The sequence below is a fragment of the Eumetopias jubatus genome, unplaced genomic scaffold (genome assembly GCF_037043125.1).
Source record: "Eumetopias jubatus isolate StellerSeaLion01/CBP00866 unplaced genomic scaffold, mEumJub1_p1.0 scaffold_7, whole genome shotgun sequence".
Lineage (NCBI taxonomy): Eukaryota > Metazoa > Chordata > Mammalia > Carnivora > Otariidae > Eumetopias > Eumetopias jubatus.
The window spans coordinates 54826218-55114575 of NW_028274813.1; positions in this window are offsets into that span (position 1 = coordinate 54826218).

Here is a 288358-nt window from a genome sequence, read left to right on the forward strand (position 1 = left end):
CTATCTATCATTCTCTCTCTCTCAAATAAATAAATAAAATCTTTAAAAAAAATAAGAGCAATGATTATGTTCTAATGCTGATTTTCCATTTCCCCTCATCCTTTCTTTCAACATTTGGACTTATTCAACAGGAAGATTTGTTCCTTCTTTCCCATTTATTTTACATATCCAAATATTTACTTATGTCCATATGGATTCACGTATATGCACATATTTTATTCTTTGGGTTATTATACAATACTATAGATATTTATTTGTTCAAACTATGCCAGTTCATACTGATATTCCAACTATAATTCAGTTACACAAAGTTCATTCTAGTCTTACACCCTTGCTTATTGTAACTGTTTTTTGACAGTGAGAAACCTGATTCCCATTACATATATACATATATATATATATATATGTATAGTTTTTACAGACAGTTCTATTTTGACTTTATATTTAGAGTATCCACTAAAAATATGGCTCTCCAAAATTGCTAACACAGCTCTTTTGCTAACCTTTTTCAGCAAGGTTACATTATATATTTGTAATATGGTTTGATTCATTTCTACAGTCTGTATTCCACACTTTTATCTCCCCAATACCCTGGTCGATTTTTTTTATTATGTATAATAAAAATCTCTCTTTTTTTTTTGTATACCTCTATGGTTTTTGACATGTGCAGAATCAAATATGTCCACCATAAGGCTATACAGAACAGATCCATCATCTGAAAAATAGAAAGTGGTAGTCCCTTTCTTGCCAACCACTCTGCTCTTCCCCACCTCCTTGCAATCAACCTGTCTTCTGTCCCTATAATTTTGCATTTCCCAGAATGCCACATAAATGAAATCATGCAATATATAGATTTTTGAATCTGACTTCTTTTACTTAACAAACTACATATACGAGTCACTGATGTTTTTGTAATAGCTGATTTTCTAAGTGGTTGAGCAACATTTCATTGTATGTATGTACCACAGTTTATTTAGCCATTCACCTGTTGAAGTACAACTTGTTTATTTCCAATTCTTGGTGATTGTGATAAAAGCTGTTATAAACTTCATTTATGTTATGTAACAAAAGTTTGTAGTGCACTTGTGAAAATACCTAGAAGAAGGAGTGTAGGTTGGATGGTAAGTGAATTTTTAACTTTTTTAAAAAGTTATCAAAGTTTTTTAAAGTAGCTCTGCCATTTTACATTACCAATAGCAATACTTGCATGTTCCAGTTGCTCTACATCCCAGCTTACACTTGTTATTGTCTGCTTATTTGATTACAACCTTTCTAGTGTGTGTGAACTAGCATCTCAGGATATTATTGCTATTATTATAATGACAAATAATATTAAGTATATTTCATGTGTTTATTTGCCATCCACTTATCTTCTTTGGTAAAAGGTCTGCTCAGATCTTTTGGCCTTTATAAAACATTTTAAAACTTTACTTTGAAATAATGACGGATACATGGGAAGTTGTAAAGATAGTACATAGAGTTCTCATGAAACTTTCACCCAGTGTTACCAAGGTTACAGCTATTATAAATATAGTTCAATATCAAAACCAAGGAATTAACACTGGCAAAATGTGAGTGTATAATTCTATGTCATTTTATAGTATACAGAAATTCATGTAATTTGCCATTGCAGTTAAGATAAAAAACCATCAAGGATCTCTTTCAGGTTACTCATTTATAGTTTCCCCAAAACACCCTGCTTCTCATTATTTGTAGCATCGGGGACCTACTCATCTATACCCCATTTCTATAATGTTGTCATTTCAAGACTTATATAAATGGAATTTAGGAAAAGGTCACAATATGTGACCTTTTGAGATTGGTGTTTTAATTTAACATAAGGCACCTACCGTACATCCAAGTTGTTGCATTCATCAATAATCCATTCCTTTTAGTGCTGAATTATATTCCATGATATGGATATATCACAGTTTGTTTAACCATTCAGTCATTGAAAGACATTCAGCTTATTTCTGGTTGTTGACTATTAGAAATAAAGCTACTGTGAACATTTGATCGTGAATTTTTTCATGAATATAATTTTTTTCATTTCTTTGAATATATGCCCAAAAATACATTTGCTGAGTTACGTAGTAGGTAATGCTTAGTTTTGTTAAAAGACTGTCATATTTTTTCCTGTGTAGCTATATCATTCTAGATCCCCACCAGCAATGTGTGAGTGATTCAGGTTATCTGCATCCTTGTCAGCATTTGGTGTTGTCAGTATTGTACATTTTTGTCATTCTGACAGGCATGTAGTGGTATTTCATTGTGGTTTTAATTTGTATCTCCCTAATGCCTAATGATGTTGAACCTATTCAAGTGCTATTCGGCATTTGTGTGTCTTCTTATGGAAAATGTATGTTTGTTTCCTAGGCAGTTTTCCAACTGGAATGTTTTTTGACTTTATTGCTTTGTTTTCTGTTTTGATTTGCTATTGAGGCCCTGAGAATTCTCTACATTTTCTAGATACAAGGCTTTTGTAGGATATGTATTTTGCAAACATTTTTTCCAATCTGCAGTGAGTCTTTTTTTTTTTTTTTTCCACTGGGTCTTTTAAGAGAAAAATTTTTAATTTTGAAGTCCAATTTATGAAGGTTTCTTTTTGTGGATTGTACTCTTGGTATCAAGTCTAAAAATTATTTGTTTGGCCTTAATTCCTGAGTATATTCTATTTTTTTTTTAAAGTTTAGATTTTTAAGTTTTTTTCTAAAAGTTCTCTAAAAGTAATTTATTTTAATTTTATGTAAGGTTTGAAATTTAGTTTCAAGTTCCTTTTTCTTCCTATGAAAGTCACATTGCTCCATATCATTTACTTAATAGGCTATTCTCCCTACACTGTATTGTTCTGTATCAATGTCAGTGATCAGTTGGGTATATTTGTACGGTCTTTTCTGAGATTCCATTCTATTCCCTTAATTTTTGTGTCTATCTTCCAACAGAACAATACTGTCTAGTTACCACAGCCATAAAGTAGATATTAACATCAATAGAGTGATTCTTCCTACAATATTATCCTTTTACAAAATTATTGTACTTATTCTGAGTCCATTTTTTTTCATACAAATTTTAGAATAAGTCCATCTATATATATATAAAATTTTTCTCTGGCATTTTTGTAAGAATTATGGTAAACTGTACATAGATTTGGAAAAAAAATTGACATCTCTACTATGTCAAATTTTCCAATCCATGAACATATACTATCTTCATGAAGATATACTATATTTATTTAGATATTTTAAAATTTTATTTCATTTGTGTTTTTTAAGTGCTCAGTTTAAAAGTCCTAAACAAGTTTGTTAGATTTATACAAAAGCATTTTATTTTCATAATTGATTGGAACTAGTGCTATTACTTCTAAAACTTTGACAAAGCAGGAAAGAACATCCAATGGAAAAAAGACAACAACAAAAGGTGTTGAGAAAACTGGACAGCAACATGCAGAAGAATGAAAGTGGACCACCTTCTTACATGACACAAAAAATAAATTCAAAATGGATTAAAGACTAAATGTGAGACCTAAAACCATCAAAATCCTAGAGGAGAACCCAGGCAACAAACTCTATGACCTCTGCCACAGCAACTTCTTACTAGACACGTCTCCAGAGGCAAGGGAAACAAAAGCAAAAATGAACTATGGAACTTCATCAAGATAAAAAGCTTCTGCACAAAAAAGGAAACAATCAACAAAACTAAAAAGCAACTTACAGAATGGGAGAAGATATTAACAAATGACATATCAGATAAAGGGCTAGTATCCAAAATCTATAAAGAACTTCTCAAACACAACACCCAAAAACCAAAAAATCCAGTCAAGAAATGGGCAGAAGACATGAGGAGACATTTCTCCACAAAAGACATATAAATGGCTAACAGACACATGAAAAGATATTCAACATCACTCATCATCAGAGAAATACAAATCAAACCACAATGAGATACCAGCACACACCAGTCAAAATGGCTAAAATCAACAACTCAGGAAACAACAGATATTAATGAGGATGCAGAGGAAGGGGAACCCTCTTACACTGTTGGTGGGAATGAAAACTGGTGCAGCCACTCTGGAAAACATTATGGAGGTTCCTCAAAAAGTTAAAGGTACAACTACTCTATGACCCAGTTATTGCACTACTAGGTATTTATCCAAAAGATACAAAAATAGTAATTCGAAGGAGCACATGCACCCCAATGTTTATAGCAACAATATCCATAATAGCCAAAATAAGGAAAGAGCCCAAAGGTCCATTGGCTGATGAATGGATAAAGAAGAGGTGGTACACACACACACACACACACACACACACACACACACACAGAGGAATATTACTCAGCCATGAGAAAGAATGAAATCTTGCCAGTTGCAATAACATAGATGGAACTAGAGTGTATTACACCAAGGGAAATAAATTAGTGAGAGAAAGACAAATACCATTTGATTTCACTTATATGTGGAATTTAAGAAACAAAACAGATGAACATAGGGGAAGGGAAGAAAAAATAAGACAAAAACAGAGAGGGAGGCAAATCATAAGAGACTCTTAACTATAGGGAACAAACTGAGGGTTGCTGGAGGGGAGGTGGATGGGGTAATTGGGTGATGGTCACTAAGGAGGGCACTTGACATAATGAGGATTGGGTGCTATTTGCAGCTGATGAATCACTAAATTTTACCCCTGAAACTAATATTACACTATATGTTAACTAACTTGAATTTAAATAGAGTCTAAAAAAAAAAATGTTTGTAGTTAGTGTACAGAAAAATGTGATTGATTTTTATGAGTTGATCTTATATCCTATGAACTTCCTGAACAAATTTATTAATTCTCAGAGACTTTGGGAGATTCTTTATAATATTCTAGGTAAACCATAATGTCACCTGCAAATTAAAACACACACACACACACACACACACACACACACACACACACACACAGTTTTGTGTCTTCCTTTTCAATCTATGGACATTTTGTTTCTTTTTCCTGACTTAATGTACTGACTAGAGCATCCAGTGCAAATTGATTTAAGAATGGCAACAGAGGATATTTGTTCTCAAACTCAGAAGGCAGACATTCAGTCCTTCACCATTAAGTACAATGTTAGTTGGCAATTGCTTTAAAAAAATAGGTGATATTATCAAGTTGAGGAAGTTTTCTTTTATTTCTATTTTATTTTTAATTTTATCCCTCTATTTCTAATTTGCTGATAGTTTTTAACATAAATTGATGGTGGGATTTTTCCACAATGATAGGATCATGTGATTTTATTTTTTCCCTTAGCCTGTTGATAAGGTTGATTACTTGATTGGTTTTCAAATATTGAACCAGCCTTGTATACCTGGAATAAATTTTATTTAATCATTATATATAACTTTTATACAATTGTGGATTCAGTTTGTTAATATTTTCCTGAAGACTTTTGTGGTTAATTTTATGGTAGAAAAATATCTTTTATTGTCATGTTTTAGTCTGATTTTAGTACCAGGGCAATGCTGGCCTCAAAAATGAGTTGTGAAACTTTTTATTCTCTTCTATATTCTGAAAGAGATTGTGCTAAACTGCTGTTAATTCTTAAATGTTTGGGAGTTAGTCAATATAGTGAAGTTACATGAGATTTGTTTTACCGAAAAATTTTAATTACAAATTATGTTTATTTAATGGGGTTGTCAAGTGGTTTAGTTACAGTAGCTTTTAGTTTCAGAGGACTGTCCATTACTTCTAAATTATTGAATTTATGAGTGAAAAGTTGTACGTACTGTAACCTTACTGTCCTTTTAAAAGCTGTGTGTCTGTAGTTCTGTAGGAATGACCTTGTGTCAGTCCTAATATTCATGATATGTTTATCTTTCTTTTTACTTTTTTAGTCTCTTTACCTTTTTAGTCTTTCAGCTTTCATTTCTGTTTTTATCTTTTTCAGTCATTGGGCCCTGTTTAAAATTTTCTCCACACACGGTTAACTCTTTTTTTTTTTTCCGCCTTTGCCTACTCTCCAGAGAAAATCTTGTTTTTGAAGTTCCCTTTTATTTTTATCTGATGCTTGTTGGCCTGGAGGTAGGAGTTGGGAGATGGAGCATTCTCTGATATTTTGGCAAAGACTCCATCTTAAGTAGGTACTCTAAGCCTGTTTCCTGAGAATGCAGCATTCACAAGGGATCCTGTCTATATAAGTTTATCATAGCAACTAAAGCAAACTATCATAAAATCATTGGCTTAAAACACCATAAACTTCAATTATTTCTTACCATTCTGAAGGTCAGAAACCTACCAACTCATTGGTGAGGTTGTATTCTTTCTACAGGAATGGGAAAAATCAGTTCTTTGACTTTCCCATTTTCTAGGGGAATTCCTTGGCTAATGGTTGTTTATTCCATCTTCAATATTCATCATTCTAACTTCTGGTTCTGTTATCACAGCTCCTTATTCAGACTTTTGTACTTGAACAATTCAATGAAATATGTATTGCAATCGTATGGTATGCTGGATTTCCTCGAGAAATTGTCTACAAAATTGTTATTTTAGAAATAAATGTCTGGTAATTCTGTATTAGTTTCCTACTGCTACTACAAAAAATATCACAAATTTAATGGCTTAAAACAACATAATTTATGATGTTAAAGTTCTAGGAATCATATTCTAGAATGGATTCTGTGGGCTAAAGTCAAGTGGTCAACAGTGCTCTGTTCCTTTTGAACACTACAGGGAGAATCTTTGCCTTTTGTAGGCACTAAATGTCTCCTGCATTCATTAGCTTGTAGATCCTTACTCTATCTTCATAGTACAATATTTTTTCCTTTAGACATGTCATTAGATCTCTTTATCTGACTCTGAACAATTATATCTTTGCAATTATATGTGGCCCACCCAGACAGTATAAAATAATCTCCCTATTGTAAGATTAACTTACATTGTTAAAGTCCCTTATACCATATAAGGTAACATATGATGGTTTCTGGGATTAGGATGTGGACAATTTTGAGGACATTATACAGCCTACTCTGCTGCTCTTCCTCCAGATGCAATGTTGGAACTAAGCTTCCTGTTCTTCCTCTTCCACAGCTTAAAGCTATTTTTTTTTTCCTGTTCCTGTCTCAGGGCTGCAGTGGGTTTCCAAAAGTGTCCTCAGGCTATATAATTCCATTTCTGTTGATTACATATATCATGGATTTTTTTTTTTTTTTTGCTTGGACTCTATTTCTCTGCTATAAGATTTTGACAATACCCTGCAAGAGAGAGCTGAGTTGAATGTAGAGTTAAACTCCTGTGCTTTTCCTTCTTGCAAAGATTATATGATATTATGTGGAATGTCTCAAAAGAGCCTTTGTATATAATTCTTTGGCTTTTATATTTATTTATTATATTGAGCTACTCTATCATAACTGGAAAGGTACATGAATGAATTTTTTAAAAGAACTGGACAGCTGCATGCAAAAGACTGAAACTAGACTCTTTCTTACACCATAGACAAAAGTAAACTCAAAATGGATTAAGACCTAAATGTAAGACCTAAAACTATAATACTTCTAAACAAAAACAGGCAGTAAACTCTTGAATATCAGTCTTATAATATTTTTATGGATATGTCTCCTGAGGCAAGGGAAATAAAAGCAAAAATAAACTATCAGGACTATATGAAAATAAAACTTTTCCACAGTAAAGGAAATCATCAACAAAATAAAAAGACTGCCTACTAAATGGGAAAAAAATTGCAAATCATACATCCGAAAAGGTGTTAATATCCAAAATATATAAATAACTTATATAGCTTAACACCAAAAAAATTAAAAAATCAATCCAAGTAAAAAATGGGCAGAAGACCTTGATAGACATTTTCCCATAGAAGACAGGCAGATGGAAAACAGACATATGAAAAGATGCTCAACATCACTCATCATCATCATCAGAGAATTGCAAATCAAAACCACAATGAAATATCACCTCACACCTGTCAGAATGGCTAGTATCAAAAAGACAAGAGACATCGTGTTGGTGAGGATGTGGAATAAAGGAACGAACCGTTGTGCACTGTTAGAGAGAATATAAATTGGTGCAGCCAGTGTGGAAAACAGTATGAAAGTTTCTCAAAAAATTAAAAGTAGAAATACTATCTGATCCAGTAATACCACTTCTTGGTATTTATTGGAAGAAAACAAATATACTAATTTGAAAAGATATTTGTACCTCCACGTTTACTGCAGCATTATTTGCAATAGTCAAGATATGGAAGCAACTTAAACATCCATTGATAGACAAATGGAGAAGGAAAATGTGGTCTATATATACAATGGAACATTACTTAGCCATAAAATAGTATGAAATCTTGCCATCTGTGACAACATGGATGGACCTAGAGGGCATAATGATAAGTGAAGTAAGTCATACAGAGAGAGACAATACCATATGATTTCACTTATATATGGACTCTAAAAAACCAAACCAACCAAACTGAAACAGACTCATAAATACAGAGAACAAATTGATATTGCCAGAAGGGAGGAGGCTAAAGGGATGGACTAAATAAGTGAAGGGGATTAAGAGGTCTAAATTTCAATTATATATTATATGTTATATATTTCCAATATACAAGAAATAAGTCATGGCGATATAAAGTAGGCAAAGGGAATATAGTCAATAAATAATATTGTAATAACTTTTTATGATACAGATGGTAACACACTTATTGTGACCATTTTGTAATGTATATAAATGTCAAATCACTGTTTTGTATGCCTGAAACTAATATAATATTGTATGTCAACTATAATTAAAAATAAAAAAAAGGGTATTTGGATAATAAATAATTAATGGATCATTCAATAAATGTGATTACTGTGGCTATTTCAGAAAAAAAGATGGATCCTTACCTCCTCTAAATTCTAGTTAAAGTTAATGATGAAATATAAAAAAGCAAACCAGAATTATTCAGTAATGAATAGTTTCCTGATCTTGTCTGGGAAATGTGTTTCTAAGCATATAAACAACAAAAGAGGGGCGCCTGGGTGGCTCAGTCAGTTAAGCATCTGCCTTTGGCTCAGGTCGTGATCCCAGGGACCTGGGATAGAGCCCCACATCGGGCTCCCTGCTCGGTGGGAAGCCTGCTTCTCCCTCTCCCTCTGCCACTCCCTCGTGCTCATGTTCTCTCACTCTCACTCTCAAATACACAAAATCTTTAAAAAACAACAAAAGAAGTGAAAAACACAAAGTTCACTAGACTTCAGCAAATAAGCATTTAAAACTGCTATACATCAAATTAAAACACACACACACACACACACACACACACACACACACACTACAAAATTTTGGCCAAAGGCATAGTATGAACTATTCAAGATATTCTAACATTCCAGAAAATTAATAAAAAGTATAATCTTTTTTATAATAATGTTGGTAGACTTGTCAAATATTAGGGAGTATTAATGGTGTAAGATATTCTAAATAATCCAATAGAGAAATATAACTAAAGAATTATCACACACTTAGAAATAAGAAAAAAAAATAAAAAACAAACTGACAATATTATTAGAGTTGAAAGAGGCATTATAATTAAATTCTGATGTGATCATGAAATGACTCGACTTTCCTGGAAATAAATTTGTAACTATTTATTATGTCAACAAAATTCAAAATTCTAAATATCTAAAATATCTAATGTATAAGCTAAGGAGTAATAATATGTGAATAACTGAAATGCCCAAGTACCAATAATTCTTACATAACCCATGTCTCATTCACTTGAGAAAATGTCATGGAGACAATCTTATAAATAATCCCCATGCCATACTATCATGGCCAAAGGATATTGTGATTCAAGAATTTATATAGAAAGCAGACTCCAAAACAAAAGTGAATTTTTAGTATCTCTGTTTATCCATCTGAGATGGACTGCACAAAAGGAAAGAAAATAAACCCTTAACAAAACCTATCAAAAGGCAGTAGAAATGCAGATTTTGTATTCTTCACATAATTGTTTCAAACGTTTAAAGTTTCCCAACATACCTGTATTTTTATAAAAAAATAACATCTATATTATCTTGAAAATGTTGTTATAAAACTTCAGGAAATAATTTTGACTATGTGGTCCAGTTTGGATGGTATTAACTATGATTTCACATTTTCAACTTTTCAATTATGACAAAAAATAAACACGTGAAATGAAATGAACATAAACTAGGACTGAAAACTTGTGTCACTTATTTATAGCATCTTATTTACAGTGTATGTACAGAGAGAGACAGGGTATAAGAAAGATTTTATACAGTAGTCTATAAAGAGTACATAAACTATGTAGAATATACACAGTACATATGTGTAGCATTTATATAAAGTTAAATATGATAAGAGTTTGCATTCAGAGCATAAAAAGTTGGAGGTAAGGAAGAGTGGACAACAAGAAAAATGAAAAATGAATGGGACATGCAAACTGAGTTATTCATTCAACTAAAATACATTAACATGAAATCCATCCATAGAGAATGACTTTAGCACATGATATACTTTATGACAAAATAACATTCTCAGATGCTTGTACCAAATGGGGAACATCAAGCTTGGAATAGTGACCTAACATAATTTAAGCCTTAACACTTGTTCCAGAATTGCCACTGGGTCCATCAACCACCTGTTCAATCATTTCAGCACTGGTTGTTTCATAATAGAGATGCAGCTGTTTCTTTTCATACTCCCTTAGGCATTAAAACCATGTGAAAACCAAGCAGCAGAAGTCCAGATTTATAATAGATCAGTCATAAAATCTGGACTTAAACTCTCAGTATGTCCACAATCATTTACTGAGCACCCACAAAGTCTATTGCAATATACTAAGTGCCATCAGAAAAATAAACAAGCAAAAAGGACAAATTGAATTCCTAGACTTCAAAATAGAAAGCATGCACTTGAAAATTTAAGATCATTTATATACAGTATATATCAGTAATGAAAAGTATTAATACCTGAATTTGAGCTTTGCATTATTTAAACAATAACAAAAAAATAATGAACAAACAATTTTTAAATAGCTTTCACTATTCTAGCATTTGAACTTTTCAAGAAAATAATTTTATAAAGTAACTAAGACTACTGGGTTTCCAAAAATTAAATCTCAGGCCAACAAAATTCATGTCTTTGACAGTTGGATAGAAAACCAGCATTTAGCGAAGTTTTGAGGAAGACATGGTTTTAGTGTTAATTGACAACTACATCCATAATCCATTTAAAAAAAACGCAAACTGCTAAAACAACTCATCGCTACATTTTTCATTCCTTATTTCTTTACACTTTTGTTCCTCTTTGTAAAATCCATGTAACTTTTAATAACTCTATCATTGATATGAAGCACCACGGCTGAAACTAATTGCAGCTTTGGGCTAGTGGCAGTTCGCTGCAACAGACCCAGCTTTAGAAACAAAACAAAAAACAACACAACACACTGCTTTGAAACTTAAAATGGATCAGGGTTTGGGAGGAGAATCATTCCTTTGAGGTCCTTACGTCCTTTGTCTAGGGGCTTTCCCAGTCTCGCTAACAAATCACCCCATCTGGAGAGGGTTGGTGCAGGGAACTCCAGTGGCTCTAACATGTGCTGATGCTGGGTGTACCTTCATTTTGAGAAAAATCACTCAGTGTTTTTTTCACCGGTTTTGTCATTTCCTAGAAAATGAAAAGGTGTGTGTGTGTGTGTGGACTGGCAGCACTGACATTACTTGGCAGCTGGTTAGAATGTAAAATACTAGGCCTCCCGCAGACCTACTCAATCAGAAACTCCATTTTAAGGTTGGCAGGTGAGCCATATGCCCAGTAATATTTGAAAACCACTGCGCTATATAATTCTGTTCTTTATTGGCTCAATATCTTTACCTACTGCAATTGAGAACAGTGACTACTTTCAATGGCAGTGTAAAATGGTCCTTATCATAAATTTCCCTTTGTCTTTCAAAAAACAAAGTAGGTAGTAGGTTTAAGTACTTAGGATATCAATATTTTGGTAGAGTTTTGAAAATCTACAAAATCCTGATATTAAAAAAGAAAGCCACTATTTTGAGAAATTGGTGGTATTAAACAAATTTAGTTGTCTAATTCAGCAATTTATAATAAATTTATAATAATTTGTAATAAGAATTTGTAACAATTTTTCTTTTTTTTTAAGATTTCATTTATTTATTTGACAGAGAGAGAGAAAGAGAGCATGCACAAGCAGGGGGAGCTGCAGAGGGAGAGGAAGCAGGCTCTCGGCTGAGCAGGAAGACCAACACAGGGCTCCATCCCAGGACCCCAGGATCATGACCTGAGTGGAATGGCAGATGTTTACTGACTGAACCACCCAGGCACCCCAATTTTTTCTCTATCTTAAGGACAGACTTTTTGAGGAAATAGATTTCATTTAAAAGAATCGATATTTTGGTACAGATTCTGAACATGTATAAACTTTTTTCTATTTACATAGTAATAAAGAAAATTTTTTGAAAAACACAACTAGCTTAAGAAATCAGAAAACAAGCTGATCCTTAACCTCATCCATTTATTTTGTCTCTTCTCAAGTACTTTGTGAAGGGACAAGTTCTTTCCTTCCACTCAGTTGTCATTATTCTTAATTTTATTGCCTCTATTTAGTTTTTTTTTAAGATTTTATTTATTTATTTGACAGAGAGAGAGAGAGAGAGAGAGCGAGAGGAGGAACACAAGCAGGGGGAGTGGGAGAGGGAGAAGGAGGCTTCCCGCCGAGCAGGGAGCCCGATGTGGGACTCGATCCCAGGACCCTGGGATCATGACCTGAGCAGAAGGCAGATGCTTAACGACTGAGCCACCCTGGTGCCTGCCTCTATTTAGTTTTGAAAGACATTATATTCATGAAAATAAGCATGGAAGAATATCTAAGAAAAGCTTTTTAAAGATATATGTAGTATTCTAATTATGCATTTTAAATAAATAATTTGCAATTTCTATCAAAATACAAACAACATTTTTCACAGAACTACAATAATCCTAAAAGTTGTATGGAATCCCAGAGACCCCAAATAGCCAAAGCAATCTTGAGAAAGAATAACAAAGCTGGAGGTATCACAATCCCAGAGTTCAAGTTATATTACAAAGCTGTGGGAATCAAAATAGCACTGGCACAAAAATAGACACATAGATCAATAGAATAGAATAGTAAGCCCAGAAATAAACCCACAAATATATGGTCAATTAATCTCCAACAAAGGAGGCAAGAATATGCATTGGGGAAAAGATAGTCTCTTCCACAAATGGTGCTGGGAAAACTGGACAGCTACGTGCAAAAGAATGAAACTGGATCACTTTTGTGCTCGCTTCGGCAGCACATATACTAAAATTGGAACGAAACTGGATCATTTTCTTATACCATTCACAAAAAATAAACGCAAAATGAGTTAAAAACCTAAATGTGAAAGCTGAAAGCGTGAAAATCCTAAAAGAAATAATAGGCAGTATTTTTCTTTGGCATTGGCTGTAGAAAGTTTTCTAGATGTCTCCTAAAGCAAGAGAAACAAGAGCAAAATTAAACTATTGGAACTACACTAAAATAAATGGCTTTTGCATAACCAATGAAATCATCAACATATAAAAAAGCAACCTACTGAATGGGAGAAGATATATGCAAACGATATATCCAATGAAGGGTTAACATCCAAAATAAATAAAGAGCTTATTTAGCTCAATACCCAAAAAACAAATAATCCAATTGAAAAATGGCCAAGGAAGACACAGATGTCCAACAGACACATGAAAAGATGCTCAAAATCACTTGTCCTCAGGAAAACGCAAGTTAAAACCACAATGAAATATTATTACCTCACACCTGTCAGAATGGCTAGTATCAATCAGACAAGTGTTAGGATAGAGATAAAAAGGAACCCTTATGCACTGTTGGTGGGAGTGTAAGTCGGTGCTATTTTCTACCGTGGAAAACAGCATGGAGATTCCTCAACAAATTAAAAATAGATTTACCATATGATCCAGTAATTCTACTATTGGGTATTTACCCAAGAAAACAAAAACACTAATTTGAAAAGATATATGCACTTCTACGTGTATTGCACCACTGCTCACAATAGCCAGATATGGAAGCAACTCAAGTGTCCATCCATAGATGAATGGATAAAGAATCTGTGGTACGTGTGTGTGTATATGTACGAATATATGAAGTGAAATATTACTCAGCCATGAAAAAGAATGAAATCTTGCCATTTGCAACAATATGGATAGATCTAGAGGGTATAATGCTAAGTGAAGTAAGTCAAATAGAGAAAGATAAATAACATGATTTCACTCATATGAGCAATTTAAGAAACAAATGAACAATAAAAAAAAGAGGCAAACAATAACAACAAAAGATTCTTAAATACAGAGAACAAACTAGTGGTTGCAAGGGGGAGATGAGTGGGGGGATGGGTGAAATAGGTGAAGGGGATTAAAAGTACACTTATCTTGATGAGTACTGAGTAATGTAAAGAATTGTCAAATCATTGTATTGTACACCTGAAACTAATGTAACACTGAGTTATATATATATATATATATATATACACACACACACATATATATAAACATATATATATACGCACATATATATAAACATATATATATAAAATATTATATATATAATATAATAACTTTAAGTTTGGAATTCCTTTTCAAGTCTCTTCCACGTATTAGTCACACAGCAAGTATCTCTTGCTAATATTTAGTTATTTATCTTATATAGGAAATAGGTCAGAAAACACCATGGATTTTTTTCCCTTTTGCCAGCCAGCACTTTTAAAGTACTCATTTGGGGATCCATGACCAAAAATATAGTTGAGAATATCAACGCTAAGTATTGCTCCTAAGGCATATATTATGTCCTACAATAATTAATAGTACCATGGTGATGAGAAATATTATCCCTACTATAACTAGGAAACCAGCATTGCAGATTTGCCTGGAATTAAAAAAAAAAATGATGTTAGCAGCAGTTTTGGTCATACCAAAAACTTTGCTTGTCCTTAGGTTTCCCAGACTCCAAAATATTTCCCAAGTTAGAATGTAAGCAAATTGAAAATGGCATGTAATCAAAATTGCTAAAGGAAAGAACCAGGACATGACAGGTTCTATGAAGCCCCTTTGCACTCTTTTGGACACATAATTTTTACTTAAGTACTTATCTGAAATCAGTTCATATAGAAATCATTCAAGTAGTTAAAATATAAAAAATATATTTACTATGGTAAAAGTCACTGTCATAAATTATTTCCTTACTTTTTCTTATAATTTTATCATTTATGTATACAAATATAAAACTATAATTAAATGTTTATTGTTTTTGCATTTTACATGTATGGGATTATATTGGGTTTGTGGGTCTCTCAAAATAGAATGTGTCACATCTTGCTGAACTGATTACAACATAGCCTTGATTTGGGCTCCATTCAATAGATGCTGATTTGGGATTTCACTGATATAAAGGACCAGGTAGAATACCTATGTAAACATATACTGTCTCAGGTATTCAGTAAGGTCCTTTTTAAGTGATGGGGTCTGAAGAGACAACATTTTTTTCCCTGATTATCGAAAGCATTAACATTGTTATATGCCCACATAGTTCCAATAAACTTTAGTTGGTGAACGACCTCCTGAATTTTGTAAGGTATTTTCAGCTATCTCTGCTGAGGGAGGTGAAATAGTGCAGTCAGTGTGTTTGATATGAACTCTTCTACCTTACCACGTGATAAGGCACCATTTATTTAGTGAAAGCTTAGAACATCTGAGGATAGAGGTGTTTACACTAAATCCTGACCTAGGTACTAGAGACAAATGGCAGGGGCTTAAATATTCTTGGGAAAGTACTGCAAATGTATACTGGAGACCTTGCCATATAAATGTAAATTAATCATAGTCATTAGGTGCTAGTAGGTTAGAAAGGAAGGAGTTGGGAATGTCCAAGATAGCATATCAAGTGTCATCAATGTGTGCAATGTATTCAGGAATAGCACTAATACCTCAAAAAACAGGGACTAATGGATCAAAATTGAAATTCATTGCTGATAATCCCCCATAAACCTCTACCTCCATCTGGCTTTTTGCTAGTGATATAAAGCTTTTATATCGAGATACCATGTTATTTTACTACATCTGTAAAATTTAAGTTCTAACTCAAAGCTGTGATTTTCCTTTCTCCCTCCCACCCCCCGGGATTCTATACTGTCTTTGTTGGACCTCCTGAGAGTGAGGTGGGAGATAAATAGTGAAGTTATTTGTGTGTCCCATTAGCACTTTCCTGCATGAGTTCTTCCTGATCAAAAGAATCCTTTCTATCATTTAATACTTTAAGAGAGAAGGCAAGAAAAACATCAGTACCATGACACATTCAGCAGTAGAAATGGTTAGAACTATAAATTGAGTTGTCCCAAAGGGTACGACCCACAAGGTCATGCTAGCTACCTTTGCCACTTCATCCGTTAATCTGGGCTTGCCCTTCCTCAAGACTGATTAGGTTGGTGATTTGGATACCTGCATCCAAGAGATTCATAAAAACTTGAGTCCCTTCCCTTTCTGAAGTTTCCCAGCTTACTCAGATGGGTGAGTTCATATCAATTTGGTTCCCCTTGCGGACAGTGAAACCTCAGCACCACCTCTCCTGCATGCATTCATGCTTGCTTCCTTTCTTTACCTTCTTAAGGCAGTTAAATTCATTAGGAAGGAGGAAGAGATTAGAGGACATAGGAAAAATTGACTCCATTCCATTAAACAAGATGCACTGACTTCTGGTTTCCAATAGTATGGCAACTGCTTGTAGCTCAACTAAATGAGCTTGTAGTATTTTTGTCTACCCAGAGCTCTATATCATTTGGCATGGTTGTCATACATAACACCATTTATTTGGCTTTGGGAACTCCTTTACTAAGAAGCCAAAGCCACACGCTTTCAGACTGGAGCTGCAGGATTTGTTCCATTTGGCTGACTTCTGCTAGACTCAGAGAATGGCAACAATTTTTAAGGAGTCTTTTTAATATGGGGCATCTGCTGCTCCATTCTCAAGACTGTATCTCTTAAGTTTTATCCACTTTCAACATAGGGGTAATAGAATTTATTTAGATTTCTTTGCACTTCTTTCATGCTCTCCAGTGGGTTTCCTTTATTAGTACCGTAAACCCAACCCGGAGCAGTGAGAGCCTAAATTCTAATCAATCCTTCTTATATGTTTTCCTGTGTGAGTTTATCTGTCTCAAGGAAAACTCTATCAGAGGGTGAAAGCTCCCTCACTCCAACTAGGATGAGAATTTGCATTGCTGCCTCCAAATCGATTTAAGATTGGAATGATGAATTCAACCATAAGACAACACACTTGTTGCCATTGTTCCTTAACAAGCATTACATGTCTATGGTTCCAGAAGGAAACACTATTTGTATCTTTCGAGGCTATATATACACCTCTCTTTTTTCCTAGGATACACTATGTCTTTCAAAGCTGTTTGCTATACAAATATCCTTGGAAAACTAGTGCAGAAATTAGCTGGTGCCTTTCCTCACAAAATATTCAGAAATGCAAGAGATCCATGGAGAATGGTCTCCTAACAATATATTCTGATTATTTGTTTTTGTTTTGTTTTCACATTTTTTTTAAAGATTTTATTTACTTATTTGACAGAGAGAGACACAGCGAGAGAGGGAACACAACCAGGGGGAGTGGGAGAGGGAGAAGTCTGGCTTCCTGCTGAGCAGGGACCCCGATGTGGGACTCGATCCCAGGACCCTGGGATCGTGACCTGAGCCGAAGGCAGACGCTTAACGACTGAGCCACCCAGGCACCCTGTTTTCACATTTCTTGAGAGATGTTTGTGTTTTTTTTTTGTTGTTTTGTCTTGTTTTGTTTTTTTAAAAAAATTATTCATTTGACAGAGAGAGACACAGTGAGAGAGGGAACACAAGCAGAGGGGAGTGGGAGAGGGAGAAACAGGCTTCCTGCTGAGCAGGGAGCCCGATGCAGGGCTCCATCCCAGGACCCTGGTATCATGACCTGCGCCAAAGGCAGACACTTAAGAACTAAGCCACCTAGGCCCCCCTTGAGAGATGTTTGTTAAAATCCCTCATTCTATTACTGGGCATTTGCATAGTTTATTATTTAGTTCTGACAATTTATAATGGCCCTACCTTAGTCACACAAGTACAGTTAACTTGAATAAAACAGTCTTTCTCATACCTGTGTTACTATATTATTTATAACCACCTTCATCCTAATAAGAAAAAAGAGGAGAAAGAATGAAAATGTGAAAAGATTATAGTATTGTAGTGTATGTTTCTATGGGTATTATGCTTTTTATATCCTCTCTCATTTAAATCACAGAATGATCAATATGCCAACTATTATTTTCTTCAACTTGGACAGGAAGAGCCTGACATTCAGAAAGAGAAAGTAATATACATATGTCATCCCACAGCACCATTTGATTTTTAATTTGGGCCTGTTAATCTCAAACTTTTCTGTGTAATTACCTCTTCAGGCAGAAATGCTTTGTTTGCTCTTTATTTATAATCTTGCTTTCAATGCTTGTTTTTCCTTTTCTAAATATCAAAGTTTCTTTAAGGTAGATTTTGACCACAGCAGTAAGTTGTTATAATCTTCTTATAGACAGTTTTGGAGTTGAAAGTTTTGTCATCCTAGTATAAGATCGTCTAAAAAAAGAAAGAAAAATTACTAAACTCTAAGCCTCAGTTTCCTCAGATATAACTTGGGAATATATCCTACTTCCCAAGAGTTTTGTAAATATTAATGAAGCAATACATAAGTGACATGTATAGTTCAATATGTGAGGCATAGTACATCTTCAGTCAAGAGCAGCTTACTATCACTTACAGATCTCTGTACCAAAAATAGAAGAAAGAAAGAAAAAGAAAGAAAGAGAGAAAAAGAAAGAAAAAAAGAAAAAGAAGAAAGAAAGAAAGAAAGAAAGAAAGAAAGAAAGAAAGAAAGAAAGAAAGAAAAGAAAGAACAGATTCCAATGTCTACATTTTAAAAAGTACCATCCACAGAGAACACCAGACCACAAAGTTAACTTCAAGAATTTATCTGAGGCTAATAATATGTGTTAAAACTGTACGATATTTATATACTAGGATTTCTAACAAGCCAGTGTAGGTCACATTAAGTATACTGGCAGAAAAATATTTTGCCTTCCCATGATGGAGGTGTGGGCGGGCAAGTGGTACCCTAAAATACATACTATGCAAACATTACATGTATATAAGAGGTTAATGCACCCTTTCCAAATCATGATATTCATTATTTTAAATAAGAATTTGTACTTTTTGGGATGCCTGGGTGACTCAGGCTGTTAAGCATCTGCCTTTGACTCAGGTCATAATTCTGGAGTCCTGGGATCAAGCCCCAAATTGGGTCCCCTGCTCAGCAGACAGTCTGCTTCTCCTTCTGTGCCTCACCCCACTCATGCTCTCTCTCAAATAAATAAAATCATAAAAAAAAGAATTTGTACTTTTGAAAACATTCTCAATTTGCTTATTTAAAAAATTGCTAAATATAGTTGCTCCATCCCAGGCCCTAGTACATAGAGAATAGCAAAATCAATTAACGTTGTCTTTATTTCCTTATTCATAATGTGTATTTTAAGTGCCGGATTGTAAAAATGCAATAAAATGTTTCCTGCCAGATGATTTTTATAAGTGCTTCCATTCTTTTCAATTGTTTTTTCAGGCATGCCAGTAACAATGTGGTTTAAACTTGGCATAGCACACAGAAATGAAGAGCAAGGCTTTTCTGGGCAAGATATTTGTCACACTTGATTCTAAAAAGATTATCATTCATAAAGGGTTCATCTGCTGTAATATCTGAAATAGTCCATGTAAGTGTCAGTTAAATACATTTGTTTCCAAAATGTAGCCAGTATAATAGCAAACATTATACTTTTGGACCATATAAGTGAATGTATCTGCCAAGCAATTTCAATCAACTGTAACTTTTTGCAGTTTTCTCCCCTAGTGCCAGTTGAAACTGCTTAAGCTCCACCATCTCCATTAAATTCTCATATCCATTAGGACATGAGAATGAGATGGAAGCCAGCATTTTATCATCATAATTCTCATTGGCATGGCATTTTTTTATATTTAAAACACAGTGAAGATCTCAAAAGTTTTTACATTATAACTTAGAGTAATGTTTTAAAAATTTTAATAGTCACCTAATCCTTGAAATGACAGAAAAGTTGAGCATAAATGAGAATTTTGAAATAATAATAAAACAAAAATAAAAGATGGTTATAATAGATCTTTACTTAGCTAAGAAAAATGAGCTATATTGAGTATCTGACAGCCCTACAAATAATATGGGAGAAAAAACAGGAATTTATAGATTGAAATTAATCACCAGAAGTATTTTCAGAAATTTTTTTCATATAATTTCCTTCTATGAATTCTCTGAGAAATAATGAAGGCATCTAATACATTATGCTTTTGATGTAATTTTAATTTTTAATTTCTTTTTTATTATTTATTTAGAATTTTAAATGTGTCAACAGACTACTCATGTTAAGGCATATGAATATTGGGATTTCTATTCTGGTTGTCAAAGTATTCTAATTAGATTCAAAGTAATCAACATAAAATTAGCTATACAGTTTAAGAAATTATAGTTATTATGTAATATGGAATATAAAAGCATTTGGTTTACTCTAACTAACTGGAGATTCTTAAAGATGAAACCTCTGTAGATTATGAAATATTTATAGGAAGTGGATAATTTTCTACATTTTGTATAGCATGTGGTATATAATATGATGTGTGTATGCTATAAAGGCTCATTGATTCTTACTGATTATTAATGGATATAATAACCACAAAAATTCAAAACTAAGGCAATAAGTACACATAATTTATAACTATATAAAATAAATTATATGAAATTGGGTTTAGGTGATTTGTAGCTGGTGGCCCCTGAGAAGCAACATTCATAATCACTTTTTACAGTGTAGGAAGTGACTTAGAATATGATTAACATGCCTGGTTAGAAAATATTTTTAATTTTTATAGAATTATGATCTTGGGAGAAATATTCAGAACCTCTTGACATTACGATGGTTTACTGAAAATGCCTTAAAAAGGCTAGGTAATAGGGGCGCTTGGGTGGCTCAGTTGGTTAAGCGACTGCCTTCAACTCAGGTCATGATCCTGGAGTCCCCGGATCGAGTCCCGCATCAGGCTCCCTGCTCAGCAGGGAGTCTGCTTCTCCCTCTGACCTGCCCCCGTCTCATGTGCTCTCTCTCCGTCTTTCATCCTCACTCCCTCAAATAAATAAATAAATAAAATAAAATAAAAAAAGGTTAGGTAATATAATGTAGCAATACAGACCTTTTGTAATCTGGATCTGCTACGGTGTATAATATCTAATCATAGGATATAGAGTCCAAATAAGCTCGTGTGTGTGTGTGTGTGTGTGTGTGTGTGTTCCAGATGGCAACAGGAAAGGGTAAGGTGGGAATCAAAGTTAAACCTGATTCCTCCTACAACATGTGATCCTTTGGGTTTTATTATCAGCCCACCTGAGGTCTTGATAGTTGCCATGACCCATCACGAGCTAATTTTGGAATTTTTAAAATGTCAGCTGAAGGGATAAATTACTATCAATAGTAAACTATTTCTACTGATAGTAAACTATCAATAGAAAATAGAAAGGAAAACTAGTTGTATGTGCTCATAGATGGGAATTTACTTCTGAAGTAGGCAGGATGACAGTGAATCATCTGATTAAACAATTGATATAGTTGGCTGGCTTATTTTTAAGCTTTTTAGTACATAGGTCACTCTCTAAATTTAAGGGTGACTGTTTTAAGGTGATCTGGAACAGTGGCTGGGGAGGTCACCATCTTAATTTGTGTACTTGTTCTGAGTAATTTTATTTAACTGTAATTTGATTAGCCTTGTACATTCTAGGCCTTTTCAAATTCCATTTTTTTTTTTTTTTTTTTTTTACTTTTTGGGGATAAAAGTAATCTCTTTCAAAATACACCAGGCCCTGAATTTATGGACCTTTTTTATTGCCTTTCATTTTTAAAAAATTATTGAGGTATAATTGACATATTATATTAGCTTTGGGTGTACAGTATACTGATTTGATATTTGTATATATTGCAAAATGATCACAGTAAAAGTCTAGTTAATATCCACCACCAGTTGAGGTTACATTTTTTCTTGTAATGAGAACTTGCAATATTTACTCTTAGCAACTTTCAAATATGCAATATTGTATTATTAATTATAGTCACCATGCTATCCATTATATTCCCCATGACTTATTTATTTTATAATTGGAAGCTAGCATCTTTTGATTCCATATAATGTAACATAATATAATAGGCCTTTTTAAATCTAGATCTAAATCTAGATCTAGGGGTATTAGGCCCAGTATTAGGATATGGCATCAAAATAAGCTTTTGAATATGAGTTTATATGAAAATTTTGGAAGACAATGAATATTGCCTTATATTTAAAATGATTCACATTCTTATATATGTGACCATATAGAGCTGTTTTCTATTTCTGTTTCTGTGTATTTGTATTCCTCAAGGTCATGTTGAGACCCTAAACCCCAAAGGTGCTAGCATTAGTAGGTGGAGTCTTTGGGAAGGGCTTAAGTTATGAGGGTGAGATCTCGAGTGTTTGAGACAGTGCCTTAAAAAAGAGATTCCACTAAGCTTCTTAGCCCCCTTCACCATGTGAGGGTACAATAAGAGGTCTGCAACTGGGAAGAGGGCCCTCACCCACCATGCTAGCACCCTGATCTTGGACTTCTGGACTCCAGAACTGTGAGCCATAAATTTCTGCTGTTTCATAAGCTACCCAGTTTGGGTATTTTGTTATATCAGCCCAAATAGACTAAGACACTTAGGAAGATCAGTCAGAAATGTCTTACTTGGTCCTCTACTCACAAACTATTCCATACTAAGCATTATTATATATCTTGTAGATAAGCAGAATTGTTACCATATTATGAATGAGGGAAATAAACAGTAGGGGGATGTAAAGAATTATTAACTAATAACCAAAGATTAACTACTAAAGGATAAAGGATAATTCAAAAGAATATGGGGAGAGCAGATATAGAAGGAAGCCACAACCTCTAGGGCTAAGGCAGGAAGAAATTTGGAAGAGCTTCCTCAGCTCCCACTAAGGCTGAGACTCAAACATTAGTGGAGAGGGTACTGGTGAGGCCCACTGGATGATAGAGAACTTCACTGAGTTCTGCCTGCTGGAACTCACTAAGAAGCTACTTGTTGGGTCACTGATGAGGTTCACAAGGAATTGCCCAAATACTCGGGTTACTGGTGGAATTTGCTGGGAAGCTGCCTGTGGGAATGACGCTGTCACTGGGAAGCTACGTGTGGGGGTGCTTTGAAACTCACTGAGGATTGAGGACCTTTGGAGGTTGTACAGGCCACTAGCCACTGTGTGTTGCCGAGCAAGAAACAAAAATTCAAAGAGGTGCAACTTTGCCCTTCCATGTACCTCTAGCACCTTCTACTGACAAATCCTAACACTGTACCATCTGGCAAAAAGAACAAAGCAGGGCAAAGAAGCCTGGATTTGCAGCTGAGAGGCAATACATTGATAATTGTTACACCTTTGTATTTGTAATTTCTCCTGAATGTTAGCAATACTGTAAGCCTCTTGAGGGCAAGGGCATTATCAAACTTCTTGCTCCACCCCTCATGGTATATATAACCAAAAAAAAAAAAAAAAAAAAAAAAAAGTGAAAAGAACATAAAAAGAAAAGAATGAGGGAAATAATGTTTGGAGATGATATGTTACATATCCAAATTGTTTAGCTTCTTCAATGTTGTTTCCACAGAGGACTGTAGTCTAGTACTTCCTCTCTTAAAGAAGCAAAGTGTTGAATAAGGGATAGTTAGTAAAAATCAGGATAGTGTGAATAGTTTAATTTCACTCAATTCTTTGAACCATAAACTTTAAATAATTCCTTCCTTCCTCCCTTCCTCCTTTTCCTTTCCCTTTCTTTCCCCTTTCCCTTCCCTTCCTCCCTCCCTCCCTTCTACCCATCTCTCCCTGCAATCCATCTCTCCCTCTCTCCCCCTTTCTTTCTTGTCACCTCTATGCCTTTTCAAGTTATCCCCCACCCCCCTCTTCCACCTGAGTAGTGGGTTCCCATAATGATATCTCAGTAGAAATCTTAACATTTTCAGTTGGTTTTGGTTGTTAAATTCTCTTGTTGTGGCTTTTGAAATTTCAGGTAATTTAATATAAAGCCTAGGATTCATATTCAATTCAAAGCTCTTCTCTCACTAATGTAGGCCAGGTGTGTGTCTCCAGTGGTCTGAGAGAAAGAGGAGGGGTTGGGGGCACTGACAGTCTTTCACACTCACCTCTCTTGCCCACCAATTTATTTCCTTGGTGAAAAGACTAAGAAAAAGGGGGAGGTTTAAGTAAAAGATATGCTTTTTATGAGTATTTATTTGAGTGTGTATCAATAGGCCATACTCTTTTTTGTTAGTTATAAAAGGAATCATACAAAAATAAAAGAGATTAAGTTGCTGCCCATTTCACTCTTTTATTGGTCATCATAACTGATCTAAGTTACTGTCTTTAGTGTTACTGTGGATAAGTACAAGCCATGGCAGGCCTTGCTGATTCAAGCTCAAACATATGCCTCAAACATCAGTACATCAGAGGACACTTAGAAGAGTCAACTTACTCAATTTGACATCTATAAAGGAGGCCTAGGGGCACATTCCTAATATGCCTGAAACTCTGAATCACACGTTAGCAGTCCCAGCAAATGTGTAAATGCCAAGTAGTTGTGTAACCTGACCTCCAAAACTCTAACACTGGAGGTTATGGGCCTGTTCTTATAGGCAAGGGTAACGTCCATTTTCTGCACTTCTTGGGAAATGTACATTTAGAATTTCCCTTTCCTAATCTTGTTGGCCATAGCACCTTCTCTTCAACCCATCTATTGCTTACCCCGATCCTGCATCATTTCAAAATCATGTGTTTAAGTCACTGAGGCCAATGGCCAAGCAGTTGTCTTACTCAGGAAGTAGATAATTATGCCTCCTTTCAGACCCACAGATAATACAAGCAATTCTCCAATGACTACTACATGCCATGATGGTAATGAGAACCAGCCAGTATCCCTTCCTTGAGGGTAACTCCTTTTCATAATCTGTTCTCCCTCAAAAGACCACTTGTGCTCCTGTATCTCAACTCGAGTTCTGCCAAATAGCGGAAGGCAAGTGACAGAGGATTGCAAGGACAGTTTTCTTAAAATTGTGCCTTTCATTAGGCTCTGGTCTCATGTCTTGCTGTTCTCTGAACTCAGAATGTAAGACTCTGAGAGTTTGTTTATCTCAGTTGTGGGCTAGTCAATTCTATGAAAACTAATCAATTTCTCTGACTTGCTAATTCAGTCTACCATGATCTAAAATGCAATGCATTCTGTCATTAGAATTCTAAGGGATTGTAAAGATCAACATTGTATCTGCTTCATGAGTCAGAGCTAGACTGGGAGGGAGAACAGCAGAAGAAAAAAAAAATACTGCACTTGCTCTTACTTTTGCACATTCTGAATTTCATTGAGTGATAATCTCTCTTGCCAAATTTTAAATTTTGCTTTATGTTTTCTATAGGGCAATCTTTCTTATGAAGAATTACATTATTTGGGGAAAAGCTGGGAAGGAATTTTCAGACCTCTCTCAAGCTTTCGTGTTTAAAGAGTCACTGTAATGCTTGTAAAAAGAGATTCCAGAGTGCTATTCAAAGGGATCTGATACAGTGAGAGTAGGTGGAGAATAAGGTGGAAACAGGAATCTACTTTTTATTTCTAATGAAGATTAACAGACTACAACTTAAACAAAAAGGTTTTGCTGTGTTTCTAAATAAATTTTAGCATATTTTATGGAACACTGAAAATTTCAGTTGCAGTAAATTTAATGATTTCTCCAGAACTATACTCATAAAATTCTGCAGTTTTGTCTTATATATGAACCAGAGCATTGTAGAAAAATAATTTCAAAGTGTTAAAGAGAGAAAAGTTATAAACTTTTGTATGAGTATAACTCCATGTAAATAAAAATGTTAATTAAAAAATGTTGCTTTCCCTAAAACTTACTGGCAAACTGTAGCACTAAAAATACCATATTTTGAGAATTAGAAATAATAAATTTCAAGACACGAAAAATGTTATTTAATATAAGTCAATTACTTGATGAAATGAAATCTGAAAATTTCACAAAGTTGAGGAGAATTTCTCAGCATAAATGATATCTATTATATATATATTTTTAAAAAAATTATTTGTTTGTTTATTTGACACAGAGAGAGAGAAGCAACAAAAGGAGGGGGAGAAGCAGACTCCCCGCTGAGCAGGGAGCCCAATGTGGGGCTCAATCCCATGACCCTGGGACCATGACCTGAGCTGAAGGCAGGCACTTAACCTCCTGAGCCGCCCAGGGGCACCAATATCTCTTATATCTTATCTTTCATTGTATATCGAGTCCTTCTAAATGCACAGTAATAGTGTGGGGGATGCCTTTTTCCTTCTAACCTCTGGTTAACAAGGACTTTTTCTTATTACCAGGTCAGTGGAAAAATCCCCTCTATACCAGATACCTATTGTCAGAGGGGAGGGAAGAGGTGGATGGGCAAAATGGGTGAAAGGTAATGGGAGATACAGGCCTCCAGTTATGGAATGAATAAGTCATGAGAATAAAAGGCACATCATAGAGAATATGGTCAATGATACCGTAATAGTGTTGTGTGGTGGCAACTGGTAGCTACACATGTGGTGAGCAGAGCACAACATATAGAGTAGTTCAATCACCATGTTGTATCCTTAAAACTAATCTAACATTGTGTGTCAACTTTACTCAAAAAGGAAATTAAAAAAGGTATTGCATTATTTTATTAGTGCCTTTAACATTGGGACTAGTAACAGAAGCAATTTTAAAATAGTTGTAGGGTTTCAATCAGAAAGCCTTCTAACATAACCATGGTAATATTCTTCTGGAAATTCTAATTGACTCCATATTAGATAAAAAAAATAGAAGTATAAATATTGGAAAAGAATAGAAATCATATGATTATTTTCAGATAATATGATTAAATATTTGGAAACAGAGACTCAACAAATCAACTATTATAATCAGCACAAAATTCAGGAGGGCAGCTGCATACAAATTAATGTACCAAAGTTTGTAACATTTATATATACAAATACAAACTAATTAGAAAATATATTAAAAATTTCATGGTAATATTAGGTGACATTAGACAGGCCCTGTTTTAAGTCCTTTACATAACTCATAGGTCTTATAATAAATATTCTTATTATCCTCAATTTGCAGGTGAGGAGACTAAGGCTCAGAGAGTTAAATGGGCCATCACCACGTAACTATTCAGGGGGCAATAAGATTCTGATCCCAAGCTGACTGACTCTAGAATCTATTTCCTAAACTTCCTACACTCTCCCCTGATCTCAACCACAGAGGCAACACAAAATATGCAATGCCAAAACCAAACATAAGAACTTTTCAGGATTCATCGAGAAAAAATAAAGTGGTCATAAGAGGATAACCGGAAACATGGAAGGCAGACACCATATTACTTTTGTCTATTTTCCTATCCTTATAATTAGCACAGTGCTGGGCACATTTATTAAGCACTTAGTAAATGTTAGTGAATATATAAACGGATAACATTTAATATTGTACCAATGTAGGAAAACGAGCATTCTCACTTGCTGTTGGTGAGGTGTACATTTGCATAACTTTTTGAAGGAAAATTTTACATTAATGTTTATAATTGAAATATGTGTACTCTTTGACCAGGAAATCCTCTGTTTACAATTTTATTCTACATAATATTCTATACTATGTAAGAATGCCTTTGCAACAAAGAACTGAAAACTTGATAAATCATGCCTTAAAAACAGAGGTTCGTGTTTTCCACATATAATTGGACATAGGCAATGTATGCTGTTGGTTAAGCAGTTTCACAATCTAACTAGTTCTGAGGCCCTATCATTCTTTTCTGACATCCCTAGCATCTTGTGTCTTTCTCCCTCTACTTGTTTCATTATGGTTTCAATGTGCCAAACTCTGCTCCAGGTACCAAGTCTGCTTTCCAGAGAGGAAGAAGGGAAAAGGAGAGCAGCAATACACTCTCTTCCCACACCTGTCACTTCTATTAGAGAAGTAAGCTCTCTTTCCAAGTAGCCCCCCCCCCCACAGGTCTATATGTTCTGTGTTTAGAAATGAGTTACTCTAAATGCAGGAATTTACCTGGCTTTCATTTCCCAGTTGATACTGTCTACTAGGCTCTCACAATCAAAGCTGGAATACATATGTAAAATAGCTAGCCCTGTGCTATCTACAGGATAAGAAAAAAGCTAGAAAAACATCTTGGTAACTATTAATAGGAGATCAATGATCATGTGGCCATATACAGAGAAGGACGGAGAAGGAAGAAGTAGGAGAAGCTCCTTAATCACACTCTTTAGATTTTGGGTGAAGTGTTGCAATAGCTGACTTTTTTTTTTTTTAAGATTGTATTTATTTATTTGAGAGAGAGAGTGAGTGAGTGAGCATGAGCAGGGGGAGGGGGAGGGGCAGAGGGAAAGGAAGAAGCAGACTCCCCACTGAGCAGGAAGCCCACTGAGCAGGAAGCCCACTGAGAAGGAGCCTGGGTTCTATCTCAAGACCCTGGGATTAGGACCTGAGACCAAGGCAGATGCTTAACCGACTGAGCCACCCTGGCACCCCGCAGTTGCTGATCTTACCTCTCTTTGTTATGATGATAGGAAAAAGGCTAAAATTAGGAGAATACAGTAAGATATTGAAAAGCATAAATGATATTCTCATACTCATTCTGCTTTTAAAGTGCACTATTTTCTGTTAAACTGAAGACATCCACATTTTAACTCTCAAGACTGCAAACATCAAAAATACCTCTGAAGAATCTGGGAGCCAGTATGGTCTGGCCCTTGGTATACTGCACAAAGACCCAGTGTTACAAGCTACTAAACATGGGGAACTAATACCACTAAATAAAACATTGATACATATATTTATTTTTCTTTCATCTTCCATCTTCTTCACCCCAAAATTACATTTTTTTTTGGTTAGCCAGGATTTTTAGGTTAACATGCTTGCCTGTCTGTATATTTGCATTTTCAAGATTTTATTACTTCAATGTTTATAAACTAAAAAGAACAAAGAAACCTACAATGTTCTATTGCTGCTTAAAAAAAGAATAAAGCTTTTCTTCCTATATTCTAACCCAAACTGAACTAGTCATAGAAAGATAGATTCCTAAATCCATATTTTAGCATCATAAATTGATGGTAATCTGAGGCATGGTCCATTAGATGTGATTTATGCTTCTCATTAAATATAGCTATAGCAATATATTTTTTTTTGCAAAGAACAGTTAACAGTAAACAAGTTTACTCTGATGAAATTTAGGTTCTCTATAAATAACACTTCTATGGAACTTCAGCACTTCTGCTTCTGTAATGCTAATTAGTAGACCAACTCATGGTATGTTTTGAAATATCTAACAACTTGTTTAATATTCTTTGTCACAAACTAAAACAATGCAAAGAAGTTATAAAAAGCTGTTTAAAATCTCTTTAAAATCCTGAAATCAAAAGAGTCTAGTCTCTCCATGGGGAGAAGCAGAGGCAGAAGCAGGCTTCCTGCTGAGCAGGGAGCCGACGTGGGACTCAAGCCCAGGACCCTGGGATCATGGCCTGAGCTGAAGGTAGATGCTTAACCAACTGAGCCACCCAAGCACCCGATACATTGGAAATTTGAAGAAAGACAAGAAGTTGCTAAGCAGTTATCTCAGAAAATAGATAATAAGGAAAAATAAGGAAACTAAATAAACTAGACCCCATTCTATGCCAATCATTTTGACAAAAAAAAAAAAGCCAAATAAGACATTTGACTGAAGTGCCAAACCTGTTTAAATGTGATAATAGAAATAGTAAGACAAGATAAAAATTGAGTGTTTTGGAAACCATGTAATTTATTATGTATATTAGAGTTTAATTTTGTAAACATAATAATTTATCGCTGATGGTGCTTAAATTTATTTATTTATCATCTGGAGCTTTGTAAAGAAGCCAATTATTCACAGAGACAGGCTCCATGTATTATTATATAACTTTTTCGTTATAATGTAACTTTGTAAAATGGAATCAGTCATTCAGATTGTCAACTTATTCTCCAACATAAAATCTATTTCCCTATGTAGTGCTAATAATAATACAACAGTTCTCCTAGGGAGACAAAGAGATTGTGCAAAGTCATATACTTCTGCCTCTAGTAAATGATGTTACAACAACTGTTATCTCCTACCTGAAATATCCTAAAGGAAAAGTTTTAATTTTAAAGTCTAAAGCAACATTCCATCTTTTTTATCTACACACAGGTATTGTTCATGCTCTGAAGAGCCTCCTTATTTTGGTTTACTGGAACAATGACTAAAATTTATGAATTTCCAAATAAAGTTCATGTCTTTCGGTGGTCAATCTACATGACTATTTGAAATGTTCATCACAATGAACAATAAGAGGGGTTTGTTCTAAGCAAGTAGAAATTTACTTTCATTCATTATAGTGTTACACTCATTCCAACTAAAGTGTTAGCCCTTTAGCGCTTTTTCTGTTTTATAGGCTTTTAATGAGGTGATCTTACAAGGACTTAAAAATCAAAAAGGAGAATTATACAAAAGATGGTGAGCTCCATGAGGCGCCTGGATAGCTCAGTTGGTTGAGCATCTGCCCTTGGCTCAGGTTGTGATGGCAGGGTCCTGGGATGGAGCCCTGCTTCATTGGGCTCCCTGCTCAGCAGGGAGTCTGCTTATCTCTCTTTCCCCCTGCCCTTCCACCCCACTCGTGTTCTCTTTCTTTCACTCATTCTCTCTCTCAAATAAATAAATAAAATCTAAAAAAAAAAAAATGATTGGGAGCTCCTGAAAGAAAAATAAAAAGACTGGACATCTGAGGTAACTAGAAACAAAAGCTCAGAATCTCTAGCCTGATTGGTGAGGGTCTTTCCCAGTCAAAGCCAGGGAGAGGTGACCTTTTTTCCAAATGTGCAGACACAAATGCAAAGCAACAAAGAACATGAAAATTTGGAAAACACGACACAGTCAAATGGACAAAATAAATCTCTATTTACCAAGCCTAAGGAATTAGAGATCTAGGAATTACTGACAAAGAATTAAAAATAAGTATCAACTCAGTGATTTCCAAGAGAACACTGATTAAAATAACCAAATAAAATCAGGAAAATGATTATGAACAAAATGAGAGTATCGATAAAGGGAAACAATTAAAAAGAACAAAGCAGAAATTCTGTTTTATTTTCTATGAAATGATAACCAAAGGAGAACAAGGGTGACTACATTTATCAGACAAAACAGACTTTAAGTTAAAAATTCTCACAAAAGACAAAGAGGGTATTATATAGCTATGAACGAGCCAGTTCATCAAGAATATAACAATCATAAATATATATGCACCAATATCCAAGCAACAAGTATGTAAAGCAAACATTCACATATCTGAAAGGAGAAATAGATAGCAATGCAGTAATAGTAAAAGACTATTACCCTATTTTCAACAGTATATAGCACATTCAGATAGAAAATCAATATAGAACAGTGAACTTGTACACCACCACAGCCCAAATGGACCTAATTGATATATACAGAATATTCTACCCACAGCAGCAGAATACACATTCTTCTCAAATACATATGGAACATTCTCTGATAGATCACATGTTATATTACAAAATAAGTCGAAATAAATTTAAGATGATTGAAATACCAAACATCTTTTCTGACTACAATGGAAAGAAACTAGACATCAGTAACAGAAGGGAAACTGGAAAAGTCACCAGTATGTGGAAAATAAACAGCACATTTTTTCAGCAACAATTATGTTAGTGTAGTTCTGCCAGAACCTTGATTTTAGCCCTGCAAGACCAATATCAGTTTTTTGACTTGTAGCACTGTGAGAGAATACATTTGTTTTAAGCCACCAAATCTGTGACTATTTGTTACAGCAGTAATAGTAAGCTAGTACAGAGTAACTACCCATTTATTGCCAAATTCCCATTTTAGAGAAAAATTTCTCTAGTGAACCTGGCATACTATCTCACTGCAGTCTGAGTCTTCACCATATAAAAACTGAGAAAGCTCCCATGATTTATTAGGTCCCATCATAGAAGGATATGATATTTTATTTAAGAGTTTTATTGGGGAAAAATATGTTCTTTTTAAGAGCCTTAATTTCCAAATTTCCTATGTATTAGAAAATAAAAACAACAGTAAGATTCCTTATTCTAAAAATCAATGTACCAGAGAATGAAGGACATAATTCTATTTTGGCCAATCCTCTAGCCAAAGTCCACCGAGCCATCCTATTACCAAAATAGGTCAGTGTGGTCTTTTTGCAGATGCTTATGCATATGGTACATATATAATGTACTGAGAACCTCAGAAGCAGCTTTTGGAACCATTCCATATAAAAATGGATAATTGTATATTCCATATTTAAGGCTCATAACCAAGAACTTCACTTATATCTTTACCCAATCACTATAGGACATTGCAGCTGGTGAAACCAAAAATGGAACTTTGTCTTGAAAATTTATCATTGCCCAATGTCTTGCATGAAAATACTTCATGGGGTTTACCAAAATGTAGAATTGCTGCCAAATAATGTATGGCATAACATGCTTTAGAACACATCCTCAAACAGTTTAGAAGAGTAAGTCCAATAGGAAACCAGTGCGTGGGAGACATTTCCATTGCTAGGCTCCCGCAATTTGGATAACTTCTCTCTGGCTCCTGTACTACCTGGTAGCCAACAGCATCCACCACCTGTCAGCTTTCATCAACAACTCTTTCAGAGTGCCTCTGATAAGTTATATGCCCTTGAACTGCTTTCTGTCACAACCTAAATGCGAACTTGCATCAATTTGCACTGGTGCGGCACCATGGTGACTTCTCTTTCAGTGAGTCATTGTTGTACCTTCAGCATCACTGTCTAGATCTCAGCATGGGGTAGGGAACTCTTCCTTGGCCATTCTCCAAGCTCTAGTGTAGTGAAAGCTCTTTATTTTTTTTTTTTTAAGATTATTTTATTTATTTATTTGACAGAGAGAGAGACACAGCAAGAGAGGGAACACAAGCAGGGGAAGTGGGAGAGGGAGAAGCAGGCTTCCCGCAGAGCAGGGAGCCTGATGCAGGGCTTGATCCAGGATCCTGGGATCATGACCTGAGCCAAAGGCAGACACTTAACGACTGAGCCACCCAGGCGCCCCAGTGAATGCTCTTTAAATCTGCTGTTTCTGTATTCTTTAGATGTTTCTTTACTTCTAACTAGTCAATTCATTATTACTCTAGTTCCCTGTTAATATTAACAATTCTATATACATATATGTTCTGTGCTCACTTCAGCAGCACATATACTATACATATATGTTCTATACATTCTATTTTACGTGTGTGTGTGTATAGATACGTAATTTTCTCTCTCTCTCTCTATATATATTACTAGGTAGTTTCTGTTTCAGTTGGATCAGAACTAAAAAATCATCCCAGTGGTTAGCACACCCTAGGGGCTCAACTAATATTAGTTGAACAAGTAAATGGATGAATGAGGAATGCTCACTAATTTTCAAACCACCAGTGGAGGGGATGGGGAAAACAACAGCAACAACAGTTAACAACACTACCATCACCAACAACAGCAAATCTTTTGGGCAATGGTTTATTGACAGCTTGGGCAATGTAGCATGTTGCACAAATTCATAGCTATTTCTGAATAAGACCAAGGAAATCAGAGACTGATAACATCATTGCTACATGATGCTTTTTTTCAGACAGATTTGGCAATAATCTCTGTTGATTTGTGAGTAGAACTTCTACCAGGTGAAAACCTGGCATGAAAAATTATACCTTTGGAAGGGTCATCTTTAATTCTAGATTAAAACCACTATTCCAGCACAATCACTGAAACTGATCTGGGGGAAAAGGCTTATTTAACTACACCTAATGAATTATGTTTGAATAAGTTTTTATTGATTTTTTTTTTTTCTGTGCTATTTGAAGTGCAAACTCAAATTCTGTTCAGAATTTCTGAAGTTATCCAGCTAGTTGGCTTTAACCACAAAAGTTATCTGGGCATAGAGAGGCCTCCTGATATTTCCAAATGAATGGAACCTGTTTGCATACTAGTTGGCCACAGGCTCATGAAAAGAGAGGAACTTCTAGCCTCCCACAGAGTTAAATGCTTTGCTCTTCAGTGTCATTTTGCAGCATAGTACATTTGGAAAGTTCTGTCTCTAACTGTATTGAACAGTGATTGATCAAGGTATATACCACCAGTTTGTTTATAAATATTTAAGGGTAAAATTTTCTAAATAAAGTGACAAGATACAAGAGAAATACAAGAGAAAAAGATGAGACAAATGTATTGTGTATTTAAAATAAAAGATGAAGTCTCTTCAGTATATTAAAGATTGATAGGTAATATCAATAGTTAAAATCATATGATTATCATAGAGCAAATCACAATAATGACTCAGCAATGACTGAGGTTGGTGAGGCCTAAACTATAAAATTGTTGATTGCAAAAAACAAAAAACATAAAATTGTTGATTGCTTTTATTTCATATCTTTCCAAGTTTTTTTTTTTTTTGAAAGAGAGAATGAGAGTGGAAGAAGGGGCAGAGGGAGAGAGAGACTCTTAAGCAGCCTCAACACTCAGCACAGATCCAGTTGAAGGGCTCCATGTGGTCCTTGATCTCAGGATCCTGAGATCATAACCTGAACCCAAATCAAGAGTTGGACACTAAACCGAGACACCCAGGTGCCCCTACCTTTTCAGTTTTATGTTAGCTTGCTGGTAACAGGTTTCCTTCACTATCAGAGAATAGAGCACTCCTATGAAAACTTCCACAAGCAAAAATGACATAAAGCAAAGAAGCAGTTACCACTAATTTATATGGAAAAATTTTTGAACATTCTCAAATCCCCAAAAATAACCTCTCTTAGGCTTTTCTGATACTTTAGGACACATCTTACTAATGGATACACAAAATAAATTGAGATAAAGCACAGATGCTCATAGACACAGTTCAAAGCTATGGCAGCTTGATGCCGAGATACTGAGTGTAGTTCCTAGAGAAGGAGCTTGGGAGAACCACACTCACTGCTCAGGGCACATACTGCCTCTATAATAGCTCACTACAAAACAAACACTGACCTCTATTTTTTAATTTCCTTTTTTTTCATAAAAGCAAACTCCTCTTTGGATTTCTTTGGTTAGCAAAAAAAAAAAAAAAAGTTGCTAATGTAAGCCTTCTGCAAATGTGAAGTGGCATAACATGAACTTCCAAAAGTAGGGAAGAGCTGTGTAGAGATTACTGTTTCCCATTGTCTTGGGACATTACTAATAGTTCAATATGAGATATGACATCTACTGGTTAAAGGTTTCTAAAAAGAGTCTAAAGAGAAAAACATGAAGGCATTGAGAATGTGGGGGGGGAAGTTCAAAGAACAGAGGAAAAGGAAAGAAGAGCTATAGAGGAAAAGAAAATAACTGCATTTCTACTTAAGAGTTGACATCAAGCTCACACCATGCAGGAAGCTTCCACAATTGAAAATCATCTAAAATCTACACATGATTTTCATTTTTAAGTTACTTATCTTAGACATGTGGAGAATCACCTGACATATTTTAAACATTGTAGTACACTGGTTTTTGCCGTGTATAGATTCCTCATTCCCCTTAAGATGGGATATTTGAAATAAATATTTTCTTTCAACAAGAAATGGACTTTTTTGTCCCGAGTCGATCAAAATTTGTATAAATTCAGAGGAGAGGACATTTCTCATTAAATGTACATTTTATATTCATATTTTAGGAAAGCACTCAATTTGTTACTGCCACAGATATCTTTTGAAGGGCTAAGAGACATAATTTTTATGTTTACTCTTACAACTACATTACAGCAAGGTAGGATATAAGAGGAGATTATTAGAAAAAAATGTTATTCAAGATGGTAGAAATATATATATATAGTATGATTTACAAAGTTCTGACCTAAGGAGAGTAGTTAAGATCTAGAAATTTTTTCTCCCATTGTTACTTTCAACTATCATCATTAAATCTCTATTTCCTGATCTACAAAAATATATCCGGATGATCTCACAGGTTATTAGTCACTCCCTCACATATATATATATATATATATATATATATATATATAATTATGTTTAAAACCCCAGTCTCACTGTTGATTTAGTCCTATGAAGTCCACCCACCTCAGGCATACCTAGGTTGGTTTCTTACAGTAACTGAAGTAGAAAGAGAGCATTGGCCACTCTTTCACCTCTTCTTCCTACCCCAGCGCATAGCATAGGAAGAGGGTTGGTATCACAGTCTGATTCTAAGATACAGTCTTCCTCTCTGTTTTGAAGATTCTTACCACTCTGGGATTGAGGATGAGATGAGTAATAGAAGAGGCAAGAAACTTCATTTACAATCTATTCATTTTGCTTTGGTAACAAGGTATATATGTTTTCATTCCTGCTTGTGTTGCTTATGTCTCCTACTAGTGGCTTCAGCCCACAATGTCCATGAATCTCTAGGAACAATGTTTAGCTTTACTCTGTTCCTTCTCTCTGTGGGGAGCTCTTTATAATGGAGCAGTTCTGTCTAAATATGGCTTCAGGAGTTGTCCATTATAAACCAACTCTGGGTTGTGTGCCACTTGGTGCAGCCGACCCTTGAGCATTCCCATGAGCCATCTCCCACCTCTATGCCCAAAAATGGAGCCAAAGGACCACTAAGTAGTTCTCACTGCCTTCTTCCCAGAGATGCTATAGATTCTTCTTGTTCTATCTCTGCTTTAGGCTTCTATCTCAAGCTACACTGCCTTAAGAGATACCAGTCTCCTACCTTGCAGAAACCTACAATTTCTATGTCTCTAAGGTGAGTCTGTACCTATAAATTCTTACTGTGCTTGGTGAGGAAAGAATCTCACTTCTTTCCCAAATAAGCAGGGTAAGTAAAACCACTTTATTTCTCATCAGTGGTAATCTAGCACTTTCTCTCTATACTTCCCCTCCATAGTGTTTTGATTACATACCCTCGTGGGGAGGGGGGTGGAGTAGGAGAGTGAGGAGAAAAGGAGTTCATTGTGAAAGACATGGTTTAGTCTGGTTTTGTAAGCCTCGGAGATAGTGTCTGGCTCTATTGATGAGTGGACTTCTAAAAAGTATGTGGCATTGAATATTCATTGTTTATGACTATGGACTTTAGTGCTATTTTGCAGGGCATCAGGAAAATTCTCCACTCAATATCTGTCACATACATATCCCTTCAACTTATAGTAGGTTAAATGTTTTTTAAATGTGTGACTTCTGTTGTCACTGGTCCCTACGCAGTCTTTCCTGCCTTGGTGAGTGGTAACTTCACTTTACATTTTTTCTGGCTAATTTAGAATTATCAACCCTTCCAATTTTCTTATACTTCACGTCAAAATTAATCAGAAAATATTCTCAGCTGTACCTTGACAATGTCCAAAAACTGAAGATCTCCGACCTGGAATACCTGTCCTACACTGGTTTAAGTTATCTTTTTTTTTTTTTTTTTTTTTTGGTTTAAGCTACCTTTAACTCTCTCCTGAATTATTGCAATAGCCTCCTAACCAGCCCGGTTGCTGAAGCTCTAGCTTTCCATCCTTCAGCTAATTCTCTGCAAAGCTAATAGAGTAATTCTTTTAAGTCATAAATCTCATATTTTACTTCATTAATGTATTTTCAAAATCCTCCAGGGATTTCCAACGTAATTCAGAGTGAATCTAAGGCCATTAGAGTCTGTCTCCCTGCCCTACTAAGCTCTTTGCTATTCCTTAAATGGTTGGCACATTCTAGCTTCAGGATGTTTGCACTAACTCATCTTTTGGCTTGGAATTATATCTCCACAGATATGTACAAGACTCATTTCCACAATAGTCTCCAATATCACTATCAATATCAAACCATTACTGATTCCCTTACTTAAAATTTTAATTCTACCTTACCATCTTCATTCCTAACCTTTATCACTATTTTATTTTTCTCTATTTTATCTCAAGCCTCCTTATTTACTTAGCACAAAGAATGTTACTTATTAATGACTGCTTAATAAACAATTACCAAATCTCAGTGGCATCTGACAATCAAATTTTCTCTTTCATGTGTCTGTGGTCAGCTGTACGTTGGCTTTCTTGCTTACTTTTTGTTGCCACTTATGTTCTGGTCTACTATGAGTTTTAACTCTGTGGTCCATGTTGGAGAAGCAACATGGAAGCTAACTGGAAGAAACTTTTCTTTGCAATGATGAGTGATCTAAGAGGTCACAGTTTCTATAAGGTGTACATACTGACTTCAGACACACATTTTCAGACTCTATTTGCATTATATCTACTAACATCCCATTGTCCAAATTAACCTCATGTGATTTAGACCAAATTCAAGGGTGGGGAGATGCAAATGGAGATGTACACACTCTGCCTATGGAGAAAAAAGAGTGTATTTTTTTAAATTATTGAATGTATCACATATATGCAGATAGAATTTAACCAACTGCCATAGGTGAAAATATTTAGATCCCCTAATTATAAAAATATTCCAACTTCTAATATATTAACCAAACTTTATACAATTAAATCGGACAAATACAAGGAATTTTAAGTTTCTACTAAAGCTTCTAATGATACTTCTTTTGACTTTGTCATTGGTACTTGCTGTCAAAGGATACATGGGATTTAGAAGAGTGAAAGAAAAGACAGAAGAACGTCTTCAGCAAGCAAGTTAGCTAAGCAAAGGTTCAGAGGAATAAAAACTTCAAATAGTATCTAAGTTTTCCTTTAGTCTCACTCCCCAAATAATTCAGTCCAAAACTGTTAGATAAGACTGGCAGGCACAGGCTTTGCAGGAGCCCCAGTAGGGGAAGAATGTCTATGTGGGAGAGAAAAACCATATGTTAAGATTACTTTTGAGAATAATCCATCCCGGTTTTTTAGTTCTATTTTCCTTACTATTTCTTCTTTCTCACCCATGTTACTTGACTTAATGTCAACGTTTCCTTATAAATTTGCTTGTTGCACCTTATTTCATATATTTTCTGATTCATCATTTTGCTTTTTGCTTTAGTATTACTTTCTCTGTGTCTACATGAAAGCCTATGTGAACCCTACCTTAGGAAGTCCCTTGATATCCAGACTATTTACAAAGATGGATTTTTTTTTTTTTGATTCTCAGTGTTCTGAATGTAAACAGCCAACCTCATGATGTGAGAACCTCAAAATGCAAGTATATGTTAAATTCTCCTACCAAAATATTTCATTAACTTAGCTAGTAACTCTCCTACAAGGCAACTCAACTGTAGGATGATTATGTAGGCTGCTGGTCAGAGTAAGAGGTGGCTGTTTTGAGGTCCAACAATGTTTGCTAGTCTAATCATTAAGTTGTAGTAAAATAATTTGGTACAAATTACATTATCCATTCATAAGGAATCCCTCATGAAAGGGTTGTAGCCATGCCAGACAGTACACAGCTTCTAAAGTTGGCAGAGTAAATGCCAGGTACATTTTCACTTAGAACCTTAACAAACAGATACTCTCTCCCACATTCTTCACTCCCTAGGATTGAAATATTCCCTGTATCTCCTGTTTCCCCCATGACTCTTCCCATACATATTTTGTATAAGAGAGAAATCATAACTATATTTCTTCAGAATGTATTAGTTTAAACCTATCCTTTGTCTTTTAGTTTATTTTTAGTATATGCCCTAAATATTCTTGCACTATTAAAAATGAAGACACATTAATGAATATATGAACACAAAAAATAGTTACCTTTGCCCATAGATCATACAAAGAGATTATAAGTACAATATTTAAAATTACTTGACACTGATAATAAAACTTGATTATATTCTAATTTTAGAGGGGTGTAATGAAAAGTACTGGAAAGGATGCAGGGATGTTAATTTCAATTTGATCTCTGTTTCCAAAGAAACAATGTTTTATGGTTCAGAGGCATTTTAAGCCTTCTTGTCCAATTTTATAAATTTTATAATAATAAAGATCAAAGAGTATAAGTTATTTACCCTAGAGTAATAAGCTCATTGTCTTGATTCCCAGACTTTCTACTACACTACTTATGTCATTAAATAGTCGTGTTTTTCATGTGGGTACTGATTCCTAGTTGTTAGCTTAAAAGATAAAATCTAATTTAATTTTGATTGTCTTTCTTAAATATTTGCTATACTTGATGTTTTCCTAGAGTGCATTCAGCACATCACTGCTTATAGATTTATATAAATAAATCCTTATTGATTTTTCTGTGTGATGGGGTATGCAATTTGTATCATTTTTCTTAGATTGCTTTATTTATTCCCTTCCCCTTTATCAATTTTCTGAGAGAAAAAAACATTTCCAATCTGGGTTGGAAAACCTCTCCAGTTACATGCCTAATCCCTATCACTTTTCTTTAGGTTCACTATAATATTCTTAGATTTGTCTTATGAAATATCATTCATAACATCTTGAATATAGTAGCTTCTGGAGTAGTTGTTTAATACATTCCTGTTTTAGAGGACTTTTACTTTAATAGGTAGAAGTGAAACAAGTAGCAATCAACTCTCCCACATATTCACCATCATTTTCATATTAATCATATAAGACCAGACATTTTTTTATTATTTTATTTTTTTGAGACCAGGAATTTTAAATTGTAATAAAGTTTTCTAGAACAGCAGAGTAAAACTGTCTCTTAAACTAAATGTTATTTCCTGACTAACTACTAATCAATGGGATTTCATAAATTTAAGTTTCATTCTGGTAACATATTCATAAAACCATATGTTACAAAATATTATCCTGTGATACATGAGAATATTTAGAAATAGGGAAAAGTGACCTGTGCTGTCAGCCAGGAAAAAAAAAAAAGACCCAGAGATTTCTCTTTCATTATCCCTTCAACCGCTAATAAGCTAAGGTTTATATAGATCACAGCATAATACAATTTCAAGAAAAAAAATAACATTAATCAGTACAAATTTTCAAGTTACTGGTAAGGAATACAAAAACTAGAGAGGTTAAATACCAATAATATTAACAAAAAATACTGTTGAAAACTGGTGTTTATTGAACACATAGCACAATTATATACTTAGCTTGTATTATTTTATAAACAGAACAATCCTTGAAGTAATTACTTTATTAAAAAAGAACTACACATTGACATAGTGGAAGAATTAGAAACTGGGTTTTCAGAATCTCAGCATAGTGTTACTTTTAACTCACTAGTTCACATCCTAATTATAAATATTTTTGAATCATTAAAATATTTTGCCAGTTTCTGTGGATTGTATGAGGCATTTATGCTTAATATAGTCTATGTTATATTAAAAGTAAAACAAAACCATGATCTACTATAGGTTTGATTTACAAATACAAAACCATAATGACTAAATCTTCCTTCTAATGAATTTAGTGGAAGAAAAGGATTCTCATGATACCATTCAAGTTTACCGAAAATCTATCCTACACTCAGCTCAGGCACAGACACAAACATTTCTGAAAAATATTATGAAGTTATGACCCAGTAAGAAAATGCTCTTAAAAACAAAAACAAAAACAAAAAAGTCTCTTCCAGATATTCATGACTGCCTCATACCAATGATATTTTACTTAACCATGGAATAATTTGGCAACTGGTAATTTTGGAAGTGTGAAATGCAGGTATTTTTGGTGGATGCCAGTCAATTATACTAATTTATTTATCTAAGAGATAAGCTACATTTAAAAACCCATAGTTAAATTTAATCTAGAGTTCTGTGATGTGCTAAAAATAAGAAAAAAGATAGGATATAAAATAACATTTCTAAAAATTCAAAGCAGAGCTTTTAGATTTCATTTACTTCCACTAAACTTATATGAAGCAAGACTTATTCTTGTAGTTTTATATCTACCAAATCAATTTTAGTAGTTTACAGTAAGTCTTTATTTTCTCAAAGATAAATCTAAAAGACAAAATTCACATGAAACGCGATATACTTTGGGTAATTACCATTGAAATGATTTATACATCCATGTACTGGTTTAACATTGTTTGATGAAATCTATGAACACTAGAGTATGATAAACACAGTGTATGTGTACTATGGAAAGAGGGATATTGGAAAGAATTGGGTGTCTGTGGGGGATCTTACAGAGGTGAAATAGAGTCTCTACCTTCAAGCAGCTTACATTAAAGAGGGTGTGTTAAAATAACTACGCAGATAACAATTATACAAGTTAAAGAGCAACATCTGGAATAAGAAACTATGGCATAATACAAAAAAAAACCCAAACCAAAACAAAAAAAAAAAAACCCACAAAACTGTAGAGATAAGAAAGACTCCCTCACATCCTTAGCAGCTCTAGAATTTTTTTGTAGGAAGAACTTAGTTGTGGACCTCTGTGTGCTCAAGGAAGATAAGGCAAGGGTGGGTTGGAGGCTTACCTTAGAGATATGCTTTCTATAGCAACAGTGACAGGTATCTCAAGGAATTGCAGATATCTGAGGAAATGACAGGGAAGAATATGGTGAGGGGACACAAAAGGTAATATTTTAGGAGAAATAATTTCACAGAGCCGTAGAGATATAAGAAGTGCTCTATTAACAAAAGAAATTAGTTTCTTCCATCTGGGAAAAATATGAAGCAGGCCTAATCCTAACCTTTTCAGGGTTTTGCATGAGATTACAAAAAGAGATTTACATATCATATATCCAGATATATAAATGTATAAATGTTATAAATACATAAATGGTATTACTATTAAGTATGCTCTATTCTTGTCCCTTGGTAAATTTACCTGATGTTTTATGTAACAGTGTGTTAGATAGATTTACTTATTGGATGCCTCTTTTTTCATGGAAGCAGGGAAGGAAGAGCCATTTACTAACTCTGGCCCATACTGAGTCTTACTTTGCCCTACAGGAATCTCACATCCATGTGTGAGGACATAGCCCACATGAGTGAACTCCATCCAAAACCTCACTATTTGAGATTAGGGGTACCCAGACCAGCAGTAATTATGACCTTTGGGGAGACAAATCTATGGAAGACAACTGAGAAGATGCTAGACATTGAGCTGAAATGAAATGAAAATATTAGGAATATTCTCTTGCCTGTACCCCCAAAAAATGACTGGATAAGAGCTAGAAATTATAGATGAAGAAGCTTAGATATTCTGGTAAAGATACAACCAACCTGATTCAGAGACAAGCGTACAAATGTTAGCACATTCAGTATAATTCTGGAAAAATCAAGTGTTTGTGACTTTAATATAGAAGAAAGTTTATACCGCCTATGAGGTGTCACTGATTATCAGTCACTTTTTCTCATATTTTTTAGCAATCAACCATCACACTTATTTTGAATTAAATATAATTGATGAATATTAAATAAGTAATTATTTTCTAAAACAATGTATCTGAAGTGTTGCAATAAAATCATCCTTATTGCCTATAAATTTAGTTAGTAAATTATTTTTGTTTTATTAAAAAATTCTTAAAGTAAGGTTAAGTATCTTATTAAATATTTTCCATTTTCATGGGAATATAGTTAACTTCTAAGTCCTAGAAATACATACTAACTTAAAAAATTTTCTTAGAAAAGCCACTTGTTAGAGATGCATCTATAAGATACATTGTCATAAGTTATAACTCAAACACAAATTCTTTGTTCATTTTTATACATTTGTATATTTAATAGCACAGCATGAAGAATTAGGTAGATTTGAATTCCTATCTACAACTGGACACATTCTAGTTGTGTGATCTTGGGCAAGTAACAGTCTATATATCAGAGATTGTTAACTAGTCTTCACAGTCCATTCTCTTCTTCTCTATACTACGTATGTATCAAAGGACATGATTGGACTATATTTAATACGCCCCACACCTCAGGATAAACAGAGCCACCTGTGGGAAAGAGCACAGCTGGGACACTGGCTGCCTAACTTGCTTACACCAAGCCCCACACCCCCTGCACTCTGGCAAGACTGCCCTTCTTGGCCAAGTCTGCCTCTGTCCCAGGCATGGTGAGCCCCTCCCCCAGAAGACCAGCACAAACCCCTGCCCACACCATGTCTCCTGACCAGAGAGTTCTGCAGGGCCTTAGTTCTGGTGGAGTTGGTGTCAGTTCTCATTTCACAAGCAGACTGGAGCACACCTAGTTAAAACTCACCACATTCAGGCCAGTGACCAAACACTGCCCACAGCAGGCAAGGAGAGCCTCTGCAGATGTCTGGCCTGAGTGACAGAGAAGCCACAACACAACAGCAGAGCACACGCAGCACACACTAGAGATGCTCCCTGAATTGCCAGGCCCTGGGCACTCCATGACTTCTTCATAATGTCATTACTTTCAGGAGCAGAAGACATAACTGGATTTTCTAACAGAGAGAAGGCAGAGACTTAGACAAAATGCCAAAACAGAGGAATTTACCACAAATGAAAGAACAAAATAAAACCACGGACAGAGATCTAAGTGAAACAGATTTAAGTAACATACCTGATGGAGAATTTAAAGCAACGATCATATGGATATACACTGGGCTTGAGAAAAGAACATATCAGTAAGACCCTTACTACATAGATAAAAGAGTTAGAATTGATCAGAGATGAAGAATGCAATAAACAAGATTGGAAGCAGGCTTGATGCAATGAACAGCAGACTGGAGGATGCAGGGAAATGAATTCATGACCCAGATGACAAAATAATGGAAAATAATGAAGCTGGAACAAAAGAGAGAAAGAAGAATATGCAGCATGAGAATACACTAAGGGAACTCAGTGACCCCAACAAACATAGTAATATTAGTATTATAAGAGTTTCAGAAGAAGAGAGAGAGAAGGGGACAGAAAATTTATCTTAAGAAACAATAGCTAAAAACTTGTAATTAATTAATTATTGTAATTATATTTATAAAATATAGTGATAAAGAGAAACACAAAAGTCAGTAATTTACAAGGAAAGACTCGTAAGGCTAGCAGGAGACTTTAACAGAAAATTGGCAAGCCAGAACGGAGTTGCATGATATATTCAGTATGCTAAATGGGGAAAATTTGAAGTAAAAGATACAATATCCAGCAAGGCTATCACTCAGAATACAAGGAGAAATAAAGTTACCCAGACAAACAAACACTAAAGGAACTCATGACCATTAAACCATCCCTACAAGAAATAGTAAAAGGGATCTGAATACAAAGGAGAGACCAAAAAGTGGCAAAGACAACAAAGGATCAGAGAAACTATCTAGAAACAATGACAAAACAAGTAGTTAAATGGCAATAAATACATATCTATCAATAATTACTTTGAATGTAAATAGATTAAACTCTCCAATCAAAAAAGGTGTCAAAATGGATTAAAGAAATGAGAGCCATCTATATGCTGCCTATAAGAGACTCATTGTAGACCTAAGGACACCTGGTGATTGAAAGTGAGGGGAATGGGGAACCATTTATCACACAAATGGATGTCAAATGAAAGCCAGAGTAGCAGAGGCGCCTGGGTGGCTCAGTTGGTTAAGCATCTACCTTCCACTCAGGTCATGATCCCAGGATCCTGGAATCGGATGGAGCCCCAAGTTGGATTCCCTGCTCAGTGGGGAGCCAGCTTCTCCCTCTTCCTCTGCCTCTGCCTCTCTCCCTGACTTGTGCTCTCTCTCTCTCTCTCTTTCTCTCAAATAAATAAATAAAAATCTTTAAAAAAGGCCAGAGTAGCAATACTTGTATTGGACAAACTAGACTTTAAGACAAAGAGTGTAACATGAGACAAAAAAAGGGTATTATATAATCATAAAGGGGACAATCCAACAAGAAGATATAATAATTGTAAATATTTGTGTTAAGGTTTTTGTCTGTACCTAGGAATAAATCTAAACAAAGAAGTGAAATGCTCTGAAAACTATAAAACACTGGTGAAAGAAATTGAAGATCACACAAAGATATGGAAAGATATTCCATGGTCATGGATTGGAAAAACAATTACTATTAAATGTCCATACAAGCCAAAGCAATCTACACATTTAATGCAATCCCCATCAAAATACCACCAGCATTTTTCTTTTTTTTTTTAAGATTTTATTTATTTATTTGACAGAGAGAGACACAGCAAGAGAGGGAACACAAGCAGGAGGAGTGGGAGAAGGAGAAGCAGGCTTCCTGCAGAGCAGGGAGCCCAACATGGGGCTTGATCCCAGGACGCTGGGATCATGACCTGAGCCGAAGGCAGATGCTTAATGACTGAGCAACCCAGGCGCCACTACCACAAGCATTTTTCACAGAGCTAGAACAAACAAACCTAAAATTTGTACAGAACCATAAAATACCTCAAATAGCCAAAGCATCTTGAAAAAGAAAAGCAAAGCTAGAGGCCTCACAATTCTGGACTTTTAAGTTTTATTATCAAGTCATAGTGATCAAAACAGTATGGTATTGACACAGAAACAGTCATATACATCAATGAAACAGAATAGAAAACCCAGAAAGGAATCCACAACTATATGCTCAATTAATCTTTGACAAAGCAGGAAAGAATGTCTAATAGGAAAAAGGCAATCTCTTCAAAAAATGGTGTAGGAAAATTGGATAGCCACATGCAGAAGAATGAAGCTGGACCACTTTCTTACACCATACACAGAAATAAATTCAAATTGGATGAAAGACCTAAATGTGAGATGAGAAATCATCAAAATCCTAGAAGAGAACACAGGCAGTAACCTCTTTGACATCAGCCATAGCAACTTCTTTCTAGATATGCCTCCTGAGGCAAGGGAATTGAAAGAAAAAATGAACCATTGGGACTTCATCAAAATAAAAATCTTCTACACAATGAAGGAAACAAACAACAGTACTAAAACGTAACCTACAGAATGGGAGAAGATATTTGCAACTGAGATATCTGATAAAGGGCTAGTACCCAAAATCTATAAAGAACTTATCAAACCCAACACCCCAAAAATAAATAATCCAGTTAAGAAATGGGCAGAAGACATGAATAGACATTTTTCCAAAGAAGACATCCAGATGGTTAAGAGACACATGAGAAGATACTAAACATCACTCATCCAATCAAAACTCCAGTAACATACCACCTCACACCTGTCAGAATGGCTAAAATGAACAGCATAGGAAACAACAGGCATTGGTGAGGATGTTGAGAAAAGGGAACCCTCTTAAACTGTTGGTGGGAATGCAAACTGGTGCAGCCACTCTGGAAAACAGTATGGAGGCTACTGAAAAAGTGCCCAGTAGAACTACCCTATGATCTAGCAATTGCACTACTAGGAATTCACCAAAAGAATACAAAAGCACTGATTTGAATGGGCACATGCACCCTAGTGTTTATAGCAGCATTATCATCAATAGCTAAATTATGGAAAGAGCCCAAATGCCCACCGACTGATGAATGAATAAAGGAGAGGTGGTGTGTGTATGTGTGTGTGTGTGTGTGTGTGTGTGTGTTTGTGTGTGTATAATGGAATATTACTCAACCACTAAAAGAATGAAATCTTACCATTTGTGCCGACATGGATGGAGCTAGAAAGTATTATGTTAAGTGAAAAAAGTCAGAGAAAGACAAATACCATATGATTTTATTCATACGTGGAATTTAGGAAACAAAATAGATGAACATATGAAAAAGAGAGAAAGAGAGAGAGGCAAACCAGGAAAACAGACTCTTAACTATAGAGAACAAACTCAGAGTTACTGGAGAGGAGGTGGGTGGGGGGATGGGCTAAATGAGAGATGGGTATTAAGGAGGGCTCTTTTGATGAGCACTGGGTCTTATATGTAAGTGATGAATCACTGAATTTTACATAAGCACATCTGTATTAAAAAAATAAAATATTTGAGAGTCTCACATATCCTCCTTTCAACAAGTTTTTTCATCATTCTTGTTTCCTCACTAAGATTTATTTTTTTTAATCTGTGCTCAATATATTTTTTTAAAAGCAATTACTTTTTGGCATGTTGAAAATTATACTTTGACAATGGGATTATATTAAATAAAAACAGAATTCTGAAGAATACTGAGGTTCAAGAAAAATTTCACATTGCAATATGTAAACATATCAAATCAGCACTTTGTATACCTTAAACTTACACATTGTTGTATGTCAATTATACACATAGTATGCCGCTTATATCTCAATAAAAGTAAAAATGAAAAAAATAAAATTTAGAAATATGTTATACATCCTATCTACAGATATTAAAATTCCCTCACACTGTGTAAAATGAATATCTACTACTGAAAATATTTAATCACTCAAGACAGCAGTTCTGATATTATTTAGTTGATTTTATATAATAATTTCACCATAGAGTGTTTTCTGTTGTTATTTTGTTTCATTTTCCTCTCTCTATAACTAGTCAGTTGGAATGGGGGTAAAACAAGTGAATGATAAAGAATTAGGCACTATGACAGAAGCACCTCAATTATAAATGGTATCTATATAATTCAGTTAGTAAAGATAATGCTGACATGATTTAATGAAAACAAATTGTGCTAATTAGTAGCATTCTTATAACTCTCAATGATTTTATGTTAAGTATCCATTAGAGTATATAGTTTGAAGATCACCTATATTTTATTCCATGATATTTAAGATTCACTTTGAGAAGAAATTCCAGGCTGATATCACAACTTTATCCCCTGACTGTGGGGTTCCAGTTTACTGCTGATGTGGCAAAAGAGTTACTAAAATAACAACTTTTGAGGGGCACCTGGATGGCTCAGTTGGTTAAGCAACTGCCTTCAACTCAGGTTATGATCCCAGGGTCCTGGGATCCTGAGGCTCCCTGTCCAGCGGGGAGTCTGCTTCTCCCTCTGCCCCTTACCCCTCACCTCCCAGCTCATGCTCTCTCTCACTCACAATCTACCCCCCACTCTCACTCTTTCTCAAATGAATAAATAAAATCTTTAAAAAAATAAAATAACTTTTGATACCTGCAATTGAGTATCAACTAAAAGCAAGGTCTGGATCATCAATATTTGCTATTTTAGAATATTTCCATCAAAATAAGGAGTTTAAAGATTTGGTTTGTTGTTTCTAACTGCACTGGAGAAAGGGGGAAAGAATAATATACTATCAAATTTATCAAATTTCTTTGCCAGAAAGCAAAAAATCTGAAGTACTACTACAAAATAAGTGTCTATGTGTAAAGTAGGCTGCTTTATGAACACAAACTATCAACAATATTTTTTTCAGTCAACATTGCCAGTGGCAGAACTGAATTACCTTTTTATTATCCATATAAAAAGATATTATGAAATCTTTGTCCCATAAAAAGATGATCAAAAATTGTGAAGTGAAATATCCTAGGAAGGTAGATATCAAGCAGTTAATTAATGAACATATTGTTTTATTATTCTGAATTCTGTGCTTTTTTGGTATTTTCAACTTTAATATATTTGTTGTGATTTCTTTTATCATTTTAACTAAATATTCATTTTCATAACTACTATATTATTGGTTATTTTATATTCCTTTTCTTAATGTGGACCCAAAAATTATATCACCTTTAGGCCTCCATTATATCTGTATTTATTCCTTTCTATGCTTGTACATGAGAGACTGAGAACTAAAGAAACAGAGTATGGTAAAGTGTAAAATCATGCCCTAGACTGAGTTTGAAACTCATTCCTCTCATTTATTAGCTGTGATACCTACAAGTGATGTAACCTTCTTGTACTTGAATTCCCTCATCTGCACACTGAGGCTAACAGCAAAAACTTATAATATCAAGCTGTAGCAAAGATTATATGGAGTGTTTAGAACAGAAATGCCTAGCATACATGAATATTTTCTGGAATTTCAGGATTAATGGGAATTTTCTGCAGCATATTTATTGCTATGAAAGAGAATATATTTTATAGATCCATGCCTTATATTAAAAAATCTAATAGAAAGAAATAATAAAAAAATGATAAAGTAACAATAATACAGTATTTTTATTCTGGAATTCTGAGAAATCTGAAAGGAGCTATTATGAACTATTTTCCACATTTGCTTGCGTGTTCTTACAGCCAATAGAAATCCTCACAAAACAGGATTATGGAAAAATGCAAGCAATTAACTTCAAATGATGACACAGTGGACTGACATCAATACCATGTTCTCTTCTATTAAATACAATTATTGCTATGCATTTTTCATTTTAATTGTGTGCCATGCCTGAGATTACCTTTGGTGTTCATGTCTCTATTCTAATATAGCACATTTGCTATTTCAAGTACTGATATTATATGAAATGAAAATTATATATTGGAACTGTGACAATAGCACTGGGATATAGGCAATACATTAAGATAGAAAATAATCTTATTCTGAATAATTACAAACTACACATTGCTTTTGGAGTAGGAAAATGTTGACTTTAGGGCTGGGAAAAATGTTAAAACTACACAAATGAATAATTCAACTGAACTTTACTCTTAAAGATTGATTGATTGATTGGCGAGAGAGAGAGGGAGAGAATGGGCAGAAGGGCAGAGGTAGAAGGAAAGAGAGCATTATGCAGACTCTGTGCTGAGCACAGCCTGATGTGGGGTTCAATCTCACTACCCTGAGATCACGACTTGAGCAGAAACCAAGAATCAAAAGGTTAACCAACTGTACCAACCAGGCACCCCATCCTTCTAATTTTGGAATATATGTTCTTCTTAAAAGATTACTTCAAATAAATTGAAAGCTATAATAAAACGAGATTACTATCCCAATGACGTTATTTTAGCAAATTAGAGCAACTTGAAAATGTCAATTAATATAAAAATACTAGATTTATAATTCAGAAAAGTGATATTTCCAAAACTACATTTTAATCCTAGATGCTTGTACAAACAATATGAATTGTTATACAGTTTTAATTAACTAATTAATTTATTTATTATACTGGGGGGAGAGAGAGAGAGAGAGAGAGCCAGAGAGCAGCAGAGGGAGAGGGAGAAGCAGGCTTCCCGCTGAGCAGGAAGACCCACATGGGATCATGACCTGAGCTCTAGGCAGACACTTAACTGACTGAGCCACCCAGGTGCCCCCGAATTGTAATATTATAAGAGTAATGCTAATAATAAATAGACAAAAATTAGCTGAGATATAAAATCTAAGGTCAATTGATATTTTGATTGAATATATGTCTTTCTTTTTTGTAGAAACCTTTTTCTGGAGAATAGAAGCCCTAAATGTGCAAGACAACTAAATCTGAAAAGACACAGTGTACCCTCAGGATGGGAATTCTATTAATCCTTTGTATTGGCCCTCTTGCCATCACCTCACTCCCTCTTTTTAACTAGAAACTAATTACTTGAGAAACATGCCAATATTGATAAAACATAATTTCACAGTATAAAATTAATGCTTACATTTTACTCTGAACTACATTTATTCACAATAATTTTCAAATTTTACTACCTATCAAAATTCTTTCTATAAAATTAAATATATATAAAATGTAAAAAATGCAAAATATAAAATTCCTTATATATGTATGATATATGTGTGTATATATAAATGACTCCCCCGCATATATATATTTCTGCACCATACTATATTTGGATAGCATTTTTTTAATTCCTAGAATATCAATGATATGTTTACAATGAATGTAACTTGAACTATCATTCCTTTTTTCCCCAATGGGAAAATAAGAAGCAATGAAAACTAAATCTTTTTCTTTTTTCTCCTTCCCACATGATAAAAATGGAAATATATTGCTGCCTTTAATAAACTTGGATAAGATTAAATGCTCTTTAAAAAGCATTGATAGTTTCTTACATTCTGTGTTTTGTGCACAATTAAAATCACCATCAAGTTTACAAAACTCACTGTCATTTCATTAATTACACTTTCAGCTTTGCATTAAAACGGTGGATTTGGTGGCAGGTGTGAGACTTTAAGACAATTTTGTAGAAATTTCTTTCATTTTTTAATTATCATAAATTCTCAAATAATGATCTAATGAACTTAAATAAATCGCTGTGAATTGTGTAAGACTGTTGAATCACAGACCTGTACCTCTGAAACAATAAACTATATGTTAAAAAAATAAAAGAAGATAGCAGGAAGGGAAAAATGAAGGGGGGGAAATCGGAGGGGGAGATGAACCGTGAGAGACTATGGACTCTGAGAAACAAACTGGGGGTTCTAGAGGGGAGGGGGTGGGGGGATGGGTTAACCTGGTGATGGGTATTAAAGAGGGCACGTACTGAATGGAGCACTGGGTGTTATATGCAAACAATAAATCATGGAACACTACATCAAAAACTAATGATGTAATGTATGGTGATTAACATAATAAAAAAGCATACTTAGCAAAATATCCAGCAATTTCACTACTAATTATATAGTCACGAGAAATAAAAAAATTTGCTTTGTAATTAAAAGCCTCATAATAATAACTATGTTATATTGTGGTTTAAAAAAAAAGAGAATCACTCAAAAATTCTAGCCTGTGGTTTTCCTTTTCATGCTTTAATTTTCAATGTTAGAGATATGATTTATATGCCCAAACTGACAATGTATTTACTTTGTCTTCTTTCTAAAATTATTTATCACATATTACCTCAATAATTTGGTATAATTATGCATATTCTAAGTGTTCTGTGATCCAGAAAGAATTTTAAATATGCTTACAGAAATTATTAATACTGTTGGGACAGCAGCTATTTTATATGTAAATATTACTAGATTTTTTGTTTAGAACTTCTTTTAACCATCAAATCATAAGTATATGAATTTTATTTCATTGTTTTTTTTTCTTCCCTTAGCTTTTTCTTTCTTTTATCAAAGTCATTTTTAGTGCCTACTTTGTGACCAACACTCTAACAAGCATTATCTGCCCTTCACCTATTCATAGTCAGGATGGACAAATATATAAAATAATCAGTATTCATGCATACCTCCATAAAGCATAATTATAACAGAATCTAATTATAAGTCTATAAAATATGTACCTCTCTTTTTAGATATAAAGACATAAAGGGCACAAATAATACTGCATTATTCTAACTGAACTGAAGTTAGACTTATGCATGGGAGAATGGCAAATAGAACTAGGTATCCACACAAAAAATACAAATCTTCACATCGAAATTATAAAGATCAAATTGTCAAATGAATATGAAAATACTATATTCCTATTCATTATCATATGATTAGGAGGAATGATTATAGCTAATTAACCTTGAATTTACCCACTTAACCATCCTGTTTTCATTTTGCCCATTTGACATCTGTTTGTAGTTATTTACAAACTTCTCACTTTCCAAGGCTGAATGTGCCACCCTGGCCCCTTTTGACCAATCTCATGGTATGACTGCACAATAACAGAATGGCTAAATAAAAGGAGAAACATTCAGTATACATCATAGAAAATTTATGTTTTTGATAATATCTAATAAAGTAGATTGTTAATCTTTTTCTGAGCACTGAAGTTAAATTGGAGGAAAGAATGTTTTATTGAAAGGAGATAGCAGTTTTTGTCATCAGGGAGTCATGTTTGTATTGAGGCTTTTTCCTAGCTACTTTCCACTTTTGCTATTTTGGATATGTTTTTAAATGGCAGGATTCAGATTTTTCTTTATAGAATTAAGAAAGCAACTCACCCAATTGTTGAGAGTACTATATGAGATAGATACATGTATAATATCTAACACTGATGCAAAAAATGAATGATTTTAAAAGTATATAGTGCTGAATATAGTGCAGGACACATTCTAGGCATCCAACACCTTTTTATTTCACTTTATCTCCCAACATATATTAGGAAAAAAACATTCAACATTATCAATGTAAAAATGTTAGAAAAAAATGAATGAAATAAGGAGTTCATTGTTTTTGTGGGCAGAATGCTACTACACCTAACTGATTTCCTTTTTTTTTTAAGAGAGTGGGTGGGGGGTGTCAGGGGCAGAAGGAGGGAGAGGGAGAATCTTAAACAGACTCCACACCCAGTGAGGAGCCCAGTGCAGTCTGGATCTCAGGATCTTGAGATCATGACCTGAGCCAAAATCAAGAGTCAGAGGTTTAACAGATTGAGCCACCCAGGCGCCCCATGATTTACTTTTTGTTCAGATAGTCTGGTGTTCTTTCAGGCATGTTTTGGTCTAAAATATTTGCATCCTATAAGAGAGAGAGAGAGAGACGCATACCAAGAAACAGTTTCTTAACTATAGAGAACAAGCTGGTGGTTACCAGAAGGGAGGGAGGTGGAGGGATGGGTTAAATAGCGGTTAGGGATTAAGGAGTGTACTTGCTGTGAGGAGCACCTGGTATTGTATGGAAATGTTGAATCACTATAATGTACCCCTGAAACTAATGTAACACTGTATGTTAACTAACTGGAATTAAAATTAAAACTTAAAAAAAAGAGCAGTATATCTCTAATGTGTGCCTGTGATTTTGTTACTTATTTGCATTTATAGTATTTAAGTCAAATTAGAAGTTCAAACATATTGAAATTATCTAAAAATCTTAATTTTTTTTCTGGCATTAGTTCTAAAGGTTAATGTGGCTAAATGATCTGTGGAAATGACAGATTTGCCACAAAAATATTACTAAACTAAATACCAACATCTTAAATACCTTATGGCAAGTCTTAAAGAAAGGTAACATAATCTGTTTTTTAAAAAAGCATAATTAAATGTAATGTTAATACAGGCATTCAAGGAACTTTTAATCTTTTCTTAAGGAATAGAGTAGTCTAGGTAGAGGACAAAAATTTATTTGATTTTCAAAAATAATTATGTATGTGTGCTCTCTTACAAATGCATCAATTATCGCTGTCAAGGGTAAAAGGAAGATTGGACAATCATTTTGGTATTTCTCACACGTTATTTAGCGGGAAATCGGAGTTTACAAAATAAGATGATTAAGAATATGTAATTGCTGCTTTCAGAAACAATCATGATAATAATGGTTAACATTTGTCACTTACAACATACCCAACTCTAGGCTAAATATTTTACATGACTTACCTTAGTTAACTCTTCCAACACCCTGGGAGGCAAATCTCTAGTATTATGTTGATATTATATAGTAGGAAACTGAAGAATAATTATCCCAACTGCCATGACTACTAGAGTTAAAATTCAAAAAAAGACAGATTAGAAGAGTTTAATTAGGAAATTTGTGTGCCTTGCTTTGTATTCACAACAGTTACATTCTGACCTTATATAGAGAAAGACAACAGAATAACCAGTTTTGTAGACAAATAAATATGTGAATGTGGTTCAATTTACATGGTGTTTACTTATCCTACAATACCCCAAACTAGTTTCTTGACCTGTCATGATTTTGTAAAACCAACTTGGAAATAAGCATATTCTTTTCCTGTTAATTTTATATATTAACCGATTTGCAATGCAGAGTCAGTCATTTAAAAGTATTTACTGTATATTTTAAATGAAATACTGACAGAAAATCCCTTCCTCTATGAGAACATTATGCTGTTTGAAGTGGACTAGATGAAGTGGTGCTAATTAAACATCTGGCATTCACCCTCACTTCGCTGTTTTTGCTTATCCAAACAACATTTTGCAAAGGGAATTGAGTACTTTAAAAGATTGATGAGTGGAAGTACCATCCAAAACCATGAGCATTTCATTACAATGAAATTTTAATATAAATTTTAAGTTACCATCATTATTAATCAGACTAATTTGCAAGGTTTTGCCTTTTTTTGTACAAAAACAAATAGATTTCAAATAGAGCAGTAACATTATTAAGCTGAAACTATTACCTTTGTAAGAAGAGGCAAAAGTTGTTTGTAAAATAATAGCCTATGTTCTTCCTTTTAGGACTGTATAACATTAGAAATAGAGCACATGAGACTCTTTATCCATGTATGGGTATGTTTAGCATATGGATAACATAGAGATCCTATAAACCTTAATCAGTAAGTAGTATGGCCAAATATGCATGTTAAAGATTTAACACACAAAAATTTATTTTCAGAGTGTGACAAATTTATTTAGATAAAATCATAACCTCTTGGATCATGACATGGTACTGAAAATTAAGTTTCCTTGAGCTTTATTGTCTGGTGTGTCATTTTATTTTCTTTATTTTTTTAAGATTTTATTTATTTATTTGATAGAGAGAGAGGGAGAGAGAGCACAAGTATGGGGAGTGGCAGATGGAGAAGGAGAAGCAGACTCCCTGCCGAGCAGGGAGCCTGATGCAGGGATCCATGCAGGGAGGGCTGGATCCCAGAACCCTGAGATCATGACCTGAGTCAAAGGCAGACAATTAACTAACTGAGCCACCCAGGTGCCCCTGGTGTGTGATTTTAAATCAGCTAATTAGTGAGATCTCTTAACTATTGTTTCTGAACCAAATGAATATAAAGGAGTCCAGAATGGTAGATTAGACATAGGGATGCCCAAAATATATCTTCTTATAAATGAGCATAAGGTATCCCTCTGGACTTTGGCCTACAGGGCACAGGATTTGGAAAGTCAAGCCTGGGCTGTATTTCAGCCCTTAGTGGCCTCTGAACAAGATGTCTTGGTGAAGGGCAAAATGGCACAAAATATGTGACTGCCCTGCTTTGTCCTAAGACCAACATGAAACTTCTAGTACTCCCAAACCCTTGATAAATGAACTTCTACTACTACGACTGTCACAAAGAGAGCAGTTAGGAAAATGCAAGCTTTCCCAGCAGTATGGAGAAGTTAGTACCAATGGCAGCAAGAATGGAAATAATAACAAATGCTGTTTTAGGAAGGCAGATCTTGGGGAATGAAATGGAAGAAGAGTCTGAACCCCAGAGGTCAATGTATTTCAGGTGCACTACAGCTACAAGTATTTCTCTAACCTAAGGAGAAGCAGGTTAGGGATGTGGAGAAAAATTAAGGTAGGTAATTATCTTTCAATATTGTTCCTTAAAAGGGAGTGCAATTAATTATCTCTCTGTGGAAAAGAAATGCACATAAGTATCTCTCTACCAGGAATGAGAACATGCAAATATAGAGAGTTTTCCCTTAAAAAAGTCATAGTTTCAAGTAAACAATATGTCTTTTAATTAAATAGAAGAAATGTATTATCATCACTATTATAGACAATTAGTTTAAAATAAGCTATCTGGGGGTGCCGGGGTGGCTCAGTCAGTTAAGCATGTGACTTCAACTCAGGTCATGATTTTTGGATCCTGGGATTGAACACCCCCTACAGCAGGGAGTCTGCTTTTCCCTCTCCGTCTGCCCCTCCCCATGCTCATGCTCGCATTCTCTCTCTCTCCCTAACAAATAAATAAAATCGGGTGCCTGCATGGCTCAGTTGGTTAAGCGACTGCCTTCAGCTCGGGTCATGATCCTGGAGTCCCAGGATCGAGTCCCACATCGGGCTCCCCGCTCAGCAGGGAGTCCGCTTCTCCCTCTGACCCTCTTCCCTCTCGTGCTCTCTGTCTCTCATTCTCTCTTTCTCAAATAAATAAATAAATCTTTAAATAAAAAAATAAAAATAAATAAATAAAATCATTAAAAAATAAAAATAAATAAAATAATGTATCTGAAAAAGATAAAATGTTAGGATATAGTAAAACACTCTATAGGTTAATCTTTATTGACAAACTACTTTTATAGAAAGGATAGTGACCTTTCATTGATATATTTGTTAGTTAATAAATCATTTTTAAGAATTCATTGCAAACTGCAAACCCATCATTCTGGCATGCATTCAATAAATTTTTCTTGCGCATAAATATTGTGTTGTGTTTTGTGCTAGTCCTAGGTAATTCACAGATATGATTTATAGCCTATGTCTTCAAAGAACTTATATTCAAATACAGGAAGACAGACAAGTTGATAATTACCAGAGGATGTCTTAAGTGTTTTGATGGAAATAAATCATTCTAAGAGAGAATATAAGTGGAGCATTCAAGAGAGACTACCTATCAGAAGTTTGAGTTGACTTGACTGGTTTCTCTGCTCTGGGTTTTACCAGACCCATACCAAGGTGTTGACCTTCTGGGCTCTTATCAAGAGGCTCTGGCAAGAATTTGCTTCTAAGCTCATTCTGGTTGGCAGAATCCAGTTTCTCATGATTCTGAGACTGAGTTACCATTTCTTTGTTGTCTGTCACTTTGTTCCTCTATACTGCCTACATTCCTTCTTGCATTATCCATGTCACCCCCATCAGCAATGGAAGGTTCAGTTCCTCTCAAGCTTTTAATCTCTCTAATTTCCCCCTTCTACCTCCTTTCATCTGCATCTCTCTTCTGTCTTCTCTTTTTCCTTTAAAAATTCATGTGATTAGTTTGGGGCCACCATGATAATCTAGGATAATCTCCCTATTTTAAGGTCAGCTGAATGATAACCTAGTCTCTTCACAGCAGTGTGTAGATTAGTGTTTGATTGAATAGCCAGAGAATGATCTCGGGGGGATATATTTACTATTCTAACTGGCAGAGAAGGTCATCTTTTGCATGTGAAATCAACTTCATCTTAAAGGGAAATAATTCTGTGCACAGAAGTAACAGAACCAACCCCACATTTTAGAAAGATCATGAGGACAGCAGTGTACAGTTTGAAAAATTAGGGGACAAGGACTGGAGGGCTTCCAAGAGACGAGTTCGAATGCTTATTAAGTAATTAAGTTTAAAGGTAAGTGAGCAGGATCATAAGACAATAAGAGTAAGAAGATATCAGAGGGCATAAACTTTAATGGCACTAAGAAAGTAAAATATGCTGTACTTTGTTCCATATTGTATGAGAATAGATTCAAGAATAACTGTCATTTTTGGTTTAAGTAACTAGATCAATAAGATTAACATTTACTAAATGTGACTAATACCCAGAGGAAGAACAGACTTCAGTAAAAATGAAATATTGTATTCAGGTTTAGAGAAAAGGGATTCATTCTTGTTTAGAAATACTGATTTTCATATGCCTACAGGGTTGGACAACTTCTAATCTGTTACCAGACACATAAGATTTGAACATAAAAAGTGGACTGAAACGACTACAAAGATTTGTGAGGAATCAATGATTGGTACTTCAGAAAATGTACATCCACTGAACCTAGAAATCACAATTATAGGGGTGCCTGCCTGTCTCTGTTGGTAGAGCATGTGACTCTTGATCTTGGGGTTGTGAGTTTGAGCCCCATCTTGGGTGAAGAGATTACTGAAAAATAAAATCTTTTTAAAAAATCAAAATTATAATTTTCTGAAGCATTAGCAGTAGAGAGAAAATGAATCAAAGAGAGAATGGACATGGTAGAGCACGAGAAATGAACAAACCTATAGCTTGGGAATATTATGTAAACATTAGAAAATATGGGGTGCCTGGGTGACGCAATTGGTTAAGCATCCAACTCTTGGTTTTGACTCAGGTTGTGATCTCAGGGTCTTGGGACTGAGTCCCACATTGGGCACTCAGCATGGAGTCTGCTTAACATTCTCTCTCCCTCTCCCTCCACCCCTTACCTCTGCACTTGCACTTTCTTTCTAAAGAAAATAAATAAATCTTAAAAAAGAAAATACTAGCATTTTGTAAAAGTAAAACATGTAACATATAAAATCATCGAGAGAGATAATTTAATTGAAAACAGAACTGCTCAGCAGAGGGGTATATAATCCTCTATTTGTGTTGATAGGAAGGGGATTATATCAAAGATATTCCCCAAATACTGTAGAATAGGAAAGGAGTCACTTTTCATTATTTTCATGTCCATTTAAAACAAAAACATAAGCACTTGCATTATTTTGAAAATGTTATATAACAAGGAGGGATATATGTACATCACTATGATTAAATTATCTATTGAAGTACTCATGTATTAAAAGAATATTTGCTGACATGGAACAAATTCATGATTTATACCAATAAAAAATGTATGAACAAGATTAGTGTACAGCATGAACTTTGTGAGATGTAGTACGCACAACAAATACAAAAATGTTTTTGAAATGATTTTCCCAGTTTTTATTTTTTAAATATATTCCTTTTAAAAATAGGGGAAAAAAACATTAATCTTAAAAGTGAGGCAAAATATATGCAATATAAGGTAATACGTGAAAAAGAGAATTACACAGATGGTATAATTTACCCGAGAAAATGGGAGGAGATGAGATTTAGACAACAATTGCAGTTATGGCTGTCTATAGCAGTAACATCTCCTCTACTAAAATGGGAAGGAAGGCTATAAGGATGATTGATGATGCTGATAAATTTGGAGATGGAAGCCCTGGGAGCCATTATGTTCTCTATTAGGTAGGACTGAAGGTATTTAGCTGAGTGTGATGGGGAACATGACCAGGGCAAGGGCTTTGAGGAATGTGTAGTGATGTTTAGAAATAGCCACTATATGGGCTGGTAGAGGATGGTGATTAGGGGAAAAGTACTAATTGTCTGTTGAGAGTTTTATAAAGTTTCAAGAACAATGATAGAACTATAGTAATTAAGACCACTTGAAAATGATGTAAGCATAGACAAAACAGTGGCATATAAAGTCCAGAAACAGACCCATAAACATAAATATCTTACAAGAAAGAAGTGCCATGGTACAATGGGTACAGTTAGGCTTTTTGATAAATAATATTGGGACAGGTAGTTGTCTATAGCTTAAAAAATGAAACTGGATCAATTCTAGGGATGTCAAAAACTTAAATTTGAGAGAAAAGCTATAGAGAATTTAGCTATTATTATGCAAGAATATTTTCCTAACTTCAGGGTAGAAAATGATTTATTAATTTAATTGAAGTATAATTAATAGAAAATAAGCTTTGTAGATTTTAAATGTTCAATATGTTCTGATCATGATATACACATGTGTAATTATTACAACAATAAAAATATAAGATACTGTCGTCACTGCAGAATGTTCGCCTGGGCCTACAAATTCCCAGTATCTACTCTGATTATCAACCACTTTCTGATCTCAATCATTATAGATTAGTTTAGTCTTGACTTAATATAAATGGAGTTATAAATTATGTAACCATGTGTGTCCAGTTTCTTTTGTGGCAGCTATTTATTCTTTTTTATTGCTGGTTAATATTCCATCATACAAACATACCATGATTTATCAATCCACTCCTTTTGAATTGTGAAGCACTACAATTCTTTTGTGAAAAAATATTTTTATTTCTCTTGGGTAAAACTTGGAATAAATTCTTCAGTTAAAGGAATTGAGATGTAATACTACATTAATTTACTACATTAAGCAGTTTTCCAAAATGAATGACAGGTTTATACTCCCACTAACAATATATGAAAGGCCCAGGTAATCTACATCCTTGTAAAAAGTTGGTATTGCCTATATTTCTTTAAGTTTTAGGCTTTTTGATTAGTTTATAACTGCTTCTCATTTTAATTTTAACTTACATTTACCTGGTAGCACTGTTGCATTGCACATCGCACCATACGTTACTATCCTCTTTTGAGATATATAAAATATGTGCCATTTCTTTTCTTATGGATTTACAGGGGTTCCTTAGGTATGTGACCCTAGATTTTTGAAAGATACATATATTGCAAGTATGAGACTTGTCTTTGCATTTTCTTATCTCTGTTGTCCATTTTACCATGGTTGGTGTAAAATCCCTGTTTGATCATTTCTAAATGTGGCCCATCTTTAAGCGTCCTGCTATTGACTCTTCTCTGAACTGTGGTATACATTTTCTTGCCTTATTTTGGGTGTCTTGTAATCTTTGATTATAAAATGGGCATTTAGTATAAAAATAACAGTAGGGAACAGTGTCAATAATATTTACCTCCACAAAAGAGTATGCGTTCTTTCCTCTTAGATCACTATAGTGGGAGCTGAATCCAAAGGATCTGTAGATAAACTAAATACAGATTTTGTTTCTGCTTTAGTTTTATATAGCTCACCACTGGATTCAGTTTTTTGAACATGGAATCTGTACCCAGTGAATAGTTCCTGGAATTGGAGCTCTACTCTAATTCCAGTGTTCTGCTTTATAGCTAAACTGGCAACTTCTGAACTGTGACTGATCTCTCCTTGACTTGAAGACTGATTACCAAGTGTTGAGGATGCTATGGGGTTTCTCTGCTCCTCAGTTGCCGCCTCCATTGTCAGTGCCTTGAAATACCTTGTTCAGCTCTGTTGTTTCTCCCCAACTTTAGCAAGCCAGCTGTTCTATACTTTATCAAGACCATGAATGTGTCATATGTTTTCCTTCACAACCTTCCCACCCTGCAGGTTTTGAAGGACTTGTCAGAGATCCTACTTGGCTCAGACTGCTTTAGTTTTTATTTTTTGCCCACCCCACTTGAGAAAAATTTGGTGGCTTGGCAGAGTTACTCTGTATGTGGGATATCTCCACATTTTTTGAGGTTTGGTTTATTTAGGGTTCTTTGTGTCTTCCATTTTTTTTTCTTAATGGGTTTCAAAATTCTGATGTTTAGTTTATCCTGTTTTTTGAATTACTTATTTTTCAAAATTTTATTTGTTGCATTGGTCATCTTTTTATTATTCTTTGAACTATAAATGTATACTACAAATTCTATATGAAATACATATTTCATATTATAAAATGGATAATAGGAATTTATAACTCAGGCAATTGTTACTTAGCTATCCATTAGCTGCACAAATAATGAATGCAATGTTAAGAGGCACTGTTACTCAAAAAAAAAAAAATGGAATTCAATGCATTTGCAGTTGCAGACTTAGTAAGAACATGTCAGTTTCCTTCAGGTATTCTGCCATCATATTCTAGTTTCTCCCTAACTTGAACCAATTGAAATCTATCTGAAGACCCATCCATAATGGGTCATCAAGTCATTTCTTTAGATAAAAGACCTGTAAAAAGCTTTAGCCCAAAGAATGGAAATTCACCATAAGAACTCTTCAGTACTAATTACTTACAAATTTTAAACAATTTTCAAATTTTGTGCTTTCTGACCTGTACTCTGAAAAGTATAAAACACTGATGCAAGATGGACACCTGGGTTGCTCAGTTGGTTAGGCATCTGATTTTGGCTCAGGTCATGGGATTGAGCCCCGCCTTGGGCTCCATGTTTAGTGAGGAGTCGACTTGTCCCTTTCCCTCTGCTCTTCCCCCAGCTCATGTCTCAATAAATAAATAAATACATAAATAAATAAATACACGGATGAAAAAAATTGAAGTCCACACAAAATATGGAAAAACATTCCATATTCATGGATTTCAAGAATATTAAAATGTCTGTAGTATCCAAAGCAATCTACACATTGAATGCAATTCCTATCAAATACCAATAGCATTTTACACAGAACTAGAACAAACAATCCTAAAATTTGTATGGAAGCTCTAAAGACCCCAAATAGCCCAAGCAACCTTGGAAATGAAAAACAAATCTGGAGACATCACAATTCCAGACTTCATGTTATATTACAAAGCTGTAGTGATCAAAACAGTATGGTACTGGCACAAAAATAGACACATAGATCAATAGAACAGAAGAGAAAATCCAGAAATAAACCCACAACTACATAGACAATTTCTTTGACAAGAAGGATAAATTATCCAATAGGTAAGGGACAGTCTTCAACAAATGGTGTTGGGAAAAGTGAACAGCAACATGAAGAATGAAATTGGACTTCTTTCTTATACCATACACAAAAATGAATTCAAAATTGAACAAAGACCTAAATCTGAGACCTGAAACCATCAGACTCCTAGAGGAGAACACAGGCAGTAACTTTTTTAACATTGGCTTTAACTACATCTTTCTAAATAGGTCTCCTGAGACAAGGGAAACCAAAACAAAAATAAACTACTGGGACTATGTCAAAATAAAAAGCTTCTGCACAGTGAAGGAAATAATCAACAAAACTAAAAGATAACCTACAGAATGCGAGAAGATATTTGCAAATGATATATCTGATAAAGGGTTAGAACCCAAAATATATAAACATCTTATACAACTCAATACCCAAAAAGCAAATAATACAACTTAAAAATGGGCAGAAGACATGAACAGACATTTCTCCAAAGACAACCAGATGGCCAACAGACATGAAAAGATGATCATCATCTCTTACCAGCAGGGAAATGTAAATCAAAACTACAATGAAATATCACCTCACACCTGTCAAAATAGCTAAAATCAACACAGGAAACAACAAGTGTTGGCGAGAATTTTGAGAAAGGGGAACCCCCATGTACTGTTGGTGGGAATGCAAACTGGTACAGCCACTGCGGAAGACAGTATGGAGGTTCCCCAAAAAGTTAAAAATACAATTAACCTATGATCCAGCAATAGCACTACTGATTATTTACCCAAAGAATATAAAAACAGTAATTCAAATGGATACATGCACCCTGGAGTTTATAGCAGCATTATTTACAATAGCCAGACTATGGAAGAAGCCCGTGTCCATTTATTGATGAATGGATAAAGAAGAGGCGATACACACACACACACACACACACACACACACACACACGAATATTACTCAGACATAAAAAAGAATAAAATCTAGTCATTTGCAAAGGCATGGATGGAGCTAAGGTGTATAAAGCTAAGTGAAATAAGTCAGAAAACAAATACCATATAATTTCACTCATATGTGTAATTTAAGAACAAAGGAATGAGCAAAGGGAAAAAAGAAAACAGAGAAAGAAATCAAGAAAGAGACAAAATTTTAACTAGAGAGAACTGATGGTTAACAGAGAGGGTGGGATGGGATAAATAGGTGATGGAGATTAAGGAGTGTACCTGTCATGATGAGCACAGGGTGAGGTATGGAAGTGTTGAATCTCTATTGTACACCTGAAACTAATACTGTATGTTAACTAACTGGAATTAAAATAAAAACTTTTTTTTATTTTTTAAAGATTTTATTTATTTGACAAAGAGAGAGAGAGAGAGAGCACAAGCCCGATGTGGGGCTCTATCCCAGGACTCTGGGATCATGACCTGAGTGGAAGGCAGAACTTAACTACTGAGCCACCCAGGTGCCACCCCCCTTTTAAATAAAAACTTTAAAAAAAAGTTTGTGCTTTCTTTTTTTTTCTTAAGATACAGGATTCTATTAAATACTATTGGTATTCTATCTCTCTGGACCATTTTCTTTGCCAAACTTTGTTTGATAAATACAGGAACTTACCCTAACTCCATTCTAGTTGCTGATTTTTTTCATATACAAAATGTGTTTGTTGATGCTAAGTTCCTTCTTGTTTTAATTCTCATAATCATTTATTACAAAATTCAAGATTACTGTACCCTTGACTTTGTTACCAGTTTCGGGGTGCTTAATGTTAACTGCTTTACTAAACACACCCAAGTTGTGTCGGGCTTTCTTTTTAGAATGTGAAGAATGGTTACACTTTCCATGTCATACTAAGTCTTCTCATAGTACAGAATCAAAATTTAAGTTCTTATTTCTTTCACCAATATTCTTAGAGATAAATATCCTTGCCTCTTACCTGTTGGTAATGAATCTGATTCTATTTAACCTTGATTGCCAGTGGTTTGCTAGATTTCTGTTCAATAATTTAAAATCTCCACCCTAAACAGTTGTTTATAGGAATTAAACAGTTGTTTAGAGGAAGAAATTGTATTTTTTTAGTAGTTTGTACTGTTAAATTCATCCTTGGCAATATAAATATAACACTGAAAATACAAGACAAGTTTGTCTACACTGTCTAGGTGACATATTAATGAGTAAGTTATCTATGTATGGAAAGATTAATCGCTTCCACTGGCATTCAAAAGGAACATATCTATCATCCAAAACAAAACAAATTCTATGTATTTCTACCTTCTGTGTAACATGACAGGAAGAAGGGAAAATAACATTCATTGAGGGATTACTCCCATGTGAAAGTCATTGGTAAATGCCTCTTGATATCCATCATCTCATTCTGTCCTTGCAAAAAATATTCTGTACATTTTATAGTCATTTACTACTTGCCAAGGTAAAATGTGGATAATGTTAAGAAAATTCTATTTAAATTATATAATAATATGGTTGGAAATAGGGTGGCTAATAATTTACAATGTTTCTTGGCCTGGTTTCAACAACTGGGAGGCACAGCTGTCAATGTGATGTTTATCAGAGGCAATGCAGCTCAAATCTTTCTAGAAGATCAAAAATAGTAGACATTAAAATCCAATATGCTACCCTCCATATGTGCACTACAAGTCTGAACTCTCCTTTTCTCACATATGAGATGGTTATTATAATGTTTCCTTACGAAAGAGATGTTTCCACTTTTGTCACATCAATTAGTTTTACTACCTTTTAAAGGTTGGTAAAAACCAGAGATGAACATCTAGAATTATTTCAGATCTGTCCTTCCTCAGTGCTTCTGGAAAGAATCAACATTTATTTTTTATTATGAAAAGGTTGCAAATTATTTGTTCCTGCATTCTTTGAAAAAAACAATGCTGGCTTATGGGGCCAATACAAGTAATGTAACTCTGAATATTGACAATATTTGCCAGATCATGGTACTGAATTTCAAGATATTCATTAAAAATTCAAAATTGAAAAACAAATATCAAGATTTAGAATAGTATTATTTAATGTATTCAATTAGTTTGACAGCATATAAATTCTGTCTGCAGATTAAGACATTAGAATTAATGCCAAAAGTATTGATAACTCTTTAAGATGAATAGGGGCTTCAGAAGATTAAACACACTTCTCACCTGAAAAATTTTATTATAAAAAGTTAAGAATTTTGCCTATGAATATAATATGTGAGCATTTGTATTTACATCTGAATTTATGCATCTCCCCCCCCCTTTTTTTTAACTTGTGGTCTACAGCTGTGTAAATATACAGAGGTTTAATCTAAATGGTAATACAATCTGCTCACATGAGGTCTGATTAGGCTATTCAGAGTAACTCAGACAAAATGCTTAAAAAGGAAATTTAAGTGTGCAAATGACACCTGACTAAATGATTAGTTCTCTGGAATATCCATCATGGAAAGGGCATGTACATCTTCAATAGTTACTGCTATTTTAAAATATCTTTTTGTTTGTTTGTTTTTTCTTCAAAGTTTTGTGAAGGGAAAAATATACACTATTCAAGACTAGAATCTTCAGACATTTTCATTTTTATTTTTGAGATAAATGTATTAAACTGAGCTATTTCATAGGTGATATCTGTCCTCTTTATATAATGGAGTGCTGTGTCCCCACAGAACCGAGTTTCAACTGTCACATGGCAGTTGTGGCAGACATGAATCTTCGGGTTATTAAGAGACATTAAAACTAGCCCAGACCAAAATCCTTGGGAGCAGTTCATAAAAATAAAATAAAGCAAACATTTACATTTTGTGTGAAGGAAGTTGTGGGGGATAAGCCTTTCCACCAGCTTTTTTTTTACCATGGACATATGGATATAGATGTTTTTGTCACAGTTAAATCACTGGTAACTCCTTCTGAAGACTTGTCTATTTCATTTTCTTTCTGAGGACTGAAGACAGGCCTTTTGGGGTGAGACCCTTTGACTAGCAAGCTGCTGTGTGGGATTTGGCGGTGAAGTACTTGTGCTTTTTGAAAAGGAATACTAGTATATCTCGTTTGGCTATGATTTAAAAACACATGACTTTATAAATATTGTGAAATTTAATTGTGGTGTTTTTTTGTTTTTTGTTTTTTTGCATCATAGTAAAAGGCACCACAATTCTGAAGGAACATGATTTTTACTAGATTATAAGGTTGTAAGATTCTTGTGGGAAAGAACAGGTCTTATTTATCTCTTCTAAAATGCATTCACCACCCCATATCAAATGGGATAAGCTACATGAGAACTGTTTTTAAACACTTTTTAAATATTCTTGATGTTTACTAATTTAAACCACTTACTTTTTCTAATTGAAAATAATTCAGATTTCTAAGAACTATTGGTTGCATTTCATTTTGTTTTTAGGCATTCCCTAGAAACTATCACTAGCATTATGCTTCCAAATGTTTACATAATTGAAGTCCTCTCATAAGTGGCCTTGTTTAAATCTCTCCAAATTGTGCTAGATTGCACACTTAATTTAGTTATTCAAGTGTGATCTTTTGGAAAACAATAACTCCATAACTGATGATAATTACTACACTAAAAACTCAAAATGCAAGCTATTTAGGTTTTAAAAAGCACATGTACCTTAAACTGATTAGATCAGAAGTTGCCAACCTTTCAGTGATGGTGTAACTTAGGATGACGATGTGCACTCTCTGCTGAGAATCATCTGCTGGTACCTCTTCTCATTTTTAAAGACATTTTCAATGAGAGTCTTTTTATACTTTACCAGTCCTCTTTTAAAACTAAAGATCCCCAGAGAGAACATTACAACTTAACCTATTACTGCAAAAGAGGAAGTCTGTTTTTTCTCCCCATACCCCTCCACGTTTTTTCTGAACAGAGGAGAAAAACCTAAATCATGGCCCCTTTAACATGTGGTGGGGCCAGTGCGTGTTAAAAGTTCACATATTTATCTATCCATAGATGTTCTTTACTCTTTCTTCCTTTTGCTCCTCCTCATCATTCCTGTCTACTGACCTTACGACTTGCTCATCAGTGGTTTCAGTTACTATCCTAGCTAGTGTTACCGTTTAAATTTGGCTTATGAAGAGTATATGGTCTCACTTAGACCATGACCCACCTTGTCTGGCCCAATTCAATGTTTAGCACTGGTGTATCTGTCACTGAAGCACTTTGTTTTTCTGTAGTTCTTATTCCTTACATGTAAAGGTCTCAGGAAAATAATTGGTCAGTTTGTTTTTGTTTTGATTTTTGGTAGAAAACAACTACCACCACATGTTTCAGATTTTCTTCCTCAAGCTCTCTCATGATGCCTCTGCTGGGAGAAACTATGCAGATGCTTGCTTTTCTAGAGAGTATAAGACAAGCATTTTTTTTTCTCTGTTCCATTGTATTGGATGACAAGCAAGACTAAAATATGAATTTGCAATGAGCATGCCAATGTGCAAAAAGTTTTGTTATGAGCAGGGCAAGATACAGATATCTTTATGTTAAATCCCACCGATAGCCTTAACATATTAATATTATCTCACAACATATGGACATTAATATTATCTCACAACATAGCGCTTGGGAGCAAAACTGTATTCTTATTTATCCTATTGTGAAATGTGTTCCTGGTCATATACTGAAAAATGATGAAAATAATCCTCAGTTATGTTGTGAATTTCAAGTACATTCAATTACAAGTGGGTATTTTTAGTGGATAAAGGAAAATAAGAGTTCTTGTACATAGGTCTGCATCACTTTCACTGAAAAATATGGGAAATAGAAGTCCTAATGAAAGCATAATTCTTAAAGCAAGGAATAAACAGGAAAATGAGAAAACAATGTTCCTAAGTGCTAGTCTTAGAGCTAAAATATTTGCTTAAAGGAAAATAATGTTTTGCAGTTAATATAGTAAAGCTTGCTGTATAAATGTAAACTTAAGAATGACTCCATGAACAAAGTCGAGGCGTGGAAGAAGAGTAGAAATGTTCAGGCTTTGAGATTAGTTGTTTCAATCTCACATCATTCTTTTTAATTCAGTATCAATTAAAATACTTCTCTACACTATGTCTATATTTAAAGAGAGTTAACAATGAAACGATTATGCCTCTTTTTTGTCTTTTTTAAGGTATTTTACTAAACTTATTTTAAAAGTTGGGAGAGGAAAGAAGGGTATTCTCTCACTCATGGTAGGTAATGGGAAGGGTATGAGCACCTAGAGAGAATTAAAGAAGAATACATTGAGTGAATATTTGAATAAAGCCCAGAAGGGGATTGGAATTAAAAAATCAATGAGTGAACCCTGAAATGTGTAGTAAGGAAACCAATAATAAAAACAATGAAGGAAAGTCCCATTTACTGCAATAACTAGTCTTATGGATAAATGAACATTTAAACATATTTGAGATATACACATGAGGGACATATTTGAAACAAACATATATGGAATTTTACCATGAAAAGCTTCCTAACATGCTGGCCATTACTTGGTTTCCAATACTGTGCAAGTGGCTGAAGATTGGTGAATTTTATAATCAGACATGGGCAGTCATTTGTTCAAGTACTGGCATGGCCCCAACTTTAAAAGGGAAATGTTGGGCGCCTGGGTGGCTCAGTTGGTTAAGCGACTGCCTTCGGCTCAGGTCATGATCCTGGAGTCCCGGGATCGAGTCCCACGTCAGGCTCCCTGCTCAGCGGGGAGTCTGCTTCTCTCTCTGACCCTCTTCCCTCTCATGTGCTCTGTCTCTCATTCTCTCTCTCTCAAATAAATAAATAAAATCTTTAAAAATAAATAAATAAATAAATAAATAAATAAAAGGGAAATGTTATTTTTCTTTCCTCTCACTATTATGTGTTTATTCTATAACATTATCAAAATTTTATTGAGTATGATGGGGATGAGGTCAGTGGAAGATTATGATTCATACATGTTTCTGGTTCCTCCAGGAAAATTCCATTACAAATGCTACAGCAACTACCCCCTTAACCAATGTCTTCCTGGGTCAGTAAGAATCCTAAAATTAAAAGGGTTTAAAAAGTAAACAGTTTATTTTTCCCATAATTACTCCTCAATTAAGAGCATAACCAGAGCAATGAGGCGATTGACTTTGGAGTCACGTACTTCCCTATACCTGAAAGGGATCTAAAAAGAGGAATGATATTACTCTGATTGGATGTAGGAATGAGATCAATCCTAGGACCAAAGAAAAGCAATTAAAATGTCACCTGTAATAAAAAGAAAGACTCCATGGCTAATGTTTGAGTTCTAAGAGTTTTCAAGTTGCCACATTTGTACAATCTGAAAAGAAGGCCCATTTTCCTTTCTCCCCTTGGTATTTCTCAAAATTTCAAATCACACAAGATTCATTTCAAGTACATTCAAGTACAAGTGGGTATTTTTAACGGATAAAGGAAAACATTCAACTACGAGCGGGTACTTTTAACAGATAAAGGAAAATAAGAGTTCCTGTATATAGGTCTACATCATTTTCACTTATGGATAAATGAACATTTAAACATATTTGAGATACACACATGAGGGACATTATTATTAGGTAATTTGGAAGATAAGGGTGATAGTAAAGAAATTATATGAGAAGGAGAGAATTGGTGGAAACCTAACATACCTATAAATATCGCACACAAATGTGTAACATATACATACATATATATAACTTCAGATGCTTAACATAAATATAAATACATATATAAAAAGTCTGACGTTGTAAGATGTAATTCTAGTTTGCTTCTTCACAGAGCAACCACATTGAAAACAAATAGAAAGCAGAAAAATCATCCTGTCAAAACTTATGGATAAAGTTAGGTTTTAATATGATTAGACTTCTTAAAGATGTATTTAGAGAGAGCATGAGCATGAGAGTGGGGTGGGGGAGGAGCAGAGGGAGAGAATCCTCAAGCAGACTCCCTGCTGAGTGCAGAACCAGAGGCCCGTCTATCTCATGACCCATGAGCTGATCATGGTCATGATCATGGTCAGATCATGACCTGAGCTGAAACCAAGAATCCAATGCTTAACCGACTGAGCCACCCAGGCCCCCATGACCAGGCTTTTATTGTTTTTAATTTGTGTGTATTTTGCTTATTGATGTAGATCATTTCTAGAACTTTCAGTGCTTTCTTCTTAAAATATTGTTTAAAGCAACAGTAAATCTGCAAAATGTTTTGGGGAGTCTGGGAGTTCATCTTTCTGTGTTTTGTCCTGGGGAGGAAAAATGTTCAGCAGGACAACTGTTGAGGGCAATATAAAATCTTTGTTCTTTGTGATTTTCTTCCATTACTGGCCATAGATACTAGTAAACATACAGTGCAGAAACCCAATGGTTTTAACTTCTCTCCCACCCTCCCCCACATAAATTTAGTATGACTCTGAGAGGGCATTATGTACTTCAGTATTTTAAAACTATTAAAACCTAAGAACAAAAAGAAAGAACAGCAAAAACATGTTTATCAAGCTTACAAGTGTTTGGGTGTGACAGTACTGATTTTTTTTTTTTTTTGACATCACAGTAACTATAATGTCTGAATTCAGTTTGACAGTTGATTTTCCCCAGGCATTCCACTTTTGTATTCATCATATAGTGTTGTGCAGCATAAATAAAACCCTGCATTTAGAAACAATTAAACAGAAGAAGCTGGGCTTGTAATAAAAATTTAAACAGAAATTGTCAACCAATTATCTACAAATGCTTTTTCTACCCCCAATTCGACATGTATTGAAGTGTAAAAATATTTGCCTGTTAATTTTGACTTATTATTTGCCACAACTGAATTCTGATTTTGATTTCTTTCTTCAACTTTAAAAAGTTATATGCAGATATAGATATGAATATGGATTTAACATAAAGATTAAAAATTAGATATAAAGATAATGGTGGAAGTAGAGACAGAGAGACAGAGATATGAGTTCTTGCTCTCTTGCTAGAGGATCTTTGATCATGAACTCACATCAATGATTAATGGTAATCTGGCTCAGCATTTCAAGGATGCAGATAGTTCAGGAAAGAACACATTTCTGGGACTGATTTTTTAATTCTACCTTTTCATTTTACTGTAAACAACAGGTATTACCAAAGTGTAAATACGAAAATGTTATTATTACTTTAAATTATTTTTATTAGCAACATAGCTTTCCAAACAGCTTATGCCAAATAATACATATTATTTTGCACATTTACCTAGCCATGAAAAATGTAAGCCCTAAGACCAAGTCAACACATCATTACTCAATTATTAAGTAGTGAAAACAAACCAGTTTACATAAAACATTATCCTTTCAGATTTTAAGTATATCTGATATTGATATCAAGGATATCGTAAAATGCTAAACATCTTAAACATTTAAAAATGGCCAACATAATTTGGGTATATATTATACATAGATTTTTTTTAATAATCATTTTTTAAAATATCAATTTTATGGAGTTAAAATATAGATAAGTAGATGTTTGACTATATTTTGCATTTCTTCCTTTGGACTGTAATAAAGTTCCCTTACAACTATGTTTTGTAATTTTTTCCTAAATATGCAAATTTTTAACAGTGCCCAGAAAATACTCAGATCTACTCACACTAAATGGGTTACAACATATTTTACTGAGTATCTAAGGGAGAAAACACTAGCTTTTCTTGAGTAAAATCTAGAAGGGATAAAATGAAAAGGGTATATGGGTGGAAAGAGAAAGAGAAATCAGCCAGTAACAGGAAGGGAGTTTGAAATATAATGTGGAGTAGGGTACGCAGTTAAATTATTTGCATGCTGAACTATAATCTTCTCACTGACTCCCTAGCTTCTGTGAGTCATGGATTACTTATTTTCAACTGTTCTGCATCCCTCCACAGAGGAAGATAATATTTCCAATTATATTGAACTCAGGTATGGTCCTGTGACTCGGTTTATTTTGGACAATGCAATATGAGCAAAATGATGTATAATTTCTGATTAGACATTATACAAACCAGGGTGTGCTTCATTCACGTCTATTCCCTTCTGCCATTTGAAATGTTCTTTAGGAACAATAGGTAGGAGCAATTCTGACAGCTTATACCCAGGAGAAAAAAAAACAAAAAACATGTAATAGAAAAACAGCGGACCCAAGATGGGCATTCAGCATGAATTAGAAATGATTTTGTTGTTAAAAAGCACTGATGTTGTAGGATCACTTTCTCCTGAACATAATCTATGATAAAGAACACAAAGACCTGATGTATATTCTGTTTTTTAGTGTGTATGCTTCCTTGTTTCATTAGTTGAAATCAACTAAGGAGGCTGAGTACCAATTTTCTGGCAAAAAATGGTAGGAAAAACATGTATAGCCTAAGCAGGAAGAGGAGATGACCTATAAACCAAATATGTAGAAGAGCAGAGAATCCAAAATAAGCCTTAGAGCATAAGCCCCCTACGACTGGCAGAATTAGAAAGGAATGGGAAGTTTTGCAATTCACAGATTAGCAACTAGAATCATTCTAAGTTAGTGAAGGCCCTGATAAAATGGCTAGGTAAATTATTAATCTATTATTTGAATAATAATTTCAGCTCTATTCGGATGAAATTATTTCTGGAAAATCTCCAAAAAAATCCTCACAATTGCAGTTTCATATCAGTCATTTTCTTCTGGTATCTGGTATGATTGTCTGATTATCTAAACATCGATTACTAAACCATCTTTCCTTGTTAGTAAAATTAGTAGTTTATAATACTTATAGCATTTGTTTATTCCCTCTGGTAGTATATTTGTAACAGACTGTCTGGGCATCAATAAATACGTGAAGTTTAAGGTGTTCTTTTAAACAAGACATCCAAATGGCCAACAGACACATGAAAAAGTGCTCAACATCACTCGGCATCAGGGAAATCCAAATGAAAACCTCAATGAGATACCACCTCACACCAGTCAGAATGGCTAAAATTAACAAGTCAGGAAATGACAGATGTTGGCGGGGATGTGGAGAAAGGGGAACCCTCCTACACTGTTGGTGGGAATGCAAGCTGGTGCAACCCCTCTGGAAAAGAGTATGGAGGTTCCTCAACCAGTTGAAAATAGAGCTACCATATGATCCAGCAATTGCACTACTGGGTATTTACCACAGAGATAGAAATATAGGAATCCGAAGGGGTACGTGCACCCCAATGTTTATAGCAGCAATGTCCACAATAGCCAAATTGTGGAAAGAGCCAAGATGTCCATCGACAGATGAATGGATAAAGAAGATGTGGTATATATACACAATGGAATATTGCGCAGCCATCAAAAGGAATGAGATCTTGCCATTTGCAACGACGTGGATGGAACTGGAGGGTGTTATGCTGGGTGAAATAAGTCAATTAGAGAAAGATATGTATCATATGACCTCACTGATATGAGGAATTCTTAATCTGAGGAAACAAACTGAGGGTTGCTGGAGTGGTGGGGGGTGGGAGGGATGGGGTGGCTGGGTGATAGACAGTGGGTAGGGTATGTGCTATGGTGAGTGCTGTGATTTGTGCAAGACTGTTGGATCACAGATCTGTACTTCTGAAACAAGTAATGCAACATATGTTAAGAAAAAAGAAAAAGAAGATAGCAGGAGGGGAAGAATGAAGGGGAGTAAGTTGGAGGGGAGACGAACCATGAGAGACGATGGACTCCGAAAAACAAACTGAGGGTTCTAGAGGGGAGGAGGGTGGAAGGATGGGTTAGCCTGGTGATGGGTATTAAAGAGGGCACATTCTGCGTGGAGCACTGGGTATTATGCACAAACAATGAATCATGGAACACTACATCAAGAACTAATGATGTAATGTATGGTGATTAACATAACAATAAAAAATTAAAAAAAAAGAAGTACAGGTAAGCTTACTAAAAACTTTTGGTATCATCGATGTTACATTTATAATCCTTAGAGAAGATGCAAAATGTAGTAAAAGAACAACAAAAATAAAAACCTTTGCTCTCTTTAGGAAGAAATTGTATAATTTGTTTTAACTTATTTAACCTTATAAAAATATTTTGTAAACATGTAAAAATGATGCAAATAGGATATAAATCCAGAGAAATTTAGATAAGCTCTTAGTAGAAAAGTTTCCAGTTATCATTATTTATTTTTATTTGTTCATTGGTCTCATGTATAAAATGAAATTTTATCTTAAACATATCAAATTAGAGCATATACATCCCCTTAGTGCTCTTGGAAGCACCAAGAAGGATATTAAAAAACGTTTTAAAGAATATTTATAGCCAATCACAAAGTTTAACTAAAATTAGACATAGTTGGTGATAGGATGAATTTCTCTACATACATTGTTTACAGCAAATTATAACTACTAAGCATACTCTGTGCTACACCATGTTCTGGTTATGGTTACATCAAAAATATGTAGCCCTAGAAGAGATCTCATAGATCAAGGAAGAAAATGGATGAAGAGTAGTCTGAGATAACTTCATGAGTTTTGCTGACCATTGTGGAGGGGTCCATTATATAATGACTAAAGACAACTTGTCTCAGGATTGAATGAAACTAGGAAAATAATGCTTCATGGTGAAGTAGATGTAAATTTTCCAGAAAAGAGAAATTTTGTAAAATAAGATTCAGATTTACATGTAACCATATTCAAGTTGAGATGAGGACAATACAAGCAGAGACTTTTGGAGGCAAGTGAAAATCTAGCCTTGGAATAAAGGAAATCTTTGAAGAAGGAATGGAATGTTCAACTTGATCACCATAAAATTATCTTTGGTGGGGATCCATAGAAAGTCAATTTATACCTGTTGGGTAATGTGCCTATTAAGGAGTAAATATTCAACTGGCTTTTTAAAATACATTTCTATTTAACTCTGAGCATCCTCCTCTTTCTTATCTTTCCAACCTTGTTTAAAAACCTCACTAACACCATTTCAATTGATTCTCCAATTCTAAAAATTTACCTTTCCAAATAGAATGGTATTCACAATAGCATATAGTTTCCAAGTTTTGTTACAAAATGTGGCTTTACCCAAATTTCACAGTGGCTGAAAATAGAACTTTTATTTGGTAGTTCTGTGTGCTATCTAGAACAGTTTTGATTATAGAAAGGATCAACACTCATTCACCTGGAGAACATGGAAATTAAAAATTAGCAAATATATTAACACATAATTAATAATATTAAAATGCCTTTGGCAATACTGCTTCCTAAAATAATCATTATGCTATTTTAAAATTTAAATAATTGGGGTGCCTGGGTGGCTCAGTTGTTAAGTGTCTGCCTTCGGCTCAGATCATGATCCCGGGGTCCTGGGATCGAGCCCCACATCGGGCTCCCTGCTCAGCAGGAAGCCTGCTTCTCCCTCTCCCACTCCCCCTGCTTGTGTTCCTGCTCTCACTGTCTCTCTCTATGTCAAATAAATAAAATCTTTAAAAAAATTTAAATAATTGTTATAAGAAGTTGGATGATTTTTTTATTGCTTACTCGATCTCTTAAAAGACAAATGTTAAATTTCAGTGAAAAGTTACATTGGAATTTAAATATAAAATTAGCTAAAATCACAAGTACTTTGAAATCTCTTGTGCCATACAAGGTATATACTATAATTCTCAAATGAAAATTATTTCTATACTAACATTTCACACGTTTTCTCTATCATGATAATATGTTTTAGAACCACCGAGCCAATAAATCATGCTACAAATACTTGGTAAAATAGTCCATTTGTCCAAATATATACCTTTTATGTTTCTGACCATTTTTCTTTTGGAAAGTACAGTACAGTGTTTGAGGTGATGGGGAATTTATTAAAGTTAATCAGGTTTTGTTATTGTTGGACTATGCCAAGATTTTACTCTCCACTAAGCACCAAGCTCACAAATTTTCATACCTTCTCACATATCTGATCTCCACTTGAATTTCCTATGAATTTTCTTGTGGTCTATCATTGATAAGAAACCTAATCAGCCAGAATATTTGTAAGTTTCCTAAAGTATAAATTTAAGTGCAACTTAAGTTCCACGAAGATAATGTTTCTTAAATTCATGAAGCATTTGGAAATAAATTGGGGGAAAAGTTCTTTTTCCCTGAGCATTTTCCCTTCTATATTCATATATCTATATCTATATATCTGTCTATCTAATCTATCTAACATCTATCCCTGTATATTTAATTTTGTTGTGTTTCTTTGTTTTACTTCTTCTCTTTTCTTATCCTCCTCATTTTAAGTTTCCATTCATAATCTTAAAATTCTCCCCCCCAAAAAAATAAATAAATAAAATTCTCCCTAAAGACAAGGATAAAAAAATCTGCCAAATCCTATAATTGCATCATCTTATTGATTTCTTTATTTAGTGCTCCTTAACTAGGAGCTTAAAAGGAATGAAAAGGAATGAAAGAAGCTATAGTGAACACATATTTTACTGGCTGTTAAAAATCACATTATCCAAGGTGAGTTTGACTTTATTCTAATTGGTTCTATTGTTGCAATGGATATTTTGGAGCAAGACTAAAAAAAATTTTTGTGTTTCCAATTGTTAAGCACAATGTTGGTGCCATTAGTTTCTGGCAAAGTCTCCAGTTCTTCAATAATTATGTTCTCTACTTTGTCCCAAATTCAAAACAGTTAATGGCAGGGCCTTGTCTTTTGTGTATACATGGATAAAGTGAGTGCCAAAAGGCAGGTGACTCTCACATGGACAAGCTTACACATCAATGAGTCCTGTTAAGAACACGAATTTTGTCTCTTTGTACTTTATTTTTTTTAAAGATTTATTTATTTATTTGACAGAGAGAGACACAGCAAGAGAGGGAACACAAGCAGAGGGGGTGAAGAGGGAGAAGCAGGCTTCCCGCTGAGCAGGGAGCCCGATGTGGGGCTCGATCCCAGGACCCTGGGATCATGACCTGAGCCAAAGGCAGACGCTTAACAACTGAGCCACCCAGGCACCCTGTGTCTCCTTGTACTTTAGAAATACTTTACCAATGATGATCTACGGGTGCCAGAGGGGGGATTGGGTGGGGTTAGGGTGCTGGGTAATAATGACCAGAAATTTGTGAGATAAAGTCTCTTGCTCGAGAACTTTTATATTAGTCTCTGCCCATGCATTTCTGTTTTCTTTATTTTTACAATATCCATAATTGATCATTCTTATTTATCTCAGAGACAAGATGCTTAAGGTCCTAATCATCTCTTACATGAACTTGTATACATATTTGTTAACTAATCCATCTTCTTGTCCTAAATATTTTCTCTTCAATAGTTGTAAAGAATTCTCTATTTATAGGTGAAGCAGATAGAGTATTTACTCACAAGCTTAATGACAATGAATATTTGTAAAACCATAATAGGTGATTTATGCTAGTTAGATAATGTAGATTTTGTAAAATAATGATATAGCATAGTGTATTTGTTAATTATAAATATATAAATATAAATTCACAGATCAAATATAACTTCATATTTATGTAACATTTTATCCCTATATCCCTGAAGCTATGTAAAGTGTATGTGGGTGTATATAAAACAAAAATATGAAGAAAAGTAAATTCTGTAACCTTTTATTATAATTTTGACATTTTGTCTTCACACATTTTAGCAATTCCACTTTTTATCATAGGCAATGATTGTATTTTTCCTGAACAGGAATATGTTATTTCATTTAAAACTAAATCCAACTTGACATTTCTATGCACAAACCTATTCATGTGTTTATGGGATGTGCTGATCTCATTATGTCTGGGGCACCTGTCACCAAACAGTATCAGCAGCAGAAGTATATGGATCCCTGACTGCTAAGCACGGGACTCTGCCAGTCTAAATGTACTGTAACTGATGTCCAGAAGCCACCATCTGGGCAGCAAGGGCATGCCTCCAGATTCTTAGTATTGCAGACATTAACAGCCTCTTGAACAATAAGCTGACTCAGCGGCAGGAAAATTAGCCCCTGGGAATAGAGGCAGGTGGCAACCATTTCCACCAAGCCATGTTGATGGAAGAAGTGCCTACATTCAAGTAATTTCTGAATCTGAGCCAAGAACTGCCCACTCCTTTTGCAAGCTAACCATTCACTATTCAGTCTCCTCACCTGCTGCATTCTCTTGAAAGCTATACAAGCAGTACTCACCAGCTGCCCTGCTGGAGATGGCTCTGCTCTGACACCAGAGATGGGCTAAGAAAGCAGTGAGTGTGAACAATCAAGTAAATCAGTGTCAAGGTAAACAACGGTTTTTTCCCTATTTTTGTTTTTGTTTTGTTTTGTTTAGCTTTGTATTCTGATTGAAAGAAATGTCTGTGATGGGCATGAGCAAAAGTCCTTTAGAACAAAATCTGTTTTTCAGGAGCTTTTTGCACACAAAAAAACTTAGCAGAGGCTACCTAGAATAACAATTTCCACATACTGTAGATATTCATTAAATAAAGTCATAAATACAGAGACTGACACTCATCAATTTTCATTAAAGACTGTCCCTGTCTCTGCTAGCTTCTGTTTGCTTTCACTTGGTTCTTTCTGCCTTTTGCTTTTTTGTTTTTCCTGATTATGTAAAGATCAGGTGTTACCCTTTTCTTGCCCAGCAACAATCTTTGTTCTATTTCCTTGCTACATAAAGTATTGTTCATGGACCAACCAATGCTAACCTACTGAACCAAAGTCTGCATTTTTATCAAGACACCTATACTTTCCCAATATATGTTAATGTTTGTTTATTATTCAGTGTCAGTAATTCTCAAGGCTGGGATCTCATTAGAATCCCCTGAAGAATGTAAAAACTACTAATGCCTGAGACACCCTTCCAGATTTTGATTTAAATGGTCTGGGAAAGTGCCTCAGAATCAGTGTTTTTCAAAAGCCCCCAAGGTGATTCTAACTCACATTTGTGAAACAAAGCTATACTTGGATTCCTAAAATGTATTTTGAAAGCTTAACTTCTAAGCATACATTGGGAATTCAGTTCATACAGAATTGTGAAAATAATGTCCGGACCTAGAATAGAATTACAGGAAAGAGGAATTGATTTATGGTAGAGGAAAATACCTTCCATAGATTGCAGAAGAATTGCACAAGGGGGTTTTTAACTACAAATTTTTATGTATGTTCAAAATCAACGATGCTATAAGACTTTGATTTTGAGAAGAAACATCACTTGGGTTTATAATAATTCTATATAACTACTTAAGAATTATAAAAATAAATGGATTTTTAAGCTAAATTTCTGTAGTGGTGATAATTTCTTAATCTTTAGTAAAACAGTGTAAGGAGAAGTACATCATTATTATGTTTTCTTACTTGCCAATTATCATATGAGATTATGGTATTGTGTTTATTAAAAAATGAGATCATTCAGTGTACTGGGAAACAGGAAAAAATCTATTAGAATAGTTTTCCAAGAATTTGTTGGATTTGACTCTAAAAACAACAATAATGTAATCAAATTCTAAAGAGGAATGTACACTAATTAAGAGATTATGAAACAAAATATAAAACAGTACCACCATTCAATTATTTTATTTTACCTTGTGAAAACCTGGGCACTTTTATAGCAAATATGAAAGAATTACTAAAATACATTATTTTATTTTATTATTTTATTTATTTATTTATTTATTTATTTATTTGACAGAGAGAGTCAGCGAGAGAGGGAACACAAGCAGGGGAAGTGGGAGAGGGAGAAGCAGGCTTCCAGCTGAGCAGGGAGCCCGATGCAGGGCTCGATCCCAGGAACCAGGGATCATGACCTGAGCCGAAGGCAGACACTTAACAACTGAGCCACCCAGGCGCCCCTAAAATACATTATTTTAAACTCATATAAAAGAGTATTTATCTAAGGTGGTACTAAAGAGATAAAAACTGTGTCCTTTTGAGAATCATTCATGAAGAAGTATAAAGACAATGTGAAAAATGGATATTAGCATAAATGCTGTTAGGGCATATTTCCTTCATATTTAAAGAAATTTAAAAATACATTATTAGTCTCTGTCATAAAGTTTACAGGTTTACAGACACTACTGACAGAAAATTAAAATAAAATTGCAAAATAAAATTTCATACACTGCTGTGGGTTTAACTAATGTTGGATTATCCCAAGAAAATGATGAAATAGATCTGCTGACCTTATGCCTAGTGTTTAAATCTATACTATAACATTTTCCTTGAACTCAAAACGTTGTCAAATGACATGATAAAAATAGTATTGATAATTTCCAAAATTTCATGTAAAGATAGTCACAAAGTACATTTCTGTAACCCCCTATGTAAATATGATTATATTTACAAGTGCTGTGATTTTTTACATGGTACACAAAAGCATGCGTTTAAGCTGTAACTAATTCTTGTCAAGAAACAGATTTGTTGCTATGTAATTTGCTAAATTTTTTATATTTTCTTCATTACATATTCAGTCTTCAACAGCACAGTGTTTTCTTGAAAACCTCAGCTTTTGGCAGTTACTAATATAGTAATGGGTGAAAAATGAGAAGAGAATATTAATGAAGGTAATGCTTAGAAGAGCCAACTTCAGCAAATCTAGTAATGAGGTTTGTTAAGACACTGAATTTACCCTGAGATTAATTTAACTTACTTGAAAATATGGTGTTACTTTTGAGAAAATACCCTTTCCAGGCAATGTAGCTGCTTAGAAACACAATTCTACTCCATTATAAGAAAAACAAGAAACTAATCATCAAACAAAATTATAGCTATAAAGCCTTTGTACATGCACTCAAACGTAATTTTTGCAAAACTACTCTGTGCCAAGTACTGTTCAGAGTACTTAATAAAAATGCAACAAGGTACAAATTCTAAGAAGAAAATAATTTCTCAAGTAACTAAAAAATTATAAAAGAATTACAAAATAAGTAATTTCAGGGAGTGATAAATGATATGAAGAAAATAAGATAGGTGATAATGCAAACATGCTACCCATGGACATCTATAGGTTTGATTTGTGGTGAATCTTTCATCATTTGATAAAGATTTTGTGTTATTCCAGTGTTAGGCTATTACAAATAAAGATGCCAAAATTTCTGTGCATGTCTTATATGGACATATTTTTTTAAGATTACATTTATTTATTTGAGAGAGAGAGAGAGAGAGCACGAGCAGGGGGAGGGGCAGAGGGAGAAGCAGACTCCCCGCAGAGCAGGGAGCCCATCATGGGGCTCAATCCCAGGACCCTGGGATCATGACCAGAGCTGAAGGCAAACACCAATTAACCAACTGAGCCACCCAGGCACCCCTGGACATATGATTTCATTTCTTTTGGCTAAAACCTAAGAGTGGATGAGTGAGTCATATAATGAGAGAAACTAATATAACTTTGGCCTTAAGGATTATACTCTCAAAAGATATATAAGCAAAGCCTGAAGCCAGAACGTGAAACAAGGCTTGAATGATTTGGTATAAATAAATAAAACAAAGTGTTCATAATATATTCAGATCATATTCCATGTTCTTTTTAAAGGAAAGATAAAATACTTTCACAAAAGGAACATAGACGGGTGTGGTCATTCAGACATGTGAGGGAAACAAGCCATCATCAGTACCCTACAGAGTCATCTCAAAGTGACTAATGGTAAATTACCTCTATAACTATAACATATGTAGCGAAAATTATCTACATTTTAGTTTTATTTTGCATTTTATTTTAGTGATAGGTAAATTATTTATAAAAGATTTCAACATTCAACTGTGAATTTCCTCGCCAAGGAATTTAAACTGACTATACATTATTACTCTAATTCTTATCATGGTTAGCATTTTCATGGATCAGATATTATTTGTTAAAGGGAAACATCAGCCTTTCTAAGCATCAAACAGAAGAGCACTATAGGAGAAAGAAGGTAATTTTAATAGGAATAGATACAGAATGCAATAGAAATTCCAATATTGAAAACTTTATACTATATTTAGTATATATAGTATATATATATACTATAAATACTAAATATAGTGATTTTATAATTACTATATTTATTAAGTAAAAATAAAAAAGTAAAAAAATACTATATTATACTATTTACATGCTATGTTGAAGATCTAAATACCATTTTGGAAGAAGTAGTAGTAAAGAGCCTGAAAACGTGTTTTTGATGGACAGTTTATTGTCAAGAATAGATTGGAGAGCCTGCTGTATAACAAAAGAAAAAGACTTTGGGCATTTAGGGAAGATTTTTTTTTTAATTAACCAATATTCAAGTGTTCTAAGAAGTTATCTCATTAGAGAGTCCAATATTTTCTTTTATATTCAATTTGATATATTGAATTTCATGCATTCTAAGGAGTACATAGTTCTTGATAAAAAACAAACAAACAAAAAAGGCTTTCATGTCGATTTGTTTCAGTTCTTAGCTTTCTCTCCATTGGAAGACTTCTTGACCCAATTAGGCCTGTTAAGTTTATTGAGGAATAAAACATAGGTGATTCTGCAATAGTCCTTGAGAATCAAATTAATGCTACAGTTTGATATGCATGTGAAATCATATCCACTGTGTAGATTAAAAATTTGCATCACTTTCCTACCTCATTGACATTTGCCCAATTACAAGATCATTCTGCAAAAAACATCAGGGAGCCTTAGAAGAAACAAAACAAAACAAAACAAAACAACAACAAAAAGCTGTGCCTAAATTCTTTAACAGACTTTTATTCCAAACAGCTTATAATACAGTATTACTTCAGATCATCTTTTTAAATTAAGAAACGACAGTAAAAATACTTTAAAATATCTCATATTTTGATATGTGTAATTCAAAAGAAATTTCATCAATATAACATTCAGAGAAAATACTTAAATCTTGCTTATTCTATAGCAAAACATATATTAAAAGTCTATTTGAAAACTTAATTTTGATACAATAAGAATCATAGAAACATAGCTTTTCCAAAAATCAAACTGGGTAAAATTTAATAACAAATAGGGTTATAAAGATCACATTAAAAATAGAGATGATTTTTAGAATCATTTTAGAGTAAATTTTAGAGTAAAAAGTAACAGAAATTAATGAATAATGCATCACAATGGTTGAAAAATGCTTAATATTTAAAGCAGGAATGACTGAGATACCACTAAAGCTCCTAAAAAGAATTATGATTCTCAGAAGTAGCTTCAATTTGCAAAATGAAATTGAGAAATTAATTTTGTTGCAATAAATTATGAATAAGGAACTTGTGTCTTAATGTGTGATTTTCTATTTTCTGTGTGTATGTTCACATATAGAATTAGAAATCAGATACTAAATAAATACTACAAATATGGCATGTCTTGTATTCATTTAAATTATTCAAGGAGAAAAGTATAGATACACGGTATAACTTTTAAAAAATATGTTCCGTTGTCAAGCCAATAATTCACACAGCGTGGTTGGAAAGTGGGCCTCAGTATTCTCCTTGTAAATAAACCAAGGCCCAGCATTCATATCTCAACATAGTTTTGTTATTCTTTACCTGTTATCACTGAATAGAACTTCTTGTGAATTGAAAAAAATAGTGTTTCTCTTAAAAAAAAAAGAGTAAAGAATGCTAAGAAAATATTGATTCTTAGGAAGATAATAGTATGATATACCTTGAAGATGGAACGTCCTTAACGTACCCAGAGATATTTCACAATTATGGCCTCAATAAGTAGAGAATATGCTATTATTTTCAAATAATAAAAGTTATGAAGGAACCTACCGAGTATTAAAATTACTCACAGATAACAGATGAAACATTAGTAAAAGCTGAAAAAACATTAATCATATAATAAGAGTATATGCACATGGACAGTTGAATCAATATGACTATAATTTTGGGAAAAATACAAATCTTAGACACCTCCATGAAGTTTTAGCTAGAGATGAGGTCACTGAAGTGAACATCACTTTGAGTAAATGTTGATTTGGATAGTATTAAGGGACATATTTCTTTAAATAAACTCAAAATATAAAGGGAATGGCATTAACTTAGCTATGTGTCACAAAATTATTTCCAACAGATCTAAGCATACCCATAGGCAAAATGGGTTCTCACTGGAATAAATATTCAAATCAATGAAAATAAACTTATAGAATGTAACGATGTCTTTTTTTAAAAGATTTTACTTATTTATTCATTTGAGAGAGCGAGAATGAGAGAGAGGGAGAGAGCACATGAGGGGGGGAGGGTCAGAGGGAGAAGCAGACTCCCCGCTGAGCAGGGAGCCTGATGCGGGACTCGATCCCAAGACTCCAGGATCACGACCTGAGCTGAAGGCAGTCGCCTAACCAACTGAGCCACCCAGGCACCACTAGAATGTAATGATGTTTTGAACATATATTAAAAGAAAGAGGGGAGGGGAATGTCAGGATCTAATTTGGCAAACGACACTTTCATCAGCTACAATCTATTAATTAAATGAAACATGCATGGAATAATATTGGCCTTAGATTTCTACAGAGTAATTTTCAGAGAGTATGGTATTTGTAAAAGACAGCTACCCGTCATTTTTATTTAAGAAAAACCCCATGATAGGCATAAATTATCCCTTACTGGTACTCTTGACCAGCCAGAAAGGAAGGAACACTATGCCACCTGGGTGAAATCATCTGTGTTCTATGGCTATTAAGTTTCATTATGAGACTCATTCAAATAATTGTTCCACATTTTTATCTCATTAATTTTCAGATATGTAGATATAAAAGTTTATAGTTAATAACATTAAAGTCACTCTAAAATGCCTACCATTAACTCTATTTAGAATCCTTCAATCTCTTAAAATTATGTCCTATTTTTTATTTATAGGCCCATTAACTATATGTTTTATTGTTTAATGGGGGGATTGTAAGTATATGATTTGGGAAATTTGGTTTTTGGAAATGTCTATAGAGTCAAATATATCCTGATAAAAAGATCTTTAACCAAGTGAGTTCAGTGAATTGAGGGTAAAGAGAAAGATAAGAAACCTGGGGAATATTCAAAATAGGGGAGATTAAGGTGGCACAGTCCGTGGGTTCAGCATCTGACTCTTGGTTTCAGCTCAGGTCGTGATCTGAGGGTCCTGAGATCAAGCTCTGTGTGGGGCTCCCCACTCAGTGGGGAAGCTGCTTAAGATTCTCTCTCCCTCTCCCTCTGCCCTTCCTGCATTTTATATGAAAAACACAACCTTAAAATTTAGGCTTTAATACTGTCTCTGTATTTAAAGGATCCATGCTGGACATTTACTATGATGATTTAAGTTCTGAGAAGTTGGGAGCAAAATAAAAATCATTAACTAAAGCTACGAAATACATGTGCATCTGAAAGAACAAAGAACAAGTTGTCTGAAAATGAAAAGTGGCATTACTGTCAGCAATTAGTGTTAATTTGGAAAGCAAGTGTTCATTTGAGTTCACATTTTTTTTAAAGATCTTATTTGAGAGAGAGCGAATGAGAGATAGAGAGCATGAGAGGGAAGAGGGTCAGAGGGAGAAGCAGACTCCCTGCTGAGCAAGGAGCCCTATGTGGGACTTGATCCCGGGACTCCAGGATCATGACCTGAGCCAAAGGCAGTTGCTTAACCAACTGACCCACCCAGGTGCCCTGAGTTCACATTTTTTTAATGGCATATTCTGCCAAGTCCAACATTCTTGCCTACAGCTTTATGTGTCACATATTGCAAAGTGCAAGCTAAGATAAAAAAAAAAAAAAAAAGGAACCATCCCCTGCCTCAAGATGCCATGTACATGGTTCTTGACATCACAGAGAGCTCACTCAAAGGATTTCAACTCAGTGACTTACCTCTCCATGTCACTTAGGGCTAGAACTAAGCTACAGCTACTTAGTTCTTTGAAAATGAGGTGTGACTATTGGTGTATAAAATGTGTCACTTCAAGGGGCGCCTGGGTGGCTCAGTCGGTTGAGCGTGTGCCTTCAGCTCAGGTCATGATCCCAGGGCCCTGGGATCGAGCCCCACATCAGGCTCCCTGCTCTGCAGGAAGTCTGCTTCTCCCTCTCCCACTCCCCCTGCTTGTGTTCCCTCTGTCGCTGTCTCTCTCTCTCTGTCAAATAAATAAATAAAATCTTTAAAAAAAAATGTGTCACTTCAAATAAAGTTTTCAAAATAAAAGACTGGTAGCTTTCCAAAATGATGGCATTAAAAAAATACTATGTCTTTTTAAAAGCTGAAGTACACCAATTTAATCTGAAAAATGAGACCCCCTACTTTTGCATAAGGCCAACAATTTGAAGACAAGTACTTTCTGAAGTATCCTACTAGTTTTAAGCATAATTTTTCTAGAATTTCTAAGACATACAATTATAAAGTAATTATTAGAGAACTATATGAAATCTACTTGTGATTACAATTGGGAGATTCATTCATTTTGGATACAAACAAAATAATGTAACCCAAGCTGAAATAAGTAATGTATAAAAGTATCGAAGTCAGGGAGAGATCAACCAAACTAATATGGACAGGTTTCTGTCAATGCTTATTCTCACAGATAATAGTGTACAGGACCTAATTAAAAACCACTGTCTCTTGCTTAACTATACAGATATTCATACTGCCTTTGTTAGATTTCTTTGGCTAAATTAAATAAGAAGCAGCTTCATTTCATACTTGTAGCAACATGTGTTAAAAAACACAACACAACAAAAAACAAACAAACAAACAGAGGTGGAAAGAGCCTGAGGTTAGATGAAATAAAAAAAAAAAAAGCATAAATGGAGCAAAAGCACATAAAAAAATATAACCCCTCCAAGATCTTGAAATCACCAAAATTTTCACAGGGTTTTCCCCAGCACATGAGATAGAAACTTTTATTATTGCACCCAGTGGAGTAGTACATATTACTACTGAAAGAAAGGCACCTCAGAAGTCTGGAAATTTGAGAGATGTCTGGGAAGTTGGTGCCTAGGTGGAAGTATTTGGAAGGAACCCAAAAAATACCGGAGCCACATGAGCATCTCTGCAAATTTGCTCTTCTATAACAAATGGATCAGCTTTTACTTTCCACTACAATAGAACCTCAGCTTGTGCATAGTTTTAAATTGTCACAGCTCCATTCATCATCATCAAAGACACATGAATTTTGACTGAGATCCTTGCTGCTACCTAACCTTTTTTTAAGTGGACCAAACCCTTGTTCTCACAAAAGAGCATTTGATGAAGTCAACATGTTTGGTATTCATCTCTGGTTATACAGAGCATAGGCAAAAAGGCAAGAACACCTGTTGAAATATTGTCCCCCAGGACCACTTCTTAGGAGCAGCTATGGGTGGGGAAGGATCATTTATAAAAACGTACAATTGAAGAAGCAATAGCTAGTATCTATAGCTACAACCCACAATAATTTTTAAATTTTTTTTTTGTAAAATTCCAGAAACTCTTCAAATAATGTTGGATTTGGAAGTGTTTTTGTTTTTTTTAGTTTGTTTGTTTTTCTGGAGAGCCTGAGATGAAATTTTTTTTTTAAGATTTTATTTATTTATTTGACAGGGAGAGAGAGTGACAGCAGGAACAGAAGCAGGGGGAGTGGGAGAGGGAGAAGCAGGCTTCCCGCAGAGCAGGGAGCCCAATGGGGACTCCATCCCAGGACCCTGGGATCATGACCTGAGCCGAAAGCAGATGCTTAACGACTGAGCCACCCAGGCACCCCTGAGATGAAATTTTGAAGAAATTGCTCATGAATTTGTAGATTCAAAAAAAAAAAGCAGTATGGGACTAATTACCCATTTGGTTTTCAATCAGGTTTATGATTACTTCTGAGGGTGATTTCAGTAAGAAAGAACAAAGACTAATATTACACAAGTTTATAATAAAGCACCCATATTACTTCCTACTCTACTATTACTCTTTTCCTGATCAGTACTGAATCTAAAATCATCAGAGAATGGAACAAGGCCAGAAAGCAGACCTGTCTGGACCATTAATCTTTATGCAAAATTAATCTTTTATGTGGAAAAATAAAATCTCTTAGAAAAAACTGTCCATAAGGAAAAATTTTTGCAAAAAAATTGCTTTATTGATCAAAGACCATTCAGGATATTTACTATTCATTATATTCTTAGATTAGACGAATAAAATGCAATAGCACCCATACTGCCAAATTACATATACCATTGAAATCATGAAATAAACTTTTTATCTAGTTTTTTTTTTTAACTGCAGTGTTTTGGTCTGAATATAACTGAAATTATTATATATGGTTAGAGTGAATAAAGGAGAACTATTGTGATCACATGAGTCTAAGAATAAAATTTAAGAAATCTTTAAGTATGTAGAAGAAATCATTAATTAACTACCTGGCCTTAGCTGTCCTATTCTCAGACTCTACAAGAATAACTGATGATGATGCCATCATCTTCTCTATAATCGGCCACCTACCCACTTGACCTTCCTCACCTCTGCTCATATGCCAGGCTGAAACGATAGGAAGAACATCTGGGCATCTTGCCTACCAAAAGTCTCCAGGGCTTTTTTTGCTGCTCTGAGCTTAATCTTTATTTAACCTTGGTATTAATGATGAAGGATTGTCTCTCCATCAGCAGTTCTCCACCTACAGTGCACTTTTGTCACTAGTTCCCAATTTCAACACTTAAGGATCAGGAAGCATGACTTTGCCAACCTATGTAATTTTTTTTTCGGTTTTCTTCCTCAAATTCCCTTATAGCTTCATCTATTGACCTTAAATATGAGATCAAATCAGATTCTCCTTGTGCATAAGATACTCCCTTGGCATCAATTTTGCACTATTGGAAGCTGCCTTAACTTATAGCATTTCAGTATGTCTCTTATCAAATCATACTTCAAAAGTTGTGAATGTTTCAACTTTCTAAAATGCTGATGGCTCATTTCAAAAGGCTTAGAGCACAGAAAACTCTTACTGTTTCAGTTGAACCATCAGCTTATTTAATAACATATATTTTCAAAACAAGAATGAGACAAACAAAGCCTCTCTGGTGCATGTACCATAAAGTTTAGGTATCAGATACATTTCTACAAACATAAACAATGTAGAAGCTAAGAAAAGTGCTAACAGGGGAAAAATAAGGAGGCATCTTGGTGAATCACTTTTGCAGATACTGGAATTTGTTAGGTATTCTTCAGTGATATATGAATACATGCTGGGTATTGCAGCTCATGTAGAGAAATCAAATTTCTATTTGTAAGCATTTAAGAAAACTAAAGATGGTTAAAAAATTCTAAAAAGTGAAAAAAATCGGTAACAAAGTTGCAAATAATTGTATCTAGTCATGTTTTTTCTCATTATGTTAACAGCCAGAGCATCAGCTGGAAGAAATAAACGGCACTAGGGTATGTTTACCTTGGGCAGAGTTCATACCTGATCAGCAATAATAAGACCCTCTGAGAAAATAATTGCCTCATGCCAGATAACTCACAAGTGTCAGACTGCTTAGCACCCAGACATAAGAGCCATAACCTCTATTGATTAATGTCAGTTCACATTATCACCATCAGTTAAACAAGAGCTATTTTCAGATTCATGCATATTAACAAAGTGAAATGAAAAATGTTTCCAACCTGAATTTCCATAACAATAATATAAACACATGGGCCTTTATATTGAAAGGTTACGACAAGCTGGAAAAACACATGGGGAGGATGTGATCACAGAAGTGTCAGCTGGGATAAAAATGATGGAAGAGATCAATCTGTTACACTCACGTCAGGCTGTAAAGTTACCTCCAAATACTTCTCTGATACACCTTATCTTCTCTTCCTCCAAATCACACACATTCTCATTCTCCTAGAACAGAACCATTGACTCTCTACCTGTAGTTCGGTACTTATTTTAGTCCCTCAAAGATCTGCTACTTAATCCTAACCTTTTTTCCTCTAAATTTGGCTATTGGGTCTTAGAGAATTTTTTCTGGAAGCCTACTCTACTAGACTCAGGAGTTCATTTTTTATTAAATGATTTCTTCCTGATTCAGCTACTAATCCTTCAAGACCACCTAATCCACTCTCTTTATAAGTAAATGGCCACACCAATCCAGTCTCTCAAAAATGGTAATTCACACACAGCACTTGACAGGAACTTAGAAAAGGAAAAGAGAATTCTGAGAACTGGTAGAGCTGTGGCCTATTTGATCACTTACTGACAGTGGGTTTGCTGTGATAGTGAACTGATTTGGATCCAGAGGGTTCTTAAGCTTTGTGTCCCAATCTGTATCACAGATTTTCATAACAAGTATGGGTAGGAACTTGCTTTGGTCTTTCTAAAGTGTCATATGCATAAAGAACAATACTGAATTAACATTGGTGCACCAAGAGCTAAACTCCAGATGCCTAACCCTATCCCCATCTTAGAAAATGTGGCACTGTATAGCCTCCTTAGAATATAGATGTCACCTAAAGAAAAAGAGGAGTGGCATTTGCATTTAGTTTCCAAATGTATTGGGAAATTTAATTTTGGCCAATGAGGAGCATTGAAAGGATTTACCGATTTAAAAGAAGTTTTATCACTGGCATACTTATCTTTTCAAACTGAGATTTACACTCCCTCTAAATCAATAACAATTAGTAGATATAACTTTGTAATCATTATATTTTCCTTGCTTTTGAAATTGCATTGGATCTTTGATGTTATTTTTCACAATAAAATCCATTTTGAAAATTAAGGCAACTTTTCACTTACTGTTATTTATTTACAAATATTTTTCTGGATATACACCAGAGAGACTTCAAACCTATTGGATTGATATTTATGACTTCCAAGATCTGGTTCAAGGTAAATTTTCAGGTACACACTTATTATAATCCTACATTAATTCCTCTTAGGCTAACCACTTTCTTGTTCAGCTTTTGCCCATCCTCTTTCTTTAATGGTGAATACATTTCCTTCACTTTCAAAAACATGGAATTCTTATTTTCTTTTTATTTATTAATTTATTTATTTGAGAGAGAGAATGAGAGAGAGAGAGAGAGAGCATGAGAGGGGGGAGGGTCAGAGGGAGAAGCAGACTCCCCGCTGAGCCGGGAGCCCGATGCGGGACTCGATTCCGGGACTCCAGGATCATGACCTGAGCCGAAGGCAGTTGCCCAACCAACTGAGCCACCCAGGCGCCCTGGAATTCTTATTTTCAAGGCACAAAGGTAATGATGCATGGGGCGCCTGGGTGATCAGTTGGTTAAGTGACCAACTCTTGATTTTGTCTCAGGTCATGATCTCAGTGTTGTGAGATTGAGCCCCACATCAGGCTCCATGCTGAGTGTGGAGTCTGCTTGAGTTTCTCTCTCTCCCTCTTCCTCTGCCCCTCCCTCTGCTCTCCCTCTTCCCTCTAAAATGAATAAAAACCTTAAAAAAAAAAAAGGTACTGATGCTAGAGTGAAGAAATACATGCATTTACACATGCAAGCACAGCTGTATCTATCTCTATGCAAATCTCTCTCTCCACAAGTTTAAACTGTACTTTAAATTACAATCCAAATCTTCCTTACTTATTCTAGCCTTCTTGGGTACTTAGTAACCCCTTTCTCTGAGGATGAAAAACATGGCTCTCATTACCCTCAGTATGTTTCCTTATTTGCTCAATCTTTGAAAGTACATAAAATAATTTTGGAATTTCCAACACATACCTCCAAATAAACACAAGTTTCAAACTAGAGTTCAGTATTTGTATACAGTACTTTGTATTCTTTAGCTTAGAGTATATAATCAAAATACCATTTTCCATTGTTACTTTTTTCCAAACTGTTAGTGATTTTACTCCTCACCTCCTGCATTGTGATTAGGTGATTCATCTGTTACTGTTTATACTGCATGTGGATCCTGTTATGGGTTGGACTGTGCGTCCTCCAAATTCTGTCCCCTTTCATTCGTTGAAGCCCTAACCCTGGATACCTCAGACTATTTGGAGAAAGGATTTTTAAAGAAGTGATTAAATTAGAGGGAGGCTGTTAGAGTGAGCCTTAATCCAACCTGAGTAAAGTCCTTATAAGCAGCAGCAGTGTGGACACTGGGGTGCATGCGTACAGAGAGAAGACCATGGGAGGGCACACTGAAAGGTGTCTGTCTGCAAGCCAAGGAGAGAGGCCTCTGGAGAAACCAAACCTTCCTACACCTTGATCTTGGACTTCTAGCTTTCAGAACTGTGAGAAAATAAATTTCTGTTGTTTAAGCAACCAGTGGCATTTAGTTATGATATCCCTACCAGACTAATACTGGTCTCCCCAAACTAATACTAGCACACTAAAGCAAACTGAGCTTGTTTAATTTTAATTGTGTATTTATTTTAAATATGTGACATAGTAATATAAAATTTGTTTATAAAATCAACTCTCTTTTAAACCTACAGTGGCAGTTTTTTCACTAGTCTCTCTGTAAATTTGGGGAGCAATTAGAGAATGCTAATAGCCTAAGCTATCCCTCAGATGGTCTTTAAAACAGTGCCATGGATTCTTCCCTACAACAGTCTTGAAGTCTCCATGATTGCCAATCCAGAGTGTACAACTTCTCTAGAATTTCACCAGGAGGGACATGACCCCTTTTGTTTCACCCTGAAGTTTTTACCAGTATGACCCATAAAGTTAGATTTTGTTTAGTGTAAGTTATTTAGCATTGTTCAGATTAATAATAGTTGTCAACCACTGTCAATGAAAAAGTTTATACAGGTAATGGGGATAAGCAAGTAATTCTAGGGACTTCATCAGAAAACGTTTTAATAATCGGAATTACAGAGCACAGTCACAAAGGCCTTTAATTTTGGAAACTTTTATATTTTCCCACTGTCCAAGTTACCAATAATAGAAGTGATCTCTCTTCTTAGTTAATCTCTAGTCAAAGAACAGCTCAGGGAACAGGAAGCCCTGTGCAGGGTGGGTTGTACAAAGTTAGAAAGTCCAATCTGAAGGATATGATCTCTAAATTCAGTGGAATGAGTAGCAATATCCATGTGTGATATTAATTAACAAGCAGTTATAACTGAGGAAACTTGCCAAATATCTTCTATGTTTATTACAAATTTGAAATGTTACTTATTTTTTCGATTTAGTATGAATCAGTCATCAAGTCTTAATTACTTTTTTAAGATTTTATTTATTTATTTGAGAGAGAGAGCATGAGAGATAGAGAGCACGAGAGGGAAGAGGGTCAGAGGGAGAAGCAGGTTCCCTGCGGAGCAGGGAGCCCGATGCGGGACTCGATCCTGGGACTCCAGGATCATGACCTGAGCCGACGGCAGTCGCTTAACCAACTGAGCTACCCAGGCGCCCAGTCATCAAGTCTTTAAATAATGTACCAAGAAGGAGTATTTTGAGGATGTGGGGAGTGATTTTAAGTTGGAATGACTTCACCATAACTCTATTAACGTCCACTATTTTAAACTCAACTTTTGGTGATGATTTTAAAACATAATGTTTCATGTTTCTGACACATGCCAAGCACCCCACTCTTACATTACTTCTTAAATGATGATATTTACCTCATATGATTTTAATACACAATAGCAATAATGCGTATAAAGTGCTTAAAAACAATGCTGGTGTGTGGTAAACATTAAATAAACAGTAAGGATTAAAAATATGTTTTATAAATTATATAGGTACTTAAGTACATTGTGTATGCTCCAAAAAAAAAGAGAGCTTTTAAGAATTACAATTTTCCCCTATGGAGTTGAAATTTTAGAAGTGCAGTGATTAATTTTGTAGATAATTTGTACTGCTTTTCAGAAAGCTATTAAACAGATTATAGGCATGTTTTTTATATGAAATAATCATATTTCTCTATACAAATTTGTCATCTAAACTATTGAAAACTAAGGGAACTCAAAGTTTATCTTGTGGTATAAAAAATAGCCCAATTTTCTCACCTATTAATAATCTTCAAGTATTAGAGACAGTAATTTCATCTTTATAGACTATGTCCCTTACTATACTCACTATATATATGTATATATATATATATACATATATATATACAGTAACATCTCTTTTTAATTTCTTAAGCAGAATTAAATTTCAGACATAGATACACATATTCACTTCGGGTCAAAAACATGAATGAAAATTTTAAAAAATGACTTTGTGAACCTTCAAAAACATACTATACATCCCAATATTATTTAGGCTTGATAGCTATCTAAAGAAGATAACCAGCTAAGGGACACCTATCGTCAAATAAAAATTACAATTAAGAAATAAAGACAGCACTCTATTGCACTGTGGTGGGGAAATACTCTTTCCTTTCCAACAATGTGAACCAAAAGCTGTGTACTTCCAAAATTCATATTTAGCAGCATTATCATGGTTAGTGTCAACTCAGCAGCACAATAATCTGACAGGGTCCTTAAAAAAAGGGCTGGAAGTGGATGATATGACAGCAATTTGCAAAATTTCAGATAGTGACATTAGCACAAAAAGTGCTAATAAGGTGCCTGCTATCTGACCCTGGCACCTTATTTTCAGTGATCTGTGGTTGGATGCATCGTAAGCCTCATACAGTGATGAACATTGTGGTACATTTATGAATAAAATAACTAAAAAGTCAAAACCAGACCCATTAGGCAAACTGACTTTAGAGGTTAAAGTGCTACATCAAATGAAAAGATCTCATTTGGATTAAAAAAATAGCATTAAATGGGAGTGAAGCTGTCATATGAAAGAATGAGACTAAGCACAAGAATATAATAGGCACTAATCCTTGCTTTTATAAAAATCAAGGACATATTGTATCTGTGTAGATTTTGCTATGATGCTAACATAAAATGCAAATTGAACCTGACTTTAAAAAAATAAGTGTAATGCTAAATATAAGAGAGCAAAAAAAAAATAAGGAAAACATTTCAATAGTTTAATAGTTCCATTAATAACTTAATGGAAATGCTAAAAGAAAATTTTTACAGGTTTTTAAATGAATTTAAAGCAAAAATGCCAGCACCATAACTTTATACCTGATAGTCTACATATCTGTTGACCTTTGTATGAAGTAGTAATTTATCCTTCAGCTTTGACTTTAATTTTAAATGATGTTAACTGAAAAGATAATTTCAACAATTAAACAGAATTTAAATGTTTATTGCAGAAGGGAACTTGCTTTTCTATAAATATAAAGAGTAAAAAAACAGATTTAAATAACAATGTTTTTCTAAAGTAGGTAAATATACAATAAAATACTTTATTATTGGATTGAAATTAGTACTTATAGGTATACAAGTTTTCCAATGGTGACCTATTCTTTATAAAAGAAAGTGAGTTGTTATGAGCCATTTAAATTCAATACCCAAGATCTTATTGTTAATTAGTACTTTTAATGTCTTCTACTTTTCTTTCCTTGTTTATTGCTTTGTAAAGTGTACATTTTTATCATTTTTACAAATGAGGAATGGATACCTTAATAAATGCATTAATCAAAATACCTATTTTACAAAGCTACATATACATAACTTCTTATACAGCAATGTTGGGATGGTTAACTTTATGTGTCAACTTGACTGGCCAACAATTACCAGGATTAAATATTATTCCTGGGTGTGTCAGTATGTGTTTCATGATGAGATAGGTAAATTGGTGGATTCAGTAGATTGTCCTCCCCAATGTGAGTGGGCGGCATCTAATCCATTAAGTGCTTAAATAAAACAAAAAGTAGACAAAGGAGGAACTCACCCCTTTTTTCATCTTGCTTGATTATTGAGCTGGGACATGGATCTTCTGCTGCCCCTGTGCTCTTCATTCTGAGACATTCACATCTAGACTTGTAATCTACACCATCGTGTTCCCTAGGTTTCCAGTTTGCAGAGGGCAGACTGTGGGACTTCTCAGCTTCCATAACTGCATAAGCCAATTCTTTATAATAAATCTCTTCATATATAATTAATGAAAATCACTAATAAAAATATTTAAATCTCTCTAAGAATCTTTGACCCTGGTATATCTCTCTATATATAAGTATTCAGATATGATATGTAAAGTTTCTGCTTTTCTTGTAAGCCAAATACAGTAGGATCTAATGAATACATATCTTTTTTTTAAAGATTTATTTATTTATTTGCGAGAGAGAGAGCAAGTGAGTGAGCATGTGTGTGAGTTGGAGGAGGGACAGAGGGAGAGAATCTTCAAGCAGACTCCCCGCTGAGTGCAGAGCCCAATGGGGAGGGGGGTGTCTCTCTCCCACAATTCATGAGATCATGACCTAAGCTGAAACCAAGAGTCTGGCACATAACCAATTGAGCTCCCCAGGTGCCTCTAATAAATGTATATCTTTAAGTATCACCCCCAAACTGCTCCAAATATTTTAAAATATTTGTGACTCAATTTATGCTTAAGATTGAATTTCTGCTGCATTAAAGTTTAAAATATTTTAGAATTTTATGATTTAAGAAAAAAGAAATACAGTTTTTATCAAACAGACAAATAATACACTCTTGACTTGTTTAAACATTGAAAGATGGGAGATTAAGAAGATGGTTTAAAACACAGATTTCAAATTAAAAATAATGTGCAGATAGAAGAAGCATTTCCCACTTTCCTAGAAGCAGATGGAAACCATAGCAATAGAGGGAAATTGATAAGAATAGGGATAAAATCACCATAGGTATATTGACTACACTTAAGCAGAATATGGGAGTAGACTTGCAGTAGGAATTCTCATTATATTCCTTATTTGAAAGAAGTAAAGACTAAGGAGATTTTCATTGCAATGCACTGAAATAAAGGATGTTCTTTTTGAGTTTTAAGACTGAGTAAAGATATTCTCAGAAAAGGCAATTAACAAAATATCAAGGTTAAGACTAAATTGATATTTATAAAGTATAAAAATACAGATTTTTTTTAAAGGATGTTGCAGTCTTTTTTTTTTTTTAATGATTTTATTTATTTATTCATGAGCGACAGAGGTGGGGAGAGAGAGAGAGAGAGAGAGAAGCAGAGGGAGAAGCAGGCTCCCAAGGAGCAGGGAGCCCGATGCGGAACTCGATCCCAGGACCCTGGGATCATGACCTGAGCCGAAGGCAGACGCTTAACCATCTGAGCCACCCAGGCACCCAAAATACAGATTTATTTTTAACAAAAAGAATTGTTGCTTTTTTTTTTTAAATAGAGAGATGTTAAAATCTCCAAAGGCAGACTGGCTGAAGACCTTTTATCCTCAAAATTACTAAAAGCCCAAGGAATCATTTAAAATTATTACCTGGGTCTAACTATAATATCGATTATGATGAGACTATCAATACTTGCCTCACAGTCTAAAGTAGTGATTCTCAAAATAGAGCATTCATTAGAACATACAGAAGGCTTGTAGAACACAGATAAGTGGGTGAAACCACAGAGTTTCTGATTCAGTAGCTCTGGAATGGGGTATGAGATTTTGCATTTCTAACAAGTGTCCAGGTGATGCTGATTCAACTACTCTAGAGAATACCCTTTGAGATACAGTAGTTTATATTTTGATCAGCTCATTTCAGGAAATATTTAATGGGAAGAATAAACATACTTATTAGGTAGGACTCTCATACTTGTGAGAGTGGAAAAAGAAACACTAGACCTACCTATACCTATGCTGCAACCATCCTGACACACATGCACGATTTTAAGACTGAAAGCTTGAGTCTACTCATCCAACAAATGTGAACCAATGACTGCTATTCTTGAGAAAGGAAGGAACTTTGAGAGCTAACTTGAGATCTAGCTATTTTCCAATTTTCTGGGCTGGGGGACAGGGACACTCCTTTAAAAAGAAAGGAAGCAGGTGACCCAGTCTTATCACCTTGCAAACATGCTGGTAAGTGGTTGTCATAGAAAACAGACTAATGAAATTAGAATTAAAAGACAGTCCACAAAAAAGAAATTATCTTAGTAGATTTCTAATTCAGGATTGCTTATGATTTATGGGTTTATGGAGCTGAATCCTTAGAAAATATAGTGTAAAATAAGGGATCACTTAGAGTATAATATGAAAATGTTTCATTACCTAAATGTTCTTTTTTATATGTGAGTGATGAAAGACCTCATTAGAGACCATATCTATTACCCCAAATGACTAATATGGGAAGGAAGGACTTGGAAAGACATGTATTGCCCAAAGTTCTTTCTTCCCATATTACAGATATGACCCACTAGGAAGCTTCACTAATAATTTCAAAGATACCCATGAAGAGGCACATGTGTTAGTGAAGCTCTGTAGTAAGATCTCTCCAGTTCTTTAACATACTCAGCAACAAAATAACTCACTCAACCTGTTGAGTAAAATAAAACCTGAGAAAAGACAATGCAATTTAAAAATGGGAGAATGGTTTGAATAGACATTTCTTCAAAGGAAAATGACCAATTAGCATATGAAAAGATGCTCAACATCATATGATTAGAGAAATGAAAATCAAAACAATGAGATACCAATTCACACCCACTGATGGCTATGATCAAAAAGACAATAACTAGTGTCCATGAAGATGGGCAGAAATCAGAACACTTGTATGTTACTAGTGGAAATAAAAAAAATTATAGTCACTTTGGAAAAGAGTTTGGAAATTGCTCAATAACATAACGTAGTTACCATACTACTGTTACTACAGTTGACCTAAAAATTCCACTTCAAGGTAAATATACTAGGTATATACCATATTAAAACATATGACCATGCAAAACTTTGGATGTGAATGTTCACAGCAGCATTATTTGTAATAGCCAAAGGGTTTAAACAATCCAAGTATTCATCAACTGATGAATAGATTAACAAAATGTGGATATCTATAGGTTATAAGTTGAATTGTGTTACCATAAAGATATGTTGAAATCTCAACCCCAGTTACCTGTGAATGTGACTTTATTTTGAAAGAAGACCTTTACAGATTTGTCCAAGTAAATACGAGGCCATCTTGAGGTCTTGATGCAATATAATAGGTGTCCTTATAAGAAGAGAAATACACTGTAAAAATAGAGGCACATAAGGAGAAGACCATATGATGACAGAGGCCAAGATTGCAAGCTTTCCCTGTAAGCCAAACGAAACCAAGGATCTACAGACAACAGAAGGTAGGGCAAGGGGCAAGGAAAAAGTCTACACAAGGTCTCAGAAGGACCATGACCTTGCTGATACATTGAATTCAGATACCTAACCTCCAGAACTGTGAGAGAATACATCTCTTTTGTTTTAAATCCAGTTTGTAGTACTTAATTATAGCAGTCTTAGGAAACTAATATAATGTATACTATATCATACAATAGAATATCCAGCCAGAGAGAGAAATGCTGTGCTGATACATACAACGTGTATGAACCTTGGAACAAGCCAGATGCAAAGGGGCAAATATTGAATGATTCCACTTAAATATCTGGAACAGACAAATCCATAGAGACAGACAGATTAGTGGTTGCCAGGGGCTGGAAGAAAGGAGGAAAGGAGAGTAACTTGCTAACTGATTTAGCAGGGGTGATAAAATTATTCAGTAATTAGATATTGGTGATGACTGTACAATTTTGTTAGCATACTTAAAACTACAGTAATTTATATTTTAAAAGTGACTATTATGATATGTGAATTCAATCACAATTAAAAACTAATAAGGGATAAAGCAAAATGTCTCAAATAGTCAGGGTAACTGTCCTTACAGAAACCAAGTGGCTTAATATGTTTATAATCTGAAGAAGTTACTGAGACCTCTCACTTAAGCAAGACTTCTGTGCAATATTTGGGCTCATCTTGGAGCCCACTGAAATATTTGTTATTAAGAAATCTACTTGGAACAACATCTCTCCTAGATTGCTGTATTATTTATAACTCTCATTCCATAGTAATCAAGTTCTTTCCAGTGCTTATCCTTAACTGAAATTTGACTTTCTTCAAAGATAGTACTTCTGCTGCTATGTAATGTGGAAATGAGCATGTTCATACTCACATTTTGAAGTTCTTGGGGTAGAAAGAAGCTTTCTATTTTCCTAGTTACTGTAACCATGTCCAAAGTATCACTCTTACTACCTCATATATATAAAACCCTATCTTCTCTGACAAAGTTCTTTCCTTCAGTTAATTCTCCCTGATACCACCTTGTTATGATTGGTTACAAATTGTCTTTGCACTTTCCACAGTTCTTTGAATGGTCAACTTCATATCTTCTCCTGGCATAGACACCCTTATTAAACTAATTAAGTTTTCCCAGTCTGTACCTTAAAATTAATAGGAAAGAATGTGATTCTTTCTAGGTTTGCCTAATGAAATTTAGTTCAAGAATCATTTTTTTTCCTGTTTAGGATCTTCATCACATTTACTTTATATCTTTGCTCATATCACAAATATGATGAGGGTTCCCAAAATGTGGCTCCAGTTTTAAGATCTCCAGAAACAATTCTCAAAAAGGGGGGGGCATGGATTTACAATTATCCCTAGTGGCACCACAATATTTTTTTTAATTAAATGTGAGACTTAGTGCTGAGACTGAGATTTAAACACAGGTTAAAGTGACTATAAACCCTGTGCTCCATTCTACTAAATGTTCCTTAATTTATTCAGCCATATATGAGCATAAGAAATAGAGACTCCTCAAACTAACTCAAGTAAGGGCTTTTTTATTTTTCAGGGTAAATATAAAATGTCACAGATATGTGATCTTAATTTAAGGAAAATTTAATTGAAAATATGATTCATGCAATTGTAGCTGCAAGTAAATGTTAAATTCAAGTGACTCTAGGGGCCTCATCAGAGGTCTTTCAGTCTAGGGATGCCTGGGTGGCTCAGTTGGTTAAGCGTCTGCCTTCGGCTCAGGTCATGATCCCAGAGTCCTGGGATAGAGTCCTGCATCGAGCTCCTTTGCAGTAGGGAGCCTGCTTCTCCCTCTGCTTATGTTTTCTCTCTCTGACAAATGAATAAATAAAAAATCTTAAAAAAAAAAAAGAGCTCCTTCAGTCTAGAGATCCGCCAATGATCGATCAGCTAGTTCAAAATGGCTACTCCTATCATCTGCACCTATATAACTTCGTTGGTAAATGGTACGTCATGGTCCCTAAAAGATTATATATTGTATTTACACACCATTTTATTTGGCTAGTCCTTTTTCTACATGGTTCTTGTTACAAATCTAAGAGAGAACAATTGATTGAAGTCCTACTATTATAAAGTAACTTTACAAATGCATATAGAATATTTGCCCTTGGGTCAGTTTTAAACCTTTGGACTGTTACCAGTTTTCTCTGTTACCAAAAGGAGGACAGTAAGGGTTGTGAGTGAAACAACAATCCTTAGAAGATGGTATAAACAGCAAAGTTACCCTGCATGACATAATTAGTAACTTTACTTACTCTTGAATGCCATACCAAAATATTCTTTTCCCTAAATATACAGCTTCAAATGCTTCATAGCTAAAATATTCCAACTCTCAAATTGAGAATATCAAAATCTCTCTTTTCTTCCTTACTGGGAAATCTTCAAAGGCATATCATAAATTTTATCTATCTTTTAAATTCCTTGACGGCAGTGGTTCACAACCCTGGTTAGCACATTACCATAACCTGGGGAGACATCAAAAAACACTCCTGTTTGGGCCCCATCCCAAACCTGTTAAATTAGAATTTCTTTGGGTGGAGCATACATACTGATATATTTTAAAAGTTCCCTTGACGATACAGATCTATAATCATTAAACAGTGTCAATCTCGAAGTCCATAATCTCAAGTGATGACCACTTTCTAAAAAGTCTATAATGACTTATTCCAGGGTTATATTTTTTCTTAACAGTGGCCAACCAAACCACCACAGAGTGGCATATATATATAGATGTGGAGCAAAAACAGAATGACACTGGTTCAGTTTGAGCTCCAACATGCAGTGTTTGATCTCATCACTCCCATTCTTAGAAAAATTAAAAGGTATACAAGCTAAAAATCAAAGGTTTTTCTTGGACGTTTCAGCAAACTGAGGTTGTAAGGGCACACGACAGCTACAAAACTGGGAAAGACGAGTGCATCCAGAGAGATAGAACAAGGTGGGTCCAACTACCTAGAGTAGGAATGAGGCATCCGTCTTGCCTGTGCTAGCAAGGGGGAAGGAAAGGGCAAAAATGGCATTTGCCAGTGGTTCCAGCCCCTAAAAATGTCCCAACTAGTCCCTGTCCCTCTAGCAGATAGTTTAAGATAAGCAAATAAATCTCCTTCACACACAATCCAGTCACTTCTCAAATTGCTGCCTTTGTTGTGGGTCCCAGAATAGGTGAGTCCGCATGTAAGCCCCTCAAAAGGAGTTTCTTAGATACTCACAGCCCTCAGGGTCTTGGCCTTGATTTTGATGAGATTTTTAGATACGATATTAAAAGCATGATCTATGAAAGGAAAAAAATAAGTTGGACTTTATTAAAATTACTTATTATTACTAATATTAAAAGGCATTGTTAAGAGAATGGAAAAAAAATCACGGATTGGGAGAAAGTATTTACAAAACGCATATATGAAAAAGGACTTGAATCTTAAATATACAAAGAACTCCCAAAACTCAACAATTAGAAAATAAACAACACAATTTAAAAATGAGCAATATGTTTAAATAAATACCTCACAAAAATACATATATAGATGGCAAAATAAGGATGTAAAGATGCTCCAAGTAATTTGTTATTAAGTAAAAGCAAATTTAAAATGCATCAGATACCACCACATTATTAGTACAATTAACTTTTTTTTAGAATGCAAGAACACTTTATGATTAATTTTTTTAAGATTTTATTTATTTATTTGAGAGAGAGCGAGAAAGAGAGAGGGAGCAAGAATGAGCAGGGGGAAGGGCAAGAGAGAGAGACAGAGAAGCAGATTCCCTGCTGAGCAGTGAGCCTGACTTGGGGCTTGATCCTCAGACCCTGAGATCATGACCTGAGCCAAAGTCAGATGCTTAGCCAACTGAACCACCCAGGTACCCTCTTTATGATTTTCTTTTTAAATTGGCAATACCAATTGATAGAATACTGAGCAATAGGATGATTCATTCATTGCTGGTGGGATTACAAAATGGTACAGTCATTATGTGGATACTTTCATTCATTATTTTATTTATGATCCAGAACTTAAACACATATCTAGTTACTTGCCCAACTGATTTGCAAATAGGTAATACCAAAACCTTCACAGGAATGCTTATGGGCGTTTTATTCATAATTGCCAGTAACTAGAAGCAACCATTATGTCCTTCATACGTGAACTGTGGCACCTCCATTCAATAGAATACTACTCTGTAATTTAGTATTAAGCCATTCAGAACAGGGATTGATGTTAAATGTATATTGCTATGTGAAGAAAATAGTCTGAAAATACTGCATAATACAAATTCAATTTTAGTTTCTAATACCAGTTACCAGTAAAAGAAACTGCCTTTCCTTGAGAGAACTGCCTCCTCCTAGGGCTAGAGCATGGATTATACAACACAAGCCTGAGATATCTTGCAATGCCAGAAAGCAAAACAGTGCTTGGGAAAAACAAAACAAAACAAAACAAAATGATGGAGGTTTGTCAAAGAAACACAAGAGCCAAATGAAAGAGTTCCCAGTGGCCAAAGCTGGAACAATTTGAGAAGCACAATAAAGTAATACTGCATTATAAGCCAAAGTATAAAAGATATCCATGAGTCGATACTGATATAAACAAATGCTTGAATACATACGTAAGTGAGAGATAATAGATAAACCTTCTAAATAATTTCTGTAGAAACCTTGCCCTCAAGGAAGTGTGGTCTGTGCACTTCCTTCCAAGAGTACAGAATGGAAAGGAGGTATGAATAGAGTAACTTTACAGTGCAAAAATCTGACAAAACTACTTCACACGACCATGTGATCATGGTCAACATCAACAGTAACAAGTCATGTTAACAGAAAGCACGTACCTTTGATATGTTGTAAAGAGATGGATACTTAACCTCCATAGTCTTCTTTTCAAGAACCATAACACTCATGTAATAATAAGGCAAATATTAGACAAATTCCAAATGAAAAATACTTTATGAAATACCTGCTTAGTTCTCCTCAAAATTATCAAAGTCATCAAAAACAACAAAAGTTTGAGAAACTGTCACAGCCTAGAGGAGCCAAAGGAGACGTGAATACTAAACATGCAGCATCCTGGTAGTATCTTGGAACAGAAAAGAATACAATAGTAACTATAAAATCTGAATAAAACAGGGACTTTTTAAATAGCACTGGATCAATCTTATTTCATTAGTTGTGACAAATGCACCACTCTAATGTAACAAATAGGCAAACTATGAAGGTTATTTGAGAATTCTCTGTATTATCTTTGCAACATTTCTGTAAATCTATAACTATTCTATTATAAAAAATGTTCATTAGATTATGTGATTGGTGATCAACTATGACTGACAAAATACTGGCAACTAGGAGGATTCGCTCTTGAATGCTAAACTACTACAGATTGGCACCTTTGATTAAAGATTGGGAAAACCTCCTCAATATGATAGCCTCTAGGTTCTTTACCCACAAATAGGTGGAATTAAAAATAATCAAAATATAGTTTTGTATTTCTTCTGTTTAGGTAACAACAACTCCCAGAAACATATCTTACTGAATGCTGTTTTGGAGGATATGATCTAGAACTGAGAACAAATTAGGGAGAACTGGAGTTAACTGCGGGGACTGTTGCGCATACTAAATAGCATTTTCCCAGCCAGTCACGTGAAAAATAGTGAGGCCTGTTTTACAAGTCAACAGAATAATGGAGAAGAGAATCATGAAAAATCAGTGGACAAACATACATTATATTTTTAATACAGTGACCCCCATCCAGTGGTTAACTTGGCTTTATGGGGTTAACTTAGCCTGTCAAGCTCTCCATATTTCACCAGATAACTCAACCCCTCATTGGGAAGGAATAAATAAGGGGTAAATAGGCACCTGGAATTGTTTCCTCTGATACTATACATTCCTGACCCTGAAGCAAATTCCCTCATTGAATAAATGAGGACAGGAGCTAAAGAGATTGGTGACCACTAATGTATCAGCATGCCACACTTGAAATAGTCATCCTGTTTTTCTTTTGTATAATCTGTATTTCTTTTGGTAAAATGTTCAATAAAATGATCTGTAAAATATTTGAGGGGGGATAACCATTGATATATTGATCTCAGTGTGAACTAAACATAGGCTTTTGAATGTTACATTGATTTCCTGGAAATATATGAGCATGACCTTAATGTTCATGGGCAGATCACGGTTTCTGATAAACTAAAGCCAAAACACCGGAGGATGTCTATGCCCAATAATGTAAAAAAACATCAATAAACATCACTGATCTTACAGGACTCCTAAGGAAGTACAGGGAGTGTCTACCAATAAGTGTGCTTCCCTCTCACCATATACACTCCCCATTAATTCATCTTCTCAGAACCTTTGTCACAATTGGCCTGTGACTGAGAATGCTGAGGAAATGCGAGAATGCTTATTATAGCAATGTTGATGGACAGCTCTTAATCTGTATTTCTTTACAATCTTTTTCAAAGACTATTTTCATTATGGAAAGTGCTTTCTGGATTGGACAATGGAGCCCCTGCCAGAACTCAATCACGTGGCCCCAGCTGCAAGTTGGCTCAGAAATGTGGAAGTACATATGAATAATCAATGAGCGTTCATTGTTTCCAACACAGACTTCAAGATGCAGTCATTATATGGCTAGGTGTTTCCTAATTGAGTTTTATCAAGGAAACTACAATCAGCAATATCTGCTTATTCTCCCTTCACTAAAGTACAAAAGATGCAACGAATCCAATATACAATTCTTAGATTTGTAATCACTTTTAAATTAACCTATGATTTTAACTATGCAGTTCAATAAAGTCTACTCCCAGGGCTTGAACTGCCATGTACATGTAACGTTGCAGAGATCAACAAATCCCTAACTCTAGCTCTCCCATTCCAAAGCTTGAAGTTCACCTACTGTAGTTCACCTACTGGATATCTCCACCTAGAGGTCCAAAATATGGTTCAAAATCAGTATGTCCAACAATAATTAAATCATTCTCTTACCCTTGCCCCTATTCCTTTCCCTTTGTTTTTCATCTTATTAAATGATATTAACAGTTTCCTAGTTCTTCAAGCCAAGACCTGAACATTCTTGTTGTTTCTTCATTTTTTTCTCTCTGTCCCTCCCCCATTAAATCAATTAGGAAGGCTGACTGATTTTTATCTTATTGTATCTTTTTTCCATCTATATTTCTCCATCCCCATGCCTCAACTCTAATTCAGGTCAATAGTGTCTCTTTCTTTGGTTGAATGATCTCCAATCTATTTCTTATACTACATTGTGACCTTAATAAATCTGATTATATCAGTTTCTTACTTAATGGGAGTCAAAGACTCCTATTTTCCTTAAATGAATTTCAAAATACTTAATGTTTATAAATTACTGCAAGGTTTGTCCCTTGTCTACCTCTCCAGCCTTGTCTCATATATTTCAGTCATTACTGACCTTCCTCCCTCCTCTCTTTCCTCTTGCATTTACTATTCATACATATTATTTCCACACTTAAATGATTCTGCTTCCCTCACCCCCTTTCACTCTCAACATTTGTCAGGCTAATTTCTATCATTGCTTCAAGTCTCACCTTAACTATCATTGTTCCCAGAAAGCCTTATTTCATTCATTTATACCAGATAGGTATTTTACCTATGCATTTCTGTAACCCTTCTATTATAGATCTAAAGTATATTTAGTTATACTTGTCTACTCAAATGTTTACCTTGTTCACTATTCTTGACATTGAATATTATTTAATTTTAATCTCATTTTAACTTAATTTTATTATTTCATTTTAATTTTGATGTTATATTTTCTCTAATGTCATAATATTCTCATTTGTTGAAGAGCTGTAGTACATTGAACAACTCCTTGATATATACTGTTGGAAAGCCTCTTTTATCTATGTATCTATCTATGTATCTATGTATCTATGTATATCTATCTATCTATCTATCTATATGCAGTATAAGTGACAAGCATCACTGAAAATAAAACTTTACAAGAGTATTCATATTAACAGCTCTAAAAAGTCTTTCCTAATTATTACCACTTTAAATTTGCCATGTCAGGACAAATAAAAATCAATGTGTCCCATATGATCAATAATTCTGAAAAATGAAATTTACCTTATCAGTGTTTGTATACAAGTGGGAAAACAAAACACAATATGAATCCTATTTTTGAAATTGCCTCTCAGAAAATATAACAATGGGAAATTGTACTACTGTATTTTCTAGAATATAAATGGAAAGAGTTTTTATAAAATGTGGTCCAAGTTCTGCCTAGTTAATCAATGTAAATTTTATGAATATTATATTGCTATACATTCATCCCAATAGTTTCTTTGAAAAACTTTTAAAAAATATTTTAACAAAGGGGTGCCTGGGTGGCTTAGGTGGTGAAGCATGCGACTCTTGATTTCAGCTCAGGTCATGATCTCAGGGTTGTGGAATCCAGCCCCATACTGGGCTCTGTGCTCAGCATGGAATCTGCTTGTCCCTCTCACTCTGCTCCCCGACCCCCTGCTCTCTCTCTCTCTTTCTAAAATAAATAAATAAATAAACAAACAAACAAACAAATAAATAAATAAATATAAACAAAATCTTAAAAAATATATTTTAACATGAAAAGCTCTCAGATACGTTGTCTGTGTTGTGTAATGTTCATGGTGCCATGTAGCTGTCAAATGAGATCCTATTTCTAAATATATCTTGAAGAGATTGAAGGGAAGGAAAATAGGAAGAATTGGGAGATAAAATCATTTCTAGAGGAAGAATGATAGTTAGGTATTTGCCATGTGACTTTATAAAATGTTTGCTGCATATGTGAAAGTTGGGATTAAAAAAGACATATTAACATGCTCAATGCAACCCGATTGGCAGGAGCACCCGAATTTCCATTTAAGATGGGTTTGGATCCTGCCACAAGTCCTCTGTGAGACTGTCCCCTCATTATTTGTCAATAATTCCCTTTTGATTGCTATTTTCTGTTTATGCCTTGCCATGAGTTTTAGCTTTCTCTGGACTGTCATAGTCCATCTGTGTGCAGGCGTCTAGTGCCAACCCAATTTTTTGGCATTAACATTAACGTTTTATCCACTGTACACCATAAATAATACTGCTGAAAGGAAATATCATTGGTTGGAGATTCAAGTATCACTATAGGAGATACTATATGACAGTACTCTACAGTAGATTGTTTTCAAATGGCACTCAGTTCTCAGCTCTTAAGAAAGGTCTTCAGCTTCATCAATCAACACAGGCATCAGCCTTCTTCTCTCTTCTTCCCATTTATCAATTTTATTTTTTTCATTTTTTATCTGTTACATCCCTAGATGCCCATTTACCTTTTACTAGACAACTTAACTGAACATTTTACAATCTCCTCACATCTCAGGTCCATGCACCCTCAGCCTATATCCCTAAGGAACTTAAAAATACTTCCCTAACCAAAGGGAGTTACTTAACAAAAACAAACTTTGATGCATACTAGTTTCAGTTCTCACTCCCAGTAAACTAACATTTTCCAGGGGGCACACTTCTTTTTTTAAGATTTATTTATTTATTTATTAGAGAGAGAGAGAGAGAAAGCTAACTTGAGCAGGGGGGCGAGGCAGAGGGAGGGGGAGAGGGAGAAGCAGACTCCCTGCTAAGCAGGGAACCAGTTGCAGGACTCAAACTCAGGACCTGAGATCATGACCTGAGCCAAAGGCAGACACTCAACTGACTGAGCCACCCAGACACCCCATAGTGGGCACACTTCTTAACTGCACTTTCTACCCATAAGTAAATTCATTACAAGAACTCAATACTGTTAATTTCTGTTCTACCAGTATTTATCATAATGCTTGGAAGACAGTTGATGCTTTAAAAATGTTGGGAAGATGGAAGGATGAATAATTAATTAATAAGAAAGGTATTAATAAAATGTCCCTGGGGATATCAGAGTCATTTTATTCAGTATAAAAAATATGGTACATTCTAGTTGCAGTCCTTCTAGGAATCAGAGAAAATGAGAATGGCAATTTGGCTAATACTGTTACATATGTAGCTGCAGCATAGATTGTATCTTTGTGATGGATACTATCATAATAGGAATAGTACTTTCACTGCTTATCTAGATCCAGCTCAGTTTTTATGCTGATTATTTAATACTCCATGTAGAGTGCCTCCATTAAAATATAAAAGACATGTGAGACTTTATTTTGGAAGTTTAGATAATGCTGCCATTTCATAGTCAACAGCAGGTTTCTGAAGTCCTTTTGTTAGCATTATAGTTAACTGCTAATTGCACCTAGAGGAAAATTTTAAACAAATTAGTAACCAACTGCCTTTCTAAAATCAGTTCCTCCTAATATGCTTATGAATGTTGCACTTGTTGAAATGTGGAACTCTTAGATTCTCCCAATTGTTTGCACTAGTCTTAGGAGACTTACTCTCCCATACTTAACCTTCATTTCCTATGCCTGCAGTTATTTCACATCTTTGTGTTTAAACTGAACATATGGGTCTGGTTCCTCTTGGTCAGCCTTGCCCCACTGTTTCCTCACTTCCCAAATCTACTTTCTTATACACATCTTCTCCTCATCTGTCTTCTACCTCTAACCACAATTCTTACGCAATAACTCCCTACTTTTCATTCCCCTTTCCTTTCTCTGTAGTCTTTTTTCTTCTTACTTCTCTTATTTTTCTACATTTATATTTATTCTTGTCTAAATTTTTAACTTTTTCCTACTTAATTGTTTTTGGTTGATTTTTCCCCTTCACAAATAAAGACCATCTAATAGTTGTGGCAGAAGTGGTTCTACACATTCTATTGATTAGAAATGAAATTATTTTTTGTCATATAGATTGAGAAATTAAAAGGAAAAAGGAATCATCTGGTAGGCATAATATAATACATACTACAACCTGTTTTTAATAATCTTTGGTGCACAATTATTGTCAATTCATTGATTACAAAGTAATGTGCAATAAAAAAGTATAAGTTGAAAAAGTTATACATTTAAGTTCACAATATAAAACCTTTAGCAAATGTTGATGATATAATCTATCAAATTATGAAAATAATTAAATGATTATAATAATGGGCACCTGGGTAGCTAGGTCAGTTAAGCATCCAGCTCTTGATTTCAGCTCAGGTCATGATCTCATGGGTCATAGGATTCAACCCTGCATGGGACTCCATGCTCAGCAGGGAGTCCACTTGAGTACTTGCTCCCTCTGTCCCCACCCCCCCCCCACACACACACATAACATGCACGGTCACTCTAAAATAAGTAAAATCTTTAAAAATAAATGGTTATAATAAAACACTGTGGTTTCTAATAGATAATTTGATAATGTTAGGAAAATAGAGTTTGGTGTTTATATTATTGATAATAAATTAACAATAGTACTATTTTACTTAAGGAATTCTTGGAGTTCTCAGAATTTTACATATAGAGGATGGGAATGCTCTGTGTTTCATTATGAAAGCAGACAGGCACAGCTACTTTAGAACCACCAAGTAAGGTACTTATCCTGTAAAAATACCAAATACTGCATAAACTTGTTCTAGATAATATTAGATAGGAGAAAAACATTAAAATATCTATGTACTCTTGGAGAAAGCTTTGATTTATGAGAGGTTCTACGAAATTGCCTTCTTCATATCAAGAACACAAATGACCAGGCCCATTTCAGAAGGACATTCTCAAGGGAATTGTAATTCATTGTTGTAGTTGAATACATTACCGCATAATGCATACTTTTGAGTTTAAAATATTATAGATACTAAACAAAACTGCATCCCATTTCAACTAAAATCCACTTAACTGATTATTCTTCTTAAATATATTTATTTATCAAAAACATTTTTATTTCTGTATGTGTAGACAAAGATGTCACTGTAAACTTTAACCGTACTATTCCTTTTTTTTTTAAGATTTTATTTATTTATTTGAGAGAGAGAGAATGAGAGATAGCACGAGAGGGAAGAGCGTCAGAGGGAGAAGCAGACTCCCTGATGATCAGGAAGCCCGATGCGGGACTCAATCCCGGGACTTCAGAATCATGACCTGAGCCGAAGGCAGTCGCTTAACCAACTGAGCCACCCAGGCGCCCTAACCGTACTATTCCTTAAGACACCAATTTAGGGACAGCAACATTGGAGAAAAACAAAATATTTTAACATTATAGAGTCACTCAGTGTATTCTGAACAGAAAGGTCATTCTAGAAGTTGTTTGACACAATTATGTAACCATTTGGTTAGGACATGTTATTTATGAGCCCTAATATCAAAAACATAAGAAAGTCATGAGCTTGGAAGATTTTCTTTAATATTGTATGAATATTACTTATAACAGAAAAGTTTATAATAATTAATTTGCATAGAATCTGATTTTTAAGATAATGGATAATGTAATAACAACAGAGGGAATTTTACCCAGAGAGAAATTTAGCACATTTTTTTCCTCATCTTTCACAACATTGAACGTTTTCAGAAAATGATTCTAACTTAAAACAAAAGTGTCTATCAAAGCCAAAGACTTACCATATTTGGTTTACTATTCTAAGAATATCTATATACAAAGAGGGTAAAACAAGAAACACTTGATAGTTTTCACCATGAAGTCCTCTAATTGGTCCCTCTACTGCCTGATGCAACTCTTCTTTTCTTTTCTTTTCTTTTTTTTTGTTTTCTTTTCTTTTTTATTTTTTTTAGAGAGAGAGAGAGAGAGCACTTGAAGGTGCACACATGCCACAAGCCTGAGGGCAAGGGGGAAGGGACAGAGGGAGAAGTATAGAAAGAATTTTTAGCAGGCTCCACATCCAGTGCAGAGCCCAATGTGGGGCTCAGTCTCATGACCTTGAGATCATGACCTGAAGCCAATATCGAGTCAGACACTTAAGCCACTGAGCCACCCAGGTGCCCCTCATTTTCTTGATTTAAGTAAATCAAGCTTTACTAATTAAAAACAATGTTTATTAAAATAAATGTAGAGTATCATGGATTCATTCTGTCATTTAACAGTAGTTCAAAAGATTAAATGTTAAAATCCATATTAAGACCGGTTTTTGCTTTAGTTTACTATGAATTTTACCTCATTCTCAAAACTGTCTCCTAACTGTAGGCATATAGTTTAAAGAAAAAAACACCAATGAAAAACAGAGAAATCATGTGATATTCATAAAGCCGACAGAGCTAAAAAGCAAATCAGCCCATTTGAGGCGAAGTGAATCTCCTTCAGAGTCTTATACAGGAAAGTACATATTTCAACTTTTTTAGTAAATGTCACAGTATTATTATTAACACTACATATTTTTCTACCATCATACTCCTACCTTTCAAAAAATCGAGACCTATTTTAGCATCTTTTTCTTTAATAAATGTGTTAAGTGGCAATAATGCATATTTAATGAAGGTGATTTAAGTTTCCACGAAAAATTTTTAAAAGGAGGAATCATATTGTTTTCACTGGAAATACAATGAGGTTAGAAGCTAGCAATTGATATTATCATCTATTTTAACTGAATTAATTCAGTTATTTCCACTGAAACTACTGTATCTAATCTCTGGAGCATAGCAACTGCTGGTTACAGCAAAACAGAATCTTTTACCTTTTGTAGAAAAATCTTGGTGGGTTATATATTTTAAAATAAAATTAAACTGTATCAAATGCTTTGTTTCTAGTTGCCACATTTAATTCATTTGGTGACTTGAAAAGTTATAAAAAAAAAAAGCCAGGAAACAACTTTGGTGTACAATGACTAGGCAGATAAATGAAGAAAGTAAATGGACATGTTCCATTTGACTGTGGAATCACGTATATGTGTTTGACCAGCAGAAAGCATCAGTTTAAAACTGTATATCGATGACTTTTAGGAGAAGGAAGAGAAAAATGAAGGGGGGGAATTGGAGGGGGACACGAACCATGAGAGGCTATGGACTCCAAGAAACAAACTGAAGGTTTTAGAGGGGAGGGGGGTGGGGGGATGGGTTAGCCCAGTGATGGGTATTAAGGAGGGCATGTATTGCATGGAGCACTACATCAAAAACTAATGATGTACTGTATAGTGACTAACATAACATAATAAAATTAAAAAAAAATGATGACTTTTAGGAGGAAGAATTTGGCAGAAACCCAAAAGAAAAACTGAAACTACAATGGCTTTTATCTGAGTTATAACCATTGCTGTTCAACTGCAATGTGTTTAGTTCAGTGATACTGAGAATAAAATCCAAAATCAAATAATTTTAATCAGCAACTAGTCTTTACAAATTTCTCCATAGTGAAATATCAGGTCATTCCCAATAGAAATGGGGTTGTTCAACTGCCTCAACTAAATTGTGTTGTTTGCTTTAAGTTTAATTCTATAAAATATTCTAACTTAAAAGTTTGAGTTGATATATTTTAATGTGTATAATATTATCCTAAGCCTTTTTTTGGGTGCTTAATTTTCCATAAAGTGTTTATGACTATTTGCATGTTCCTTTGGCAGTAGGTACCCTTTAAATGATGAGATAATATCTCAACTTTATGACAAATACATGCCACATATCTCATAAATCTATTTTTTTTAAGATTTTATTTATTTATTTGACAGAGAGAGACACAGAGAGAGCAGGAACACAACAGGGGGAGTGGGAGAGGGAGAAGCAGGCTTCCTGCTGTGCAGGGAGCCCGATGTGGGGCTCGATGCCAGGACCCTGGGATCATGAACTGAGCCGAAGGCAGACACTTAACGACTGAGCCACCCAGGCGCCCAAACATATTTTTTAAGTGATCATTCTTTTCTCTGGATGCCTGTAGTGATTATTGCTTTGGGCATCATTTTGATTCTTTCTGTCCTTGATTTTGACTAATCAAGTTTATAAATTACCTAACCTACCAAAACAATTGAAATCATTAAGGAATCATTTATTCCTATATGCTTTATGTAAAATATAACCATATCATAACATCTTGCTAAATATATCGCACACAATTCATAATTTCTAACTATGTATGCTTATGTTTTATCTTCATATTCAAACACCAAACCCCAGTGGTGATAGGGACTAGCATTTTGCATATTTACTTGGAAAAATTATTTTGTGATAACTGTTTTTCCATACTTTATTTTTATAAATTTTTATAATTGAAAAGCTAAGTTACCACTGCACATAAGTTTTTATATTTTACTGTGCTTTCCCCTAAATATATTATAATTCTCATCATTGTTGCCACAATTATTCAATTAAGTAAAACAGAGCTGTACAACTATAGAGGGAATCCAGAATTTCAAAAATTCTGATTAGATCAAGAACCTGGTTGGATTGAAATAATGGTGGAAATTTGTAGAAGAGAATTGTATTGATTCCTTTTGGCTTAAGCTTACAATTGCTTCTATTGGCATAAAATTTTATATATTAGGTTATATATTTCTTTCATTAAAGTATGAGGTTAATTCTATATTATAAATAGGTCTATTTACTTTTAATAATGCAAGGGTGAGAACCTTGGATTCTCAACCTTGGGTCTGAACTATATTAGCCCATGAAACCATTAAGTCTTCATTTCACAGGGATGAGGATATCTTCTCTGCCAAAATTAAGTAGATAGTAAAAAGATCAGTGACTGCCAGAGGTTATATAAGCCTGGGTGGAGGGATGAATAGGTGGAGTACAAAGGATTTTTTATAGCGGTGAAAATACTCTATAAGATATCATAATGGTGAGACAAGTCATTATTTATTTGTCCAAGCCCACAGACTATACAACACCAAGAGTGAACGCTGGTGTAAACTGTGTGTGATGATGATGTGTCTATGTAGGTTCATCAATCGTAACAAATATACTACTCTTCGAGGATACTGATAATGGGGAAAACTGTGCATGTGCAGAGGTAGGAAGTATACAGGTAATCTCTATAGCTTTCCCTCAATTTTGCTGTGAAATTTAAATTCCTCTAAAAAGAGTCTTTTTTTTTAAAGACAACAATATCAGACAAAAAAGAAACAAGATAGGCTGAGGCAGAATAGACTTATCTAATCAAGTAAATCTATACTCCAACTGCTCCAAGTTACATTAATATATAAATCCTCCAAACTGTGCACTCAGATGCACTGCTCTATTTAATTAATGCTATAAACAGATTTTTGTTTTCAGGAAGAAGTTTGTGATCCTAATGGTCATTACCATTATCCCAAGAGATTACTATTTCAAAATATGTCTTTTATTATACCCCCCAGAAAGCACGTCTATAGTAGGTACTGATTAAAATTATTTTGCATTAAATAGAAAAAAACCCTCTATCTTCATAATGCTAAAATTATTTCATTAAAAGAAATATTATTGAATCCCCTATATATGCCAAACTCTTTTCTACTAAATAGATATGTCTGATTTGAATTAATAAAGTACTGCCTTTGATATTTATTAGAATAGTTAGCTACTCTTGTCTTTATGAGCATCATATTAATCTCTAGTCCTCAAATCAAAAGCCAGTTAACTTTCATGCTATAAACAACTCAACACTAGAATTTTCTTCTTTTCCCACACTTGACTTCTACATTATAAGGCAGCAGAATCTAAGACTGAAAATTCTGAATAGAAGCTTATGGAATGCTCCCTGGAGAGAGAACAGTTTCTTACATTTAGCAGCATCTGTGTTGTTTTAATTTGTAACAGGCCATTCACAGCAACTTTGTAATCATTTCCTTAAAATTTAAATAACTTACAGTTTTATATCTATTTTAATTCCATTTAACTCATGGAGGATGGAGTGGGGGGGGAAACTAATTACTTCATGTAGTTTATACTAACAAAAATTACTGACTTTTATTTCCTTTAATACTCCTAGAGAGTATATTAAAAGCACGCACTTAAGACAAGTTACAACATTCCAACTATATCTCTACAGACTGATATCATTCATCACTTAACTTATTCCATTATCTTCCTTCTTAAAATTAAAAAAAAGCAAATAAATAGGCAAACATAAACCACTTGGACATACCTCCTTTTTTATTTTATTTTATTTTATTTTATTTTATTATTTATTGTTCATTCCTTTCCCTTATATTTTTACCTTCTTGAGAGAAGTGTTTATTTTTAAGATATTCACTGTCTCTATTCTCAACTAAATAAAATCAATTTACTTGTAATATTTAAAAAAAATCAGTTTGATTGGAGGCAGGTGTTAAGAACCCTGTGATATCCTGGTTGTGGAATACTATACTTCCACTGTTCTTGGATCTCGTAATTCTGGAGTGGTGTACACAAACTCTCTCATTTTCATAACTTTTCTTTGCCGTCTACGACACCAATCTTTTTAACTCTTCTCTCGCTCCTCCCACCCCCACCTAACCCGCCCCATTTGTTTTCTCTTCCTGCAAGGGTAAATGCTGGAGTATGAAAGAATTTTGTTGCAAATATGTACATAAAGTTCACAAATGTCTCTTTCTCTCGAAAACTGTTAATTTAAGGATTTTATTCATGGTACCAGTTCTATTTTGTTTTTTATGTTGTCCCATTTCTTGCTCTCTACTCAAGATATCTTCAGTCTTCATTCTTTTCCTACTTCCTCCTTTGTGTTTTTCTCCATCTCTCTTTACTCTTATATACATCCTAGCAAATCTCACTTCAGTGACTTCAGCTACCAACTATATTTTGAATATTTCCGTATTACTATCATGAAATCTAAATTATCTCTTGACCTCTATATCACCTGCTCTATATCTTGAAATTAACAAACTTAAAGCAGATATTACACACTCTCTCTCCATCTATATTCTTTTTTTTATGAAGATTTGTGTATTTATTCGAGGGGGGAGGGACAGTAGGAGAGAGAGAGAGAGTCTTAAGCAGACTCTGGGCTGTAGGGCTTGATCTCATAACCCTGAGATAACGACCTGAGCAAAACCAAGAGTCGGAAGCTTAACCGATTTTGCCACCCAGGTGCCCCTCTCTCCATATATATTCTCCATTTTCTATTCAGAGAATGAAGTTGATATCATCCAAGGGACCAAAGACAGAAGATGAGGAATCATTTCCATCTCCCTAATTCCTAAATGCCTATGGTCGTATAAGTCATGCCTCAAGTATAATGCCCAATTTCCCCATTTCTTCACAACTGTGGGATGCTCCTTCAATGCAGAACCATCAAAGAAATGAATGATGAACTCATTCTATGGAGTCCAGAGAGCCTGATGTACAATAGAGTAATCCAATGCCATGTATTAGCTTTAGCCATGTATAGGCTGTGAGTGCAGGGGAAATGTCATTTCTTAAAGTGTCATACAATAAAATTGTAGTATATTGAATAAAATTGCAATCTAACACAAAGATGATATAAAAAGGAGATTTAAAAATGATGTGAAACAAAAGGTGTCCAAAAAACGAAAATACAGGAAAAAAAGTGAGTATCAGAATGCGCAAGAGGTAATGAGTCTAAAAAGGAAATCATGTGGAACAGTTTTTCTTACGTGAGGAAACTAAAATTTTACATCATGGAAATAAATTTTTATTTTATTTTAATTATGTTGTGTTAATCACCATACATTACATCATTAGTTTTTGATGTAGTGTTCCATGATTCATTGTTTGTGCACAACACCCAGTGCTCCACGCAGAACGTGCCCTCTTTAATACCCATCACCAGGCTAACCCATCCCCCACCCCCCTCCCCTCTAGAACCCTCAGTTTGTTTCTCAGAGTCCATAGTCTCTCATGGTTCGTCTCCCCCTCCGATTTCCACCCCCTTCATTCTTCCCTTCCTGCTATCCTTTTTTCTTTTTTTAACATATAATGTACTATTTGTTTCAGAGGTACAGGTCTGTGATTCAACAGTCTTACACAATTCACAGCACTCACCATAGCACATACCCTCTCCACTGTCTATCACCCAGCCACCCCATCCCTGCCACCCCCCACCACTCGAGCAACACTCAGTTTGTTTCCTGAGATTAAGAATTCCTCATATCAGTGAGGTCATATGATACCTGTCTTTCTCTGACTGACTTATTTCGCTCAGCATAATACCCTCCAGTTCCACCCAAGATGTTGCAAATGGCAAGATTTCATTCCTTTTGATGGTTGCATAATATTCCATTGTATATACATACCACATCTTCTTTATCCATTCATCTGTAGAGGGTATCTTGGCTCTTTCCATAGTTTGGCTATTGTGGACATTGCTGCTATAAACATCGGGGTGCACATACCCCTTCGGATCCCTACATTTGTATCTTTGTGGTAAATACCCAGTAGTGCAATTGCTGGGTTGTAGGGTAGCTCTATTTTCAACTTTTTGAGGAACCTCCATACTGTTTTCCAGAGTGGCTGCACCAGCTTGCATTCCCACCAACAGTGTAGGAGGGTTTAAAAGGACATGTATGGCCACCTAGGAACAGAATGTTAATCTGTATCTCCTTAACTTCCTCCTTGGATTTTTGCAGCCGGTTTCTGAGTGATAGCTTTTTTTCTTCTCTGCTTTATGTTGCTTTAGGAGTAACAGATGTAAAAGAAAACATTTTTATCTTACAGTTTTGTTTCAAAATCCATTGTATATTGTTCTTTTTTACTCAAAATAAATACTGATATCCCCTTTAGAGTAGTCCTTCATGATCTGGAAGCTATCAACCACTGAAATTCATCACCTGTCATATTTTCCACTTGGAACTTAACCTTAATTATATTAAAATAATTCCATCTCTCTAAAATGCCATACTTTTTCAAGTCACATTTCTTAGTATGTGTTTGATACTTCAGTCGTAGAGGGTCTCAACATATAATTCCTTCAAATAATACCTTATTTCTTTGGGGGGGGGAGATAAATAACCAAGGCAATATTTTACTGAAATACTTATCTGACTATATTTTAGTTGTGACTCTTTGTTTTGGTTACAAATGTAAACTTTTGGTTATTAATTATCTCTATTTTGAAGTATCAAAAACTACTCCCTATACACTACCTAGAAAACGGCAGGTACTCAGTAATTGTTTATTTCATTTCAACTGTAAGTGGAATTATAAACAAGTTATACAAGATATAATAAAATATCTATAATATAAAGACATGAGAATAATTGAAAAATTATAACTTGTCCTGCTATTTATATAGGCAGCAGTATAAAGAGCCAGGGCTATATATTTTCTCCATTTCTCAAACTCTTCATTCTTTAGAAAGAACTAAAATTAAGTTGTATCCTAAAGTTCCATAAATCAATAAATCACATTACATAAAAATAAAAATTAGCCTTAAATGGTCTTTTCTTTTTTTTATTTAAAGATTTTATTTATTTATTTGACAGAGAGAGACAGTGAGAGAGGGAACACAGGCAGGGGGAGTGGGAGAGGGAGAAGCAGGCTTCCCGCAGAGCAGGGAGCCCGATGCAGGACTAGATCCCAGGACTCTTGGATCGTGACCCGAGCCGAAGGCAGACGCTTAACGACTGAGCCACCCAGGCATCCCTTTAAATGTTATTTTAAAACTTTTTTTTTTTAAATCTCCATCTTACATGTCTATAGGTATTGCTAAGAGAAAGAACAAAAATGAAAAGGTTGAATCATTTCAATTAGCAATTTGGTTTTACATGGGAGGTACATGGAAGACAATTTCTTATATTCTGTACCCTGTGATTATCATCTGGCTAATGAGATCAGTCGCTCATTAGCTAATGAGATGTCAGTTGCTAATGAGATGTCAGTTGTTACCCTATCTTTCACTTACACTTTGTGTTTTGTTTTGGTTTTCTTTTTCTGACAGCATTTAGGTTTTGTTTTTAGTTTTTCAATTTTCTATCATATATGTAAGTATGAATTGCCTTTAAATTATTTATTGGTGTTAATCAGTGAATTTTTATTCATTAACTTCTGAATGTTCTCTCTCAAATTCCCTTTATTATGACTGGATCAGTATCTGTCTATCCACCTACCTACTTCCTACCCATCCACTCACCCACCCACCCTAGGCATTCTCATTCTAAACTCACCATATGTTTCTTTAAACTCACCATATGTTTCTTAACATCATATTCCCCATAAAAATATAAAAGTTTATTTATATCTTTATTAATATAGCTTTATAATATAGTTTATAATCAGAAAGTGTGTTGCTTCTAGTTTTGTTCCTTCTCTAAATTACTTTGGTTATGCAGGGTCTTTTGTGGTTCTATGCAAGTTTAGGATTGTTTTTTCTAGTTCTGTGAATAATGTCATTGGAATTTTGATAGAGAATGCATTAAATATATAGGTGGCTCTTTGTAGTATGGACATTTTAACAATATTAACTCTTCCAATTTATAAATATAGGATATCTTACCATTTATTTGTGTCTTTTTCAATTTATTTCTACAATGTCCTGTAGTTCTTTTTGGTTGTTTGTTTTATTTTTTAATATCATATAGTTTTGATTTATAGATCTTTCAGTCCCTTGGTTAAATGTTTCCTATCTCTTTGTTGGTCTTGTTTTTCTATTTTCTCCTTATTTCATTAAATTGTTTATCTGTTTTCTCATGTAGCTCTCTGAGCATCTTTAGAACAACTACTTGGAATTATTTGTTGTACAATTCTTACATCTCCATTTCCTTTGTGTTAGTTACTGTAAGTTTACTGTATTCTTTCGGTGAAATTAAGTTTCCCTGATTCTTTCTGATCCCTGTAGTCTTGCATAAGCATCTGCACATTTGAAGAAACAGTCTCCTCTTCCGGACTTTAGGGACTAACTTCAGTAAGGCAAGACCTCACCAACAGATGGGAGCATGCTGGAGTGTGTTGTGACCCCAGGTCTATTGGCACCCGGCACCAAGTTCAGGAGTGTATAGCAGCTTTATATCCTGGGGGGATGTGAAGTCTTGTTGGCACAGGCCACTGGAGTCTACAACATTAACAACTGTGTGGTCCTTGCAAATGCTGCAGAGGGTCCACAGTGGCTGCAATGCTGTTGGATTCCTCAGCTGTACCCCAAGGTTCAGCAGCTAGGGACCAGGGCAGGTAGTGGTGGTGGTCAGGGCAGGAGGCGTGTACAAACTTGGCTGTGGGGACCAGTAGTAGGTGCCTGTGTAGTGGCAGGATCAGTTTCAGACATACATGTGGTGGTAGGGGTCAGGGACAGAGAGAGTGAGCCAACTGTGTGTGCAATGGCATCTACCAAGGCCTTGGCTGGTGCTATGCAGTACCATAGCTGCATAATGACTCCACACACGTGCGTATGGCAGAAGATGGTGAAGAGATTTAGCCCAGTGGTATGCAAGTACATAGCTGGATGGTTAGCCCCAAGGGCACCCCCAGTGTTGGGGGCCAGTCGCAATCATCTAGGCTGATGCCTTGCACTCACACAGCCACAGAACCCTGAGATGGCTGCTGGTACAGATCCTAGATAGCAGAGGGCAGCAGAGTGGTTGAGGGAGTGGGCAGGGACTCAGATGGCTTGCATCAGCAAACACGAATACCCATGGGGTAAAATCCAGAGGAATCTTCAAGGGGTCAGTAGCAGCTTTGCTGGCCATTGGTTCTTAAGTAGTGAAAGCTGCTGGGCCCTTTGATGAGGTCACTGGGAATCAAGGTTTGTTAAATTCTATGTAGCTGGTACTGGTAGTCACTGCTTTTCTTTCTTGTACCTAGCCACTTCCATTATGTCTCACATTTGCTGGGCTTTGGGCAGGGTAAAACTGAAGCAGGTTCTTTGTGCTATGCCCTGAAAGTCCAGGAAGCTGGTCATTCACCCCATTCTTCATTTCCTAGTGAGGGTCACTCTTTCTAGCTGGAGAGATCCTTCGTGGATCTAGGCCAGAGAAGTCTGGCCTAGCGGATGGGATGATGTAGGCAACCCATCTTTTTTGAATGGTTATTCTAAGGTTTTTTATTCCACTGTGTTGCTAAAGTTTCTTAAGTGATTCCTAAGCTTTCTCAGGGCCATTTGCTTTTTGTGGATAGCTACTTAATTTTTTATCTTTGCTGGGGGACAGAAGCTGGGGTCTCCTACTTCATCTTGGTGATGTCATTCCTCTAAAATAGTTTGAAGGTTTTTTTTTTTTTTTATTAATTTGACAGAGAGAGACACAGCGGAGAGAAGGAACACAAGCAGGGGGAGTGGGAGAGGAAGAAGCAGGCCTCCCGCGGAGCGGCGAGCCCGATGTGGGGCTCGATCCCAGGACCCTGGGATCATGACCTGAGCTGAAGGCAGACGCTTAAGGACTGAGCCACCCAGGCGCCCCAGTTTGAAGGTTTTTGACAGTAAAATTTACTTCCGTGTTAAACCTATATACTTAGAGGTTAAAGTTTATTTTTCATCCGTATTTATTATGTGGATAAAGCTCTTTGGCATCCCTAGTTTATCTTGGATGTCCCTTGACCTTTGTTGCCTCAGGTAAGCCTTCGTCTTTATTTCTATCTCCAGTGTCCTTTGAAATACTTGAAGCAAAAGTCCATCAGGGTTCAAAACATAATGTTAGATCATGAACCGGCTTTAGTATTTATCTGTCTTCATGTCTTTCAGCTTCTACTTTGTTTTTGGCCTCTGAGGACTTGCTACTTTTTGTCAGTTCTGCATTAAATTTGAAATACTATTTAAAATATTTTATTCTACGTATTTTAGTCGGCTTCGATGGGAGGTTTTTCAGTGTCTTTAATCCATAATACTACTAGAAAGAGACATTTTATATCATCATTCATGCTCTTAATCACTTAATAGTTTCTGGCTCTGAAACTACAACACTGATTTCCCAAATCTGTTTTTCAGAATCCTTTAGCCAAGTTCCTTTTTCACAATGTCTCTAATTAGAATAATTTGAATAGATTATCTGTCCTTAATTCTCTCCACAGATAAAACATGTACATTTTCCCCTGAAATCAATCTGTGGTTATGTATTAAAAATATGAATACTTCATTGTATAATGATACCTAATTTCCTTCTCTTGTTTATTACAACAGTTATGACATATGCTCATACATTTGACTGGAAATCTGTTTCCTGTAGACCATCTCTTCCCAATTTCTTGAGGTGTAGTGCTTTCCTTTGGCACTGCTGTATTTTAAACCACATGGGAGGAGATGACTAAATCCCAAACCAGGTGACCTCTGCATCAAGCAATAGGACCCATGTGTCACAAACTAAGTAATTAAAATTCTCTTTTGGCAATTTGTATTTTAAATAGTCACACATAGAGTCAAAAAACTTTTGAAGCAGAGTCATTGAGGTCTGTGCCCTAAAATAAGACCCCAGAGGTGCCACAGTCACATGCCATTATTGAGCCACTTTTAGTTATGTTAGCAAAACAGTAAACTTTACTTAATTTTTTAAGTCAATTTATTCAAAAGAACTCTGATATTGAAGGGCACCTCATTCTAGAATGGCTCAAATTTTGAAAAAAAGAGACGAAGAGAGAAAGGAAGGAAGAAAAGGCAGCAGGCAGTCATTTATTGACTCATATCCATGAAAAGTTGCAGCCATGGTTAGAGTCAGGGCCTCAAAATTATGGTGGTGTAACACATAATTTTCTCCTTCTCTTGGTAGTAACCGTATCGATGTTGACTTCATTGTCTAAGCATCTCTATAAGCAGTCATCAAGAAATGTGTCTACAGCTTCATTGTTCTGTCATGACCTAAATTTCAGATAGACAGATGTATCTCTGCAATTAATACCAAAAAAGATCCTGGAAAGATGTCATTAAAGAAAATAATTTGTACCCTAGAGCAAGGGTGAGGAGAGGCTCTGACAAAGTCTAGGTTATGAGACTACCTGAGGAATGTAGTAGGTGAGATGAACATCACTCAAAATCACATGGGCCAATACAGTATAAGTAGTGGTTTTACAAAAAAAATAAAATAAGATAAAAACAGAGAAGGAGGCAAACCATAACTCTTAACTATAGTAAACAAACTGAGGGTTGCTGCAGTAGAGGTGGAAGGGGATGGAGTAACCGGGTGTTGGGCATTTAGGAGGGCACTTGATGTAATGAGCACTGGGTATTATATGTAACCGATGAATCACTAAATTCTACCCCAAAACTAATAATACACTATATTTTAACTAAATTGAATTTAAATAAAAATTGTTTAAAAAATCGAATTCAGATGGAAAGAGAAACAATACAGTGTCAGCCAAACAATACAATGGCCATAATAGTAAACAAACAAAAACAAAACAAAAACTTCATATTCATTTGTATTTTTTCTGAAATGCATCCTTGTGAATATGTACACCACACTTTATCTCTAATTATATTTAACCACTAATTATTAAGTCCTTAATAATAAGGACTTAAAGTCCAAAATATGTTACATTCTTATTTACGCACACATGCTTTTTCTCAAGAGATTATCTGCCAATGAGGAAGCATCATGAAATTTTGTCATTAGTTAAAAAGAAGACATAAGATAGTAACCAGTTGAATAGATCAACTGGAACATATAATTTAAGTATACAACACAATTCAATTTAGGAGCGTGCTTTTATCCTTGTATCTAGAGGATAGTATGTTTTAATCAACAAACCTGGCATTGACTATTGTGAATTAATATGTTTGAAAAGAATGTTGCTATGTGCAGTGCATGCAATTGATAATTTTTTTCAATGACTTGTTTAAAATTATTTGTTGTGTTCAATTTTCAGTATGAAAAATTTGAATCAATCTATTTTCTTGTATTAATTATTAACTGAAAAACTCTGTCTTGAATCATGTCTGGCCACATCTATACCTATATCTCTCTCTCTATCTTTATCTCTGTATCTATCTATCTACCTACCTATCATCTGTATCATTACCTACCTAACTTTCCCTGTATAATCAGAGTGGGAATTAATATGTAGATGAAAGTATGTGTGTTTTGGAAACAGATGGGCTTATCTTTGAAGACTGAATCATCATTTAGAATTGTATCATGTTGGGCAGGAAATGTAACCATGGCTCAGTTTCTTCATCTGTAAAATGAAAATCATAACACCTATCTCAGAGTTTTCAGAATTGGATAGAATATTTAAAATACCTAAATTATTAAAATTTATTTCTTTTCTTTAACTCATTATTAAATCCTTGCCCGTTATTTTCACACATAAATGCTCAACAGTACAAAGTTCAACTGCAAAAGATTGCTCATCATTACCTCTAATTTCTGGTCTCTATGACTTAGATCAAGATAGTAACTCACAGAGAGTACAGAGAAAACTCTTGTTCCTCCTCCAAGGGACAGCTTAAAAGTGTTTATGTAACATTTTCATTACTACCCTTCAAAAATTGAATTAATCACTTCCCCTTTGTCCTCCATAACCATCTTTGAGCACTTATCACATTCTTGTGTGTATTATAATTATGCTTAGAAATCTCTGCCTCGTTCAGCATATCAAATCACTAGAAGAACAAGAGCTATAGGAAATAACTAGGGAACCCACATTCTTATTTATGAGCTTTAACTATAATTTTAGATCTGTGTCCTCTCATAAAATCATTCAATAAAAAAGAGTAATTTTTTTTTATCATTCTCAATATGCGACAGAAAAACTTTTAGTACTGTGCTGAGTATACAGAGAATGCTCAATAAAGTGAGTTACTATTTACTGGTCAGTAGAGCCTATGGGAGGTAGCATAGCTTAATATTTAGGAGATGAGACTCTGGAATCTAGATATGAATCTCAATTTCTCCATTTTCTGTAAGTGTGGAGTTGCCTCACATTTAAAAGGAGATAATAATACCATCTACTTCATACGGTTATCACGAAAATCCGATGAGTAATTTATTCAATAATTGCAATGACATTAGAAGAAAACCTGAAACATAGTAAACCCATAGTAAATATGGAATACCTAAGAGTTAAGCTTACACAATGGAATATTATGCAGCCATCAAAAGGAATGAGATCTTGCCATTTGCAATGACGTGGATGGAACTGGAGGGTGTTATGCTTAGTGAAATAAGCCAATCAGAGAAAGACATGTAGCATATGACCTCACTGATATGAGGAATTCTTAATCTCAGGAACAAACTGAGTGTTACTGGAGTGGTTGGGGGTGGGAGGGATGGGGTGGCTGGATGATAGACATTGGGGAGGGTATGTGCTACGGTGAGCGCTGTGAATTGTGCAAGACTGTTGAATCACAGATCTGTACTCCTGAAACAAATAACGCAACATATTTTAAGAAAAATGAAAAAGAAGAAGATAGCAGGAGAGGAAGAATGAAGGGGAGTAAGTCAGAGGGGGAGACGAACCATGAGAGATGATGGACTCTGAAAAACAAACTGAGGGTTCTAGAGGGGAGGAGGGTAGGGGGATGGGTTAGCCTGGTGATGGGTATTAAAGAGGGCACATTCTGCATGGAGCACTGGGTGTTATGACAAACAATGAATCATGGAACACTACACCAAAACAAATGATGTAATATATGGTGATTAACATAACAATAAAAAATTAAAAAAAAAGCTTCTGGAATCAAATTGCTTATTTGAGGTGGTGCTCTACCTTCTCTATCTGGGTAAAATTGTGGCAGTTATTTAGCCTCTCTAAACCATTCTTTTTTTCATCTACAATATGTGAATGCTATGCTGTATTTAACTGGGAGTATCAATTGAGATGTTGCTTGTGCAGGGTCCATAGAAAAGCGAGCCCTGAATACATAAGAGTTACTACCATCATTTGCCATTTAAAATACTTCTTAACTGCTCCATATTATTTATTTTTGCCACTGGACCCTTGGAGAAGACACTCTATATCATTGTGCTCTATCTTCTAGCTAATAGAGTATGACATAAATTCTAAGAAATCAGATCTCTTTTGGGTTTCTAACTATTAATATCTGAAATTTAGCTAGTCAAAGGCATATTTTCATAATTACCTCTGTCCAATGTAATTAAGGTAAGGCACTTTAGGCTAAACAAATTCCTAGAAGAGGCACTATTTTCTCACCATTAGTCACCAGAAAACAGGCGATGTATAATCCTTAAGTACAATCAACACTCTAACACCTTAAGGGTAAGTGTATGGGAGCGGCAAGTTCCCCTTTCAGTTATGTCAGATTAATGTCTAGGAAAGAAGTAAAAAATAAAAATATAATTTTGACATATCAAAATTAAATTCTTAAATTAATCTGTACTAATGCTGGCAGTTAAACAGAGTTCAGTTGCCAATCAAGATTCACAGAACCCAAGAGAACGTTGTTTACAAACATGCAGTTTATTGCAGAAAAAAACCATGAAATAGTAGTGTTAATGAAAGCACATGAATCACAACCAATGGCTGCCTCATAATGAGAAGTTTGAACTGACCTGGTGTGATTCTCAATTGGCTTATCTCTGTAAAGATTGGACAGATGTTTTCTCTCTCAAACCAAGAATCACTGACATGGGCATGTAACATCCTGGAACCAGGACAAGACTCTTTGTACCCTGATGGCCACGTGGCATATTGTTTTTATGTAACCAGCGCCAAAAGCAAAGCCTTCTGGGAATCTTACAAGGACCAGGTGCAACTCATGAATCTCACTGTTTATCAATAAACAATGCTGATAAATTGGTTCAAATTACCCCAAATTCTTTGGCAACTTGGCTAAAAGGCAGTATCATTAACCAGTCTATTTGGAGAAAAATATTTTAGTATAATAAAGGGCAAAGGAAAAATAGTATAATAAAAGTTCAGGAAAATCAATTGGAAGATAATCAAAACTCAGTAGACAAATGGGATGTGTAGTGCATACATATTTGGAAAAGAATAAACACAGCAAGAGAGTATTCAAATTCACAAAAGTTAAATAAATTAACACAACATCAATTTTACTCTCTTATTAATTTTTATCACCTTTTAAAAAATAAAGTTTACAAATATTAATATGATCAGCAAGAATTAAATGGAACAGGCACTCTCATACCCTGCTGATGGGATTACAAATTGGTATGAGTCAATTAGCCTAAATTTAGTAACCGGATATCCCCCCATTAGCTGTATGGCTCAAACATCTGTCTAGAATGGAAATTAGGACTTTAAGTTATGCTGTTCTATAATTTTAAAGGTTTTTACTATCTCTTTGAACATGTCAAATATAAGTTTAAAAAATCTTCTAGATAGATTTATCGTCTTTCATTTGGTAAAGTGCATATGAATGATATGTATATTTTAGGGTTTCCTCTTATGTAAGACCTCTCTCATACAAAACGTTTACCCCTCTAGGGCCTCATCATATATATTCAACAAATGGCATATTGATATCATCTAAGACATTCACTTGTGTTAACTTTATATTTAAGTTTAGTACCTATTTGAGGGAAACTGTAATATTTGTATTTCAAATCAGGAGACTCATATTCTCATATTGGTTTTGTCCCAAGCTTGTTATATATTATAACTGACTCTTCCAGTCACTTCACTAGTGAATTCAAAATTCTTTTGCAATTCCCAAACTCTGATCCTTCTTCCTTCCTCTTTCTCGCCACCTCCCCTGCTTCCCTGAGAAAACAGAATCCTCACAATAGAAAACACCTTAGCTTTCTCAGTCCGCACCTATGTGTACCTGCACAGTTCTCTACTTCTTGGTGGCTGGCTCTCAGGCAGGTCCTGTGACCTTCTGGGGGATTTATAACCATTGAGTCTCCCTGATCTCTCATACACATTCCTAATTTCCCATTTAAATCTTATCTTCCCTTTACTATTTACATACCTAAAAATCAAACAGAAGTTTCCTCTTTACTTTTCTCTTTGAATAGTCTACCACCCTGCCATTTCATAGTAAAACTCTTTGAAAAATATTCCTATTTATTACCTATTATTACGGAATAAAAACAGTGAAAGACACTTGTTAAGAACATGGTAAAGAAGACTTTATTCAAGGTGGTAGGCATGATGGGAATAGGTATAGGGAACACTGCCATGAATTTTCGCAGTGTGGGGGAAAGATTGGGCTTAACTCTGAGGACAGTGTGGGCAAGTGTAAATTTGTAGCCAAAGAACAGGGTGGAGGGGTTCAGTAGATGGAAAATTACTAAGAGAAAACATCAGGGGTTGGGGCAACTTTGGCTAAATAGACCTAAAAACATTCTTGCTAAAGACAGGCCAGGGTGGTCAGATATTACCTGGAGGATAATGGAACCTGATCAGATATCAAGGGGGAGCATTCCAGCTAAACTGACTTAGCAAGAATTCTTGCTAAAACTGAATTTTAAGAGGTAGTGCACAGATGCCAGGAAGAAGATTCAGGAGCCTGAGTAAAGTTTTGTCAAGCAAAGGATTTTGTCATTACCTCCTTATGGTCACCTTATAAGAACTCCCTTAATAACTTCCATCTACAGTTTGCTCCATCAAGCTACAGAAATCACTCTTTATAATGACAAAAATGACCTACATGTATGCAAATCTAACATAAACAATGGACATTTTTTACTTCTTATTCATTTTATTTTCTCTTTGTTGAAAGACTTTCCTCCCTTTATCCTTTTTGGATTTTCTGTCTGGAAACTCTTTCTGTGCCTCACAGTACTATTTTTATTCTTTTATTTTTATCCTTCCTATTATTAGAGTTATTCAAAGCTCAACTCTATGTCAATTTCCTTAATATATTTCATTCTCTGTGGCTACAATTACATTCTATGTGCAAATGTGTATCATACACTTGTATTTCTAGATTACTTCTCTCCTTTAATACTCCCTGGTACATAATAATCGTTATATTAGAATTTTCTAGTATTGTTGATACCTGATTACTTTTAAGAGGCTCTCCTGAGTGCCAGGCCAACAGAAGCAGTGAGAGACATTGGAAAAAGCTCTATAAGAACAGATCAAAGAACAGAGGGTTTTTTTTTTTTCTACTTCAGAATAATTATGTTAACTTACACAAGTAATTCAGCTTCTACTGACCTTATCTGTTCCCTTATCTATATGCAAATGCAGGATCTGCATTATTAAATAATCTTTAGGGTCCCTCCAACTCTGAAGTTTTATTATTCAATTTCAGCTTGGCTGGCTCAATGATCTTGATATTGATACTGGTAAGTCACAAGTAACCTTTTATTATAAAATGTTATAATGCGTGATGTTTATATGAATAAAAGGAAATGCATTTATGGCTCATGAGGTAGTTTATAATAGCATTTATGATCCTAAAGGTATACTTAGACATGGACTTGTTAATAAGACATTGTAGAAGAAAGAAGTTTAGAAAGATAAAGGAAAAAGCCAGTGAATTAGGATAAAGAAATTAAACAAATAAAAATATACACAAAACTAAGGCCCAGTATAATAGAAAACAAAATATAGAGCTAGGGGCCATAAAACAGAGAGAAGATGAAAATACTAGGAACAAGGTAGGAAGAAGTTCACTCACACGAGTGAAGAAGGGATGCAGAGAAAGATCCTTCGCTTGTGTGTGCCTATGCCAGAAGTAAGGGCTAAGCATCCTAAAAAGACAATTGATAATAAAGTTTCTCACTTCACAGTATACTCTAAAATAGTTCTGAAACACTACAAAATGAAATCTCCCGGTTGATTCCAAAAGGAGAAAAGAATACTCTTTAACCACTCTTTAACACCAGTACCTTCCAAGTCATTGTTCCATGCCCTGAATTTTTTTTCTCCAGGCCCTTTAATCAAGATTTTCTATACCAAACTCCATCTAAAAATAAGACATATAACTGCTTCCATGCATATATAACTATCCATTCAATTTACAACCTAAACAACAAACCGAAAAGATCACTGAATTTAATAAATGAGTCGCCATCATTTTTATAATACTGAATAATGAAGATGCAGTACACTAAACGGAGCGATGTAAGTAGACAAATTTGGAACTAAAATTCTAGTTCAAAATACTCATTTCTTTCATTAATTCATTAATAGTTGTGTTGGATAAACAAATGTGCTAGTCATTAAGATTACAAATATGGGAATTATATAGTTTTGCCCTCAAAAAGTAGGGTTTAGTACAGAACATCAATGTGAAACAAGCTATTACATTGTGATACATGGAGAATGTACACAAGAAAAACAGACTCAGTAGGGATAGGCAGGGAGAGATAGGAGGTCCCTGACTAGGCTCTGAGGATATTTCACGTATGCAGACACTGAGACCAAACAAAGACCGAGATCAGGAAAATTTAGACCACCCTATCCCAACTACTAGGGTGGAAATGTTTATTCTAATAATTACATTGTAACCACAGAAAATAAAATAACCACAAAAATTGATCAGGCCTCAGAGGAAAAGTTCACTGTAAAGATTAACCAAATTTAGCAGTACATATCTATAGGTCATAGATGTCACAGAAACAAAAACTCTCATACAACGTGTAAGTGTCATGTCTAGTTCTAGGCCACTGACCTAACCGCCTAACCACTGGAAAGTTTCCTGGTAAAGTCCTAATAAAAGGCCAGAGATGAAAAGCCTTCATTGGCAGCCCGATCGGGACCCCTCTCACTCCTGAGAGCTTTTTCTTGTATCCTTGCTTAATAAAACTCTATTGCTTTGCTCACTCTCTTTGTCCACGAAATTCATTCTTTGACTCCATGAGACAAGAACGTTGCTCTCCTGCTGCAAGAACACAATGTTTCAAGAGATTTAACAAAGGAAATGTGACCTTAGGAATCATTCTTCCAAATCAGGTGGATGGATGTAAAGTGAAAGAGATTGTGAGATTGTGGTGAACGTTTTAGGAAAAAGGAATAGTGGTTGTTGAGAGATCGAGCTATGACTGCGTAGGATATTCTTGAAATAGTAAAGTAAGTTTGAATACTAGTTTCCCAGTGCTGCAAAACAAATTACTACAAATTTAATACTTAAAACAACAATAATTTATTGTCTCTCTGATTTTCTGCACCAGGAGTCTGGCACAAACAGATAGGCTTCTGACCTTCCTTACTTTCCTGGCAGAATTCAGCTGTTTCCTGTTTTAAGACTCAAAGTCCTATTTTCTTGCTGGCTGTTGGTCAGGAATCACTCGTGGCTGCTAGACACAGCTCTCACATCCTTGCTTCCTGGCCCTTCCAGTGCTCAGATGAGGTCAGGAACACCAGGGCAATTTTCTTTATTAACTCAAAGTCAATGATAAATAACCTAATCACAGGACTGATATTGCTTCTTCACAGATGCTGCCTGCCTGTACAAGACATTCACACCAGGTAACCTGAATCTTGGAGACCATCTTGGAATTCCTGCTACCATAGACTGGATTTTAAGAAGTAAAGTAATAGGATAATAGTGGTGAGTAGCAACAGAATGATTGTTTTTAATACTCACTTGATGATTTTAGGCACTTTTGTGATGATATTCAATGCCATAATAAAAATCTTGGGTATTATTTTGTGGGTAATATGGAAATTCTCTAGAATATTTAAAAATAAAGTGATATTATAAAGATGCATTTTACAAAGATAGCTTTGGTGGTTTAGAGGAGGCTGCACTGAATTTAGGCAGAAGTAGAAAGAGACAAACCAGAATTAATGATGGTTATAATAATCTACGTTAGGGCTTCTCACCAGGTGAAATATTTCCCAGAAATGATATTTGGGATATCTGCAGTAATATATTTGATTGTCAAATGGTTGGATGGTGCTAGTGGGAAACTTCCGAATGCAAAAAATGACCATCCTAGATCACAGATTACGATCCTGAGCCCCAGACAACTTTGAACGTACCATAGGGAATTCATGTGATCAAAAATTTGTTTGACAGGTGCATGGGTAACTCAGTTGGTTAAGCGTCCGACTCTTGATTTAGGCTCAGGTCACGATGTCAGGGTCGTGGGATAAAGCCCTACATCAGGCTCCACATTCAGCTGGGAGTCTGCTTGAGGATTTTCTCCCTCCCTCTGCCCCTCCCCCGCTCTCTCTCTCTCTCTAATAAATAAATAAATCTTTTAAAAAAGTTATTTGAAATTGAGTCTATATGATACTTTGATTTATGAAAACTATAAAATATATTTTTACATTATTTTAATATACGCTAACATTTTCAGAAAAGCAAGCCATTTGTATAGAATGAGAAACATGCATTTTATTTTGTTTGCAACTGTATAAGTGGTACATAATTTTCAAAATTATGTCAGCAATGGCAACACTGCTCATGATATTTCAGTTGCCAATTCAACATCAATGGCAACACTGCTCATGATATTTCAGTTGTAATAGTCTGTCACTGCTTGTGGTTCATCACTGTGTTGTTCTTCAGCACTTATGTACTAAAAATGCATCATTTTATTGTAAGTTCATTTCCTTTTGTTTATGTTAGTGTTAGTCTATTACATTAGTATTTTTAAATTGTTTTATAGGTTACAAAAAATTTTGTTCAGAAGCGTAAAGCAAATATCAAAAACTTGTTATAAAAATGGAGTTTCAGTCTGACAGAGCCAAGAATCACTGATTTAGCTTACAGCAAACACTTGAAATGGGGCAATAGTGGTATGAATGCAAAAGAAAGACTTTGAGTTAAGCAGAGACAGTTCAACTTACTGATTTTTAGGTTGAGCAGTGAAGGACTATAGGGGATGTTGTGAAAGCCCACCCATAAATCCATGGCCTGTATCTAATAAGTCACATTCAGCTACTATAAATATTTCCTATACATTCAGTTAATGCCTGTCTCTTAGCTTCTCTGTCTGGGGAATTTCTCTAGTCTGTAAGAAAGTCAGTCCAAATTAAATAAGATTTGATGTAAAAATAGTCAAGCTTTCTCAACCCTCAGTGGGACACTTCTGAGATACATCCAATCCACTGTAAAGAGTCCTCAGTTGTCCACAGTGTAACCCGCTCCATAGTTCAGGCTTTACTAGATTTTTTTCCCATCACTGTATAATTGTCCTATTCCCCACTCCTGCTCTCTAGGATTATTTCCAAATAAAATTCCTCCACCAAACTTCCCGCCCCGCCCCCCCCGGTCTGTTTGGGATAGGAGTGGGGGTGGAGACCCAGGCTAAGGCAAATAAAAATCATATATAAAAGAACTTTAAAACTTTGTAATCCTGTTCATCTGCCTCAACAACCTTTTCCTCAGTAACTTGCATGGCTTGTTCCCTCTCCCGTTTAAGCTTTTGCTCAAATATCACTTTATTGATGAGTATTTCCTGACTACCCTATTTAAATGCTATCTTACTAAGTATTACTAAATGGTTCAAATTATTTTGCCTTAAAATATATATGGATGAAATTTGCTATAAGAAATTGATTAACACAAATATGAGGCTAAGAAGTCCCAAGGTCTTGGCAGGCTAGAGAGCCAAGAGAACCAACAATATAATTCCAGGGCAAGTCTGAAGTCTTGAGAACAGAAAAGCTAGTTCTAGTACAAGTCTGAGTCCAAAAGCAGGAGAAGACTGATGATCTAGCTTTAAGACAATTGGGCAGAGAAAGAATTCTCCCTCAGGCTTGTTGCTATATTCAAGTCTTCAAAACATTGGACAAGGCCCACTCACTTTGGAAAGGCAATCTGCTACATTCAGTCTACATATTCAAATGAAACATCCCCAGAGGCACCCCCAGAATAATGTTTAATCAATTATTTGGGCATCCATGGCCCAGTCAAGCTGACATATAAAATTGACCACCATAAGTCCACCTCTTGTCAACTTCACACCCATATGTACCTCATTAAATCATACATCATTTCCAAATAAATACAATAACAAAGTCATAATTTTGCCTAATGTGATACAACTGTCCTACATATAACCAAAAACACACTAACCTCTTCCTCAGAAGAGAAGGTAAAGTCCTAGAGTGATGCTTACACTTTTTCTTGCTATCTGATAACTTAAATACTAATAATTAAAATAATAATACTGAAATATTATGACAAAGTCAATACATGTTATGTTATAGGATATGTGATAAGAGAGAAAAGAAAATGAAGATATTATGATAAATATCTATACACACATAAACATACTCATAATAAAATTAGAAGAAAGAAGTGTTCTCGACAACTACAGCCTTTGCTTCTGTAATTGGCCACCTGGTATTTTTAACTACATTCTTCCCATCCTGTATTCCCTTTTCCACCAGTAAACATCTCAACTACTTGTCTTTCTTTACCTGATGATGTGACCCAACCATCATTCTTGAAGAGTCTGAGCCATTAGTAGTCCTGCCTGGATTGGGCCATTAGAGTTTTACATTGACCTTAATTATGGGGTATGGTAATACCTTATTGCTGATTTCAAGTTAATAGCCTACCTTTACAACTTAAGGAATTAGAAAAAGAACAACTAACCCAGAACTAGTAAAAGGAAAGGATTAATAAAGATTAGAGATAAATGAAATAGAGACTAGGAAAACATTGATTTTCACTAGAAAATCAATGAAACCAAAGGTTGATTTTCAAAAACAAATCAAGAGTTGACAAATCTTTAGTCAAAATGACTAAGAAAAAAGAGAAGGTTAAAATAACTAAGAATTAAAAATGGAAGTGGGGACATTTCTTACCCATTCTTCAGAAATAAAAAGGATTATAAGAAACTACTCTGAAAAAACTTGTATGCCAACTATCTTAGGCTGCTATGGCAAAATATTATAGACTGTGTGGCTTATAAGCAATAAGAAATTTATTTCTCACCATTCTGGAGGGTGGGATGTTTAAGATCAGGTGCCAGCTAATTCAGTGTCCGGTGAGGAATTATTTTCTGGTTCATAATCAGTCATATTTTTGCTGTGTCCTCACATGGTGGAAGGGACAAGGTACAAATTCCCTAAGTGAGGGCTCTGCCTTTATGAGTTAATCACCTCTTGGGGCCCCATCTCCAAATATTATCTCACAGTGAAATAGATTTCAACACATGAATTGTTGTGGGGGTTGGGGGGCATACATATTTACTCTATAGCACCAATATCTTGAATAACTTAGTTTAAATGGAAAATTCCTAGAAATAGGGAACCCTCCATGATTAAATCACAAAGAAATATAAAAAAATCTGAATAGACCTGTAATTAGTAAAGAGAATGAATAAGTAATCAGAAACCTCCCAACAACAACAACAAAAAGGCTTGAACCTGATGACTTCACTGGTGAATTCTACCAAATATTTAAAAAAAGAACTAACAATTCTCCAACTTTTCAAAAAAATTGAAGAGGACGAAACACTCCATAACTTATTTCATGAGGCCAGTATTACTCTGATATTAAAGCCAAAGAAACTTCCCCAAAAGAAAACTATAAATATCCCTTATAAACACTGATGCAAAAATCCTCAACAAATTACTAGCAAACTGAATTCAGCAGCATATAAAAATGCTTATACATATAACATGACCAACTGGAATTTATCTCTAGAATGCAAGGATGTTTCAGCATTTGAAAATCAATCAGTGTAATATGCTTCATGGACAGAATAAAGGGAAAAGAAACCAAATATGATTATCTCAAATGATGCAGAAAGAGCATTCAACAAAATTCAACACAATTTATGGTAAAAATACTCAACAAACTAGGAGAAGAAAATCACCTCAACATAATAGCAGCCATATGTGACAAGCCCACAGTAAATAGAGTATTCAATGATGAAAGACTGAAATCTCTCCTCTATGATCAGGAACAAGGCAAGGATGCCTACTTTCACCACTTCTATTCAACACTGTACTGGAAGTCCTAGCCAGAGTACTTAAGCAGGAAATTAAAAAGGAATCCAAATTGGAAAGGAGGAAGTAAAATTATGTTTGCAGAAGTTATGATTTTATATGTAGTAAACTCTATATAAAATTTCCACAAAAATTTCTAGAATAAACAATTTCAGCAAATAGTGGTAGGATACAAAGTCAACACACAAAAATCAGCTGAAATTTTATAGTCTAATAATGAACAATCTAAAAAGGAAATTAAGAAAACAATTCCATTTACAATGGCATCAAAAAATTATAAACTACTTAGGAATTAATTCAGTTAAGAAAAACTTGTAAACACTACAAAACATGGCTGAAAAAAATTAAAGACATAAATAAATGAAAACACATTCCATATTCAGAGATTGGAAGGCTTAATTTTATTAAGATGTCAATACTACTCAAAGCGATCTACAGATTTAGTGCAATCCCTATCAAAATTCCAATGAAGTATTTTGCAAAAATGGAAAATTCCATCCTAAATTCATATAAAAACTAAAGGGGCTATGAATAACAAAAACAATCTTGAAAAACAAGAGCAAAGCTTGAGGCTTCACACCTCCTGCTTTCAAACTATATTACAAAACTATAGAAATCAAACTGTATGGTATAGAAATAAAGACAGACCTATAGATCAATAGAAGAGAATAGTGAGGCCAGAAATAAACCCTCACAAATACAGTCTAATGATTTTCAACAAGGGTGCCAAGATCATTCAGTGAGGGAAAGGACAGTCTTTTCAACATATGACGATGGAAAAAGTGGATATCCATATACAAAAAAATGAAGTTAGACCCTTACCTAACATATTAAAAAAGAAAACAAAAAACCTCAAAATGAATAAAAGACCTAAACATAAAGTTAAAATTAAAAAACTCTTAGAAGAAAATATAAGGCAAAACATTTACTTTGGTTGGATTTGGTAGTGATACCAAAGACCCAGGCAACAAAAGAAAAAAAAATAGTAAAATTAGATTTCATGGAAAGTTAAAAAAAAAAAAAGTGTATCAAAGACACTATCAACTGAGCAAAAAGTAAACTCATAGAATGGGAGAAAATATTGGCAAATCATAATATCTTAATGACTTAATATCCAGAATATATAAGGAACTCCTAAAACTCAACAAAAAACCAAACAACCCAATTCAAAAATGGGCAAAGGATTTAAATAGACATAATCTGGAAAGATGATTTATGAATGGACAAATAAGCATATGAAAATATGCTTTGACATCACTAATCATTAGGGAAATGTAAATTAAAGCTATAATGATACCACCTTAGACCCATTAGGATGGCTATTATCAAAAAAACAATAATAAAACCCAGATAATAACAAGGGTTGGTACAATATAGAGAAATTGGATTCTTGTGCACTGTTGGTGGGAATGTAAAATAGCTTAGCTGCTATAAAAAAGAATACGGAGTTCCCCAGAAAAAAAATTAAAAATAAAATTACCATATGATTCAACATTTCCACTTCTGGGTATATACTCAAAAGAATAAAAAACAGGGTCTTAAAAAGATATACATATACCAATGTTTATAGCAGCATTATTCACAATAGCTAAAGCATGGAATCAAGCCAAGTATTCATGGACAGGTGAATGGATAAACAAAATAAAATGTATACATACAATGGAATATTGTTCAACCTTAAAAAAGAAGGCAATCCTGACATGTTACCACATGGATGAAACTTGAGAATATTATGTTAAATAATATCAGTTAATCACAAAGATAACATGGTATGATTACACTTATTTGAGGCATTTAGAATAGTCAAAATCATAGAGACAAAATATAGACTGGTTGTTGACAGAAGCTGAGGGGAAGGTGGGTTGGAAAGTTAATTTTTAGTGGGTATAGGGTTTCAGTTCTGCAAAGTGGAAGAGTTGAGTTAGATGGATGGTAGTGATGGTTGCACAATACTGATGGACTTAATGAGCTGAACTTAAAAATGGTGAAAATACTTAATTTTATGTTACTGTATTTTACCAATTTTATATTACTATATTTTACTACAATAAGAAAAAATGGGAAAACATTTAAAAAGGCTTATTGAGAGTAGGGTGGGAGCACTCTGGCTAGAAATGTAATTTGACTTAAAGTACAGAAAAACAGTTACTTTGCTGCTTCTGGTGCTTTTGAAACTTTGTTTTTTTGGTGAATTCCGCAAGTCTGTGGACTTCTAACTGTGGGGTGAATTTAAGATCCAGTTTGCTGCAAAGAGGCAAACTCGGTTGGTTTATGCTTGGTTATCCTTGTATCAAGTATAAATATTAATAGAATCCCTTTCTAAAATTATTTAAGGGCATGTATTGAATGGAGCACTGGGTGTTATATGTGAACAATGAATCATGGAACACTACATCAAAAACTAATGATGTAACGAATGGTGACTAACATAACATAATAAAATAAAATTTAAAAAATAAAAATAAAGTTATTTAATGATATGTTCACACTAAGTAATGGACTTTCTCCATCATTTAGAAGGAGAAACAAAGTTCTGCCTAATAATATATTGTTTACACTGAAGAGATTGTATGTAGATTTTGCTATATTTAGGAAAATTTATATTCTTTCATATGGATCCACAGATATATTCAACTTTATGTGTGTGAACATACACATACATCTGATTCACTAGGTCTTGAGCTTGATACTTGTATGTTAATACAAACCACATGTGATTCTGATATCGATCATCTGTTTTCAGAAAGGTAACTTAGATTGGCTCTGTTTCTGACTTCACCTGTATTTAGCAGGTGTAAGTATATGTGTATTTACGTGTTATTTTTGTAATCATGCCTTTTTTTAAAGATTTAATTGCTTATTTATTTGAGAGAGAGTGTGTGTGTGTGTGCGTGCATGCACGTGTGCACGTATGCACGAGTGGGGGGAGGGGCAGAGAGAGGGAGAGTGAATGGATCCCACAACCTCTAGATTATGACCTGAGCCAAAACCAAGAGTTGCCTGCTTAAACATCTGAGCCGCCCAAGAACCCCTGTAATTATGCATTTATTAATCAGAAAAAAATCCACATTCTTTATTTTCATACTGATTAGAAAACATCTAAAAGTATTAAATTGTGAATCAAAGCCTAACCTGGAGTATTTTACTGAATGTTTTCCTTCTGTATCATTTTCCTCACTTTTCTGGCAATAATCTAGAATGAATAATAAGCGGAGCAGGAAAGGAAGGCCTGTGTTCTTGACACAATATTTCGGGCATGTTAATACAGTTTCACTTGGTTACATTTTAGTGGGGGGAAATCACTCCAAAAGAGAGCAGTGGACTAAACATGGAAGTTAGAGAACTAAGTGATGCCTAATGCTTTGAAAAGTTTAATACTTACAAGTGTATTTTTTGTTTGTTTGTTTTGAGCAGGATGGACAGTTAAGTGTATACTTTATTTTTTAGATGAAATAATACAATTAGAATTTAGATAGATAATAGAAATAAATATGTGAAGGAGTCTAGATAATAGTGGAATGGAGCACTTTTGTGGCTCCTGTCCAACTTATGGAGCCTACTCTGAGAAATGCTCCAAACTCACTATTGCACAATCTTTAGCCATGTGTGCGTTATGTAAAGTTTTCCCTCTGCATTCCTGTTCATTCTAACAAATATATGTACACAGAGTAAACAGAGGAAGGGGTACACCTCTATCCAGGGTGACTAAATCAATGAGTTAAGTTTATCTAATTCATGTCTTGCTGCATGACTGAACATACTCAAAATTATGTTCTAATGGGACATTCTCACCTACTCTATTTTTAACTAAATGCCCCCTTTTACTATCTTCATAGATTATTGTATATGTTATTACAAATTTTAAGCTCATATTTTCCCAGCATCTTGAATGGAAATTTTTTATTGATTAAACTATCAGAAGGGAGGGGCTGAAAATTATTTATGGCCTTCATTATAGGCAAGGTAGTTCCTACATAAAGTGTGGCAATTTAGTAACCTGAACAGAGTGAACAGAGGGAAAGAGAACATAAATATTTGTCACTTCTGGCTTCTCTGGAAGTGTAAATTCCAATGCTGAGGCTTGAATTCTGATTACAGTCATTTGAAAATGAGATCACAAATATAGTTTTCTAATAATATAAATAATCTGAGAGTATTAAAATGAAAGTAGTAATAATTATAAGCAATTATATGTAGTTATAAATGATCTATAAATTAAAAATTTTACTAGACTCTTAATTTCCCTGATTATCTTTTAATTATAAAACTGAGTCCTTTAACATTACTGAGTCCTCTGACTCATGAACATATCTCTCCATTTGTTTAGGTATTCTTTAATATCTCTCAGTACCGTACTAATCTTAAGTCAAATTTACACCTAAGCATTACATATTTCCATCCACAGTCATGACATGACATGGATATACTAAGCATATAGTTAGAAGATATCAAGAATATATCAAGCTAAATTACAGATTCAGTAAGTGTAGAGATCCTGAATATTTGTATATCATTAAAACTCCATAGGTAGGTGATGTGAATCCCCATTCGAAAATTACTGGCGTAAAAAATGTTAAATTTAAGCCAAGGAAGTAAAGTTGCATTCAAGTTAAAATTTTAGAAAATAACTGAAATGATGACTTTTTTTGTTTGTTTTTTGTTACTTATATCAGGCAAAGCAGCTCTAAGACTGATGACTACAGTCATCATGGACAGAGAGGAAATCAATAATTGTCTAGGAAACTGCCATACAGCATTCAAGGTCTGACTTATATTACACTTTATTTTATTTTATATTTCTCTATATTACATTTTAGCATACTAACAAATTTAATCTAGGGCAGGTTAAGCTTCTCATCTGACTTGACAACACCTCCCATGAAATTCATCAGTAATAATCTATAATATAAAAGAAAATAAATAGGAAACAAAGGAAACAACCCACCAAATTAAGCTAATTTTACCAAGATTTTCACATATTTCATAGCTTTTCATACTCAGGTGTTGTCATATTGCCAATCAAGGCAGATATAATTCCCTTTTAAATTTTGTTTTTATTATGCTCTTTTCATGTTCTGCAATAGACTAACAATTTATTTTGGACCAATCCAGGAATACACAAGGTCAGAACTAATTTAACAATATTACTAAGATGGTATTAACATACAAAATATTTATCGTTGTTATATTCAAATTAATCAACAACTAAGCACTCTAAAATATTGAAATTTTATTTCCTAATAAAGTAAATAGCAATATTTGTAATGTACAAAGAAAGCTCCCAAGGTTCTCAAAAAAACATGAAGAGAACAAAGATCTAGGGGGACACAAAGAGAACACAACAAAACAATTCACTTTTTTCAGAACAAAACTACTTTCTCCTATGAATAGAAAAACTTAGTTATATTTCTCTAAAACTGGTGCTTCTAAGTATAGTCTAAACTCCATATTACTTCTAACTTTTTAGCCAAAGTAACTAACTTCTATTACACAGAGAAAACTGGGATGGGCTGCACTATCAGACAGCAGCCTTTTGCAGCAAATTTGCAGAGCTCAGGAAAACACAAAGCACAGCTCTCTACAGCCAGACACATCATTTATAAAGTTCTCAACGAGGCAGAAATAAATATTCATTACATACCTAAGGATACAGTCTTTCTGTAGCATACCAAATTAAAAGACAGAACTATATAAAATCAAATTAGGCTTAAAGTATATAAAATTAAATTGTAGCATCCTCTTATTTAGAAATAATCTAGGTAACTAATAAATATCCATTAACTCAGGTTACTATCAATCCAAGTTTGTAGGTTACCTAAAAGTTCTTTGAAATTATCTTCCAGCTGGCACACTACAAAATATACTTATTATTGTAATAGTTTGTCAGAATAATGATTCAATTTGGTTTATAATTTTTATACTTCTCATTATCATAAACATTAAGTAGAAGTAATGCTAGCTTACTGAATCTAAACCTGTATAAGGTTAGAGAGAAATAACTAAGTAAAATAAAAATTTATGTGTATGTTATACTTAAAACTGATAAATCAAAAGTGTAGCTTTCTTACAGAAGAGTGTAATTTGTGCAAATTAGAAAAGAGCTACTATAGCATTACAGGAAAACAAACAAAAGCATAACTGCTTTCATTAAACCAAAAATATTAAGCTAATATGGTTTGCCAAAGATTTACCTTAATTATGTGAATTTGAATTCTTAAAGATTTTCAAGTTGGTTTCTTAAAGGGTACTTTTTTTAAATCTAGAGCACTGAAAGTCTTAAAGTTCAATTTCCTAATTTTCAAAACAAACAAAAAAGAAATTGGGAATATTAGATTTATGTAAGGTCTATTATCTCTAAGCCAATCAGAGTATAGCTCCTTTATGAGATTTTATAATCTTATTTGGTATTACCATCTAGAGGTAGGAAATATTATACACTTAATGAGTGGTAAAGACTTCTCTGAATTATAAACACACAATTGTACATATAGTCACATATCAGAGCTTAGGAGTTCAATTCTAAAATCCCATCCCTGGGTCAATAGTAAACACAGATATACAAAACCCACAGGTCAGAGATCTGTTCTCTTTCCAGTAAGGACAACTACTTCTTGATTTGTGCTCAAAACAGACAAATGGCAAAGAATAACAAACCAGATTATTTGCTGTCTCTTGCCCATAAACCTGAGAACTCCACAAACCATTCATCTGCTTATGGAAATCAACTAATTGATAGAGCACAAAACCAAATTCCCAATGGGGGATAACTTACTGGCTAGAAACAAACAAAAAAAGATAGAAGAAACCAGCACCAAAATCAAGTCAGTAGTCAACAATAATCAGAACCAAATTCTTTCCCTGCTTTAGGTGAGCAAGACTTGGAAGCCCAAGATCTCTTCCTTCCGTCCCAGGTCACTAGCCAAGAAAGGAGCAAAAAGGCATTTTTATCTAGGTAGAATAAATGAGCATTTGAAAAGGAGGTCTGTCTGATCATGAGTCATGGCATGGAAATTATGGGACAAATGCATTGGACAATTAAGAAGGCTATTTTATTTAAGCTATTTCAATTGGGAGGAAGTTCATTTTCGCAGAAAAGTATCTTAGAGAAAAGGGAGCCTTAGGTTTTACAGAGGCAGTTAAACAAGAGAAGTCATGAAGACAGGACAATGGGGAAGGTGGTCCCTTGCAGTTAATTGTGTTTCCAAAGATAAAGTGGTGAGGAATTCCTCAACCATCATGCTTTTCAGATGCACAGAAATCAAACTTCAACACTATTAAGAGTAGGCATGCGTTCTCTCTCCATTCCTGCTTCTTGACTAGGAAACTCTCAAGGAAGTGACCACGATTTTAACGCACCTCTCAGCTGGGCTAAACTTTAGACAGTTTCCTTGCCGACCATAGCCCCGACTTTCCTTTTCTAAGAGTACTTACTTTAGAAAATTTGTAATTTCAAAGTCTTTATCTGCCTCTTTAAAATATATCTAAATCTCCTTAGAAGCCTCTTGACATTTTTAGGACCCAGAAAATGTCTTTCTCTAGGACGGGGAAAAAATCATCTCTTTGTAATGTAAACATCAAAGTAGATTGTATCCTGTCTCCCGGTCTCTGTGGGAGGGTAGGAACCAATGAGCACCAATTAGCAAACACAAATGGCCTAATCACAGAGAAAAATATTTTCAGACTCAGGAATAACTCCTATTAATTCCCAATAACTCCTATTAACTCACAAATAACAAACCGCTGATCAACATGATGTACTTAAGTACTCCTTAAGTACTTTTCTAAGAGCTCATCCCAGTGCTAAAAATGCCTAAGCTTTGTTTATTGTAATGTGGAGTTGAGTTCAAGTCTCTCTTCCCAACTGAAATAACCCTGAATAAAGTATTTTTTGCCTCTTTAACTTTGGTGCAATTTTTTGCTTTGACAGAAGTAAGCTAGGCAGTTGTAAAGCTCATGTCATTTTTTTCATCTCTCAAGAATCACTGTCGTTCATTGCCTGAAGTACAATATCTTCTTGAAGCAAAAATATGCCACAGAAATTAGTTTCAATTATTGAGAAAAAGAAGTATCAAATGAGAATGATTATATTAAATTAGGCTGGAAGCTCATTGGTTGGATTCTTTCAATAAAATTTTTAATAGGTTGAATAGATTTAGTCCATAGCATAAGAAAAAATAATTGAAAATCATCTAAAAGGTTTAGGTCTTTTTTTGTTCAGATAATTACACTAATGTTAGATCTATGAATTAAAAAAAAAAGGCATCTCTTCCTGCAATCCTCTGATTGTATCAAGTTCTTTCAGCTTTTATGTGTCTCACCATGCCAATTTCTTGGTCTGAAACTATTTTCAGCTCTTCAAACTGATAGTCTCAAACTTGATTTTTAAGATTTCATTGTCAAAGGACTTTGAGATCACGTATAGCTTTGTCTTCAGTAATTCAAGTTGGAAATAATTAGAAAACGAGAACTAGAACTTTGGAACATCAAAGAACAAAGCTGAAATGACAGATCAGGAGCAGAGGTAAAGATAAAAGGCTGATGAGACAAAGCCAAACCCCTCAGAAATATTTGCAAGAGTCTCAGGAACTGAGTAAAACCTGTAAGACATTAAAGGATTGAAGTTAAAAATGATATGCCCTATTTTAATAGGTAAATTCTTGCATAAAATTGTCATGGGCAGAATTAAGATTAAATTGTATAAATGTAAAATTGAATGGGAAATGTGGATTAAGATTTCTCTGGTACACCAAGATTTGTTTAAATATGGGTTTGAACAATAGCATAGAGAAATTAAATCTAAAAAAACAAAACAAAAACCTCAACTCAAGAGAAAAATGTTACAAGCATTCTTTGAAATTAGAGTTTTAAAATAGGAAGAAATTTTGAATAAAAACTGTTTAATACTACTTAATGAGCCTTATAAGTCACCAACTTTAATATTTCATAATATATAAAATAATACCAATTTATTTTAATAAATTTATTTTAATCTCTTTTTCTGATGAGGGTTTTAAGATCCTTAATCAGGACATTTTTGTACATTATGGGACCAAAAAGAGACTATTTTTTTTCTGTGTGCATATGATTTAATGGGCACCCTCTGCAGAACATGAACTTGTTTTGAACAGGAGTAATTATTAATCATCTAATCTATTTCCAATGGCTAACCTAATGCTTTATCTATAATGGAAATATAGTAAGTATTCAATAATTTCAGTGACTCAAACTTATAAACAAAAAATGTGCACATATATGTTCAACACAGCATCAGTGAAAGAAGCTAAAACAACAAAATGAGAGTTCCTATGGGTGAAATAGTTTTCACATTCTAGAACATCTGTTAAGTGTATACAATACATATGTTAAGATTGGATTTATGAAAATTACACAGGAACATGGATAATCATAATATTATGCAAAGAATTGTGAAAAAATTCTTTATATTAAATTTTCTTTATATTAAAATATTTTTATTTTAAGAATTTCTTAAATCATGTTTAAGAACACATATCTTACCACCAATGAATTAAAATCACAATATCAAAGGGATGAAAAACAAGGAAAAATACATATGATAGTATCTCAGCAGTCGTAACTAAGCCAAACTTATAACCAGCAGATTATGGAATTAAAAATCAAAGTTGCACAGTATGGAAATACAGCAGAGACATAACAAGCTTAAGTGATTTTGCTTTTTTTGGTTTTGTTTTTTGTTTTGTTTTTTTAAATTTTATTACATTTCAACATCTTAAAAAAAATATCCAAACAATGTGGGAAATGTACTCTCTTCCCTAAATGTGCACAAGTACAAAATGCCTTTGGTTGTCATTTGGTATTAGGGTAAATAGAATGTGTGGGGTATTTAAAGAATGAAACAGTTCAGTGAACAACAACAAATTAGAATTTGTAAAGTATACCTAGGTGTCATCCACAGCCTTTTATTGTAATTTTTATCTGTCTTTTTTTCAGTGTCCTCCAACAACTACAGAATAGTGCTGGGACTAGACAGGAAGTACTTGACTTTCTGTGCCACAATTCTTCTCCTTTATTCTCGCTGACTCAATTAACAAACTCATCTATACCTTCTTCCTATAATACTTTCTGATAAAACATTCTTCTTCATGTATTCTCTTTATCCCAATCTATAGCCATGGCTCCTATTAGAATGGACAAATTATCATCATTCTCTGATTTTTCTTTTTTCCAAGAAAACAAGCAATTTTCCTTTTCTTTTGGGAACTGGGCCTTGTCCCTATGGTAACAAGACTGATATTAAATATAAAAAAATACAATTTAAGTATCTGGTTAAGAAAACACCTACTGTACCTTTTTAGCTTTATGCTTTCAACACTTTAAGATTATATAGAATTACTTGTGATTTTCATACTTTTCTAAAGAGAGTCATATAAAACCTGTTTAGCCTCAGCCAAGAGTACAAAGCAACAACAAATGTTCACCTTCTTTATGTTGTCAGGTTGTATATTGGATATTTCTATGTTTCCTTAGTGTTTGCTGAAAATATGATATACTGTGACTAAGTCATATCCATCTGCATCTCTAGGAACTAAAATCTAAAAGCAGCCACTATATTCACACCAACCACAAAACAACTAGATATTAAGCTAGCAACTTAACTGGATCAAATAAGAAGAAATGATGCAGGATAATCCATTTGAAAATTAGCATTTACCGTGGAATATGTTCAAATTAAATAATACAGTATATTAAACATATTATACACTTACCTTGTGAATCTCGTGTAATTCTTGAATCATGGAAAGAAATCTTTTCAAATATAAAGTAAAACAATTTTGATGGATATTTTTAATTTTTAATTTTTGTTGTTTTTATCAACTAGAAAACCCTGATACTTAATTTCTTCAAGGGGTCTCAAAGCTTAATGAAATTCTCACCATGTATATGTTTAAACATAAAGATATCCACAACTGAGGATAACTTAAAATATATAATTTTATGTAAATTTTCATTCATACTATATATATACACAATGTATATACACAAATAATCTTAAAGAATAAATTCATGATTCAGACATATATGTCAACCATTCCATTTTACTTATTAATTATTAAGGAAATCAATAAGATGTTTTAAAAATGATTCAAAGTAGATGGCAAAGAGCAGACATATTTGTAGGCAATTCAGAATGCAAAATTGGCTTATTCCACAAATGTGTTAATGAATTATTTCTTAAACAAGGAGGGATGAGAAAGAATGGCCTGCTTCCATCAAGGATGCCAAAGAAATGGGAACCAACAAAAATATCCAGGCATCAAACCAAAGAGTTAATAGCCCAGGAACACAACGGAAAGAGAGAGTTCAGACTCCCATGCTGACTTACCACATCTTCACAGCTGAAAGGACAAGGGACCTCTGTGAGTCCTGCACTTGGTGGAGGGCTGGCATCTGTGGCCACAGGCAGTACAGACTGGGTGAGTCTTAGTGGGACTTCCATTATCTGTGGAAAAAAGAATAACCACATGAGAATAAGAAAGTCTATTTATTCAGAACTTGCTATGGTAAGGGAGTTATTCACCATCACTTGTGTTTGGTACAGCCTCAAAATCAGGCAATGGAATGGGAAACATTTAGAAAAAAGAGGAAGCTTCAGGTATGCCCTAAAGCTTGGAAGCCATTGGGATAGGAAAGCTATAAGCAGGCTAAGTAGAAGTGGAACATCCTGCATGAGTGATTAGAGTAGTTTTCTCTGCTTGGTCTTAAGTTGGACTCTCAGACTAGAATTAGGTACGTGGTCAGTTTTTAATCAAACTCTGGTCATTATTAGCTGCTTTTACAGACGTTGTTTGACTTCATGGATTATTACTAAAGAGAGCAGTCTGACTTTCCACAAGCCTTATATAAATGACTTACAGCAGGCTGGCTTCCTGATAGGTTGTTGTAGATAAAGGGTTGGTTCCCAAAGATATTAATAAGTATTAATGTCTATCACTTATTTAAATTAATTAAAAATTGTTGGCATATATCTAAAAGTATTTTGTCCATTTAAAAGTCTGTCTATATATATATGTATATGTGTGCATATGTATGTCTTTACGAGTGTATATATATATTTTAACCATTAAAATTTTTGCTTTTAATTTCCCACTAGAGTTTTCAAAGAGAAAGTCAGCATGTAAATTTAAGTTTCATGTTCTTACTGAATGATTTCTTCTTTCCTTTGATCCAAATACTTTTTACCCATGTCTTTAAACTAGTTAGTCTAGTTTTGCCAGCTGGGTAGTAGCTGTTGTTATTTTTTCATTTAGGTAACAATTAAAGGTATTCATATAATGTGAAATAATTTTCCTTACAATTATCTATTATTTGTTTCTATAATGGAATTCCAGGAGTATAATTCGTGCTACTGAGATTCAGAAAAAAAAATGTGCAATGATAATTAAGTAATGACAATGATAGCTCTCAGCTATGAAAAGGCATACTCTGTGCCTGTGACTATTCTAAGTGCATTTGATTTTCTCATTCCGTCCTCACAAGAACAATGAGAACTATTGTCATCATTCCTGCTTTACAGACAATAAAGATGACTAAGAGTTGTAGAGATTGCCTTTAGTCTCTCACTAGTCTTGGGGCCTGAATATGAATCCAAGTATCTAGCTTGTGTGCTGAACCATTCTAGCACACTACTACTATATAAGAAGGTAGTAAAAAACAGTCCTGTTTCCATGGGCCTATATTTTACTTTGTTTTGTACTGAAAGAAAAGTTTATTTCCATCAATAAAAAATAACAGAACTCATAATCAAAACATGTTAATCAAAGAAATGCATGCTCTTGTTTAAAAATTCAGTACAAGAAAATATAAGTAATTGATACCTACAATAATGATTCACAAATAATTCATTCTGAGATTCTCAAAATACTATCCCTGAGGAGACAGTATGGCAAAGTGAGAACACAGAATTTAGGGTAATAATTAACTTTTAAAGGAAACTTAACTACATGCTAGTCTTTTTACTCAAAAATTTCCTTTGCTATGTCTCATGTAATGTTCATACTTACCCTATGAAGCAAACACTAGTATTGGCCTATACAGGTAAGGACCAAGAAAGAGAAGTAAGCCAAATGAAGTCATAGAGCTATTATCTGCAAAGTTATGACTCAATCCAGGGTTGATTCCAAAACTTATACCTTCTGGGGAGATCTGGGGTTAGCTTTAATCACGTATTCAAATGACTAACCTAAGCAATTAGTTTACCCCAGACTCAATTGTTCTCTCCTGTGACATAATATCTCTTTCAAAAAAATATTTTTTAATCATTTTATTGTTATGTTAATCACCATACATTACATCATTAGTTTTTGATGTAGTGTTCCATGATTCATTGTTTGTGCATAACACTCAGTGCTCCATGCAGAATGTGCCCTCTTTAATACCCATCACCAGGCTAACCCATCCCCCACCCCCCTCCCCTCTAGAACCCTCAGTTTGTTTTTCAGGGTCCATCGTCTCTAATGGTTCATCTCCCCCCTCCGACTTACTCCCCTTCATTCTTCCCCTCCTGCTATCTTCTTTTTTTTTTTCTTAACATATATTGCATTATTTGTTTCAGAAGTACAGATCCGTGATTCATCAGTCTTGTACAATTCACAGTGCTCACCATAGCACATACCCTCCCCAGTGTCTATCACCCAGCCACCCCATCCCTCCCACCCCCCACCACTCTAGCAACCCTCAGTTTGTTTCCTGAGATTAAAAATTCCTCATATCAGTGAGGTCATATGATATATGTCTTTCTCTGATTGACTTATTTCACTCAGCATAACACCCTCCAGTTCCATCCACGTCGTTGCAAATGGCAAGATCTCATTCCTTTTGATGGCTGCATAATATTCCATTGTGTAAATATACCACATCTTCTTTATCCATTCATCTGTCGATGGACATCTTGGCTCTTTCCACAGTTTGGCTATTGTGGACATTGCTGCTATAAACATTGGGGTGCACGTACCCCTTCAGATCCCTACATTTGTATCTTTGTGGTAAATACCCAGTAGTGCAATTGCTGGATCGTATGGTAGCTCTATTTTCAACTGTCTGAGGAACCTCCATACTGTTTTCCAGAGTGGTTGCACCAGCTTGCATTCCCACTAACAGTGTAGGAGGGTTCCCCTTTTTCCACATCCCCACCAACATCAGTCGTTTCCTGACTTGTTAATTCTAGCCATTCTGACTGGTGTGAGGTGGTATCTCATTGAGGTTTTGATTTGGATTTCCCTGATGCCGAGCGATGTTGAGCACTTTTTCATGTGTCTGTTGGCCATTTGGAGGTCTTCTTTGGAAAAATGTCTGTTCATGTCTTCTGCCCATTTCTTGATTGGATTTTTTGTTCTTTGGGTGTTGAGTTTGATAAGTTCTTTATAGATTTTGGATACTAGTCCTTTATCTGATATGTCATTTGCAAATATTTTCTCCCATTCTGTCGGTTGTCTTTTGTCAAAAAAATATTTTTTAAGGACTATAAACTTTAATGTCCCTGTCCTGTAATAGAAAGCCTTAAATAAGTGGTAGACATTAATATTTATTAATATTCTTTGGCACAGTGATTAACATATAAGTATGTTTATTTCATTTGTATTGAATAGTCTATAATGTTTCCTTGCAGATTAATAGCAACCAATGACCAAGACAGCCTTAATATGCCTCTCAGCTGGACAAAACTTGAGACAGGATCTTTCCCTTTTAGATAGAGACAATAGGTCCCTGACCTCTTTTCTTAGAGCATTTACTTTAGAACATTTGTAATTGTGAATGCTTTCTCTGCCTCAGTGAAATATATGTAAATCTCTCAGCCTTTTGCCAGTTTTACAACACAGAAAACGTCTTTCCTAAGGACCTGGGAATGACCTCTTTGAAATGTAAACATGGACAGAGATAGCACCTCTATCTCTGAGCCTCTGAGAGATGTAAGGTTCTAATGTCTATGGGTGTAAATTAGCAAACATAGATGGCCTAATCCCAGGGAAAAACATCTGCAAGCTCAGGAATAACACATCCATTGATTAACCATTCCCCAATGCCCCACCTGAATGTCCTCCAATACTTTTTCATTAGCTTGCCTCAGCGCTAAAGTTTCTACCCCAACACCAGACTTACTATTTTTTTTTCTTAGTGAAGTCAAGTTCAGTCTTCCTCCCTGATTGCAGTAACATCAGAATAAAATCAATTTCTTTTCCTCCTCAGGTGATTTTTTCTTAACACCTAGAAGCTATTTTAATGTGATACTTACTTATAAAACAACTTCAGTACAAAGACTTTTACCTAATTACTAGTATGTGATGTGAAATACACCTTGAAAAACAGATACATCCTCTGTGAGGATCACTGTTTAGAGGCTGGAGCTTCAATGTAGACAGATAAGAATGTCTTTGCAGCACATTGGTGTTATTGCATTTTAGGACCTTCGTCAGAAGTAACAAGCTCTAAGGTGTTTTCTAGAGCGATAAAATATTTAATAGAAGTAAGAAAAAGCAGCACAGGAGACCTCAGCATCTCTTTTGCCCTTTGAAATACATTACTCGCCTGAAAGCTTTTAGCTTAATACTCTTTTCTAGTAAAAACTATAATTCATTTTCTAAAAGCCAAAGAATTTCACTGGATCTGTAAAACTTCTCTTCATCTTCGTTCAAGGTTCAAGACCTGATCTAATATAAAACCATCACTTTGCATGCACAGGGTGATAATGTGAGGGACAAGGTATTACAATAATGTCATTTTCCCTATCAACTAACAATCAACAAATCTTCAGTGCTAAAAGGACAGCAGTAACTTGGTCAATTACCTCCCAATTCTGTGCAATGATGTGAAGAAATCTGAGATGAGCATACCACTGACCTTATGGGGTTACTCTCCCATGAATTGTTTAATGATTATCTTCACAGAGTGATAGTATCCCTGGGTCATCCATTTCATTTTTCTTAAATAAAAGCTAAAGTTCATGGACCGGCCAAATTCTGTCACTAAAACAGGCTCTCCAGAATGGAGACTCACATTCTCAAAGTCACATTTGTGAAGAGTAGTTAATGTTTCTTCTAGCATTCTTTATTTTCACTGGTCTTTTTTGATACCACTTAAGAACCAAGAAAAATGACTAAATATTGAGCTTGCTTTTGAAGAAAAGTATTTTTGTCATCCTACAAATTTTGGAATGATAAAAAAATTTAACTATATGAATATTTACTTTGACTTTTCAAACGAATTGATAAATTTTATGTAACAATTTTTAATATGCTGACACTAGTTTAAAATGTTTATTGACATATTCATATTTAATTATCTTAAAAGTCATAATATATTGGTTGAGATTTCCATTTTGAAAATTTATCTTTTCAAAATCAAAATAATGTATTAAGCATCTACTATATGACAGCAGTTAGGCATGCATTATCTAATTTAATATTCAACAACTCTATGAGATAGTTACTATTTTTATAGTAACTATAAAAATTTATAGGAAAATTTTTATTTATATCTTTATAATATATAAATAATATAATATAATATATATTATATATAAGTAATATATATAATATATATAAATAATAAAATATATAAATATATAAATAATATAATATAATATATATTATAAATAAATATATATTTATTTATAAAAAAAATTTATAGGAAACAGAGTCATAGTAGATATGTATAGCACAGTTGCCCCAGGTAGAAAGCAACAGAGCTGGAGTTTGGAACTGACCCAGTTCTACCTAATAACAAAAGAGCATTCTGCGTCTCAGGAAAAAAAAAAATGTTTACATAGCATTTCCATTTAGTTTGAAAGAAGACAATACTGTCATTTCTTCTCTTTCTTGGTATGACAATCCTTTTAGTGATACTAATTTGGGTCCTTGGCATTCCTATCAACCCCCCATGGATTTGAAATGGTTTTTAGAATGGAAATATATTGACTGAGATCATCTTTATTATAGACGATCATGTTGATTTATATGATACTTTTTGATGAAGTATACAGTCTGGGCTGTTTGATGGAAATAGCTAAGTATTCACCAAATATTTGATACTGATAACCTCACAATGATCAAAATGGGAAGATGGGGTGTCTGCTCTTATCCCAGACAGGACTGAAGGGCCACCTTTAAGTCAGCAAATTGTACATGATAAATGAATTTTCTTATGGTGACTATATGTTTGTAAAAGAATTATTTCAGATGACAGGGGGATATTTTCCCTTCAAGAGATGATCTGACATACATAAGGCCAGAGAAGATCTAACGGCACAACCATGAATGTAGTCAATTATGAAGAGAGCTTTCATGGGGGGATGGGACTAGTAAGACAGTTTCCACTATAGAGACCAGCATAATGCCATCTCCTGGTGACAGTCCTGAAATATGACTCAAGGTGGGCTTCAAACTAAGAGTCAGTATGATGAGATATTCATAGGATAACAATAATTTATCAGGTAAATTGAAATACCTATGAGATTGAAAGGAGAGAATATGAACAATTAAGTTGGAATTAACTGGGATAAGCCAGCACTTGTACCAGGACATACCATCTCTGAAAACCTTGCAATTTGAAGCCATAGAATAATAAGTATAAATTTCAATTCTAATATTGCTCCCTATGAATTCTGATAAGTTAACTTAATTACTGTGGACTTAATTCCTTATGCACATAATGAGAATTACCAACCTCGGGGTATTTATGCAGGTTAAATGTGTTAATGTGCACATGTTGCCTAGGACCTGGTGAAGCAGCTCAGGCCTCAGTGTGTACAGATCCATATTTCTGTTTCCATGAAGTGGACCTTGAACCCTGAAGGACTAGGTTTCACTATCTGTTGTGCTAAATACTAGGTGTATAATCTTGCACTAATGATGCTGCCCTCATTTCCTTATTTATAAAACTGGGATAAAGTAGTATGACTTTGGGGTTCCTGGGTGGCTCAGTCAGTTGGGTGTCTGCTCAGGTCATGGTCTTGGGGTCATGGGATCGAGCCCCATGTTGGGGGGGGGGGTTCCTCCTCAGCAGGGAGTCTGCTTCTCCCTCTCCCTTTACAACCTGCTCATGCTCTTTCTCTTTCTCTCTCTCAAGTAAATAAATAAAATCTTTAAAAAAAAGGAGTATAATTTACCTTAGAGATTATTATGAGGATTAAATAAGTACACACACACTCACAACATTTAGTAGAGTTCGTTATCCATAGTTAACATTATATTACTGCTAATAGTATTAATTGAAATTCTTTACAGTAGTTTTAGTTACTACATTGGAACACTGGCCTTCCTTCAGTGTTTTGGTTACAAGAAGATAACAAAGATTAAAAAAAAGGAATCTTGCCATTTGCAACGATGTGGATGGAACTAGACGGTATTATGCTAAGCTAAATAAGTCAATCAGAGAAAGACATGTATCATATGATCTCACTGATATGAGGAATTCTTAAATCTCAGGAAACAAATTGAGGGTTGCTGGAGTGGTGGGGGGGTGGGAGGGATGGGGTGGCTGGGTGATAGACATTGGGGAGGGTGTGTGCTATGGTGAGCGCTGTGAATTGTGCAAGACTGTTGAATCACAGACCTGTACCTCTGAAACATAATGCATTACATGTTAAAAAAAAAAAAAAGAAGAAGATAGTAGGAAGGGAGAAATGAAGGGGGGGAATCAGAGGGGGAGATGAACCATGAGAGACTATGGACTCTGAGAAACAAACTGAGGGTTCTAGGGGGGAGGGGGGTGGGGGGATGGGTTAGCCTGGTGATGGGTATTAAAGAGGGCACGTTCTGCATGGAGCACTGGGTGTTATATGCAAACAATGAATCATGGAACACTACATCAAAAACTAATGATGTAATGTATGGTAATTAACATAACATAATAAAATAAAATTTTAAAAAATGAGAAAAAAGGAAGAAAGAAAAAATGTCATTAAAATGAAAACCATTAATTAATCATATCTTTAAATTACACTGTATATTTAGCAAAACAACTAATTACTCCTCTTCTGATCTAGAAAAGGTATAAAAAATTGCTTTTTTATATCTCTTCACAAATTTCAACTTATTATTTATGCAAAATTATTGCAAACTATGAGATAATGTAAGAAGTCAGGGTGACATTTCTAACAATCTAATTTTATATATTTTTCCAGTTTTATTGGGAAATAATTGTTATACTTTATAAGTTTAATGAGTACAGCATAATGGTTTGATTTACATATAGTGTAAAATGAATTACACAATAGGCTCAGGTAACAGTACTCATTAAACTTATAAATTATGCCAATTATTTCCCACAGTATAATTCCTTCCCCCTCCCACTCTCTCCCTCTTTGCTCCTCCCCACTCACACTTGCTCTCCCTCTCTAAAAGAAATAAATAAAATCTTTAAAATGTCCCTACTACCCAAAGCAGTCTACAGATTCAATGCAAAATCCCTATCAGAATTCCAATGTCATTTTTCACAGAAATAGAACAAACAAACCCAAAATTTGTAAAAGACCTCAAACAGGCAAAGCAATCTTGAGAAAGAACAAAGCTAAAGTCATCCTATTTCCTGATTTCAAACTATATTACAAAACTACAGTAATCCAAACAGTATGGTATTGGCATAATTACAGACACATAAATCAATGGAATAGCACAGAAATAAGCCCACTCATATATGGTCAATTAACTTATGACAAAGGAGCCAAAAATATACAATGCAAAAAGGATAGCCCGTTCAATAAATGGTGTTTTGGAAAAATGGGCAGCCGTATGCAAGAGGATGAGAGTGGACCACTATCTTATAACCATATACCAAAATCAATTCAAAATGTATTAAACACTTGAATGTAAGACCTGAAACTATGAAACTCCTAGGAGAAAACATAGTGAATAAACACCCTGACTTTGGTCATTGCCATGCTTTTTGACTTGACACCAAAAGTAAAAATAACAAAAGCAAAAATAAACAAGTGGGGATAAAAATCTTCTGTACAACAAAGGAAACCATCAACAAAATGAAAAGCAACCTATAAAATAACAGAAAATATTTCGAAATTACATATCTGACAAGAGGTTAATATCCACAATATATAAAGTACTCATACAACTCAACATTAAAAATAATAATTATTATTATTCAGTTAAATATGGGCAGAGGACTTGAATAGACATTTTTCTTAAAAAGACATACAAATGGCCAACAGACATGTGAAAAGATGTTCAATATCACTAAGCAGGGAAATGCAAATCAAAACTATAATGAAATATAATCTTAACACCTGTCAGAATAACTAGAATCAAAAAAACACATAATAACAACTTTTGGCAAGAATATCAAGAAAAAGGAACCCTTGTGCACTGTTGGCAGGATTGTAAATTTGTTCAGCTACTCTGGAAAATAGCATGGAGGGTCCTTAAAAAAATTAAAAACAGAATTACCATATGATCCAGTAATTCCATACTGGGGATTTATCCAAAGAAAATGAAAAGTCTAACTTGAAAAGATATATGCACCCCTCTTTATTTTATTTATTTACTGAAGCATTATTTACAATAGCCAAGACATGGAAGCAACCCAGTGTTCATCCACAGATGAATGGCTAAGGAAGATGTGGTATATATTGGTATATATACCCAATGGAATATTACTTAGCCATAAAAAAGAATGAAATCTTGCCACCTGAAACAACATGGATGAACATAGTATATGTTCATATACTATGGTATAATGCTAAGTGAAATAAGGCAGTCAGAGAAAGACAAATATGATTTCACTCATATGTGGAATTTAAGAAACAAAACAAATGAACAAAAAAAAAGAGACGAAGAAAACAGACTCTTAAATACAGAGCACTGGGGATTGCCAGAGGGAAGAAGATTAGGGGGATGGGTGAAATAGATAAAGGAGATTAAGTACTCTTATTGTGACGAGCACTGAGTAATATAGAGAATTGTTGACTCATTATGCTGTACATCTGAAATTATTAACACTATATGTTAATTATACTTTATTTAAAAAATTAGGCAGAAGAAATAAATAGCTTACTTCCAAAGAAGACATACAAATAGCCAACCATTATGTGAAAATAGTTCAACATTACTAATTATCAGGAAAATGCAAATTGAAACCATGACGAGTTATCATCTCACAAGTATTAAGATGGCTATTATCAAAAAGACAAGAAATAACAAATGTTAATAGGGATGTGGAGAAAGGGGAACAATTATGCACTGTTGATGAGAATGTAAACGGGTGCAGCCACTAAGGAAAACAGTATGGAGTCTTCTCAGCAAATTAAAAACAGATCTATCATATGATCCAGCAATTCCATGTCTGAGCATATACCCAATGGAAATGGCATCATTATCTCTAAGATATATTATATTCCCACATTTATAGCACCATCATTCATGATAAACAAGGTATGAAAACAATCTAGGTGTCCATCATGGGTGAGTGAATAGAGAAAATACACAATGAAATATTATTCAGCTTTTAAAGAAGGAAATCCTGTCATTTGAGACAAAATAGATCATAGATGAATGTGGCGGGCTTTCTGAGTAAGAGAGGTAAGCCAGTCAGAGAATGACAAATAGGGCACAGTATCACCTATGTCTGAAATCTAAAAAAAAAAAAAAAAAAAAAAATCAGAATCATAGAAACAGAATAAAAAGTGGTTGTTAAGGAGGAGACTGGGTAGGGAAAACAGGGAGAGGGGGTAAAAGGGTATAAATTTTCAGTTATAAGATGAATAGAGTGAGGATCCAATGTATAATATAACTATAGTTGATAACACTATTATATTAGCAAATTGAAATTTGTTAAGAAAGGGGCACCTGCATAGCTCAGTCAGTTAGCTGGGTAGCTCAGGACTCGGTTTCTGCTCAAGTCATGATCTCATGGGTCATGGGATCGAGGCCCCAGTCAGACTCCATGCTCAGTAGGGAGTCTGCTTAAAGTTTCTCTCCCTTTGCCCCTCCCCACATTGGCACACACACTCTCTTTCTCTCTCTCAAATATTTATTTATTTATTTAATAAACCTTTAAAAAAAAAGAACTTTGCTAAGAGAGATCTTAAATATTCTCATATATATAGTAAGAGACATGTTAATGAACTCAATGGGGAAATCTCTTTACAATTTTTAGCTTTATCAAATCATCATTGCATTAAATATCTTAGAAATATATTTGTTAGTTATACCTCAATAAAATTGAAAAATTTTAAGAACAAAAAATTAAGCAAGTCAGACTTGGAAAAAAATCATTTATGTACATGCTCAAAGTAATAAATATGTCCCTAAAGAAACATGTATTCATTTATGATAATATAACCCATCAATATGAATAGCATTATAACAAATGATAGATCAGATCAAGATACCTTTATTTTTATCCATGGTTTTGGTTATCTTAAAAAAATAAAGATATTTATTAATAAAATGTCAGTGCAATGAAAGGAGGGCTTTCCTAGCCTATTATAAAGAATGAATAAATGACATTTTTTTCTGACTTGTGTTTTCCAAGGCCTACTTTTGGAGGGCTACCAGCCCTCCTGAATTGAGTTACATTATTTTACTATGCAGACTTAAAGCAATTAAATGCAGATTGCTATCACAGTAAGTGAAATATAATCAAGCCACATTTAAAAATGAGGTAGCATTAGAAGAAGAGTTAGTGTTTATACTCTGTGTATCTCCTGAGAATAGACCAGGTAAATTGCGTAGCTAGTTATTACTGTGAGCTTCAGGTATCACACAAGAGACCTAAAGATGAGAAAGCAGACTTTGTAAATCTTACTGGGTAGTGGTAATTCCTAGGTTTGTAAAGAAACCAGTGAACAGGGGTCCAAATAATGGGATATATTAGAAAAGAATTTTGAGAAAAAAAAAATTAATGAATAGATGCACATATAAGAGCTGTAATTTCTAGGTCTTAGTTTTATAATTTGAAGAATGAAGTGATTGGTGTAGATGCTACTAGCTTTTCTACCAATTCTAAAATTCTATAAATTAAGAAGAATTTAATGAATGAAATGGTGGCTAAGAAATCCAAGAAATTTTATGGAATATAAAAAAATTCATGAAAAGTCAATATTTTTGTATATACTCTAATTCAATACAATATTAGTTATTTTCTGATGGTATATAAATGATTATTTAATTACTCAAGGTCAGTCAAAAGGTGATTGACAACTTAAAGTAAATTATAAAAATGTTTTTCTTTTTAGATTTTATTTATTTATTTGAGAGAGAGAGCATGAGAGATAGAGAGTACAAGAGGGAAGAGGGTCAGAGGGAGAAGCAGACTCCCTGTGGAGCAGGGAGCCCGATGCGGGACTCGATCCCGGGACTCCAGGATCATGACCTGAGCCGAAGTCAGTCGCTTAACCAACTGAGCCACCCAGGCGTCCCCGAATTATAAAAATGTTTAACATAAAATTATAACCACAAAATATTAGAAAAACTGTGAAAGTCTAACTAGATGAATTCTAGTAAAACCTGTAGACATTCAACTAAATTTTTTAAAAGAATATAAAATAACTATTTTTTGTATTCCACTGTTTTGAAATTCCATTTCCAAGGATGACAGAAAATGACATGTAAGGCCTGTGTTCTTATAACATGAGTAATTTGACAAAATAAAAGCCATACTTTGAAAGGCTATCAGAGGAAGTAGAAAACAAGAGCAAGGAAGCCTTAATGAATTAAATTCTAAAGAGAGATCATTAAATTCTAGAGAGCTCTTCCTGATAGAAGATCAGAGGGTCCTAAAGTTGTGTACCACATGTACGGAGTGGAAATGTGGGCAGTGTACCATGGACTGAGTAACTACACAGGGATGAAGGGAATCAAGCAGGTCTTGGGCCTCATTATGGAATTGTAAAATTGAGTGCAGTCTGGAAAAGCCCCAAACATAAAAGCAGACGCCTTGGTCCAATAATCCCTATCCCAACCACATTAAAAAAAAAAAAAAAAAAAAAGCTGCAAAAGAACACCTAGTAAGGAAGGGGAAAGGGCAGGTAACACTCTTCTAAATTAATTACTAACGGGATTATAAAGGCCATCACTCAGGGATTGCGAGTTGGTGTAATTACAAGGGAACTGTATCTAATTAAATTTGAAATCCCAAACCAGCTGACCTTGACTGTAGAAGGAGTGAAAATGATTAGTACCATCCTCCAATCACACACACACTAACACCCAGAGATGAAAGGGTCTAAGCTTTCTGGAAAATAAAACACAATTATGTTTCTGTTTCCAATGAACTTTTACATACAATATATGAAACACAATTAATATTGTAGATCGGGAATTTAGGGGATGTATGGATACTCATAAAATATATTACTAAATGTAATCCCTAAAATAAAAAATAGGTAAGCATAACAGCACATTAGATATTTAGAATAAAGAGTTAATCAACTTGAAGACTGTATATTTGGAAAATAGGATTTTTTTTTTTTTAATTAAAGTAGAGAGAGCGGGAAAAAACAGACCCAACAGAAAAACTTAGACTGCTCAGAAAAACTTGTGAGCTGGTTGAAGAAGAGGCTTATGTGGCAAGAAACTGGTATCACTGACCAATGGCTATCAAGAAACCAAGGCCTATCAGCATCCATGTAAATAAGCTTGGTTGTGATTTCTCCACCAGTGATGTCTTAGGATGCTTGCAGCCTTGTCAGAGATCCTAAACCAGCACTAAGCCCTGCCAACTCAGGCCCAGATTCGTAACCTACAGGAATTATGAGACAATAAATGCTTGTTATTTGAAGCTGCAATTTTGGGGGGTAATGGTGATAGAGAAGTAGGTAAGTGGAAGTGAAGTGCCCCCATAACAAATGCCTAAAAATGTAGGTGAAGGCAAAAGGGATATTGAGAATCATGTAAGAGGAAACCTAAGTTGACTTAAACAAACTGTTAGTAGTAGAAATCTGATTTTGAGGATGCTATCTAAAAAGGAAGCAATCAAAATGGTTAAAAAGGAAGTAGGGGAAATGTCACCAGAAACTGGAAAAAAAAAAAAAAAAGGTGATCCCTTTGTGATGAAGTGGCAAAGACCTTAATTAAACTGTTGCCTGCAGTTGTGTGAAAGCTTAAAATATGCCTAATGAACTTGGTGATCTAGCTAAGGGGACTTCCAAGCAAAGCATTGAAAGTGCTGTCTCATTTCTTCTTGCTACTTAATGTAACATGTCCTTAAATGGCTCTTTTAGACCTGAAGAATTTTACCTCTCTGGAACAGAAACAGGATTCTTTCAAAGTCTACCCAACCACTATGTATGCATATAAACATGCAACAAATCAGGGTTTGTTTTGTTTTTTTTTTTTTAATGTGCTGCATTACTCTAGTTTCTGTACCTATTAGTTTTAAAATTTTGGAAGCAATATTCCATTCCAATAATCAATGAACTCTGAGTGGTTATTTTTTGATATGGAATGAAGTAATGGAATCTAAGCAACATCTGTGATGAGATAGTGAACTTAAATGGACTTTGAATTAGAAAACTATACTCAACACATAAAAAGAAAACAACTAAAATTAAAGTTTCCTTTATAAATCTATTGATTTCCAAGGTTCAATTCTGAAGAATGAGAAAGATAAGCAATTATAGGTCCAATTAGAAATTTTTTGTCAAATCACTTCACTAAATGGCCACTGTCTCTCTAGCACACCAGCATCTTTCCTTCCTCAGATAAATCTTCATTTGGGTCCTAAGCAATTCACTTAACCTTTCCAGGCCTCAGGGTGTCCTGCACAATTATAGCTTCATAGCACTGTTGTTTAATCAACATATTATTAGTGATCACACTTTGCACTACAATTTGGCAAATAGTAGGAACCGAGTACAGGTCAATTGACTATGAATCCATATAACTGCTGAGATATTGAGATGGGGAAATCTTATTTCTTCAGACGAGTCATAAATATACATAGTTTTTCCACTGACTCACTGATCTGAATTTCCTTTAGCAAAATAAAAACAGACCTAATAACCTCATTTAAAAGTTCCCTCTAGTATTAAGGAGGGCACTTGTGATGAGGACTGGGTATTATATGTAAGTGATGAATCACTAAATTCTACTCCTGAAACCAGTATTACACTATATGTTAACTAACTAGAATTTAAATAAAACCTAAAAAAAGTAAAGAGAATTATCCAAAGTTATCTGAAAAAATTAAAAATAAAATAAAATAGAAGTTCCCTCTACCCTGAATCCTCTTTCACTTCTTCTAGATCCCCCTTATCTGGCTCTACTTTTTATTTTTACCTATAGATTTCATCATCTTCTAATTTAAGTTTACTTGTACATTTTGATTATTTGCTGATCTAACTCTTCTATAAAGTAAACCCATTTTGATGAGTGCAGGATCTTTGTCTGTTTTGCTCAGTGATGTAGTCCAAGTACCCAGAAACATACTTTACACATAGTTAATATTCAATAAATAAATTTCAAAAAATGAATAAGTAATTCTCCAATTGTTTCCTAAGAGCTAATAATTGTTTAACATATGTTCTCTAAGAACTTAAAGAAATTCAATACCTCTCAACCAACCAACTGGACCTAACTATTCTAAATCCTGCTTCCTGATTTAGTTTGTAGAGAAAATCTTGGAAACTAAAGAAGCATCCTGACTACACTGTGGCTAGAAATTTATACAAGCTTAGACATTTTAACAATATTTGTTCTTCCAACCCATGAGTATGTTTTTCCATTTCTTTTTGTCATCTTTAATTTCTTTCATCAGTGTTTCATAATTATCAGAGTACAGATCTTTTATCTCTTTGTTTATATCTTATGCTTTTTGCTGCAATTATAAATGGGATTGATTCCTTGATTTCTCTTTCTGCTGCTTCATTATTAGTGTATAGAAATTCAACAGATTTCTGTACATTGATTTTGTATACTGTGACTTTACTGAATTCATGTACCAGTTCTCCAAAATTTTTTGGTGGAGTCTTTTGGGTTTTCTATATACAGCATCATTTCATTGGCAAATAGTGAAAGTTTGACTTCTTCCTTGATGATTTGGATGCCTTTTATTGCTTTTTGTTGTCTGATAATTGTGTCTAGGACAAATAACAGTGGTGAGAATGGACATCCTTGTCTTATTCCTGACTATAGAGAAAAAGTTCACAGTTTTTCCCCATTGCAATAATACCCAAAGTAACCTACATATTTAATGCAATACCTATCAAAATACCAACAGCATTTTTTACAGAGCAAAAACAAACAATGCAAATTGTGCATGGAACTACAAAGGACCCCAAATAGCGAAAGCAATCTTGAAATAGAAAAGCAAAGCCGAAGGCATCACAATTCTAGACTTCAAGTTATGTTACAAAGCTGTAGTGATCAAGACACTATAGCACTGTCACATAAACAGCCACAGATCAATAGAACAGAATAGAAAACCCAGAAATAAACCCACAACTACATGGTCAACCAATCTTTGACAAAGCAGGAAAGAATATTCTATGGAAGAAAGTTTGTCAACAAATGGTGTTGGGAAAACTGGACAGCATGTGCAGTTTTGCATGTGCAAAAGAATGAAACTGAATCACTTTCTTACACCATACACAAAAATAAATTCAAAATGGATGAAATGGTGCCTGGGTGGCTCAGTTGGTTAAGCGACTGCCTTTGGCTCAGGTCATGATGCTGGAGTCCCGGGATCGAGTCCCACATCGGGCTTCCTGCTCAGCGGGGAGTCTGCTTCTCCCTCTGACCCTCTTCCCTCTCGTGCTTTCTATCTGTCATTCTCTCTCTCTCAAATAAATAAATAAAATCTTAAAAAAATAAAAAAAAATAAATTGGTCAGGTCCCCTTCTTAAAAAAAAAAAAAATGGATGAAAGACCTAAATGCGAGACAGGAATCCATCAAAATTCTAGAGAACAAAGGCAGTAACCTCTTTGACATCAGCCATAGAAACTTCTTTCTAGATATGCCTCCTGAGGAAAGGGAAGCGAAAGCAAAAATGAACTATTGAGACTTCATCAAAATAAAAACCTTCTGCACAGCAAAGGAAACAAAAAAGAAAACTAAAAGGCAGCCTACAGAATGGGAGAAGATATTTGCAAATGACATATCTGATAAAGGGTTATATACAAAATACATAAAGTACTTACCAAACTCAACACTCAAAATAAATAATAATAATCCAATTAAAAAATGGCCAGAAGACCTGAAAATACATTTTTCCAAAGACATCCAGATGGCTAACAAAGGCACGAAAAGATGCACAATGTCACTTATCATCATAGAAATACAAATCAAAACTACAATGAGATACCACCTCACACCTGTCAGAATGGCTAAAATCATCAACACAGGAGAAAATAAGTGTTGGCAAGGACTTTGAGAAAGGGGAATACTCTTGCACTGTTGGTGGGAATGCAAACTGGTACAGTTATCCTGGAAAACAGTATGGGGGTTCTACAAAAAGTTAAAACAGAACTACCCTACCATCTTTTTACTTACCCAAGGAATACAAAAATACTAATTTAGAGGGATACATGTACCCTGATGTTACAGAAGCATTTTCTACAATAGCCAAAATATGGAAAAACTTAAGATGTCCATTAACAGATGAATGGAGAAAGAAAATGTGGTGTGTTTGTGAGTGTGTGTGTGTGTGTGTATATATTTATATTTATTTATATATCATATATATGAAATATTACTCAACCATCAAAAAGAATGAAATCTTGTAATTTGCAAGGACATGAATAGAGCTAGAGTGTATTACGCTAAGTAAAATAAGTCAGAGAATTAAGTAAAATAAATCAGAGAAAGACAAATATATGATTTCACTCACATGTAGAATTTAAGAAACAAAACAAACGAGCAAAGGGAAAAAACATGAGAGAGCAAACCAAGAACCCCTTAACTATGGAGAACAAACTGACTGTTGCCAGAGGGGAGGTGGGTAGGGGGATGGGTGAAATAGGTGATGGGGATTGAGGAGTGCACTTGTTGTGATGAGCACTGCATGATATATGGAAGTGTTGAATCACTATATTGTACACCTGAAACTAATATTTCTCTGTATGTTAACTAACTAGAATTTATTTTTTTAAATATTTGTTTATTTTGGAGAGAGAGAAAGAGGAGGGTGGGGGAGAGGGAGAGAAAGAGAATCTCAAGCAGACTCTGCATTGAGTGATAGCCCCATACAGGGCTTGATCTTATGACCCTGAGATCATGACCTGAGCCAAAATCAAGAGTCCGATGCTTAAGTGACTGAGCCACCCAGGCATCCCACTACCTGGAATTTAAATAAAAACTTAAAAAAAATACCTGAGACTATTTTCAATATGATGCCTAGAGACCAAGTGATCATTATTTATCCAAAAAACTAATGAAGTTATCCAAAATGAATTTATGTATAAAAAATGAATTGAAACACCACAAACAGGTACTACTAGAAAGTCAGCATTTTTAAGGATTTTCTGGAAAATATAAAGCTTAAGGGAAGTGACTGAAGGAAAAATCAGCTAGCTCCTACCAAATTTTGATTCAAAGGGGGAAAAAAGAAAAAGAGTTGGCAAAAAAGTTGTTGGTCTTTTCTAAGAGTCCCATACACAAAGTTCAAGTCAAAGCACAGTGGCACAGAGCGAAGACCAGACATGGGAGAGTAAGCAGGAAATTAAGATTTCAAGAACTGCTAGAGCATCATGCAAATATATTTGTGCTTTATTGAGTGGGTCACCTCAATTTACAAGCAATGGAGAACAAGATAAGTGACTTTGACCCAGCTAGCCACTTTTATTGGTGAAGGAGTCAGGTAGAAAGGAGTACAATTCCCCAGCTGTCTTAAGGAAAATAAAATAAGTGGACTAAAATGATTCAGCTTAGCAGTGGATTTCTGTGCTGTGCATAGCTTTTCAGAAAATTCTTCCCTACTCACTAGTCTCAGAAGAGTGCCAAAGGGATACGTGTGGGGCACCGGCAGCAGTTTTCTATGCCATGTTTCTTAATTACTGAGTGGGTCATTATTAATTTATCATGTTGAATTTTGAGAGAACTCTTCTAATAAAACCATTCTTTTACATGTTAGTTTTAGACTAATTGAAAAGTAAGGCATAAATAATAGAGATGGAGATTAAAACCTCTTAAAATTGACATTTATTCATAAGGTCGAGTGATCTTCTGAATATCAGGATTAGACAGTGAATATAGAAGAGTTATTCACACTAGATTAAAACATACCTCTCCCATAGGCAAGGCCATGTCTCTAAGCTCGCCTCATTACCCTGAGTGACTGAAAGAAAGCACATTGTCCAGGCATATCAGCTTCTAAAAATATAAAGTGGCTGGGTGATGCATTCCTGGTGCCTCTACAAAACCTCACCAATAATATAGGTCGTTCCACCAAAGGTGAGGAAGAAGCATTTTCCTCAAAAATCTCATTTCTACTCTAGATAATATCTGTCATAAAAAATTTTTAACACTGATTGCAACGATTATCTTTTTAACCTGTATATCTTCAGTTTGTAGACAATGTACACAACCTAGTAGCTGTATTTCATGTTAGTGACCGATTATGAAATTTAATATAGTATTAAGTGCAACATAAGCATTTTCATTTTGGTCTCAAGACTGAATGATATTTTCTATGAATCCATTAGTATGCTTGTTATTATAAAACAATGAGTGGTTATTTTTCATTAACACAGGAAACCACAGGTTGATGACTCCATTGTTCATTTAGCAAAACATTGATATCATGGCCTTAGGTAGCCTTCTCTTTTGATGTTTCCCTTATGTTGCAAAATGACTGCAACAGAAACCACAGGTTGATGACTCCATTGTTCATTTAGCAAAACATTGATATCATGGCCTTAGGTAGCCTTCTCTTTTGATGTTTCCCTTATGTTGCAAAATGACTGCAACAGAACCAAGCAAACATTTCCAATGAGTCAAAAATATCTAAACAGAAATGAGAGGAGAGGAATTCTATTTTTGCACTGCTTTCTTTTATAAGAAATTATAACTTCCCCTAGAAACACAATATATGGCACTAACATATTCTCTATGTGCACAAGGGCCTGCATTTAATCACATATCTGGTTTTCTACCTTCAACAAGAGCTAGGAAAGTGAATGCCTGGCATTTTCCTATCTACAGAGGGAGGTAGTCATTCCCAGAAAGAAAGAAGAGTAGTAAGTGTGTTTTTTGTAAGCAAACAACATTGCCTGCCACTATCTTTGCCTATTTTTCATATATAAGTAAATACCTACTAAGGTTTTTTTTTTTTTTTGGTTATGAAAAACATATCTAACAAGCACACACATACATTTATAACATACCTAGAGATATATAAGAAAAGAAAATAGATTGTTTTAAGTCTGTTATTAGTGCAGATCATGATTTGGCATGAGAAGTGCTATGCAAAGAGAGGCCTACATATTTAATTGAGAGAGCCAGCAAGAAGGGAATATAAAAGATTCATTTAGGAAAAGCCCTCATAAAAGTGGGGGGAAAAAGTGGGAAGAAGAAAATAATATGGTAACAGGGAAAAAGTCAAAAAATTTCTCCCACCTCATAAAGAAGTCTACTGGTTTCTGGTGTTCAATGGGTGACATAGCCTGCAGGTCTGGAAAGTACACAGATTGATATATTTTTTTTGGGGGGAAGGAACATCAGTAAAGGATGGAGAGCAACTATCAGATGTCTGAGGGCAGGTATTAGAGATTTGGAGATGTGGCCATAAAAAAGATATAAAAACTACATACTGAGCATTAGGAATAAAATGAGTCACTACACATAATAAGATCTTCCACCTGAATACTTCACTTGCTCTGTACTGTTTTGGATACTACAATAAATGAGACTTATACAGCATTTATTTCTGAGCTTTCTCTTCTGTTTATAGACAAGTCAACTTTGTATCTAGTTTTTACAGGATTTGATCTATGCTTTCATTGCTAACTGTGTCCAGGGTCTCGAAGACCACCATAAACCTTCATGATTTCCTAGAGTGACTCCCAGGACTTAGAAAAGCTGTTATATTCATGGTTACAGTTTCTTACAACAGAAGGATACATGATAACATTAGCAAAGAGAAAATCCTCATGGGAAATCAGGGACAAGCTTCCAAGGGTCCAATCTCAATGGAGTCTCACAGATGCACTCTCAGCAACAGAGCATGTCGGCATGTGTGAGGTATTACCAATCAGGGAAGCTCATATAAAGCCTTGGGGTTCATGGTTTTGATTGGGAGTCACTCGTGAAGGCATGCAGCACCCACGTAACTGGACTCAGCTGCTCAGACTCCAAGCCTCTGAGCAAAAAGAGGCATTCACCATATATTGCCCTGTTGGCATAAACGATTTAATTAAACTGGTACCATGTGGCTCAAGACCTCAGACACACAAGGAGTATTAGGCAGAACACTCCCCATGGATTCAGATCAAACTTTGAGGAATCAGCCAAGGACCAGTGGTGAACACAGGCCTTTATGAGGGAATGTGCAAAATTTGAGCAACCCCAGCTTATGGAATCAACTCTTTCCTTCACAGTTCACCACCTCTGTGCAATGGCCTAGGTTCTCTTACAGCCAAATGGTCAAATTATTCTGAGCATCTATATTTAGCTAAGCATTTATATTACAGATACAGTAATAGTATCAGCATGAATATGCTTAACATTTGGGGGAGTCGGTATGGGGCAGGGATAGACTTAAGGAAACAACAAATTCATTCTATAAAGCCATGACATTTTTATATTTTTATACTAATTTGATTCCTTGCTTCCTCTCTTGATCTAGAGTCACTTTTATGTTCAGATAAACTTGTATGGAACTACGAAACATAGAAAATAACTGATAATTAGCTAAATTCAGTTTTTCCTTAGGCCATTTTCAATCAGCATTACATCCTGAAGAGACTTTATTTGACCCCAATATATTTGATCATGATTAAGCCATTTGAAGTTTTCCCTGACCTTACTGATGCTTTTTATTGATTTTTTTCCTCCTCCTTTCTTTTGTAAGTCCTCTATACATCCTCTGTTATATCTTCAGATTCACTAATCCTTTCTTCTGCAATATGTAATGTACTGTTGAACTTAGCCTTTATATTGTTCATCTAACTCATCAATAATTTCATCTGTTTTGTCTTTTCAGCATTCAATATCTTTCCCATCTTCAACACGCAAATGTAACTAGGATAACTGCTTTAATGTCCTTATATGCTAATTCTACCTCTTTGTCAGTTCTAGTTCTATTTTGATTACTTTTGACACATTTTTGTAATTTTTTGTTGGTTGCCAGACATTGTATGTTTTACTTTTTTGAGTGCTAGAAAATTTTCTATTGCTATAAGTATTCTTGATCATTATTATTGTGAATAATGCTTCAGTGAACATGGAGGAACAGATGTCTTTTCAAGATACTGATTCCAATTTGGATAAATATCTGAGATTCAGTTATCTGGAACCTCAACAAGACAGTAAGCAGGTGTAATTGTTGGGCTCAACTTATTTGTTTTCCATACTGCAGAGAATGCTCTTCATTGCCTGATGTCAGGTGTTCAAAATTTTTATCACATACATTATGTTTATCGTTTGTTTTCATTTGTATTAAGTGAGGGGGTAAATCTAATCTTTTTCTTCATATCGATTGGAAATGAAAGTTCCCTTTTCTCTTTTTTAAAAGGTTTTTGCTGTTGCTGCTGTCGTTGTTGTTTTATAGATGTATTATCATATTGCTGTTGTAACAAATATAATCTTGGTGACTTGAACAATAAAAATGTATTACCTGGGCGCCTGTGTGGCTCAGGTGGTTAGGCGTCTGCCTTCAGCTCAGGTCATGGTCCCGGGGTCCTGGGATCAAGTTCCGCATCAGGCTCCCTGCTCCTTGGGAGCCTGCTTCTCCCTCTGCCTCTCTCTCTCTCTCTCTCTCTCTATCTCTCATGAATAAATAAATAAAAAGTTTAAAAAGAATGTATTACCTTACATTTGTGTTGGGTAAAAGTACAACACAGGCCTCTGAACTCAAGGATAGGTAAGGCCATATTCCATTCTGGAGGCTCCAAGAGAGATCCCTTTCCCTTCCTTTTCCAGAGGCCACCAACGTCTCTTGGTTCATTACTTTCTCTCTCCATATTCAAAGACAGCAACTGGCATCCATGTCCTTTTCACAGAACATCACTCTGATGTTTCCAATTTCACATCAATTTCTCTGCCTCTGACTCCCCTCTGGCCTCTCTCTTCCACTTAAGGACATTTGTGAATTCATTATGCCCTCCTGGATAACCCAGGATAATCTATCTTCGATTAGGAAACTTAATTCAAATTATACAATCATAATATCCTTTGTGCTACATAATATAACATAATCTTGGTTCCAGGGATTAGAATGTAGACCTCTTTGGAGGCCAGTATTCTGCCTACCACAACAATATAGAGTTAAGGGTTTGCTTTTTTAATCCATTGTTAAAATCTTCATTTTTAACTGAAGAGTCTGAACACTGTACAGTTAATGTATTTATATAGCTGTTACATTAGTTTATAAACTTGCTATTTGTTTTCAGTTTTTCATTCTGTTATTTTACCCAATTTATGCTTTTTTAATATAGTACACATTTTAATTTCATTTTATCTCTTCCAATAGCTCTGATTTCACATCATTTACTTATTTTAGCTGTTGCATCTGTGATATTGACTAATTTTTCTCCTGCTTATGGGTTATGTTTGGAATACTAACTTGTTGAGCACCAGGATTTTGTTCCATTTAAGTATTTTGATTTTTAACAGGAAGTTCAGTTCCATGTAGATCAGCTTAGTACTTTCAAACCTCATTTTTAAGTTTTATTTTCTGGCATGACTAGAAAGATTTTGTTTTTGAGCTACTTTAGCTCAACTATTCAACTGACTCAATCACCGTACTCATTATCACTCTGTTCAGATTTTCTATTTCTTCATCCTTCAGTCTTAGTGAGTTGTATGTTTCTAGAAACATGTCCCTTTAGTCACGATCTTTGCTGATGACTACAAGACTCTGGGAATTGGACCACTTCTAGCTTTTCAGTTGTGGCTTTCTCCACTAGTTGTTCTTTGCTTGGCTTTGTGCATTCTTACCTGTGCAGAAGCAGCTCAATTCTCAGCCAAACAGAAAAACCCAACTGCTCCTGTGTAGCCTTTTGTATATTTCAGGAACTCCTTTTCTGCTTGCTTCCCTCTCTGTGGCCCTTTGCTCCACAATCTCCAGTTACATCAGCCTCTCCAAACTCCAACCTCCACCTCCTCAAATCAGCAAGACTGTCAGAGTCATCTTGCTTTCCCACTTCTTGCTCTCGCAATCATGGTATAGAAAAGGCCTCGAGACAGGAAGTGATGTCATTGTAAAACTTACCTTGCTTGTTTCCATTCTCTTAGATTACTGTCTTCTCCTGCCTGTTATATAACATTAAAGTAATGTTTTCTTTTTTTTATTTTTAGGTTCTCTTGTTTTTTACTGAAGAGGGCAAATCCTGCTCTGGTTACATCATATGAACACAATCATCTCTTGATCTTTCCACTGTTTTCTGGTATATTAATCAGTGAAAATTCTCAAAGCTTTTCTATTGTATTCCAATGATATTTTCAGTAAATCATGGTGCCTCACAGAATATTTACATGTACTCTGAAAAATCTGTTGCTTGTGGATCCCTCACATAAAGGCAGAATTGTCTATATGTTTTATATGCCATGTATTTATAGAATAACCCTGAAGTCTTCAGTATTTGATCAACAAAATGTGTAACAGACTACTTTAAACTTTCTGGCTGATGTGAAAACATTAGGCTTTAAAACATGCTTCCATTTTATGCCTAACAGGCACATGATACAAAAATCATTGTCATGACATTAATTAAATGTAAAATGGAATAGACAAGGTTTCAAAGTGAAGATGATAGTTTTGCAAAACAGATAACTATACTGTATTCATTTATTTAATGATTTTTAAAGTGCTCTTTTAATAGCATGCTTCCAGCCATCAACTGAGTTTCAGTTGACACTAATCTAATCTACTGATTATTCAAAAAGCGAGACTGATCTCCCTTGTTAAGGAATAGGAGTAGTCAATCATCCTGCAGCAATGAAACATAGACTTGGAAAACATTTTCCCATTTGGTTATTTTTCCCAAGAGAGCTCACTAATGCCTGCAAATAACAATAGTAAAATGCCCACGAAAATATTTATTGAAATAAATGTCAAAAATCAATTATATTAGGAAGCAAGTGACTGTAATACAAGTAGTACCATTCTCTAATGAAAAATTATTTAAGCATTTATTTAAAATTTTTCAAAACAAAACTAAATCTTATTCCTTTGGTCTGTCGGTAAGAATTACCCAACATCTTTGGAGAGTCCTTTCTAATAGAGCAATATAAACAAGAAAAAAAGATTTAATCTCCCCCATAGCTGTAGAAGGGAAAATTGTGAACAACAAGCTCGAGACTGAAGACCTAGATGATAATTTTCCATGATGAAATAAAATTTGGATTTATTAGACAATTACATGTTATAATAAAAAAAGGAAAAATAATGTAATTAGGATTACATTTCATAATGCTAAAGATGAAAAGAAACACTAAAAACAATCTAACATATGAAATATACAACGGGCTTCTTTCAACTATAGAGTTAGATTGACAGTAACAAAGATGCTGACTAACATAACATAAGAAAATAAAATTTAAAAAAACAGTAACAAAGAAAAATGTTTATTAACAAATCTTCTAATACCTTCTGTCATTATTTGAAATATTAAGATTTTCTACTTCCTCTTTAATTTTAATTTAGCTCTTCTAACTTTTTTCCTTTCCAAATACATTATTTGAAACAATACTTTAGACAGAAAATCACAAAGTACAAAGTAACAGTGGATCATTTCACACAGGAAATTTCTTTGATTTCTTTAGCTGCTTTACGTAAAATCCAGAGCTTTCAGGAGTTCACTGAAAGAAATTTTCCATCTTCCTTCAGCAAAACCACATGACTATTTAAAAACAGATATTTTAATTTTGTGTTTCTTGCTGTCACATGCTCAATGCTTTGACAGAAGTACCATTATTGTCTAAGGCAGAATTTTTCATATACAAGGGTATGTTTCTTTGTCTCAAGTTAATTCAGATTTCCATTCTAATAAAATCTCATAGTTGCCATCTTTCTGGATCTCTAAGAACATCTAATACAGAACATTGGTGGAATTGAGGTATATTCAGCAATCGCATGGTCTGCCTATAGGAGGACTCTGGTATCTTCCAGACTGCAGATTATACAAACTGAAGAAAAATATTGGTGGTAGGTTTGTAAACTGCAAACTGATTTACCAATCTCCCTGCCACAATGCTTATCTTATCACCTGCAAACTCCAAATGCTCCTCTATCATTTTTTTTAAAATAAGTACACCCTGTCAAATTACTACCAGCCCACGGTTAGAGTCCCGAAGAATTGTTACTGTCATTTCTACAAAAACAATGCTATTCAGGAAAATTATATGTGAACACTAGATGAAATCATGAGTCTATCCTATTTTGAATTTGTATATACTTTCTATATCATCCTTCAAGGCACAAGCCTGAATGACAGAGGTTACTGCTATTTTAATCTGCCTCAATTTCAAAGTTACTTGTAGCCTGTGAGCCTCTCTTGCACTGTCTTCATCCTTAGGTTCCATTGCTATTACTTTTAAAATGGAATCCAAATAAAGTTTTATTTTTCAATTCAAACCAAAAGTGACTTTGAGAAGTATATTAAAAATAACCACAGGTTATGTAGAGTTATTAATTTTTATTTTAATAGCATTTTGATCAGACTGTAATCTGTACAAATTCTGACTTTAAAAAAGACTTTTCTTGAATCCTTTACATTATCAACTCTTTTATAATCATTTGATATTGTAAAACAATAAATTTATGTGGGTATCCATATATATACATTTTCATAAGTTAAACTTGATAATTGTATGACATGGCCTCTCATTTTCCTCAGTTTTACTAACTGGGCATCTAAAAGCTGAAATTAGTACAAGTCTACCAACCTTGAATTTAATCTGTAAATTTATCAAAATTTTTTTTATTAATTTGATTAATTAATTTTCTATTTTGAATAAATGTTTTTCAGGTATGGCACCTCAATGTCCTTTTATCTTGTTTTCTTCCTCTAGCCTTACAAAGTTAAAAATATTTTGTAATAACATTTACATATTTTCCCGATTTCTTTCTCCATATTATGTATATCTCATTTAATACCTACTTTTGAGTTTTATTATTTATATTTTGTTTGTATTTTTTTGCCATAATGTTGTTTTTCTTATGCTTTTCAATACTGGGATCATTTAATTTATGTACTTTGTAAGCAGTATAAACTATTAATTCCATTTAAATCTTTTATTATATTCAATGAAGTAAAAAATTTCTAATGTTTGTTCTGTTTGAAGATTTACATTTTGATATCTTTTTCATTTTTTAAGATCCTGTACATTTTCCTTGATACAGTTATTTCTGATATTTTTTATTTTTTATAAAGATTTTATTTATTATTTATTTGAAACAGAGAGAGAGCACTTGTGTGTGAGCAAGCACAAGTAGAGGGGAGTGGCAGAGGGAGAGGGAGAAGCAGACTCCCCAGTGAGCAGGGAGCCAACTCAGGGCTGGATTCCAGGACCCTGAGATCATGACCTGAGCCAAAGGCAGACACTTAACCAACCACCCGAGCCACCCAGGCACCCCTATTTCTGCTATTTAAAAAACTTAGGAATTTTGGCTTTTTTCTGTGAGTACTCACATCTGAATTTTAAAGCATTCAACAAAATGTTTCTTAAATTCAGATTTAAGAGTGTAGCAGTATCTTTAACATTTTCTTATATACAGCATGTAACAAACCTGTTACTTGACTTTCTATCTCCCTGGCCTGACTTCTCTATCTCTTTAGTGGTGTTTTTCATACATATTTTTGTTATTACATTATTATTTTATACCTTCCATATTTCTCTTTCAAAAAGGGCTGTTGATATCTGCATTCAGGATTATAACCAACGTACAAATATAATTTAAACTTTTCTTTATTCTGACCTGGCTTTAATGTTAATTTCCAGCCTTCTTAGTCCAAGTTTCCTGTATATATGAATTATATTTTGTTTCAGGTCAGGGCATGTCTTCAAGGAATTTTAGAAGATAACAATAGATATATTTGCTGATTTTCCAATTATTAAAAATGTTTACATTATTATTTCATACACTGAATTTATTTTGAATAATATAAATTCATTGTTGTTATAAACAATGAATCTTAACTACTGCTTACTCTAAATTTGACGGCTTGCCTGAACTTAGTTGCCATGTATGTATATATGACTATTGTTTCCCTCTCGCACCGTATAGGAATTTTTCTTCTTTCTTGTTCCAACCAGAACTCCTGATCTTGCCTGAAGCTTGCTCTTCCAGCACTCTTCATCTTTGCTAAAGCTCAGGCCTAATATTTGAGTATCTCTATCTCACCAAATCCTTTAGGTGTAATTTTTTAAAATTTTATTTTATTATGTTATTTTAAAGATTTTATTTATTTGACAGAGACAGAGCGAGAGAGGGAACACAAGCAGGGGGAGTGGGAGAGGGAGAAGCAGGCTTCCCGCGGAGCAGACAGCCCGATGCTGGGCTCGATCCCAGGACCCTGGGATCATGACCTGAGCCAAAGGCAGAAGCATAACGACTGAGTCACCCAGGCACCCCTCATTAGGTGTAAATTAACCATATATACACTGTGCAACACCTTTTCATTACTCTCCCCACTATCACTCTGGACAACGGCAACATTGCCTGGTCTAATTCACAGCCCTACTGCTAACTTTGTCCCACTTGCATCTATGTTTAAAGCAGCAAGCTGAGAAATCCTATTACAATGTGAAGGATCCTTGCCCTTCTTTGCCTCCTACACTTCTCAGACTAAGAAAGATACTCTCTACAGTGGTCAGCAAGGCCCCATAGCATATGCCGCCCTGTTATGACTCTGATGTCATTTCCTGCAACTTAACTTTGCCCAGGCCGCCCTCTTTAGCGTTCTTGGATTCCTGTTATTTCTCAAACACTTCAGGTGCTCTCCCACTACAAATCTAGTGCAGTAGCCTCTCCACATGTCTGGAATATACCTCCTTCAGTTACTGCATGGCTCACTTCTTATGTCCCTCAAATTTTTTTATTATGTTATGTTAATCATTAGTTACATAAATAGTTTTTTTCTTTAAATATTTTATTATTATGTTAATCACCATATATAGCATCATTAGTTTGTGATGTAGTGTTCCATGATGCATTGTTTGTGCATAACACCTAGTGCTCCACGCAGAATGTGCCCTCTTTTATACCCATCACCAGGCTAAGCCATCCCCCCACCCCCTCCCCTCTAGAACCCTGAGTTTGTTATTCAGAGTCCATCGTCTCTCATGGTTCGTCTCCCCCTCCAAGTTACCCACCTTCATTCTTCCGCTCCTGCTATCTTCTATTTTTTTTTTCTTAACATATATTGCATTATTTGTTTCAGAGGTACAGATCTGTGATTCAACAGTCTTGCACAATTCACAGCACTCACCATAGCACATACCCTCCCCAATGTCTGTCACCCAGCCACCCCATCCCTCCCACCCCCCACCACTCCAGCACCCCTCAGTTTGTTTCCCGAGGTTAAAAATTCCTCATATCAGTGAGGTCATATGATACATGTCTTTCTCTGATTGACTTATTTCACTCAGCATAACACGTTCCAGTTCCATCCACGTCATTGCAAATGGCAAGATCTCATTCCTTTTGATGGCTTCATAATACCCCATTGTGTATATATATATATATATATATATATATATATATATATATATACCACATATTCTTTATCCATTCATCTGTTGATGGACATCTTGGCTCTTTCCACAGTTTAGCCATTGTGGACATTGCTGCTATAAACATCGGGGTGCACGTACCCCTTCGTATTCCTACATTTGTATCTTTGGGGTAAATACCCAGTAGTGCAAATGCTGGATCAAATGGTAGCTCTATTTTCAACTTTTTGAGGGACCTCCATACTGTTTTCCAGAGTGGCTGCACCAGCTTGCATTCCCACCAACAGTGTAGGAGGGTGCCCCTTTCTCACAGCCCCACCAACATCTGTCATTTCCTGACTTGTTAATTTTAGCCATTCTGACTGGTGTGAGGTGGTATCTCATTGAGGTTTTGATTTGGATTTCCCTGATGCCGAGTAATGTTGAGCACTTTTTCATGTGTCTGTTGGCCATTTGGAGGTCTTCTTTGGGAAAATGTCTGTTCATGTCTTCTGCCCATTTCTTGATTGGATCATTTTGTTCTTTTCAATTGATCATTTGAACTTTGTTTAATAAGTTCTTTATAGATTTTGGATACTAGCCCTTTATCTGATATGTCATTTGCAAATATCTTCTCCCATTCTGTCAGTTGTCTTTTGGTTTTGTGGACTGTTTCTTTTGCTGTGCAAAAGCTTTTTATCTTGATGAAATCCCAATAGTTCATTTTTTGCCCTTCCTTCCCTTGCCTTTGGCAATGTTTCTAGGAAGTTCTGTGGCTGAGGTCGAAGAGGTTGCTGCCTGTGTTCTCCTTTAGGATTTTGATGGACTCCTGTCTCATATCCAGGTCTTTCAACCATTTGGTGTCTATTTTTGTAAGGAAATGGTTCAGTTCCATTCTTCTGCAAGTGGCTGTCCAATTTTCCCAACACCATTTGTTGAAAATACTGTCATTTTTTCATCGGATATTCTTTCCTGCTTGTCGAAGATGAGTTGACCACAGAGTTGAGGGTCCATTTCTGGGCTCTCGATTCTGTTCCATTGATCTATGTGTCTGTTGTTGTGCCAGTACCATACTGTCTTGATGATGACAGCTTTGTAATAGAGCTAGAAGTCTGGAATTGTGATGCCGCCAGCTTTGCTTTTCTTTTTCAACATTCCTCTGGCTATTCGGGGTCTTTTCTTGTTCCATACAAGTTTTAGGATTATTTGTTCCATTTTTTTGAAAAAACTGGATGGTATTTTGATGGGGATTGCATTGAATGTGTAGATTGCTGTAGGTAGCATTGACATCTTCACGATATTTGTTCTTCCAATCCATGAGCATGGAACGTTTTTCCATTTCTTTGTGTCTTCCTCAATTTCTTTCATGAGTATTTTATAGTTTTCTGAGTACAGATCCTTTGGCTCTTTGGTTAGATTTATTCCTATGTATCTTATGGTTTTGGGTGCAATTGTAAATGGGATCGACTCCTTAATTTGTCTCTCTTCTGTCCTGCTGTTGGTGTATAGGAATGCCACTGATTTCTGTGCATTGATTTTTCTATCCTGACACTTTACTGAATTCCTGTATGAGTTCTAGCAGTCTTAGGGTGGAGTCTTTTGGGTTTTCTACATAAAGTCTCATATCATCTGCAAAGAGTGAGAGTTTGACTTCCTCTTTGCCGATTTGGATGCCTTTGATTTCTTTTATCGTCTGATTGCTGTGGCTAGGACTTCTAATACTATGTTGAATAGCAGTGGTGATAGTGGCATCCCTGCCATGTTGCTGACCTTAGGGGGAAAGCTCTCAGTTTTTCCCCATTGAGAATGATATTCGCTGTGGGTTTTTCATAGATGGCTTTTATGATATTGAGGTAGGTACCCTCTATCCCTATACTCTGAAGAGTTTTGATCAAGAAAGGATGCTGTACTTTGTCAAAAGCTTTTTCTGTATCTATTGAGAGGATCATATGATTCTTGTTCTTTATTTTGTTAATGTATTGTATCACGTTGATTGATTTGCAGATGTTGAACCGGCCTTGCAGCCCAGGGATAAATCCCACTTGGTCGTGGTGAATAATCCTTTTCATGTACTGTTGGATCCTACTGGCTAGTATTTTGGTGAGAGTTTTGCATCCATGTTCATCAAGGATATTGGTCTGTAATTCTCCTTTTTGATGGGGTCTTTGTCTGGTTTGGGGATCAAGGTAATGGTGGCCTCATAAAATGAGTTTGGAAGTGTCCTTCCATTTCTATTTTTTGGAACAGTTTCAGGAGATTAGGTATTAATTCTTTTTAAAATGTTTGGTAGAATTCCCCTGGGAAGCCATCTGGCCTTGTGCTTTTGTTTGTTAGGAGACTTTTGATGACTGCTTCAATTTCCTTAGTGGTTACAGGTCTGTTCAGGTTTTCTATTTCTTCCTGGTTCTGTTTTCTTAGTTGATACATCTCTAGGAATGCACCCATTTCTTCCAGGTTATCTAATTTGCTGGCATATCGTTGTTCATAATATGTTCTTATAACTGTTTGTATTTCTTTGGTGTTTGTTGTGATCTCTCCTCTTTCATTCATGATTCTGTTGATTTGGGTCATTTCTCTTTTCTTTTTAATATGTCTGGCCAGGGGTTTATCAATCTTGTTAATTCTTTCAAAGAATCAGCTCCTTGTTTTGTTGATCTGTTCTGTTCTTTTGGTTTCTATTTCATTGATTTCTGCTCTGATCTTTATTATTTCTCTTCTCCTGCTGGGTTTGGGCTTTATTTGCTATTTTTTTTCCTCTAGGTCCCTTATGTGTAGGGTTAGTTTGTGCATTTGAGACCTTTCTGGTTTGTTGAGAAAGGCTTGTATGGCTGTATACTTTCTTCTTAGGACTGCCTTTGTTGCATCCCAAAGATTTTGAACAGTTGTGTTTTCATTTTCATTGATTTCCATGAATTTTTTTAATTCTTCTTTAATTTCCTGGTTGACCCATTCATTTTTTAGTAGGATGCTCTTTAGCCTCCATGTATTTCAGTTCTTTCTGACTTTCCTCTTGTGATTGAGTTCTAGTTTCAAAGCATTGTGGTCTGAAAATATCCAGGGAATAATCCCAATCTTTTGGTACCAGTTGAGACCTGATTTGTGACCTAGGATGTGATCAATTCTGGAGAATGTTCCATGGACAGAGAAGAATGTGTATTCCATTGATTTGGGATGGAATGTTCTGAATATGTCTCTGAAGTCCATTTGGTCCAGTGTGTCATTTAAAGTCTTTATTTCCTTGTTGATCTTTTGCTTAGAAGATCTGTCCATTTCAGTCAGGGGGGTGTTAAAGTCCCCCACTATTATTGTATTGTTGTCAATGTGTTTCTTCCCTTTTGTTATTAATTGCCTTATATAATTGGCTGCTCCTATGTAAGGGGCATGGATATTTATAATTGTTAGATCTTCTTGTTGGATAGACCCTTTATGTAGGATACAGTGTCCTTCCTCATCTCTTATTACAGTCTGTGGTTTAAAATCTAATTTGTCTGATATAAGGATTGCCACCCCAGCTTTCTTTTGGTGTCCATTAGCATGGTATATGGTTTTCCACCCCCTCACTTTCAATCTGGGGGTGTCTTTGCGTCTAAAACGAATCTCTTGCAGACAGCATATCGATGGGTCTTGTTTTTTAATCCTATCTGATAGCCTATGTCTTTTGATTGGGGCATTTAGCCCATTTACATTCAGGGTAACTATTGAAAGATAGGAATTTAGTGCCATTGTATTGCCTGTAAGGTGACTGTTACTGTTTATTGTCTCTGTTCCTTTCTGGTCTATGCTGCTTTTAGGATCTCTCTTTGCTTAGAGGACCCCTTCCAATATTTCTTGGAGGGCTGGTTTCGTGTTTGCAAATTCCTTTAGTTTTTGTTTGTCCTGGAAGCTTTTTATCCCTCCTATTTTCAATGATAGCCTAGCTGGATATAGTATTCTTGGCTGCATATTTTTCTCATTTAGTTCTCTGAATATATCATGCCAGTCCTTTCTGGCCTGCCAGGTCTCTGTGGGTAGGTCTGTTGCCAATCTAATGTTTTTACCATTATAGGTTACATATCTCTTCTCCCCAGCTGCTTTCAGGATTTTCTCTTTGTCTCTGAGACCGGTAAAATTTACTATTAGATGTCGGGGTGTTAATCTATTTTTATTGATTTTGAGAGGGGTTCTCTGTGCCTCCTGGATTTTGATGGCTGTTTCCTTCCCCCACTAGGGAAGTTCTCTGTTATAATTTGCTCCAATATACCTTCTGCCCCTCTCTCTCTTTCTTCTTCTTCTGGGATCCCAATTATTCTACTATTGTTTCATCTTATTGTATCACTTATCTCTCGAATTCTGCCCTCATGATCCAGTAGTTGTTTATCTCTTTTTCTCAGCTTCTTTATTTTCCATCATTTCGTCTTCTATATTGCTGATTCTCTCTTCTGCCTCATTTTTCCTAGCAGTTAGTGCCCCCATTTTTTATTGCACCTCATTAATAGCCTTTTTGATTTCTACATGGTTGGATTTTAGTTCTTTTATTTCTCCAGAAAGGGTTTCTCTAATACCTTCCACACTTTTTTCAAGCCCAGCTAGTATCTTTAAAATCATGATTCTGAACTCTAGGTCCGACATCATACTAATGTCTGTATTGAGTAAGTCCGTGTAAGATAGTACTACCTCTTGTTCTTTTTGTTGAGGTGATTTTTTTTCTATCTTGCCATTTTGTCCAGAGGAGAATAGATGAATGAGAGAACAAAATGCTAACAGGGTAACAATCTCCCCAGAAAATATACTCTAAACAAATCAGAAAAGACCTGAAACCAGGGGAAAAGAAAGGGAAAGAAAGAAAAGAGAAAAAAAAAAAGAAAAAGAAAAAGATAAAAACAAAGAAAAACAGAACAAAACAAAACAAAAAGAATATGATCAAATATGATGAGGCCGGTGCATAGGTCGGTGTCACACACTAGATGTTGGGTGTATTTTGGTCCGTTAGAAGAAAGTGCGACCCAAAATTTTAAAGAAAGAAAGACTTATATATGTACAAAATAAGGGTTGATACGATGAAGGGATAGAATATGACTGTAAAGATGAAAATTATAAAAAAATTATAAAAGGAATTGATAAGATAACAAGTTGTTTGAAAAAAGAAAGAAGAGGTTTTAAAAAAAAGAAAAGAAAAGAAAAAAAAAGAGAGAATGTGATCAGGCAGGAGACTAGAACAGAGCCATACACTAGAGATTTAGGGTATATTTTGATCTGTTAGAAGAAACTGTATCTCAAAATTTTAAAGAGAGAACAACTTATATATATATATATGCCAAAAATAAGGGTAACTACTATGAAGGGATAGAATATGCCTCTAAAAATGAAAAATAAAAAAAATTTTTAAAGGAATTGACAAGATGTTGGTTGAAAAAGTGAAAAAGAAAAATTCAAAAAAAAAAAAGACAGTTAAAAAAAATTAACTTTGAAAGACTAAAGAATCATGGTAAAAAAGCCATGAATTCTATGTGCAGTATTCCCCTAACGTTGGAGGTCTGCCATTTTCATTGATCGGTAAACTTGGTCTTGGCTTGCTGTTTGGGATAATCTTCTGGGGGAGGGGCCTGTTGCAGAGGTTCCCAAATGTCTTTGCCGGAGGTGGAATTGCCCTACCCTTGCTGGTCCAGGCTAAGTAATCTGCTTGTGTTTGCTCTCGGGAGCCTTTGTTCCCTGCAAGTTTTTGGTACAGCTTTGGAGGATGAGAGTGAAAATGGTGGCCTCCCAATGTCTGCCCCGGAGGAGCTGAGAACTGAGGGCCCGCTCCTCAGTGTGCCCCCAGAGAAAAGCAGTCATCACTCCCGTCTCCCCGGTCTCTGGCTGCACTCTGTGCTCACCCGGCCTGTGACCCAGCGTTTCTATCTCTGGCACCCAACTCAGTGTTGGAGTCTCCAAGCCCAGCAGATCCCTGCGGTGCGCTTCTGCGCCACTCCTCTCAGGGGAGGAAGGGGAGTCTCCCCAGATCTGCCGCTTGTTGGGTCCCTGCTGGAGGAGCAGTGGCCTGACTATGCCGCGGATCACAGTTTATGGCAACCCCGAGCTGAGAGCCCGCACCTCGGCTCCGTCTCTGCAGCCAGCTTTCCCGCTCTGATACCCAGGAGCTCTGCTGCACTCAGGCAGTCCCAGTCTTTCTGTGACCTCAAGGGTCCTGAGACCACACTGCTCCGCAAGGATTCCACCCTCCGCTTAGCCACTGGAGCGACGTCCCTCAGCGGAGCCGACTTCTAAAAGTTCTGATTTTGTGCTCACTGCTCTATCATTTGCCAGAAGCAGCCCATGGAGGCCCCCCTCCCCCGCCGTCTATCCTCCCGAATATCACCTTGGATTCACTTCTCTGCACGTCCTACCTTCCAGAAAGTGGTCGCTTTTCTGTTCAGAGTTGTTGCTATTCTTTTCTTCGATCTCCTGTTGAGTTTGTAGGTGTTCAGAATGGCTTGATCCCTATTCAGCTGGATTCATGAGACCAGATGAAATCCAGGTCTCCTACTCCTCCGCCATCTTGCTCCACATGTCATTAGTTTTTGATGTAGTGTTCCATGATTCATTGTTTGCATATAACACCCAGTGCTCCATGCAGTATGTGCCCTCTTTAATACCCATCACCAGGCTAACCCATCCCCCCACCTGCCTCCCCTCTAGAACCCTCAGTTTGTTTCTCAGAGTCCATAGTCTCTCATGGTTCATCTCTCCCTCCAATATCCCCCCCTTCATATATCACATTTTGATTAGAGAAACTCACCCTTTCAACCCTCACTAACTCCCCTTTGTACGGTTTTTAAAATTATAGATTCTAAATTTAGTAAATAAAGAATAAAAATAAAATGTTGATAATATCAAACAGAACTAATTATTCCTATATGTTTTATTTTTTAAATTGAAGGAACAAATATTTTTTATGTGTGGCCATTTTAGGAAAACTTGATTAGGGTTAGATTTTTTTTTAAGACAGTTTAACAAGTTTTTTTTTTTTAATTCTGAATGGCCCAAATTTGCAACAAACACAATAAAGTAGAATTATCAAGGGAGACAAAATACAAACAAAAATAATATTCTTCAAGGGCAAAGAAAATTTATGCAGTTAATATTTTGATAATACATGACTAAAATGTATATTAGTAGCAATGTTATTTTCAAAATTAAGAAACTTTATAAAAATTAAAGTTCAGACTTAATAGAAACTTTTGGTGATAAAAAGTAATTTCTGTAATCTGGCCACAAGGAAACTTGGTAATTTTATAAAAAGAAAACCAAAATTCTAATACTACTTTTAAATATATCTACAATGTAAAAATGTACAGTTTAGGATCCAGAAACCCTTTTCTTTATCAATATGTGCATTAACATTGAAACAACTAAATGACGATTTTTAGGAGTTAAAAACACAGATTCCACATTCCTTAGATATTTTATATTTACAGAGTATCTTCAAATCTGTGTTTTTAACTATTGCTATAAACTTCCAAAATGATTTTATATACAGTTATATGTATATGCTTCAATGCAAATATAAAAGCATGTAATTAACATTTTCATTTAAATTTTGCCTACAATATAAATACCTTTTAGCATATTCAATGAAATGATGCATGTATTCATATTTATAGCTTAATTTACCAACCTAACAGATTACAACTATTTCCTTAAAAAGCCAATAACATACTTATTATCTTGTGTTTATTTTCAATTATGTGTCATCACTGTACTGAGCATTGTCTGAGCCATTTATGTTAATTACCACCATTAACTAAAGCAGTCAATTTTTGTCTTCTTTTAAACTGAAGCACATATTTATATCATTTTTATCACTTAAAAATTTTAAAGTGAAGACATGTAAAATATTACATAATTGCACCTATTTTTCTATAACCTATTTATATTTAAAAAATTACAACATGGATAATGGATAGCTATGTCTAATAACTAATGTTTTTATCTGTATTTTGTCTGGAAATTGTCTAGATATCCAAAAGCATATATTAACTCAATTTAATATAGATACTAAAATAAAATTGACTAATGATGTAAAGTTACAATTTAATGCAACAAATCATTTCCTTATGTCTGTTGCATTAAAATGATTTACAATATTGAAACCTTTTAAAAGGACCTCAATGCAATTTTAATTATACATGTTTATATTTTATTATCTTAAATAATTTGTAGAAGTTTAAAAGATAAGTAATGAAACCCAAACCTTGTTTTTTTTTTTTTTTTTTTTTTTTTAATTTGAGAAAGAGAGAGCCAGGGGGAGGAGCAGGAGAGGTACAAGCAAACTCTGCTAAGAACAGAGCCCAACACAGGGCTCAATCTCACAACCCTGACGTCATGACCCTGACATCATGACTTGAACTGAAATCAAGAGCCAGATTGGCTCAACTGACTGAGCCACCCAGCCACCCCAACCTAGATCTTGTCTTAAGTCAAATATCATGTAAAAATTATTTTTATATGGTGGTAACATTAGAAAGAGGATGGAGAGTATTTTAAAAGCTAAAGTATACCTTATCCAATTTTTCCTACGATTCAACTAATTATCAGGAATAGTACACGAAATCTCTTTAATATATATGGCTCTGTATTCATATATCAAAACATTTTAACTCTTGAATTCATACTGAAAGCTTTAATTGTATAACTTTTCTTCCAATCTAGGATTCAAAACTATTTTCTAAACTCATAAGTGATTTTTTTTTGTTCCAGATTTACAAGGAGAAAAACATACAAAAGAAGCACAAGGAGTTTAAGTTTTCTTTCTTTTAGAATTTATTGACCACTTAACTTGAACAGATATTCCTAGAATGAACACATAAAAAAAAAAAAAGGAGAGAAAACTCTTGTTTATGATGAAGTTATCTCCATAGTTTCTCCAGAGAAGATAAACAGAGATGAAGTGGAAGAAAAGAGAATTAAAATAGAGCCAACTTCAGTTAAGTATGAAATTATTTGAAAAAGCTAATTGCAGTCTCTCTGCAAGGAGAGGAGGCAGCATCTATTTAGAAAAACATTTCAAAACATGCACATGTACAAGAGAGGGGATCACTGTACTTTATTTAAATGATAACTTGAACTCTTAGTAAGGTCATCAAATTTAATGATTAAAAAGTCTTTACTTGTTAATGCAATTGCCTTTTTAGACAGAAACGAGAAAATATCTTCAGAAGGTTTTGGTTTTTTTTCCTAATTTGACTCAAGTCTTTTGCATAAAAGAAGTCCTTAAGTGATCATTGTAATTTCAAATTTTTCTTAGACTTTACATGAAGGAAGCAAGCATTTGGCCTGTAATGCCAAGTGGACTGAGAATACTCCATAAAAACTGCCCATTTGTGAGATTAATGCCTGTGAAACTTCTTATCTCTAGAACCTGATCAAAAACTGGTGGTCACCAGCTGGGCAAAGGAGTGTGTCAACAACTTCAAGTAGATGAAAATTTTTTAAAAGTAGTTTTCAGGAACACCACAACAATAAAGGAGAGGCTTACATGGTTTTGAAAAGGTGACTCAAAGCAAAGTTTATTCTAAAGTTGTTGCTCATATGAGATCTTCTGTACTCAATTACTGGGGCCAAATTAAGGATGGATTTATTAGACCTGTAAAACCTCCCTATAGATTCTCTTAAAATTTCACAACATAAAATGATGACAAAAAGATAAACAATGTTATAAATAACAAAGCAGATTTTGATTAAGGATTAGATCAGATCAGATCATTGAAGATTTTCTAAAAGAACTCATTCTTTGAAGCAAAATAAACACAGCATTGTGAGCTCAATGCAAATATATCAGAGTTCACATCTTTCCTAGGACATATCTAATGTTTGTGGTCCTAAACTCCTAAGTAGGTGGCTTTAAGAGACTCAGAAGAACACACAGTTCTACCTGAGGAGTCTTGATCTATGAAGGTTTACTGATTGAATCTTTGTAGGACATCCATATTTGAATGCAAGCCTTTCAAAAAAATCCACCAATGTGTGGAACAGGAAAGACTAATTTTATTAGATTTATTGCAACACAAAGACCAATACTTTCCAAATCTTAATGGTATCTCTGAAGGAAGGAGAAGGGGAGAGTGTATTTATAGGGTTATTAGAGACTAGACTGGGTAATGTTAAAGTGGGCATTATATGAAAGAAGTAGGTAGGGTCTTATCTAGATTTTATGGGAAAATAGCTCTGGATTGGTGGGCATAGTGAGGAAGGGTCTTGAAGTAAGTTTTGGTAAAGAAGCTGTTATCTGGAGAAGTATTTTATTTGGTTGGCAATATTAAGAGCAAGTTGTTTCCTGGAGGAAAGGTCTGGGTAAGTTTACTTGTTCTCAGCTTCATTAAAATGGGAAAGAAAATATGCTCAGTCCCAAAATTATTCAACATGAAGCCAGGAAGAATATTTGGTCTTAACATAAGGACAGGAATTACATTTTTTCAATTCTCCCAATGTTAATGTTTCCTTTGCATCCTTTAGTAGGTGTAGCAAAAACTGTTGATCTCTCAAGTCCATTTTTGTCTCTTCCATAGTAATAGGATTTTTTAGCTGGTAATTGGTTTGGGAGTACTGACAAATACATCCTTAGTATCTCTAACAGTCAGATATAAACACAGTCAAAGAGTTGTGGAAATAAAAGACTACTCAAATGAGAACAAGCATATTTGTTATAGCAAAGGAGTCAGTGACCATCACTTGTGTTCTGCAAAGACTCAAAGATAGTCAAGAGAGTGGCAAAGCCTTGTAGTGGGAGACAAAAAGAAAGTGAGCGCCTCGGATATCATCTGATTAAAGGTTATTGGCAGGGGCGAACTTAAAGAGAACTAACTAGAAGTGGGGACACTTGCACAACTGGTTTGAGGAATTTATTTTACTTTCTCTGGTTTGTTCTTAGTTGAATGTGGTGGCAATAATTCAATAATTAGGGAACTGGGCATCACTGACCAAGTCCTGATCATTTTCAACCATTGATGAAGAGACTGAGTTAGCTTCCTGGGCTGATTGCCACAGAGATTGTGGGTCAGAGTTCTCCTGTCATTTATGGTCTGGCCATGGTCTCTTGGATATTCAGTCTCTCAAAATGATGATTTATCCTGTGCTAAATGCTGGGGACCTTTTTAAAGAGACAGCTGACACATGTATACTCAACTTTACCCCTTCTTCTAAATCTTTCCTTAGTTTGGTTGCCTGGAATATTAATGTATCTTAAGTAATGAAGCCTCGACCACCTGTGGAATGATGGGACACAGGCTGAAAATTGTCTGGTCCCTAAGGAAACTGGGAGTAGAGTCATACCATGACTGCTTATATCCAGAACTTTTTATATGAATAAACTTCTATTTTGAGTAGGTCAGTACTATTCTTGCTATTCATAGCCAGACTTTTAAAAACTTAGCGATGATTCTTTTTATTGAAATCATTAGAGTGGCTTTCAGAAAGGGCCAACTTCTACTGAAACTTACATAAAATCTTTAAGTAAATGTGAAAAAAAAAACTGATGCTCTCAAAACACAAAACACAGAGGAATTGTATTCTTTGATTATTGTCATCATGTATTTTAAAAATTAAAGTCTCTATTGAACTTATTATGTTAACTATGAAAATGCATCAGTGCACATAACTGGCATAAACCTCCAGATTGAGTTTTGCTTATGGACAAACTTTCTATTGATCAAACATGCCCCTGAACTCTATTGAGATGGAGGCACATTGAGATGACCACAAAAAGAGATAGCATAAGGGGTCACAAGCTTTTAATCTGTCCACAGTAAAAGTTATGTCCATCTTTTCCCTTTTATTTAAGAATACTGAGAATTGAAATCCCCAGATGTGGATAAAATTGTCTTTCAGAAAAATAATTTTCTTTCTGGCATATATTTCATCTTTGAATGACTTTGGAAGAAATTTAAAATCACTGCATTTTATATTCCTATGGGATTCTCTTAAACCAAGGCTCTTTAACTGCTGTTAATGTTTCCATATGCAGTTTGGAGTTTTAAAAGGAAATTGAGCCTAGTATTTGCCACATAGTTTTCTAAGTTTCTGAACTGCTGTACCAATTATATTATTTATATTATTCCTGTGGATCATAAATAGTTTTTATCAGAAATGTATAGGTATCTAGTGTTAAATTCTAAGGAAATAAATAGAAAGCTCTAAATTAACGGAATGGTGAAAAGCATACAGAAAAAGGCTTCTGGCTCTTCTTATACTTCTGAAGAGAAAACTTCAAGTGACAATGGCTCCAAATTTATTTATCCTAAGTCATTATTTTCTTTCTAAGGTAATAGCTATTGACCAAGGCAGCAAACTGATCTTCAGGTTCTGGAATGTTAAATGTCTACAGCTATGTTCAGATGGGTGGATTTCTTGTCTGTCTGTATGTTGTATTCCATACACACTGGTAAAGAAGTGAAAGTATTTCACTTTGCGATACAAGTCATGGTATATATACTGAATGACATATGTTGTCACTATAGATAGGTAATTACTAACTTTAAAAGATATCTTTTAAAATAAGTGAAATGTGTGAAATAAGTGAAAGATAAATCACAGAGAAAAGCAGTTTAGAAAAATACATATGTTTTAGAAAGGACAGCATTTCTAAATTTTCTCCATGCGGATGTAACTCCAAATGTTGATAGAGGCCTGATTTAAAATGGGTAAAGTTTTTTTTGTGTCAGTGATAAGATCAATTATAGATGATTTGGAATTAAGCTCTAATTTAATGCAAGTGAGACAAATGTTAAAAATAAGACCAATATGTAATAGTTCAATTCACAAGAAAATGCTTATTTATTTGATGATTGTTGTGATTTAACTTGATTTATGAATAGCTAACGGGGAATGGTAAACAACTTTTGGCATTTTAAATTTCAGGTCAGCTCCAGATAAGATATGGTCATCTACTTTCTACTGTTTTAGTTGAGACATCAGCATTTAGTCTAATTTCTATTTTGAATAGGAGATACTTTTAATATCTTTTCTTCTTAATTTGTCTTCTGCCTTTTTAGTAAAATATGTCTAAGATTTGAGTTATCCTATTTAACATATACTGTACCTCCTATATCAGTAAATGTTTGATTTTCTTCAGTTCTCAAAAATTCAGTTATTACTTCTTCGTATATTGCCTCCTATCCATTTCTTTATTTTACTCTTTAGAGATCCTGGTTAAAAAGAATATCAGGACTACTCATTGTACCTCCCTATATTTTGAGTTTACTTTAATAAATTCCAACTGCTGCTATTTCTGCTGCATTTTTGGTAGTTACTTATGATCCAATTCCCAAGTCACTAATTCTCTGTTCAACTCTGTCTAGTTTATTGTTCAACCCATCCACTGAGTTCTTTTTATTTTTTAGGCTTTAATGTTTTTTTCAAAACTGTGGGATTTGAAAAAAAAAGTCATATCTGTAGTTTCTTTTGATTTGCTCATTTTATGATTCTCACCTTTTATTCTTTAAGAATTTCATTTGTAAATATTTTATATTCTCTATAACTTCCTTCACCTATAAATAAGAAGAGGAAAATTTGGGGCTACCCGAAATTAAAATGTTTGATAAATATAAATTTTCCATGAGAATGCATCTATATATTTTTTTAATTTTCTCAAGTTAAAGAGGATTCCTGGAATTACTATGATTAGAAAGGCATGCACACATGTGGGGTTCAAACAATGATGACTTGCATGCGTATATGAGCTAGTCTATGGATTTTACAGGTCAGCTATCCAAAAGTTGAAATAAGTCACACAGATGATAGAGATCATCTATTCATTAATTTGACTATATCATATGCACTCTCTTAGGTGGATAAGAACTACCCAAGTCTAACAGACTCAGATAGGATATCAGGTAGCTGAGAAAATTTGCGGATGACCCCTCAGAATTGGAGGTTCTCCCTCAGACTTAAACTGCATTATATAAGCCCCTGTATCTGGGTTCCATAAGTCAGACCAACTGAATTCTGCCCCACATAGCACCAAATATTTTTTTTAAGATTTTATTTATTTATTTAATTGACAGAAAGAGGGAGACGACAATAGAGGGAACACAAGCAGGGGAAGTGGGAGAGGGAGAAGCAGGCTTCCCGCGGAGCAGGGAGCCCGATGCGGGGCTCGATCCCATGACCCTAGGATCATGACCTGAGCTGAAGGCAGACGCTTAACCAACTGAGCCACCCAGGTGCCCCACCAAATATTATTTTAATCACATCTTGTTACAGCTCTGCATGGATCTCCTTAAACCAAATAAACTCTTCTTGTGCTGATACATGTAAGAAGTTTGAAGTTTAGTATTTTAAAATGGTTAGAATATGCATTCTGAGTATGTATAAGTTCACACAGTTCTCACAAAACAGAAGCATTAACATTTGCATCTTTTAAAACACCATTTCCGGGGGCGCCTGTGTGGCTCCTGGATTAAGCAACTGCCTTGGGCTCAGGTCATGATCCCAGGGGCCTGCTCAGTGGGGAGCCTGCTTCTCTCTCTCCCATTCCCCTGCTTGTGTGCTCTCTCTCTCTCTCTCTCTGTCAAATAAATAAATAAATAAAATCTTAAAAGAAAAAAAAACACCATTTCCTATATATACAAGCATCTTTTACAATACTGTTTCCTGTATGAACAATAATCTATTATTACAATGACGGATCTATTGCATAAGGATCTATTTCCACAGAAATCACATAATTTTTAGATTTTTTGTTTATTGCTATGAAACATATTTATTAAGCATTCCCTATACATGATGATAACTTCCTCCTCTTCATATGTTAACAGGAGATGCTGAATGTCATTCCGTGGAAGAGTTGACTGCTTTCATTGCCTAATTTTCTTTTAGCCTTGCCACATGGATTGCATAAGAAATCAACTGGGGTTTCATTCATACATTCATAATTGAATTACATTCTCTATTTGGGTATTTTTTTCTATAGTTTCATTTGCTTGATTTTTACTACTGAACCTCTAAATACCATCATATTAACTGATGTCTAGAGAAAAAACATGGTACCATTGGTAGTGATTTTATGTATTACTTTGGAATCACTTCAATTCTATTCAGTGTCTCATCAAAATCTGTTTATTAGAAGAATTGTTTGTTTCATAAATATTTTTTCTTATGGAGATACATTATAATTACTTGTGAAAAATAACTGTTGTAAGGTTTACATTCTGCACCCTTGCTAATACACTCTTGCTCTGTTATGAAAACAATAAAAATGCAAGTAAAAAGATAGTCAAAAAAAAAGAACAAAATGAAATCACATTTGTGTAGAGTCAGGAAGACATAGATATAATCAGGATTTTTTGCTTGCTTTTAATATTTATTAGATCTGTGACCAATTTTAATCAAATATAACTGAATAAATAAATTGACACATATAGAAATGAAAATTGGATATATATTCTACAGAAAAATAAATAATACTCATTATTGAAAGGACACAAACTTTGCAAAATGCTACCATGCTAGGGAATATGAGGTATTCCTATTTAAGCTCCTTGTTTTTAGTACTTTCTAGAACTGCATTAGTCTTTCTCATCAAATACAGCACTATAAAGAAAGGTTAAGAATAAGTAGCATCTGCTTCCAATCATGAAGTTCATAGAGGAAAAAGAGTTTTATTCAGAAATTCACATACTAACATAAGCCCTAGAAATTGAAAGATGCTGGGTCAAATTCATCACTCTTTAAGGGTCCCAAATGCTGTATGTATGTATGTGATATATATATATATAAAATAAAGACTACATTTATTTCCATACCAATTTCTATATGAGGATTCATAACTCTGACTGTCACCTGCTATGCTCCCCTTCATTTTCTGTTTTGAAAAAGAGCAAAAAAAAAAAAAATATATTAAAACACCTACTAAACCACTTCACAGATTTTAACATAAATCTCGATTTCAACAATAAGAGTATAACATAAATTATTCAAAAAAAGCACAAACTTATAGTTTATTACTGTTAAAAGTAATAAATCTGCTCTGTTATACAGGCTCACATGCTGAGCATAGCAGTATTATTGTGGAGAAAGCTGGCAATATATGATGTTATTTAAAATGCAGCTTCTTTTTCTGCTAAGGCCTTGGTATATACTCTAGTATTCAAAGTGTATTAGATATTTGAGAGAATAAAAATAAAAATTGAAAGAAATTAATGTGTTACATTCAAACAGAATTTTCTACCCTGTGTCAGTTTTCTCATCTGTAAATTGTGGAGACTAGACTCGATCTTTTCTAAGGACTCTACTGCCTATTAATTATTATGAAATATGTTTCAATGTGTGGAAGGAAGGGTGGAAGGAATCCCTTAATTTTGTCATACACAAAGAATGGCTCTATTTAAACTAGATGGATGCTTTCATTATCATTAACTTTTCAATGTAAGAAAAAGAAGCTTGCCCTAAGTACAAATATAATTCCAATTCCCTCTTTAGTGTAAAAATTATGTAGTTATGATTATCCTAAAACACAATCTTTCTCACCGGTGAATCACCAAGGGAATATATAGATGTCTCTGTGCTCAGATAGCTGTTTCAATGACACACACTACGTCTATTTAGTAGCTTCTGGGTACAACCCACATCATTATTTGGGCATAGGAGAAAAATAAAATTAAAAGGAAAAAACTGAAACAGCAAGATAATATTCTTGCCATCTCTGAACTTATATCTGATTAATTTAATTCCCAATTGTTTTCCTTTCTATCTGTTCATTTATCTTTATAAAACACAGAAGAAAAAAAAATTCCTTCTCAAACAACAGCAAGATTTTATAAACCAAATTACTTTAGACAAATTTAAATTTCTTTCTAATCCAGTCCCTACGCATTTTCCCTGTAATAATCTATTTCCCATTCCTAATGAATTCTCAGCCTCCTGAGGTTAGCTTTCTCCTTTTAGGCTCAGCTCAAATGAAACATCCTACAAGAGAGATGCCTTAATTTGCCCAGTTGCAAATATTTGGTCTTCTTTTCTTCCACAGTACAGTACCTATTTCCAAATGATATTCAATTTTTCTTTCCTTATACCAATTTACTTATAACTCCCCCTCCCCAGATATTAAGCACATTAAGTTTCTTGGAAGTTTCTCACTAAATTATGTCTTTATTTGCTTATCTCTGGGAATACAAAAGGCACCCAATAATAGATGTTCAGTTGAATGTCTTAATCACCAAAAAGGTATATTGGTCAAATTTGAGGGGAAATGAGGGTGTTTGAAGTTAAAGTTTATGAAAGTTAATCCTATTAAAAAGAATATCTGCTAAATTGTACATGTACCCTAACTCGATTTGTGATTAAATAAGAAAAAAAAAATCACAAGCATGTGTTTTAAGATGGTGATAAGCATATTCAAAACCCTGATTACCACAAAAGCAGTAACTCTGTTTAAATGAAGCAGACATACTTCTGTAGGTTATTTTATTGTACACCCATAAAATCCATGAATCTTGAGGATGAGGAAAGTGAGGATACTACAGAACAACAAAGTTTCAAAAGTTAAAATCCATAGTGTTAGAATAAAATTTTACAAGATAGTCATAGTCATTCTGCTTATGCTCTTAACTTGTGTTTTAAGAATCTCCACTTGAGCCTAGGGGATGGGGGTAGAATAGGGAAGAATTCATTAGGATGCTGGTCTGACAGGGAGAACTAATCCTGACATAGCAAAAAGCCAACTTTGATGTAGTTACTCACGTATTTAAAGGAGAGGTAGTTTGGAACATACCATCAGGACTTTTAATCAAACACATATTTGTCCAGATTCATACATGAATGTCTAAAATATTGAGGGAAAGGGGTTGTAAGTACGTTTTAAAGTCTCTGTTCCCTAAACTCTAAAACTTATCAAAGCACACTTGCAAGATTGAGTAACAGAAAGAAGTGATGAATCCCCCTACACACCTGCTCTTACAGTACAAAGCATTAGTAGCGGGCTTTCTGGAGCAGCAGTACGTGTTTAAGAAAGTGTAGACCTATGGGAAATTTCCCACCCTTGGCTCCTTGGTTAGGAAATGGTAAAACAGCAGCTTTACTTAGTGAGATTTTAAAGAAAAGGAAGGATTTAATTCTTAGGATGATTGCAGATACTTTGAGTAGGTGAGGGAAAATGTTGGGGGTTGGGGAGCTGATGATTCTATAAAACTCCCAATAGGTTCAGTCAAAAGAATGATATTAAGATTTTAATATTCCATTTATGCAAGAATCTAATAAAAGACTAAACATGTAAGACTGTAGAATTTGACTTGAACATATATATATGCCCTTTAATTTTTAATGAAATATTTGACATTTAGAAAAAAATATATAGAATATAATAAACAGCCATATACCCACATTTATAAAAAGCAAATTCCAGCAAATTAAGTTTTACAACTAGCCAAGGTCTGAATGGACTATCCACAAAGTAAAATCAAACTCATAGGGCTAAGCACAGTGAGAGTAACAACATCTTCAATCATCCCACACTTATTTAACCCCTACATTTTTGTTTTTTGCCAGTTTTCAAGAGTCTTGGGCCAAAAGATGTTCATTTGGACTTTAGACTTATCCTCCTAAAAGTAAGCACCCCTGAATATAGAGATAGGGTCTGCTGCTATGTATTTTATAGCACAGAGGGATAAAGAGAATATATTCACTCTGTAGGCAGTTTATTTAGGAAAACAAAGTGGAAGGGTTAGTTAATGATGCATAATAAAGAATTTGGTTGGCTTTTGTTCTGGGCTTCTGAGAGAGAATCTCTAAATAACACTGGATTTATGCTAAGAAAGTGACTTATGGCAGTCACCTAGAGAGTTTCAAGATGGGAACTACCATGCCAAAAGAACCAACAACGTGATTAGAGGGTTAAGCCCAACGATGAGTGATACCAGCTGGACATCCAGAGAAATGAGAGGAGCTGGATACTGAGTTCAAACAAGTGGTCAGTGATTCAGTCAGTCATGCCTACATCATGAAAAACCAGTAAGATATGTGCATACCTCCAAGATCAATGAACTTCACTCTCTGGTTATCTTAAACGAATGTTATGGGAGGGTGAGGTATCCTGAGGACATACCAGGTTCACATGTGGAATCCTCCCAGACTTTGAACTATGTCTTTTCGTTTTATCCTGATTTATATCCCTTGTAATAAATATGTAAATACAAATATGACCCTTTTATGAGTTCTGTAAATCCTTCTAACAAATTGCCAAACTTGAGGAAGTAAAGGGAACAACCAGATTAGCAGATAGTTGGTCAAAGTACAGGTCATGTCTAAACCCTGAAGCTTTCAGTTGGAGTTCTAAGTGAAGGCAGTCGTATAGGCAATGTTCCCTTCACCTGTAACATTTATGCTAACTTTGGGTAGTTAATGCCATAACTGCAATGAGGGTAAAATTAAAAATAATTATTCATGACACTTGTTAAAGATGGTAAGACTTTATTCAGGACCATTGTGATAGGTATGGAGACACCTAGGATAAATTTTTTGCAGTAGATTAGAGAGATTAATTTCAGTTCCAAATACAGTAGGGACATGTGGGGATTTACAGCCAAAGAATAAGGCAGGGGTCAGTAGATAGGATAATTACTAAGAAGAAACATTAGGGATAAGGGAGATTCTGGCTAAACCAACCTAACAGGATTCTTGCTAAAGACAGGTCACAATAATCAGGTCTCACCTGGGGGATGATCAGATCTTGAGAGTAATCAGATATTGAGCATGCAGAATTTCTGGTTAAGCTGACTTAGCAGGATTCTTGCTAAGAATCTAGATTTTATAAGGAAACACACAGATTGGCCAGGAGAAGCTTTAGAAGGCTGACTAAAGTTTGGTCCGGCAAAGAATCTTTGTCAATAGACCCCCTCCAAAGGATCAGCAGTGATCCCTGCCATCTGGTATTAACACTACTGTGTAGCACCCTTTTGCATTACATGATTGCTCTGCAACACTGAACAATGGAATATAGCAGAAGTTACGGTATGTCACTTTCAAGATTATTAGAGTATAAAAAACACTGAAGCTTCCATCTGTGTGTGTGTGTGTGTGTGTGTGTGTGTGTGTGTGTGTGTGAGGGAGAGAGAGAAATCATTTGCCATGCTGTGGAAAACAGCTATCATGTTGACACTGTGAGCAGCCCTACAGAGAAGCATACACAGTGAGGAAATAAAGCCCTCCACCGAGAGCCAATTGTATAAACTGGAAAGTAGAAACCTCAGTCTAGTCAAGCCTTCAGGTGACCATATTCCCAGAAACTTACTGATTATAATCTTAGGAAAAACTATGAGCCAAAACCACTCAGCTAAGATGATTTAGATTCCTGACACTGGGAAACTGAGTAAGGTAATAAATTATTTAATACTTCTTTTTTTTTATAGATTTTATTTATTTATTTGAGAGAGAATGAGATAGAGAGAGAGCACAAGAGGGAAGAGGATCAGAGGGAGAAGCAGACTCCCTGCTGAGCAGGGAGCCCGATGCGGGACTCGATCCCGGGACTCCAGGATCATGACCTGAGCTGAAGGCAGTCGCTTAACCAACTGAGCCACCCAGGCGCCCAATTATTTAATACTTCTAAAGTTTGAAGTTAGTTATTATACAACAGGATATAATTGAAAGACTGGGTAATCTATGTCTACTTTTTTTTTCTTTAAGGAATAGCAATTGGTAGTATTCCTTCAACTTTCCTGAAGAGGAAAGCATGAGAGTCAGAGGAGAGGCTCATGCCATTTTGACATATGGAACTCTTTCAACGCAATAGGACATACAGTAGAAGAAATGTTCCTCCTCCTACCCCAAATTGATCAGATTATCATAACTGAATGCAATCATACATTACAATATGTTGAAATAATAACTTACTGCAATTTCCCTAAAGAAAATGAAGATTGTGATTTTATTTTTATTTTAAGATGAAAAAATAAATGAGTTGCCAAGCAAGTTATAGCGTCGTGGGCACTCATAACTATTAAAATAAAGTAGGGGTGCTTGTGTGACTCAGTCAGTTAAGCATCTGACTCTTGATTTCAGCTCAGGTCATGATCTCAGGGTCATGAGACCGAGCCCCACATCAGTCTCCACACTCAGCAAGGAGTTGGTTTCTCTCCCTCTCCCTCTGCCCCTTTCCCCACTCAAGTTCACATATACTCTCTAGAATAAGTAAATAAACCTTTAAAAAAATAAGTAAATAAAATAAAATGTTGTGATATGTTCAAATCAATCAACTTACTACTATGCACAATTATTAATGTTTAAACATTTTTTAGCCTTTTATTTTGTCCATGGTATACTATTATCAAGAGTATATTCAAAAGATAGTAAATTGTTCTTGGTCTACTTGTCTAAACGTAAATTGGTAAAACCATTCAGAAGAGACAATGGGACTGTCATTTTTCATTTTGTTGTATAGAAAGTATGTCAATTGATTTATATGCTGGCTCCATTTTTATTCATATATCTCATATAATTTAGGGTCACTTGTTTGACTTTGGCTTCTATAAAGCAAGGGGTACACTTAAGACACTTGGCCATGCTTCAAAAGGACCTATATTAAGATTCCTTAAGTGTAAATGCCATTATATGATAACAGCATTTCAAATTCACAAACCAATTTATGCTTTCTTATTTTGAAGCATTACATTTCATTATGTAAATATTATCTGTGAGATTAAATGTTTTAAAAACAATAGAATGAGGCACCAAATTAAAGGTATTTAATGTCCAAAAGATTTAAGGGGGTTTTATTTTGTTTATCTCACACTTTTCTTTTGCAGAGAACACTGTGGCATATACTGAAGAATTTTGTTAAGGTCAAAAAACTGAACTTTGATGGATATGTAATAAAAACCAAGCCAAAAGCCAATATACCTTTTTTTTCCCCAAGTTTTGAAATAGAATGTATTTGAGGGTTTTAAATAACTGCAGTGACTTCCAGTGTAGTTAAGCAAATATTTGTTTACCAGTTACTTTAGCTATCCTATTGATAAAATTATGAAAGAAAGCATATTAGTTATTATTTCTCTGAAGTTAGTAACGTGATCCCCTCATCTATACCATGATCCCTTTTTGGGCAAGATTACTCCCAGTGTATATGGTGCAGATGATGGACATTTCTCTAGTTATTTATGAAAGATTTTTTCCAACAACTCCATTATCTTCTAGGAGACAAGTCTATTAATGAACATGCCTATATATTGAGATATAAATAAAAGAGGGATTCATTTATAAAAGACCTTAATATATATTTGGGACAGACACAGTTACAGAATTTGTAAAAAAACATTCTAGGGGTGCCTGGCTGGCTTGGTTGGTGTGGTGTGTGACTCTTGAGCTCAGGGTTTGGGGTTTGAGCCCATGTTGGGTGTGGAGGTTACTTAAAAATAAAATATTTTTAAAAAATCATTCTATACATACTTACTAATGTATTCATGGAAAGTTAAGTGATGTGAAACTGAAAGATGCATCAGAAATTGGTACTACCTTTAAGGCTTTATAGTCCCATAGCATATAAAATGTAAACATTTAAAGGACATTTAAGTTTTCTAGCAGTTCATTTTTATTGTAAGTATTTTAAGTTTTAAGCAGGCGTGCACATGCACACACACACAAAATTAAAAATACAACTATCCTATGATCCAGCAATCATACTACTAGGTATTTACCCAAAAAAGACAAAAAAATACAAATTCAATGGGATACATGCACCCCCATGTTTATAGCAGCATTATCTACAATAGCCAAACTATGGAAACAGCTCAAGTGTCCATTAACTGATGAGGGGATCACACACACACACACACACACACACACACACACACACACACACACACACACTGGAATATTACTCAGCCATAATAAAGGATGAAATCTTGCCATTTGCAACAACGTGGATGGAGCTAAGACTATTACGCTAAGCAAAATAAGTCAGTCAGAGAAAGACAAATACTATATGATTTCACTCATATGTGGAATTTTTTAAAGATTTTATTATTTATTATTTATATATTTATTTAAGAGAGACAAAGAGAGAGAGGAGCAGAGGGACAGAAGCAAGAGGACTCTATGCTGAGCGCAGAATCTGACACATGGCTCAATCCCATGACCTTGAGGTTATGACCTGAGCCAAAATCAAGAGTTGGATGCTTAACTGACTGAGCCAAACAAGTGCCCTGCGTATGTAGAATTTAAGAAACAAACAAATGTGCAAAGAGAAAAAAAGAGAGAGAGATGCAAACCAAGAAAGGGTTGTTAACTATAGAGAACAAACTGATGGTTACCAGAGGGGAGATGGGTGCTGGATCGGTGAAACAGGTGATGGGGATTAAGGAGGCACTAGTTACGATGAGTACTGGGTGTTGTATGGAGGTGTGGAATCACTATATTGTACACCTGAAACTATTACATGGCATGTTAACTAACTGGAATTTAAAAAAAAACAACAACTTAAAAAAATAAATGGCACTTAAATTTAACCTTTTTTCCTCACTTTTAATAAATCAGTGGTAGGAATGGCAATCATTATGATAAGTATCATTATTATAAAACTCAGGTTTAGTGACGCCTGGGTGGCTCATTCAGTTAAATGGCTGCCTTTCTTCGACTCAGGTCATGATCCCAGGGTCCTGGGAATCGAGCCCTGCATCAAACTCCCTGCTCACCTGAGCAGGGAGTCTGCTTCTCCCTCTACCTCTGCCTGCTGCTCCCCCTGCTTGTGCTCTCTCGCTCTCTTTCTCTGTGGCAAAGAAATAAAATCTTTAAAAATTAATAATAAAAAAATAATAAAACTCGGATTTAAAGAACTATGATAGTGCAACACCTGATAAAACAGAAATGAAAAGATGATAATATATTAAAGTCATTATGGAAAAATAGCAATTGTTTTAGGTAATGAAAAACCCAAAAACATAGATGGACTTCTGCTTCCAAGGGATAGAGTAGAAAAGTACTTTTCCATATCCCATCTGCTAAGTACAACTAAAATCTCTATATGTTACATATAAAACAAAAATAAAAATCTGAAGAATACATTGAAAATAGTAGACTGACTAGGTGTCTTCAGGACACAGGGAATGGCATGGTGGCATGTTACTTGGGTTTTTATCACATATATCCCAGGCTGAGTATTGAAAAGGCTGGTAATCTAGAAACATCTATGTAACAAATAAAAAGAACTCCAACAAAAGCTTATTTTCCTAGCCAAATTATCGAGAAAGATTTCTAGCAGGGCAAAAATTAAAAACTAAAAGCAAGTTTAATCAATAACTGTTCTTCTCTAGCCAAATATCACACATATGTGCACACACACATACAAAGAAATATAACCATCCATCCTCACCCATGTAAGCACAATCAATGTGAGATGCCTAGACTTCCACTACAGTGAGGCTATTATGCATGATGTCAAAGAAAGCCAAGTAGGGAGCTAGGACTTTCACTGCTAATGGAAGCAGAAGCACCCTCTCTACTATGGTTCTAGTAGACACCAGTTGAGTGATTTGGACTTTTATCTCATTTGCATTAATGGGGTCTCTCTCTCTCTCTCTCTCTCTCTCTCTCTCTCAACTAGAGTGATGCTAAAGGAGGCCTAGAAGAGTCATGACATTCACCATACCTCCGGCAATAACAAGACTACCCACACCAGTGCTAGTGTTGACCACTTGGATGGTCAGAATTCCCATCCTTACCCAGCAGTAAGGAAGAGCACCCCCTTGCTCATTAATAGAGGTCCATGAGAAACCTGAAGTTCTGCCTCTATCTGGCAGTAATGAGGTGACACCCCATTTAGTAGTAGTACCAAAAAAAAAAAAAGCCAACCAAAACAAAGGTTCAATTATGATCCAAAGTCTCATAGCATAATACCCAAAATGTCCAAGTTTCAATAAAAAATCACTCATCATACCAAGAACCAGGAGTATCTCAAACAGAATAAAAATGACAATGAATAGATGATAACCCTAAAATCATGGGCATATTAGAATTATATGACAAAGTTTTTGAAAAAGCCATGCTGAAAAAATTCCTATGAACCATTTTGAATATTCATGAAACAAATGAAATTATATGAAACTTCAGCAAATAAATATAAAGTTTTAAGCAAAGAAGTAGAAGACAAAGAAGAACCAAATGGAAATTTTAGAACTGAAAGATACAACAACCAAACGAAAAGATTAGTAGATGGACTCAACAACAAAATGAAGAAGACACAAGAACAATAGTGAACCCAGAGATAAAAAATAATTACCCAGTATGAACAAAGGAGAGAAAATAGACTAAAAAAAAAAATGAAAAGAGCCTCAGGGACCTGTTGGACTATTATAAAAAATATAACATTTGTGTCAGAATTCTGGAAGGAGAGGAGAAAAAGGGCAAGCCACAAAAAGTATTTAAAAAGCTGAGGAAACTCTAAACAGGATAAATGTAAAGAAACCCACTCCAGAACCTACCTTATTTAAACTTCTGAAATCTTACCTATGAGGAAAAATGATTATAATAGATTTCTGATCAGAATCTGTGATGGCCAAAAGGAGTATCACAGTGTTTTTCAAACGCTGAAAGAAATTTCTGTCAGCCCAGAATCCTATCCAGTGGATTTTTTTTTTTTTTTTTAGGAATGAAAGGGAAAGGAAGACATCCTTATAAAAACAGAAAGTAAGAGAATTTGTCACAAGCCGATATCTTAAAATAGTATCTCAAGGCAGTTCTCTAGACAGAAAAACCAGAAATGAAGGAATCTTGAAACATTAGAGGGAGGAAAAAAAAAAACAACAACATGATAAGCAAGAATATCCATAAATAAATTCTCCTTCTCATGCACTTTTTAAATTATGTGTGGTAGTTGAAACAAAAATTATAACACCACCTGATGAGGTTCTAAGTGTATGTACAGATAATGCAAGAGAATTGTATTACAAATAGAGGAAAGCAAAAGGACTTAAAAGTAGGTAAGTTTTCTGCACTAGTTCTTGAACTGGTAGAATCTCAACACCAGTGGTTTGCTAAGTTATGTATATACAATGTAATACCTGGACCAAATACTAAAAGCAATTCAAAAGCATACACTAAAAATTTAACACTAGAAATAGAGCAAAATAAAATTCTCAAAAATGTTTGTTCAAGTAACAAATGAGAAAACAGGAAAAAATTAAAAGTCTATACCAAAACAACAACAACAACAACAAAAACAGAGAAGAAAACAAAATCAAAATAGAAAATGGCAAAATTAAGCCCTAAAATACCAATAGTTGCATTAAATATAAATGGTCTAAATGTACAAAAGACAGATATTGACAAAGTGGATTAAAAATATGATCCAAGCAATTGTTGTCTATAAAAAAACCTTGCTTCAAATAGATCAATATAGTAAGTTGAAAATCAAAGGATAGAAAAAAATATATATCAAGTAAATATTAATCATAAGGGGGAAAAAGGAGTGGATATTTTAATAGAAGTTATGGTAGGCCAGTACAAAGAAAATTATAAGACTGGGACGTTACATGATGATCAAAGGGTCATTCTGTCAAGTAGATATATCTATCCTAATGCATTAACAAAAGGACTCTAAGATAGTAAGTCAAAAACTTACCAGTTTTTGTTTATAATTGAAAATATCAATACTCCTTTACCACTATTTAACAGAACTAAATAGAAAATCAGGAAAGACACAGAAGAACTCAGCACTATCAACCAGCAGAATATAATATTTATAAAATATGAGACACAACATCAGTATATACTTTCTATTTAAGTGTTCATAGTAAGTATAGCAAGAAAGGCCATATCTTGGGCCATAAAACAAACCTCCACAGATTTAAAATAATTGAAATCACACAAATTCCCAATCCCAGCAATGAGACAAAGATGTCATAGCCAGACCCTAAAGATATCAAAAGTATAATGGGGAAATAACAAATGTTGTCAATAATGTGGAGGAAAAGGAACCCTGGTACAGTGCTGATGGGAATGTAAATTGGTGAAGCCACAATAGAAAACAATACGGAGTTTCCTCAAAACACTGAAAACAGAAATAACATATGGATCCAGTAATTCCACCTCTGTGTATTTACCCCAAAACATAAAAACACCAATTTAAAAGAATATGCACCCCTTATGTTTATTGTAACATTTTTTACAATAGCCAAGATATGGGAGCAAACTAAGTGCCCACTGATAAAGAAATGGATAAAGTGTGGTATATATACACAATAGAATATTACTCAGCCATTAAAACAACAAAATCTTGCCATTGGTAAGATTATTATGCTAAGTGAAATAAATTAGACAAAGACAAATACCATATGATTTCAATAATATGTGGAATCTAAAAATACAACAAACAAGCCAAAAACAGAACTGGTGGATGTCAGAGGAGAGGAAGGTGTAGGTATAAGCCAAATAAGTGAATGGGATTAACAGGGACAAAATTCTAATTATAAAATAAAGTACAGGGAGGAAAAACAACATAGAAAATATAGTCAATAAAATTGTAATAACTTTATAGGGTGACAGTTGGTAACTACACTTACTGTGGCATTTAATAATGTATATAACTGTTGAATCACTATGTTGTACACCTGAAACTACTAAAATATATGTCAACTATACTTCAATCAAAATAACAATAGAGAAATTCTATAAACAAATATATAATATACATATGATAACTTAGGTGAAATGATTTACTTCTTGAAAAACATGAACTACAACACATACAATATGAAATCAAGAATTTGAATAGCACTATAACAAATAGGGAGTTGATTTTGTAAGAAAAACATCCAAAAGATAAATTACTTTATCCAGAATTTTCAATAGGGAATTGTTCCAAATGTTTAAAGAATGAATATCATTGCTACCCAATAAATACTTCCAGAAATTAGAAGAGCAGAGATCTCTTTCCAGTTCATTTTATGAATGCCTTAGACCAAAATCAATGCAAGGAAAATAAGGAATATTATAGTTTAAAATTTCTCATAAGTAGAGATGCAAAAACAAATTATTAGCAAATAAAATTCTTCAATATTTTTAAAAGAAAACCCGTACACTGGGATAAAATATATGCAAAGCACATATTCGAAAAAGGACAAGTATTTGGGATATATTAAAAAAACTCTCAAAATGTAACACTATTTTATCACATGCTTACTTTCTCCCATCTTTTGAGATGGCCATATATTGCTCTTTCATTTTATTAATGTGATGTATCACATCTATTAATATGCTCATGTGTGACCATCTCTGTATCCCATGGATAAATCTCACATGGCCATAGAATATGATACTATTAAGGCTGTTGAATTAAATTTACTAATATTTTGTTGAAATTTTTGCATCTCATTCATCAGGAATATTAGTCTATAGATTTTTTCCCCTTGTTTTGTGCCTATCTGGCTTTGATATCAAGATAATACTGGCCTTATGGAACGAGTTTGAAAGTGTTCCCTCCTGTTCAGTTATTTGGAAGAGTCTGAGAATAATTTGCATACATTCTTCTTTAAATGTTTGGTATAAATGGCCAGTGAATGCACTTGGTCCTGGACTTTCTGTGTTGGGATATTTTTGATTAGTGATTCAATCTCCTTATTCATTATTAGTTTGTTCAGATTTGTATATTTCTAGGAATTTATCCATTTCTTCTAGGTTATCTATTCAATTTGTTGGCATATAAATTTTTTACATTAGTCTCCTATGATGCTACATATTTCTGTGTTATCAATTGTGATGTCTCCTCCTTCATTTCTGATTTTGTCTTCTCTTTTTCCTTAGACTAGCTAAAAATCTGTCAGTTTTGTTTATCTTTTTGAAAAATCTTCTTTTAGTTACGTTAATCTTTTCTATTGATTTTCTGGTCTCTGTTTCATTTATTTCTGCTCTGATCTTTGTTATTTCATTCCTTCTGTTAACTTTGGGCTTAGTTTTTTCTTATTTTTCTAATTCCCTGAGATGCAAAATCATGTTGTTTATTTGACATCTATTTTCTTAATATATGCATTTATTACTATAAACCTCCCTCTCAGAACTGCTTCTATAGCATCCCGTATTTTTGGTGTGTTGTGTTTATATTTTCATTTGTTTGGAGATATTTTTTTTCTTTCTTTCTTTTTTTTTTAAGATTTTATTTATTTATTTGACAGAGAGAGACACAGCGAGAGAAGGAACACAAGCAGGGGGAGTGGGAGAGGGAGAAGCAGGCTTCCTGCTGAGCAGGGAGCCCAATGCAGGGCTCAATCCCAGGACTCTGGGATCATGACCTGAGCCGAAGGCAGATGCTTAACGACTGAGCCACCCAGGTGCCCCTGGAGATATTTTTTTTCTTTTGATTTCTCCTTTGCCCTCTTTGTTGTTCAGGATTGTGTTGTTTAATATTCACAGTAGTATATTGTCCAGCTTTCCTCTTGTGGATTTTTAGTTTCATACTTTGCAGTTGAAAATGATACTTGGTGTGTATATTCTGCTGCTGTTGACAAATATAATACCCTTTCATGGAAAACAGCAACAACCTTCAACAAATTGTGTATAGAAGGAACATATTCAACATAATAAAAGCCATATACAACAAACTCCTAGCAAACATTATACTCAACAACAAAAAATTGAAAATCTTTCCACTATGAACAGGAACAAGACATAAGTGCCCACTCTCAACTCTATTCAACATCACACTGGAAGTCCTATCTAGAGCAATTGGGCATGAAAACAAACAAAAGACATTCAAATCAGAAAGGAGAAAAGTAAAACTGCCACTCTTTGCAAATTATCTTATATACAGAAAATCTTAAAGATGCAACCAAAAACATCTTAGAACTAATCAACTAATTCAGTAAGATTGCATAATATAAAAGAACCATACAGAAATTGCTGTGTTACTGGACACTAACAAAATATCTAAAAGAAAAATGAAGAAAACTATCCCCTTCACAGTAGCATCAAAAATAATAAAATTCTTAGGAATAAATTGAGCTTAGGAAGTGAAAGATCAGTACAGTAAAAACTACAAGACTTTGATAAAAAAATTTAAAGACTACATAAAGGGAAAGATGTTCAATATTCATAATAATTAATATTATTAAAATGTCCATACTACCCAAAGCTATCTATAGCTTCAATACATTTCCTATTAAAATGCCTATCAAAGTGACCTATTGTCACAGAAATAGAAAAAACAATCCCAAAATTTATATGGAATAATAATAAAAAAAACAGATAGCCAGAGCAATCTTGAGACACAGCAAAGCTAAAGACATCACATTCCTGATTTCAAACTGTATTACAAAGTATAGTATTCAAATATATTTGGCATAAAAACAGACATTTAGATCAGTGGAAAGTACAGAGAGCCCAGACATAAACCCATGCATATATGGCCAACTGATTTTTGACTAATGAGCCAAAAATAAATAGAAGAAAGAATAGTCTCTTCAATAAATGGTGTGGGGAAAACTGGATAGTCTCATGCAAAAGAATGAAACTAAAGCTCTTACACCATACACAGAATCACTCAAAATTAGAGAATTGAGTGTGAGACCTGAAATTGGAAGACTTCAGGAAGAAAAGAGGGGAGTATATTCTCCTTGATATTAATCTTGTCAATAATATTTTAACTTTACACAAAAATCAAAGGCAACAAAAGCTAAAATAAAAAAGTAGGACTACATCAAACTACAAAGCTTTTATATAGCAAAGGTAGCCATCAACAGCAACAAAAAGGCAAACTTTGGAATGGGGAAGAAATATTTGCAAATCACTTATCTGATAAGGGGTTGATATGCGATATATATAAAATACTCACACAACTTAACAGCAAAACAACAACAATGACAAATCAATCTGATTAAACATTGGGCAGAGTAACTGAATAGACATTTTCCCAAGAAGGAGAAACAAATGGTCAACAAATAGGCTTTCAAAATCCTTAATCATGAGAGAAATGCAAATGAAAACTACAATGAGGTATCACCTCACAGATGTTAGAATGGCTGTCATAAAGAAAGAAGAAAGAAAGAAAGAAAGAGAGAGAGAGAAAGAAAGAAAGAGAGAGAGAGAGAGGAAAGAAAGAAAGAAAGAAAGAAAGAAAGAAAGAAAGAAAGAAAGAAAGAAAGAAAGAAAGAAAGAAAGAAAGAAAGAAAAGAAATAGGGGCACCTGGGTGGCTCAGTCTGCTCACGTCGTGATCCCAGAGTCCTGGGATCAAGCTCTGTACTGGGTTCCCTACTAGACGGATAGTCTGCTTCTCCCTCTCCCTCTCTCTCTCTCAAATGAATAAATAAAAAAAAATCTTTTAAAAAATTAAAAAAGAAGTAACAAGTGTTGGCGACAATGTGGAGAAAAGTGCACTTTTGATGGGAATGTAAGATGATGCAGCCAATATGGAAAACAGTATAGGGATGTTCCTCAAAAACTTAAAATAAAAATACCATATGACCCATCAATCCCCCTCTGGGTCTATGTCCAAAAGAAATGAAAACAGTTATTTAAAAGACATCTGTACTCCATATTTATTGCAACATTAATTAAAATAACCAAGATATGGAAATAACTTAAGCATCCATCAGTAGATGAGTGAATAAACATATGGTATGTAATATATACATATATATTATATATAATATATACATCTATATTATATATATAATATACACACACACATACATACACACACACCCAGTGGAATACTATTGAGTCATGAGAAAGAATAATATCCTACTTGAGACAGTGTGGATACACCCTGAGAGCACTATGCCTCAGAAATAATAAATCAGAAAAAGACAGATATGCATGATCTCATATATGGAATCTAAAAAAGGTGAACTCATAGAAATAGAAACTAGAATGGTGGTAACCAGGGGTTGGGGTACGGGAGAAAAAGGGAGATGTTAGTCAAAAAGTACAAATTTCCAGTTATGAATAAGTTCTGGGGATCTAATGTAGAACATAGTAATTATAGTTAGTGGCACCTTATTATGAGAGTTGCTAAGAAAGTAGATCTTAAATGTTCTCAGCATGAAATAGAAATGGTAATTATGTTATATGATGCAAGTGTTAACTAAAGCTATGGTGGTAATTATTTTTTAATATGTAAGTGCATCAAATTAACACCTGATAGTACTTTAAATGTACACAGTGTTATATGATGATTATAGCTCAACAAAGCTGGGAGAAAAGAAATGAAGGGATATCTAAAATCAATAAGCTTCCACCTTAGGACACCAGGAACAGGAGAGCAAATTAATTGCAAGATAAACAGAAGAAAAGAAATAAAAAATAGAGCAGAAATCAATAAATTCAAAAGCAGAAAATCAACAGATAAAACCAACAAAATCAAACACTCGTTATTTGAAGAGGTCAATAACATTGATAAATCTCTAGCTAGGAACTAAAAAAGTAAGAAGAAAAAAACTATTGTTAATATCAGAAATGGAAGAGTAGATATCAGTACAGACACCACGAACATTAAAAGGATACTAAAGGAAAACTATGAACAAATCTTTGCCAACAAATTTGGTAACCTAGATAAAGTGGACCAATCCCTTAAAAGTCAAACTTTGCCTAAACTCACTTAAGAAGTGACAACCTGAATAGGCCTATATCTATTAAAATAATTAAATCAATAATCATTGGGTAGACCTGCATTTGCCCTCTCTTTGGAGAGGGTGGCATCTGTGAATACACTTTTCCTTTTCAAAAAAAAAAAAACAAAAAAACACAAGGAACATGTCCAGATGGGTTCATTGGTGAATCCAGGAAAATTTTAAAGAAGAATTTATATCAGTTCTCCACAATCTCTTTTAAAGAGAGGACAATGGGAATACCTTCTACATTGTCCTATGACCCAGGTATTATTCTAATACCAAATCAGACAAAAATATTACAAGAAATTACAGACCAATATCTATCAGGAGTATAGATGAATAAATCAAATTTAAAGAATTAAGATTAAGCATCTTTGTTATAACAATAAATGCAAATAGTTAAACTTCCACATACAGCATTGGTTATATAATAGGGCTAGATATAGTGATTTTATTCATGCTACTTTTACTTCTCACAATTTACCAAATTTTTCATGTAGCATATTTAAAATAACTTCTTATGTGAGCATCTGATACACTCATAATAATGTTTTCATGGCCACCCCAATCCTTAGGCAATAACTGCCATATTTGCACCAATGTTTTCTTTGATTCCACACCCCATCTCTCTCCTTAATCATTAAGTAAGTGGTTGGCCACTCATTTCATTGGGCCACTTGGTCTCTGGGAAACTTGTCCAAAGAAGGAGTGATCACAGCTTCTCTGTTTGGAATATTAAATTGAGCTAAAGGCATGCTAGCTCAGTTTGAACTGTAATGGAAGACATGTGATCTTGGTTAGCATGAAATGGCACTTTCCATTCACTACAAATAAGAAGCAGAAAATGTTAATATGCAGCAAAAAAAAAAAAGTAAAAAAAAATTCAATACTTCTCTATGGAGAAGTTGCCTAAATTTCTGAGAATTTGTAATTCCTGGTTTTGGTCCCCTTCTAAGTCTTCTGTGCAATACCTGCCATTAAGTTTATAAGGAGATAAATCATGTAACTATAATAAATATTTGGAATGCTTACTATGTGACAAAATATTTAAGATTGTATGGGTGGCTGGGTGGCTCAGTCAGTGAAGTGTTCAACTCTTGATTTTGGCTCAGGTCATAATCTCAGGGTCATGAGATTGAGCCCTGTGTTGGGCCCCACACTGAGTCGGACCCTGCTTGAGAATTCTCTCTCCCTGTCCCCTTCCTCCAGTACCTGCGCATATGTGCTTACACACGCTCGCTCACTCTCTCAAATAAATAAACAAACAAACAAACAAATAAATAAATAAATAAGTTAGTAAATACAATCTTCTAAAAAAATTAAGATTGTGGTGATAAAACAGTTAACAAGGAGCTGCCTCTGCCTTCATGGAACTTCCCATCTAATGAGGGAGAAAAGTATTATTCTAACAGAAAACACATTAAACATAAATACTGGGATTTTAGATACTAATAAATGACAAAGAAAAATCAAGGCATGTTTGAGAAGAGTGTGAGTGGTTGTAGGGAACCATTTTAGGTGGTCTCTGAGGAAATGACATTTGAGCAGAGACCTGGATATTATGAAAAAGCACGTCATATAAAGAAAGACTGGAGGAGGGGTGTCTGCATGGCTCAGTCTGTTAAGTGTCTGCTTTTGGCTCACGTCATGATCCTGGAATGCCAGGATCGAGCCCCATATTGGGCACCCTGCTCAGTGGGGAGTCTGTTTCTACCTCTGGCCCTCCCCCCTCTTGTGCTCTCTCTCTCTCTCTCAAATAAATAAATAAAATCTTAAAAAAAAAAAGACTGGAGGAAAGCATCAGGACAGAGGAAATAGTGTATATAAACAGAAAAGGAGAGAAAGAAAAAAGATAAAGATAATTAAACATAGCATAAAATCATTTTAATTAACTTTAAAAAAGAATGCATTAATATATAAAAATTATAAAATATGCATGAAATAATAAAAATGAAAATCAGACTTTATCTGTGTTGAAAAGGAAGAAATTAGATCTAGAAAGATATATGTTTTTTTCAATATTAACTGCAATGGTGGGTCCTTGGGTTCCTCTTAATTTGTTTTCTGTAACTTTTTTTTTTTTTTTCATATTTAACTGGGAATACGCTGAATTTGTTTGAGATCAGCTAGAAGGCCAGGGTGAATAAGACACCTTCAGCAAGTAGAGGAGTAGTCAAAGATGAAGCAGAGGAAGAAAAAGAGGCCAGATAAAACAAGGTTTGATAAATCCAGCTAAAAATTATTCCAACTGGGATGAGAAGACATTGGTATTAAGTAGTGAGAGACATGATCTAAATTATGTTTTTACAACATTGAGGAAATTGAGGAGAACATTTTATATAGTCCTACTTATATGGGGGTCAGTTCATAAATTGTGTTTTACTGCTCTAGGAGAAGCACAGGAATGGAGAGTAAGTATTTGGAAATTCTATAACATTGTGACATAGTGGCAAGAAATATCAAAATGTGTGATTTATCTTTTAACTAATCCACTTTCATTGTATTTTTCAAAAGTAAGTGTGCGATAAGTTAAAAAAAAATGGTAATTCATCACTAAGGACTTGAGAAGCACTGTTGCAAAGTGCAAGTGTGGAAGCAGGAAATCAGAGTGTTACTGCGAGAATTCCAGAACAGTAGATATACTTTGAAAATGAAGCCAGCAGGGCTTACCAAAGAATTGGTCAGATGGTGTGAGGAAAGAGAGAAACTGTGTAGAGACTTTATATCTTTACAATAATTCCTTTTGTGTTAATTACGTTGGATAGGTTTAGGTTTCTCCTACTTCAGCTAGGAAGGCGGTGACTATTACAGCACCTATTTTGTAAATATTAATACGAAAACTTAGAGTGAATGAGTCACTTCAAAGGATAACCTGAATAGCTTATAGTACTGCTATGATTTAGACCCAAGTCTATTATAAAGGAAAAAAAAAAAAAAACAGATGAACATAGGGGAAGGAGAAAAAGAGAAAGAGAGAGAGAGAGAGAGGAAGGCAAACCATAAGAGACTTTAACTATAGAGTGCAAACTGTGGGTTGATGGAGGGACGTGGGTGGGGGATGTGCTAAATGGGTGATGGTATTAAGGAGGGCTCTTGTTGTGTTGAGCACTGGGTGTTATATGTAAGTGATGAATCACTAAATTCTATTCCTGAAACCAACATTGCACTATATGTTAACTAACTAGAATTTAAATAAAAATTTGAAACAGATGAAAAAAAGGCAAATAAAAGGAACTGTTGCTTCAAAAAAGAAAAGAAAACCCAGACTCTTTATGCTATATATATTATTTTCTTCATCAATTTTTAATCTCCATATGTTAAGATAATAATTTTAAGGTATTTTAATCTTAAGATATTATCAGAAAATATGTCTTTGCCTTTCAAACTGTTAGTATATTGAATAATATATATCACTTAACATTAAATTTTCCAGGAAAAAAATAAAACACTAAGGCAGGATAAATAATTTAATCAGCAGCTAAATTGTTTCATTATTTATAAATTTTGTGTTTTGTTAGCTTGGCCTGTAGTATTTTTTTAAGTAATCTTTATCAGACATAAATATCTAAGTCATGCTGCTTCATAAAAGAACTTGGAATTTTCTACCTTTTCCTATATTCTGAAGTAATTTATTTTTTTAAATTGATTTGGAAATGGAATTCTTGAAACTTTAGTAGAATTTTCCTGATAAACTCTCTTGATCTGGTAGGCTTTTTTTTCCCTTTGTTGTGTTTTGAGAGTAGTTCTTTGACACCTTTTTTTTATTTCTTCTTTGGAAATTATTTTTTTAAAATGGTCTACCTCTACAAAAAACACTCATGTAGTCTGATTACTAAATTCACAGATTGAATCATAATCATATAATGAGAATCAATATTTTAAAAAACTTGAAACACTCTACTTACTAGAAATCAATTCTAAAGAATAACATTAAATAAATATGCTAGGGGCACCTGAATGGCTCAGTCGTTTAAGCGTCCGACACTTGATTTTGGCTCAGGTCTTGATCTCAGGGTCCTGGAACAGAGCTCCCACATTGGGCTCCTCACTCCACAGGGAGTCTACTTGAGATTCTCTCTCTCTCCCTCTGCCCCTCCCCCCACTTGCACTCTCTCTCTCTCTCTCTCTCTCTAATAAATATTTAATTAAATAAATATGTTAATCATATACTCAACCAAACTAATAAAGTACCAACAAATAATAATGTGTGAAATTATAAAAGATTGTTAAGGTTGTACAGCTACTTTGTCAATATTGTGTTTATTTAAATTTCTCCCAATTAATCAGTAATATTTATTTTATAAAATTTCCAATGGACTATTCATAGATCTAGACAAATTGATTATAAAATTAATTTAGATCCAAAATGATCAGAAATATATGTGTGTGTGTGTGTATAGTTGAAAATAAACATGAAATACAATGTTTTTACCTATAAAGGATGCAAACAGAAAAATTAAAAAATGCCAAATTTTAGTGAGGATGTGAAGAAGCACAGACTCTCACATCAGTGTTAAAATTTTAAGTTGCATCTCTCTTTCAAAAGACTTGACAAAATTTAGTAAAGTTAAAATTTTAATATCTTATGATTCAACATTCTCACTTTTAGATTCTAGAAAAGTATTTGAGCATGTGTAATAGAAGTTATATACACTGATGTTCGTTGCTTATATTAATTTTAAAAAATTGGAAAAATCAAATATCCATCAACAGTTTATTGATGAGTAAGTATGTTGGTCAGTCTACACATATCAATATATGGAGATTATACACATAACCTTGAGTGAAAAATAAGAGAAAGATATCTACCATTTGCTCTTGGTTTCAAAGACCATCAAAACAATATATTGTTTTATAGGAAATAATTATAAAGTATAAATATAAAAACGTGGAGAAAGATACACATTATATACGTATATAAATATGTATTTGGAAAGGTGTACATAGAAAGGAGAAATATCCATTTTATTTTCATTGTATTATTTGTTTTATATATAAAACTTGGAGCAATGTACATTACTGCTTTAATATTTTAAAATTCTGGGTGGTGAGGTGCAGACCCTTTCAAAGTGAAAGAAAAAAATTAAAAAACATGTAGTATACAGATCAAGCACTGGATATTGGTCAAGGGGTACAAAGCTGTAGTCATGTGGGATAAACAAGTCTAAGGATCTAATGTGCAGTATGATAATTATAGTTAATACTGTATTGTATACTAGAAAAATAAAATACACAAAAGAAAGAGAGAGGGGGGGAGGGAGGGAGGGAGGAAGGAAATACAAAAACAGGAGAAAGTGTTTAATAAAACTGCCAAGAAAAGAAATGAAATTACAGCCTGGAAAGAACTGAACATAGGAACAAGAACACTTTCCCATTTGTTTTGTTTTAGCTGTTTAATTTTATGATGTAAACACGAGTATTATAAAAATGGAAAATAATACCTGATTTAGTGGGAAAGAATTTTTTAAGATTTACCACTGTGAAAAACACCTCATCTGGACCAGGTGCAACTCATCAATCTCAGTTACCATTCAACATGAAATAGCAGGGTGCAATACACTCAGAGATAAAATCTATCCTTGCTCCTTCCCACTCCCTTCCTCTGGGTCCTAATTCATTCCTAAAACTGGAGCGGAAGCTGTGTTTAGGAGTCCTTAGACCAGCTAGATGGCTCATGCTGACTATGTACACCTTGAAGTTGAATTTCATTTAATACCAGCCTGAACTATGATCCTTGTCTGTCTAAAACAGCTGAATCCATTAGTGCCCAAACCTCATTTATAAGGACATAAGATTTCTACCTATATGTGACGATTTACTGAAATTAATCGAATAAGTGTAGGCACACATGCACATGTTTCATGGCAGAAGACTTTCACATTTTTCTTCACTAAAGAATTTTATTAGTTTAACACAGTTTAATATCTTAGGTGGATAAATATCTTTAAAAGCTTAAGATAGGGTTTTGTAATTATGCATAGCCACCTGCTCTGAGTCATATATTTAGCTTAGAATGCTAAGCCTACAGATTTACAGTTTTTCCACTTGGACTCTGAATTCTGGCCTGAATCTGTCACATAATTTCTAAGTAGTTTCATACACAGAAGAGCCTGAACCACAGTTCAAATCACTGAGAACAAGTCACCAGTGATGATGGAAGCTAATGTATCCCAGTCAGAAGGGCTGTTATCTGCTATTTATACCATAGCATGTCCAGTGACAGAGTCAATATAATATTGCACTAAAAGTGAAGTGGATAAACACATTCTATTTGTGAGTTAATGGCCTTCATATGTACAATTTTATTTTTGGTAATTTACTGAGGTATAGTTATCCTATTTCCCTGGCAAAATACAGAAATGAAGCTTGAGACAAATGTTAATAGAGAAATAAATTACAGTTTTACTGCTCTGTCTTAAGTCACTAATAAATCCCGAAATTATTTATTTTCAAGATAGGTTATTAACTAGGAAGTACAATTTGAAACATAATATACATAGAAAATAGGAGTGCAGAAATGTGACTAATATACATTATAGTGGTGAATACTGCTAGTTTTACAATTCTCTGGCTTTACATGGAAATATAGATGTTGCCTTCTTGTAAACATGAATAAATCCTCAAAGAGCTTTAACTGAAATCATTTCCTGTCTTTTCAGAATTTTACCCAAATTATCGACCTGAAATGTATAAGCCACATCACTAGTTTCCACCTGCTGAAGGTTCATGTTAATATTTCAATTTTATTTTAAATGCCATTTCAAAGATATGGTATTTTTAACTGAACCTGTAGGAAAGTTGAAGTGAGGTGATGCTTTCTTTCAGGAATAGGACAGGAAATAATAAAAATATATATGATTCCCAATTCTTATGTGAGCTGAGCCTCTCTTCTGGTTAAATATACTCAATGTGCTCTCAAAAAGCAGCATAAACAAGGCAGTTTCTAATTTAATATCACAAGGATAACTACAATCTTTCATTTTAATGCACTTCATGTTAAATCTTAATGTCATCTGTAACTTTTTCAAAAAGTAGAAATGTCATTGTTATTTGTTCTCATTCAGCTCCCACCTGCAATGCAGCATTATCTGTGAGTAATGCTTATACATGTTGTCCAAGATACTGTAGTTAGATGTAGCCCTGTGGCAAAGAGGTAATCATATTGATTTTTCACTACTGCAGCAAATACTCTTGTGTCCAACTTCTAAGCTTTGGCAAAAAAATAAATAAAACCACAACTATCAGATCTGCTGTTGAAGCAAGATTTCAAGTGCCTCCAAATCATCTGCTGCAAGGTCATTTCAGACAGCATTGCCCTCATAAGTGGGATGCACTGGATGATATTTGTAGCTCTCCAAGCTTTCCACTGACTGGTTATTCTGGGCTATTTTCTTCCTATTTCTTATAGGTGTCAACACAAAACATTAAGGAAAAACTTATTTTATAAATCAAGATATAAGCAATATGTTTGTTACTCTGAGTATTAAGGAAATAGAGGTGATACAAAAAGTATGTGCTTTAATTCTCTTGACATAACTAACAAAATATTTTTAAAGTATTAACAACTATAACTTGAGGCGTTTTTTTTAAATGTTTTAAGTAAGTCTTGTTTCAAGAGTACTCAGTGAAGAAATATTTTATTTGTTGATCCCAAATGTTTATTTTCTGTTGTATTCCTGGTACTTTTGTCCAGAAATACTGTAGATAAAATCATCTTACTTCCCCCAACTGGAAATTATAAAGTATTTTAGCAGTTATATTTTTTTGAATCTACTATACCTCTATTTGAGAAGACATTGTTTTTATATTAGTCTTTATTCAGGACATAAGTAGCAATATAAAATAACTTGAACTCTATTTTAAGACTCCTGAAGACTACTTATACTAATTCATTTATTCATTTGTCCGCTAGTTCAAAATACACATTCTCAGTACACAGGATTCTCTGTGCATTTAAAGAGCATCACATGTGGGAGGAAATAAAGACATATAGAGAAATTAGTGCAATATTAAGTCTAACTTCAATATTAAGTCAAACTTCAAAAGAGAGGCATATCATAACAACAAAAGATCATGTTGCTTCTGTTAACACCTTCTGGTGGTGGTGTTCTGGTGCCACTTAAAGCCCATTTTCCACATTAGACTCAGATGGCTCTCCGTGATCTTGACCCTATTTACCTCTTGTTAACTGCTACTGTCACTGTAATCCAGCCACAGTCACATTTCTTCTCTGTCCTCGCCATCACCTGATCTTCTTCCTCATCTGTCATTTCCTTCACCTTTTTCTCTTTCTCATTCTACATTAATCGAGCATAACTCTTTCATTTTTAGGTGATGTATATCACAGGCATCTTTACCTAGATGGATGACCCTTTCTCTAATCTTATGGTTAGTAATCAACCAAATGTCATCAACTAAAGTGATTCTCCCTTGAATATAGCCTTCTACTCTCCTTTCATTATTGCATTACACCTTTTAATTTCTTCTACAGCTGTTAAAATCCAATGAGATGATTCTCTCTCTTGCTCCACCAAACTCAAAAATTAGCTGTCCCTACACTGAAATGTAAACGTCATAGGATCCGTACCCTATCTGGAAGGTCCACAGCTATATCACTAGGGCCTAGAACAGTGCTTGCCTCAGAGTAATCAATAAATATTTGTTAAATGAATCAATATGTAACATTTTAAAACAATGTTTTGTATACCTAGTGCCAGTTATAGTACTTTTTAATTATAGGTACTCAACAAATAGTAAATTATTGAACTCTTTCAATGAAAGAGTTCATAAAAGATAAGTCATCATTTCAAATTTGACAAGAATGACAGATAAAAGGTATACAGACATAAGAATATGAAATAACAGGCAGAAATATGTAATCATGAATTATTTATTTAACTTGAAGCTATATGTTAACTTAATATAGCCGGGAGATATAGTCCAGCTTCAGAGTAAAACAGTATTGCGCTATGGATGACAGTGTTAGAGAAGTAGCTAGAGAATATTAATGTAGACATTCTAATATACAATGAAGTAAATTTGAATTTTGTGACGTTTGTCTGTGAGATGACAAGGATTCATAAATAGGTACAGAACAAAGGAGAAGGATCAGAGGTTTCTTTAATTTGTTTTTCTGAAGGAGAAGCTAGAGTCATTCTACTGGCTTTTTTATTTTTTATTTATTTATTTTAAAGATTTTATGTATTTATGTACTTATGTATTTATTTGACAGAAGGAGATAGCGAGAGAGGGAACACAAGCAGGGGGAGTGTGAGAGGGGAGCAGGGAGACCGATGTGGGGCTCGATCCCAGGACCCTGGGATCATGACCTGAGCTGAAGGCAGATGCTTAATGACTGAGCCACCCAGGTACCCCTCTACTGGCTTTTTTAGAAGGGGATGAAACAAGAGGAAGCAAGATGAACCATGAGAGACTATGGACTCTGAGAAACAAACTGAGGGTTCTAGAGGGGAGGGGGTGGGGGATGGGTTAGCCTGGTGATGGGTATTAAAGAGATCACGTATTGAATGGAGCAATGGTTGTTATATGCAAACAATGAATCATGGAACACTACATCAAAAACTAATGATGTAATAAATGGTGATTAATATAACATAATAAAATTTAAAAAAAAGAAGTGTATTATAGCATTGAAAAGAAAAGATGGTAAAGGTCTGAACTAAGGCTTTATCAGGATTATTTGGATTTGAAAGACACTTATGAGGTAAAATTAACAAGATATGGACAACCTATTAGGAAATAACAGAAGGAGAAAGGAATCAGAGATGAAATTCATGAACTTGGTTAAGTTATTGGATATATATGATAGCAATGAAAGGAAATATATTTAGAAGATAAAAAATAATGAGTTTGGTCTTGACAATATTGAGTTTAGGGATCTGTTGTCACATCAAATGAGGATGTTTAGATGACCAGTAGGTACTAGACACTAGGAAATAAATTCCATGTGAAGAGGAACCATTCTGCTTTGAATCAATATTATTGTCACTGCAACATCCATAGCTCATGGAATGTAATAGGGGTTCAGTAACTATTTGTTGGATATACTTAACTAATAGACTTTGCTGGGGTAAATAAGTTCACTTCAGCAGATCATACAGAGTGAAAAAGGAAGAAAAATGTAAACCTTAAAAATACCTGTATCTGTAAATAGGTCTATCTATAATGCCATTATAGATATCTATGCCTATATCTATAAATGTCTGTATCTATAAATAGGTCTCCTATGAATGGCAACCGCTGATCAGACTTTTGGCAAAAATAAATTAAAGAAGGAATTTTTTTTTTTAAAGATTTTATTTATTTATTTGAGACAGAGAGAATGAGAGAGAGAGCACATGAGAGGGGGGAGGGTCAGAGGGAGAAGCAGACTCCCCGCTGAGCGGGGAGCCCAGTGCGGGACTCGATCCAGGGACTCCAGGATCATGACCTGAGCCGAAGGCAGTCGCTTAACCAACTGAGCCACCCAGGCGCCCAAAGAAGGAATATTTTTATTAGTTACTGTGTGAACTTACTTTTTCATGAAATATTAAAAAAAATATTTTCTGGCTAAATTAAATTGTAAAATTTAATGATATTACTGAATTTTTATTCGAATGCCACCATACAAAATATAATTTATCATTCAGTTTTACCTAGAAACTTAAAGAACAGTTAATTTAATGTCCCTTAACTCTGAATATTACATTCTAATGAGACAGTAAAGATACAACAATGTATAACCAGAACATATAGCTAGCAAAGAGGTTATTTTTTCAACTCTGTTACTTATCTTTTAGAAGGGGTTTATTGCCCAATGATGAGAATATCTCTTTATGCGAGCTATCCCTTTTTCACCCAGACATTTTCAACTGGCTCAAAACATGAGCAGAATGAACTATCACAAAGGTCCCTGAAAGTGCACGTGCATGTGCATACATGCACACGCACACACACAAAATATGGAAATAATGAAAATATGATATCTATACTATGCGAACTCAGTGTGAAAAATGAAATATTTCCCTGAGAAATATTTGGTTTACTTCTGTGCCTATGTCTACAAATCTAATACCAAAAGTCAGTTTTATTCATGCAAGTCTTGTGAAGAAATGTCAATGAGAAAAATAATAGCTTTGTAACCCTTAGTCAGAAAAGAACTCCACAAACAGAAAGCTACAAGGTAAATTTCAGTTGATGACCCTGGGTTGTGTTTTCCTTCTGTCACACAAAATCAAGAAAGGCATTGTCAAAAAAGCATTTGATGTAAAAAAACAAAAAGCTCCAAATTTTCTTGGCCACTCTAAAATCTAATTCCTAATACTAGTCTATACAATAAACAATTGTTGGAAACTCATGATTTATTGATTTAATTATTGATAATTTAGTAGCAATAATCTAACCATTTGACCGAATTGAGGTAAAGGCCATAACACATAACAGTGTCTTATTTTTTTATTTTTTTATTGTTATGTTAATCACCATACATTACATCATTAGTTTTTGATGTAAGTAACAGTGTCTTATTTTATCCATATTTACAAAGCTTCAAATCTGCTTTAGATTTTATGTGGTTATAACCCAAGAGTGCTATACAGAGCATGTTTTAAAATTAAAAAAAATAAAGTATACAACCAATTGAAAAGTCTCACATTATAGCATCATTTAATCATGAATTTCATTACCAAATTTCAATGAGTTAAACCAGTCTTTTCTTGAGCTTTGTAATACTTGAGCAGTATGGGGAATACCTCGGACAATATGTACAGGTGGAAAGATCAGACCTCAAAAGTTATATATTTTGGAAAAAGGTATGAAAGGAGCCACCAATTAAAATTATATCAGTATCAACTACAAGAATAAATTGATACATTTATTTTTTGTATAAACAGATAAGTAGAGAACATACTCAATTTAAACAATTCCACTCTTGAACATATTTTACAGAAATCAGTGCTTATGTGTACCAGGAACCATATATAAGAAAAATCACAGAGAAAACTGTTCATTGACAGTAGAGTGGCTGAAAATAAGTACTATAATCACCAATGGAATACTTGCAGCAATAAACATGAATCACCCTTGTAATATTATGCAGCAAAAATCTGAATGAAATAGTTACATACAATGCTATTGATGTCTTATGGAATAAAGTTTAAAAAATAAGGCAGATATACAAAACAACATATACTTAATAATAATAAAAATTCCATTTATATAAAACTTAAAAACTGAGAAAATTTAGGAAAATTTCAACATTAAATAATCGGATGGTACCTGCTAAAGGACTGAAAGCTTGTGTCTCTCCAAAATCAGTGTGTTGAAACCCTAAGACTCAATGTGATGGTATTTGGAGATAGGGCCTTTGGGAGATAATTAACTCATGGGAGTGGAGCCCTCATGATGAGATTAGTACCCTTATAAGAGGTAAGAGAGACCTTGTTTCCTCTAATGCTCTCTGCTATGTGAGGATTCAATGAGAAAACAGCTATCAGCAAATCAGGAAATGGGCCCTCACCAAGAACTGAATCTGCCTGCACCTCGATCTTAGACTTCCCGGCCTCCAGAACTGTGAGAAATTGTTGTTAAGGCCACCTATTCTTTGGTAATTTGTTATAGCAGCCTAAGCAGAATAACACCGAATCTACCTAGAATGAAAAGAGGAATTGCAATAAAAGGCGGGGGAGTTCGTATTAGAAAATGGGCTCCTTTTTAGGAAGATGTTCCTTGGGTGCCTGGGTGGCTCAGTTGGTTAAGCGACTGCCTTCAGCTCAGGTCATGATCCTGGAGTCCTGGGATCGAGTCCCACATCGGGCTTCCTGCTCAGCAGGGAGTCTGCTTCTCCCTCTGACCCTCTTCCCTCTCGTGCCCTCTATCTCTCATTCTCTCTCTCCCAAATAAATAAAATCTAAAAAAAAAAAAAAAAAAAGGAAGATGTTCCTTTTGGGGTTGGAGGCGGTTAGGGTATTGGCAATATTCTATTTCTTCATCTGTGTGGTAGTTATATAGCTGAACATTTTACAATAATTTGCTAAGCAATACATTTATGATTTTATGCACTCTTCATCATGTATTATGCTTCACAATAAATCTGGCTAAAAAGAAAAGAAAGAGAAAAAGAAAGACCAAAATGAGGACAAGGACATAGTAATTTTTTAAGGTAATATTTAAGGGAGGGTGGGAATTCAGTTCAAGGAAGTTTAGGCTTAAATACAATAAAGTAGAACTGAAAATGATTTGGATGTGCTTTCCATCTGTGGGCAGTTTTGTCTTGCCAGGTTGCACTCAGTTTATTGCTTTGCACATAAGCTAGTTAGCTAAAATATAATGCACGCTACAACTACCAAGATGCTAAATGTAGAGGCCTATAAGACACATGGCTGGTAAATGTAAAACAAATTAGTTACTTGCATAAAATTAGTGAGAAAAAATAAAGAACTACAATAAGAAGGTAAAGAAAATTAATCAGAAAATGCCTGTGTGGTGAGAAAAAAAAAACAATAAAGTTGGGTCAAAACTAATTAATGCAGTTTACCTTTAAAATTAAGAGAGTAATTACAATGCCCTTAATTTACAATGTTTAAATATTTATAAGAAATTCTAAGAATCCTATTTTGTTCAAATATCAAGATACATGATTTTGCAAATATAGATGATTAATATTACAGATGTCACATGGTGAGCACTTCTTATATATCTGAATACAGAGGGAACAAATATTCCAGATTGATGTTTTACTGATACGATATTTATTCCATTATGAGAAAAAGTAATTTCTTGATTTCTTAGTGTTCAGATTTATTTTCTATTGTAGGAGACAATTTACAAAAATAATCCTAGAATGACTCTAAATAATGAGGCCATGTAAACAGTTTGCATCCTTCTTTATTACTTGTGCATTATTAAACTTACCAGTTAAGTAATTAGAGTTTCTAAATAGTATGTATACATGAAACTGCTTAGTGACTTGTAACAGAAAAAGTATGATTAGGGAGAAAGCCAATGAAGTGTTTGTCTCCATAGCTAAAGTGAAGTGAAGAGTTTAGGCAATCACTTGCTTAATTCAAGCATTAAAACTGTTTTTGCTTCAATTGCCTAGATAATCAAAACCAAGCTGCTGGGAATTTTGCCTAAATTTTCTAAGCAGTTTGTTCCATCTTTAAATGGAATTGGCCATAGAAATGTAACTTCTGAATTTTGTGGTACTATTATTTATAGGGAAAGCAATAAAACTTGCTACTCTCACCAAATATCGGGGTAACACTAGATTAAATGAAAAAATGAAGGGTTTTCAAACTTTTGTTCTGAATTATTCAAGTTGTTGCTGTTTGTTCTTTGCCTCTACAACTCGCACCTCCCTTATTCTCCTTGTCTCTTATTTCTTCTATTTCTAATACACACATACACACACACATGCACATAAGCGTTTGTGTACTACCCAACTCCTTCAAAAAAGTTAGGTCATTAACATATGTGTTATCTCATATTTGGAGGTATGCATAGTTGGTGAAAGAATGCAAGTTCAGTGACAAATTGCCTGAAGAATAAAGAAATATTACAAATAAGAGCTCATTGGAGTAATGCAGGATAAGGAGTAGCAACTTTCAGACAATAGTATCATGACATGTTCAAGCATCAATAAGACATTCATTATGGACAGAATACAGTGATGTTTGTAGTGCATGAATAGACAGAATACAACAGTGAAATGTCAAGAGATGATCATGGAGAAAAGTAAAAGCCTATGAATAACCTGTGTTGGACTTCCTGGTCTGTTCAATAATTTACCACCTGAGTTCTTTATGTGGGAAAGAAACAGAACCAGACTTTTGAGAGGATCACATAGGCAGCAAAGAGAATGGGCTATAGTGGAGAGAAAAGAGTGACTGAGCAGCCAATTAGAAGATGGTTGAGGAGATGCCTGGGTGGCTCAGTCAGTTAAGCATCTGCCTTCAGCTCAGGCCCTGGGATCGAGCCCCACATCAGGCTCCCTGTTCAGTGGGGAGCTGCTTCTGTCCCTTCCCCATGCTCATGCCCTCCCCCACGTGTCTTATATAAATAAACAAAATCTTAAAAAATATATGGTTGAAATAGCCCATAGTTGCAATAGCAATTGGTATAGAGCAGAGAATAAAGATTTTTTTAATAATTCTGAGGGATAATAGACAGAAATTGTAACATATCCATTACAGGACATCATCTAGGGAAAGTGTATATAAGGAAAAAGTAAAGCAGAGCAAGATCAAAATTCCTGGAATCATGAAATTTTAATGAGGCAACAAAGATTTAAATACTAATGAAGTAAACTGCCAATAAATAGAGAGGTGAACCATAAATTAGAGCTTTTGTCCTTAAGTCTTGTCTTCAAAAAGTAGGCATAAGAGCATCTACTGTTACATAATTATCATTCAATTCCTGTTTACTTGCTTCAACTCAAACAGATCAAGTGAATGGGCAAATATCAAAATCTTTAAATAAAAGTGAAATAAAACCTTAAAAAGCCAAATTATTTTTAGTTTTAAATATATAGAGTAGATAGAAAAGTTTATTACCCATCATATTTATTGTAATTTCTTGGGCAAACTAATCACAATTTTTTATTATAGTTTATAAAATAGTTTTTGTGGTATTTTTATTTAAATGCATATACCTTTTCAAAATCAAGGATTTTGAAATTTAGAGTTATCAGAGAAAATGAGGACTTTTCTCCCAGGCAAACAACTTCTAATCTACATCTCCAAACCAGTGGAACATATATTGTGAACACTATCCAACACCCATCCATCCATTCTTTTGCACGTATGTGGCTCCATTCTTATTTGTCTACTATCATGTTCATTACATGGTAGCACAGTATTATTCTATACATTTACTGTGGCATTCTTTGAAACCAGCATAGTGCCTGATGCTAATATTATTTACTGAATAGGTAGAATATTAAAAATACCATACTAAAAGTTTTGCCAGACTATTAATGACCTCTTAGGTGGTCTACTATCAAAAACACTACCCATTTATCAGTCAGTGGACACTTGGGCTGTTTCCATAATTTGGCTATTGTAGACAATGATGCTACAAACATCAGGGTGCATGTATCCCTTTGAATCAGTATTTTAGACTTTTTGGGTAAATACATAGTAGTGCAATTGCTAGAACATAGGGTAGTTCTATTTTTAATTTTAGGAGGAAATTTCATATTCTTTTCCAGAGAGGCTACACCAGTTTGCATTCCCACCAACAGTGCAAGAGGGTTCCCCTTTCTCCATATCCTAACACCTGTTGTTTCCTACATTGTTGATTTTAGCCATTCTGACCAGTGTGAGGTGATATCTCATTGTAGTTTTGATTTGTATTTCCCTGATAATGAGTGATGTTGAGCATCTTTTCATGTGTCTGTTGGCCATTTGTCGTCCTCTTTGGAGATATATCTGTTCATGTCTTCTGCCCATTTCTTAAATGAATTATTCATTTTTTGGGTGTTGAATTTTATAAGTTCTTCATGTATTTTGGATATTAACTCTTTATCAGATATGTCTTTTGCAAATATCTTCTCCCATTCCATAGGTTGCCTTTTAGTTTGTTGACTGTTTCTTTTGTTGTGCAGAAGTTTTTATCTCAATGAAGTCCCAATAGTTTATTTTTGCTTTTGTTTCCCTTGCTTCAGGAGACATATCTACAAAGAAGTTGCTATGGCTGATGTCAAAGAGGTTACTGCCTGTGTTCTTCTCTAGGATTTTGATGGTTTCCTGTCTCACATTTAGGTCTTTAATCCATTTTCTTAAATTTGCAAAATACAGAGATAAAGAAAAAATTCTAAAAGCAGCAAGATAAAAGATGTCTGTCCCTAACTTACAAGGGAAGAAAAATAAGGTTAGTAGGCGATCTTTCCACAGAAACTTGGCAAGCAAGATAAAAGTGGCATGATAAATTCAATGTACTGAGGGGGAAAATATGCAGACAAGAATACTCTATCCTGTAAGGGTATCATTCAAAATAGAAAGACAGATAGTTTCCCACACGAACAAAAACTAAAGGAGTTTGTGACCACTAAGCCAGCCTTGCAAAAAATATTAAACAAGACTCTTTGAGTGGAAAAGAAAGACCAAAAGTGACAAAGACTAAAAAGGAACAGAGAAAATCTCTGGAAACAACAAAACAAGTATTAAAATGGCACTAAATTCATATCTATAAATAAGTATTCTGAATGTAAATGGACTAAATGCTCCAATCAAAAGATATAGAGTATCAAAATGGATAATCCATTTTGAAATTATTTTTATGTTTTGTGTAAGAAAATGTTACCATTTCATTCTTTTGCATGTTGCTGGCCAATTTTCCCAGAAAACACTTAGTCCAGTTAAAAATGGGCAGGAGACATGAATACATTTTGCAAAGAAGACAGACAAATGGCCAACAGACACATGAAAAGATGCTCAACATCACTCCTCATTAGGGGAATACAAAGCAAACTATAATGAGATACTGACTCATACCTCTCAGAAGGTTAAAATCAACAATGCAGGAAACAACAGGTGTTGGAGAGGATGTGGAGAAAGGGGAACCCTCTTGCACTATTGGTGGGTATGCAAACTGATGCAGCCACTCTGGAAAACAGTATGGAGTTTCCACAGAAAGTTAAAAATAGAACTACCCTATGATCTAGTAATTGCACTACTATGTATTTACGCAAAGAATAAAAAAACACTGATTCAAAGGGAAACATCCAGCCTGATATTTATAGCAACATTGTCTACAATAGCCAAATTATGGAAACAGCCCAAGTGTCCATCAACTGATAAATGGATGAAGAAGAGGTGGTACATATATACAATGGAGTATTACTCAGCCATAAAAAAGAATGAAATCTTGCCATTTGCATTGGCATGAACAGAGCTAGAAAGTATCAGGCTAAGTGAAATAAGTCAGCCAGAAACAGACAAATACCATATGATTTCTCTCATATTTGGAATTTAAGAAACAAAACAAATGAGCAAAGGAAGAAAAGAGAGAGAGAGGCAAACGGACCGTTAACTATAAAGAACTTACGGTTACCAGAGGAAAGATGGGTGGTGGGGGTGGTGAATTAAATAGATGATGGGGATTAGTTATTTTATAGTGCATTTATTGTGGTGAGCACCAGGTATTGTGTGTAAGTGTTGGATCACTAAATTGTGCACCTGAATCTTATACTGTATGTTAAACTGGAATGTAAATAAAAACTTACACACACACACAACCCAAGGCAAATAAAGTAATGCTATCTGCAACCTTCCCAATAAAATGTGTTTTAATATTATTATTTTGAATTCATGGTCTTTAAAAAATGTGTGTTTTTTTCTTTTGATTTACTTATCAGAATGATAGTATGGCTTCCTTAGTAACTCAGTCATCTCTAGGTCCTCAGAGATCTTTTATATCCAAGTTAATTCTAGACTTAATATAGTTATTACCTCATAAACAGGAAGCACCCTCCATTATCATTTAATTCCTGTGGTACCTGTACTGGAAAGGTTTCAATTATAAATAAAAGTTGCTGCTGATCAGAGCACAAACAACTTTGCTGGACAAAAATCCAATAACAAATGAGCAACCCAATTGCTAGCATAATTTCCCGAAGGAGCAATCCTTTCCATGATGCTAGCCAAAGAGCTCATGTCTCTTTCATGTTGTACCTATATTCCATAGAAGACTGTTGATTTCTATATTAACTTTCAGAGAGCCTGACCTCCTCATAACAGTGCACGTGTGTTTCCATCTGAAGTGCCACTGAGAGTGGCTATGCACTTGAATCATTTTCTCTAGTTCCTCTGGGTTCTCCTTGAGAATAAACACACATACATATTTATGATGTTGTTTCATTCATTTAGAAGTCAAAAATAGCTGTATAATAAAAGCATTGATGTATTTTAAAATGAATAGTAAATCTTACTGTCCTTAATACAAATGCATGTTGTTAACCCTAAATCCCTAAGCTTTTATGAAGCCTGCTCTCATCATCCTCATGGAATAAACTATTTAACTTTATGCCTACTGACCTGGATTTAGGAACACACGACGTAAAAAAAAAATTACACTGAGATGGTCCTACAATATATTCAGTCCTGAATTCTGCCATTTTGCCTCAGACCGTTGTACATACTAGCATATTTTTAGAAAAGTATGGAAATTGAATTCAGTGTTAGCCAGAACTGTGAAGTTGGCCATTTTTTTATTTGGTTCTCTTTCCTCTATACTATGGCACTTTGATTCTCCCATGACCATCTCTTCCTGACATAAGTATACAATTACACCAAGCTGTATCTCTGAATACTTCATCTCATTTTAGTGTTGTATAAAACCTAATTTTGTCAGAAAATTAATTAATGGAGAATCCTCTATACTTTCCTTTACAAAGTTATTTCATCCACAAAGCTTTACTAACAAAATAAACCTGAATGGTTGAATTTCAGTCTTCAGGGGCAGGATAAGTAGTAGTTGTTGTTATTGCTTTTTTTTTAGAGAGCTACTCAAATAATTACACATATTTGGACACGTATCATATTGCCTCCTGGATCCCATTATCCCTTGGCATTTCTCTGAGCTCAGAAAGGGCTCATGCCTCTTCTAAGGGTTTTCACCTGGTTAAGTCAAGGCCACTAAAATAATCTTTTTTATTAACTCAAAATTAACTGATTCAGACTTTAATTATGTCTGCAAAAACCCTCACCTTTACCTTACTTTACAGGCTAGAAGGAAATCCCAGGTCTCAAGAAGAGATTTACATTCAAGAGGAGGACATTAACATAGAACATGAGCACCAGGAGATGAGGATCACAGAGGATTAGTTTAGATAAAAGCCAACCATAGAGACAGTCAACAGAAATTCCTAATGGATTAAATAATTGGTTCAAAGTAAAATAGAGGATTAAGGGTTAAGATTTTTGCCTGCAAGGGGCGCCTGGGTGGCTCAGTCGTTAAGCGTCTGCCTTCGGTTCAGGTCATGGTCCCAGAGTCCTGGGATCGAGCCCCACATCGAGCCCCACATCGGGCTCCCTGCTCAGCGGGAAGCTTGCTTCTCCCTCTCCCACTCCCCCTGCTTGTGTTCCCTCTCTCACTATCTCTCTCTCTCTGTCAAATAAATAAATAAAATCTTTAAAAAAAAAAAAAAGATTTTTGCCTGCAAAAAGGAGGAATGGTGAGTGATGCCATTTATTGAGATGGTGTGACTAGAGGGAGATGTAAATTTCCCTAGAGGACAGAAGAAAGCAAATGATTTGTTTTGGACATGTTAAGTTTAAAATGTCATTTAGACATCAAATTGCTGAGCAATCAGCAGTACTGAGCAGATCATTCACTATGCAAGTTTGGAAATCAGAAGAAAGTTCAAAAAGAGAACTAGAAATGTGTGGGTATCACGCTAGAGGTAACAGTTAAAGCAAAGTTTCTGGATAAGCTCCTTGAAGAAAGGGCAAACTGGAGAGAAAAGGACTGAGGCTGGGGACTGAGGAACTCCAAGGTGTAGAGGGATAAAAGAGAAGGAGAGAGAGACAGTTAAGGAAAATGGTCTGGAGCCTTCACTGAGATCTGAGGAAGGCAATCACAGTTCTACCTGAAGCCAAACAAATGACCCTTAAAGTGTAGAATGAGTGATCAACTGCTTCAGCTATTATTGAGTCTTCAAAAACAATGATAATTTGCATCCAAATTGGTAAGAGAGAGCTAAAAAAAATCATATTTGCATATGACATCATGCTATATATAGAAAATCCAAAAGACTCTACCAACAAATTATTAGAATAAATGAATTCAGTAAACATGTTGGATACAAAATAAATATATAGAAATCTGTTGTTTTTATACACTAATAATGAAGTTGCAGAAAGAGAATTTAAGAAAACAATCCCATTTACAGTTGCAACAAGAGAATACCTAGGAATAAATTTAACTAGAGGTGAAAGACCCACACACTAAAAACTAAAAGATACTGATGAAAAAAACCTAAGACAACAAAAATAAATGGAGAGATATTTAGTGCTCACAAATTGGAAGAATTCGTATTGTTCAAATGTTCATACTCCCCAAAACGACCTACAGATTCAAGGCAATCCCCATCAAAATACCTATAGCATTTTTCACAGAACTCTAACAAATAGTACCAAAATTTTTATGGAACTACAAAAGACCCCAAAGAGCCAAAGCAATCTTGAGAAAGAAGAACAAAGCTGAAGGTACCATAATCCCAAATTTCAAGATACACTACAAAGCTATAGAATCAAAACAGTATGGTGCTGGCACAAAAACAGACACATAGGTCAATAGAAGAGGATAGAGAGTCTAACCATAAGCCTATATGTATATGGTCAATTAATCAACAATAAATGAGCCAAGAATATACAATGGGGAAAAGACAGTCTTTTCAATAAATAGTGCTGGGAAAACAGGACAGTTATGTCAAAAAAAAAAAAAAAAGGAAACTGGACCACATTCATAATACCATACATTAAAATTAACTTGAAATGGAATAAAGACATAAATGCGAGACCTGAAACCATAAAATTCCTAAAAGAAAACATAGGCAATAATCCCTTGAACATTGACATTATCAACACATTTATGGATATGTCTTCTCAGGCAAGGGAAACAAAAGCAAAAATAAACCTTTGGGACTACACCAAGATAAAAAGCTTTACACAGTGAAGGAAACTAACAAAATGAAAAAGCAACCTACTGAATGGGAGATGATTATCTCTAGTAAGTGGCTAATACAATTAGCAATAATTGCACCGCCAGGCCCCCTGCCCATTTTTAATCAGATTTTTTTGGTAGTGAGTTGTATGAATTCTTTATATATTTTTGATTAAAAATGGGCAGGGGGCCTGGAGACATTTTTCCAATGAAGACATTCAGATGGCCAACAGTCACATGAAAAGGTGTTCAACATCACTCATCATCAGGGAAATGCTAATCTAAACCACACTGAGACACCACTTCACACCAGTATAAAAAGACAAAATAAGAAGTGTTGGTGAGGATGTAGGAAAGGGAGCCTCTTGCATGGTTGGTGGGAACATAAGGTAGTACAGCCACTGTGGAAAACAGTATGAAAGTTCCTCAAAAAATTAAAAATTGAAATGCCACATGATCCAGTAATTCCACTACTGTGTATTTACACAACACCCGCTCCCCCCAAAAAACACTAATTCAAAAAGATATATGAATCATATTTGTTGCAGTGTTATTTATGATAGCCAAGATATGGAAGCAACCCAAGGGTCAAAGACAGATGAATGGATAAATAAGGTGTAGTATGAATGTGTATGTACACACACACACACTACTCAGCCATAAGAATGGTATCTTGCCTTTGAGTAACATGGATAAACCTAGAAAGTATTATGCAAAGTGAAATAAGTCAGACAAAAAGAAATATCACATGACTTTACTTAAATGTGGAATTAAAAAAAATGAATGAACAAACACCCCCCAAACAGAAACAGATTCATAAATACAAAGAAAAAACTTCTGGTTGCCAGAGAGAAGGTGTGTGGGAGATGGGAGAAATAAGTGGAGGGGATTAAGATAGCAGGAGGGGAAGAATGCAAGGGAGTAAGTCGGAGGGGGAGACGAACCATGAGAGACGATGGACTCTGAAAAACAAACTGAGGGTTCTAGAGGGGATGGGGGTGGGGGGATGAGTTAGCCTGGTGATGGGTATTAAAGAGGGCATGTACTGCATGGAGCACTGGGTGTTATATGGAAACAATGAATCATGGAACACTACATCAAAAACTAATGATGTAATGTATGGTGATTAATGTAACAACAAAAAAAATTTAAAAAAAAAGAGAAACAAACTTCCAGTTATGAAATAAATAAGTCATGGAGATAAAAAGTACAGCATCAGGAATATAGTCAATAGTATTGGAATAATGTTGTATGGTGACACATGACAACTACAATTATTGTGGTAAGCACTGTGTACAGAATTGTTGAATCACTATGTTGTACACCTGAAACTAATATAACATTGTGTGTCAACTATAATTCAATAAAAATGTAAGAGAAAAACAACAAAAAATAAGAATTTAATATTGCTGGTGGATTTGATAAGCTCATGAGTAACTGGTTATTGAAATCTGTGGGGGATATATTTGGATTAGATACAATAGGGAATGGGAGATGATGTAGTATAGATCTAATGTACAAAATTTCTCTCATAACCTTTAATATAAAGGAGAGGATGGGATCCAATGAGGTGTTTTTCTTATTTTATTATTTTATAAGTAATTATTACTGCATATTTTTATCCTGTGGGAGTGAATTGTTACAGAGAAGAAAGAGATTGTACTTCAAAAGAACAGGACTTACATAGTGGAGAAAAAATGGTATACATTGCAAAACAGGAAAGTTGAACTTTAGGTAAGAACAAGGAGGATTCCCACAGGGAAGACCAGCTATACCATACCGATGACAGGAAGACTAGAAGGCTTGGATATGGGTACCAAGCAGGGTGGCATGATTTGCACCGCCTATGAACATGATTAACGATCCGTAGTTTGGCTTTCAAAGATTATTTCCTGTCAGAAAAATCTATACCTTTATGACCAGAAACAATCTTTCAGTTCTTACTCATTTATATTATAGCTTAAGGGAAATATTTTCTAGAAAAATGTTTTGGATTGCTGGTCATTTTTTTTTAAACTCTACTGGTACAAACTCAGCCACATTTTGCATTAGTGTAATTTTTTTTTTTAAATAAAATCATTTATCTGACAGTGAGAGACACAGCGAGAGAGGGAACACAAGCAGGGGGAGTGGGAGAGGGAGAAACAGGCTTCCCGCGAAGAGCGGAGCCCAATGCGGGGCTCAATCCCAGGACCCTGGGATCATGACCTGAGCCGAAGGCGATGCTTAACGACTAAGCCACCCAGGCGCCCCGCATTAGTGTAATTCTGACACAATCTAATTCACCTATGGTATGCAAGGTGCTTTCTAGATTTTGCATATAATACAATAATGGGTGGATGTATAGCTTCTCATCTCATGTGTACACAATTCAAGGATGGAATAAAACATATATATATGACTTAATACAATTCAAATAAAGGCAATATATCTATGATTTTTTTAAAGATTTTATTTATTTATTTGAGAGACAGCTCGTGCTCATGAGCGGGGGAGGTAGAGGGAGAAGCAGACTCCTCACTAAGAAGGGAGCCTAATGCGCGGTTCTATCCCAGGACCCTGGGATCGTGACCTGAGCTAAAGGCAGACACTTAACTGACTGAGCCACCCAGGCACCTCTATGATAACTTTTGACAAATTTACCTCAGCCTTTATTTCCTATTTATGATATTTCTCATTCTTCCTTACTATGTATGAGATAAAGAAATTGGACTTCATTTTAGAAAGGTTCCATGTCCACTAATTCTCTGCTAGGCCCCATTTACTCATGTTCTATGTTTCACTTTGCATGTGAGTAAACCAAAGAAACTCTGTTCCCACTCCAAGGGGGAAGCAAGAAAGTTAATCCTTCTCTGAATTTCATCCGAGGCCCCCATACACCTGATAACAACTAAGAATAACCAGATCCTGAACACGTCCCAGGACATTAGCTTTGAACAAACCTAGGTCTACACATGATTTATGGAATAACACCTGACATGCGCCTTTGATTAGCCATACCCTGGATCCCTTTCCAACATAAACTCTTAATCCCAAGTAACAGAGACTCACTTCTTCTCTGAGTCTACCAGACACTACATGTGCTATACTTTATAACTTAGGCTATTTAATAAACTCTGCTCTCACTTCTTCCTGGCTCAGGTTTGATTTCTATCCTGCACAAAGCCAAGGATCCTTTGGGCTTGCCCTTGGACCCGGCCTAATTCATGTATACAATACATGTCTACAATAAAGCCTAGAGATAATGGTAAACATTGATGAAGATTCCAATTTAAATGTTTGTTTTTTTAAAAATAGAATCACTACAAAGTATAAGAACAAATCTAAAAATATCTATCTCAAAATGATTGAACACAAGAGAAATACATGTACTAATTACATTTTCATAATCCTTTCCACAAATATTATATCCCAGAGTAACTATAAATATAAATATATTAATGAATTCATCCTTTACTTGGAGGTTTCCGGAAGTAAAAACATTGTCAGCTTTATTATAAGCCATACAGATTGTAACTTTCATGTTTACTGTCTCACATATATCTCTTTCCTTTTTATGCTATTATCTTACTACCTTGTTTACATCATTTGATTTTAAGAGTTACAACAATAGACATTTAGGTGTATATTTAAAAACTAAGATAATGAAAGTGATAAATTTGATTTGGATGGTTTGTTATTCTAGGTGAATAAATCCTTCATTTTTAATTATTTACTAAGAACCAATAACATGATGGATGAAATGAGAGAAAAAAATATGTTTGAATTACTTTTCAGAGGAAAAGGTTTTCTGTTACCAAGCTTTCCCTGTTTATACTTTATATAATTAAAATGTTCATGCTCAGAGAACAAATTGGATCCCATTATTAAATTAAGCAGTATGATGATGCAGAATTGAAAGAAGTGTGTACTGCCAGTGGGCATTTCAAATTGCTAAGCTCTGATGACATTCCAGATAGTAAAAACATCCAAAATAAAAGCTATGTGGAAACAATATATTTCTGGCAAGTGTGACTCATATTAATGTGTTCATTTGCAAATGCTAAATAAACATACTTTATTATAATTTCACTTTTTGTACCAAACTGATGTTGTGTTGAAACAATAGTCCAGTCAAAACCCAGACAAGAAACTAGTCTGAAATTTCCAGCAAATTAAATGGCTTAGAATATCAGTCTCTGAACAGATATGGATGCCACATGACAATTATACAAGGAAGTTTGAATTTTAAAGTATGAGCATGACTCTACTCAATGTTCCCAGGATACTATGCTCTGTGTGCACTTAATTGATCTGAAATTATGCTAATCTTTTCTAAAGAGTTTAGTATTTCAGTTGGTAGGACTCATTCAAGACAGAAATAGACAAAGTAATAAGTACCTACTTTCCTGAGGTTCAATGAAGCAGAAGAGAAAACTTCAGTGATTTATAATGCATTGACTTCAATCTGAGATTATTTGGGGGTGCAATATTTCTAGATCTATTCTAACCATATAGATTATAGATTTGTTTGTTTGTCATAACTTAGAAATTATACTTTTTTCCATATCTTACTTAAATACTTCCCAAAATAAAGTTTCCAAACTATTCATTTTTCCCATCTAACTATACCTAATACTTAGTATAGAAATTTTCCTCTATTGGGGCGCCTGGGTGGCTCAGTTGGTTAAGCGACTGCCTTCGGCTCTGGTCATGATCCTGGAGTCCCAGGATCGAGTCCCACATTGGGCTTCCTGCTCAGCAGGGAGTCTGCTTCTCCCTCTGACCCTCCCCCCCTCAGGTTCTCTCTCTCTCTCATTCTCTCTCTCAAATAAATAAAATCTTTTTTAAAAAAGAAATTATCCTCTATTATTTCTAAATATTCTATAATGTACAAATTTTAATATTTTTCCTAACACAGTAAATATTTCTCAATGCCAACTCTTTGAGAAGTAATTAGCTACTGTTAGATTTATCAGTCTGGAAGAAAAAAAAATCAAGTGCGCTGTTGTCACTTAATTCAGAATTAACTATATTTTTTCTTCCTAAAAAGTGTGAAATTGAAGTATAAATATTCAGTGGAGACTAAGCATTTTCCTAGTAATGAAATCCCACTAAGAGTTATAGCACTACAGTATTATTGTTCTAATCATCTAAATAATGTAGCCTTATGCTTTCAAGAATCTATGTGACATAATGATATTCATATGGCTTTAGCACTAAAGGGCAACCACTTTTCTGATAAAAAAGAGAGAGTCACTCAAAAAATGTCTCTATTGAAAAATTTTAAAGTACAGTAGTATCAACTTTTTGGAAGAAATGATCATTTTGTAATGAAACTTCTTCCTGTCATTTGCCTAAGTGATTAAGGAAAACAGAAAAGTTTAAATATAATTTACAATTTTTACGCTCAAAAATTTGTGTCTGCTCTTACAAATCATGTAAATTCTCATAAATTTGAGATTTTTACACAAAACTACACAAATGACTATATTGGGCCATTATAATTAAGACAACACTTTCATTTTGAAATTCTATACAGAATAATGATGAATGACCCCATTACATAAATTTGTGTTAAAAAATATACTAAAATTTCTTCACCAAGTCATGTCATTTTACTTCCAGACTTGTTCTTATGTCAAGGCCATGTCTGTATCCCTAAACACATGACCTCGCCTTCATTATCTTTAATCACATTCCAAAGAATTTTTCATCCAATCCTCCCACTGGAACTTCAGGCAGATCTCATAGCTTTCTGGATGCTTTCGGCTAAACTCTATCATCAGCTTTTTTTTTTTTTTAAGATTTATTTATTTATTTGAGAGAGAGTGTGAGTGTGCATGAGAGCTGGGGGAGTGGCAGAGGAACAGAATCTCAAGCAGACTCTCCATTGAGCATAGAGACCAATGTGGGGCTCAATCTCATAACCCATGATATCATGGCCTGAACTGAAACCAAGAGTGGGATGCTCAACAGACTGAGCCATCCTGGCTCCCCTCCTATCATTAGCTTTTAAAACTAGACAAGACTAAATTCAAATTCTGATTTTGCATATAGTTTAAATATCTGCCATATTTCTTACTCAACTCTGACCCAAGTGTCATGGGCAAAAGGGAAAGGGAGATGAGAGGCTGTGAAGGTGATTAACTTTCTTCCTTACTCTAATTCTAATAAATTATACTTTCTACTGTTCGTAGTCCTCTGCCTTAACTCCTGTTCCCTCACTTCCTTCCTGTGCCTGGCAAATTTCACATCCCATGGCAGAAGTTAATGCCATTGTCTTTGCTTTTTCTCCAGTTTCTGTGGCTCTCCTGACATGAGAGAGGTGTACTAGCAGGAGGGGGAAGCTTTGTATTCATTGCATGACAGGAGTGTTAAGTTTGGGTATGGTTAGGTGCTTCACTCCAGCATGTGTCTGTTTATCCAATGCATATCTAAAATTAAACATAATCTCTCTTATTAAGTATTAACTTGTTTTATAAAAACCTTTTTTCCCCTCTAAGGGAAGTTTTTATTTTATCTACTAATAATACTGATATGATTTCTTCAGAATGAATAAACTGACATTATGATAAGTGATCATATTCCTCTTCCTTCCCTGCATTTAATATATACATTATTTTATATATTTGTGAATCAGAGAACTAAAATAATTTCAGGGACCCTGCAGGAAATCAGCTGAACCAAGTTAGCTCAAAGATAATAGGGATGGATAGGGATATTTCCAAAAGAGAGTATATGTTTTGCAGGTAAAACAAGCAAACAAACAAAACAACCAATAAACATTAAACACTTATGTATGCCAACGTGAATTTGTCTCTCCACTATCAGTTTGTGACCACAGTCTTGGAGCTATAATGCAAGGCATTATAAAGGCATGCCTTTTTCATAGTACTCATGTTGTTTCATATTTTCACATTTTTATGTCTGATCTATGTAGACATTTTGTGATACATTTTGTAACATATAAATATAATATTGTCTCCCTGGTTGTTTTGATACTGCTTATTAAGACTTCCATATTTTCACCAGTTATGTGAGAGGCCACATTTGACATAAAGTTTCATATGTACTTCAGTGTATTGCTGGACTTTCTATTCAATTCCATCAGTAATAGGACTATTCAGACAGACATCACAACCAGGCTGTTTTAAACTCTTTATTTCCATATGTAATGGATCTACCTCCTCCTCCTCATTTTCAAAGTTTTCATGACTTTCCTACTCACTTGTCCATATACAAATTGAAATTAACTTATTGGGTGATGGGTATTAAGGAGAGCACATGTTGGGATGAGCCCTGGGTGTTACATGCAACTAATGAATTGTTGAACATGACAACAAAAGCTTATGATGTACAATATGTTGGCTAACTGAAGATAATGAAAAGTAAAAATAAATAAAAAGAAATTAACTTATCTAGCTAGGAAAAAGTTTTATTTGCATGACGTTTAATTTTTATATAAAGCTAGAAATGACACATTTTGAAGTTGAGTGTATACTAAAGGGAGAGGATAGAAACTGGAAGACAGGGACATAAAGGCAGTTCACACCTACTCAAAAGACCTGCTCTATAGACCTTTACCAGTGCTCACAAGAAAGCCGGGGGAGATGGGAGATGGGAGATGGTACAGCCTGAAGGAATAGAGCAGTCAGTCTGTAGGAAAGTTACAAAGTTCCCCTTGGACACTTCCCTTACAGAAAATAAGCCTGAAACCCCTGAAGGAAAATTAGAGAAGTCCATACTCTCAGGGTGTAGATGATAACTCTTTGCAGGTGGCAAAAGGTAAAAGAAAAAAAAAATCTACCATCCCTGTGAGTTGATTTTGCCCAGAATCCTATAGTAATACTATTATAAGTCCCTGACCTTTGAGAGAGTAGCAGGAAAATCTTAATATAAATCCATAAATAATACAAGGCAGAGTTCAGCAACAATGGGGAAGACAGGCATGGTCAGTGAACAAGGTACATCTTTGAGACCTAAAAATATGGAGCCTGGGGGCACCTAATTAGCTCAGTTGGTTAAGCATCTGACCCTATGCTCAGCAGGGAGTCTTTGTGAGATTCTTTCCTTCTCCCTCTGTCCCTGCTCACCTTCACTCTCTCTCTAAAAATAAATAAATCTTTAATTAAACACACACACACACATACACACAGCCTGCCTGACACTTAGGCTGGACAACATAAAAGAGAACACCCCCCTGCCTACCATCATCATACCAGCAAACACCAGGAACAAAAGGTAGCAGACTACTACTGGAACAGTGGTAAGGTTGTAGGGGGTGGGGGGGGTGGGGAGAGAGAGGAAGAGAGAGAGAGATACCCCCTCTGAAGCACAGGTGCACATGATAGGCTGAAAACGGAGGAGGGAGTCAGAAAAATGAGAAAAATCCTCCACCACCCCAGCTGCAAGAGAAATGTAAAGTCATTCATGCCCTAAAATTAACCATAACAACCATGAAACATAAACCCAGATTAACCCATGAATGGATTAATTACCTAAATTCCAATACTATCAGCCTAGTATGAGCCTAGTATAATGATTTCCTGGGACTAAATTAAACACACTAAATCTTTCCTGTTCTAAAACTGATTTCTGCATGCAATCAAAAATTATGGAACGTCCATGTACAAACACTATCAACAATAAACACAAACACAATAAACATAGATGTTTAAGCCATCAGATAAGGAATTTAAATTATGATTAATATGTTTAAGTCTCTAATGGACAAGATGGGGAATTTCAACATAGAAACAGACACTGTAAGAGAAAGTCAAATATTTCTGGTTATTCCAAACTAACTTATACCAAAATTTTTACTATTTGTGCTGGTCCCCACACTTTAGTCAGGCTAATCAGCCTGACTTGGTTATCAAGTATTTACCAAACATTTGTAACTTGGTCTTAGATTGATTTTCAGACCAAGATATCATTATTATTTTATCATTATAATAATAGGGACACCTGGGTGGCTCAGTCGGATAAGCATCTGCCTTTGACTCAGGTCATGATCCTAGGGGTCCTGGGATTGAGTCCTGCACTGAGCTCCTTGCTCAGCGAGAAGCCTGCTTCTCCCTTGCCTGCCGCTGCCCCTGCTTGTGTGCTCTCTCTCTCTCTGACAAATAAATAAGATCTTTAAAAATAATAATAATAAATACAACTAAGACTCTTTTCTCTGAACTACAACAAGAAACAGGTTAGTCTGAATATCCTTATAAGGGAACAGTAAGTATGTATTGCAAACTGCCCTCATGTGAAAGCAAAACGGCATTTTTTTTTTTTTTGAGAGAGAAGCATTCAAAAGCGTGCATTAGCCAATTAATCACAGAATAACAATTTCCTTCTGTTCATGCATCAACTGACACAATTGCAAACATGACATTATTCAGTCCTGTATAATGTAAAATTAACCTCTAGGATCAATCAGGTTTTCTGATAGACTATATTGAACTATTAGGAAATTTATGAGCATGTATACACCTGCATCTAACATACCTTTAATAAAAGTTGAAATTCTTTGTTGCTAGGAATTCTATGATGGTTTAAATTAACCAGTTGAAAGTGTTTAGATAATTCTAAAGATTTTCACTTAGTATAAACAATTAAAATAAGATGAAAAGAGTAACTGGAGCTCATCCAGATTCCAAGTTTTGTTAAAGAAGAGTCTCCCATTCATACAATTTATTATTTTGATGATACATTTTGTTAAAAATGAGGCAATGCCCACAAACATCTACAGAAAACCCTCAAATAAATGCTTTGTGCCTAACTCCAGGATCAAGAAAAGGAAATTTATTCTTGCCATTTCTCTTCATTATTATACTGAAGTATAGTATGGGATTCAAAAAGAAATATAAGTCATACAGACCAAAAAAAAAATGTATTTATTTAAATAAGGCTTAATTGTCTATATACAAAATCTAAGTAACCTACAAAGAGCCAACAAAACTAATAGGTGAGATTAGTAAGGCTTCAGATTATAAGGTTTTCATAAAAAATAAATTTTATTTCTATATTATAACAAAGAGGAAATTAAAATAAATTATGTAGTCATACCATAAAATGAAATAGTAACGATAAATTTGAAAAAAAGATGATCAAAACTTGTGCACTGAACCTTCCCAAAAGTTGTTGAGAGAAATTAAATACCTGAAGTAGTATATGATAAACATGGATTATAAGATTCAATATTGTGATCTTGTCAATTCTCCCAAGATTGATTGTAATTCTGATCAAAACCACAACCAGGTTTTTTGGTAAGAAAGAGCAAGCTGGTTCTATAGTTTATATGAAATAGGAAGGTTCTATAAAAGCCAAAAGAAAAACAAAGTTGGAGGATTTTTTATTATCTTATTTCAAGTCACAGTAATCAAGTCACAGTAATCAGTAGTTATGTCTTAATGACATAAAGGTAGATATATAGAAAACTGAATAATGACATACAGAATTCACAAATGGATCCACACACATATCTGATCACCTGATTTTGGAAAAAAATTGTTGAAACAATTCAATGAGTAAAGGATATTTTTTTCCAACAAATGGTGCTGGAATAATTGGGTAAGACCTCTGTAATTCTCTTGCATTGCTTGCAGAAATGAAAAATGGTACAATCACTTTGGAAAACAGTTGGCAGTTAAGCCTATAACTACTCTATAAATATATTTCGAAACTATTCCAAGTGTCTGTACAAGAGAAATGAAAATTGGGGTGCCTGGGTGGCTCAGTCCATTAAGTGTCTGCCTTCGGATTAGGTCATGATCCCAGGGTCCTGGGATTGAGCCCCACATCGGGCTCCCTATCCAGCTGGGAGCCTGCTTCTCCCTCTCCCTCTGCCCCCCCACCTGCTTGTGATCTCTCTCTTGCTCTCTCTCTGTGTCAAATAAATAAATAAAATCTTAAAAAAAGAGAAATGAAAACATATGTCTATGCAAAGACTTAACCTGAATGTTTATACCAGGTTTGAGCATCTAATAACACAAAACTGAAAACAACCTAAATATTCATCAACAGGTGAATGGATAAATACTGAAATACTACTCAGCCTAGGGAAACAAAAAATATATACATGTAACATGAATGCATCTTAAGCGAATTATGTCAAATGAATGATGCCAGAACAAACAATTTAAAAAGCTACATATCACATGATTCCACTTATATAAAATTCTGGAAATTATAAACTAATCTAACAATTTAAAAAGCTACATATTACATGATTCCACTTATATAAAATTCTGGAAATTATAAACTAATCTATTGTGACACAAAAGGACCAGTGGTCATCTGGGACGGAAGAGTGTATGGATTGCAAAAGGCAATAAGGAAACTCTTAAAAGACCATGACTGTATTTACTATCTTCATTGGGGTGATGATTTCCAGGTTTATGCAACTATCAAATTTATCAAAATATATACTTGTGAATGTGCAGCTAATTTTATATAAACTATACTTTGAAAAATTAAAAAATATACTTTAAAAAAGCTTCAAAAATAAAGTTTCCCCCAAACCCATTCTCTTTCAAACAACAAGTCCTAGGGGGATTGTTGTTCTAATGTGAAAGGTAAAATCATTCAGCTTAGAAAACATAATCTTGCATAGAAAAGTTCTTCTTAAGCAGGACATAGAATTGCTTATCATAAACAAAACTAATAAATTGATCAGGGTATCAAAGGATACCATTAAGAGAGTAAAAGGTAAATCCAGATAATAGGAAAAAAACATTTGCCTAATATCTAACCAACAAAGCGCTATTATCCAAATTTAATAAGCTCCAAAACATCAATAAAAGATAACCCAATAGGATAATGGGGAAGCCTTGAATAAGCACTTCAAAGAACAGAATATCTAAATGGCCAATAAAAGTATAAAAAGATGCTCAAACCAGTAAAATCACTTTATGTGAAACCACTTTATGCTTACCGCTGAACATGCAGTGGAATGGACCCCAAAAAGTCTGAGGTCGAGTTTTGGCAATAGCAATGGAAACTAATACACTTCTTCTCAGAGTGTAAACTACTAGAAGTTTTATGGAAAATTTTTTGTCATTTTCTAGTGAATTAAAAATATACATATTCTGTCACCTAATAAGGGTATTCCTGGGGGAGATAACCAGTGGAATTCCAGACACATATGCATCGAAAGACATATATAGATTCTTTGCAATGATCTTCCTCATAATAATCAAAAAACAGTAACAACTCAAATAATCTATCAATAATGTGATGATATATAAATCATGATATTTTTAAATAATGAAATATTATATATATATAGTAGAGACTACTATATATGCATGAGCTAAACATGCAAACATAGACGAATCTCACAAACATAATTTTATGCAAAGAAAGCCAAACTGTGGGTTTCTATGCATATGGAGACAATCCTGGTATTTCACTTCTTATTTTAGGTTTTAGCTGCCGTTGTGATAATTCATTGTGTTGTACATTTATGCTTTGTGCATTTTTTTGTGTACACTATAGTCAATGAAAAGTTACATAAGCCAATAAAATGTTTTTAAAGAGGTATGCCAATTTAGGGGTTATCGGGAATAGAACAAATTATGGCTCTATGCCCATTTTATTTTTGGAGACAGCATAGGGAGAAAGAAATCAGGCCAAGAAAAGGAAGAAGTGGTCCCCCCGGTGAAAGCAGCCTGTCTCTCAAGTCAGCAAGAAATCAAAGTAATGTATAGGAAAGTAAACTTGGAGTGTTAGGAGCCAGAGGGCCCCATGGACCTGAGATTGTTTAGTCTTCTGTAGGAACATTCCTAGCCCCCATGTGCAAAGAAGGTAAATAGAAATTTCAGCATCCAAAATGTAAGCAAAAATATTTTCCTTCTGAGCACACGAGCAAGATACATGAAACGTTCATATTTTCTTTTTCCTCCTCCCCTAATATTCACTAACTCCCTTTCTCCACTTTTATTTTCCTCTTAGAATCACTTACACTGAATTCTGTCCTTCAATTCTGAGAGTGAAATGCACCAAGTTCTTTGCTTAACTCGCTTACAGGTTTTGTAATATAATTATACCAAGCTCAGTTTATTCTTTATTCCAAGCATGCTTCCCTGCCGCTCTGACAGGCCATCGCCAATTGCCTTACTTCTTGGCCAGAACAATTCTTCCCTGGGCTCATGCCATCCAGTAGCCGGAAGGCCACCGCTGCTTTCTGGGACACTATAGCCACAGGACTAGAAGCCCTCACAAGCAGTGCCAGCTGACAAAACAGACTGCTCTGCTTTATCTCTGACCATATGGCACACACAGAAGCTCTGACTTCTTCAGAGGAGGGCTGTGCAACAAAACAGAGCAGCGCCAGGGAGATAATGTCTCTTGGGGTGACTCTGAATAAGTGAGAAGGGCACGTAGGGCCATCCAGAAATTCAATGGTTCCATAATCTATCTCTGGAGACATGGCACTTAACTGAGAAAGCAGATGTGTTTATTGGGAAGCTATAGCCAGCTGGTAAACATACCACATTAGATGTGCTCTTCCCTGCCTTTCTTTCCAATTTTTAAATCCATTTTCCCGGGGATTGCATCCCTCCAATAGAGCATTATCATGTAAGCTTTGGCTTCAGGCACTGTGTGTGTGTGTGTGTGTGTGTGTGTGTGTGTGTGTGTGTGTGTGTGTGTGTGTGTGTGTGTGTGTGTGTGTGTGTGTGTGTGTGTTTTCCTTTAGGGAGCCAAGTTGAAGTCATCATTCATGCCGTTTTTCTCTAGCCTCTCCTCTGAACAATGACAACAGGGTTAATGGGTAGAGTTTGTTATGTTAAAATGGAGATTTTCTGTTTTAGAAGCAAGTTGATCTATATAGTGATAAAATAGTAACCTTTTTGTTCATTATCTCATTAATCATCTGTATTAGGTGACTAAGATAAAGGACTCAGCTAGTCATGAATAAATGTTAAAAAATAAGATAACCAGAAGAAAAAATATCCTGGTGCTTGGTAAACAATTATTATGGAAAGAAATGCATGAATAATAACTGTCATTGCTACATCTTTTCTCCTGCTTGCTACATGTTTCCTGGTAGTTCACCATTACTGTTAACCCCAGAATATCCTATAGTCAAAAATAATGTATTGCATTACATAATGTAATATTTTAAGCTTAAGCACATTTTACTGGACAATCTTGGGTTAAGGTCTTATTTACATAATTTTTATTGTACTGTCTTTTTTAAGGTTCTTAGAGCATTAAGAAAATGTGCTGACCCAGGCAGAGAGAGATGACATAAGGATCAGTGGTAGCTCACTGGCATTAAGTCATTTATCACATGCTGACAAATTACTGATAATTTGTATTGATTCACTTGCTGGGCTTAGTGAAATGAGAAGCCAAATCCAAAAACACACTGAACTGGAATTGGAAACTTGACTGCTTTCATCAAATCAAAGTCAAGTTAACCTGAAACTTTATCTTATTTCTGTATATTCAGCTCTGCATTTTCTATTAAATTGAACAAAACACTTGGCATAATTGCCATCAGATACATATGCTTTTGCTCTTAGAGACCAAAGTTTTACCAAGTTTTATGAAGTTGCAGAGGACATCAATTTTGTATTTTTTTTTTTAAGGCTTATTTAATTGACTGACACAGAGAGAGAGCACAAGCAGGGGGAGCGGCAAGCAGAGGGAGAGGGAGACGCAGGCTCCCAGCTGAGCAGGGAGCCTGATGAGGGGCTCAGTCCCAGGACCCTGGGATCATGACCTGAGCCGAAGACAGATGCTTAACTGAATGAACCACCCAGGCGACCCCGAGTTTGTATTTTGAAATGGTACCTTTCTACTATGGTCAAGTTTAATTGCTTGAAGCTAGCAAAATTTTACTTGTTTAAATATAATTTCAAAATATACTTCTTGAAATTCTTACCTTTTAAAGGCATGCTATAAAATGATATATATATATTACATCATATACTGAAAAAAGCTCACACATTTTTACCAATAATCTATTATTCCATATGTCTCATAAGAATGTACATATATTTTGTAAATTGGATCAGTTGATATAAACGGATATATATACCTGGATTGAAGAGCTACAACACAAATCTATTGGGATTCTCTCTGCATTGTAGGGAAGAGCCAGGCTCATAAATTAGCTTTTATTTCTTAAACAAAAATAAAATGAAAAACATTTATCTATTTCTAGAATTCTACCAAAACTTACCTCTTTTCATTTTTACTATGCTAATGCTTAAAGAAATTATATACTAAAATGTACATTAAAATATTAGTAGCTATAGTTCTTCTCTTATATTTGTGCAACTTTCTGGATGTATATCTAAAAATGTACTTTATATCTGAAATGTATTGTTTAATATGGATTGTTTATGACAATGAAATCAGTAACACCTATGGAATTTGATTCTTTATTTTCCAATAAATAAATTAATTAATTGCCTTACCATTCTTCACTGAGGTTAGTAAACACACTGTCAAGAAATTCAGAAATAGCAAAATTTAAAACACTAGATTAATAAAGTAGTATTTAATTAGTTTAATGTGCACATAAGAACAGCTTTATGAACTGGGAACTTTTGAATCTAAAATCTCTATGAAACTCAGGGACATGATATTGCAGAATGGTTTATAAAGGGAAAATGAGGAAGTAGCTTAACCTTCACAATAACTAGTTTATAATGGGAGTTTCCAGATGGCAGAGGATTAGTTAAAAGTGATTATCTCGTACAATTTTAAGAAGATGACTTAATATTTTTTTAATGATTATCAGAAGATTTGTAAGAAATACCCTAAGTTTTACTTATATTCATAAAAAAAAGCTGGATTTATTTTTGCTTACATAGCTTAAATGATTTTGTCTGCTAGGGAGATTCTCAAGCCCGGTCTCTACTCTTTTATTTTAATAATATCAAAAGGTTACTTGCTAAAATATTGGTTTTGAATGACCAAAAATTAATGCAATGTTTTTTTTATTTATTAATCACTCTTTAAAGGTACTACAACATCTTCAATTCAAAATAGAAATTCTTTAAAAAAGCACCATATACTAATTTTTGCATATTGGAATCACAGAATATTTTGGTATGCCTTAATCCTCCCAAAATTGCATGTAGAGATGTTATGTTGTTGTTTGCTTTATTGGCCCAGATTGTCTTAAAGTAAAATAAGGTAGCATTTTCTTTAAAAAATAATTCACATAAACACAGGTCAGATAAAACTTAGTATTGTTTGACTTTATTAGGAAGAGCATATGCTCTCCACAAATCTCACTTGGTCAGTTTTTCACTTTGAGCATCATCTACACAGACTCTTAGATGTGATACAAATATTGTTTAATTTAAGGTATAGTTGTGAGATGGTTATAACATTGACAATCCTTTCACAAGGGGTAAAAATGGCTACTATTCTTTGAAGTTATTTTTATGTTGGAAATATTTATTTAATTGAAAACATCCATTAATTAAATGAACTTTCAATGACAGAAGATCTTTCTTCCTGTGGTTTTAATGTCATCAAGGATTTAGATTATGTAGCACTGAACTTCACATTTTTAATATCATTTTTTCCTTGAAAATAGGAACTATCTCAAAAAATGGTAATGTTTATAAAATAAAGAGAAAAAATGCATACTGTCCTAGATAGGTGGGCCCCTTCAGGGCCACTATCTGTCAGACTTTTGACTTGGGTTAAGGAGTAGGCTTCTTTTAGGAAAAGGGGAAAAACACAGTTCAGGTCAGTAGCATGAGGATCCCCCAATCTCTGTTCCACCTCATTAAGAGGGGTGCCAGAACCAGGCCAACCATTGAACATGGTGTAGGTTTTGTTCTAGTGAGGACAACCCTTTCCCACTGTGAAGGCCCTCTTAAAATGGCAATCAAGAGAATGCTAATCTACATTAGGAGAATATATTGGCAGTCCCACATTGGACAGTATCGACTTAGGTGGCAGACGTTTACAGGAATTTCCTAGCAAATCAGCTTGTCTGCACATGGAGACTGGGTATCAGTCAGGCCATTAGAGCCCATGTGTGGTTACAAATACCTCTACTGAGCTGAATAATCCAAGAATATTGCAGAAAACTAAGCTTGGGCACCAAGTCTACAGTTAGGAGAAGTTGAGCCCTCCTCCTGTCAACTTATAGTCTAGGCCACTCAAGATCCTCATGTAAGTTCACTTTTCAGAAAATCTTATTCCTTGTAAAGCATATTTTTTCTTGCTTGATAAGCACACAGACATTTTAAAAAGCTAACCAACAAAACTAAGCTCTGGAGAAATTTATTAAGTACACTTTAATTAATTTATTTTGACCTTTACAAAATAGCTGAGGATTCAAAACAAGATTTAAAAAAGAATATATTTTGAAGTATATTAAGTTTGGCTAGTTTCCTTCAGAAATGCTTTAGAAATATAGGGGTGCCTGGGGTGGCTCAGTTCTTAAGCTTCTGCCTTTGGCTGGGATTGTGATCCTGGGGTCCTGGGATAGAGCCCCACATCGGGCTCCCTGCTCAGTGGGGAGCCTGCTTCTCCCTTTCCCTCTGCTGCTCCCCCTACACGTGCTCGCTCTTTCTGTCTAATAAATAAATAAAATCTGAAAAAATATTTAGAAATATATAGTTATAAATACATTTTATGGGAGTAATCCATTATTTTTGTTACCTCCGTGATCATTGATACAATATTGCAAAGACTTTTAAAAAGACTGCTATACAAAATTTTGGGGAAAATCTTATTTTCATAAAAATTTTCAATGATTTTTGTATTCAGTTTAGAAACATCTCAGATATTCATATTATCACCAATTACTGGGATTTAATAAATAAAGAAGAAATTGCTGTGGCATCATATTAAAATACGACTTTTATCAAATCAGCCTTTATGTCTTTACTACAATTTCCTTAAAATATGTAGATCCACACAGTCATATATGTTACCCTGGTATATGATGCTCTTTTAAGTCTATAGGATCATCCCTGAGATCTATGTCAAAAAGCTGGATTATCCTCAGACTCATATTGTTTGCATTTTCAGTAGATGAAGAAAATATTTATCTTTAAATTCCAGAATTCAATATCTTTGAAAAACAAGGAATATATGAGCAGGTGTTCAAAACCTTAGTAGCTATTGGTTTAATTTTGCAAAATACTATTGGTTTTGATCATAGGCAGGTTGTTAATAAATAAAGCAGTATTAAAATAAAAGCATAGAGAACAAATTATTACACTGTAAGTTTCTTTTCTATTTTATAGGGAATTACTACTTATAGGATCTTAATTTAATAAACACAAACATTTGAATTATAAATTTATCTACTGATAAAAGATATTCTCTTTAAAATAGGTTTTTGTTGTTGTTTGTTTTGTTTTATTTTTATTTTTTTATTTTTTTTAAAGATTTTATTTATTTATTTGTGAGAGAAAGAATGAGAGACAGAGAGCATGAGAGGGAAGAGGGTCAGAGGGAGAAGCAGACCCCCTGCTGAGCAGGGAGCCCGATGTGGGACTCGATCCCAGGACTCCAGGATCATGACCTGAGCCGAAGGCAGTCGCCTAACCAACTGAGCCACCCAGGCGCCCTTGTTTTATTTTTAGATATCCCATGCCAAGAACTATATTCCAGCTCCTGCAAAATGACTGTTTCACTCATGGGCTTCTATATAAAATCCATGAGAAATGAAAGAGCCCTGACATTTGGGCAGAGTTTAATCCAAATATATTTAAATGACAAGGACTCTTACTTTCTGTTCCTGTTGACACCAACCATGCAGAGGCCCAACTCAGCCACATGCCTTTAAATAGAGCATTCATGTTCACACAATATCATAGTGTATGTGTGGTCGGAGCAGTTCCATGAACTGAAGCCACATGTCTTACAGGCTGCTGGCCCAATAACAGCCAACGTTTTGCAAAGAGCACAAAGTTCCAGGTGCAAACACATTACATTGCTAATGCCATATCAATCATATGGAACAAAAATCCAAAACTCTTCCAATTATCTTTCATATTTACTACAATTATGACATTTTCCCCTGAATACTCAAATTTACCTTGAGACCAGTATAAGTATATTTAAAGTTTCTATCTCAGATCAACATATAAGTCTTTATTAGAAAGTTTCTGCGCAGCAAAGGAAACAGTCAACAAAACCAAGAGGCAACCCACAAAATGGGAGAAGATATTTGCAAATGACATTACAGATAAAGGGCTGGTATCCAAGATCTATAAAGAACTTCTCAAACTCAACACCACAAAAGACAAATAATCAAGTCAAAAAATGGGCAGAAGACATGAACAGACACTTCTCTGAAGAAGACATACAAATGGCTAACACACACACATGAAAAAAATATTCATCATCTTTAGCCATCAGGGAAATTCAAATCAAAACCACACTGAGATACCACCTTACACCAGTTAGAATGGCAAAAATTGACAAGGCAAGAAAAAACAAATGTTGGAGAGGTTGTGGAGAAAGGGGAACCCTATTACACTGTTGGTGGGAATGCAAGTTGGTACAGCCACTTTGGAAAACATGTAGAGGTGCCTCAGAAAATTAAAAATAGAGCTACCCTATGACCCTGCAATTGCACTACTGGGTATTTACCCCAAAGACACAGATGTAATGAAAAGAAGGGCCATATGCACCCCAATGTTCATAGCAGCAATGTCTGCAATAGCCAAACTGTGGAAAGAGCCGAGATGCCCTTCAAAAGATGAATGGATAAAGAAGATGTGGTCCATATATACAATGGAATTTTACTCAGCCGTCAGAAAGGATGAATACCCAACTCTTACATCAACATGGATGGGACTGGAGGGGATTATGCTACGTGAAATAAGTCAAGCAGAGAAAGTCAATTATCATATGGTTTCACTTATTTGTGGAACATAAGGAATAGCGTGGAGAACCATAGGGGAAGAGAGGGAAAACTGAAGGGGGAGAAATCAGACAGGAGATGAACCATGAGAGACTATGGACTCTGAGAAACAAACTGAGGGTTTGGACGGGGTGTTGGGGGATGGGCTAGCCCAGTGATGGGTATTAAGGAGGGCACGTACTGCATGGAGCACTGGGTGTTATACAAAAACAATGAAACATGGATCACTACATCAAAAACTAATGATGTATTGTACAATGACTAACATAATAAAACAAAATTTAAAAAAGTAAGTATTAGCTAGTCCAAGACTAGAAACTTAGTCTATTATAGAATATTTCACTAAACCAGATATTCTTTTTTTTTTTTTTTCCCCCACTGGTAGGGAAAACTTTTCACCACCTTCAAAATGAAACTAAAAACTGTCATATTTTCTGGCCAATTATTAATCCTTTTTCTAGAAGTAACTGAAACCTATCATAGAGCAAAAAAAGAAAATCTTGGAATACCTACACTCTGGAAAACTCATGGGTATAGCCTGAAAATGAGGCATCTAAAATATTCTAGCTAGTGGATTTTAAGCTCAGTTTTATTTTTTTTTATTTTTATTGTTATGTTAATCACCATACATCATTAGTTTTTGATGTAGTGTTCCATGATTCATTGTTTGTGCATAACACCCAGTGCTCCACGCAGAACATGCCCTCTTTAATACCCATCACCAGGCTAACCCATCCCCCCAACCCCCTCCTCTCTAGAAACCTCAGTTGGTTTTTCAGAGTCCATCATCTCTCATGGTCATCTCCCCCTCCAACTTACTCCCCCTTCATTCTTCCCCTCCTGCTATCTTCTTTTTTTTCTTAACATATATTGCATTATTTGTTTTCAGAAGTACTGATCTGTGATTCAACAGTCTTGCACAATTCACAGAGCTCACCATAGCACATACCCTCCCCAATGTCTGTCACCCAGCCATCCCATCCCTCCCACCCCCCACCACTCCAGCACCCTTCAGTTTGTTTCCCGCGGTTAAAAATTCCTCATACCAGCGAGGTCATATGATACATGTCTTTCTCTGATTGACTTATTTCACTCAGCATAACACCCTCCAGTTCCATCCATGTCGTTGCAAATGGCAAGATCTCATTCCTTTTTATGGCTGCATAATATTCCATTGTGTATATATACCACCTCTTCTTTATCCATTCATCTATTGATGGACATCTTGGCTCTTTCCACAGTTTGGCTATTGTGGACATTGCTGCTATAAACATTGGGGTGCACGTACCCCTTCGGATCCCTACGTTTGTATCTTTGGGGTAAATACCCAGTAGTGCAATTGCTGGATCGTATGGTAGCTCCTTTTTAAACTGTTTGAGGAGCCTCCATACTGTTTTCCAGAGTGGTTGCACCAGCTTGCATTCCCACCAACAGTGTAGGAGGGTTTCCCTTTCTCTGCATCCCCACCAACATCTGTCGTTTCCTGACTTGTTAATTTTAGCCATTCTGACTGGTGTGAGGTGGTATCTCATTGAGGTTTTGATTTGGATTTCCCTGATCCCGAGCGATGTTGAGCACTTTTTCATGTGTCTGTTGGCCATTTGGATGTCTTCTTTGGAAAAATGTCTGTTCATGTCGTCTGCCCATTTCTTGATTGGATTATTTGTTCTTTGGGTGTTGAGTTTGATAAGTTCTTTATAGATTTTGGATACTAGCCCTTTATCTGATATGTCATTTGCAAATATTTTCTCCCATTCTGTCAGTTGTCTTTTGGTTTTGTGGACTGTTTCTTTTGCTGTGCAAAAGCTTTTTATCTTGATGAAATCCCAATAGTTCATTTTTGCCCTTTAAGCTCAGTTTTAGAGCAAACTATTCACAACATCCTGAATTTATTACAGTTCACTTGTATTACAAAATTTACAAAGCACTTTCATATTATCTAATAAAATTTCAGTAACTATATTATGAGATAGGTATAATTATCTTATGGATTCAAAAATAATGTTCAGAGAGGCTGTTTCTTTTCTAAGGCCATAAGGTCAATTATTAATAAATAAGATAATAAAGCCCAAAGTTTAACTCAAAGACTTTTTCTCTTTTTATCCTTTTTTTCCACTTTCAACCCTTACTTTTGAAAGTTTCGCAGGCAAGATCCAAAAGTCAATTTATTTAATTTATTGAAAGATACATCATCTCTGCTAGTTTTCAACTAATTCGATTTTCTGTGACTTTTTTTCCTGAATTCATACTTTTGAAATTATGGTTAACTCCAATTTGATTCCTTTTAAGTCACAGATTTCTAAACTCTACCTACTCTACTTCTAAGGATCTGGCTAGGATAATTCAGTAGGATTTTTAGGTGTTGTCCCCTCCATGTGCTACGTCTTTGATCCATACAACTAATTTCTGCCTTTGATATCATCACTCAGTTATATTACAAATACCTTGTAGAAATTCATATAATAATCTAAGAAACTTGTCTGGTGATAAATGAAACAGGAAGAGTGTTTGTGTTCTCCTCACTGGCCATTTAACTCCCAGTAACAATTGTTAGTTAAATAATTTGGAGAGACACTAACAAAACCTAAATTCATGGAAGGAGGGGCATAATAAGATTGGTTGGAAAGATTTTCAATTATTTAAATTATTATGAACTGCCTCCACGTTTCCAAACTACGGAAGATGTTTATCATGTAGGTAAGATTTCAGAAAACGGTAATGCTCTTGTTTATTTGCCTTATTACTATCAGAGCACCTATGTTCTGACATGAGTCAACTCTTCCTGTAGAAGCCTTTAAAAGTAGAGTCCCTTCTTGTTTCCTAGGGCATTGGACTTCAAATATACCTCATTGTCTCAAATTCTTTATGATTTTTTTTTATTTTATTATGTTATGTTAATCACTATACATTACATCATTAGTTTTTGATGTAGTGTCCCATGATTCATTGTTTGTGCATAACACCCTGTGCTACATGCAGAACGTGCCCTCTTTAATACTGATCACCAGGCTAACCCATCCCCCCACCCCCTTCCCTCTAGAACCCTCAGTTTGTTTCTCAGAGTCCATAGTCTCTCATGGTTCATCTCCCCTCCGATTTCCTCCCTTCATTTTTCCCTTCCTGCTATCTTCTTTTTTTTTTTTTAACATATATTGCATTATTTGTTTCAGAGGTATAGGTCTGTGATTCAACAGTCTTACACAATTCACAGCGCTCACCATAGCACATACCCTCCCCAATGTCTATCACCAGCCACTCCATCCCTCCCACCCCCCACCACTCCAGCAACCCTCAGTTTGTTTCCTGAGATTAAAAATTCCTCATATCAGTGAGGTCATATGATACAGGTCTTTTTCTGATTGACTTATTTCGCTCAGCATAATATCCTCCAGTTCCATCCACATCATTGCAAATGACAAGATTGCATTCCTTTTGATGTCTGCATAATATACACCTGCATGACTTTCTTATATACTTGAATCATTCTTTCTGTCTTTCACATGACTCTGTATCATGATCTATTTCTGGTATTTTATTTATTTATTTTTAAAGATCTTATTTATTTATTTGAGAGATAGAGAGCACATGAACAGGGGCAGAAGGAGAGGGAGAGGGGGAAGCAGGCTCACCTGCTGAGCAAGGAGCTCAATGTGGGGCTCCTTTCCCAGGACCCCGGGATCATGACCTGAGCCAAGGGCAGATGCTTAACCAACTGAATCACCCAGTCACCCCTATTTCTAGCATTTTAAAGTAATCTCCTGGGATATCTGGGTGGCTCAGCAGGTTAAGGGTCTGACTTTGGCTCGGGTCATGATCTCAGGGTCCCAGGATCGAGTCCCACATCGGGCTATCTGCTCAGTGGGGAGTCTGCTTCTTCCTCTCACTCTCCCTCTCTGCTCCCCTCTCTCTCTCTCTCAAATAAATAAAAATAAATAAATAAATAAAGTAATAATCTCCTTTCCTGCGTGAGGTTGAAATGTGATCTTTTTCTTCCTTTTCCCATACACATTAGAGACACATTCAGCTTTAGTGATGTTGAAGGCAATTAAGTGTATTTTGACTCTGCTCTGATATTAGAATGTTTCCTTTTAATCTTTCTCAGTCTTTCTCTCTCTCTCAATCTCTCCCCCTCTCTCTTCCCCCTTCCCACCCCCTCCTTATCTTTCTCTTTCTCTCTGTTCCCTAATATGTCTAAATTTGCTGTGGAAAATAGCCTAGTGACTAAGAAGGATTTAAGTTCTGACTGTGCCATTAACTTCTTTTTTTTTATTATGTTATGTTAATCACCATACAGTACATCATTAGTTTTTGATGTAGTGTTCCATGATTCATTGTTTGCTTATAACACCCAGTGCTTCACGCAGAATGTGTCCTCTTTAATACCCATCACCAGGCTAACCCAGCCCCCCACCTCCCTCCCCTCTAGAACCCTCAGTTTGTTTCTCAGAGTCCATAGTCTCTCATGGCTCGTCTCTCCCTCCGATTTGGCCTTTAGCAAGTCACTTAACCTCTAGATGTCATATTTTCTTCACTGCTATAATGAAGAAAGTAGTATCACTTTATTTGAAAAGTGTTTTTGCAAATCATGACTAAAAATTATGATATGCCTATGAAAGATAAAGAAAGTTGTAAATAATAGTTTGTGAGCATAGCTTTGAAATATCCAGGATATATTTTCAAAATCAAACCACGATTATTCTATAAAACAATTTTGCTAAACTGATGAATGAAGTTAATACTGAGAATCACATATTAGAATAGGCAAAATCTCCATATTTCCTTAAGTAGTAATAAAACCTTAGTTCATTGGCTTGCAGGGTCTCTATAGTGAAGTGCAGGAGAAAAAATTCTTGGTATGAGACAGAATTATTTTCAACTTTCAGTAGGCCACTTTCCATTTGACTTTCGAGAAGTAACTTTAATTCTAAATGTTACAGTTTCTTCATCTTTAAAACAAGGAAGGTATTGCTGAAATATGAAAGAAAATGTGTAAATCATTTCTAATAATGTATGCCCATATCAAATGACATAGACTTTATAAAAAAATAAACACCTCTGATTTCCTAAAAATAAATGTTTCTCATATTGATCTAAAATACTGTTTGTTCACTTTTAAGCTGAAGCATATTGTTTTTGATAGGCAACACTCTTAGATTCTTGGATCTCTTTGTACATTTGAGAAGGTATACTTACAGGGCCCATAAAATTTTGGAATTTTTAGTCCTCATTATTCAAAAGCTACATTTTTAAAGGAGTATAACAAGAGATACTAGTTATATACCAGAGTGGTAAATGAAGCCTGGCAGTTTTATAAATAGCCTCATCTATCTAGTCAAGGGTTAGCCCTACTTTCTTTAAATACCTGTGTTGGCAGCCATAGGACCACCAGAGCTTGACAGGGTATGCAATAAATATAAATAATCACTATTTAAATATTCTATTTTTTTTAGGAAAAAAAACAGTTGAGAATCTATGGAAGGGATTAAATGGGAAATTAACAGAAAAAATTTGGAGTGCTGAAAACTTAGTGACCACTAGAATCTAAAATTCTAGGTTTAAAATTAAAAAAAAAACCTCTAATACCAAACTAAATATAAAAGGATATTGTATTACTAAATACACCATATCCAATGCATCTAATGCCATTTTTTTTTAAATAGCAAATTTTCATAGAACGTTCCTCATGGATGAGAAAGATGCTAAGTCATTTACATGCAATATCCACTGGATCCACAAGTGGCATCCACATTTTTAAATAAGGAAAGTTAGGTAGAAGATAAGGTCATCCATGGTACTATCCCGTGTTACAAAGATGGCCAGTGGAAAGACCAGGATTTAGAATCAGCTCTATCTGAATCCATTGCCTGTGTTACATGCATCATCCATGGATCAAGGTAATTGCAGATTTTGCTTTGAATGGCCTCCCTTTTGTACCTTCTGCCTAATACCACTAGGGTAGTGAGATTTTTGTGGATCTATAATTTTGTTGTTTTCATTATATGAATAACACTTTAGTATCTTTTATGTTTTAGAAAATTAGTATAAAACTCAAGAACCTCTTCCAAATTACATCTCCTTCCCTTATTGCACATCCTTTTGAAAAACACTATGTGCCAACTTGGTGGGAATTAGCACAGACTGCTTCATTTAATCCACAAGTTGAATTTAACTACGATTAAACTAAGAATTTATGTACAGTTTCCTCCTTATTTCATATGGAAATTTTAAACCATACCAATTATATGTCCTAACTTTCAAGATGTTTTACAATTATAATGACAAATAATCGTTAAAGTACAGTTGGTAAATTTCCCCCCCAAAAATAATGAAACTAGAATATTTGTCATTGTTTGAATCTCATGTTTAGTATAGTTCTTACTAAGTCTGTATAATGTGTTTACTAGTTAGTCATATGGAGGAGTCAAAATATCATTGACCTTATTTATTATTTCTTACTATGAAATGTAATTCTAGAGATGTGAACTAACAGTATTTGTATTCATTCTACTGTAACATTGCCACTGTTTTCAGATAAGAAAGAATTATAATACATAATTTTGAGCTCAATGGCCCTTCATGTCAGTTGTTTAAGAACCAGTCTTATATACTTAGACAGTCTAAATACACACAGGAGCATCTATTATTAGACATTAATAGTTCAAATTCACAAAAAATAAAAAGATATACAAACACTAACATTTATGCCATAATATTTTTCTTTTCTTTTCTTTTCTTTTTTTTTTTTTTTTTTTTTGGTGTTCAGCTGGGAATAAAAAGCACAGAGTACATAGAACCAATACTATTCCAATATCCAACTGTAGGTCTCATGAAGAATTACAAACAGGCTCTACACCCTGCATTTCAGTGATACCAAATGTGTTTCATGCTGGGAAATTAACATGTGAATTTTTTCTGTTGAAGTTGACTATATGTTTGTCTTGGCTCTGAACATTACAGTGTGTTTAGGAATAAAACATTATGGCTTGTGTTCTACTTTTCTGAATCCAGGTTGCCTCCCATAAATTTATTAATAAAAATTATCATGAGGAAGTCCATGGAACTGTGTTAACATATCATTTATTGCATATTTGACCATAAGTAGAAAATTTGTCATTTATTTATGTATAAATGTCTAGTACATTAAAGAAGCCATCTTTATTAATATTTAGTGTTATTTTTCTCCTAAAGCATTCATGTTTAAAGCACTCAAACAAAACAGAAAACAATCTAATCATTTTATATATAAAAGTTCTGAAAACATTAAAAATCCCCCAGAAAATGGAACCCTAAAATTAAAATAAGCCAATGGAAAATTACCTTTTGACAAATAAGAGTATTAAGGAAAGCTATATTGCTTTTTTCATTAGGAAATTGCTATCCAGGAAAATTATTTTCTCACGCTGATTTTCACTCTGAGTAAGTAAGCTGTATTTGCTTTCCAATAAATATATTAATATTTGTACCTTACAACCTGTCCAAGAAACAAAAAATAAACTAAACTATTAAGCATAATAATTTAGAAAGGTTATATATACTGACAGGTAAACATATATCTTTGTGTTGTCTAAGGATCACTGTTTATTGAAAGGTATTTTTAGATACCTTTAGAAAGTTGTTAAGAAAAGTTATTAGATGCCATAGGTATGGGTGAGATCATCTCTACTTTTCACTTGCTCCATTTCTAAAGGAACCTTCCTAACAGCATTAAAACCTGCTCAATTCACTGCTGTTTAAAATAAGACATTCCCCCCACAATCCCAGTCTTCCCCCTAGAACTATACCACTCTAGCCTCATTCTTCTCTTTCTTTCATTTTCACAGAGACTGCTTTCTTTGATTACAAAATGGAGGAGGTAGAAAAGGAGAACTTTTTAGAAAATTATTTAAAACTCAAGAACCTCTTGCAGTCATGCAAAGGTCTTGTTTGGGGCATTCTAGGTAGAGGCAATAGCAAATGCAGGAGCAAACTTGGCATGTTGCAGGAACAAATGGAAATCATTCTTAAATAAGATCTAGATTTTTAGAGATGCACAGTGATGCCTCTCATTTCCATAGTTTTTAAATCTGATTTTACCAATATGCATTCACCAAGACCCATATATATCTCAACACTGGGAGCTCTCCAAACATCAGCTGAGGGAGTAACAGTTTTTACTATCTACTCAGTGGACTGTTTGCTTAATGACAGAAAATGTGCTAAATTTTCAATGAAAATTTGTCACTAAAACTGCCTTTCACCACTGAAAGCCCATTAAAGTAGAAACAATTGTCCAATACAAAGGCATTCCATCCTCCAGTTCAGTGAAAGAATTTCTGACCCACAAAAGTGATAGAACCCTAGTAGGAAATATCATTTCTCCATTGTTTCTATTCTAGGTCTATCGTCATTTTTCTGACAAAAACTTCTAGCTCTTCCTTCCAGATTTACCTCAAAAGCCAGATATAATAAAAACCAAGAACTATTTACTGATCCATCTCTTTATTTTTTTAAAAGATTTTTATTTTACTTATTTGACAGAGAGAGCGAGTGAGCACAAGCAGGGGGAACTGCAGAGTGAGAGAGAAAAGCAGGTACCCCATTGAGCAGGGAGCCTGACATGGGGCTTGATCCCAGGATCCCAGGATCATGATCTGAGGCAAAGCAGATGCTTAACTAACTGAGCCACCCAGGCACCCTCTGATCCCTCTCTTTAAATAAAATGGGGACCTTTGCTTGCAACCAAACAATCCTTATCCTGAAAGACACTTCCTTTTTTAAGTTGCTTGTGAAATTTTTCAAATGTTTTTTGGAAACTTTCTCTGCTTCCAATTTCTCTACAACCACCGTTTCTCAGTTTTAGTATATGAATCTCAGTTTGAATACACTCCCTTTTAGTACTTGAAAGAAATATCTATGCCTGAAATCTCCATTCCTCACTTCATATTTTTTCTCATGTCAGGTTAAATACCACTTATCCACTTATGAAAGCTGACAATGACCTACATCTCATTACTCCCTATAGTAAATTATCTTTTTTTGTCTGACTCGATTACAGAGCATAACTGATCATAGGTGGTCATTCCCTACTTCATGATAACTGTCACCCACATGGATGTGCCACTTGATGTCCCTTCAAGAAAGAAATGGTTGCCCAGCACCTGTGAGGAGTGAAAGTGGCTGGACAGCCTCCAGCTGTAGAACCTGAGTGATGCTTCACAGGATCCACTTAAATATTACTGACATGTCTAGTTTATTACCATATCACAGCCTTTACACTTGCTTTTCTTTCTTTATGAAAGCTTTCCACTAGATTTGTATGTGGCCACTTCCTTTCCAACTTTCAAGTCTCATCTCAAATTCCCCTAATAAAAGATGTCTACCTTTCTTAGCTAAATTAACACTAGCTCCTCTTCATCCTATTTTTACTTCTTTTCATTATAGTTTTATATATGTTAAATTATAGAAAGCATCGGGATATTTATTTTCTGGTGTGTTTCTTCCTATAGAAATATAAAAACTTGAAGGATAAGGCCTGTAACTTGTTTGTTCTCTCTCCAGTGCCTAGATGGATCACTGGAAAATGTTAAGAATTTAAAACAAAGAATTGTATAATTAATACATTACAGTGTTATAGAAGTATTTGCCTAATAATTCTACTGCTTCACACTATAGGTAACAGCCCACTGTCTTTAAAAAAGAAAACTAAGTACAGTATCACTGAACCATGAACCAAAGGAGAGATTTTGGTATCATCAATAAAATTCTTAATATTTGTATAAGAGTAGTGTCACTATTAATACTTATATGCAAACCCTACAATCATGCTTATACAAAGTTACGTACTATCATTTTACAGAAAGGAAGAAAAAGCTCTTAGTAAAGAAATTCTTTATCTCTAAAGATTATTGTCTGCTAGTCCCTTTGATTTTCTGATGAAATTAATGTGCTTAGGCAATTGGACTGGATTCCTGAGAAAACCACAAGAATTCATCTGGTCAAATTTATAAAACAATTTCTCACAATTTCATAGCTTTTCTTTGCCAGTTAGCTATACGTGTCACATGAGCTAATGGGAATTGTTTCATAGTGTTGGAGATTACTTTAATCACATAATAATTATAGATTTGCACTAACAGAAATACAGTTGATGTTTGAATAGTCGGATATGTTCTAACTGCTATAATTGCCTTGAAACTAGCATAGCTTGAAATGGCTATCAGCCAGTCAAATTGTTTCATTTGCTTTTGCTATGCTCCATTTGGTATCCTACTATAAGGTTACGTATTGTCAACTTGTAAATATGCCATTTACCTGTTCAAGGAAAGACATGACCTTTTATGAAGTTTATCTCGAGGGAAAGAGAATTAGGGCACTACAAATCAATGACCATGTACCCTCTGCAATAGAACACCAATTATAGGACTATTTTGACTCTATTATTTTTTCATTACAGTGGAGAAACATGTATTTTCTACAAAAACTATGTAAATATTTTGACATACCATGCTGATAAACTTATGAAAAGTCTTAATAGGTATTCTTAAAGATAGAATTGAAAGATGAAATGTAGAATGGAGAAGAGATTTATAATAGTGTTTAATTCCTAATGCAGTCTATTCAGTTCAGGGTGGTGCTGTTGACAACATATTGGATTTTGTTCTAAGATTTTTGAGTAATTGTAAATGGCATTCTGTTCATCATGTATATTATCATGCTGCTTTGAGTACTGCAAACAATAGAAAGCTCACTATAAATTTGTAATTCTACAGGCCAGAAATAAGGTTAATATGGATACATTTTACAGCACAGGGAACATAGCCAACGGTATTGTAACAGCATTGTATGGTGACATTTGGTAGCTACACTTGTGGTGAACATAACAACATATAGAAATGTTGAATCATTAGGCTGTACACTGGAGACTAATGTAACATTGTATGCCAACTATACTTCAGTAAAGAAAATATATGAACACATTTTATAATACATTAAAGTAATGAATTACTAAATTAATGAATTACTGAAAATGAAAAGGCATAATTAGTGAGTAAAATCTCATATTATGAACTCAAAGCTTTATTCTAAGGCTGCTGAAAAAATAATCTTTTTGTAAAATTATTTATTATTTAATAACATTTACTATATGTTTTTAATATTTAAGGAATTCTAGCCTCACTTAAAAATATAAGAATATAAATGTGTACATATAGCTAATCAATAAATTTAAACACTAGAAATCTTTGTATTTCTGTGAGAATTAATTCTGTACTTTTATCTGGGGATAAATTCTGTCTATAACCTCTTTTATTTGGATTTGTGAAAGACTGTTCTCCAATAGCCCTAGAGTTCACATCAGCATCTGGAGATGTGGAACAGGTTGCTGTGAAGACTAGACCTTTGAAGCTACCACCATTTTTCTTCAGCAAATACTACCTCTGCCACTTTTCCATGTTCCATCAAAATGAGGCTGTTTAAAAGAAAGACAATGCTAGTAGGTTCACCCTCTGACTTTTCAGTTCATCGGATAGAAGGATGTAAGTTTTAACTCGTTTTGAGTGTTAGAAGACAGAGTGTGTGTGTGTGTGTGTGTGTGTGTGTGTGTTTTCTCTCTCTCCAGGATACTTCCTTAATGGTTACTACTTGAATATATAAACCATTGATTTCTGTATCATCATCTAAAGGATATTTCCTTAAGTTTTCCTGTGGTTCTCTTACCTTAGAAGTGATCGAAAGTAAAACAGATACTGCCTTTTAACTCTGAAAATATTGTTTCTATTTTCCTAATCCTGGAAAACAGAAGAAGCAGAGGTCACATTTTCACGTTCTAAAGGTAAGTAAGTCCACAATGGAACTGAGCTAAATCAGTGTTGGTCAGCTCAGTCTGACTAGAGCAATGATTTTATTTCTCTTGCCAAATATCATCTCCCTAATTGATATAAAATAGTTGAGTCAATGTAAAATTAATCTATTTATACCACCCACACCCACATAAACACTAATAATTCCTCTTTTAATGTCTTAGACTTCCAGGAGAAGATTCACTGGAGAGCTACTTTGCAATATTAGAAATTACATGAGTAAATGTAGGACCCTTTCTATTCAATCATTATTTTTATTTTATTTTTGAATTTTATAACCTTATACACATTACTTCTTTCTCTCCCTCTCACACACATATACACATTTTACTTTTAACATATTTTGCAGAATATGATCTATCTAGTGAACAAAAAATGTATCTAAAGGATAGGATAAATGTTCTAATGTACATAATAATCAAATGCACCTTCCTTTTTCTTTTCATTTTTTTCCTTTCATTTTTCTCCCATCCCTTAACCCCCATTGCTTGGCTTATTCTTTTTTCTTTTAATTTTTTAAAAATATTTTATTTATTTATTTGACAGAGAGGGAGAGGGAGAAAGATTGAGAGCACAAGCAGGGGGAGTGGCAGGCAGAGGGAGAGGGAGAAGCAGGCTCCCCGCTGAGCAAGGAGCCCGATGTAGGACTCAATCCCAGCACCCTGGGATCATGCTGCCTTCAGCTGAAGGCAGACGCTTAACTGACTGACTGAGTCATCTAGGCACCCCTTATTCTTATTCTCTATTCTTATTCTTATTTTTATTCTCTTATTCTTCTCCTTCTACTCCTAAGTGCACTCACATTAGTCAGTTCCCAAAACACTCAATCCTTGTTAGCAAGGATTTAGTTAGCATGTATTCCTCAATATTTTTTTCTGGACTCATTCTATTCATAGGGAGAGTTTCATAAGATGTTTTTTTATAAAAAAAAATAGGTCTTTTATTATCCATATTATTTCTCACTTAATAACACCATAAAGAAAATTTTTGAAGTTGAGAGTACTCTGTTTCATTTTAATGACTTCATAATTTGTTGAAATGTAGAGGCCATACACAACATGCAGCCCTTTGAGGGGCATGTGTTTTGTTTCCCAAATTTTTTTCTTGACAATATTTAACAAATACCACTGCACATATTTCTGTACACCTTAGTGCCATTCATATCACAAACATATATTTGCAATATCTACCATTTCTGTGCTGAGTGCTTTACAGTATGTTTTGCCATACAGAAGTGCATTTATAAATATAGACCTAGATATACTTATATATATACAGCACACTTTTTAAAAAAGATTTATTTATTTGAGAGAGAGAGAAAGAGAGAGAGTACGAGCATGGGTGGGGAAGGGGCAGAGGGAGTGAGAAAGAATCCCAAGCAGACCACCCACTGAGTGCAGAATCTGACTCGGGGCTTGATCTCACAACCCTGAGATCATAACGTGAACTGAAACCAAGGACACTCAACTGACTCATGCACTCCTATAGCACACTTTTTTTAAAGAATAATTTTATTCCACATAAACCTTTCATTTGACTTATAAAGTCCTAAAGATCCTTTGTGAATAAATGAAGAGACGTAATTCCACCTAAGAGTTCATCAACATTAAATGAGTAATTAAACAATAATGATAAAATTGCTTTTAAGAAAGATAATTATTGGAATTTTATCTTAATTTTGAAAGAAATAATATAAATTAGCTTAAAACCCTAAAAAATAGAAAAAATAATAATTATGCAGAAGCAAACAACTGTATTTGATTCTCACCTTCAATGTCATTACAAGAAATGAATTAATGACCAAAATTCCCAATATCCCATTATTCAATTATATTGACCAAATAAGTAAATAGAACCCCTGCTAAAATTTTCTGTTCACAAAGTGTTCAGCATGATAAGAATTCCCCAAATTCTGTAACAAAAATCATTGTACTTGAAACAACACTTAATGATAAATTATTTAGAAGAATTTTTATATTAGTATATGTTTTACCACAACAGGTGGTAGCAAATGTAAAACAAATCCTCAAGGAAACTGTATGCATCTGATTTTTGCATTTTACTTTTCTATCAGTTCTGAGTAAAAAGGACTTTAATACTCCTGAAACACAGTTGACAAAATTGGAAGACAGTGATATTGATTTTTTTAATGAAATATATTAAAACACTTGTCAATATCATGAAATAAGTATAGGGCTAATAACCCACTCTAATTACGAAAGTTGGTTATTAAAGCCACAGTTTAATTCTGATTATGATAGATTATTATTAGGAATTTCCCTCATCCAAATAATTTAGGTTCTGCTAATTCCAAGGCTTGTCATTAACAACATTTCTTCACGTTACAACCAATTATAATCGATTCTACTCCTGCCTCTTCTGCAGGTATTTAAAAAATGATTTTATCACAATTATTCTCTGTGCCTAAACCAAAAAAAAAAAGAAAATACTAAGATAATGAGAGGGAATTATGTTTTTAGGCAGCACAATATTCTATAGTGCTATTTTAAATAAATTCTTGTGGTAAGAGCACATAAGATAAATAGGTTAACATAGCAAAAGAGAATTCATATTTATGCTCAGACATGTATACTGTATATATTATATACACATTATCTATACATATATATAATTTAAAATATATTAAAGGTTATGTTTCATACGTGGGGGAGAAGGTTGTTGAACAAATTTCTTGTCCATTTTCAGGCTATTAATTATACTTCCTTGGACCTAATTTTTCAACTATGATTCAGTATGATTTTAACTAGGACTATTTATTTGAAGGTTGGAAAAAGTCAAATGAAAATGGGAAGGAACAAAGGGAGGAGGAGGGAAGGGAGAGGGCAATATTGGCTCTTACAACATTAAATCCTGGGAATAGGTTTCCTGTAAGTACATGTTAATCAAAACAGACATATATTGGTACCATAAAATGCCACTCTTAAAAAAAAATGAATAAACAAAAAAACAGAATCAGAACTATAAATACAGAGAACAAACTGATGATTACTATAGGGAAGGGGAGTGGGGGCTCAGCAAAATGAGTGAAAGGGAAAGGAAGACACAGTCCACCAGTTATGAAATGAATAAGTCATGGAAATAAAAAGCAGAGCACAAGGAATATGGTCAATGATATTGTAATAGCAATGTAATGGGGCAGATTGTAGCTACACTTGTGGTGAATATATAAACTTATAATGTATAAACTTGTCAAATCACTAAGTTGTACAGCTGAAACTACTGTAACATTGTGTCAAATACAACGAAAGAAAGAGAAGAAAGAAAAGAAAGGGAAGAAAGAAAAAAAAGAAAAAGAATTTAAGAGGGGGGAAAAAGACACATATTTTAGCATCTGTTACCTAGACCAGAAAAATGCCTGGTACATAGTACATTTGTTTCTTATTTTTCCCTGGGTACATGGTGCTCCTACTGAGCAGCATCACTTTTAATATGTTATCACAAATCAAACAACCCTTTGAGGGATTCATTTGATAAATTAAGCAACAAAGGCAATGGATACTCTGAGAATTCAAACCAACTTCCAAAGTTCACACAGTAATAAGTTAGTGGAGTTCAGATTTGCATGATTTTCTCATAGAGTGTGCATTAGAATTACTGATGCATATTGCTTATTCTATTAGGAGAATGGTATAGAAATTCTAGTGTCTGTATAAATAGACTAGTTGGTCCTACAATAAGAAATGTGGCTATGACAAACAGAAGTATAAAAAAGCTCCAAAGAAAGTTAAGTTCTTCTTCATTTACCAGTTGATTAAGTAGGAGTTTACCTTTAAATTAAAATATTGCTAAAAGAGAAAGTACGAGCATTATTATACTATCAATCTTGAAAGTAAAACAACATATGGGTGATACATGGAGACAAGAAAGATGGTTTGAGACAGCTGTCAATAAAAAGAACAATGCAGGACACCTGAGTGGTTCAGTCAGTTAAGTGTCTGCCTTTGGCTCAGGTCATGATCCCAGGGTCCTGGGATGGAGTCCCGCACGGGGCTTCTTGCTTAGTGGGGAGCCTGTTTCTCCCTCTGCCTGCCGCTCTCCCTGCTTGTGCTTTCTCTCTCTGACAAATAAATAAAATCTTAAAAATAATAATAAAAAGAACAAAGGGGCCTGGGTTATAAGTTTCAAAGTGTCCATATTTAGTAAATGTATTAAACACTCCAATGGAAAGACATAAGATGATGGAATGGATAAAAAAACAAGACCCAACAATATGCTGCCTACAAGAGAATAATTTCAGACCTAAGGACACACGCAATTGAAAGTGAAGGGAGGGGCGCCTGAGTGGCTCAGTCTTTAAGCGTCTGCCTTCGGCTCAGGTCATGATCCCAGGCTCCTGGGATCGAGCCCCGCATCGGGCTCCCTGCTCAGCGGGAGGCCTGCTTCTCCCTCTCCCACTCCCCCTGCTTGTATTCCCTCTCTCGCTGTGTCTTTCTCTGTCAAATAAATAAATAAAATCTTTAAAAAAAAAGAAAGTGAAGGGATACCTCTGAAACAAATAATACATTATATGTTAATGAAAAAATAAATTCATTAAAAAAAAGAAAGTGAAGGGATAGAGAAGCATTTATCATGCACATGGCTGTGAAAAGAAAGCTGGGGTAGCAATACTTATATCAGACAAAATAGACTTTAAAACAAAGACTGTAACAAGAGACAAAGAAGACCATTATATAATTACAAAGGGAACAATTCTACAAGAAGGTATAACAACTGTAAATGTTTATGCACCCAACATAAGAGCACCTAAATACATAAAGCAAATAATAACAAACATAAAGGAAGTAATCAATAGTAGAAAAATAATAGTAGGGGCCTTTAACATCCCATTTACATTGATAGATATATTATCCAAACTGAAAATCAACAAGGAAAGCATGGTTTTGAATGACACGTTGGAACAGATGGACCTAGCAGATATATTCAGAACATTCCACTCGAAAACAGAAGAATACATATTGTTTTCAAGTGCACATGGAACATTCTCCAGAATTGATCACATTTTGGGCCACAAAACAAGTCTCAGAATTCAAAAAGACTTCAGTCATACCATGCATCTTTTCCAACCACAACACTATGAAACTTGAAATCAATCCCTCTGCCCCCCGCCAAAATAATCTGGAAAGAACATAAACACATGGAGGTTAAATCACGTACTACTAAACAATGAATGGGTCATCTCAGAAATCAAAAAGGAAATCAAAAAATACAAAAAATAAAAACAATAGTCCAAAATCTTTGGGATGCAACAAAAGCTTTTCTAAGAGGGAAGTTTATAGCAATACAGACCTACTTCAATTATCAAGAAAAATGTCAAATGAACAACTAACTTTATCCCTAAGGGAGCTAGAAAAAGGAGAACAAACAAAGACCATAACCAGTTGAAGGAAGGAAATAATAAAGATTACAGCAGAAATAAATGAAAGAGAAACTTAAAAAAAAATAGAACAGACAAATGAAACCAGGAGTGGTTCTTTGAAAAGATCAATAAAATTGATCTTTTTGACAGACTCATAAAAAAAAAAAAATAAAGAGAGAGGACTCAAACAAAATCAGAAATGAAAGAGAAGAAACAACCAACACCACAGAAATAAAAAGGACTAGGGGCGCCTATGTGGCTCAGTCATTAAGCGTCCGCCTTCAGCTCAGGTCATGATCGTAGGGTCCTGGGATCGAGCCTTGCATCGGGCTCCCCGCTCGGTGGGAAGCCTGCTTCTCCCTCCCCCACTCCCCCTGCTTGTGTTCCCTCTCTTGCTATGTCTCTCTCTGTCAAATAAATAAATAAAATCTTTTTAAAAAAAGAAAAATAAAAAGGACTATAACAGGATATTATTAAAATTATATGTCAACAAATTGGATAATCTAGCAGAAATGGATAAGTTCCTAGAAATATATAACCACCCAAAATTGAAGCTGGAAGAAATGGATTATTTAAACACACCAATTACCAAATGAAATTGAATCAGTAATCAAAAAACCAAACCAAACCAAACCAAAACACTCCAACAAACAAAAGTCTAGGACCAGATGGTTTCATAGGCAAATTCTACCAAACATTTAAAGAACTAATACTCAGGATTCTCAATCTATTCCAAAAAATAGAAGAGAAAGGAAAGTTCAACGCCCTTCCAAACCCCACAGTTAATCCAATTTAAAATGGACAGAAGACATGAACATTTCCCAGAGAAGAGACAGAGATAGCCAACAGACATATGAAAAGATGCTCTACATCACTCACCATCAGAGAAGTGCAAATCAAAACCACAAGGAGATATAAACTCACACCTGTTAGAATAGCGAAAACAACAACACAAGAAACGACAAGTGTTGGCCAGGATGTGGAAGAAAAAAAACCTTCACGCACAGTTGGTAGGAATGTTAACTGGTGCAATCACTGTGGAAAACAGTATGGAGGTCCTCAAAAAATTAAAAATAGAACTACTATAGGATCCAGTAATTCCATTTCTGGGCATTTACACAAAGAATAAGAAAGCACTAATTCAAAAAGATATATGCACCCTTACGTTTATTGCAGCACTCTTTACAATAGCCAAGATATGGAAGCAGCCCAAGTGTCCACCCATAGATGAATGGATAAGGAAGAGGTGGTATAGATACACAATGGAATATTACTCAGCCATAAAAATGAAATCTTGCCATGTGCAACAACATGGATGCAGCTAGAGAATATAATGCTAAGTGAAATAAATCAGAGAAAGACAAATACCATATGATTTCACTCATATGTGGAATTAAAGAAACAAAACAAATGAACAAAGAATAAAAAGAGAGACAAACCAAAAAGCAGACTCTGAAATACAGAGAAGAAACTGGTGGTTACCAGAGAGAAGGTGGATGGAGGGATGGGTGAAATAGGTGAAGTGGTTTAAAAGTACTTATGTTGATAAGCATTGAGTAATGTGCAGAATTGTTGAATGCTGTACATCTGAAACTAATACAACATTGTATGCTAATTATACCTGTTTTTTTAAATAAAAAAATGAAAAAAGACTGAAATTCAAGTTCAAAACAAAAACAAAAATACCCCATAAAGTGTCCATATTCAAATTCTGATACTATCATTGATAGATTTCATAATTTAGGAAGTATAGATACAGCTTATGAGTATCCTCTTTCTAAATTGAGAAATAAAAGTCAACTCAAGAAGTTTTCAGTGGATGGTGGCACCTGGGTGGTTCAGTCGTTAAGCATCTGCCTTCGGCTCAGGCCATGATCCCAGGGTCCTGGGATCGAGCCCAGCATGGAGCTCCCTGCTCAGCGGGAAGCCTGCTTCTCCCTCTCACACTCCCCTTGCTTGTTCTCCTGCTCTCGCTATCTCTGTCTCTGTCAAATAAATAAATAAAATCTTTAAAAAAATAAATTAAATAACAAACATTTAGGGGTGCCTGGTAGCTCAGTCAGTTAAGCGTCTGCTTTCAGCTCAGGTCATGATCCCAGGGTCCTGGGATCGAGCCCCACATCGGGCTCCCTGCTCAGCGGGAAGCCTGCTTCTCCCTCTCCCACTCCCCCTGCTTGTGCTCCTGCTCTTGCTATCTCTGTCTCTGTCAAATAAATAAAAATCTTAAAAAAAAAAAGAAGTTTTCAGTGGATTGAAAGAGTTTATGTAGGCACAGTCCCTGTTATGAAGGAGTTCACCAAAGGTTAGTTTTAATCTCTCATCCAACTATCCGTTTAACCTAATTTCCCCCCAGGATAGTAATACTTTCTTACTTATCAAGCTGCCTTTGGAAGCTGCACCCAAAGGGTGGCAATTACCCATAGCTGTCAAGCTAAATACTCAAAATATAAAACTTGTGGGTGAAAGCTGTAAAACACAGTCATATTTTAAGACTGTAATGCTGACGTTTCCAAAGCTATTTATTTGGTATTAGGGAAACACCATACTTATAAAGATTATATGTAAATTATATTTTTGTTGCTGTTGATAGCCAAAGATATTTTGATTTATAAGATGCCTTAATTATTTTCATAGACATTGTTTTCATTTACTCAGTGATGAAAATGAATTATATTGCCAAAGGCATGGACATTTCATAGGGAAGAATCCAAATAAGAGTACACTGATTTTATGAATAGTGGATGATAGCACATCTATTTCTACTGTGCACAAAAAACACAAAGTGAAGTTTGATAATTCCCTTAAGAAGCTTTTCTGGTTTTGAATATGATAATATACACAAAATAATTTTAAAGAATAAAAATAAATTTGGTTTTATTTGGCAGTGGCATGAATATAACACTACCAAAAGCAAAAAATGAGTGTCAAATTAGAATCAGATCTAAGAATATTTCATTCTATCTGAGAGCAAGACTACAGGATTTCACTCATACGTGTAATTTAAGAAACAAAATAGAAGAACATATATAAAAAAAAAAAAAGAAAGAGAGAGAAGCAAACCAGGAAACAGACTCTTAACTATAGAGAATAAACTCAGAGTTGCTGGAGAGGAGGTGGGAGGGGGGATGGGCTAAATGAATGATGGATATTAAGGAGGGCACTTGTATTGAGCACTGGGTGTTGTATGTAAGTGATGAATCAGTGAATTTTACTCCTGAAACTAATATTACACTATACATTAATTAACTAGAATTTGAATAAAAACTTGAAAAAAAAGTAAAGAGAATTATCCAAAATTAAATAAATAAAATAAATTCCACATATGAGTGAAATCCTGTAGAGGCAAGCCATAAAACAGACTCTTAACCACAGAGAACAAACTGAGGGCTACTGGAGGGGAGGTGGGCAGGGGGATGAGCTAAATGGGTGATGGGTATTAAAGGAGGGCATGTGTTGTGATGAGCACTGGGTGTTGTAAGTGATGAACCACAAAATTCTACTCCTGAAATTAATATTACACTATATGTTAACTAACTGGAGTTTAAATAAAAACTTGAAACAAAACAAAAAACAAAAAACAAAAAAACAAAAAAAAAAGAGAGAAAAGTCTCCAACAAACACAATGTTTTGAGCTTTAAAAATCACCGATTTATATTACTTTTGCTGTATTTTATTAGAATGTTGACAAATTATGTGCAGTCATGAACTTCAAGCTATAATAATAATCTCAAACAATTTATAGTAGAGAAATGATCATGAGGAAGGAAATAATTCTTATAGACATATATCCTTAAAATTAATGAAGATATAGTCAAAATTAGAAGTTTTACACAAATGCCAAAGCAGAAATCATTTCACAGAAAAGGGTGAAATAATTACAGCACTTAAAACTAATGACTATCAAATAAAATGAATTGCTATTTTAGGTAGAGCATCTCTCATTATGCAATACATTTTGCCCATTTTAAGCTGAAGATATTAAGAAAAAAACTTAGTTGAAAATATTTCCTATATTCACTGAAAAAGATGAGGCATAAAATTGTATAGGAACATCAAAAATGAGATGAGAAGGAACTTGGGGATGCCAGTGCATGCTCATAAATGGAAAGAGCAAAATGCTATCGAAGTGTTTAAGGGCATAGAGATAAAATGAGATCTAACATGGTAGGGCAAAGAACTGTATTGAAAGATTTCCCATCTGAGAAAATCATTTCCAAGTGACTTTTATTTTCATTAAATCAAGTCAATACATGAGAGTGGAGATAACATCCCATAACTAAAGTAATAATAATAATAATAATAATAATAATAATAATAATAATACTTTCTGCTAGTTAACAAGTCTGGTTTATAGATATTGACCAGCAGCAGTTGAGGGCTCTTTGTTATATGGTGAAGAAAAATGAGGAAAACCAAGATTCATTGCCTTTGGAAGTAAATAGAACAAATCTACCATTCTAAATATTGTTCTAAAAATATATTATTAATAGGGGCTCAGTTGGTTAAGCATCTGACTCTTGATTTTAGCTCAGGTCATGATCTCAGGGTCCTGAGATCGAGCCCAATGTCGGGCTCTGTGCTCAGAAGGGGTCTACTTCAGCTTCTTTCTCCCTCTCCCTCGGCCTTTCCCTCTCCCACCCACTCATGCCCCTCATTCTTTCTCTTTCTCTAATAAATAAATAGTATCACATATTCAACTTTGAATATGGACTAAGAATCATGCTATAGTTAAGACCTTATTATTTTTTAATTATAAAAATTTAAACTCTTTAGGGTGTTCTCACCTTATTTTTAAACAAATATATCCACTACTATAATGTCAAGTTTTCACTTTCAGTTTGAATAAAGAAATATTGAGCACTAAGCCATAAAATGAGCAATGCTGGTTATGTTGGTCTTTTTGCTATGATCCATTAATTGAACAAATATTGAGTACCCCCTTGCTATCATAACACCTAGAAGTGAGAATGCAGAACTGAAAAACAAGATACATGAGAGTTTGCTCTTATAAAGTTTGCCATCCAATAAGGAAGACATAATCAGAACGAATGGTTGTCCATATTTTTCACCCCACATATCTATTTTCCTGAGTTCAAGGGTCAATTCCTACAAAGCACCCACCCCCCACCTTCAAACACTGAGATAGGATTGATCATGTCCAATCTTAAACTTCAATGCCATTTGAAAATATTTGACATAAATTTCTTTATGATACTTATAATTCTGGAACATTATAGTCATTTACTCATTTCTCCTTTAATTGACCTCATCATTTACAGTAAGTCCCACATTTTAATGACCTCTGATTTCCAATGTAGCGTAGTGTCTGAAAAGTCAGTTACCCAAATGCATCTGTTATTTAGGCCTTAGTAAAGCTGATATAGAGGAGAACACTAAAGTTGTTTTGTATAATGACAATAAATAAGTTTATATATACCATAGTTTAAAACAGAATTGTTCTTCCTAAGTTACATAATGCATTCAAAGTTTGGTAAACAGATTTTTAGATATAGAGAATCAGGTAAGTATCAGAGAGATTCAGTGCCTGGTCCAAAGTAATAAGCCAAGTTTAGAAACAAGACACCCTGACTTAAAATTATGTATTTTGCACATAATTAAGGGGGGAATCCAAATTTGGATATAGGCCAAAGGGATTGTGATTGTCCTTTCAGTTTCTGCTGGATGTTATATAGCAGAACCAAGTAAGGATTATCTCATTCTCTAGGGGTATGTACCTTTGTTTGATTTTCTATTCATTGGTATTTACTTGTAGCAAAGTACCTGATTCATGCCCAATAGTAATATAAATGACTTTTGTCTAGTAGAAAGAGAACTATAAAGGTTATGGTTTATAACACTGGAGTACATTAACTGTAAATTTCTTTATTTAAAAGTATTTGTGGGCGCCTGGGTGGCTCAGTTGGTTAAGCGACTGCCTTCGGCTCAGGTCATGATCCTGGAGTCCCAGGATCGAGTCCCGCATCGGGCTCCCTGCTCAGCAGGGAGTCTGCTTCTCCCTCTGACCCTCCCCCCTCTCATGTACTCTCTCATTCTCACTCTCTCAAAATAAATAATAAATAAATCTTTAAAAAAAAAAAGTATTTGTGTGCCATTTTTTGAGTACACAATGTTAACATTAGTTTCAGATGTGCAAGCTAGTGATTCAACTTCTCTATACATTATGCAATGCTCACGAAGTGTAGCTACCACCTGTCACCATACAAAGCTATTAGAATATCACAGACTATATTCACTACACTGTTCCATTTTAATGTGCTTATATGTATCTCAGCTCCTCAATATTTGAACCAGCTTTACCATATTACTAGTTTACTCAATGACTTAGTTAATAAAAGGTTGACATGTTTACTGTTTATATATATATCAGAGCTGTGCTTCTAACTCTTTGAGATTTATATTTTAACATCACACTTAGTGGTGATTTTTCTGTCTCGAAACTCCTTCCTTCTTTGAGTCACTGCTCCTTCCCCACCCAATCTTGTGAATGCAGAACAAAGAGGAGCTTCTGCTGTGCTAGTATACTTCATCCCCGGCTATAAATTTAACATGTTCTAGGACATTCCAGTTATACTACCACAGTTTATTATCTAATAGTACCTTAGTATTTGCTAAATATTGTCAAATACTGTCTAATAGTGTCTTAATTTGTTAAATTAAGACAGATCTTTATCCTTCCTCATTTTGTTTGTTTGTTTGTTTTTCATTTTAGGAGGTAAAGGAAAAGGTAGATTTGGGTAATAGAGCTAGCTGAATGAGAATCAACTGATAATCTGATTCTCCCCCACAATGAGAAGCAGAGGAGAGAAAAAGAGAAATAATGGATTTTGAGGTTTTCTCTAAGTTATTGCATTAAATTTTGCTTGAAATATATTATTTTTAGCCCTTCCAAGTGAGGGCAAAATTATGTTTCTGCTTAAGGGGGTCTGATTTGTTTCTCTATTTTTTTCATAACCAAAGAATCTTAACTAGAGGATTAAGCAATGGAAATATTGAAACACGGATTTAGAAAAGAAATAAAGTAAATAGTGACATAATTTACATGAAATAATAAAGGCCTAAGAAAAAGAATCATAGTAAACTCTAACTTATTATAATACTTTGAGGAAATATTCAAAATGCACGTTTTATACATTACTGATTTTTTATTGGAATCCCTTCAGTCCAAAGGTAAAATCATAGATGAGACTGTCTTACCAACTCACAGTACTAGAAAATTTTACTGAGAATTAGAAAACCTAATGGTGATAGCAGAAATCAAAACAAAATGTGCCATTACTCATATCTATGACTTAACTTATTTTATAAGTGGAAGTTCGTATGTCTCAATCCCTTTTGTCTGTTTTACCCATCCTCCCACTCATCACCCTGCTGGCAACCACCACAGGGATTATCATCAGTAATACTGTAATAACTTGTATGTGACAGATGGTGACTACAGTTATCATGGAGAACACTGAGTAATGCATAGAATTGTTGAATCAATATGCTGAACACTGGCAACTAATAAAGCATTGTATGTCAATTACATTTCAATAATAAAAAAGCATGTGCTGTAACAGTTGACAGCTCAGGAATTTTCATGTTTGTTGAAGATCTTAACATGGGAAGCTAGGTTGAAAGATTGACATTTTGAATGAAAATATATCCAGTCATCCTAACAATTGAGTAAGAAACTTTTGAAGCTTTTGAAGCTACAGTAATACAGATTTATTTAGAAAATATTTGCTAGAGTGTCAAGTAAAAGTAAAAAATCTTACTGTTTAAAATTATCATGAAGTTATATTTTGTGCTTTTAAAGGACCATTTTCCTTTTATTACAAAACTGAGAGAATAAAGGATGGTGCCTAAAAATTATTTATAGTACATTTTCTTTCACCTGAGAAAAAGGATGACAAATTTTACCTGAAAAAAAGAAAAAGATTCAATAAATGAGGGTTTTTTTTTTCCCCCTTAGAATATTGAAGATGCTAGAGCCTTAGTAACTGCCCTCCATCCACTTCTTTGGAACACAGGGGAAACCTTTTTTACTCATTACAAAGAGTACATGCTGGAACTGTCTTCTTTGCCCTTATTTGTGGCTTTTTATCAAGTAATCTACATAGATTTTCCTACTAAATAATAGTAGAGCCAGAAGTAGAGGGTGAAGGAAAGATTTCAATCTCTGAAATCTTTAAGTCTGGTGTTCCTTTTCTCATTATCATAAAACATTTGCAGACTCTTAAATTGAATGCACTCCTCTAAGACTCTGGCATAAATATCTTCCAAAATATTTTAATTGTATTATAGTGATTACTTTATATGTATGACTTCCACTACATTCCATTACATTTCTAGAGAGCAAAGACAAGATAGTATTCATCATTTTTATCCACAGGGCCAAACACTGTATTATAAAAAAGGATTAAATACTTCTATTTCTACCTATACTTAATTATTAATTTATATGACAGTTCCTAAATTTACTTTTCCATGGCAGATTTTTAAATAAATACAGTGAATTTATATTTAATGCCAAAAGGTATGCTTAACACTTTTTCAGGCGTACTATTTGATAGGTGATAGACTGTTAATACAATACTGCATAATTTTAAAAAGAGATAATTTTACTACTTCTTAGAAGTTTTTAAACCATTGCCACTCTGGTATATTTCCTGGAGGTTTTTCAACTTGCCTCTGAGAGCTGTGCAGGGTAACTCGAGGGCATGTAGACCCATCATTTGGCCTTACTGATGGTCTTTCCAAAAGCTCAGGCTTATTAAACTTCTTTATTGGGGGTATTAACTTTTCCTGTGTTTCTTCTCTTACACTGTTGGTAGGAATGAAAGTTGGTACAGCCACTTTGGAAAACAGTGTGGAGGTGCCTCAAAAAGTTAAAAATAGAGCTACCTTATGACCCAGCAATTGTACTCCTGGGTATTTACCCCAAAGACACAGATGTAGTGAAAGGAAGGGCCATATGCACCCCAATGTTCATAGCAGCAATGTCCACAATAGCCAAACTGTGGAAAGAGCCGAGATGCCCTTCAACAGACAAATGGATAAAGATGTGGTCCATATATACAATGGAAGATTACTCAGCCGTCAGAAAGGATGAATACCCAACTTTTAATCAACATGGATGGGACTGGAGGAGATTATGCTAAGTGAAATAAGTCAAGCAGAGAAAGCCAATTATCATATAGTTTCACTTATTTGTGGAACATAAGGAATAGAATGGAGGACATTAGGAGAAGGAAGGGAAAAATGAAGGGGGGAAATCAGAGGGAGAGATGAACCATGAGAGACTATGGATTCTGAGAAACAAATGGAGGGTTTTAGAGGGCAGCAGGGTGGGGGGATGGGTTAGCCCAGTGTTGGGTATTAAGGAGGGCACGTATTGCATGGAGCACTGGGTGTTATATACAAACAATGAATAATGGAACACTGCAACAAAAAGTAATGATGTGGGGGCGGAGCAAGATGGCGGAGGAGTAGGAGACCTAGATTTCGTCTGCTCTCAGGAATTCAGCTGAATAGGGATCAAACCATTCTGAACACCTACGAACTCAACAGGAGATCAAAGAGGAGAGTAGCAACAACTATCTGAACAGAGAAGCGACCACTTACTGGAAGGTAGGACGTGCGGAGAAGTGAATCCGAGGCGATATTCGGGAGGATAGACGGCGGGGGAGGGGCCTCTGCCGGCCGCTTCTGGCAAGTGCTAGAGCCGCGGAGCACAAAATCGGACCTTTTAGAAGCCGGGTCTGCTGAGGGATGTCGCTCCAGTGGCTAAGCGGGGGTGGAACCCTCGCGGGACAGTGGGGTCTCAGGACCCTCAGGGTCACAGAAAGACCGGGGGAGCCTGAGTGCGCCAGAGCTCCCAGGTATCGGAGCGGGGAAGCCGGCTGCAGAGACGGAGCTGAGGCGCGGGCTCTCAGCTTGGGGTTGCCATAAACTGTGATCCGCGGCCCAGTCGGGCCACTGTTCCTGCAGCAGGGACCCAACAGGTGGCAGATCCGGGGAGACTCCCCTTCCTTCCTGGGGCAGAGCGGCGCGGGAACGCACCGCAGGGATCTGCTGGGTTTGGAGACTCCACACGGGGTCGGGTGCCGGAGATACAAACGCTCAGTCACAGGCTGGGTGAGCACGGAGAGCGGCCGGAGACCAGGGACAAAGGAGTGACTGCTTTTCTCTGGGGGCGCACTGAGGAGCGGGGCCCCGATTTCTCAGCTCCTCCGGGTGGAGATTGGGAGGCCACCATTTTTGCCCTGGTCCTCCAAGGCTGTACGGAGAGCTTGCAGGGAACAAAAGCTCCTGAGATCAAACCCGAGCAGCTTGCTTAGCCCGGACCGACAAGGGCGGGGCAATTCAGCCTCCGGCAAAGACATTTGGAAACCACAGCAACAGGCCCCTCCCCCAGAAGATCAGCAGGAACAGCCAGCAAGCCAAGACCAAGTTCACCGATCAAGGAGAACGGGAGAACTCCAGCGCTAGGGGAATACTGCACATAGAATTCATGGCTTTTTTTTACCATGATTCATTAGTTCATCAAATTTAATTTTTGTTAACTGTTTTTTTTTTCTTTTTCTTTTTCCCTTTTTCAACCAACATCTTATCAATCTCTTTAAAAAAAAAAAAACATTTTTTATTTTTCATTTTTAGAGTCATATTTTATCCCTTCATAGTAGTTACCCTTATTTTTGGCATATATATATAAGTTGTTCTCTCTTTAAAATTTTGAGATACAATTTCTTCTAACACATAAAAATATACCCTAAATCGCTAGTGTATGGTTCTGTTCTAGTCTCCTGCCTGATCACATTATCTCCCTTTTTTTTTCTTTTTTAAATCTTCTTTCTTTTTTCAAACAACTTCTTATCTTATCAAGTCCTTTTATAAAATCTTTTATAATTTTCATCTTTACAGTCATCTTCTATCCCTTCATTGTATCAACCCTTATTTTGTACATATATGTCTTTCTTCCTTTAAAATTTTAGGAGGTACTTTTTTCTAACAGACCAAAATACGCCCAAAATCTAGTGTGTGGCACTGATCTATGCATTAGCCTGATCATATTTGATCACATTCTGCTTTTTTTGTATTGTTCTGTTTTTGTTTTTATCTTTTTTTCTTTTTTCTTTTTTTTTTCTCTTTCTTTTTTCTTTCTTTCCCTTTCTTTTCCCCTGGTTTCAGGTCTTTTCTGATTTGTATAGAGTATATTTGCTGGGGACATTGTAGCATTTTGTTCTCTCATTCATCTATTCTCCTCTGGACAAAATGACAAGACGAAAAAAATCACCTCAGCAAAAAGAAGAAGAGGTAGTACCGTCAGCCAGGGACCTACTCAATACGGACATTAGTACGATGTCAGACCTAGAGTTCAGAATCATGACTTTAAAGATACTAGCTGGCCTTGAAAAAAGCGTGGAAGTTATTAGAGAAACCCTTTCTGGAGAAATAAAAGAAATAAAATCTAACCAAGTCAAAATCAAAAAGGATATTGATGAGGTGCAATCAAAAATGGGGGCACTAACTGCTAGGATAAATGAGGCAGAAGAGAGAATCAGTGATATAGAAGACCAAATGATGGAAAGTAAAGAAGCTGAGAAAAAGAGGGAGAAACAACTACAGGATCACGAGGGCAGAATTTGAGAGATAAGTGATTCGATAAGACGAAACAACATTAGAATAATTGGGATCCAAGAAGAAGAAGAAAGAGAGAGAGGGGCAGAAGGTATATTGGAGCAAATAATAGCAGAGAACTTCCCTAATGTGAGGAAGGAAACAGGCATCAAAATCCAGGAGGCACAGAGAACCCCTCTCAAAATCAATAATAATAGGTCAACACCCCGACATCTAATAGTAAAACTTACGAGTCTCAGAGACAAAGAGAAAATCCTGAAAGCAGCTCGGGAGAAGAGATATGTAACCTACAATGGTAAAAATATTAGATTGGCAACAGACCTATCCACAGAGACCTGGCAGGCCAGAAAGGACTGGCAAGATATCTTCAGAGCACTAAACGAAAAAAATATGCAGCCAAGAATACTATATCCAGCTAGGCTGTCATTGAAAATAGAAGGAGAGATAAAAAGCTTCCAGGACAAACAAAAACTAAAGGAATTTGCAAACACGAAACCAGCCCTCCAAGAAATATTGAAAGGGGTCCTCTAAGCAAAGAGAGAGCCTAAAAGCAGCAAAGATTAGAAAGGAACACAGACAACATACAGTAACAGTCACCTTACAGGCAATACAATGGCACTAAATTCATACCTTTCAATAGTTACCCTGAATGTAAATGGGCTCAATGCCCCAATCAAAAGACACAGGCTATCAGATTGGATTAAAAAACAAGACCCATCCATATGCTGTTTGCAGGAGACTCATTTTAGACGCAAAGACACCCCCAGATTGAAAGTGAGGGGGTGGAAAACCATTTACCATGCTAATGGACACCAAAAGAAAGCTGGGGTGGCAATCCTTATATCAGACAAACTAGATTTTAAAACAAAGACTGTAATAAGAGATGAGGAAGGACAGTCTATCCTACTTAAAGGGTCTATCCAACAAGAAGATCTAACAATTGTAAATATCTATGCCCCGAACATGGGAGCAGCCAATTATATAAGGCAATTAATAACAAAAGCAAAGAAACACATTGACAACAATACAATAATAGTGGGGGACTTTAACACTCCCCTGACTGAAATGGACAGATCATCTAAGCAAAAGATCAACAAGGAAATAAAGACTTTAAATGACACACTGGACCAAATGGACTTCACAGACATATTCAGAACATTCCATCCTAAAGCAACGGAATACACATTCTTCTCTAGTGCCCATGAAACATTCTCCAGAATTGATCACATCCTAGGTCACAAATCAGGTCTCAACTGGTACCAAAAGATTGGGATCATTCCCTGCATATTTTCAGACCACAATGCCTTGAAAGTAGAACTCAATCACAAGAGGAAAGTCGGAAGGAACTCAAATACATGGAGGCTAAAGAGCATCCTACTAAAGAATGAATGGGTCAACCAAGAAATCAAAGAAGAATTAAAAAAATTCATGGAAACCAATGAAAATGAAAACACAACTGTCCAAAATCTTTGGGATACAGCAAAGGCAGTCATGAGAGGAAAGTATATAGCAATACAAGCCTTTCTCAAGAAACAAGAAAGGTCTCAAATACACAATCTAACCCTACACCTAAAGGAGCTGGAGAAAGAACAGCAAATAAAGCCTAAACCCAGCAGGAGAAGAGAAATAATAAAGATCAGAGCAAAAATCAATGAACTAGAAACCAAAAGAACAATAGAACAGATCAATGAAACTAGGAGCTGGTTCTTTGAAAGAATTAACAAGATTGATAAACCCCTGGCCAGACTGATCAAAAAGAAAAGAGAAATGACCCAAATCAACAAAATCATGAATGAAAGAGGAGAGATCACAACCAACACCAAAGAAATACGAACAATTATAAGAACATATTACGAGCAACTCTATGCCAGCAAATTAGATAACCTGGAAGAAATGGGTGCATTTCTAGAGAAGTATCAACTACCAAAACTGAACCAGGAAGAAAAAGAAAACCTGAACAGACCTATAACCACTAAGGAAATTGAAGCAGTCATCAAAAATCTCCCAACAAACAAAAGCCCAGGGCCAGATGGCTTCCCAGGGGAATTCTATCAGACATTTAAAGAAGAATTAATACCTATTCTCCTGAAACTGTTCCAAAAAATAGAAATGGAAGGAAAACTTCCAAATTCATTTTATGAGGCCACCATTACCTTGATCCCAAAACCAGACAAAGATCCCATCAAAAAGGAGAATTACAGACCAATATCCTTGATGAACATGGATGCAAAAATTCTCACCAAAATACTAGCCAATAGGATCCAACAGTACATTAAAAGGATTATTCACCACGACCAAGTGGGATTTATCCCTGGGCTGCAAGGCTGGTTCAACATCCGCAAATCAATCAACGTGATACAATACATTAACAAAAGAAGGAACAAGAATCATATGATCCTCTCAATAGATGCAGAAAAAGCATTTGACAAAGTACAGCATCCTTTCTTGATCAAAACTCTTCAGAGTATAGGGATAGAGGGTACATACCTCAATATCATAAAAGCCATCTACGAAAAACCTACAGCGAATATCATTCTCAATGGGGAAAAGCTGAGAGCTTTTCCCCTAAGGTCAGGAACGCGGCAGGGATGTCCACTCTCACCACTGCTATTCAACATAGTATTAGAAGTCCTAGCCACAGCAATCAGACAACAAAAAGAAATCCAAGGCATCCAAATCGGCAAAGAGGAAGTCAAACTCTCACTCTTTGCAGATGATATGATACTTTATGTGGAAAACCCAAAAGACTCCACCCCAAAACTGCTAGAACTCATACAGGAATTCAGTAAAGTAGCAGGCTATAAAATCAATGCACAGAAATCAGTGGCATTCCTATACACCAACAACAAGACAGAAGAGAGACAAATCAAGGAGTCGATCCCATTCACAATTGCACCCAAAACCATAAGATACCTAGGAATAAATTTAACCAAAGAGGCAAAGGATCTGTACTCAGAAAACTATAAAATACTCAGGAAAGAAATTGAAGAAGACACAAAGAAATGGAAAAACGTTCCATGCTCATGGATTGGGAGAACCAACATTGTGAAGATGTCAATGCTACCTAGAGCAATCTACACATTCAATGCAATCCCCATCAAAATACCATCCACTTTTCTCAAAGAAATGGAACAAATAATCCTAAAATTTGTATGGAACCAGAAGAGACCCCGAATAGCCAGAGGAATCTTGAAAAAGAAAAGCAAAGCTGGCGGCATCACAATTCTGGACTTCCAGCTCTATTACAAAGCTGTCATCATCAAGACAGGATGGTACTGGCACAAAAACAGACACATAGATCAATGGAACAGAATCGAGAGCCCAGAAATGGACCCTCAACTCTATGGTCAACTTATCTTTGACAAAGCAGGAAAGAATGTCCAGTGGAAAAAAGACAGTCTCTTCAACAAATGGTGTTGGGAAAATTGGACAGCCACATGCAGAAGAATGAAACTGGACCATTTCCTTACACCACACACAAAAATAGACTCCAAATGGTTGAAAGACCTAAACGTGAGACAGGAGTCTATCCAAATCCTAAAGGAGAACACAGGTAGCAACCTCTTCGACCTCAGCCGCAGCAACTTCTTCCTAGAAACATCACCAAAGGCACAGGAAGCCAGGGCAAAAATGAACTATTGGGATTTCATCAAGATAAAAAGCTTTTGCACAGCAAAAGAAACAGTCCACAAAACCAAAAGACAACCGACAGAATGGGAGAAAATATTTGCAAATGACATATCAGATAAAGGGCTAGTATCCAAAATCTATAAAGAACTTATCAAACTCAACACCCAAAGAACAAATAATCCAATCAAGAAATGGGCAGAAGACATGAACAGACATTTTTCCAAAGAAGACATCCAAATGGCCAACAGGCACATGAAAAAGTGCTCAACATCGCTCGGCATCAGGGAAATCCAAATCAAAACCTCAATGAGATACCACCTCACACGCGTCAGAATAGCTACAATTAACAAGTCAGGGAACGACAGATGTTGGCGGGGATGTGGAGAAAGGGGAACCCTCCTACACTGTTGGTGGGAATGCAAGCTGGTGCAACCCCTCTGGAAAACAGTATGGAGGTTCCTCAAAGAGTTGAAATTAGAGCTACCATTCGATCCAGCAATTGCACTACTGGGTATTTACCCCAAAGATACAAATGTAGGGCCCCGAAGGGGTACGTGCACCCCAATGTTTATAGCAGCAATGTCCACGATAGCCAAACTGTGGAAAGAGCCAAGATGTCCAACGACAGATGAATGGATAAAGAAGATGTGGTATATATACACAATGGCATATTATGCAGCCATCAAAAGGAATGAGATCTTGCCATTTGCAACGACGTGGATGGAACTGGAGGGTGTTATGCTGAGTGAAATAAGTCAATCAGAGAAAGACATGTATCATATGACCTCACTGATATGAGGAATTCTTAATCTCAGGAACAAACTGAGGGTTGCTGGAGTGGTCGGGGGTGGGAGGGAGGGGGTGGCTGGGTGATAGACATTGGGGAAGATATGTTCTACGGTGAGCGCTGTGAATTGTGTAAGACTGTTGAATCACAGATCTGAAACAAATAACGCAACATATTTTAAGAAAAAAGAAAAAGAAGAAGATAGCAGGAGAGGAAGAATGAAGGGGAGTAAGTCAGAGGGGGAGACGAACCAGGAGAGATGATGGACTCTGAAAAACAAACTGAGGTTTCTAGAGGGGAGGAGGGTAGGGGGATGGGTTAGCCTGGTGATGGGTATTAAAGAGGGCACATTCTGCATGGAGCACTGGGTGTTATGAACAAACAATGAATCATGGAACACTACACCAAAACAAATTATGTAATATATGGTGATTAACATAACAATAAAAAAATTAAAAAAAAAAGTAATGATGTACTGTATGGTCACTAACATAACATAATAAAATAATACAAAAAATTTTTCCTGTTTTTCTGATAATGCTTAATACTCTTACAATCCACAAGAAATATATATCCTAAAAATTTTAACCTCCTTCTAATAGTTTTATCTTTTATCTATTTTCATTTTTCAGACTTTAAAATTTTGGCTTTCTATGGTACATGAGTATGTATTATTTACTTTAAAATATTCACTATAGAACAGAATACATTGGGCTCCTGGGTGGCTCAGTTGGTTAAGCGACTGCCTTCGGCTCAGGTCATGATCCTGGAGTCCCGGGATCGAGTCCCACATTGGGCTTCCTGCTCGGCAGGGAGTCTGCTTCTCCCTCTGACCCTCTTCCGTCTCGTGCTTTCTATCTCTCATTCTCTCTCTCTCTCAAATAAATAAAATATTTATTAAAAAAAAACAGAATACATTATCGAATCAGAAACATATGGCTACTCACTATAAAAATATAAATGCCTCATTATATCATTTGGTTTTTGCACATTATTTGATTCTGTTTTACAGTGGTGAATATATTCCTCTAAACACATAGCATTATATATCCTTTCTAGCTCACAGCACTTTCTACATCTACATGGTGCTTAACATATTGCAACCAAGTATATACATTAGCTCCTACCTGGATTTATAAGTGCTTTTCTTTGTTGCTGCATTCAATGTGTCAAGGATGAGAATATTTGATAAGACTAACACATGTCTCGGCTTTTCTCTTATGCAATGATGAAAGTTACTTGTATAAATGTATATTTTCCTTTAAAAATAACCTAACCAGGGCGCCTGGGTGGCTCAGTCGGTTAAGCCTCTGCCTTCGGCTCAGGTCGTGATCCTGGAGTCCCGGGATCGAGTACCTCATCGGGCTCCCTGCTCAGCGAGGAGCCGGCTTCTCCCTCTAACCCTACCCCCTCTCATGTACTCTCTCTCTCATTCTCACTCTCTCAAAATAAATAAATAAATCTTTAAAAAAAATAAAAAATAAAAAATAAAAATAACCTAACCAGGTCCTAGTAGCTCTACACCTGCCTTCTTATATTTTCAAACTGACCATATTTTTGTATTTCAAGAAAAACAAATCATTTGGCAATCAAATATTTTACATGAGAATTCATTAAAAAAATAAGCTATTACTCCTGAGCGCAAGAATATTAGCCAATTTAAAGACAGTGAGCAGATATTGCCTTAATGTAGTCCCTCCAGTGCACAGAAGTTTTCATAGGTGCCACTGGACTCAGATCCATAACAGATTGCATATATCCACCTGGTCTCTATCACAAATAAAACAACAGTTTAACATTGAGTAGATATGGCATTAGGTATAGAAAAGTCAGGTAACCCTTCAAGTGCAAGCAATTTACTCAAATTTGTGTAAGTGAATTAAAAGCTTTCACTCCAAAAAAAAAAAAAAAAAAATCTATCTCAACTACTTCAGAAGCCTTAGAGCAATATATTGCTCTGGAATGAGCAACTGAAGTCAGTCCTGGTCCTGCCACTGGGTGTCACGTAACCTCCTGGACTGATTTCCTTCCTCTAAATTAAGCACTTTCGGCTCCCTTTTATCACTAATATTTATGATTATGTGTCTGGAGATAACAAACAGAAAATTGCCTTAAAAGTTCATTTCATTGGGTGGATAAGTGGGCCCTCGCTGTATCCGCTCTTGGCAAATTACACTGGTTGTTCTTATTGCCTGGAATTCTCCTCCCTCATAGGCTAGTTTTCTCACCATTCTCAAGTTTTTGCTTATTTATCACCATCGAAATGAGGTCTGTCCTTACATAAAACTAACTTTCCCTCAATTTCTCTCTACCAA